The 288,358-nt window shown below is 38.5% G+C and overlaps 2 protein-coding genes and 3 long non-coding RNA genes across 11 annotated transcripts; 2 read left to right on the top strand and 3 right to left on the bottom strand.

Annotated features, from left to right (window-relative positions):
• Positions 1-67,824: 67,824 nt before the first annotated feature.
• LOC309868796 lies at positions 67,825-104,689 on the bottom strand. Its single transcript, XR_014313852.1, has 3 exons — positions 104,601-104,689; positions 70,204-70,449; positions 67,825-67,908 (listed from the first exon to the last, which is right to left on the bottom strand). It is a non-coding gene; the product is annotated as an uncharacterized lncRNA (long non-coding RNA).
• A 1,328-nt stretch (positions 104,690-106,017) lies between these two features.
• FAR2 (fatty acyl-CoA reductase 2) lies at positions 106,018-242,068 on the top strand. Of its 4 annotated transcripts, XM_082738990.1 has the most exons (13): positions 106,018-106,708; positions 142,952-143,053; positions 196,818-197,046; positions 213,395-213,570; positions 217,217-217,396; positions 225,383-225,560; positions 226,874-226,918; positions 228,231-228,349; positions 229,216-229,283; positions 231,243-231,414; positions 235,653-235,782; positions 238,985-239,112; positions 240,040-242,068. In XM_082738990.1, the coding sequence occupies exons 3-13, from the start codon at positions 196,858-196,860 to the stop codon at positions 240,200-240,202; spliced, it is 1,548 nt and encodes a 515-aa protein (XP_082595116.1). In that variant the 5' UTR covers positions 106,018-106,708; positions 142,952-143,053; positions 196,818-196,857; the 3' UTR covers positions 240,203-242,068. The 4 variants fall into 4 exon arrangements, with proteins under 4 accessions (XP_082595116.1, XP_082595115.1, XP_082595118.1 ...); XM_082738989.1 differs by lacking the exon at positions 142,952-143,053 and having other exon boundaries at positions 106,284-106,708; XM_082738991.1 differs by lacking the exons at positions 106,018-106,708; positions 142,952-143,053 and adding an exon at positions 175,054-175,163.
• LOC309868794 lies at positions 213,575-228,294 on the bottom strand. 4 transcript variants are annotated; one of them, XR_014313848.1, is made up of 4 exons: positions 225,450-225,537; positions 219,288-219,460; positions 218,728-219,146; positions 213,575-213,651 (listed from the first exon to the last, which is right to left on the bottom strand). It is a non-coding gene; the product is annotated as an uncharacterized lncRNA (long non-coding RNA). The 4 variants fall into 4 exon arrangements; XR_014313847.1 differs by lacking the exons at positions 213,575-213,651; positions 225,450-225,537 and adding an exon at positions 228,212-228,294 and having other exon boundaries at positions 218,200-219,146; XR_014313849.1 differs by lacking the exon at positions 213,575-213,651 and having other exon boundaries at positions 218,200-219,146.
• Positions 242,069-245,711: 3,643 nt separating the features above from the next.
• On the bottom strand, positions 245,712-283,086 carry ERGIC2 (ERGIC and golgi 2). The gene is made up of 14 exons (XM_082738993.1): positions 282,989-283,086; positions 273,655-273,797; positions 271,761-271,869; positions 269,668-269,714; positions 268,295-268,365; positions 262,341-262,381; positions 259,156-259,257; positions 258,607-258,702; positions 254,033-254,088; positions 252,780-252,878; positions 249,133-249,230; positions 247,495-247,657; positions 246,361-246,443; positions 245,712-246,194 (listed from the first exon to the last, which is right to left on the bottom strand). The coding sequence occupies exons 2-14, from the start codon at positions 273,758-273,760 to the stop codon at positions 246,132-246,134; spliced, it is 1,134 nt and encodes a 377-aa protein (XP_082595119.1). The 5' UTR covers positions 273,761-273,797; positions 282,989-283,086; the 3' UTR covers positions 245,712-246,131.
• Positions 254,918-282,995, top strand: LOC309868795. Its single transcript, XR_014313851.1, has 3 exons — positions 254,918-257,035; positions 270,731-270,870; positions 282,021-282,995. It is a non-coding gene; the product is annotated as an uncharacterized lncRNA (long non-coding RNA).
• Positions 283,087-288,358: the final 5,272 nt, after the last annotated feature.

Genomic DNA, 288,358 nt, shown 5'->3' with positions numbered 1-288,358 from the left:
TCCTGAGATAAAAGCTGCAGAGCTTGGTGTTGGCAATTTAATGTCATGAAAACCAAACCACATAGACGCTGCTGCTTACTCCCACCGGGGTGGAAAATTGCTGTCAGGCTTATGGGTTGGTGGGTATTCACTTGACTTCTGATTAGACTAGTCAAATCTGAGCCAATGGGAATGTCTGCTCTAATCTCCAGTTTTGATTAGCGGCCTCATCTCTGACTCTTGTGATTCAGAACATTAAACAGCTTGGGTCGGAAGGCTTCGATGGAAAGCCTACCATCTAATCTTGCCAAAAGGCTTCACGCATCCAACGCCATTGCTGGAAGAGGTGAAGATGGAAACTACAGTGTCAGGTGGGACCTAGTTACTCAACAGGAGTGTGCATGAGCCAAGACATGAACCAAGCCACTTTCATCACCGTAACCACAATCTGGCAGACCGGAGCCAAGTGCATGCCTGCTGTATGCTTTTGCCCTTCCATCCCTAAGAGGAAAACAATGATTTCAACTCATAGGGGTACCAGAGGGTTAAATGAGCAGACAATTTGCATTCGTTTGGTCAGTGGAGATATGCTTTTCATTGAGCTTTGGTCTTGAAACACAACAATGAACATGACATTCAGCATTCCAGCTTTCTCAATTTTTGTCAGAGGTATCTGATTTGACACAATGGGGATGCACAGAACTAGTTCTTGTGTCTATCCAAGTCTGCCATGAAGCACATTACCCTCTCCTGGTTTCTTCTGTTGAAAATCAATCCAGAGTTGGAGCGATTTGCTTTCGAATGAAATCATTCTTGCTTAAACTTTGGCAGTGTTTTTCATTGAGAAGACCCTATTTAAAGTTCCACTTTAGTTTCCAAACAACTTTGTAGCGGGCTAAGTCCTCTGAAATCATTATGCAAAAGTTCAAGTGTCCATGAACAGCTGAGCAACCACAGTGTGTCACTCTTTCTGGTATATTTTGGAGGGCTCCAAAGTCTTTGCTGAAAAATGTCATCTTGTTGTGATATGAAATTCTGCCCTCACAACATATTTCACTGAGTTCACCATTTCCTTCTCTCTCTGTGCTTTAAACTGTAAATGCACCAGGCAAGGTGATACATCAACCAGGAGGGAAAACTTGTAGGAGTGGAGAATGCATTTAGTTTGACAGCAAATGGGAATGTCCTTGATCCCCTCTTAGAGCCTCTCCTTGCTTTAAGACAACACAGGGCAAAGAGCCTGAAGGCTCACTTGGAAAAATATCTCAAGGCTCCAGCAGCAAATAAATTACAGGTCTTAGGCCCTAGGGCAGAGTCCAACCTGGACGGCAGTGAAAAGCTGGTGGTCAGCAAAGAAGGCCAAACATAGATGCAGCGTTGTAGGTCAGAAGTGCAGGTGTATTGCTTGAACTCTGTGTGGGCTTGGGACTTGAGAAACAAAGTGTGGGCAGCCTAGCCTCAGGGTTGCATAAAGAACGATGTGGCAAGATCCTTACATGACCTCTGCCCAAAGTTGACTCAATCTGGTTCCAGCCAAATGTTGTTCATCCCTCATTTTTAAGAGTGACATACTCACTCACCAACTCCCGAAGGCCTGGAATTAATCAAACTTCAGAGAGAACAACAACAACAACACAAAAACATCAACAACAACAGCAACAAAAAGCATGTTACAGTAATACCTGGTGATTGTCTAGAAAGCTTACAGTGGGGAGCCCTCCAGTGGCCATTGAAAAAATTGAACCCAGATCAGTTTGGGCATCAGATAGTCTCTTAGAAATACACAGTCAACAACACAGAATTGCCTATGACTTAGCCCCAGTCATGCAACAGTCTCTAAGATCAAGCTGAAAAAGTTCTCAGCAGAGAAAGGGAGTCTTTCTAAAGATAGGGGTCACAGCCAGGGAAAGTCAGTTGACATTGATGTTGGCTGCTGAAGTTTGTTCTGGTTCTTTCCCTTGCAAAGTGCAAGACTTTGGGTTCTTTATGCCCTTCTCTGCTGCGTCAGTTCCTTTCTCTGTTTCACTCCTGCAGCCCTGTTGTAAGAATTCAGTGAAATGAGGGAGTCAACCAACTAGCACATAGAAGGTGTCCTAAGAATGCTGGTTCTGCCCACTTTTCCCAAGATTATAATTTATAGTTCTACCACTAGCTGTGGACCTTACAGAACAGAACTGTTTTGTTAATTGTCTGCTTCTTTGATGAAGAGCTGTCTTTCCAGCTAGCTGGCTCTTCATACTTCTCTGCTTCCACTAACTAGTGTCTGTCTAATCTGTGGTCAGCACCAGGTGAATGTTGATTTGTTTAACTCTATCTATAACAAATATTTCCTCGGAGTCTACTATATCAGGTACTCTCCTGGGCACTTTTATTGGGATTGACCCACATCCCTAGCAAAAAAGGCACTCTCTTTTTTCCTTGCCCTCTTTTTCACTTGCCTAAAGACAAAAACAAACAAATGAACAAAACCTCACCTAAGGAGATTTAGGCTAAGATAATGGTTCTTTCCAACTGTGGACAATGAGGGATAAAAATGAAATCCCTCATAAAAAGGAAATGTTTCTATTTATCAAAAATCTCTTGCTTCCAATATGAGAAGATAAAGATCCCACAAGAAACCAATGAAAAGAAATGCAGCATATAGAGCCAGTCTTATAAAAGGCTGACAAAACAGGTAAGTGTAGTAAAAGAAAGTATGTACAGTGGAGCAGCAGAGCCGACAAACCCAAAGTTCTGAGCACTATTGCCCAATGTCTGCCTATTAGCATTTTTGCCACAGACTTTGAGTGTGACTCATTTTGTAAGTATCACAGCTGGCATAGAACTCAATAGGACAAAGTTTAAAAGGTGGTATGATAAAAAAATTTTTTTTAAGAAGATAAAATAGGAATGAATATGGCCACAATTTTGGGGGGTCCAAAGTGTTTTCATATATATTATTTGTATGTGGCAGCTTATATTTTCCAAAGATTGTCACAGCAATATCTCTCACATTATTTGTTCTTTTACAATGTGATTTTGACATCCCCATCAAGAGGCAGAGTCTAATTCTCTTCCCTTGAAACTGCGTGACTTGTCAACACTTATAGTGATAGATTATATTAGAAGTGATACGATGAGCTTTCAAGGCCAGGTCATGCAAGACACTGCAGCTTCCATTTTGTGTGCTTTAACTTTGCACTTGGAACCCTATACTTTCATGTAAGAAAGCTGACTACCTTTCCATTCCCACTCTGAAGAGGCCACAGATTGGTGTTCCGGTCGACTGCCAGTCCTAAGTGAGCCAACTTGGACATCCAGCTCCAACCAACATCTGACTATATCCACATGAGTGACTCTAAGCAATAGCTACCCAGAGGAGCCCCATCTAAATTCCTAACCCAAGAGGCACCAGGGTGGCTCAGTCAGCTAAGTGTCCAGCTCCTGGTTTCAGTTCAGGTCATGAGCTCAGGGTTGTGAGGTTGAGCTCCGCACTCAACGTAGAGTCTCCTTGAGACCCTCTCTCCCTCTCCCTCTGCCCCTCTCCTGTCTCTATTTCTCTCATAAATAACTAAATCTTTTAAAAATAAATAAATGCCTCACCCACAAGTCATGATCACAATAAAATCATTATTTTAAGCTGCTAAGTTTTGAGGTAATTTGTTATGCAGCAACAGTATTCAGAACAATATGTGAAGTTGGGGGCTTGTCATTCCCATTTTAAAGATGAGGATTGCTTCAGACCATTAACTGGTCCTACATGTTGGGAATTGGCACAAATATACTTAAGATGTAAGCCCTGCCTAAATGGCATCCAAGACTATGAGAAATGATTTTGATGAAGATGGTATGTGGATAGGGCCATGAATATCATCAAAGCACTATAGAAATGAGGGGAATGAGATAGCTTTAACTCACATGATCAGAGAAAGCGTCTTATAGATGGTGACATTTGAGCTTGACCTTGAACAATAGCATATTTTTTGAAGAAGAAATAACACTGGAGTGGGAAATGTATTTGTAGTAGTAACGTCTTCAAGCAACTGAACATTAGCCCTCTACCTTCCCACTCCATTCTGATTATTTCTTCCTGATATCTAAAGTTAAACTACCTATCAGAAAGCCAACTGACCAGTCCACCAGAAAGAGCAACAAGCCTTGGAAAATGCCCAGAATTACTAAGAATTACAATCTCTCTAAGGCTGAGATTTCTGGGGTTTTAAAACAACTGGTCACGTGAAATCTTTGAAAAATTCTTCACAGGTGTCCTTGGAACACTCAAAAGAGAGCTTAAGAGTTCCCAGTCCTCTGTTCTGTTCAGTATTTAATATTTTTAGTATTTAATATGCTTCATGTTTATTTACAAAGCAGCTTAAGTTAACCTCTAATCAATAGCAAACATTCCTTATATCCCAAGACATGATATCTAACATATTCCAACTGTTTGATGTTGTTTTAAGACACTGGTTTTAAAATTCAAGGCAATCTTTATTACTTATGTGACCTTTTAACTTGGAAAAATAAGTGATTTCTTCTCTTCCCTTTTTACTGCCCCCCCTTAAAGATACCCATTTTGCCACTTTTGAATTTATAGCTATATTCTGGACCTAAAATACTAGCAAGGATTTTTTTTTAAGTACTAAAAGAAACATTATAAAACAAAATTGGACAATGCATGAAAAATAAGCAAAGGTCATTAGTTTAAAAAAAAAGACAATTTGGAAAAAAAAACACACATTTAACTGGGGAAGAAAAAATCTAAACACAGTTAATATGTCTCAGAACACAGTGCCTAAGAAGCAAGGGTTTTAGGGGGAGGGTCCATCAACTAGGGCTGCTTCAGTTTGGTAACCACTAGCCACATATAGTTACTTAAATTTCAATTAATTAAAGGTAAATAAAATAAACAATGCAGTTCCTCTGTTACTTTAGTCTGACTTCAAGTGCTCAATAGCCCATGTGGCTAGTGACTACCATGTTAGAATGGGCCAATATCAAACATTTCATCATCATGGAAAATTCTATTAAACAGACCTGTTCTAAAGAGTTAACTATGTCCTTTCATCAATATTCAGAGAGCAGTGTGGAAAGGATTTGAAATGGCAAGGATCCAATAATTCTTGAAACACAAAACATTGCACTTCTTTTGGAGGGATACATTAATGCCACAACAAAAAAAAAATTACTGTGTATCAACTTTTTTTAAAAGATTTTATTTATTTATTTGACAGACAGATATCACAAGTAGGCAGAGAGGCAGGCAGAGAGAGAGGGGGAAGCAGGCTCCCTGCTGAGAAGAAAGCCCGATGTGGGGCTCGATCCCAGGACCCTGGGATCATGACCTGAGCCAAAGGCAGAGGCTTTAACTCACTGAGCCACTCAGGTGCCCCTATTGTGTATTAACTTTTAAAGAGGGGTTGATAAGTTTGAAATATGGCTATAGACATTTATTCATTTTGAAAATATTCACCAATTTTTTGGCTTAGAAGTATCCAAATGGGTGCTAAGTTAAGAAGCCACTTTGAATTTCAAGGGCATTTAAAAATTGTAACTTTTTAACATAGATGATAAGTAGGATGAATATCTGTTCAGCTTCCCATAAATTTGCCCAGACACCAACTTAAAAATAAATGAAAAACAGGAACTGTTTTTTTTCTGAAATTGGCAATAATATTCAATATGTAGACCAAGTTATATGCTTTATTATATATTTCAGCTTTCCTCAGCAATAAATTTCATTTACTCATTTATTCATCAATAAATGTTTGACCATTATCTATAAGGCTTATACAATAAGTTTTCTCTTCTCAAAAGACTTCAGCTCATTCAAAAGACAGCAACCAGAATGGGGAAACCTTGGCAAGTAGGAACAGTTAAAAGAACCAGGAATGTTTTATCTTGCAAAAAGAATTCTCAGAAGGTGTACTGCTTTCTTAAAACAGAGAAGGACTTTCATGTGGGAAAGCCTTGAGACTAGTTCTTTGTAATACCAGTGGAGAAGTGAAGTCAGTGTAACAAAACTACAGAACCAATATGCCCTTCAACAGACAAATGGATAAAGAAGATGCAGTCCATATACACAATGGAATATTACTCAACCATCAGAAAGGATGAATACCCAACTTTTGTATCAACATGGATGGGACTAGAGGAGATTATGCTGAGTGAAATAAGTCATGCAGAGAAAGTCAATTATCATATGGCTTCACTTTCTTGTGGAGATAAGGAATAACATGGAGGACATTGGGAGATGGAAACTAAAAGTGAGTTGGGAGAAATCAGAGAGGGAGATGAACCATGAGAGACTGTGGGCTCTGAGAAACAAACTGAAGGTTTTAGAGGGGAGAGGGGTGGAGGGATGGGTGAGCCTGATGGTGGGTATTAAGGAGGGCACTGATACATTTGGGTAATATTGACCTTAATTTGGAAAGCTGTCAGAATAGTCTTATAAAGCTTCTCTTGAATACTACAAAAGCCTAAAATGACTGTTCATTATTGATATAAAATCTCCCACAAGGGAATTCTGACTTTTCTTACTGATTTCCTTCCAAATTTCTTATCTAGGTGTTTCTTCAATTTTAATCCTCTGACAATTTGCTGCAGAATCTTTAAGAAAGTGTGTAAAAATGCAAATACCCAAATTTTGCCAGTCAGGTTAAGGAGATCTATATAAAGTAGAGACCAGAAATCAGTATTTTTTAAAGTCCCCCAAATAATTCTTAACAAAGTTGAAGAACATTTTCCCCATTAAATATTGACAGGATTTTTACTTGTGCAAAGGTGGAAAAAACAGGGTCATATCTACCCTCCAACCTAAAACCACTTTTGAAAAATAGATAAAGTATTACAAAGAGTAGTTTTCAGATACTAGATATCCAGCAGGACCACTGAGAGAGGAAAAAAAAAAATAAGCTGATCTCTAGGATTGCCCCAGCAAGAGTTTCCAGGCTACTGCACAAGGAAAAGAGAATGTAGAAAGACCCTAGTAGTTTCCCTGAGTAGAAGAGATAGAGCTGGGGGTCCAGGAAAGCTGTAGAGACTAAAGTTTGTAAGGCAGGTACCAGAGAGGCGAAGCCTGACTGATGGGAAGTTCTGGAAACCGGCAAAGGTTCTACTTCATTTCTTTATCATTCAACATCTGCAAGGTTCTTAACATAGAACTGCAATGATTGTGTTAAGATTTTTCCTATTTTCTAATATAAGCATTTAATGCTATAAATTTCCTTCTACATGAAGAAACTTTAGCTGCAAGAAGACTCAGAAATACAGTGCAATAAAATCCCCCCCAAAATAGATTCAAAATGAGATATTTAGCAAAGAGATAAAAATAATTTAGAAGAAGGAGGAGGAGGAGAAAAGCAACCAAGCAGAAATTCTGGAACTGAACAACTCAGTGGGTGAGATGAAACATGTAATAGAGAGCATTTTCAGTAAAGCAGAACAAATGTAAGACACAGTAAGTGACTTAGAGGATAGACTTTTAAAAAAAATCCAGTTATAGGAGGAAAGAAAGGAAGGAAGAAGGAAAGAAAGAGTGAGCTGACATGATAATTAAATACTGTCAAAGAATAACTATTAGAATAACAAGGATTCCAGAATAGAGGAAGAAGGGCACAAAAAATACATTTTAAGAAATAATAGCTGAGGGATGCCTGGGTGGCTCAGTTGGTTAAACGGCTGCCTGCAGCTCAGGTCATGATCCCAGCATCCTGAGATCAAGTCCCACATTGGGCTCCTTGCTTGGTAGGGAGCCTGCTTCTCCCTCTGCCTCTGCCTGCCATTCTGTCTGCCTGTGCTCACTCTCTCTCCTTCTCTCTCTCTGACAAATGAAATCTTAAAAAAAAAAAAAGAAAGAAAGAAAGAATAGCTGAGAACATCCCAAAACTGGGGAGAGAACTGAACACCCAGCTTATGACTTAGTAGATAACCCTATCTTTCAATGCAAAAAGACCTTCTCAAAGACACATTGCGATGAAAATGTCAAAAATCAAAGATAAAGAGAGAATTCTAAAAGCAGTCAGGGGAAAAAAGATTATAACCTACAAAAAAAAAAAAAAAAAAAAAAAAAAACCATTAGGCTAACAGCAGATTTCTCAGCAGAAATTCTAAGCCAAGAGGGAGTGGAATGATATATTCAAAGTTTAGAAAGGGGGGGGGGAGTGCCAATCAAGAATACTTAACCCAGCAAAGTTATCCTTCAGTTATTGATAAGAAATAAATTTCCCAGACCAACAAAGACTTAGAGAGTTTCACCACTAGGCCTTTCAAGAAATGCTGAAAGGAATTCTGTGAGCTGAAATAAAAAGATACTAGTCAATGACATGAAAACATAAAAAAGTATACAGCACATTGGTAAAGGTAAATATATAATTAAACTTCAAAAGCTCTGATTTGTAGTGGGATGGTATATTAACCATTTAAGTAGTACAGAGGTCATAGGAAAGGAGCATGAAAAATAATTATTAAAGTAATTTCTATAATTGATTAATGAATGCAATATAAAGAGAGATGAAGAATGACATCAAAATTATTTTCAAAATGGGGTAGTGAAAAGTGTGAAGCTTTTGTAGGCAATTGAAGTTGCTATCAGCTTAAAATGGACCATTTTATTTATAAAATATCTTTTGTAAGACTCATGGTAACCCTAAAGTAAAAAACTAGAGTAGATGCACAAAAACTAAAGAAGAGAAACAGAGCATACCATCAAGGAAAATAACCAACTTATGAAGTTAGATGAAAGAAATAGAAATATTTAAAAAACAGAAAACAATAAGGTGGCATAGTAAGTCATTACATATCAATAACAACTCTAAATGTAAATAGATTGAGTTCACCAATCAGAAGACCTAAAGAGGGGATGCCTGCATGTTTCAGTCAGTTAAATGTCTAACTCTCGATCTCAGCTCAGGTCTTGATCTCAAGAGTTCAAGTCACACGTTGAGGTCCACGCTGGGCATGGAGCAGGAATGGAGTGACTGGATGATTAAAAAAACAAGCCCAGGTATATATTGACTACAAGAGACTCACTACAACTTTAAGGACATACACAGACTCAAAGTGAAAGAGTGGAAAAAGATATTTATGCAGGTAGAAATCAAACAAAAGCAGAGGTAGCTATACTTCTATATAGACAGGCAAAATAAACTATAAGCCAAAAATGATAACAAGGGACAAAGAAAGCCATTATATTATAATAAAATTGTCAATTCATCAAGAAGATGTAACAGCCATAAATATATAAGGCATCCAACATTGGAGCACCTAAATATATTAAGCAAAACTAACAAATCTAATGGGAACAACAAGACAATATACAATAATAGTAAGAGATGTCAATACCCCACTTTCAAGACATTGACATTGACATTATCATTGACATTGACATTGACATTATCTAGACAGAAAATCAATAAGGAAAATTTAGACTTGAACCATACATTAGACCAAATGGACCTAACAGGCATATATGGAACATTCCATCCAACAGTAGTAGAATACACATTCTTCACAAGTGCATAGAGAAAATTCTCCAGGATAGACCATATGATGGGATACAAAATGAGTCCTAGCAAATTTAAGACGATTGAAATCATACCAATTGTCTTTACTCACCACAGTGGTTTGAAACTAAAAATCAATGAAAGAGAAGCTAAAAAAATATACATATGTGGGAATAGAACAACACGCTTCTGAAAAACCAATAAGTTATAGAAGAAAACAAAAGGGAGTTCAAAAAATATCTCAAAACAATGAGACCCCTAGGTGGCAGAGTCAATTAAGCATCAAGGTTAAGCTTGTTTTTGGTGCAGGCTCAGGTCATGTGATTGAGTCCAGTGCTGGGCTCTGCACGCATTTAGTGCAGAGTCTGCTTGAGATTCTCTCTCTCTCTCCCTCTGCCCTTGCCACTCTCATGCTCTTTCTTGCTCTCTAAAATAAATAAATCCATTTTTTTAAAATATCTTGAAACAAATGAAAATGGAAACACAGCATACTAATATCGATGGGATGTTCCAAAAGCAGTTCAGGGAAGGAAGTTTATAGTGATAAATGTATACCTTAAGAATAACATAGAAAGACATCAAATAAACAACCTAACTTTATACCTAAAAGAAACAGAAAAAGAAGAGGAATCTAAGCCCAAAATTAGCAGAAGAAAGGAAATAACAAGATCAGGGAAGTAATAAATGAAATACAAACCAGAAAAGGAATTTTATAAATCAGCAAAACCAGGGTGCCTCCCTGGCTTAGTCAGTGGAGCATGCAACTCTTGATCTTGGGGTTGTGAGTTTGAGCCCCACATTGGGTTTAAAGATTACTTTAATCTTCTTTTTTACATTTTTTTAAAATTAACAAAACTAAGAGCTGTTTTAAAAAAATAAAATGGCCACCTGGATGGCTCAGTAGGTTAAGAATCTGCCATCAGCTCAGGTCATGATCCCAGGGTCCTGGGATCAAGTCCCACATCGGGCTCCTTGCTCAGTAGAGATCGTGCTTCTCCCTTTCCCTCTGCTCCTGTACTTCTGTTCTCTCACTCTCACTCTGTCTCTCTATCTCAAATAAATAAATAAAATCTTTTAAAAACAATAAAAAGTAAAACAAAATTGACCAAAATTTAATTAGACTAGGAATATAAGAGAGAAGATACAAAATTAGAAATAAATGAGGAAACATTATAATTGATACTAAAAAAATACAAAGGATCATAAAGGCCTACTATTAAAAAATTACATATCAACATTGGAAAACCTAAAAGAAAAAAAAATAAATTCCTAGAAATACACAAACCATGAAGACTGCATGAGGAGGAAATAGAAAATCTAAACACATGGATAACAAGGGAGGAGATTGAAACAACTTCAAAAATTCCCAACACACAGAAATCCAAGAACAGATGGCTGTACTAGCAAATTCTACCAAACATTTAAGGAAGAGCTAAAGCCAATCCTTCTCAAACTCCTCCAAAAAACTGAGGCACAAGGAACACTTTCAAACTCATTTTATCAGGCCATATTTACCCTGATACCAAAGCCAAATAAAGACACTACAGGAAAAGTGTAGAATAACTATCTCTAATGACTTTTTAAAAAATTCTTAAAAAGATTTTATTTATTTGTTTGACAGAGAGAGAGAGAGAGAGAGAGCACACGCATAAGTAGGCAGAGCAGCAGGCAGAAGGAGAGGGAGAGGGAGAAGCAGACTCTTGGTCTAGCCCAGAGCCTGATATGGGGCTTGATCCCAGGACCCTGGGATCATGACCTGAGCTGAAGGCAGCCACTTAACGACTGAACCACCCAGGGGCCCCTCTAATGACTTTTGATGCAAAAAATTCTCAACAAATGTTAACAAACCAAATTCAAGGATACACTAAGGATTATACACCATGGCCAACTGGGATTTGTCCACGGGATGAAAGTATGGTTCAACATATGCAAATCAATCAATGTGATACATCATACTAATAGAATGAAAGATAAAAATCATAACATCTCAATGGATGCAGAAAAAGCCTTGACAAAATATAACATCCTTTCCTGATAAAAACCTCCAAAAATTTGGTATAGAAGGAACATAACTTGACATAATAAATACCATATGCTATAAACCTACAGCTAACCCTACACTCAAGGTGAAAAATTGAAAGCATTTCCTCTAAGATCAGGGAACAAGACAAGGGTGCCTACTCACACCACTTATATTCAACATTCCAGCTTCCAACAGCTAAAAGTCCTAGCTACAGCAATTAAGCAAGACAAAGAAATAAAAGTCATCCAAATTGGAAAAAGAAGTAACATTGTCATTATTTGTAGATGATATAATCTTATATATAAAAACCCTAAATACTCAACAAAAAACTGTTGGAACCATAAAAAATTTCAGAAAAGTTGCAGAATATAAAATCAACATACATAAATCATTTGCATTTCTACACACTAATAATGAAACAATAAAAAAATTTTCCTTGAAAAATAAAGAAAATTATTTAATTCACAATGGCGTCAAAGACAATAAAATACTTTGGAATAAATTTAACCAAGGAAATGAAATATCTGTATACTAAAAACTATAAAACTTTGATGAAAGATATTGAAGAACACATAAACAAATGGAGAGATATCTCATGTTCATGGGTTGAAAGTATTCATATTGTTAAAATGTCCATACTATCCAAGCCATCTATAGACTAAACAGAATTACTATAAAAATTTCAATGATGCTTTTGCTGAAATAAAAAAAAAATCCTAAAATTTTATAGAACCACAAAAGACTTCAAATAACCAAAGCAATGATGAGAATGAGCAAAGCCACAAACAGTACACTTCCTGATCTCAAGCTGTACTACAAAGTATAGTAATTATAACAGTATGGTATTGTCATAAAAAAAAAAAAAGACCAGTGGAACAGAATAGAGAGCCCAAAAATAGACCCCACATTTATGGTCAATTACTACTTGACAGGGGAGCCAAGCTCACTCCATGGGGAAAGGATAATCTCTCCAATGAATGGTGCGAAGAACACTGGATAACCCAATGCAGAAAAATGAAACTGAATCCTTATCTTACACCACTCATAAAAATTAACTCAAAACAGATTGAAGACTTAAACATAAGACCTGATATCATAAAACTCCTAGAAGAAACATGGAAAAGGAATTACTTGACATTGGTCTTGGCAGTGGTTTCTTCATCTATGACGCCAAAAACACATGGAGCAAAAATCCACAAATGCATCTCCATATAACTAAAAAGCTGCTGCATAACAAAAGAAACAATCAAAAACCGAAAAGGCAATTTCAGGGATAGGAGAAAATATTGGCCAAGCATATATCCAATAAAGTGTTAATATTAATATCCAAAATATAGAAAGAATTCATGCAATCCAGTAAGAAACAAACAAACAAAAATCTGATGTTAAAAATAGGCTGTTGTCACTAAGCATCAGGGAAATGTAAACCAAATTCACAACAAAATATTACCTCATATCTGTGAAAATGGCTATCACCCCAAAAACAAATTTTCCTCTCCCAGTTTTCCCCTAGTTGTCCTCCTCAACCCTTGGCCCTGGGTCCAAAAAACTGCAAGAGCTTTCTGGTTAGATCCCTCCTCAGTGACACACCCCCACAACTGTGCAGATTCAACTTACCTTGGACTGTGCACTGTTCCATGGAGGGAAATGGAAGAGGGAGTAGTCGATGCTTTTTCCTGTTTTAGACACTTGCTTACACCATTGCAGTAAGTAATTAAAGGTTTGACCATGACTGTCACTTTGGTTTTTTTTTTTTTTTCAGTGATTTGCTCTTTTTTTTCCTTTTAATTCTATTATTTATTTATTTAATTTTTTTCTATATATGAATTTTTTAAAATTTATTTATTTTCAGCATAACAGTATCATTATTTTTTCACCACACCCAGTGCTCCATGCAATCCATGCCCTCTATAATACCCACCACCTGGTACCCCGACCTCCCACCCCCCCGCCACTTCAAACCCCTCAGATTGTTTTTCAGAGTCCATAGTCTCTCATGATTCACCTCCCCTTCGAATTTACCCCAACCCCCTTCTCTCTAACTCCCCATGTCCTCCATGCTTTTTGTTAAGCTCCACAAATAAGTGAAACCATATGATAATTGACTCTCTCTGCTTGACTTATTTCACTCAGCATAATCTCTTCCAGTCCCGTCCATGTTGCTACAAAAGTTGGGTATTCGTCCTTTCTGATGGAGGCATAATACTCCATAGTGTATGTGGACCACATCTTCTTTATCCATTCATCCGTTGAAGGGCATCTTAGTTCTTTCCACAGTTTGGCGACCGTGGCCATTGCTGCTATAAACATTGGGGTACAGATGGCCCTTCTTTTCACGACATCTGTATCTTTGGGGTAAATACCCAGGAGTGCAATGGCAGGGTCATAGGGAAGTTCTATTTTTAATTTCTTGAGGAATCTCCACACTGTTCTCCAAAGAGGCTGCACCAACTTGCATTCCCACCAACAGTGGAAGAGGGTTCCTCTTTTGCCACATCCTCTCCTACACATGTTGTTTCCTGTCTTTCTAATTTTGGCCATTCTAACTGGTGTAAGGTGATATCTCAATGTACTTTGGTTTGTTTTTATTCAGCTTCTCTGACAGCTGATGTCTCCCTCAGCTTCCAATAGCTCAGCTGAACTCCTGGTGCATTACTTTTTAACTAACCAAACTCAGAGGAATGGATTCCATTTTAGAGATGTGATTTGGAAGTTCTGGGGCACATGGGTGACTCAGTCAGTTAAGCTTCTGCCTTCGGCTCAGGGCATGGTCCCAGGGTCCTGGGATGGAGTCCCGTGCAGGGCTCCCTGCTTAGCAGGAAGTCTTCTTCTTCCTCTGCCTCTGCCTGCCACTTCCCCTGCTTGTGCTCTCTCTCTGACAAATAAATAAAATCTAAAAAAAAAAAGAAAAGAAAAAAAATAATTAGAAGGTCTGAGAAGTTAGTTGCTCAAAATCATTCAGCCAATAGTGATCAAAGCAGGATTTGAGGGGAGGGAGGAGCAAGATGGTGGGGGGAGCAGGAGACCTAAGTTGTGTCAGATCCCAGGAGTTCAGCTAGATAGTTATCAAAGCATTCTGAACACCTACAAACTAGACATGAGATCAAAGAGAAGAGCAGCAATTCTAGGAATAGAAAAGCGACCATTTTCTGGAAGGTAGGACATGGGGAGAAGTGAATCTGAGGCGATATATGGGAAGAGAGACCACGGAGGGAGGGGCCGGCTCCAAGCAAGTGGTAGAGCAGCGGAGCACAAAATCAGAACTTTTAGAAGTCTGCTCCACTGAGGGATGTTGCTCCAGAGGCTAAGTGGGGGATGGAATCCTCGCAGAAACAGTATGGTCTCAGGCCTCATGAAGACACAAAAAGACCAAGGGTGTCTGAGTGTGGCAGAGCTGCCAGGTATAGGAACAGGGAAGCTGGCTACAGAGATGGAGCCAAGGAAGGGGCTCTCAGGTCAGGGTTACCTTAAACTGTGATCCAATGCACTGTTGGGACACTGCTCTTTGAGCAGGGACCCCAAAAGAGGCATTTCCAGGGAGACTCACCTTCCTCCTCTGGGAGGAACAGCTCAGGGGCACACAGCAGGAATCTTTTGGGTTTGGAGACTCCAAATGGGGTCGTGCGCCAGAGACAGAAGCTCGGTCACAGGCCAGGTGAACATGGAGTGCAGCCGGATACCAGAGAGACAGGAAGGATTGACTGTTTCTCTCTGAGAGCGCACTGAGGAGTGGAGCCCTGAGCTCTTGGCTTCTTGGGGTTGGAGATTGGGGGGCCACCATCTTCATTCCCATCCTACAAAGCTCTACAGAAAGCCTTCAGGGAACAAAAGCAGAGCAAATCCAAGCAGATTGCTTAGCCTGGCCCTGGGCAAAGGCAGTGCAATTCCGCCTTGGACAAAGTCATTTGAGAATCACTGCAAGTGTTACCTCCTCCAGAAGATCAGCAAAAATATCCAGCCAAGGCCAAGTTCACTGATCAATGAGAACTGCAGAACTCAAGAGCTAGGCGAAAACAACACAGAACTCATGGGTTTTTTTCCCCATGATCCTTTAGTCTTTAAAAGTTAAATTTTTAACATTTTATTTTTTTCTTATTCTATTTTTTAGATTTCTATTTCTTTCTTAGATTTTCTAGATTTTTTAGATTTTCCTTTTCTTTCTTATTTTAGCCTTCTTTTACTATTATATCCATCAATACCTTTTTAGAAAATCTTTTTTAATTTTCATTATTATAGTCATATTCTATCCCTTCATTGTATTTAACCTTATTTTTTGTATACATATAGGTTTTTGTTTCTTTAAAATTTTGAGACACAGTTTCTTCAAACAGATCAAAATATACCCTAAATCTATATACACTATATATACAAAATATACACTGAATCTCATGGCTTTTTTCTAGTCTCAGCCTAGACTGAGACATTCTTTCCTTTTTTTTTCTAACCAACTTCTTATCTTATCAATTCCTTTTTCAGAATCTTTTTTAATTTTCATCTTTATAGTCATATTCCATCACTTACTTCATCATGTTTATATATATATATAAGTTTTTCTTTATTTAAAATTTTCGGAGGCAGTTTCTTCTAACAGGCCAAAATAAACCCAAAATCAAGTGTGCGGCTTTGTTCTATTCACCACTCTAATATATATATATATATTATAATATGTATTAAAATATATATTATACATATATATTATAATATATATAAATATATACAATATTAATATATATGTATATATCTATTTTTTTCCCTTTCCCTGGTTTCAGGTCTCTTCTGATTTGGCTAGTGTACATCTTTTCTGGGGTCATTGCTATCCTTTTAGTATTTTGTTCTCTCATTCATCTATTCTTCTCTGGATAAAATGATAAGGCAGAAAAACTCACCTCAAAAAAAAGAACAAGAGCAGTACCAATGGGTAGGGACCTAATCAATATGGACATTAGTAATACCAGAACTAGAGTTCAGAATGATGATTATCAAAGTGCTAGCTGGGCTTGAAAAAACCATAGAAGATACTAGAGAATCCCTTCCTGGAGAAATAAAATCCCTTTCTGGAGAAATAAAAACTAAAATCTAACCAACTTAAAATAAAAAATGCTATTAATGAGGTACAATAAAAAATGGAACCATAAGATACCTAGGAATAAATCTAACCAAAGAGGCAAAGTGTCTATAATCAGAAAACTATAAAGTACTCATGAAAGAAATGGAAGAAGACACAAAGAAATGGAAAAAACTTTCCATGATCATGGACTGCAAGAACAAATATTGTGAAAATGTCTATGCTACCTGAAGCATCTGCACATTTAATGAAATCCCTATCCAAATACCATCAATTTTTTTTTCAAAGAAGTGGAACAAATAATCCTAAAATTTATATGGAACAACCCCAAATAGCCAGAGGAATGTTGAAAAAGAAAACCAAAGTTGACGACATCACAATCCCAGACTTCAAGCTCTGTTACAAAAGCTGTAACCATCAAGATACTATGGACTGGCACAAAAACAGGCACATAAGTCAATGGAACAGTATAGAGAGCCCAGGAATGGACCCTCAACTCTATGGTCAACTCATCTTTGACAAAGCAGGAAAGAATCTCCAATGGAAAAAAGACAGCCTCTTCAATAAATGGTGCTGCGAAAATTGGACAGCCAAATGCCAAAGAATGAAACTGGACCATCGCCTCACACCACACACAAAAATAGACTCAAAATGGATGGAAGACCTCAATGTGAGACAGGAATCCACCATCATCTTTGAGGAGAACCAAGACAGCAACCTCTTTGACCTCAACACAGCAACTTCTTCCTAGAAACCTCACCAAAGGCAATGGAAGCAAGGACAAAATGAACTATTGGGACTTCAAGATAAAAAGCTTTTGCACAGCAAAGGAAACAGTCAACACAACCAAAAGACAACCAGCAGAATGGGAGAAGATATTTGCAAATGGCATATCAGATAAAAGGCTAGTATCAAGAATCCATAATGAACTTATCAAACTCAACACCCTAAGAACAAATAATCCAATCTAGAAATGAGCAGAAGACATAAACAGACATTTCTGCAAAGAAGACATCCAAATGGCCAACACACACATCACTCAGCATCAGGGAGATACAAATCAAAACCACACCACACCATTGGTGAGACACCACCTCTCACCAATCAGAATGGCAAAAATTAGCACATCAGGAAATGACAGGTGTTGGTGAGGATGTGGAGAAAGAGGGACCCTCTTACACTGTTGGTGGCAATGCAAGCTGATGCAGCCTCTCTAGAAAACAGTATGGAGATTCCTCAAAAAGTTGAAAATAGAGCTACCCTACAACCCATCAACTGCACTACTGGGTATTTACCCTAAAAATACAAATGTAGTGATCCAAAGGAGCATTTGCACCCAAATGTTTATAACAGCAATGTCCACAATAGCCAAACTATAGAAAGAACCTAGATGCCCATCAACAGACGAATGGATAAAGAAGATGTGATATAGATATAGATATAGATATAGATAGATATAGATATAGATATAGACATAGATGATATAGATATAGATATAGATTGCATATATATATATATATATATATATATATATGCAGTATGCAGTGGGATACTATGCAGCCATCAAAAAATGCAATCTTGTCATTTGCAATGATGTGGTTGGAACTAGAGGGTATTATGCTCAGCAAAATAAGTCAGAGAAAGACAATTATCATATGATTTTTCTGAAAAGAGGAATTTGACAATTTGAGAGGCAGGGCAGGGGGCCATGGGGGAAGAGAAGGAAAAAAATGAAACAATATGGGACTGGAGAGGGAGACAAACTATAGGAGACTCTTAATCTCAAGAAATAAACGGAAGGTGGTTGGGGAATGGGAGGGAAGAATAGGGTGGCTGGGTGATGGGCGTTTGGAATGAACATTTGTGCTATGCTGAGTGCTGTGAATTGTGTAAGATTGATGATTCACAGACCTATACCCCTGAAGCAAATAATACATTATATGTTAATAAAATAAAAATAAATAATTTTTTTTAAAAAAATCAGGATTTTAACCCAGATCTATGTGCTATGCCTTTCTTTACTCAGAACAGTTTTTTGTTGGTCTTCAAGTTACATGTCATGAATAATTAGTGGCTCTTAAAAATATTTTAATCATTTCAATGAGATTTTGGGAGGGGGGTTTGAGATTTTATTTATTTATTTGACAGAAAGAGAGAGAGATCACAAGTAGGCAGAGTGGCAGGCAGAGAGAGAGAGAAGCTGGCTCCCCACTGAGCAGAGAGCAGGATCTGGGGCTTGATCCCAGGACTCTGGGATCATGACCTGAGCTGAAGTCAGAGGCTTGACCTACTGAGCCACCTAGGTACCCCAACCAGATGTTTTAAAATAAAACAAAAAAGAGAAGATTAGATTCCATTGCAGATAGTAATGGCAATCACTGTTTTTTGGACACTTTAGTATCTAATATATGCCGTATTATGGGAATAGTCAAAACTTTTCAGCACCACTAGCTTCAAAGGGTTTCTTCCATACAACTCACCCTTACAAAAACCTGACTATTCTTCTTGGAGATAATAATACCCATTGCACTAGATTTCTGAGAGGTTTAAATATGACACTATGGGTAAAGCCCCAACACAGCGCCTGCCACCTGTAATCCATCAGGCATTGGTGTGTATCATTGTGTGGAGAGCCTCCTGTCTATCTGGATGCCTACTCAGGGCTCCAGCCCCTATGCCCTGTGCCTCCATTCTGTGTGCTCTCTCTCTCTCTCTCTCTCTCTCTCTCTCAGAGGTCATTGGTGTAGTTTGCAAAGGATTCTTATTCCCTTTCCCTTCTAGATTTTGAATCCAAGGGGATTCAAATTATTGGTATCAGCTAAATTGCAGGACAAAGCTTGAACCCAAGACTGCAATGGGCTTCTCATTTCTCTGGCCTGAATTGGATTAACCTAGCCCTTCTCAGACAGAGCCAGCGCCAACCTCAGTTTCTCCTCCCCCCATGCCTACCCCAGAGAGCTTCCCAAGTGGAAAAGAGGAGGATGCAGACCGCCTGTGGGTCTGAAGAGGGAGCTACGGAGATCTTCAGGAAAGTCAGTGTGGCAGAGAACAACACAACAGCTTCCCTCCCACAATCCATGAGGGCAGAAATTCCTATTATAATTCCTATATTTCTCCCAGGGCCCCTATCATTTTTGTTCTGTAACCTAATATGCTTAAGCATTCAAGCCTGCTGTTTATGGCTGATTCTGTAGGGGAGTGTTCCCACAGTCTGTCAACTATCCTTCTTCCAATGTGGCCTTCTTCCAGTTCCAAAGACTGCTACTCTGTGGACTATCCTGAGACCTGAGACATACATATTGACTCTGCTCTGAAAAGAATCAGACCAGGGCATACATTAAGGCTTCTACAAAGCCACTCTGTATCAGAGGCCAAAAATCCCTAACTTTCTCCTGTTGCAAATAATAGCCAGCAACATACTCCAGTATCTCAGGAGAAGTTATGTCATGAGCCTCAATGACTATATAAATTGCCCCCATTTACTATTATAAATTACAATAATATAGTGCCTGCAATATTAAAATGTCCTAAAATTTGAATACAAGCACCCTTTTAGTAATAAATTCCTTGAAAGAAATGAAAGCCAAAAATTTGATATCCTTCCTCCTCTTTTATGTTAAAGCACAAAAACTTTAAAAGTAAAAACAAACAAACAAAACAAACCTTTGTTTCCTCATTTCCACATTTCTTACTCTATTCGGTCCCAGCCAGAATGATTTCACTTAAATGTCTGGGTAGAACTGGGGTTCTTCACATAGCTGACAAGGGGGTATTTCGCTAGAAGGGGTGATTTGTTCACCATCTCTAAAGTTGAATTAATCTAGGGGCATCTAGGTGGCTCACTCAGTTAAATGTCTGCCCTTGGCTCAGGTCATGATCCCAGAGTCCTGGGATTGAGCCTCACTTTGGGAATCCCTGCTCAGCAGGGAGTCTGTTTCTCCCTCTCCCTCTGCCCCTCCCCACCTTGCGCGGGCATGTTCGAGCGCTCTCTCTCTCTCTCTCTCTGTCTGTCTCTCTCTCTCTCTCAAATAAATAAATAAGAATCTTAAAGTTGAATTAATCAAATCTTCAACTCTTTTTTAAAAATTTAAAGAATATATCATAGATGAGAGTATCAGAGGACAGTCTTATGCTAAGAAAATCTAAAAAGCTTAATAAATGCTTATTGTAACAAAACAGTATTTTCCAAACCACACATAGTACAACCTTTAATCACATGAGGAATGCCAGTCAAACACTGGAGAAGCTATTTGTTGGACTCTTGAAGATACAGCTCTGATCAATCTGTCTCAATTCATCAGCCTATCAACATGAAGTGGTTCTGCATATTTTCAATGATCATTACCATCTTTGATTTGTCCAGATCTAACCCTAATGGGTAATGAGGTCGCTTAAACTTTGCAATTATTTTTATGTTTCACATCAATCCAATCCAATAACCTTTTTTTCTTCCAGCTTTATGGCAGTATATTGGTAAATAAAACTGTAATCCAATGACTTTTTTAAAAATCTTGTTATTAAGATCTCAGTCTCATTTGGGGTCAAAATCTCCTTCTTCTCTACCTATAAACCTTTCCCTCACCCTCCATTCCAGGCAGTCCCAAGCCAAGAACTTTTGTTTTGGAGTATAATTTTCTCTTTCATCCTCTTTGTCTTTCTTTTCCTCTTTTCTTACTCCTGTGAAGGATGGGTCATCTGGGGGTGGCCATTGTTGTATATAATTGCCTGTTGAGTTAAGTTTATTCTCCTTTGATTTTTTAGAAACTACTTTTTGTCTCATATTACATACTTATTTATACATTATCCATCTCTCTTAATGAATGAAAAGCAATCTCTGTCTGGTTGACTACTCTGTCCCTTTGGAAAGAACAGTTCTTTACAAATAGTAAGTACTCAGTAAAGATTTTGCTGAGTGAATGGATCACTGCTCATCTACCTCCTGTGGATTCTATATGTACAGGTGGCTGAGGGATCCAATCCCTCAAAGGTTTCTTGTTGTGAGTAATCCTCTTGACAGGTGTAGTTAGAAGTTCTATCTGGCCACCAGATGGAGGTATCATGTCTCTATTCCTCTGTTTTGTGTGCCTTTCCCCCTATACTGTGGCAGTTCCTGTCAAGTCTGCAGAGTGTTAATCCCTATTTTTTACAACCCTAAATTGGGACCTATGGGTACAGGATGGAGCTACTTTCCTGTGGAGGTTTGGGCAGGATAAAAGGGGCCTTCATCCTCTCTCCTTATGATTCTTCTCTTTTGCTGTGGTACTTGCACGGTACTTGCACAGGTCACCATGTCCTTCTGCTCAGCAGTCATCCTGCTAGGAAACATAAAGACAGTCTTTGTTTCCTACAGACACCTACAAATTTCACAAGGAAGGTTCTTGGGGGGTCCTTGGCACTCTACTCCACAGGGTAGTTATTATTTCCTGAACTCTGCTCTTCTTAAGAAGGTAATAGCAACTCCATTGTCTCCAGCTGTGTGTGTGTGTACGTGTGTGTGTGTGTGTGTGTGTGTGTGTGTGTGTGTAAGCTAAGGGGAACACAACCTGCTATGTTGATTCTTCTAGAATTCCTCTTTGGACTATTTTCACTGAGATAACCACTGTCAGTGACTCTGGGAGAATAGGAGAGGATTATGAGAAGTAACTCATGACTTTGTAATGCATTGGAGAAGGGACATAGACAAACAATATGACAGTGGAGTTATGTCACCATTTTCAGCCATGGCCACCAATCAACATGCTCCAGTTCTGCAGAGCTCACATAGGCTCCTCCTAGTGCTGCTCCTGGAATTTCCTAAGAATTCCAGTGAGAAGCAGAAACCCAGGTTATATACTTATCCCCAAATCTTGCTTTTTCAGCATTTAGTCCTTAGACAACAAATCAACGTTCCCTGTGGCTATCTGAAACTCCCTTTCTCCCACCTGTGACCCTTTGCAGCAGAATCAAAGCTTTATGGTCTGTCTCTTAGCACAAGCTTAGAAACAAGATAAATCAGCTGGGAGATTAAAAGAAAACGATCAATTTCATTTTCACATCTTCATGCTCAGTACTCCAAAACAAATGAAGAGGCGAAGTCAGAGAGTGTCTGCTGTATCTCGGTGCCCTCACAGGCCTGACAGAAATGCTGTACCAGAACCACTACCTCTTTTGAGGTGAGAAGGTTCTAGCTCTACAAAGGTGTCTGTTTCTTCTCCCTAAGCGATTTCAAAATCGTCAAAAAATAAGCTTGTTCTCCAGATTCAAGAGAATCTTTTCTGACTCATGAGAAGAAATTGCCTTCTCATCCTGAGTTCAGAATCTACTCAACCAATTGAAGGCCCTAATTACTTTAATCCCTAAACTGAATCCCTTTATTTGCTAAATCTAGACAGGGATCCATCCTTGAAGAGATCAGACCAAAAACTGTGTTAATCCTCCAAACCTGCCATGCTTTTAAAAATCAATCACATGCCTGCAAACACCAGCCATAAATGGCTAGAACCCACAAATTCCAAGACTGGCAAGGCCTATGTTCAAAACAACCCCCTCCCTACCATGCCACTCCAAGACACATTTTCTTGCTGTTTTATGTTGATCTCTTGGGGTTTCCAGGCTAATGTACCATGCACCCAGTTTCAGAAAATTAGATGACTTGTGCTTCCAGATTCTGATCCAGTGAAGATGAAAGAACACAAAATATTTAGCCACCAATATGGCAATAATTGATTTAATCAAGAATCATCAGTAGAAGCTACACCAGTACATCACAGTTTGTTGTTGAATGGGATCAAACTATCCAGGCAAAGATTGCATATTCATTGCCAAGGAAAATGATTCCTTTATTGTGGCAACATCACACAATCAAATGATCAAAGTTAATATCTTGAATGGGACAAATGTGGTCCACTGAGGTGTATATAGTATCCCTGGAAAAAAAAATACAAAATCTAAATCTAATCATGAGAAAACAACAGATAACAAATTAAGGGGGCATTCATTAAAAAACTGAGTTCCATTTTTCAACAATGTCAGCATTGTGAAAGACAAATAAAGGCTGAGGAATTCTTCCAGATTAAAGGGTAGTAAAGACACAAATGCAATGTCAATCCAGTATTGGAACACAAATCAGGGGGGAAAAAAGTTGCAGTAAAGACATTTCTGAAGTAATTGGTAAAATTTGAAGAGGGGCTATCTATTAGGTAACAGTGCTGTATCAATAATTGAATCTGAAAATGTTGAAAAAGAAAAACAAATCTAGGGGCATCGTGTTGCCTGATTTCAAGCTATATTACAAAGCTGTGATTACCAAGACAGCAAGGTGCTAGCACAAAAACAGACACATAGATCAATGGAATAGAATAGAGAGCCCAGAAATGGACCCTCAACTCTGTGGTCAGCTACCCTTTGACAAAGCAGGGAAAAATATCCAATGGAAGAAAGATAGTCTCTTTAATAAATGGTGCTGGGGAAACTGGACAACTACATAAAGAAAAATGAAACTCGGCCATTCTTTTATACCATATGCAAAGATAAACTCAAAATGAATGAAAGACCTCAATGTGAGACAGGAATCCATCAAAATCCCAGAGGAGAACATGGACAGTAATCTCTTTGACATAAGCCACAACAACTTCCTTCAAGACACGTCTCCAAAGGCAGAGGAAACAAAAGTGAAAAATTTGGGACTTTGTCAAGATTAAAATATTCTGCATAGCAAAGGAAATGGTCGACAAAATAAAGAGGCAATACATGAATGGGAAAAGATATTTGCAAATGACACTAAAGATAAAGGGCTGGTATCCAAGATCTATAAAGAACTTCTCAAACTCAACACCCAAAAGACAAATAATTAAGTCAAAAAATGGGGAGAAGACATGAACAGACACATCTCCAAAGAAGACATACAAATAGCTAACAGATGCATGAAAAAATGTTCAACACCACTAGCCATTAGGGAAATTCAAATCAAAACCACAATGAGATACCATCTTACACAGTTAGAATGGCAAAATTTAACAAGGCATGAAATAACAAATGTTGGAGAGGATGTGGAGAAAAGGAACTCTCTTACACTGTTGGTGGGAACGCAAGTTGGTACAGCCACTTTGGAAAAGAGTATGGCGATTCCTCAAAAAGATAAAAATAGAGCTATCCTGTGACCCAGCAATTGCACTACTGGTATTTACCCCAAAAATAGAGATATAGTGAAATGAATGGCTACATGCAACCCAAAGTTCAAAGCAGCAATGTCTACAACAGCCAAACTGTCAAAGGAGACAAGATGCCCTTCAACAGATGAATGGATAAAGAAGATGTGGTCCATATATACAATGAATATTATGCCTCCACCAGAAAGGATGAATACTCACCATTTGCATCAACATAGATGGAACTGAAGGGGATTATGCTAACTGAAATAAGTCAAGCAGAGAAAGACAATAATCATATGGTTTCACTTATGTGTGGAGGACATTGGGAGAAGGAACGGAAAAATGAAAGGGGGGAAAATCAGAGGGGGAGACAAAACACGAGAGATCATGGGCTGTGGGAAACACACTGAGAGTTTCAGAGCAGAGGGGGCAAGGGTTAGCCTGGTGATGGATATTAAGGAGGGCATGTATTGCAATGAGCACTGGGTTTTATATGCAAACAATGAATCATGGAACACTATATCAAAAACTAATGAAGCACTGTATGGTGACTAACATAGCATAATTTAAAAATTAATAATAATTGAACCCAGTAATAGTATTGCAATCATGAAGGATAATGTCTTTGTTCTCAGCATACATATATTGAAGTATTTAAGAATGATGACAATGTCTTTGTTGTCAGCATACATATTCTGAAGTATTTAAGAATGATGGTTTGTGATATCATCAACATGTTAATGGTTCTAAAAGGAGTAATTATATTAATATAAGCATATTTATACAGAGAGATAAAGTATATGTGAAAAATGTTAACAATTGCTGAATCTAGTTAAAAAGTATTATAGGTGTTTATTGCCTTCTTCTTGCCACTTTTTATAGGTTAAAATTTTTCAAAATAAAATATTAAAAAATAAATTCAAAGGATATAAAAAAAGTAAATCTAAAAAACAGACCCAAGAATCACATTAAAAAATCAATCTTATTACTAGTAAAACTGGAGTGGAGAACATGAAGAGTAAAGGACAAAAATACACATCCTTTCCAAAGTGATTTACTACAGACAGAGCAGTTGGAGAACCTAGGCTTTCCCAAGCTTTCCTCCCACTTTCTCCTCCCCTGGAAAAAGTATGTTTCTCTAATGGGTTTAACCATATACAGTGTATTCTGTAGGTTTGGGGTTTTTTTTCCCCTAAACTTCGTATATAATCACTTGACACCCGTACACAATGAATTTTACTCCTAGAGTTCTTACTTGATTTTGAAAAGTCTCTCTGTTCATTCTTGGTATTTTTGATACTCGTTGTTTTAAATGCGTAATTTATTGTAGTATGGGAAATATTTTCTTACATTGTTTTTCTGCATCCTGTATCTGCCAATTCTAATGTCAATCTTTAGTATTTACATATTTTGAATCCTGTTTTTGTTGACAAGCATTTGTTATGATGGCTTGACATCTCTTTTTTTTTTTTTTTTTTTTTTTTTTTTTGGCCATCTTGTTTCTGAGCTATGCTTACTTCCATCTGTGAGAGCCCTATTCTGAGCCAATTCCAAGAAACTCTCCAAATTATTGTCAAACATATGACACCCCCATGCAGGGACAATCTCACAATTCTCAATTATTTTGGCTAAGAGCAGGTGTCCCAGACTCAGCTTTCCTCTCCTTTCTTTGCTTTTTTGAAAACTGATAACCTCTCAATTTCCAGCTTTCAGGAAATTCTCACTGCCTACGAGCCCAGATAAAGTCTCTGCCACTATGCATTGGCAGTTCTCCTCCAGCTGCTCCAGCCATTGCTCCAGCCCTCTGGAACGTTGACTTTGTTCCACACTTGTCTGGCTTCCAAGTATTCCCACCTCAGCTCATGGCCATAAGTATCTAGGCCCTGTTCCCTAGAAAATCCAGGCTTGTCTTTGCTACCTTTTTTTAAGTGATGACTGACGTTAGTGATGCTCCTTCAAAGTGGTACATTTCCTTGTTGTTATTTAAACTTGGATTGTTAACTCATCGTCACTGTTTTTTCTCTTCCTATGCCCTAGGTTGTGAAAGTATTCCCTTCAGTGTGGTTTTGAGTTTTATTCTTCAAAAGCCCCTCAAGATTTTAACTTCTTCTGAGTAATTTTCTAAACTGGATTGCTGATGACTAGAGGTAACTTTTTCTTTTCCTGTGCACATTTCCAGGTGGATAACAAGCATTCTGCAGTTTCCTGTTCCTGGGTCTGTAGGTGGAATTGTTCTAGTCTTCTTTCCCATCAATGTGTGAGTCTGAAAGGCTTCCAACTCTATGCAGAAGCTTGGTTTCAAATTCCTCCTTGTGAGGACTGAAGACCATATTATCTTCTGTCCCATTTCTCATATCTGGGACTTGTGTTCTTTTATAATGCTGTGTTATCAGTGAAATAAGAGAGTGAGACATGATGATATACATTAGAAGGGAATTGTGGGCAGAGGAGCAAATAGCAAAGGTCTTGGGCTAGAGGCCTGCTCAGCTAGTTGGTGGAAGAGGATGGATAGTGTAATAGGACAAAACAAACATAGTTTTTATACTCTTGGACAAATTAATCAACCCCTCCTGCCTGTAGTGTCCTCTTCTATAAACAGGAGATAACCTACTTCGTCCGAAAGATAAAGGGGACTACACGTAGAAAACCTCTGAGACATGGTACATGTCTGGCCAAAGATGATGGCTTTCTTTTAACACCCTTCACTGTGGGTCCAGTCTTCACTCAAGTCATCTTAGGACACTAACTAACCATATGCTCAATTTGCCTTTATAAACCCTTTTGGTTTGAAGGCAGCTGCTGCTCTGAAGTGTTCTCTGTCCAAACCATGTGGTTTTGTGACCCTTTTGTTCATGATCCTGTTACACTAACCACAATCCACAAAGGAGGCTGCAACAAGCTACCTTCTTCACTCTGGTGGTTTTGGGTTTTTTTTTTTTTTTAAGCTAAGTGGGTTGTGTGGGTTTATGATATATGAGTCAAAGGTTCCAACCAGAATATAAATAAAATCCAGCCTTTGGTCAAAAGAAGCCAGTGTCAATTGGTGTAAACCAGACCATTCGATGGACCATAAACCCTTGTAAACTATTGAAATCCATTCTCCATTGACGTTTCCAACTATATTAGGATAATATTTTCTATTTGGTTTCTAACTTTTTCTAAATAGTCAGATCTCACTTTATGCATAAAGTTTTACATACATATATATAGCTATATGCATATGTGTGTGAATACATGTGGGATGTGTTTGTGTGTGCACGCGTGTGTGTGAATAAATATACTAGTCTATGAATATTTATTTGCCTTGGCTTTTTATAGATCCTGTTACTGCACTAGTTTTCAACTCCAGCTCCACAAATTCCTTCAGAGCTATATGGAAGAAGATGTGGGGAGTGAAAATTGTGTGGACAGAGATGTGGGCCATGTGCCATCACCGTTTTAATTGGAACTTCAGCTCTTATCTATTTACATAGTTCGTAAGATTTCATTTGAATAAACAGTCCTGCTAATTTAAAAAAACACAAAAATGTCTTAGGATACCGGAACAAAGCCAAAGCGAGATAAGAGTGTAGATATAATTAAACAAATTATGTATGTCTTAGTATCAGATGGTGAGTAGAAGAGAGTATTAGACCTTCCTGAATTCCTTATCACTGACAAGGGAGTTTCCCCTTCTTTCTAAGTTATTGTGTTAGATACATTTTAGGTATATGTGGATGAAGCATTTATGTGAAAGAAGGAAAATCTAAACTATTGTGCAATTACTGTGAGAAAAATAGTTATACATTAAATATAGAAATACGTTATAGAAAAATATTATAACATGAATGAAGTCAATTTGGGCTTCCCATTTAATATTATTTCTGATTTACCAGTTGCATTAACAGGGAAATGGCTTTGCATTTGAAAGTATCCATCATGGGGCACCTGGGTGGCTCAGTGGGTTAAGCCTCTGCCTTCAGCTCAGGTCATGATCTCAGGGTGCTGGGATCGAGCCCCACATCAGGCTCTCTACTCAGGAAGGAGCCTGCTTCCTCGTCTCTGTCTGCCTCTCTGCCTACTTGTGATCTCTGTCTGTCAAATAAATAAATAAAATCTTTAAAAAAAAAAAAAAGTATCCATCATCCCATAAAGTTATAACTCAGTTTCGAAGTTTCAGCTTCAAGATTCTATCACAAATGTATATGAACTAAGTGAACAAGATTTTATTAGCAATAGAATTGTTGTTAAAATTCTGAGTAGGGTTACATTTCCATACTGAAATTTAGCCATGTTTTTCTTTTTAAAACTATCAGAATATCACTTTTTGAAATGAAGTTGGAAAAAGTCATTTGATGAGAAATAAGCATTTTCTTTTCTAATCCACAACATTCTAGCCTGACTACCTTCCATTCTGTTGGTCTCTTCAGAGCATCCTTATTTAAAACAAAGAACTGGTCCATTTGATCTGGGTCCCTTCCAGCTCAAAAATGCTATGGTCCTATGAAATGTTTCCTTGTGGAGTTTTCCACAGTCCCCATGATGTTTGTGTTGGAACACAACAAGGGACTGGAGAGTTTCCAGCTCTTTTTACTGATTTGTTTTTGCATTTCCTTCCACCTTGATTCTGAAAGTTGAGGGAAGCGGGGGCAGAGCAGTGCGCATGAGTTTGAATCATTTTCTTCCTAAAAAACAAAAAATCCTAGTCTTAAAAATGCTTTTCAGAAAGAATAAATTCTCATTAGGAGTTTCCTGTTCTCTTACACTCAGTGTTCCCTACCTTAGGTGCCAATTTTTCAAAGCCAGGGAAGGAATGAACTGCAGGAGATATCTGAGGCTCTCCGGTGGACCCAGCCTGTGAGTACTGAGAATGAAGAGTGTGCTTGGACCCATTTCTGGGAATGTGGCCCACTGGTGAATTGGATTATGCAGCTTCATTATCTACCCTGCTCACATTCCTTCCGAAAGGGATACTTAAAATTTTGGTTGTGTCTGGGATCCTGCATAGACTCCCCAAATGTCTAAAACTCAGAGAACTGTGTATCATATCTGCTTTCAATACTCCTCCATTGGTGTCTTCTACTAATATTCCATGTGCTTTATCATATCAACCAAGGACTTTCGTTGCCATTTTAACGTCTTTCTCTCCATCCCAAGGTCTACCATCATTTTGAATGATGTCATCATTCTGGAGGGATTGATCCCTGAACTCATCTTATGATCTTACCTCTTTATTTATTTGTGCCACCCATGCCCCATCCTAGTCAGACTAGAATTCCAGAGAGGGCAGAAACCTTACCTATGTAGTTCAACCCCAGAAACTAGCATAGCGATTGAACATTGTAGATACACAATCACTATGTGTTGTGTTAATCAATAATTCAATGGATATGGTCTATCCATCAACTGAGTCATTCATTCAAAAAATATGCAAATGAAATTCCTGGTTAGTGCTAGAAAAAAAAATTATAACAGTCTGGGATACATTGGGATATGTTTCTATAATAAAGGTAATGTAAAAATAATAAGAAACCTTTATCAAATATATACTACGTGCCAGTCATTGTTCCAAGTGAGTAATACGTCTTGTTTAATCCTTGAAACAGCATTATGAAATAAGTAATACTACCTGCATGTGACCAACACATGAACTGAGACAAATGGAGGCTAAATAACTTCTCTATTTTTGGGAAACAAGTGGCACGGCCAAAATTTGAACCTACGTACCCCGAATTAAGAATCTGTGAAATGCCAGTTTTTACTGGGTTAGAGTTGCTTCTGTGTCTATATTTCTTTCTAGACCATTAGTTTCAGAAGTGAGGATACCTTATGAAGCTCGGTTAAACAAGTGAAGGTTGTCCTTAAAGCTTTCACAATCTCTGTGTGGGTGAGACGTTCTCGGTGTGGGAAAGGTAGAGGGCAGACGGGCACACACACAAAAAAATCACGATTGATGTAATTGGACTGTGAACAGAGCATTCTCAAAGTTCAAAGGAGCTTGTGATTCTCTCTGCCCTTAAGAGGTGAGGAGCCAAGCAAGCCTTTACGAAAACATGTCTGTTTAGCTGGGTTTTGATGCCTCATAAGCCTCTATTTCTCTCCCCACTGAGGTGACTTAAATGTAAGAGTATGAATGAGAAATGGAGAAATAGTCATAATCAGGGTAGTTGAAGCATGGGCAGCTTGGGATATTTTTATAAGCTGTGGGACGGCAAAGTAGGTTAAAGTTTTACATGCCCTGTTAGAAAGTTTCAATATTATTTTGTGGTGATAGTGGTGAAGAGTCTGACCGAACTCTGACTCCACCACTTCCTAGATTATGATACTTTAGGTATCAGGTTCCTCATCATAAAACAAGGTTGACGATGGTGTCCAGCACACAAGGTTGTTGTGATATTTAAATTAGTGTATGTATCTAATACATATATAATTTGTGCATGTGTGTATATATATATAGATAGATAGATATGCACATGTCTTGTTTAATCCTTGAAAAACCATTATGAAATATGTGTATGTATGTATATATATATGCATATATATGTATGTATATATCTACTAGAACAGTGCTTGACAGATAGTAAGCACTGTGTAAGCTACCTATGATTATGATATAACTTTCAGATACTTCTTAAAATGAAATCTTACACAGACTCCATATGGAGAGGACAAATTCAAAGAATAAGAAAAGAAACAAGAGGTTCTTTGTTAAAGAAGCACCATGCCCTTGTATTTTCCCTCAATTTATTGAGTTGCCCCAGTGGTGTTTCCTGGGAATTCTTCAGGAGACGGGTTTGAAGCCCTCTGTGGTAAACATTAGAAAGATGGCCTAATTGATAGGGAAGGAAAGGCTTTCTTCAGCTTACATGTCACTCTTGAAATTCCAACTCCAAGATTTAGTATTGACTGAAGCTGTGGCCAGCAGTGTTTAATAGCCATCTCTAACATGTCTAAATAAAACTCTTGATTCCCTTCCCTTTGCCCCGACAATCAGCAAATTCCATTTCTCTCCACCATCTCCACGTTGTCAATGTCCCTACTTTTCAAATGGTTGTGAAGCCAAAACCTTGATTCCTTCCCCTCTCTTGCCTCATATTTAGTCTGACCTGCTTAAAAACTTTCAACGCATGCTGTGTATCACAAAATTCAAACCGATCAGTATGAGCATTCAGAACTGTAAATGATTCGGTCTGATCTTTGTCTTACTCTCTAGCATTGTTTTGCATCCCTCTCTGGTTGCTTTTCCTTCCTAGAACATGCCAACCTGCTTCCTTTCTTGGGGCTTTTCTACTTCGTATCACGACCCATCTATTTCAGTAAGGTTTCTATTATCTGTAATGATACATATAATATCTGGGTATCTGGAGCTCCATCACTGACCCGACATTCTAAGAACTATCCTGTCTTACATATTCATGACTGTTCTTTCAACGGGCTCTTATGGCTTATAGATTCCCCAGTCACTTCACTTTGCTGCCTTAAGAGTTTTTTGGTCTAAGAGAAAGGAAAGGCCAGAGCATGGAGAGGTTTTGTGATTCACTAAAGAACTTGAACTTGATCCTGGAGACTATCAGGTTAAAGTAAGAGTGCCTTGGTTAGATTTACATTTTAGATAGATTTCTCTGTCACTCAAATGGAGGCTAGTTTTTCTCCATTTTACAGATGAGAAGTTTTATGCAAAAGTTCAATGAATAGGGCCCCCTGGGTGGCTCAGTCAGTTAAGCACCGTTCTTTGACTCTGGTCATGATCCCAGGATCCTGGGATTGAGCCCCACGTCAGGCAGGCTGTCCCCCTGCCCCGTCCTGCATTTATCCTGCTCTTGTGCTCTCTCGCTTGCTCTCTCTCTTAAATAAATAAATAAAATCTTAAAAAAGAGAATTTCAATAAATATATAGCTTTTAAGGGGAAGAAGTCAGACTTAAATCCCAATTTTCTAACTTCAACTTCACTATGATTTCCTTAGTAAGTGAAAGAAAGAAATGTCGGCTAAATGTCTGTTTATTCTTTCCTTTAAAGTCATTTGTTAAAATGCTTACAATATGCTTTTCTATATCCTGGGAATAAAGAAATAAAGAAGATCCAGTCCCTTCAGAGTGCATGATCCTTTTATGTTTTAGCTTTAATTCGATGCCTCATAAGCCTCTATTTCTCTCCCCACTGAGGAGATGTCTTCCTTTTCCCATTCTTTCCTGGTGGAACAGAACACAAAGGCACAGTTTCCTTGTGTAGCATGAGTATGGAAATTGCCCACGTTTCAGTCTGTGAGGAGCCTGACCATTCTTGTGGCAGATAAATTGGGTTGGAAGACAAATAGGAATTTGACCAGCAGCTACACTTGACGTTGTTCCTACATCATGAATGAGTGTTCTAAGGATTCTAGTTACACAGACCATCAGAAAGTTTCCAAGGGAAGAGAAACTGAACCAATGAGGATATGAACCTCACCCAAAAGGAGCATTTTGTCTGGAACACTAAATGGCTCCTTTAATATTAAAATAGAGGAAAAGAAAACATTTATGCATTCTCAAAGGTTTAAGCTTTTTTTTTTCACTGTGCCATCTCTGAAAATATTGCATTAACCCAAGGGTCATAATAACATTTTTTGGTTTGAGGACTATTTTGATTATAGGAAAGATGATCTTATACAGTGAACAGTGTGGGGTCATATAGCAGATGCATAATAAATTCAATGATGGAAACTCATGATTAATAGTGCTAAACACTTAAATAAGACTTTCAGCTTCCTCAAACCACATTCCTTTTAACCTTGTAAGAACCCTGTGGCTAAATAGAGAGCAGGTAGCCATGTGACAACTGGAGAAAACTAAAGCACAGACATCTCAGTAAATTGTTTTAAGTCTTGATAGCTAGACTGGAATTAAAAGCCAAGTCTGTGAACTTCCAGACTGTATTTTTTCTATTAAATTATATTCATGGGGTAGAGTCAACAAAAGCACAAGCTCAGAACATGGGCATATCTAGGTACAGTCCTTTTTGCATGCCGATTTATTTGTACCTTTAATATTCAGTATCCTAGTAAAACAATAAAGTATAGAAAATTTTTTTAAAAATTAAAATCCTGGTGATTTTCTATAATCTGTATCTAAGTTCAGTCTTATTAGCTTTTGATTTGTGTTAAATATTGCTTTTTTCTTTATCTGGGATAGAGAGCCAGGAATTTGGGGTCAGAGATTTTAGAATGATATTAATTCAACTTTTTAGATACGAGCTCGAATTCATGTGACGCATGGAGGGACCACTCACATGTATCTTCGAGCTACGCTGCAGTGATAGAGAAGTCCAAGAGAAGAGGGTCTTGAGTTCATGTCCTGACTCATTTTTCCTCTGTGAACTAAGTGACTTAATATTTCCACACTTAAGTTTCCATGTATATAAAAATTGTAAGTCTCTGCTGTGTGAGATTGCAAGGACTAACCAATAGAATATATGGAAGATGCTTGAGTAAGTGCCTATCATATACTTGATTCTCAATAAATGGCAGTTAATATTGTAAATATTGTATTTATATTAAAGTAGCTATTACCCTCACATGTGACATAGCCACATAACTCTAGTAACTGGAAGTTTTCTTTTAATTTTAATTATTTTTGTCATATTTAATTATTTCCCAAATAAAACCACACAATGGCAGCTAGTCCTCAGAGAGTCCGTCTTCTATTTACCTATCCATATAACTACCCCTGCCTTATAGACTTTAGACAATTGACAAGAGTAAAGTCAGTCAACTTTGTTTTAGGAAGTAATCTTCCTTTTTAAAACAAATTCAATTTTCTTGGACATTTTCGCTTTACTCTGTTATGAGAATAGATCATGCCAAGGCCATACTTGGAAAATATTTATGCATGCTGAATTTTTCTTGATTCAGTTCATTCAATAAACAACAACTGAGCACCTGATGGTCCCTTCCCTAAAGAAATTAATAGTCCAACCGGGAGCAAAGCATATCAATAAATAATTCTAACATGTATTTCCCTCTTACAACTGACTTTGTGATAAAGCCTTGCATGCAAGTGGTTTGTGAATATGAACCAGGAAGTAGGGTGAAGGACAGAGGGACTGAACAGGGGAAGAGAAAAAAAAAAATGAAGCATGTATTAGAAAGTTGGCCATTGCTTCACGCGCATCTTGCTTGATTTTTGGGATGGTCAAAAAAATTTTATGAAATAATGTCTCAGACTTATCTGCTCAGGAATCTAAAGGGAGATGCATTTTTGTCCATTAGCTCCTATATTACATTTGTCAAGAGTATCCCCAGCAACCTCAGTGTCCTGCAGTTTTTAATTGTACACTGTGGGTGTAGAGCAAATATCCACGGACATTCCATACTCTGTGTCAGAGGAACCATGGAGCCAAATGCAGGAGGTACACATCATGAAGTCCAAAATGAGTCACTGTCAAATTTCACCTCCATGGAGCTTGCCAAAATCTATGCAAATCTGCTTGCCACTACAATGGCTGTTGTACAATGTGAGGCTTAGAATGTATGAAACTGTGCACGAGGGTTGTCTGATACAATCCACCTCTTGCATCCCTCCAATCTGCTCAAGCTCTTCATTTAATCCAGTGTGTCACAAGGTCTGCCAGCCACAATAGCTGCAAAGACTTAATACAAGGGAATTAGGTGGGAAAAAACTGAAGTCCTAGTTATTGCAACTGGCCCCAAGGCAATTCATTATCTCCCTCCTCCACTTTTTGTTTTATATTTTTCCTGCCTTTGTCATCTCCCCCAGCTTATGTATATTTCCTGGAGAAGTGATCTAGATTAGCATCCTTGAGACATCTAAACCCTTGTCTTTCTCTTGTTAGTAAGTGAATGTTATCATCGCTCATTCATTTCTAATGCTGGGCAGAGAAAGAGCACAAGGGTCACCTGATGAGTGAGTTCAAGACATCCTCTTCTCTGTCTATGTTTTGTAGAAACAACTAACTCTAACTCTCTCTAGAAATCAAGCTCACCACTGCCATCTTTTTAGTCATTTTGTTCTTTGCTTGCTGGTCTGATGGCATTGTAGAACCAATGGAATTCTCATTCTGTCTTCTGGTAAAAGCCTCTCTCCCTTGGGAACTAGGGCTTCTGATCAAGCAGAAGTTAAGGTTTTAAAGGTAATACAAGTTCCACAAGTGGTATCCAAAAGTGAGAAGGACCAATCTTCTCCCATTTCTTGGTTATTTGACCTGTCTAGTCAACCTACTGAAGATATAGCCCCCCATACACTTACTGTTGATTCAACACACATAATATATCCTAGAAGACAGCACTCCAACCCAATACCCAACACCTGGTAGCACCAAGCTGGCACCAAAGTTGAACTTTGAATTGGACATTCCACAATTCTGATATGCCTTTTGGTTCAGGATGATGAGATATATGGCTAGATAACTAGTCCATTGCCATATACTAAGTATTGTACCTCTCTTACCATGAAAGAGGCCACTGGGTCTAAAACAACATGTGTGGGAGAGCATTTCGATGGATAACTTATTCTATAAGCTCTCATATGGTGGTGCTGGCCAAGCCACTATGAATAGAGAAGGAAAACCCAAATGCAGAATAGATCATTTTGTTGAGGATGAATCACTGCCATTTTATAGGGTAGAAGGGATCTGATATAATTAACTCATTTCAAATAGAAAGTTGATTGTACCATATTAAAAGCCTAGTATTGGCCTCTTTGCTGGCAGATTGGAAATGCCACCATGGCAATAGCTAAATCCATCCTGATTAGTGGGATCCCATGCTTCAGAACCATGCATAACCTCCATTACTGCCACCATAACTACCTTTATGGGTCCTCTGTGCAAAAGATGGGATGCCTGAGGATAGATACTGGCTGACATGCACTGTTAGTCTACCTGACATTTAATTGTTTTCTCAGTGGTAGATGCTCTTTATGGGTATTAATGTTAATATAAATTTCTCAGACTTTGTGCCCATTCACCAAAAAAAAAAAAAATTAAAACAAAAAAATATATACCTTCATGCTGCTTTCCCAGATTCCATGGCCTTGTACCTTGCTCCTTCTAATCTACTTTCCACTGGCCAGCATTCTTCTTCCATCTTTACCATGAGCTGCTTCTATAACCACACAAAGGAAATGCCAAGTGCACCTCTCAAAGGTTTACCCACATGATGGATGTCCCCACCACTGTCTTAGGACGTTACTGAGTGGGGCTTCAGTTATACAACATTCAAATTGCAACTGGAACATTTCCATAAACCTATCTGGGAACTAATCCCTAATTTCTCTCTCTTTCATTAATTGGCATTAGGAAGCCTTCCATGAGGCATACTGTGAGTTGAGGAAGAAACATTTATTCCATAGATGTGGGTGTATGGGAATCTGGGATACCAATTCAAGGAACTTATTTGTGCATTCTGGACCTGCCTAGGTCCAATCTTAGATATGCACAATGCATGTTTCTATGCCCATCTGATTTTGTTACTTCATGAGTATCCAGCGCCTGATAAGCATATTGGTGCCCCATGACCTGACATTCACTATTTCCATGGGTCTGGTATGGCACAAGGACCTGCTTTTCAAATGATGGGAATTCCCTACCAGAGAAAAGATAACCTTCCTTCTAATGCCTAAGGGTATAAACTCCAGGTTTCTTACCAGAACTTGCTAAAGACCCCACACTGTAACCCACCACGGGATACTGTATTAGTTATCTACTTGCCCCATATTGCTACATTACTAAATACTCCAAAATTTCATGGCTGCAATTATTTTATCTTCCAACTACCATTTATTTTAAATCAAATGTCCCTACCTCCCAGTAAGTCCATAGCATACCCATATTGCTGGAACCGATATAGTCTTAGTGCCTTCTCCCTCACCCATTCTCATTTACATGGAATGGGAATTGAAAGGTAAAGACACAGGACTCTCTCATCCACTATGGAGTAAATCATGTAGTAAGACATTTGCTACAATGTGGCTAAATTTAGCCAGGCGTGGTGGGTAGCTCCACTCTTCCTTGTGGATATGATATGTGCTCCTCCTTTAATCCAACACAATTCCTACTGTGAGGTTTTCATCTCTTCAAAAATGGCTATTAATTATAGTTCCTGTATTAACCCAAATATATTTTTCTCTCAGCGTGCTCAGCTATATCCAGAGCCAGGGATCCATACATGGATAACTAATTCTAAGTAAGAGTCTTAACAATGGCTCCCCAGGGAACTGCTTATACCCACCAATGAAGTAGTTCACTTGCTTAACTGTATATTCTCTAGTTTCTATATTCTCTTGTTCTATAGCATTCCCATATTTATCCTGCCTTTGATAATTACAGGTCAAACAAGAGTAGCTTCATCTCTAAAATTTTATCTGCTTAAATTCCCTTGACTGGAGCTTCATTTGCTGGCCAAGCATGAAAAAAGTTAATCTAGGTAATCTCTCATTTGGCAGCAATGCAGTGACTAATAAAATTCACACTTGGCCATCAATCTACATATCCTTTTTAGTTCATTTTTTCTATTTCCCTAGGCTCCAAATGTATTATCTCTAAGTCCCATTAAGTTTTCCCCAACACAAAGCACAGTTTCTCCCTTTCAAACCAAGGATGACTTAGTAACCATTTCAGGCACAAAAAGCTCATTTTCATTTCTTCTCATCTGTATCAGTCTGCTCATGGTGCTAGAACAAAACAGCACGCTGAGCAGCTTAAACAACAGAAGTTTATTTCTCATAGTTTAGAAGACAGGAAATTCCAAGAGCAGGTGCAGCAGAGCTAGGGTCCACTGAAAGCATGCTCTTCTGGCTTGTAGGTGGCCACCTTCTTCCTGTGTGTTTACCTAGCCTTTCCTCAGTGTGTGCACATGGAGAGAGAGAGTGTGTGTGAGCAAGCTCTGGTCTCTCCATGTCTTATAAGGAAACTAATCCCAAACTGAGGGCCCTACTCTCAAGACCTCCTTTAAACCTAATTACCCCCTAAAAGTCTCACCTCCAAATACAATGACATTAGGAGTCAAGGTTTCAATATATGAATTTTGAGGGACACAAGCATTCAATCCATGACATCATCTTCATTCTTTTTCCCCCAAAACTGTCTTAGCTACTTCTCCATATATAGTGAGTCAGGAATCTTTTTAGGCATTCTGCTTCTGACACCAACAGCACTAATTTATGTTCATGGCACCTTTTTCAGTGAATTATTTATGTAAACATGTTCTAGCCACGTCACCAGCCTCAAACACTGAAACCCCCAGGTTCTACTGAAACCAGCTGCAAAGTCATAATTGGTAAATCCAATTACTATTACTAAACAATGTTAACGAGTAATTGCATTCCATCCCCAAACAACTTACAGATTCATGGTTATAAAATATAATTCATCTCAGTTAGCAAACTCTGAAGCTTTAGTCAAGGGACACAGTACCATTCTCCAGGCAACTCTGGGAATAAGTATGCAGTCTGGCTGAGATTACCCCAAGCTATATACTAGGAACCGACCAACTTCCTCTGTAAGGGACAAGATAGTGAATATTTTAGGATGTGTGGGCCATATGTTCTCTGTTGCAACTACTAAACGCAGCTGTCGTAGCATAAAAACAGCCATAAACAATGCATAAATGAGTGTGCATGGCTGTGTTTCAATAAAACTTTATGTACCAAACTAGGCAATGGATCAGATTTAGCCCACAGTTGACAGTCAGCCAAGCCCTGCCTTACACCATCTCCTCCTCTGATTTTAACACAGGCAAGCATCTTAGGAACTGTAATGTTCTCTCTGGCCAGCAGTTATGGCCATCCTAGAGATCCCCAATGCACTTACCACTGACAATGCCATCTTTACTGTTCCTGACTGGTGAGGGAGCCAGCTCTATCATCCAATTCTGATCATTGGTTTTTAAGGACCAAGTCTATGCCAATTGTCTTAATTTGGGCTTCCTCAAAGCCTTGGCTGAGACAGGGACTAGGATGAGGATAGTTTTTTGGGATACAAACCTAAGACATAGGAGTGAGGTAGGAGGAGGATGAGACAAGGAAGGAGGATCATTACCAAAGTCTCTGCAGTGGGCAATGAGGGCATCAAGAGAAGCCTGCAAGGTATTTCCTAGAATTGTCTCTCACTGGTATGAAGAATAGTTGGGTGTGGTCCTTATATACTAGCTCTCCGCCCACCTGTATTGACAAATACTAACTACCCTGGATTTCTGGACTGAGCTTGTGCCCAAGCCAAGCAGGATCTTACAGGCCCCTTCAGAGTGGGAGAAAGCTCTGGAACAGAAAGCGAAGGGACATGTGGTGTACTTGGAAATCAGATGCTGTCAGTTCAAGGGGACTTGAAGGTTGTGCTGAACTTCCACCACAATGAGGCCTGAAATCAGAGGCAGGCCAAGGCCAGTGACCCAGGTTGCCAGTTATATAAAGTAGCCCATAAAGGAGAATCCACTTGTAGTACTAAGCAAAAACCATCTAAGGACACAGAAGCTTCAGAGGACTGAAGTCCTGGGTAAAGAAGAAGGGTAGCATCGCCCATGGAAGGGATGGGAAAGCCACTTCCCCCGGGGCAGCAGCCAAAGCTCAGACCAACTGTCTAAACTGGCTTTCACCTCCCAGAGCACAATTACGCCCAGTGGTCTGACCCAAGGTCTTAAGCCACTTTTTTTTTTTAAAAGATTCTCTTTATTTGTCAGAGACGGAAAGAGAGAGGGTAAGCACAAGCAAGGGGAGCAGCAGGCAGAGGGAGAAGCAGGCTCCCCACTGAGCAGGGAGTCCAATGCGGGGCTCGATCCCAGGACCCTGGGCTCATGACCTGAGCCAAAGGCAGATGCTTAACGACTGAGCCACCCCAGCCTCCCATGCTACTTCAAAACAGACCAGATTCAGGGAAGTTTCTACCTCAGGGTTCACAATGAGGAGTGCCTATTTTCTTCTCAACTGTCTGCATGAAGCCAGAGATGCTCAGACCTGTCCTACTGCCCAGAGGGGCTGCTTGTCTTTCCCAAATGAGGCATCCCTGAGAGTCAACACCTTACAGCCTCTCTCCTGGAACCAATAAGAACCCACTTTGACATACAAACCCAAGATAAGGCCAAAAATAAACAAACCCCCAAACTCATTAAGAATAATATATTTAGTATAACTTTACGTTTAAAACTGAAAAAAAAAATACTGTAACAAATCTAAATGTCAAAATTTAAATGAATTGGCACACGCATTGTTGTGTCATCAGTCATGTTTTAAAATCTTACACACTATCCAACTCATATTTTTAAAAACAAGGATATTAAAAATGCTCAGTATAAACTCAAGTGTGAAAAGGGAGAGTATGAAAGTGTATATACGAGTATAGTGACTTCCTTTTCAGTGAAGAAGGTGGTGTAGACTCTTTTTATGATAGGCTTCTTACTGAGGGCCTTCCAAGAACACCATGATGAAGCAGAAGGAGATTGTTCACAGGAACGATCACCTAAAGAAGGTGGAGCCAAGGGACCTTACTGGTGGCTTCCTGGACTCATATGTCACTGAGATTAAAGAACTGAAACATTTTTTCCTGGCCACTGACCACAAACCAGAGGGAGGTAAAGAAGGCACAAAGCCATAGATGACTCAGAACAAGGCACTTCAGAAATGTCCACTAAGCTTATCAAACTTTTTGTGGCACAGAATGGATGATCATACAGGAGCGTGATGACTTGTTGTCCTAAATAATGCTGAGAAAACTGGGACACTTTCGTAAATATAGTAACAGAAGTTATAAAAGTCTTTCATAGCATAGGAATGCAGCTAGCAGTGACTAATGTCTTGTGGTTCTTTCTAGGATAATAAAATGTAATGTCTATGGAGTTTGGCCTGAAAATGATTTCATCTATTTCAAGACACAGTCTTGGACAATTTGTTGACACCCTGGCAAAAGAAGGATCATTAAACGGTCTTCAGAAGGTAAGGAATCTCGATTTCTTGAAATAAAGACAGCGTCACAGATCTGAAGGGAATCTAAGCCTGAACAAGGAGAAAGGGAAGACAAATCTGTAGGCTAGGATTTTGGAAAAATGACTGGATGGAAATTTTGTAATCAGAAGATCCTTATTTGTTGGGGGGAAGGGAGCTGGGCAAGATTCAGTTGCATTTTGAATTCTTGGAGTGATCTAAACTGTCTCCCTCTTAATTTGACTTTTTCCAGCATCCTCCTTGGGGTTTCACACAGTCTCAGGAGTACTGATAGTACCAGAGGGGCAAACAGCAGGCCTCAGGCCTCTGATGGAAATTCTCCTTTAGTTAGATCTAGCATCCCTTTAATTCAAGAAAAATTTGAGGCTTTGGTAGAATGTTTAACAATTATATTATTCCTGGCCTAGAATCATGGAATTTCTAGGTTCTGTGGGTGAAAAAAAAAAAAAAAACCTGCATCCGAGACAATAAAAAGAAATCTATTTTTTAAAATACAAAGTCTGTCTTTTGAAATCATTGAAGTGTCAGGATAGACATGTTCTAAGTGAAGGAAAACTGAAATGACCATGTATTTGTATTACATTTTTAAAAAACTAATATTAAATTAAAATATTAATGTTTTGTTCATGTTCATAATGATTGAAAAGACCACCTCAATTTTTGTATGAGCAACATCTTTAGACAGCAGGACGTGGGAGTGTTATGTCCTTGAGCTGTCCTTAGAACCACTGAACCACCAGTAGTTCTCTGGTCAATGGCTAGCTCTCATCTTTCAACAGAGTGGCTATTTCATTCAGTGTGATTCTGTTTTGAGCTAATTTTCAGGGAAGGACAGGGAGGAAGGGACTCACCATTATGAGTCTTCTCACTCAGAGCAAATGAGCTACAAGGGGAAAAAAAGTGACATGTTATTAATATTATATGGAAACACTATAGTCTTATGAAGTCATCTACTTTCTTGGTGAAGAATGAAGAATCCAGTTTAACCACAAGCCATCACCAAATGGAAGAACTGCTACAATGGAACCAAAAAGCACCAGTCATAACAAGTTATCAAATTCACAATTTAGTTCCCTGAGAACTAAAGAAATGAGTGGCTGTCATATTTTACTGCCAAATGCTCAGAATTTTTGTTTATGCTCTATTCCAGAGAATACAGTCCTTCATTTATTATTTTCAGTGATATCTCTAAAATGTAACAGCAGCAATGACTCAAACATAAAATGTCAGAAGTAAGATGTTCATCACATATCACTTGGTGATGGTGCTTCAGGGGATTTGGGAAATTTTCCGATTGTTCAGGTCAGTGATTCCTCAAGGCACAGCATTACTCCATGTGTTCATTTATTCTGCATTTATCCACAAGGAGAGTGAAAAAGAGTAAAAATGAAACACATTAAAAAAAAAAAAGTGGCTATAATGTGAGAGTTGTCCTGGGGGGTACTGCAGAGATAACTAGCTGTCAGTCTCTGAGAAAAAGAAATTTAGGATTTAATATGGCTGGAACACTGTATCTACCATGCACCATACAAGCTAGCATATGGTTAGTGCCACAAAGAGAAATGATTTGTGCTAAGAGGGATGAACAAAGAAGGGAGTAATTTTCAATGGCAATGACCGATGAGCAAAATGTCAGTGAGGGCACTGTGGAGTGGGGCACACTCTGGGCAACGTTGTAGAAGCGGGAAAGTACACAGTACCTGGTTAGACTAGCCAAGAACGTCACATGGGTTTCTATAGGGAAGTAATAGGAGATAAGATGGAATGTGTATCGGTTGGTATTTACCCTTTTGGAAAAAAAACAAAAAACAAAAAACAAACAAACAAACAAAAAACAAAGCAAAACCATAAAAGCAAAGAATCGAATTCAACTATTGCCTACTGGATGAATAGATAATATGTGAAATATGATGATGAGTTACGTAAAAACTTTAGCTCTGGACCAAACTGTCGAGGGGATGAAATTCGTCTTTGGTTACCACACTCTTCCACCTTCAGGCCCAAATGCTTTCCTTAATCCTCTTAAAGATCTACCTGCAGCTCTGAATTTCATAGGTAATTGCAAAATGCTGGTTATCTTCCACTCTTATCTCAGAGATGCTCTGTATATGTTAACTAGAATAAAAGGGCTATTAAGGATGAAACGGGAAATTCGAGCATAAATTAGTGGACGAAGAAGAATTTGGGAAGATATTCATTAATCGTCCCAGATTCTTAAAACGAATTAGTACACGTAAGGTTGAAATCTGCTCTATCACCTGGGATCTTAATCTTTCAGGTAGAATTCATTTTTCTTCCACAGCTATGTAAATCCTCCTGGGAGGAAATTTCAGACTGTGCAGAAGATGAACAATCCATTTAAGGAAGAAATTCTTAAATACGTGGTAGGGGATACTGGAGTATTTACTGCTGTTTGGTTAGCTCATATCCATTATGAACTAACTTTGTCCCTTCCACAGAAGCTAAAGCTCATAAACTGATTTATCTAACCTCCCTTATAGCTACAGATGACTGTGTCACATCCTTCTGGCCAAAGAGACTGAAGTGGAAGTCTGCTGGGGAACAAGTGGGAAACTTGGGCCTCACTGATAAAGGGGACAAGGATAGCCAGCAAGGCCTCTTCAAGACTAAAGCATGAACCCAATGCCTAGAGCAGTGGCAGTAGTCTTGTTAAAAATGAAGATAAAGTCAAGAGAGCTTTGAATTGCTGAACCAACACCAGTTGCCACATATGTCTTGTTATGTGAGAAAAACATACTCTTTTTATTTTTTTTAAGATTTTATTTATTTATTTGACAGACAGAGATCACAAGTAGGCAGAGAGAAAGGCAGAGAGAGAGGAGGAAGCAGGCTTCCTGCCTGGCAGAAAGCCTGATGCAGGGCTCGATCCCAAGACCCTGGGATCATGATCTGAGCCAAAGGCAGAGGCTTTAACCCGCTGAGCCACACAGGCACCCCCAAAACATACTCTTTTTATTTGAACCATTGCTAGCTGGATTTTTTGTTACTCAGAGCCAGAAGTACTCCTAACAATGAAAGGCCAACAGCAGAATCCACTGTGAACCTTTTACTGAGAACTTGTCTTTAAATATATTTATCTCAGGGTTGGGATCAGAAGGCATTAGAAATGAGGCATATTACACAACAGCATGAACATACAATTCCAACTCATACAGCCCCTCACTTAATCATTCTATCTATAGATTAAATTTTGGCACAGAGAGGAGTATCCCAGTTTTTACCAAAATCTTATCAAAGGTTCCCATTCTAAGTTGTCCAGAACAGCTCAGAAATATCCCACTGTATTATGAAGCACATTTATAAACATCATTCGTAAGCACAATTGGGAGAGAGACAAATAATTATTGAATACCTCCTAGGTACAGATATTTTGCTATTAGTTTTATTTATATTATCCCATAGGTTTCATAGAGCTTTGTGAGATATCTTCACCATGCTCTCCTGCTCCTCTCCTGATGAAGATTCTGAGAGCCAAGGGGTTAAATGATTTGTCCTTATTTCTCTGGTCAGAGGCAGAATTCAGATGTGCTTATACTCTTTCCGTTACCATAATGTCTCCTCCATCATTTTAAGATTTTATTTATTTGTATTTATTTGAGAGAGAGAGAGAGAGAAAGCAGGGGGAGGAGCAGAGGGAGAGAATCTTAAGCAGACACCATGCTGAGCACAGAGCCCACAGAGCACATAGAACCATGGGCTTCTATGTCAGGACCTTGAGACTGTGACCAGAGCCGAAACCAAGAGTTGGAGGCTTGACTGACGAAGCACCCCACTCCTCCAGTCACCCCACTCCTCCATAATTTTAAATCTTGATGCTTTAATTGTTCATAGCCTTTGAGTTATAAAATATTAGAAAATATAAAAATTTGCAAATCATAAGATCTTTTAAAAAGAAAATGAAAACAGTATACTAGATAAACTCAGCTTCCAAACTAACTCTTTTTGCTCCAACTTTCTTTCTTTCTTTTTTTTTGAGGTTTTTTTTTTTTTTAAATTAACGTATAATGTATTATTTGCCTCAGGGGTACAGGTCTGTGAATCATCAGGCTTACACATTTCACAGCACTCACCATACCACATACCCTCCCCAGTGTCCATAACCCAGCCACCCTATCCTTACTCCCCCACCCCCCAGCAACCCTCAGTTTGTTTTGTGAGCTTAAGAGTCTTATGGTTTGTCTCCCTCCCGATCCCATCTTGTTTCATTTCTTCCTTCCCTACCCCTCACAACCCTCGACCCTACCTCTCAAATTCCTCATATCGGAGAGAGCATATAATAATTGTCTTTCTCTGATTGACTTATTTCACTCAGCATAATAGCCTCTAGATCCAATCACGTCATTGCAATTGACAAGATTTCATTTCTTTCAATGTCTCCATAGTATTCCATTGTGTATATATACCACATCTTCTTTATCCATTCATCTGTTGATGGACATCTAGGTTCTTTCCATAGTTTGGACATTGTGGACATTGCTGCTATAAACATTCTGGTACACGTGCCCCTTCGGATGACTACCTTTGTATCTTTAGGGTAAATCCCCAGTAGTGTGATTGCTGGGCCATAGGGTGGCTCTATTTTCAAAATTTTGAGGAGCCTCCATGCTGTTTTCCAGAGTGGCTGCACCAGCTTGCATTCCCACCAACAGTGTAGGAGGGTTCCCTTTTCTCCACATCTTCGCCAGCATCTGTCATTTCCTGACCTGTTAATTTTAGCCATTCTGACTGGTGTGAGGTGGTATCTCACTATGGTTTAGATTTGTATTTCCCTGATGTCAAGTAATGTTGTTGCTCCAAGTTTCTTAAAATCAATATTCTAGTAGCTTTATGTTTCAATACAATTGATAATGCCATTCACTTTCTGATATTTCAGATCACAAATGGCTCATTAATCAATTCAATAAAAATTGGGGAAACATGATATGGCAATCTGTCTTTGACTGTAAAATTTGTGACCCATAGAGCTCATTTTAGAGCTTAATTTTGAAAGGGAGAAACTGAGCTCCAGAGAGTTTCAGTGAATAGTTATAGGGCCCAGAGATATTTCATAATATAACTAATTTATAACAAGTTTCTTGACATCTAGATTAATACTATTTTTATTGTGTCATAATTCTGGATCTTCTACTTGTCTGTGTACTTTTGGCAAGCTACTTAACCTCTTAAACTTCCTTTTTCCCCTTCTCTCAAAGGGGATGATAGTAATAATATTTTTTGTGGTATATATTGTGAGAGCTCTTCCTTTTCTCTCTCCAAAATAAACCTTTGATTTCAATTTCTTCCACATAGCTTTAGTAACAGCCCCACTCTCAGGAATGTAACCTTAACAATCTAAATCAAGCTTAGAGAACTATCCCATTTATATATGTATATGTGTGTGCATAGGTATATATAGGATATATATGTACAATATTATACATAATGGTAAGATTAATTTTCTCCCTAAGATCAGGATTCCAATCTCATCACTATTCATTGAGTATTATAATGTGATTCCAAGCTTGTAATAAGAGAAAGAAAAGGCAGGCATATAGATTACAAAAGAAGAGGCAAAACTGATGCTATTTTCAGATTAATGTCATTAGGTATATAGAAAATTCTGAGGAATCTATGAAACTACATATAGAACTAATAACTAAATTTAAAAGGTCATAGGATACAAGATTAAAATATAAAAAATTCAATTTCATTTTTAGATACCAAGAGAAATGATTGAAGATTAAATTAATATTCCATTTACAATAGTATCAAGTAACATAAAGTATTTAGGAATAAATTAAACAAAAGATATGTAAAATGTTGTCACTGAAAAGAACATGATATCGCTGAGAAAATACAAAGAAGACCCAAATAGATGGAGATACATACCATGTTCATAGATTAGAATACTCATTATTATAAGGATAAAAATTCTCATCAAATTATCTATAAATTCAACACAATCCAGGTCACAAATCTAGCAGGATTTTTTGGTAGAAACTCAAACACTGGTTATAAAACATGCACAGAACTGCAAAGAACCTAGACTACTCAAAGCCTGAAAAAGAACACATTTGTAGGATTTACATTATCTGATTTCAAGACTTACTGCAAATGTGCAGTAATAAAAAGAGTATGGTATTGGCCAAACCAGAGAAAAATAGATCAATGGGATAAAATAGAATGCTCCAAAATAAATCCACACTTACATAGACATTTGATTTTCCACAAAGGTGCCCAAACAATCCAAGGGGGGAAAGAATGGCTCTTTAAAACATAGTTCTGGAACAACTGAACATTCATATGGAAAAAGAATCTTGACTGTTTTTTTACACCACACTCACAGATTAATTAGAGATTAAAGGAAAACATAAGAGAGCATATTAGTTATTAGTTTGGTGTAAGCAACAGTTTCTCAGGAAAAACACAAAAGCAATGACCCAATAGTGCAAGACAATTTAGATTTTACCAAGAACGTATGCATAACAAAAGATGCCATAACAAAAATGAGTAGGCTAGTCTAGAAAAACTATTCAAAAGGCTGACATTTACAGTATATAAAGAAACCGCACAACTTTATAATGAAAGGACAAACAAAAATTTTTTAATCAACAAAAAATTTGAATATTTAACAAAGTAATATATACAAATAACCAATAAGTAAATTTTAAACACATTTGACATTATTAATGACTTGACATTATTAGCCCAGAAAGAAATGTAAATTAAAGTCACAATGAAGTAGATCCACCAGCAAAGACAACATTAAAAAATAAAAATAAAAAAAGGCACGAAGTGTTGGTGAAGCTGTAATGAAACTAGAATTTTCTCACATTCTTTCATTGTTACACAATTACTATAGAGGGAAAAGGAGGTCTGGAAGACTATTACAGAACTAAAGACACAGCTTTAACAGAATTAAAGACACAGCTGTGACCCTGTGATTCTACCCTTAGGTTTTACCAGAGATATCAAAGACAAATCTGTAGAAAGACTTGGATAAGACTGTTCGCAACAACTCTACTCATAGTGGCCAGAAATTAGGAATAGTTTGAGTGTTCATCAACAGAAGATTAAATCAACAAAAGGTGACTTATTTAAACAATGGAATGCTACTCAGAAATTTTAAAAAGGAATGAACTATTGATACAAGATGAATCTCAAAAACATCATTCTGAATAAAAACAAGAATACATATTGTATAATCCCATCCTTATGAAATCCTAAAATAGCCAAAGTGAACCTATTATAGAACAAAATCAAAGCAGAGGTTGGACATGGAACAGAGGTAGGAATTAGCTGGTAGGAGACGTGAGAGAATTTTCTGGAAGGAGGGTAATATTCTGAGTCGTGACAGATGTTTGAGTTACATGGATATATTCCTTGGTCCAACCTTAAATGTTCCCTTAATATTTGCAAATTTGTTTGTTTATAAAGGATGTCATGGAAGGAAATAAACTGTTAAACAGATTTTGAACTCTAAAGAGAGTGTGCAGAAGTACTTAGGGAGAAGTATACTGATGTAGACTTTTTACCTGGACATGCATCCCCAAACCAGATGAACTGATGGATGAAGAGTAGAATGGATAGACAGATGAATAGGCAATAAGGGCTAGAAGGCTGATGATAGAATCTAGATGATGGACAATAGCATCTCATGTGTCTAACCTGGATATAAGCCAGCATCAGAAAGCTTTGTTTAACTTGTCACTGAAACCTCTCTTTGAGCGGCACATCTTTTCAGGCTTCACAACCCGGAGATGCCTGTCACTGCTCAACATGTCAGAATCTCCATTTAAGCACAGAGTTATTTTCGGTGGCATCCAACGAGCAAGATATGATCCCAGACCTAGCACTAGTACACCACCCGGGACTATTCTATTCTAATAAGCAGGCTTCTGGCTCATTGCTAAATGCCAGCTAAAGACAGAACCATCTGGAAAGCAGAGTGTAGAATGATCTCTATTTTTCCAAGCATCAAAGCAAGGTGGAACATTTCTGAATGAAACCATGGATGTTATTCATAAAATCTGGGCCACATGAGGTTAGAGGCATATTGATTTCCAGTCTAAGGATGAATTGGCCATCTTTGGCCTTTCCAGAAAATGACCACAGATTAAAATGATGAAGAACAGATGCTACTATTTGAAGCTTCAATTAGAAAGCCCTAAATGCGTTTAATTGGCAAGACAGCCATAACAACTGTGTCCTGCCACAGATTGACGGAAGGATGACAAATGTTTTAATGTGGTAAAGACAAATCCTGGGTCTAGCTGCTTCTGAATAAACAATCCGGTCAGTTTGAAAAGGTTTGAAGGAATCAAACTTGCCAATACTTACCAAGCTCCAGGAAGGTCTTAGATTAGTGTAATTCCATGTTAGAATTGGGCTTGAGGGGGAAAAAAAAAAAAACTATTTTTTTAAAAAAAGTGTTTTCTTAGAAGGGCTCCTTAATGAGAAAATCTGTATCTAGCAGAGCTTAGAGAGAGCATAGCCATAGATCCGCCCCTGGCTTGTCTGGAAGGCTTCTGCCTCCCTTTTCCTACCTCTTCCTATCTCTCAGTAACCCTCCCCTTTCCATTACCCAAAAGCCTCATCTTCTCACAAAGTCACAGAAAATATATATTATATAATATATGTATATATATTCACACTAAGTGGCAGCTAACTGACGAATGTCAGACTATTTGTCTTTGTGGAAAAGTCTACAGTGCTTAAGACAGTAAAATGTATCACTAATGATTAGATTGTGGGCATCGGTGACAAGTTGGAAAAATATTAGAGGCAAAAAGCATTCAATACATAGTCATTTATTCATAAACTAGGTATTAACATCCCCTCTTGGAACAGCTTTTTGTAAGTTACGATGAGAAATACAGTGAACTAGAAATCAAATTTCCTTCCCTCCAAGAGTCTACAAATAGAGGAGTTCAGTACATAAATAAATATTTGATCGATGCCTGATATAAATTATGTGATTATTAAATATCATGTATTCTCTAGAAATTCAAGGGATGGAAGAGAACTTCTAAGTAAGGTGTTCACAGAGGGCTTCAGGGGAGAGGTTCATAATGAGTTATCCATGAAGGGCTCAACTCATTCAGCTGAGAATAAGGAAGGCAGGCTGCATGGGGAGAGTAAGCAATGGTATGGAAGAAAGGCAGATTTGAGGAATGAGCATCACTAATTCTTAGGTGAGTGTTCATCCAAGGGTGTCAACTCACACCAGCCTTTACAGATCAAGGAAACTGCTATGGACTATTTCCTATTCTCTGAATTGGCAACACTATCACGAGCTAAATGTCCCTGTATTGTTCTTCAAACTATTACTTTTCATATGCAACTCGAAACTTATTGGGAGCCAAGGTCTAATTTATATATGCCACATTATATTTTAAAATAGCAAATACACTTGAGGCAAAGCACTCCTTTGAAAGCATCTTGTGCTTTGTTTTGTTTTCCTTCTTTTTGCCAAAATTAAATAAGTTCTATACATTCCCTCTGAAGTTACCAACCCTTTGTTTTATTTCTTTAATAAAGAGAAAAACATTATGCTTAACTGAAGCCTCAAGATGATCCCCAGAGATTATCCAATCAACACTTTTTTTTTTCCTTTTTTAAAAAAGATTTTATTTATTTATTTGACAGAGAGAGAGACTGCAAGTAGGCAGAGAGGCAGGCAGAGGGGTTGCGGGGCGGGGGGGGGGGGCGGCGGACAGACTCCCCGCTGAGCAGAGAGCCTGATGTGGGGCTCCATTCCAGGACTCTGAGATCATGACCTGAGCCGAAGGCAGAGGCTTAACTCACTGAGCTATCCCGGTGCCCCCAATCAACATTTCTGTTCTTAGGCATTAGTGTACTTATTTCCTTTCATAAACAAAACGAGTAATACTAGTGATAATTAATAATAGTCTTATGAATAAATAACAACTCTGAATAATCCTGTCTTAACATAATAAATAGGAAATTGACGGAGCTCATTATTCTAATTATATAGATAAGGATTTTCAATTTGCATGACAAGGATTCAAAGGCTTTGTCCTCTGCACTAACACCAGAATATCAGGGGATCATTTTTGAGAGGATAATTATCATTGTTGGTATCATTTCCAGTTCTGAAGACTTGAGTAAATCACAGCCATCACAGGTAGGACCTCTACAAAGGGAATGTTCATTCAATGTGTAAAAGACAGTGCCTACTTAGTTTCAGCCTATGTGTACCTTCCTGACCTGCACACGTGAACACTTCAAGCCTGAAAGGGAGTGGGTTGTAGAGGAAGGAAAAAGCTTGGGCTTGGCATCAGGCTCTCACTAGCTGTTTGATCTTTGGCAACTGACCCAACTTTTCTGGGCCTCCATTTTTTTGTTCAACCCACAGTAGAGATCCAAGTGCCTATGCCATATGTGTGTTGGGAAGATTGGGGGATATCAAGTGTATAAAGCAGCTGCAGAGAACCCACACAGGCAAGCATTTCTGGGAAACTATTTTCTGAGGTTGATGATCATCAATGCTTAAGTCTCTGAATTAGTAACTTACTCAAGGATCTATTTTGAGGGTTACAGATGTGCCTAGGTCTACCTCTACGATCCCTCAGCCATCAGCCAATGGGAAAAGGGCTGATATATTGACACCTCATCTCACCACTTGAAATACAGTATTCACTCTACTAGACAATGAAGCACAAACACCTTGCCCAATGACTGGATGATGTGTTTTACATAAAATTTAGATATGTCTTTCACTTTGGGGAAGAAGGAAAAAAAAAGCCTGTGAAAATAATGCTGGTGAAAGGAAATTTTCATAATATTATCTTTTCATAATCTTTTTCATAATCTCAAGTCTCAGAAGACTTGAGAATGATGCAATGTTATTGACATCTGCATAGTGTTATTACACCACCAAAGACAGCTAGCTTTATTTCTTCCTTTTTCTCACTGATGTAATATTTTTAACCTGTGATAAACATTCATGAAATTTAAAATCAGAAACACAGGATTATAGGTTTCCAAAACCTTCTATCTTCGTCACATAAAGTTATGTTTTCTGACATAATGTGGTAAAAACTCAGACTTGGACTTCCCCTTAACCTGCTCACGAGATTTATCAGAGCTCTGTATTCCCAATATAAACACATGGTGCCTAATAACTGAGTCTTACCAAATGCCTGCTTAATAGCTCTGATCATTCCTGCACTTAAATACTATATATGTACCAACACACATTTGTGTGATCCCAGACTTGTTTGTGCCAGTTAAACTTATTATTTATTATTTCACAACTTAAATATTACAAAAGCTTATGAAACATGAGTGAAAAAAAAATAAAGTTGATGTTTCTATGAAAGTTAAATAGAATGCTTTGGGAAGACCCCAAAAATATAAATGACAATAAAAAACTCAGGTGGAGGTAGACAAATATAAACAAATTAAGGAGAAATGTAATAAAAATCTAGGATTCTGCACTTAGAATATTTTTCCCTTTTTAAAGTCCTTACTTCACAACAAAGAAACAAAACCTGAACATTGAAAGTGATACACAATGGACGTTGTTAATGGACAGGAGACAACACTGAACTTCAAACAGTGGACCCGTACTCAAAGATTTTAGATTTACAAAAAGAAAAAACTGTATATGTAGAGCCATTTATATGTTTTAAGTGTATGTAAAATGCATATTAGGTGTGAATATTTCAGTTTAACCCACTTTACCTAATAATCAACTGCAGTTCTAATATATCTAATTTTAGAAGCTTCGGTTGTACTGAAATACTCCAGTGTTCTTCAATGGATTTTTATATGGTGACAAATCAATCTTATTTGTTATATACTTTTAGCAGGAAACCAAGAGCATGAGATCTTAAGCATAAAAATAAGTTTAACAAAACTAAAGAAGTTAACACCTGATTGACAATGAGGTGTTTTTGTTTGTTTTTGATTGCCTGTCTTTAATGATTCCCCATGACAATGGACCTCCCTTGTTCCAGTGCTCTTCCTCCCTCCAAACATTAGTCTCCCTCTTGTCATGTTGCTTGTCATTGTAGCTGAAGCTATCCAAGATTCCCTCATGACTTAAATGACCATACATCCTGGGTGACAGAGGACAGTCCTGGTTTGGCTGGTGTCCTGACATAACTACTAAAAGCACTCTTTTTCACTTCCATTGGTGTTCCAGGCTGGATGATAGGTTATATCAGCTCTCTATTCCTACGGTATCTCATGCCACCTCGTTCTCTGAATCTTTTACTTATCCCGTCTTATTCCCTCTTGTCCCCTTTCTCTCCGTGTACTCTGTATTGGTGTAGGGGCGGGGGGATGTAGTTGCTCAGACATTTATTCTTGGCTTGTAGATCATTTTGCCGCAAGAAGTAGATCTTATTCAAGATTTGCAACAGGAAGAGCTTTTTGGAAGGATATGCGGATATATCACAGAACTCCTATAGAAGACAGCATTTTCATTGCAAACAGAAAGCATTAAGCCAAAGACCTGCAGGAGCCGAATCAGTCTGCTTTTTCTCCCTTTCTTTGTCCCTGCATGATCTCTTGTCTCATCCTCTCCTATGACTGATTTATTCTCCTCTTTCTCTGCCCACTAGCTTTTTCTGCTTTACTTTCACTTAACCCAAATGTGGCCATCTTAGTCCTGACTTTTTAATCATTTACCAGCTCAATTATTCAACCCAGACAATTTCAACTAACACGGCCCTCCTTAAAATTCTCACAAGAACAAATGTAAACTCATTTTTATCCTTTATGTGGTGTATCACATTGTTTTACTTGCCTGTGTTGAAACATCCTTGTATCCCAGGAATAAATCCCACTTGTGTATGATCATATTAATGTGCTCTCAAATTAAGTTTGCTAATATTTTCTTGAGGACTTTTGTATCTATGTTCATCAGGGATATTGACTTGTAATTTTCTATCCTTGTGGTGTCTTTATCTGTCTTTGGTATGAGGGTCATGCTGATCAAATAAAATGATTTTGGAAGTGTTCCTTCCTCTTCAGTTTTTTGGAAGAGTTTGAAAAGGATTGGGGTTAACTTTTTAAGTGTTCAACAGAATTAACTTGTGAAGCCGTGTGGTCTTGAACTTTTCTTTGTTGAAAGGATGTGCTTACTGCTTTAATCTCCATATTTGCTATTGGTATGTTTCTATCTCATCATAAGTCTTGGTTGGCTTTATGCTTCCAATAATGTATCCATTTCCTTTAGGCTGTCCTGTGTGTTGTCATATCATTGCTCATATTTCATATTTCTGTGGTATCACATGTCTTTCCTTTTATTACATGTTTCCTCTATTTATAATTTTATATATTTGTGTCCTATTGTATTTCCCTTGGTTAGCCTACCAAAAAGTTTGTTAATTTTGTTTATCTTTTCAAAAAGTCAACTTTTAGGGGCGCCTGGGTGGCTCAGTGGGTTAAAGCCTCTGCCTTCCGCTCAGGTCATGATCCCAGGGTCCTGGGATCGAGCTCCACATCGGGCTCTCTGCTCAGTGGGGAGCCTGCTTCCCACCCCTCCCCTGCCTACTGTGATCTCTGTCTGTCAAATGAATAAATAAAATCTTTTTTTAAAAAAGTCAACTTTTAGCTGATCTTGTCTATTCTTTCTAGTCTCTATTTCATTTATTTTTGTTCTAATCTTTATTTTTCTTTCCTTCTTCTTTGGGCTTAGTTTGTTCTTTTTCTAGGAGAAAGAATAAAGTTAGGTTAAAATGGCATAAAGTTAGGTTGTTCACTTGAAACTTTTTTCTTAATGTAGACATTTACCACTCTAAAACTCTAAGAACAATTTTTGCTACACTGTATAAGTTTTGGTATGTTGTGTTTCCATATTCATTTGTCTCAAGACACTTTTGATTTTTCTTTTGATTTCCTCTTTGACCCATTGGTTGTTTAGAAGTGTATTGTTTAATTTCACATATTTGTTAATAGTCCCATTTCCCTCTTACAATTGATTTCTAGTTCCACATATCATTTTGCCCAGAAAAGATACTTGATATGACTTTAACCTTTTTAAATTTGTTAACACAAGCTCTGTGACCCAACATATAATATACTCTAGAGAAATTGCATGTAGACTTGAGAGTAATGTGTATTCTGCTGCTGTTGAATGGAATGTTCTTTATATATCTGTTAGGTCAACCAGGTCTATAGCATTATTCAAGTCTGCTCTTTCCTTATTGATTTTCTGCCTGAATATTTTATCCTGTTGTGGTATTGCTGTGTTTCTCTCCTTGTTTCTGTTAACATTTTCTTTATTTTGTTGCTCCAATGTTGGATATGTATATACATATACATATATATATATATATATATATATATTTGCAACTTTTATATCCTCTTACTGCGTTGACTCCTGTATCATTATATAGTGACCTTCTTTGTCTCTTGTGATCGATTTTGATCAAAAGTCTACTTGTCTGATAGAAGTATAGTCAACCCTGCTCTCTATTGATCATGATTTACATGAAATATCTTTCTCCATCGCTTCATTTTCAGCCTATATGAGTCCTTAAAACAAAACTAAGTCACTTGTAGGCAAAAGATAGTTGGATCTTGTTTCTTTATCCATTCAGCCACTCCATGTTCTTGAGTAGAAAAATGAATTCATTACATTTAAAGTAATTACAAATAGGTAAAGAGTTACTGTTACCATCTTTTTCATTGTCTTCTGGCTGTTCTGTAGTCGCTTTGTTCCTATCTTCCCCTCCTGCTGCCTTCCTGTGTAATTTGTTGATTTTTTTGCAGTGGTGTATTTTGATTCCTTTTCCTTTATCTTTTATATATTTACTAAAGAGTTCTCTTTACAGTTATTAAGTTTACCTGAAACATCTTATAATTGAAAGTCTATTTTCAACTTATAGCAACTTCAACCACACTTCTACTTCTTCCCCTCTCCCACATGTAATGCTACGAATGTCACACTTTGCATCTTTTTATATTGTGTATTCATCAACAAATTCGTTATTTTTAATAGTTTTGTCTTACAACTTTTATACTAGAGATAAGTGATTTCTAAATCATCCTTATAGTACTAGAGTATTACAATTTTGTCTATATATTTACTTTTAGTTGGGAATTTTATTGTTACTTAGAATCGTTTCATTTTAATTCAAAGATCTCCTTTCAGCATTTTTCATAAGGCAAGTCTAGTGGTGATAAGCTTTGTGTGCCTAGAATAGATTTGTTTTTAACATGTCCAGTACCCATTTATTGAAGTGACTTATTTATTCCATCATATTGCCTTTGCTCCTTTGTCAAAAATCTGTTGATGGTATTTATGCAGCATTTATGAGCATTTCTGGGCTCACTATTCTGTTCCATTGATCTATTTGTCTATTCTTTTAGCAATATCACACTGTCTTCATTACTGGAGTGAGCCTTGAAGTTGGTATTGTTCTTCTCCAATGTTGAGTTGCTCATCTGGGTCTTCTGCTTCTCCATATACTCTTTGGAATCAGTTTGTCAATACACACACGCACAAAAAAAAAAAAAAAAAAAAAAAAAAAAAAAAAAAAAAACCTTGCTGAGATTTTTATTGAAATTGCATTGCATCTATAGGTCAAATAAATTGTGAAGAACTGAAATCCTTTTAATACTGAAAATTCTTAATCATGAACTTGAAACATCTCTCCATTTTTTAGTTCTTCTTCAATGCTTTTCATCAGAGTTTTATAGTCTTCCTCCTATAGATCTTACATATTTTGTTAAATTTGTGCCTAAGTATTTCTTTCTCTTTTCTTGGTGCCAATGTACATGCTAATGTGCCTTTATTTTTTATTTTTTTTATTAAATTGATTTATTTATTTTCAGGAAAACAGTTTTCATTATTTTTTTCAACACATCCAGTGCTCCATGCAGTCCGTGCCCTATATAATACCCACCACCTGGTACCCCAACCTCCCACCCCCCCGCCACTTCAAACCTCTCAGACACATGAAAAAATGTTCATCATCACTAGCCCTCAGGGAGATTCAAATTAAAACCACATTGAGATATCACTTTACACCAGTTAGAATGGCCAAAATTAACAAAACAGGAAACAACATGTGTTGGAGAGGTTGTGGAGAAGGAGAACCCTCTTACACTGTTGGTGGGAATGCAAGTTGGTGCAGCCTCTTTGGAGAACAGTGTGGAGATTCCTCAAGAAATTAAAAATAGAACTTCCCTATGACCCTGCAATTGCACTCCTGGGTATTTACCCCAGAGATACAGATATTGTGAAAAGAAGGGCCATCTGTACCCCAATATTTATAGCAGCAATGGCCACGGTCACCAAACTATGGAAAGAACCAAGATGCCCTTCAACAGATGAATGGATAAGGAAGATGTGGTCCATATACACTATGGGGTATTATGCCTCCATCAGAAAGGATGAATACCCAACTTTTGTAACAACACGGACGGGACTGGAAGAGATTATGCTGAGTGAAATAAGTCAAGCAGAGAGAATCAATTATCATATGGTTTCACTTATTTGTGGAGCATAACAAATATCATGGAGGACAAGGGGTGTTAGAGAGGAGAAGGGAGTTGGGGTAAATTGGAAGGGGAGGTGAATCATGAGAGGCTAATGTGCTTTTAATTTCAAATTCTACTTCTGGATTGCTAGCACAATATTTTTAAACATTTTGTCAATGCTGGTTAACAAAGCTATGGATATTTAGACTTTGTAGCAGCAAAAAAGCACACCTGCTTTCACTTCAGGTGCCATTATGTTCCATGCATATTGTCTATTCTATACTTATGCTTTAGAGACTGAGCTTTCAGAGCTCAATAGATGAATTTTTCAGATATTTTAACATGAATTGATACCTGTTAATGTTCAGATCACCATGAGTGAAAGAGCTGTATTGATTACTGATTAACAATTTTGGAAATGATTAAGAAGTTACAATGAAATTACAATTCATTTTTACCATAAACATAGTGGACCTGAGAAAGACTGAAGGAGACCACAAAGTTTATAGAATTTAGGGCAAGTGGGATCTTAACCTATTGTACCTGTATATCACATATATGTGAGTTTATATATAGAAATGCCTTTTAACAATCTTCACACTTATCCTAAACAATTTTAAAAGCTTCTAAACACAAACATTCAATTCTTCTATGTACAGAATACTCACTCCCCATAAGCCAGCCAGGTTATTCCTCCTACTGCTCTCTCCATGGCAAGAGATTACAGCAGAGAATCATAGAATCTTGAAAAAACTATCAAACATTCTGGATTAAAATGATTCCTACCAATCTACCTTCTGCCTGACCAAGCAAACAGAATTTTAAAGTGAGGAAATTTAAAACAAAAAATTGTAGGGATGCCTGGGTGGCTCAGTTGGCTAAGCATCTGCCCTCAGCTCAGGTCATGATCCCAGGGTTCTGGTATCCAGCCCCATATTGGGCTCTTTGCTTGATGGGGAGCCTGCTTCTCCCTCTGCCTCTGCCTGCTGCTCCCCCTGCTTGTGCTCTCTCTCTCTTTGACAAATAAATAAAATCTTTTTAAAAATGGTAATACATGTTTTATTTATAATGTTGCATGTGCAATCAATAGTATTTACACATTACAAATGGGGAGTTTTCTACAGTCAGTGATAAGTGGGTAAGCAAAAGGAGTAAGTTAGTCCCCACATTATTTTCCACATTTATTCTTCCAGAATCCATTTCTAGACAGCCCACATGTCACTGCTATTGTGTAAACAAATTGTTTACACATGTACGTGAACTGATTTATAGCAGCTACTCATTTTACCTGCTGATAAATAATCCTGTCAATATATCCAAAATGGTGTATAGAAGCACACAAGTGAGAGTCAGAAAAGATCATAGAGGTTATGTGGTCCAATGTGCTTGTTGCATAGATGAGGAGATGGAAGCTAAATAATAGTTAGAGGCTCACCCAATGTCACATAGTTTGAAGATATGATTATTTTTCAAATATCTTAAAATACAGCTATAAGATCATTTAATGCAAAGAGCAGGTAGGTATGGTGTGTTGAGAAAATTAGCACTTCAATTTATGTTCTCATATATTATGTGGCTTCATTTTAGTGGTCCACTGCATATCTTGATCCCTCTGAAAAACTTTCTAAGTCTGGTAATCATCTTCCAAAACCCTATTCAGGTTAAATGTCTTTCTGATAGTTTCCTAGACCCCACCCCAACACATTTTAGCCATTACTTGATTATTTCTATACTTGGTATTTGCATTATCTCCTATGATTCATCAGATATCTCTTGTCACTTATTTTCCGTGGAGGTCCCCTTACTCCAGCCACTGCTGTTGGGACCCCTGCCATGAGTCATGGACTAGCTTTGCGCAAGTGCAAACTGGTAGTGCCTCACTTCATGCCTTGGTTATATACCTGTCACTACTTATCCTGAGGTTTCTTTGACGCAATGCATGGGTCACCTGTGGGTATCCACTCAGTACTCACACACATCAACTCATGGAAGTTAACCTGTATGTAATTATTCTTTGACCACTTGGAGATAAGCACCAAAGAATACATTCTCACCTCTTCATGCAATGGGAAGCCAATTCTTAGATGCATTTTTTTTAACTTTTATTTTTTAACAACTACATTTTTTTACTTTTATAAAATACAATTTTTCAGTGACTCATCAGTCTCATCTAATGCTCAGTGCTCATTACATCATGTGCCCTCGTTAATGTCCATCAGATGAATTTCTAATGGCTCTTCAGACAGGCCTGCAGGATTGAACACAGTTACACATTGCAAGGTCAACTTGATAATGCAACACCCACCTTGTACTACCCTCATCCCTTCCCTGTTTTACTCCCTTTATTTCCCACTATTGCTTCCTGTGTTCATTTCCCAATATAACTACCTACATGCAAGCCGTTTTCGCAATAGAAAATTACAGCAACTCAATAAAGACTGGACTATGGTCTCAGACATTGCAGGAATGAAGGTTTGTGAACTGCACCTGTTCAGCTAAAATCTAGTGGAGCGTAAAGAAAATGTGAACCCAACAGTGGAATAAAAATTTGTGATAGTAATCTTTGGACTAGCAACCAGATACAAAGCCAGGGACTGTACCAATTTTGTATATTTCATGTTGATTGATTATTTTTCTCCCCTTTCCCTGCTACCCTAAATGAAAGATTGTGATGATGGTAAATATTATGATTAAAGTTCTCCTTGAAATCATGACTGAATGACATCATGCCATCACTATATGGTAGTGGATGGAACTTAGTGTCTCCTCAATGTCAGGGATGATGATTTCTTCTCTAAATAAAGGGCAAAAATGGATGCTGTGGCAAAACTAGTGAACACATCACTGCTTGTCCATTTTCTTACTCAGAAGCATTCACATCCCTTTCTTGACTTTTCTGTGCCAAGAAGGCTGACCTCTACGAATTGTATCTATGAGTTGTATCCCCCAATGGCTGGTGTCTGGTAGGTTTTGGCCAAAGAGGAACGGACAAATGACTGGAAGACAGAAGAAGAGAAATGTGGGGTTTCTTCCCGGTTTTCTCCCTGCCTTGCACATTATTTCTAGTGGTTGCTGCTTCCCTCTCAAGCACAGCTTCACCCCAGGCCCTGGTCACACTATGTCCTCTTCATGTGCCGAAAGAATAATAGTTTCTTGTTGTTGCTAGTCTGAATGCCGACCCATGCCTTGTTTGTCTTCTTAAGTGTGCCAACCCTTGCCTATTGAACTCTCTCATTTGAACCATCTGAATGAATTCTGGTTTTTTGCCAGGTCCCTGGCTGATGAACACACACTTGCTTCCACACACAAGCTTGTGCACATACACACACAGATGCCAAGACACAGAACATTTTCATTTCCATGTAAATGACTCATCTATGAAGAATGGCAATCAAATATTTTATGAGAATAAAAGAGGAGAATATAATGAGGCACTGGGACAATTTATTTAAGTAAAAATTGCTAAGCATTTTCAGTTGCGTTATCTGCTCCATTAACAACATTTTTATAGTGATTTCAAGCACATTATTTTGAATTGTCACCTCTTTCTCTTCCCTGGGCCTCCTTTGGAGAGGGAATGAAGATTGCATGGTGGTCATAATGTGATTGAAAGTAGAAAGTATTGCAAGTAAGGACAATAAGCCCCTGGAAAATTCGAATAGACTGAAAAGCAATCACTCCTACATACAATTCTTTCCCCTTAGCTCCCTCTCTCTCATGTAAATCCCTGTAGGGCTCTCTCTTCTTATACCTTCTGCCCTTTCTCTCCCTTTACATTCAGATCCCGCACCCCCAGGCCACATAATTCACATACACGGTAGGACACAAGAGCACAACAGCTCTTAGGACAAGACTGAGAGATCAATTTATAAATAATTTAAAGATGCTTATTTCGTGACATGTCATAGAGAGAGGGAAATAACCAGACATTAATGTGCCATTTTTCACCCCAAATGCTAAAGCCCATATGATTATGGTATTTAACATAATGTGGTATCTAAGTTTACCGAACTTCATTTTAAATAAAGAGGTCCTATCTTCAAATTGAATCATCCCATTCCTCCTCTAAGCATGATAGGAATTTTCAGATCTGTGTTCTGACCATTTGCCAAGTGTTGAAATAAACAACATAGTGTTTTAAATGGATAGACGGGACCTCTTTATTTATTTTATTTTTTTTAATTTTATTTTATTTTTTCAGTGTTCCAAGATTCATTGTTTATGTATGGGCCTCTTTATTTAAAATAAAGCTTGGTAAACTCAGAAAGGGGCATAACAGTAAATAATATGAGAGAAAAGTGACCTTTACAAGTGTAGGAAATTAATTCCTGATCAGATTAACATTTTTTCCTACTAAAGTAAGGTAAATTCTGTGTGTCAGAATGCTCCTGTGTTTGTTTACGTTACCTGGAGGCTGGTGCTATTGTCTGAAAAGGAGGAATTAAAGAAGTCGCTCACAATGTTCATTATTGACTCAGTGACACACTTCTCCAAGAAGGTGCCTGCGTGTTTCCTGTCCGTGGTTGTGTTGCAAACGTGAAGAGAAAAATTAAACAACTCAATACACTTTACCACATCTTTGAAATATAAATCAATACCAGAACCTTCTAAAAATTGTCCTGAAATAGTTATTTATAGCATTCCTTCTGCTTTTTAAAGTTGCTTCGAATAGAAACATTTCTGCCTAAAAGTCCATTAAAATGTTATCACTCTGAAAAAAAAATTGAAATTAACATTAAAAATAAAACAAATGTTAATCTCATCCCCAAACACCCTCACAGAACCATCAGAATAATCTTTGACCTCCTGGTACACTGCCCACGTCCTTCTTACTTTATTTAATACAGCGTTAGATACAAGCCATACCCAAAGTCGACTTGGATTTCCAGTAGACATGCAAGAAATACAGAGATCCACAGGATGTTTTTCTGAAAACATCTCAAGAGATCTGAGAGCAGAGTGGTCAGAGAAACATGGTTGAAAGAGCTGATGAGGTCTAATTCCATTCTAATCTTTATTCCTGCCATATTATCTCAGCCTCTATTTCAGTGGTCCTATTCTATGTTCCTTGAAGACTCTAGATGAGAACGCCATCTTGGGTGGAGAGGGAGTTCAGGATAGACCAGAGCTCCTCTGAGTGGTTGAATCACAGGCACCCGTTAGAAAGCCTAGAAACAGGAGCTTGCAGAGCAGAGGTGGTCTAGCCAAGGTGCTGGCAAGAAACAGATGCACACAGTCTGTAGTTCATTTTAAAACAGTCATATAACTGATTAAATGTTGGACTGCTTCTTATTATTGCCATATGCTGGTAATTCTAAACAAAGTCAATAATATAATAGCTTTGCCCACCAAAAAATAATAATAATAATAATTCTACAACCCATCTCTCTGACCACTCCTAGGACAGAGGCTTTTAGACTATCTGTAAATATAGTATAACATCAGCATCCTATGTCAACCTCAACACGAGCAGATGGGAAATTCTATTCAATCATAGCATCTGTCTCCCACACATGAATCCCTGCACCTCATGGAGGGAGGAGGTGGGGAGGAAGGGAAGCAGGGGCAGACTCCAATTCACTTTACTAAAAGCAAACTAAAGCTCCAGAAAAGACAAAAAGGCCACGAGGACAAAATTCACAGTGGGAAGTTAACTTTGTTTCCCTTACTGAAACACCTACATGGGAGCATTCAAGCCTGAATGTATATACACAGAATAACTGCAATTTGTATCAGAGAGGAACCAGTCTACAAAATCAGGTGATCATTCCCTTGTGAAAAATGTTGAAACATCTACACAGGCTGAGCACTCTTCTATTTTGGAGTCTTCAATTACAGCAGTATGTGATACAGAGAAGTATGAAATGCACACAGGGCCTACTTCTTTCACTACAGAACCTGTTAAACCAAACACGCGCACTCTTATCCAGCAGAGATATGAATTTCCAGTGACAGAACCATGTAAACCTATACAAGGAAGGAAATGTTTTCCTTTATTGCCTAATAACTGTTTAATGTCCTCTTCCCTGGAAACATCGAGATCCATTACCATTACCGTGCAGAACAGTGTTCAATTCTGTTCTCTTCCACCCGAGGGCCTGTGAGAAAAACAGAGGAACCACATTATCTCTCAACAGCTGCTACCTTGGTAAACTTCAGTTTCGCAGTTCTAATACGGACACAGATTATTTTTTTTTTCTTCCATCTTCCATGGGGAGGAGGCATAGGGGAGGAAACAGAGAAAGCAGTGGTAAGTGAAGAAAGCCAGTGGTGATTTCTTCCAGTGTTTCATATAAATTACACACGTTTGCACTGAGGGAAGAGAAAAACAAAAGAATGTTTCCGGTATAATGGACACATATTCCAGTCATGGTCATTGAAACTTAACATTACAAGACCTTTTGTCACTTGAAAGGTTCATTCTTGATCATTTTATGACTTACAGAGAATAGAATGCTGCAGAGCATTGAAGGTTGGTTACTGACTTTTTCCTCCAAAGCCAGAAAGAATTTCTCTTAGTTTGATTCAATTGAGACACCAAAAAACACAATTTTGAATTGCTCCAAAGGAAAAAAACAGATGCAAAATAAGAAAACCATGTAAGCTCCTGACACCAGTTAGCTAGACCGTGCAAAGGTGAACTCTGTTGGCCATTCAGTCCTTCATTTCTCCAGGACTGAAATGCATTACAGAAAGGTGCCCTTGTGATTAAATGTGACAATGGTTGGGACCATTAGAAAGGTTTCTCCAGATTCTGCCTCATTAAGAGCCTCCCAAATTCTGACATAACTTGGATGGTTCTGGACAATGCAGAATCCAAACATGTGTGCTATGTTACACGCAACAATGTTTTTGCCATTTCACTCTTTCTGCTGCCTTCGAATGATTTAAGTTGCTCTCGCGAGATCCACGCAAGTTCAATATCAGAGTAACATAACCCCAATGATTACACAAAACACAGATCAAATTCAAACCTAGTATAGAAAAAAAGAGAAGGGCGCCTAGGTGGCCCAGAGGTTAAGCCTCCAGCTCATGATCTCAGCCCAGGTCTGGAACTCAGGGTCATGAGTTCAAGCCCCTCACTGGGCTCTATGCTGGGTATGGAACCCACTTATAAGACAATGTTTAAAAAAGAGAATCAGGAGGAATGTGTACCCCTATTTTTCAGGGCATTCTAATACCTCAAGAGACAGTAATAGCCCTTAAAAGTAAATATCAATGGCAAGTGACCATTTTTATTTAGTGGACAATCAGAGATGACATCATCCGATGCCCTTCCACCATATAAAAAAAGCACAAGTTCCTCTATGTTGATTAAACAAATGACTTGTAGATTTGAGGCCTACCCATATTCAGTAAGAAGTAGGACTGCCAAGAAGGAGAAATACTGTGCACACACTGGAAACACAGATGAAGAATTCTTCAACAAGTATCATTTCTATTGTCCATTTGAGACAAGATACGATGAACCTTTGTAACATCAAGATTTGAGGAAAGAGAATAAACAGTCAGGGAATGTAACTCTTCCATGACACCCATGGTGGTTGATTTTATATGTCAACTTAAGTGGATCAAGGGGAGCCCAGATATTTGGTCAAACACCCTCTGGATGTGCATGTGAAAGTGTTTTTGGGTGAGATTAACATTTAAATTGGTCTATTGAGTAAAGCAGATTCCTCTTCCAAATGTGAGTGGGCCTTGTTCAATCAGTTGAACATCTGAATAGAACAAAAAGGCTGACCCTTCCCTGAATAAAAGAGAATTGCTCCTTCCTGCTGTCTTTGAACTGGCACATCGACCTTTCCTTCCCTTCTGACTTGAACTGGAACATCCGTTCTCCTGGGTCTCGAGCTTGCTGGTCTTCAGACTGGAACTACTCCATGAGTCTCCGGTTTCTTGGGCCTTTGAACAAGGACTAGAACCACACCGTGCGCTCCCATAGATCTCCACACTTCCAACCAATAGATCATCCATCCAGTAGATCATTCAACCAATAGATCATCCATCCAATAGATCATCCTGCAGATCCTGAGCCTCGCTAACCACCATAATTGTGGGCACTGCTCCTTATAATAAATAAGTGAATAAGTCAATAAGTGAATACATAAATACATACATACATACATAAACAAACACATAGACATATATATACCTCCTATTGATTCTGATTCTCTTTGAACCCTGACTAATGCAATGCCCAAGGGTACTTTTCTCAAGCACGAGTTAACTTTCTCCTTCCCTCCTTCCTTTCCTCCTTCCCTCCTTTCCTTCCACCAAAGAATAAGGTATTTACAGTTACCCCAAAATAGTCACTGAGTAGTGGATTGAATTTCTGGTGACCATTTTATCTTTTATTAAATCTCTGTATGCATGTAGGTCTATTTCTGGGTTTTCTGTTCCATTTCATGAGTTTATTCACTCATGTGTCCATACCACTCTCTTTATAAAAACTGTTTACGTTTTTAATTGTAGTACCACTCTTTTTTAATTATTGAGATTTTATGAATTTTAATATAAGGCCTCCCCCCTCCACTTTTTTATCAACTTTCTACAGGATATTCTTTTGTAAATTATTTTTAAAATTGAGATATATTTCATATATAGTGAAATGCATAGATCTTAAATATAAGTTTGGTGATCTTGAAAAATATATACAATCATACTAATTTCAATATACCAAGTTGTGTTTTGATTTGTTTCTTTTATTTTGTTTTCAGAAGTGGTATCTTTATGTTGTTGAATCTTCCTATCCAAACATAAAGTATTTTTTTCATGTGCTCAAATTTGTTTTTGTGTCATCATATGGAAGGTCACTAACTGAGCATTTGTTTTGAGAGTGCAAAATAAACTTCTACTATGTTTAGCCACTAAGAATTTGGAGGTGTTTGTTACAGCAGTTAACCTATGCTGACCAATACAGTTAGACTTAATGTACCAGGTTTGGTTTATACTTTGCTGTCTTATATTTGACTATAAGATAGGGGTATACTGAGTGCTATTAATATTTAAGTATACTATTTCTCAGCATAAATGAATTTCTAGGAAGCACCACTAGGTGTCCTCTACTAATAATTTTCACTGAGCTGATGAAGGATAGACTGAAACTATTTTTCCCTATTCATGCATTCCTTTAGCTGTGTTGGCTGAAATTGTTAAAAGTTGGACCAAGGAGCACCCAGGTAGCTCAGTCATTAAACATCTACCTTTGGCTCCGGTCATGATCTCAAGGTACTGGGATCAAGCCTCCGCATTGGGCTCCCTGCTCAGAGGAAAGACTGTTTCTCCCTCTCCCACTTCCCCTGTTTGTATTTCCTCTCTCTCTCTCTCTCTCTCTCTCTCTCTCTCTCTCTGTTAAATAAATAAATAAAATCTTTTAAAAGAATAAAAAATAAAATAAAATTTTACAAGAACGTCACCCTTTTGCCATCACTGTTAAAACACGGACAAAATCATTAGAAAAATAGAAACTGTTCTTTATTTTTAAAAACATTGCTTAATAGCTCATTCTTCTCAGGAATAAAAGTATGGTCTTTGTTACATTATAAAGATTAAGCCAGTACAGGAGACTGGTTGGTGATTCATCTTAGAGTTGCTGAAGAACAAATTTGGAAAAGACAATTTATACTGTACAGCTTCTTCATCTCCAGCCTTTTTTTTTTTTTCCTAGCACCATAATGCAACAAGAAAATGGTTCCAACAAGATTAGCCTTGAAAGAAGAAGCAATTACAGAGTGGGTGCATCTTGGAAAGGAGTCGTTGAAGTCATACCTCTTGACTTACCTTTGGAGGAAGGCATTGGAATTGGTTGAAAATCGTCTTACAGGGCTCTTGGTTAAGCCACCCCATTTCCTACTGACTTCAATATTCCTATTTAAGGAGAGAATAAAAATGAAGAGAAGGAGATCAAAGGCTGTTGAGGTAGAATAGATAAGAACCAATGTTATCTAGAATACAGGCAGTGGCAGTGATCACTGAGAAAAGGAAATATATTTGAGAGGTATCCAAGAGAAAAAATCCACAAGATCTGGCCTCCATTAGGTGTTTGGGGTGAAAAGGAATGAGATGTCTATAAAATCTTCAGAGTTCCAGAGTCAAGACAACTGGAAATAATGGTGCCTCTTCCTGAGGTAGGAAAAACTAAAGAAGGAAAAAATTGTGGTACAAGAAAAGAAGGAATATGTTTTCACTTTTTAATTTGTTGATTTTGATGTGTCTAGGGGACATCCAAGCAAAAATATCAGATAGACTGAAATCATTCCAAAAAAGATTTTTGGTTAAAGAAAAGGGCGTAGCAAAATTTTTACTCTTCTCCACTCCCTTAAACTCCGCCAAAAACAAACAAACAAAAAAAGAGCGAAAATAGTCTATCTTCAATGAAACCTGGAAAAGGACATAACCACAGGCCACAAACTAGGAAATGTATTTGCCAAGTACCTGAAGTCTAGACTAAGATGAGCAAAGAGAGCCCGGAGAGCCAACCTTTGCCTCCTAGGATTTAGACCAAGATAACTAACTTCCCCAAAGTTTATGTCATCACCATAAAAATTACTTTGATTAGTGTATTGAGCTCTGGGTGTATAAGGAGTCCACAAAAAGGAGGAATGTCTTTGCAGAGACCAGGATGACATCTCAGAAGGCAGGGAAGGTGCAGTAGAAGAACAAATGTTGACCCAGCGTGTATATGCCATGAAGGGTGGAGGAAAGGTAGTTATGTTTCTGTGAGTGTGTGTGTGCGTGTGTGTGTGTGTGTGTGTGTGTGTGTGTGTGTGTGATAGAGAGAGAGAGAGAGAGAAGAGGAAAGCATAAAAGGGAAGGGCAGGGAAGGGAAAGGAAGGGAGGGGAAGGGAAAAGATTCACAATATACTATTCTAGCCAAGGATGAACCTCTGGAGGTGAAGTGGGGTGAAGGAGAAAAAGCATTTATAGCCAGACTACAACAGAGCTTGTGACTTAAAAGACTTTGCTGTTATCCTCAACCACTGTTAACCACAGTATGTATGTATATATGTATGTATGTATGTATATATGTATGTATTTTTAGCTGGTTCCTGGCTGCCTTTGGAAAATGAGTAATAATTAAGTAGAAACCAGCATGGGCCAATACATAAAAGCTTTGCCAGAGAGAGAGAGAGAGAGAGAGAGAGAGAACACACACATATGCAAAAGGCAGATATTACCCAAGGAAATAGAGGAATGACCCAAAAAAGTAAATAAAGTGTAGCTCCCCATATGATATAAAAATGTTGTGATCTCTGTTTAGAAGAGACATGAATGAGCTAGGATTTGTCATAAATATTTGCTGGTCTGTTGCCTGGCAGCCACTTCCTCTTCTCTTAGTAACAGTACCAACCCTGCCCTCATGCAACCAAAGTGTTTGAAAGGAAACGACCCCACCCTCCTGGCTAGGGATAACTTTTCAGCCAAAGTGGTTGGTACAGGAATGGACCTGTGATCTAAATTGGTCATATAATGAAGCCATTATTTCTGTGCAACATTTGGGTTAGAAAAACCTTTCACTCTTTTATTTCCGTATGAATGAAAAATGTTCTAGAAGCTGCTGCTAGCCATTTTACTACCACAAGGGGAGCTCTTGTCTAAGAATTGAGCCACCACAAAAGGAGCTAATTTGAGGGGGGAGAAAGAGAGAAAGAGGATAAATGTGAACATGTAGTTTTAACACTGGATAAATTCATTCCCTGCTCTCTCGATAACAATTCAAGATCTATTCAAGATCCAATCAATTTTCTTTTATTATTTAACATTTATTGAAACACAGAGATCAAGAAAAGAAATTTAGTAGTAATAGATAAGATTCATTGAATGCTTGCTGCCAGGCATAGCCCTAAACACTTGATGTAAACATCAAGGCCAGCCTCTATAGTAGGTACTATTATTACCTCCACTTCATAAATGAGAAAACTAAGTGACCGGATGAGATAAATAATGTTTCCATAGTCACCAAGCTAGTAACAAATTGAGCAATAATTTGAACCAAGTGAATCTAACTCCAAAGACATACCAACACAGAAGCAAAAGATCATTTAGACAGCTTACGAAATTAAGTAGATATACCTAAAATGGAACATTTACCTAAAATGGAGCATTGTAAACTATGTCTTTTTTCTATTTCATCCGCTTTTGGTTTGCTTCTTGAATACTTACATGAAAGTTAGATCTCCTAATCATCTTCCATACGTATCATCTTTTCTACAAAAATGTTCATATCCTTGTTTTTTTCAATTAATTTTGTGAAACCTCTTTAAGATTCTTTAAAGTATCTTGGTGTTGTTTATTGGGTTTATTGAAATTTTGGCTGTTTTGCTGTTCTGTTTATCTTCCTGTTCTGGATTTTCATCTCATCTTCATTCACAGATGTCATGATTGCCCATGTACAAAATGCTATAAAATCTGTGAGAAAACTACTAGAATTAATAAGTAAGTTTACTAAAGTCGATGGATACAAGGTTGATATCAATTGTATTCCTATATACTAACAATCAGCATTTGGAGATTGAAATTTGAAAGACAATACCATTTGCAACAGCATCAAACAATATAAAATAGAGATAAATTAAACAAAATATGTGTAAAACTTGTATATTCAAGACTATAAAACATTGCTGAGAGAAATTAAGGTCTTGAATAAATATAGAGAAATGCTATGTTCATGGATAAGAAGATTCAATAGTGTAAAGAAATCAGTTCTCCCTAAATTAATGTGTATATTTAACAGAATTCCAATAAAAATTCCCAAAGGCTTTTGTACAGAAATTGTTCAAAAAAATTGGGAGACTAATATTAACTAATTTCAATACTTACTATAGCACTACAATAAATAACACAATGAGGTCTTGACATGTAGATATAAATCATGCAACAAAATAGAGTACAAAAATAAAACCACAAATGTATAATGAATTGATTTTCAACAAAAGTACCAAGAAATTCAATGAATAAAATGACAATCTTTATAGCAAATAATTGAGAATAATTACATATAGGGTGCCTGGGTGGCTTAGTTGGTTAAGCGACTCCCTTTGGCTCAGGTCATGATTCCAGAGTCCCAGAATTGAGTCCAGGGTCGGACTCCCTGCTCCATGGGGAGTCTGCTGCTCCTTCTGACATTCTCCCCTCTCATACTCTCTCTCTAACTCAAATAAATAGAGAAAATCTTTTTTTTTTTTTTTAATAATAATTACATGTGATGCCTGGATGGCTCAGTGTGCTAAAGCCTCTGCCTTTGGCTCATGTCATGATCCCAAGGTCCTGGGATCGAGCCCCACATCAGCTCTCTGTTCAGCAGGGGGCCTGCTTCCTCCTCTCTCTCTCTCTGCCTGCCTCTCTGTCTACTTGTGATCTCTGTCTGTCAAATACATAAATAAAATCTTTAAAAAAAAAAAAAAGAAGAATTACATATACAATCGAATCTCAACTCTAACCTTATACCACATACAAAAATGAAGATGAATTAGCTTGCCTAACTATATGTAAGAGCTAGGACTATAAAACTTCTAAAAGAAAACACAGGGGAAAAGTCTTTGTGAACCTGGTATAGTCAGGATCACCAATCTTGGCACAAATTTTTCTTTTTGAGAGAAAGAGCACATGACCAAAGGGGAGGGGCAAAGGGAGAGAAAGAGAGAAAACCTTAAGCAGGCTCCATGCCCAATGCAGAACCTCCCCTGCCCCCTCCATGACAGGGGGGATCATGACCTGAGCTGAAATCAAGAGTCAGTCACTTAGCCAACAAAGCCACCCAGGCACCCCATGCATAAATATCTTATACCATGTGCACAAATACCAAATAAATCAAAATGGAAAAGGTTAATAAATTACACTTCACTTGAATTAAAATGTGTATCCTTCAAAAAACAATGTTATGGGGACGCCTGGGTGGCTCAGTTGGTTGGACGACTGCCTACGGCTCAGGTCATGATCCCGGAATCCCGGGACCAAGTCCCGCATCAGGCTCCCAGCTCCATGGGGAGTCTGCTTCTCCCTCTGACCTTCTCCTCGCTCATGCTCTCTCTCACTGTCTCTCTCTCAAATAAATAAATAAATAAAATCTTTAAAAAAAAAAAAAAAAAAACAATGTTACGGAAATGAAGAGACAGCCCCAGATTAGGGGGGAAAAATATTGCAAAGCATTTATCTGAAAATGGACTAGAATCCAAACCTCCCCCTCTGCCAAAAAAATGTTCACAACTCAACCATAAAAAAACAAACAACCCAACTTTTTCAGGGAAATTCAAAGTAAAACCACAGTGAGCTATTACTCTATGTTCACTAAAATCTCAAAAACTAAACAGATTGATAACACCGAGCAAGGATGTGGAGCAACTGAATCTACTTATACAACATCAATAGAAATGAAAAATGATAGACACTTTGGGAAACAGTTAGAAAGCTCCTGAAACTATACACATGCAATGCCAATAAGGCACAGAAATTCATACCTGAGTATTTCCCAGGAGGGAAAAAAATGCCCTGCCCACAAAATTTATATAGAAATGTGAAGGATAAAAACTGGAAGCAACCCAAATGTCAATCAACTAGTAAATACATAAGAAAAATGTATTATGGTCATAAAATGAAACACCACACCACAATAAAACAGAAATGTACAGGGGTGCCTGGGTGTTGTCGTCGATTAAGTGTCTGACTCTTGATATCGGCTCGGGTCATGACCTCAGGTCCTGAGAACGAGCCCCATGTCAGGCTCCCCACTCAGCAAGGAACCTGCTTAAGATTTTCTCTCTCTCCCTCAGCCCCTCCTCCCCACTCTCATGCTCTCTAAATAAAAACATAAAATCTTTAAAAAAAAGAAAAAGAGGGCTGCCTGGGTGACTTAGTGGGTTAAAGTCTCTGCCTTTGGCTCAGGTCATGATCCCAGGGTCCTGGGATCAAGCCCCACACTGGGCTTTCTCTCTCTGCCTGCCTCTCTGCCTACTTGTGATCTCTCGCTGTCAAATAAATAAATAAAATCTTTAAAAAAAAAAAAAGAAAAGAAAAGAAAAAGAATGTACAACTATATACACAACAACATGGAGGAATCTTAAAAGCATTATGTCACATCAAAGAAGCCAGACATAAAAGACTATACACTGTGAAATTTCATTTATGTGAAATATTACAAATATTGCAAAGGCAACCTCTATATTACTATATAGAGTGACAGAACAGTGATGGCCAGGCTCTAGAATGAGAAATGAGGACTCACTACAAAGCATGAGAAAACTTTTGGGTGGTAATAGAAATGTTCTGTATGTCATGATTAGTTACAGTTGTTAACACATAGCTCTATGTTTTTGTTAAGACTCATAGAATTTTATATTAAAAACCACAGGATTTTTTAATGTAAATTATCTTTAATAAGATTCATTTTAAAAGTTGAAAAGACTCTTATCCACATATCATGCCCATTAGACATGTAAAGATGGTGAATATTTTAAATGGCTGTTAAAATCTCCAAATGAGGGGCGCCTGGGTGGCTCAGTGGGTTAAGCCGCTGCCTTCAGCTTGGGTCATGATCTCGGGGTCCTGGGATCGAGCCCCGCATCAGGCTCTCTGCTCAGCAGGGAGCCTGCTTCCTCCTCTCTCTCTCTGCCTGCCTCTCTGCCTACCTGTGATCTCTGTCAAATAAATAAATAAAAACAAAACAAAAAAAAAACTCTCCTTATAAAATCTCCAAATGAACAACAAAAAAAAATATTTTGTTAAAGAAAAATCACACGAATGACCAAAAGGTATATAAATGGGTATTCAACTGTCCAAACCACAGTGAGCTATCCCTTCCCACCTATTAGGGAGGGCTAGTGTCAAAAAGTCAAAGATAACAGGGGTTGGTGAGGATATGGAAAACAGGGAACCCTGTGCATTGTTGGTAGGAATGCAAATTGGTATGGTCATTATGGAACATAGTATGGTGGTTACTCAAAAATTAAAAATAGAAATACTATATGATCCAGCAATCCCACTTCTGGGTATTTACCTAAAGGAAATAAAATTAATATCCCAAGGAGGTATCTCCACTCCCTTGTTCATTGCAGCATTATTCACAATAGTCAAATATAGAAACAACCTAAGTGTCTATCAACAGATGAATGGATAAAGAAAATGTGACTGATACATATACACAAAAACATATATTCAAATGGAGTATTATCCACATTTTAAAAATGGGACTATCCTGCCATTGGCAACAACACAGATGAACCTGGAGGACGTTATGCTAAGTGAAATAAGCCAGACGCAGAAAAATATCCCATGATCTCACTTATATGTGGGATCTAAAAAAAAAAAAAAAAAAAATAGTGAAACTTAGAGCAGTAACACAGAATAAAATGGTGGTTACCAGAAGCTGGGAAGTGGAGGAATACGCAAGGTATTAATCAAAGTATTCAAACTTTCAGTTATAAGATGACTGGGTCCTAAGACCTAAGGTACATCATGGTGACTATAGTTAATAATAATGTATTACATACTCAAAATTTGCTAAGAGAAGAGATCTCAAAATTTCTCACCACAAAATAAAAGTTGATTGTGTGAGGTGATGAATATGCTAATGGGTTTGATTACGGTAATTATTTTCACAATTTGATTATTTCACAGTATATAAACATATGAAAATATCACCTTGTGTACCTTAAATATATGCAATTTTTATTTGTCAAGCATGCTTCAGTCAAGTTGAATGGCAAAGTCAAACCAACAAAAAGCTCAGGAATCAGGTTATTGCATAGCAGAAATTGCTGCCACAGGAAGGGAAGTTCGCAAAATAAAATTTTGTAAAACTTCGATAGGTTGGCGAAATTCAGGAAATGATGATTGCTGCAAGTGCTGCCCAAAACAAGCAAAGCCCAGCATATAGTGAATGTTTTGTCATCATATGCACATATCAAATAAAAAGTCTGTGCTGGTTTCATCTGTCTTATAAAAAAAATACAAAAATTTCAACTTCGTCACTACACATTTCTTTCTTCACAGAGGGATTCTGGGTTCAAATACTTTTTGGAGTGAGAACAAAAAACCACCTGGATGATGTTACATGTTTAGCTCTACTGAACAAACACCACTTTGCTCTAGAACAGACCACTGTGAAAATTTAGACATAGATTTCCTGCTCCATACAGAAACCTGATGGCTTCACTGATGAAGAGTTCTTAACGAGTCATTTGCATTAGAAGATAAAGTCCAAAAGCAATTTCAAGAAGCTAGTAGACTAGATGCTGCATGCTTTGAAGATCAAGAATAGCTGCAGAAGGGGGCGCCTGGGTGGCTCAGTGGTTGGGCCGCTGCCTTCGGCTCAGGTCATGATCTCAGAGTCCTGGGATCGAGTCCCGCATCGGGCTCTCTGCTCAGCAGGGAGCCTGCTTCCTCCTCTCTCTCTCTGCCTGCCTCTCTGCCTACTTGTGATTTCTCTCTGTCAAATAAATAAATAAAATCTTAAAAAAAAAAAAAGAATAGCTGCAGAAAGTAGCCTCCTTACTTTTTCAGCTGATACATGCAATGATAATGGCTGCTGGGAAGTCTAGTTTCTAATAGTATACTCTGTGTTAACTATCTGGAATTTAAATGACAACTTTAAAAGAACCCAGCTGAACAAGTCTCTACAAAGCCTGAAGAAAATGTTTTTGCTTCACATGACCTGATTCGTGAACTTTAAAGACTACTCCGTCTTTGGGAAAATCATGTTGCAATATAGAATCTTTAAAATGTCCCACCATTGCTTGGACGTGAGAGTAAGAGAAGATATGGTCAAGTTTGAAGTACCAAAACCAGTCTGGAGAACCAAGGATTGGAATTGAATGACATCTTCAGTCTCTTCTCTCTGAATCTTCTGTTCAGCCTGAGAACATGACTTTGACAAAAGAAAAGATTTACTAATCTGCCCTAGATAAGTCCTGGATTTCAGGGTAAGAAGATGATCATGCAAGTCGTGGGAAAATAGTGAACACTCTGCTGTAGGTTTTAACATCTTAACATGTGTAATCAGGTCTGCCTTGTTTAAACAAGCATTAAGAGCAAGAACAGAAATCTCATTTCAGTTAAAAAGGATATGTATGTGCCTATCTCAAGTTTAACACAGAAATGAGTTTCTGTGCAACAAAAATCAAAGGTTCGCAAAAAAGAGGTAAATTTCATTCTTCACTTTTTAGTGTCAAAAATAACACCTTTTATACATAAATATTCTATAAAAATCAAGAATGCTTATATAAGAATTTTTAAACACCTACATCTATGAGCCTTATCATGCTTACTTGTAAGACACTGTTTTCCAAAGTATTGTGTAGTGTCTTAAATTGTGTTTTCATTCCTATCACTTCAGTTTACGGCTTGGTCATTTTACTGCTCAACAGTAAACAGTAAACTGTTCAACAGGATAGTGAGGATAATTGCACAACAGTATGAAAGCACTTAATACCACTGAATTATTCACCTAAAAACTATTAAAATGTAAAGTTCATGATATGTTCATTTTATCACAGTAAGAAAAGCAAAAAGAGGAAAATCTTGTCTTTGTGTTATTTAGCTTTATCTGTGTTTCCAGTGATGTTAAGTATGACCAAGTTGAACAATTATTTGAATAATCCTCATACCCAAGGATTGTGGTTGGATCTGGCATAAGATTTGACAAATAAGTGGACTTTCTCTTTTTCTCAGTCTTTTTGTTCAAAGGCCTAAAATTCAATGTGAAATGTTTTCTGTCACTGGACAACCCATAAGTTTCCTGATATGCTTCCCATTAAAACTGGAAAATTCAAAAGAGAACATCCTGTATGACAGACTACAAGTTGGTCTTGGGAGAATTGAATCCACAGTAATATTTATAAGAGTAGGGATAAAATTATAGTAAATTATAGACAATATCTGTGATCCAATTTTCTTCAAACTAGAACTTTTCCCTTTGTTCTGACACATGAAAAAAATATTCATACATCCTCAAACAGTACAACTTATTGGAACATTAAAATGTATTAGCTAGCCCCCATTATCTTGAATTTCTAAAGTGTTAAATCATTAGTAAAATGGTATAGAAACTTTGCTGTATATTTGGTTTAAAAAAAATGCTTCCATCCAACAGAAGCAGCACGCATATTCTCAAGTACACATGGAACATTTACCACAATAGATCATATGTTAAGACACAAAACAAATCTTAATAAATTGAAGAAGTTTGACATTATACCAAGCATTATTTTCTGGGCACAGTGGTATGAAACTCGATGTAAATTACAAGAAGAAAACTGGAAAATCACAAATACGTGGAGATTAAGTGAAATTCTCTTCAACAACCAAAGGGTCAAAGAAGAATGAAAAGAGAAACAAATTTGGTTGAAACCACAAAGAAACTGGATAGCCAAAACAATCTTTTTTTTTTTTAATTTTTTATTTTTTATAAACATATATTTTTATCCCCAGGGGTACAGGTCTGTGAATCACCAGGTTTACACACTTCACAGCACTCACCAAAGCACATACCCTCCCCAATGTCCATAATCCCACCCCCTTCTCCCAAACCCCCTCCCCCCAGCAACCCTCAGTTTGTTTTGTGAGATTAAGAGTCACTTATGGTTTGTCTCCCTCTCAATCCCATCTTGTTTCATTTATTCTTCTCGTACCCACTTAAGCCCCCATGTTGCATCACCACTTCCTCATATCAGGGAGATCATATGATAGTTGTCTTTCGCTGCTTGACTTATTTCACTAAGCATGATACTCTCTAGTTGCATCCATGTTGTCGCAAATGGCAAGATTTCATTTCTTTTGATGGCTGCATAGTATTCCATTGTGTATATATACCACATCTTCTTGATCCATTCATCTGTTGATGGACATCTAGGTTCTTTCCATAGTTTGGCTATTGTGGACATTGCTGCTATAAACATTCGGGTGCACGTGCCCCTTTGGATCACTACGTTTGTATCTTTAGGGTAAATACCCAATAGTGCAATTGCTGGGTCATAGGGCAGTTCTATTTTCAACATTTTGAGGAACCTCCATGCTGTTTTCCAGAGTGGCTGCACCAGTTTGCATTCCCACCAACAGTGTAGGGTTCCCCTTTCTCCGCATCCTCGCCAGCATCTGTCATTTCCTGACTTGTTTATTTTAGCCATTCTGACTGGTGTGAGGTGATATCACATTGTGGTTTTGATTTGTATTTCCCTGATGCCGAGTGATATGGAGCACTTTTTCATGTGTCTGTTCGCCATCTGGATGTCTTCTTTGGAAATGTCTGTTCATGTCCTCTGCCCATTTCTTGATTGGATAATTTGTTCTTTGGGTGTTGAGTTTGCTAAGTTCTCTATAGATTCTGGACACTAATCCTTTATCTGATATGTCGTTTGCAAATATCTTCTCCCATTCTGTCAGTTGTCTTTTGATTTTGTTAACTGTTTCCTTTGCTGTGCAAAAGCTTTTGATCTTGATGAAATCCCAATAGTTCATTTTTGCCCTTGCTTCCCTTGCCTTTGGCATTGTTCCTAGGAAGATGTTGCTGCGGCTGAGGTTGAAGAGGTTGCTGCCTGTGTTCTCCTCAAGGATTTTGATGGATTCCTTTCGCACATTGAGGTCCTTCATCCATTTTGAGTCTATTTTTGTGTGTGGTGTAAGGAAATGGTCCAATTTCATTTTTCTGCATGTGGCTGTCCAATTTTCCCAGCACCATTTATTGAAGAGGCTGTCTTTTTTCCATTGGACATTCTTTCCTGCTTTGTCAAAGATTAGTTGACCATAGATTTGAGGGTCTATTTCTGGGCTCTCTATTCTGTTCCATTGATCTATGTGTCTGTTTTTGTGCCAGTACCATGCTGTCTTGATGATGACAGCTTTGTAATAGAGCTTAAAGTCCGGAATTGTGATGCCACCAACGTTGGCTTTCTTTTTCAATATCCCTTTGGCTATTCGAGGTCTTTTCTGGTTCCATATAAATTTTAGCATTATTTGTTCCATTTCTTTGAAAAAGATGGATGGTACTTTGATAGGAATTGCATTAAATGTGTAGATTGCTTTAGGTAGCATAGACATTTTCACAATATTTATTCTTCCAATCCAGGAGCATGGAACATTTTTCCATTTCTTTGTGTCTTCCTCAATTTCTTTCATGAGTATTTTATAGTTTTCTGAGTATAGATTCTGTGTCTCTTTAGTTAGGCTTATTCCTAGGTATCTTATGGTTTTGGGTGCAATTGTAAATGGGATTGACTCCTTAATTTCTCTTTCTTCTGTCTTGCTGTTGGTGTAGAGAAATGCAACTGATTTCTGTGCATTGATTTTATATCCTGACACTTTACTGAATTCCTGTATAAGTTCTAGCAGTTTTGGAGTGGAGTCTTTTGGGTTTTCCACATATAGTATCATATCATCTGCGAAGAGTGATAATTTGACTTCTTCTTTGCCGATTTGGATGCCTTTAATTTCCTTTTGTTGTCTGATTGCTGAGGCTAGGACCTCTAGTACTATGTTGAATAGCAGTGGTGATAATGGACATCCCTGCCGTGTTCCTGACCTTAGCGGAAAAGCTTTCAGTTTTTCTCCATTGAGAATGATATTTGCGGTGGGTTTTTCATAGATGGCTTTGATGATATTGAGGTATGTGCCCTCTATCCCTACACTTTGAAGAGTTTTGATCAGGAAGGGATGCTGTACTTTGTCAAATGCTTTTTCAGCATCTATTGAGAGTATCATATGGTTCTTGTCCTTTCTTTTATTGATGTGTTGTATCACATTGACTGATTTGCGGATGTTGAACCAACCTTGCAGCCCTGGAATAAATCCCACTTGGTCATGGTGAATAATCTTTTTAATGTACTGTTGAATCCTATTGGCTAGTATTTTGTTGAGTATTTTCGCATCTGTGTTCATCAAAGATATTGGTCTATAGCTCTCTTTTTTGGTGGGATCCTTGTCTGGTTTGGGGATCAAGGTGATGCTGGCCTCATAAAATAAGTTTGGAAGTTTTCCTTCCATTTCTATTTTTTGGAACAGTTTCAGGAGAATAGGAATTAGTTCTTCTTTAAATGTTTGGTAGAATTCCCCCGGGAAGCCGTCTGGCCCTGGGCTTTTGTTTGTTTGGAGATTTTTAATGACTGTTTCAATCTCCTTACTGGTTATGGGTCTGTTCAGGCTTTCTATTTCTTCCTGGTTCAGTTGTGGTAGTTTATATGTTTCTAGGAATGCATCCATTTCTTCCAGATTGTCAAATTTATTGGCATAGAGTTGCTCATAGTATGTTCTTATAATAGTTTGTATTTCTTTGGTGTTAGTTGAGCCAAAACAATCTTAAGAAGAACAAAGGTATCACACATCCTGATTAATATATCATAAAGCCATAGTAATCAAAACAGTATGGTATTAGCACAATGACACATAGATCAATGGAATAGAATTGAGAGCCCAGAAATAAACCCATGCATACATGAACACTAAATTTTCTGCATAAAAACCAAGAATATATAACAGGGAAAATAATAACCTCCTCAATAGTGCTAGGAAATTGAAATTCACATGCAAAGAAGTTAAAAATAGAACTTCCATATGACAATTTCACTTCTGGCTATCTATCTGAAAGACACAAAGTCATTATCTCAAAGATATATTTGCACTCCCATGTTCATCGCAGCATTATTTATGGTAGCTGAATCTGGAACCAACCTGTGCCCATTGACAGAGAAAAGGATAAAGAAAATGTGGTGTAGGTACGTAATGAAATATTACTTAGCCTTAAAACAGAAGGAAATCCTGCTTTTGAGAACAACATAGAGAAACCTGGAGGGCATTTTGCTAAGTGAAATAAGTCACACAGAAAGACAAGTATTGTATGGCATCACATTTATGTGGAATCTAAAAAATAGTCAAACTAAAGAAGCAGAGGATAATGGTGGTTGTCAAGGGTTTGTGGGCATGGGGAAACAGAGAGGCTGGTAAAGGGTACAGATGTCCGGTTACAGATGAAAATGGTGTGAGGATCTAATGTATAACATGGCGACTATAGTTTAAAGTACTGTATTGTGTAATTGAAATTTACTGAACAAATAGAACTTAAATATTCTCAAAAATAGGGTAAATATGTGAGGTGATGATGTATGTTAACTCGGTGGAAATCCTTTCACAGTGCATGTGTATTAAATCACCACACTGTATGCTTTAGATATATAACAATTTTATTTGTGAATTATATCTCAATAAAGCTGAAGGGAAAAAGAAATAGCACATTTTCTCCTTACAATAATCCTCTTAGGAAATATCACTGTGGACTTTTTCCAGGCAAAGAAATTGGAGCTTAAAGGATGTTAAGCAATTTGCTTGGGATCAGTAGGTAGTAAACAGCAGAGTGAAGAAATGAATCAGGATCTTACTTCAAAGCTCACACTGTGAATCATTGCAAGATTTGCAAATATATCCATTGCAGTCCATGTCACAACATGGTATAACTCCTTCTACATATATTTTTGTTTTTAAATGAAAAGACATAATGAACAAATGAACGATGTGTGGTTTCCTCTAGTTCTTAGCTTTATATTTCCCTTTGCTTGCCCAACATTAGTTCAATCTGATGCCTGAATTCTCTTGTATCCTGCTTTCCTCCCCTTAATTTATCTTTTCTGGTGGAGAAGTAGAGTATATATATATATATACATATATATATATATATATATATACTCACAAATCTTTTATCCAGAGACAGAAGTGATAGAAGAGAAAGTCCTAGTGCTTCCGACTCACTGTCAACTCAGGAACATCCTCACCAGCATTTGTCGTTATCAGTGTTTTGGATTTTGGCCATTCCAATAGGTGTGGAGTGGTGTCTCATTATTTTACTCTGAAATTCCCTGATGACATGGGGTGTTGAGCATCTTTTCACATACCATTTAACATCTGTATTTCATCTTTGGTGAGGTGCAGTTCTTTGGCTCACTTTTTGATTAAGTTGTTTATTTCTGTATTGTTGCCTTTTAAGAGTTCTTAATATATATTTACATAATGGTCCATTATTAGATCTTTTGCAGAAGTGTTTTCCCAAGACTGTGGCGTGTCTTTTCATTCTTTCAATAGTGCCTTTTGCAGAGCAGAATCTCTTCATTTTAATGAAGTCCAGTTTATCAACTTTTTTCTTTCAGAGATTGTGTTTTCGGTGTTGAATCTAGAAAATCATGACCAAACCAAAAGTCACCTAGACTTTCTATATTGCCTTCTAAGAGTTTGATAGGTTTGTGTTTAACCCTTCAGTTTTTAAAGTACTATTTCCTACTACATTTGTCCTAATAGCTGAAAACTCCCGGGGGGGGGGGGTGTTCTGGCCTGGCTTTTCCAGCTAATTATTCTCTACTTTCTTTTATGGATTTAGATAGTTTCAGTCTATGAATCTGTGAAAAATGAGTATTTTTGCTTGCAATGGTTTTCTAGTTTCCTTCTGTTAATGGTGTGAGTTAAAAATAGAGTGCAGAGGAGTGATAGAATTAGAGAGAACTATTATCTTTATAATAATGATGATATGCTTCCTGGCAAAACTTGACCTATACTCTAGTCATCTTTAGCACAACTGAACGATTGACTCTACCAAGGAGTCTGTGTTTGTCCAGGTACCATTTTCAAGGCTAGGACAGACCGGGTTGGAGCAAAAGCACATGAAAGCAGAGCAAGTGGAGGGAAACCCACCAAGAGGAAGTTTCCGAGGACAGGATCATTTGATAGTGTTGTACCCAGGACAGACATAGAAGAGTATGAAGTTAGGCCTTGTGGAAAGATGTGTCATTACTTTCTTTGGATATCATTTTAAACTCTCAATAATGCTTTTTATATTTTGAAGCATTTGGAAGTAGTTCTATTTTTAAATGCAGAAAAATAAATAAAATTACAAAATATAATTACATAAAAAGATTTAAAAACAGAAATATTAAATATGTAAAAAAAATAGGTAGAATAAAATGAACTACTCACATCTGTACTTCTCTTCATTGTCATCAGACAGACAAGGAAGGATACTGTGGGATGTGACGAAGCCAGCCAGAAATAATGGAGATTTTATTCAACATCTCTTGGCAGAGAAGCCTTTCAAATGTTGATAGAATCAGAGGTTACTAAAGGTATCAAAAGTTTCTCATCATCAGTGAACACATGGCAGAAATACTGATGCTATTCTTTGACTTTTTCTATATCTAACTTAACACAAGCTCATGCCAACTCTACAGCTTTGCCTCTTGAAAACTAGGATGCGTGACAATAAGGCCAGAATTGTGTCCTTTGTAGAAAACACCTAACTTCCCTTTACTTTTTCCATTCTGAGGGAGGGTTTGCTGTTTTGTTTTGTTTTGTTTTGTTTTGTTTTGTTTTGTTTTGTTTTGTTTTGCTTTGCTTTGCTTTGCTTTGCTTTCTGTATCTTTGCTGGAATAAAGCCAATATTTATGGTTTTAGTTGGAAGAGTGGTTAGATTATCTGCAAACATCATTACTATTCCTCATTATGTCACCCGTTTTTCATTTTTCTCCTCACTACGTGATGATCCTTGCTAAGATTTATAGACGACTGTATTTTATCAGGCATCGTGCAATGCCTGATGTGCATTGATTTTCTTGCTTAATTTTCATAGGAATGCTAAAAGATCTTTATTTTCATGCCCATGCTACACATGAAGAAATGAAGGTTGGAGATTAATAACTTCCCTGGGGTCCCACAGTGGTGGTCCAGAATTCACTTGCAGACCCTCTGGTTCCAGAGCCGGTGCTCTTTACCACCTCAGTGCAGTATCTCCTCCTGAGTGGCACAAAATTAAAACTAAGGGATTCTTTCCAGTACCTCCAGATGTCTCCAGATCTCTAACTGGTCTCTTGCTTTCAGGCTCGCTCCTCTCAAATCTATCCCATAAACCCTTCAAAGCTTCGGCATCCCCCATAGAATGAGATCTAGTGTCCCAGCAGCCGAGAGCCTCCATGTGAGCCGATCCAGGCTTCCTATCCCTCAGCGTTCCCTTCCCACAGTGACACACGACTGCATGGAATGCTTTGTTTCTCACACACATGTTCCCTTGTCTCCAATACCGTTTCTGAGACACACAGCTATTTTTCCTGCATGGGGGGTTCTCCCATGCGAGGCCTCCTTCCATCAGAGATACACTGCCTGTTTCCGGCTCATGAGGGAAACAAAGGCAAAGAGAGATGCTGCTTAAATTAAATCTCCCCAGAGTCGGCAGCCCAATGATAGATGTCTGAGACATGCAGAGCATGACCTTCCTCAAGGAAGCTGTGGCCGCCTTAGTGACTTTATGTTTTATTAAAAACTAAAAGTAACCTTATCTTAACATCAGCTAACCCCTCAAGGTCCTGAAAACCTTGTTTCCAAATCCCTTAGAGACTGAAATGCCATCCCCAACCCCACGAATGAAGAAGTTTAATCAGCCACTCGTCACAACCCCCAGTACAGCTCTTTCTGCCTACAGGCCCTGTCCTCACGCTCTAAGAAAACCACCAAAAAGTCTCAAGAATTCTCTTAGCCATTCGCTGACACACCCCAAAAGTTCCAAATTTCATCATCACCAAGAACTCTTTCCGCAGCACACACCCCTCTGAACTCCACACTCTACTGGGCGATGCGCCCTCTTCTGCACTAGCAGACTGTCCCCTAGAATTGTGTTGATGTCGCTGCCGTGGTATAGACTTCCTACAGGGGTCATCCTACAGGTTCTCTGAGGGCAGGCTAGGGCGCATTCACTTTGAATCCCATCAAAACCTTGGATAGTGAGGGAATGAGACTGAAGCTGGCAGGTGGGAAAGCGACCCAGTGATCTGCCTGGTCCTTGAACCAGGTTCTGGGGCATTCAATCCAAGTCATTGCTTTAAGAAGGAAGATTGGGGGCACCCCAACTGCCCTGAGCCAAGACTGAGGTCTGCAACCTCCTAGGAGCTCACGGAGCCTCCTTTGTGTTACCAGGTCCGGAGCTGTTTGCTATAGGTGGGACCAATCCTTAAAAAGAGGCGCTTGATGTGTATTAAGGCGGAGCGTTCTGGTTTCAAGAGAGGTCAAGGGCTGGGAAACACACAGACCCTGGCATGTAGTCAGTGTTACCGAAACTCCTCAATTGCACCATGCCTTCTTCAGAAAATTTTTAACTGAAAATACCCATGTTTTATTTTACATCACGGCCTTGCACATAACTGCCAAGTCTTTAATCTTAAGGCAACGGGCTTCCTGTTTCAGTCCAAAGCTGTCAGGTTAAAAAACAACAACAACAACAAAAAAAAAAAACTACACACACACAAAAGTCAGCCACATTTTGTGAGCTACGGAGTTACTTTTCTCTTCAGTTCTTTTTAGAATGAAGTGTGATCTAATGACGCTTTCTCCTTTTGTGCAAACCTAACACTGCTCATTTACTTCTTGGTCTTAATAAGTCACTTGCTTCAGTGTGTCAATTTTTCCAAAGAGAAGAACAGCCCATAATAGAACAGTCTTGATAACTTAAAAATAAAGGCCAAGAAAACAATCTTTCAAGGCAAAATCCTGCTATTTTAAGTTCTTTGGAGCTATTGATGTCACATCTTGGTATTGATATTAACCCAGATGACTTTAATTTCAATTCATTCCTTCAATAAGAAAAATTGAGTCCCTACGTTTATAATACTGCTCTAAAACAGATTGAAAGGCTTGTTGTCAAGGGACTTGCAAAATAATCTCCTCAACTTGAAGGCATGAATAGCTCCTGATTTGTACTGAATAAAGAGAATTTGTAGAACTGGAATGTTTACTCTTCCTTTTTATCAGTCAGGAGGGAAAAAAATCAACCCTCTAGAGATGGGAAAATAAGTCAGAGAATGGAAACAATAGAGTGAGAAGGAGAAATAAAGACCACAGTAACTGCTGCCCTCAAGATATAGTCTGGAACCCAGGTACTCCCTGACCTCATAGCGATGACCCCACAGGAACAGAAGGCCCGGCTGCTGAGTCAGCATTTTCGGGGTTTGTTTGTTTGTTTGTTTTCACAATAAAGTCTCAAATGAGAAATGTCCTGTTCAAACACCAGTGGAAAAGATATTTAAGAGCTGAAAAGATCTTTTCAACAGATTTTTTGATTAATCCCTCTCTTCTCTTGTTTGTGAAATAAGAGTTGTTAGGTCATTTTCAAAGACGATAACTGTGACAAAACCATAAATGTAGAAATGCAGTTTTTCTCACGTTTACACAAACTAACACACACACACCATGCAACATTTCAGGCTATTGAAGACACTACTATCATCCTCCACTACCATCAGTTTGGGGTTTTCTATCCTAACTATAATTCACCCCAATTAATTTTTTCAGTTATTTCAACTGTAAAGTGGGGATAATGATAGGACTTATTTCCTGGGGTTGTTGCATGAATTAAATAACAAATACATGAAAAGCACATATGATAATGCGCCGTACACTAAGTGTTATTTAAGGGTTAGCAATTATTTTTGATCCAGGAACTTTACTATTTTTTGAAGCTGAACATTTCCCCTAGATTTATGTCCACAACTCAAACAGCATAAAAGCATGGACTGTAGGAAACCAAACCAAACCTGTCAATAACAAATAAGAGTTTATATGCAACTAAAAAGCTCATTTTCATAAAAAGATGATTATACAAGGAAGCTAGGGATGTATGTCTAGGTTGAATCTTAAATGTGTGAGGAACAGTCTTCATTATTTTTGAAAGTGACAAAAACCCATTTGTGCTACTCTGAAAATAAAGATGCATACTATGAAGAAGGTATTCTAAAGCCCTAAGTGATTTAGATTCAGTTAGGCCAATTGGAGGCCTACAAAGAAATTGGAGGTTGGGGAATAGAAAAAGAACAGATGAAGTACAGAATTTTTTAAAAAAGGGGAAGGGAGCATGAGGGAGAGAGAGAAAAAGAAACTGGACCCAGCAGGCCATAGGAGATGTATAGATGTATAGAGATGTATAGAGAAGGAGCCATAGGAGAGGAAAAGCAGATTACCAAACAGGGGGAAAAGAGGTAGGAAACCGAAAACTGAGGGTAGGAGAGAGGACAGAACATGTGGACAGCAGGTAGAACGAAGACATGGGAAGTGGGAAATGGAGATCTGAACTCACACAAGCTAACAACAGGATGACAGCAGGCCCCACCTTAGAAGCAAAAGAAAGGGGAGAGCAGGAGGGATGGTTTAAATCAAAATATCTGAGTAATCATGGCCCCCACAATAGGATCATGGACTGCTTCCCAACATGGTGAAATTGCCTGACCTGTTTGAAACTTTAACATGTTAGATTCTCTTACTAGTACCTATTTTGCACCACAATATTCACACATAAGAATAAAATGTAATTGTGCATCAGTACCATCGTTGGATCTTATTTAATGGAAGCTGGCAGAAACAGAGCTCAGCCGTGCTTGGGGCAGATTAAGGATTAAGGAGAATACAACGGAACCAGAGAAAGTAGGGGCTGAATTGATGTCATTTATAAGATGGGGGAAAGCTGAATGAGTATTGAAAATAATTCATCTAAAAATGTCTCTCCCTTCTCTACTAGAAGGATGGTGACCCTGTTGACCATGATAGGTCATATAGAAGAAAAATCAGGTCTGGGGAAAGATCATGGTGAGTTTGGTGTGAACAGAAAACACTTTAATACCTGAAACAAGAAGTGTGGCTAGTAGTATCATCAGAGGATTGTTACAATCCTATGGAGAGAATCCAAAAATCCATTAGAACAGGAGAGACCATATGGCCAGCACCAAACTTAGACCTTTGCCTAAGGCACCAGGCAGGCAATGAGATCAACATGAAGCTCTGGAAATCTGCATGGCAGGGGAGGCTGTTCCCCTCTGACTAACTTCCATGCCCGGAGCTCCCTTTGGAGAAAAGTTGCAGTAGGTGAATCTTTTGTTGGGGCTGTCGCAAAGCCTTCGCTAATGTGATTTAGTCATAACCAAAGTCAAGGTTACCAGGAGTTGGTGCCCCAGTCAAAAGCAGCAGCGGATACTGGTACAGGGGGTCAACAACCAGAGAGGTGTTTTGGTACCAAATTCCACTCTTGAGGTCCTTTTATATAAGAATGTGACAAAATGTCCTCAGTCCCATTACTAGAAGTAAACTGTATTCAGAAAAAGCAGCAAGGTTAAAAGTTGCCTGTTCTGAGGGAACAGTAAAATGACTGGAGTAGTTGGGGAGCTGTTGTATCTTGTTCAGCAATGAGCTGTTGCTTGTGTTCTCCTTGCTATCTGCTATATGCGCCATCTGGTTCCAGAAGCCCTAGGATTCAGCCGAAATCCATAGCAGCTAAAGTTGATGCTTCTCATTTTTTGGTGAACCTCAGAAGCCCCCAGCATTTTATAGAACAGGGGCAGTTCATTCCATGCAACCTTACGTTACTATAGGTAACCTAAGGACGAATGCACTGGGGAAGCCAGAGAACCAAAGTCTGAGGGAAAGCTTGTGTCAGAAACCAGAAGCCCACAGCCAAGAATGTTAGCACACAGGGGAAAAAACCTGAGTCATTAGTCACAACGAATCAGACCATGAAGACTGATAATGGGGAACGTAAGAAGAAGCACCAACAAAATTCACTTAACAGTGATTTGGGCAAGTTGCTTCTCTGTGCCTCATTTTTCTAATCTTGAAAATGGGGACAAACGTAGTGCCATCTGCATAGGTTTTTTTTTAATGTATTTTTTTTTAAGATTTTATTTATTTATTTGACAGACAGAGACCACAAGTAGGCAGAGAGGCAGGCAGAGAGAGAGGAAGGGAAGCAGGCTCCCTGCCAAGCAGAGAGCCTGGTGTGGGACTTAATCCCAGGACCCTGGGATCATGGCCTGAGCCAAAGGCGGAGGCCCCAACCCACTGAGCCAGCCAGGCGCCCTGCATAGGTTGTTATGAAGACTAAATATGTTAAATGTGTGATGTCTTTAGAGCTAGTAACACAGTAAACATTATGCAACTGGCTGTTAAAAAATTAACTGTTCACTTTAAAAGAAAATGACTTTGGGGCACCTGGATGGCTCAGTCATTAAGTGTCTGCTTTCAGCTCAGGTCATGATCCCAGGGTCCTGGAATCAAGCCCTGCATCAGGCTCCCTGCTCACTAGGGAAGCCTGCTTCTCCCTCTGCCCCTGCCTGTGTTCTCTATCTCACTCTATCTCTCTCTGTCAAATAAATAAATAAAAAATCTTTAAAAAATTTATTTATTTATTTATTTGACAGAGAGAAATCACAAGTAGGCAGAGAGGAGGCAGAGAGAGAGAGAGGAGGAAGCAGGCTCTCTGCTCAGCAGAGAGCCCGATGCGGGACTCGATCCCGGGACCCCGAGATCATGACCTGAGCCGAAGGCAGCGGCTTAACCCACTGAGCCACCCAGGTGCCCAATAAATAAAATTTTTAAAAAGAAAAAAAAAACAAACAAAGAAAATGACTTGAATCAGCCCATTTCTCCCTCCAGAGGGGTTTTAGACTCTGTGTTGTTTCTGACACACATCTAGCAAGGTTAACCAATTGCTAAATGCACACCAAGATTAGGACATTTCTCTATGGAACTTGTGGTTAAGCTTTCTCAATTTGGTTTATTTAACGACGGTACTCAGGCACATTCTTGGTTTGGAGAACCTGAGAAAATAGCAAGTTGTGCCGACACTGGACCTTTTGTTCTCAAGGTTTCGCGTTGGGAGAAAACTACCGTTCTGGTCTGACATTGTCCCTAAAAGAGACACTGATCAGCAGTGAAAGAATATATTCCGAAGCAAAGAAACAACTATTAATAATATTAATTGCTATGTATTTGTCATGTCTTTTAGTTCCATAGTCTAGTTTTATATTTGATAATAAGCATCTGCTTTGATATTTTTCTATATGCTATGCAATTTCTGGTTCTAAATTTATTCTTCTAATTAATATATATGCAATTCATCTGGTACTTTTTTTTTAAGATTTATTTATTTATTTTAGGGAGGGAGAGAGAGAGAGAGAGTGCTTGGGATGGGGGAGGGGTAAAGGGAGAAGGAAAGAAAGTCTGAAACAGACTCTTCTGAGCTTTCCATCTCACCACCATGAGATCAGGACCTGAGCTGCAACCAAGAGTTGCACATTTAACCAACTGTGTCATGCAGGTACCCCTAATTTGATACAGTTTTTACTTGGCCAGAGGGGAAAAAAAGGCAATTTCCATTGAGAAGCTACTAGAGTTTATGTACTATGCTGTTTGTAATTACATACGTATTTTCCCTATTTAATTTTCATGGGGAGCTTATTGAGTTAATATTGTCATCCCCATTTTTACAGGTGAGAAAAGAAAGTGAGAGCAAAAACAAAAGCAAGCGAGTTATGAGGGGCCTGGGTGGCTCAGATGGTATCTGAGTGTCTGTCTTTGGCTCAGATCATGATCCCAGGGTCGTAGGCTGAGTCAGGACTCCCTGTTTGTGGCGGGAGCCGGATTCTCCTTCTCCCTCTACTGCCTCCCCCTGCTTGTGCCCTTTTGCTCTCCCTGTCAAATAAAAAAAAAAAAAAAAAAAAAAGCAAGCAAGAGAAAAAGAGAAAGAGACAAGTTGGAACTATTGACTTCTCTTGTAATATTGCATCCAGAAGATTATATTATATTTTTAAAACTGTTTTGGCCCACATTTTTGTAAATGATAAATTCTACATTAACAATGAAATAATTGAAATAGCGTGGTGTTTTGTTTTGAATTTCATATTTATCTTCTGATTTTAGGCCTTTGTCTTCTAAGAACCTTCCAGGGAGTATTTGCTCTGCTTAACCCTGGTAAATGCTCGATTTGTGACATTTTTTTCTTCCTGCTGGACTCTTAGAGTCTTCCAAGAATGAGGGCACAGAATTGCTCCAGAGCAAGGATTTAATGTTGCTTTTGAACGTGATTCAATTCGAACCAATTTGGAGCCTGTTGATTTAAGGTTTAACAGAGAATCATGTGGGACATGTGCCTTCTTGTTTAAAAACACTTAGGGCTTTACTAATGCCACTGTTCCATTATAACCAAATACTTAACTGAAGCAACAAAAGGAGGAAAAGTTATCTAATTTTTAACCTTTTTATTTAACTTTGCAGATTTAGTTGAGAGGTATCCTTGCTTTTTAAGGATCTAATATTTATTGAAATACTTGGCCTTTACCTAGTATACTCAACGAAACAGATTCAAACTTCTTTGTTCAACAAAGTAAAAATGGTGACTGGAAATATCAAAATTATGATCCTCTTAACTCATCTTTCTTTGATATTTGTTCTTTGGTTAAGCCACCTAGAAACAACAAAACATATCTACTGCAGAAAGTTATCACCTGATAAATTACATTAGTTAAGGGTTTTTTTAATTAAAATAAATGAAATCTACCTAACTTGAGCAAAATAATAATAATAAATAACTTTATGGGAGTACTGTGACATTTCCTGCAATCCAGGAAAGAATAAACAGTCCTTACGAAGGACAGGAACTTAGGAAACTCTGGGACCGAATAGCAGAAATTCGTGGAATTTCTCGAATGCTGTCCGGAATTAGTAGGCTTCCAGAAACTTGCAAAATCTATTTCCAGGAATTTCAAATTCCTGGAAAGAAAAATCTGATTGGTCTAGCTAAGGTCAGGGGATCACCCTCAGATAAGTCAGTTCCAACCACAAAGTCAGGGTCTTAAAATCTTGCTTAAAACCCTTACATTGGCACTGTTGTACTTCCCATCAAGTGTAAATATCCTACCAGGACCTCCAGGACTTTCTGTCTTTTGATGCCTATCCATTCTCCAGATTCATCTCAAACCACAGACCCACAGGCTGAATACACTCCCCTCCTGAAATCTTTACGTGTTCTCTTGCCTAGAACTTTCCCTATTACTCTTTCTCTTTCCTTAAGTATCAACCTAAATGTCACTTGACAGAGTTGGTTGAACCTCCATATTTAAACCAGGTCTCCTCTGTTATTCTCTCTAATAGAGTTCTCCTCTGTTCTTTCATAGTACTTAACAAAATTTGTAAATGGAGATTTACTTCAGAGTTTGTTAAATTTGTCTTCTACCATCGTTAACTTACAAGGGGGCAGAGATTTTAATTCATTTGTCCCAGTTTTGAAACTAAGACAGTATCTGATCCCTAGAAAATGATCCATGAGTAGTTTGAATGAATGAATGTTAAAAAAGAATCACCTTTTGTTTCAGGGGCAGTTTTCAAAAAGAGAACCTGGGCATTGCCTTGCACACTATCTAGCACCTGAACGTAAAGACAATTGACTGATTAACTCGAACTTTGAAGGTGAATCAGGGCAGAATGTTACCCAAAAATGACTCATATGTAATATTTCATGAAATCCAAGTAATTTTTTTTACTTTGTAGAGCCAATATTTCTTCTAAAGAAAAGCAATATTTGGCAATACTTATATGGGGGGAATGTAGATAGAGACAAGATTCCTTTTGACTTAGACGTGCCAAACACTACAGTTAGGTGGCTGGAATAATGCAAAAGAAGTGTGAAGGTGAAGAAAATTCTCAAAATAAAATGTGTCTTTAAGTATTTGAAATTCATAAAAGCATGAAACAGTAATCATTAAGCAAACAACTGAAAATTTGGCTTCCATTTTCCTGCTCAGGAAAGATAGTAAAGGGGAGAGAGTAGAAAATTGTGTGGCTACACACTTAATAGCCCATCTGGTCTAAAGACAGGAGGACAAAAGGTGATGATTTATATTGATGTCTACTTATCAACTGGAATTCTAGGCCTGAAAAATTCAGGCCCAGATCAGAATATATTCTCCATAGCCTGTCTCAACCTTTAATAAGACACACTGGTGGGGGACCAGCCTGTTTATCCTTCCTCCTCATGCCTATTTTCAAAGGCTGACATATTCTAGGAGGGTATCAGGAGTGGGCGTAAGCAGAGTTGGTGCTATGGAAGGAACCACAATATGTACCATCCAAAATGTATGAGAATGAGCCCAGCGGTCTTCTTCCACCCAAACCTACATTAAACCATCATGGAAGAAAACTGCACTGCCTGTGACCACAGCAACGAGCAAAGCAAAACTTGTATTACTATTGAACCTATTCTTTTGATGTTATCAGTTACTGTACAATAAGCTGGGTCCAAAGTTTTGCCTAGATTCTATCTGACTAAGGGCTTTCTTTGAGCAGGATTCAAAGCCTGGTAAACACCATTCATCTTTACCTCTCTTTGTCCCATCTACCACTTCTCAGGTTCCCATTATCCCAAGATGATGATTTAAAATTCATGCCTTTTTTTTAAAAAAAAAGATTTTATTTGTTTATTTGACAGACAGAGATCACAAGTAGACAGAGAGGCAGGCAGAGAAAGAGAGAGGGAAGCAGGCTCCTCGCTGAGCAGAGAGCCCAACGCGGGACTCGATCCCACGACCCTGGGATCATGACCCGAGCCGAAGGCAGCGGCGCAACCCACTGAGCCACCCAGGCACCCCTAAAATTCATGTCTTAATGCTTAGTACCTCCCCTCACCATGGCTCTTTTACTCGTGCCATCTAAAAGTGGTTTTGGAGCCAAGCAAGAGGGTCTCCTTCCCCAGGATCTGCCTTCCAGAGAGTTCCACATCTCTCTCTCTCTGTCTCTCACACACACACACACACCCCAACGTACTAAATGCATGAGTGTTTCCGTCATTAGGAACCCAGCAGTCACCCAGGTGGCACAGGATGAGGCACAATCCCAAACATCAACTCTCACGAGTAATGTCATTCAGGGCTCAGAAAATGCCAGCTCTCCTGCTATTTATCCTCAAAACACAATGCGCCTGCTTCTGAATGTCATGAAGGTTTGGGGTTGGGCCATTGCTGGTATCAGTAAAGAATACTGCTTTGGAATGTGAGGAAGATTTGAATGGCAGAATGTACTTAGATAACAGAAAAGACAAAATAATTCACACCAAATCCTGCTTCTCAGATCCCAGGAGTATAATAAACTCCTGCATAATGAAGTGTCTTTTCCTAGTAGTGCTGAAAGTGACATGCCCTGTTTCTCTTTGTGTTCTAATTTGGCAACAGTTGCTTTTCACTGCTGAGGAACATTCTGCCTTGTAGTAAGGAATTCATATTACTCTTAAGCATGTAGGGGCTCAGTGGGATGCATGGTCTCCTGGGACTTAAGGGGCCTGCTCTGGGGGTCCCTAATCCTACCTGAGTGAGGTTTTGAGGTCCCTATAGATGATCTCAGGGGTCCACCCCTGTGCAGCAGGAGCTTTGAAGGACCGAACTGACAGGGGCAAGTCCAGGAAAATGTTGGCAACCTCTGCCTCCCCCTCAAAAGGGTGGTTTCCTCCAGATGGAGGAAAAGGCTCTTTGATTGCGATGAAGTAAATATAAAGTTGAAAAACCAAATTGTATATATGGAGATCTGAAAGTAATAACATGAAGCATGTTACTGGCTTGATCTTTTCTTTCTCACATTGACAACCGCAGAAACACTGAATGCTAGAATTGATAATAATCCCATTGGTATAAAAATTCTTAATAATATATATTAGCTTTTTCAAAACAATCTACCTTATTTAAATAATTTTCATTTAGAACTTTGATATTCAATAATGTAATCTGAAGTTTAAAGATTTTATTTATTTCAGAGAGAGTGTACGAGTAGAGGGAGGGGCAGAAGCAGAGGAAGAGGGAGAAAAAGACCCCCAGCTGAGTGCAGAGTCTGAAGCAGGACTCCATCCCAGGACCCTGACGTCATGACCTGAGCCAATGTCAGATGCTTAACAGACTGACCCACCCAGGTGCCCCATAGTTTGACTTTATTTTAATAGATAACTTAAAAGTTTTGGCTAAAAATACATTAAAAATACTTTTATTTTTTCAAATTTTCCATTTAATTTAATCCACATTTTTGAAAAATGCAAACTTCATCTCTTTTAAATATAATTTCACTTTCTTCTTTAATCCTTTTAGTCCTAATCTAAATTAGTATACAGACAATGCTATTGTCTTGATCTTAATATAATTAGGGATTTCTTTAAATGCGGGCAAGAAAAATCCATTTGTGAGAATAAATAAGAAATAACTTGTGAATTATGTACACCTTTATTTTATTATTCACCCTAATGCTGTCAACCCATCAAATGGACATCCAGATAGGCCCAATAATTATGATTAGTTATCTCAACACTTTGGCAACATGAAGTCATAGAAAAGTCCTAGCTTTACACATTATATTACTGCTTTGTCATTTGAAAATATATTTGTCAAGATGGGAGAATAGAACTTATATAACAGTTTGTTAGCTTGAGTTAGGTTTCAAATATCTGGATTATTGAAGTTAGTCAATATTTACTTAAACTCCATTTGACTTTTGCAACAGACCTCTTAATATTAGAGGTAGATGTGGCCTTACGGTTTCCTTTTTAGAGCCCTTCTCTTCTCTCTCTCTCTCTCTCTTTAAGATTTATTTATTTGAGGTGGGGAGGGGCAGAGGGAAAGAATCTCAAGCAGATTCCCTGACCAGGAACACTGTGATCATGATCTGAGCCAAAATCAAGAATCAGACACTCAACCCACTGAGCCACCCAGGTGCCCCGACAGCCCCTCTCTTCTTACGACCTTCTCTCCTGTGCTACTAGCTGAATCTTAATTGCAGCACTAGCCATAAGCATTACTATCAAATCTAAACAAACCCTGGGAGCAAAGTAAAAATGCATAGAATCATGATTCAGTGTTTGGAGAGACTTGCCCTACTGGTACAAGCTATACCCAATGTGGCCCCAGGAAAATACTGTTGATTTAAGCTTGCACAGAGACACAAAGCATCAGAACCATAAGTACTCATTCCTTGGAGTGCACTAAGTCTCACACTCCTATGTCCCATGACACATAAGGGAGACTCCTTCTGTGGCCCATAACCATTTGAGACTAGCTACCATCACAAAGTCCTTCTTTTAGAATCCTTTATCTTTAGAATTCCTTTATTTGGAGGATGATAAAATAAATGAAAAACCACAGATCTTGCTTCAGGATTTTGCAGTTAGCCTTTTTGTTCTCACAACTACCTTCCATTTCATTTCACACTTGACAAATAAACATACTCATGTTCAATTAATTAACACACTTTAATTAATAAACTTTTTTTTTAAAGATTTTATTTATTTATTCAACAGAGAGAGAGATCACAAGTAGGCAGAGAGGCAGGCAGAGAGAAGGAAGCAGGCTCCCGGCTGTGCAGAGAGCCCGATGCGGGGCTCGATCCCAGGATTCTGAGATCATGACCTGAGCCAAAGGCAGCGGCTTAACCCACTGAGCCACCCAGGCGCCACCAAATTAATAAACTTTTTTTAGAGTGGTTTTAGGTTCACAGAAAACTGACTGTGAAGAATAGAGAGTTCTCGTATACCCTCTGCCCCTCCCCACCACGCACAGCTACCCACATGTACACTACCACACACCGGAGGGAAAAATTTGTTATAATCGATAAATTTACATTGACACATGAATTTCACCTAAAGTTCATCTACAAAACAGTTTTACCCCTTCCTTTCCGATCTGTGCACCTTTTTTCCCTTGTCTTACTGAATTAGCTAGGACTTCCAGTACTGTGTTAAAAAGCAGTGGTGAGAGGGAATATCCTTGCCTTGTTCCTGACCTTAAAGGGAAAGCTTCAAATTTCTCATCATTAAGTATGACTGCAATTATTGATTGTAGATGTTCTTTTCTCAAGGTGAGAAAATTCCCTTAAATTCATGGTTTGCTGAAAGGTGTTTTTTGGTTTTTGATTTGTTTTGGGGGTTTTTGGTCATGAATGGGTATTGCATTTTGTCAAATGATTTTTTCTGCATCTATTGATATGATCATGTGATTTTTCTTCCTTAGCCTGTTGGTGAGATGAACCATAATAATTGATTTTCATATGTTGAACCAGCCTCTCATACCTAGATAAATCCCAGTTGGTTGTGGGGTGTAATTCTTTTTGTACATTGTGGATTCAATTTGTTAAGATTTTGTTGAGGGTTTTTCCACTTATGTTTCAAGAGAAATAATCAGTTGGTAGTAGTTCTGGGAGTTGTTTTGTTCTGTTTTTGTTTTTGTTTGTTTATTTTGTTCTTTTTAAAGATTTTATTTATTTATTTGACAGACAGAGATCACAAGTAGGCAGAGAGACAGGCAGAGAGAGAGGAGGAAGCAGTCTCCCTGCTGAGCAGAGAGCCCGATGCGGGGCTCGATGCCATGACCCTGAGCTCATGACCGGAGCCGAAGGCAGAGACTCAGCCAACCCACTGAGCCACCCAAGTGCCCCTTGCTCTGTTTTTGTAATGTTGTTGTCTGATTTGGGGATTAGGGTAATGCTGGTTTCAGAGAATGACTAAAGATGAATTCCCTCCACTTCTGGAAGAGATTCTAGAGAACTGATATAGTTTCTTCTTTAATATTCGGCTGAATTCACCTGTGAACCCATCTGGACCTGGTGATTTCTATTTTGGAAGGTCACTAATTATTGATTCAGTTTGTTTAATAGATATAGGCCTATTCAGTTGTCTATGTCTTCTTATGTAAGCTTTGACTGATTGTGTCTTTCAAGGGAATTCATCCATTTCAGCTACGTTATCAAATTTGTGGGCATAGAGTTGTTCATAATACTCCTTTATTATCCTTTTATACCCATGGGATCTACAGTGATTTACCTTCTTTCATTTCTAATGTTAGTAATTCATGTCCTCTCTCTTCCTTTCTTACTTAGTAGAAAAATTTTCTTAGTAGAAAAAGAATTTTTTGATGTTCTCTATTGATTTCTTCTTTGCAGTTTTATTGATTTGTGCCCTAATTTTTTAATCATTTCTTTTCTTCTGTTTAATTTAGGTATAATTGGCTTTAAAAAATTTTTTTTTCCTAAAGTGTAAGCTTACATTGATGTTAGATCTTTCTTATATTCTAAAACTATGAATTCAACGCTATAAATTTCCCTCTAAGCACTGTTTTCACCACATCCCACAAATTTTGGTAAGCTTCATTTTCATTTTCATTTAGTTCAAAATGAGTTTTAATATGTCTTGAGATTTCTTCTTTGATCTCTGTGTTATTTAGAAATGTGTTTTTCAATTTCCAAGTATTTTAGAATTTCCAGCTATCTTTTTATTATTGATTTCTAGTTTAACTATAATGTGGTATGAGAGCAGACATTGTATGGTTTCTATTCTTTTATACCTGTTAAATTGTGTTTTGCGGCTCAGAATGTAACCTCTTGTGGAGAATGTTCCATGTGAGCTTGAGAAGAATGTAAATTCTGTGGCTGTTGGATAAAGTAGTCTATAGATGTTGACTATATCCAGTTGATTGATGGTGTTATTGAATTACACTATGTCTTTACTGATTTTCTGACTGCTGATTCTGCTCATTTCTGATAAAGGAGTGTGAAGGTCTCCAACTGTAAGAGCATTGATCAATTTCTCCTACCAGTACTATCAGGTTTAAGCTCATGTATTTTAACACTATATTTTTAGATTATTATGTCTTCTTGGAGGATTCACAGCATTATCATTAGCTAATACCCCTCTTTATCTCTAGTAACTTTTGTTACTCTGAAGTCTGTTTTGAAGTAAATATAGCCACTCCTGCTTTCTTTTACTTAAAGTTTGCATGGACTATCTTTCTTCATCCCTTTACTTTAAATCTCTATGTATCTTTATATTTAAAGTGGATTTCCTATAGACTAACATATAGTCAGGGCTGGTGTTTTGATCTGCTCTGACAATTTTTAATTGGGTATTTAGAGCATTGATTTTCAAGGCAATTATTAGTATAGTTGGGCTAGTATCTCCCATACTTGTGCCTGTTTTCTATTTGCTGCTCTTGTTCTTTGTTCCTGTTTCTATTTTCAGCATTTGTTTTTGTGGTTTTAATTGAGTATCTTGTGGTTTTAGTTGAGTATTTATTGGAAAATGATTTCATTTTCTCTGACTTCTTAGCATCATAACTCAAATTTCTTCTTTACTTTTTAAGCAATTACCTAAGAGTTTGCAATAAACATTTATAACTAATCAAGTTCATTTTCAAATAACACTGTCTAGCTTTATGGGTAGTGTGAGTACCCTATAATAACATAGCATTCCCAGTTCCTCCTTCCTATCTCTTTGCTCTATCATTGCTATCATTCATTTCACATATCCACAAACATATATATATGAACAAACACATATAATCAAATACAGTGTTGCTATTATTATTTTGAAAAACCGTTAGCTGTTGGATCAATGATGAATAAGAAAAATAAAAGATTTTATTTTATTCTCACGTATTCATTTACCAACACTCTTTCTTTCTCTATATAGATCTGAATTTCTGACCTAAGTCTTTTTCCTTCTCTCTAAAGTACTCCTTTAAACATTTCTTCCAAGGCAGTTCTACTGGTGGAAAGTTGCCTCAATTTTCTTTGTCTGGGGAAGTCTGTATTTCTCTTTTGCTTTTGAAGGATAATTTTACATGGCACAGAATTCTAGATTGGTGGGGTTTTTGTTTTTTTGTTTTTTTCTCAACACTTTAATTATTTCACTCTACTTTCTTCTTGCTCACATGTTTGCTTAGAAGTAGGATGTAATTCTTATTGCTGTTCCTCTACAGCTAAGGCATTTTTTCCCTCTGACTTCCTTCAAGATTTCTTTCTTTACCTGTGATTTTCTGAAATTTAAATATAAAATGCCCAATTGTACTTGTGTATTTTGTTGTTGTTGTAGTTGTTGTTGTTGTTGTTTGGTTGGTTGGTGTTTGTTTATTATCAAACCTTTATCCTACTTAGTGTTTTCTGAGCCTTCTGGATCTGTGGTTTGGGTTCTAACACTACTTTGGGGAAATTCTCTATCATGAATGCTTCAAAGATTGTTTTGTTCCTTTTTCTCTTCTCCTTCTAGTACTTCCATTATACATAGGTTACACCTTTAAATAGTTGTCCCACAGTCCTTTGATACTTTGTCCTTTTTTCCTGTCTTTTTTTTTTTTTTTCATGCTCTTTAGCTTTGGAAGTTTCTATTGTCAAATCCTCAGAGATTCTTTCCTCAGCCATGTCTCATCTGTTTATGAGCCCATCAAAGGACTTCATTTCTGTTTCAATGTTTTTGCTCTCTAGCATGTGTTTTTGTTTCTTTCTTAAATTGTCTACCTCTTCGTTTATATTATCCATCTGTTCTTGCAAGTTGTCTGCTTTTTCCATTAAAGCCCTTAGCATTTGGGGACACCTGGCTGGCTCAGTTGGAAGAGCATGCAACTCTTGATCTCAGGTTCGTGGAGTTTAAGCTCCATGTTGGGTGTAGAGATTTCTTGAAATAAAATGAACACTTAGAAAAAATTAATAAATCTCTTGGCATTTTAATCATAAGTTTTGCTTTTATTTTTGTTTTTAAATTCCTGATCTGATAATCCCAACATTCTTGCTGTATTTGACTCTGGTTCTGATGCTTTTTCAGTGTCTTCAAACTGTGTTTTTTTGCCTTTAGTATGCCGTGTAACTTTTTGTTGAAAGTTGGGCATGAGCACTGGGTAAGAGGAACAGCAGTAAACAGACATTTAGTAATGTAATGATAAAAGTGGGGAGAAGGGAAGCCTTGCTACATTCCTCTAGTTATATCTCAGTCTTTTAGAGAAACTGTGCCCCTAGGCTGTGAACTTCACAAGTGCTTCTCAGTCCCTTCCCCTCCCCCCTTAAATGGGATAAGAGAGCTGGAGGGGCTGGAGTTGGGTAATTCCCTTACAACAGTTAAGTTAGGCTCAATAAAACCCCAACAGGTGAGGCTGTGAAATAATAGTTTCTGGTGAGGGTAAGCCTTGTTAAGAATAGAATGTCCTGGCATATTTCAGGTGATTCCTTTTCCCCTCCTCCTGCTTGAAGTGCCAGGAAATTTTTGTCCAGTAGTCACCATGAGGATCTGGTAGAGGAAGTAAAACACAAAAAAGTGTGCCACCCTTCCATTCTATTAGTGGGCCCCCTGGAGTTTTTAACTTAGAGTTGTCCACACTAAGTCTTCAGCAATTCATCAATTATGGTTTAGGTTTTCTTACTGGGCACTGGTTACTTGAAGGTTTCCTCTCATTGGTTTCTACTCCTGTCAGTTACTTTTTATATCCTCTTGTCTGTTTCTCCAATTTCAGTGGTAGCTGTCTGCCTTGTGATTTCACTTCTCTGACAAATCTAAGAAGGGTTGTTTACTTTTCAGTTTGTTCAGCTTTTGACTTGTTAGGATGGAATGACAACTCAGAGGATTCTTATTGAACTAAAAAATTTGAAAAATGTGTTTAAATAAATGCATGAGTGTGATCTTATGATACCTTAATTTACATCTTTGTCCATCTTTGTCTTATGCTCCTTTCTAACTTCCTCCACAAGCATTAGTGTCTTTAAACAGTAACATGTTAACAACCTCACATGTATCCTTCCATGTTTTTCTCCATGCTTTCAGAGACCTATATGTCTATGTACACAAGTACATAGTCAAAGTTATATGATATTGGTTTGACAGGAATGTGATCATATCACACATGTTTTCAGCATATTATTTTCTTCACAAACCAAACATCTTGGAAATTAGTACAATTCAACTGACCTAGCGTTCATTTATTCTTTTTAATGTCTGTGTAATAGTCAATAGAGAGAACATGGCTTTAATTTTTCAGCTATAATCCTTTTGTGTTCTCATAATAGGATTCTCAAGAGCATTCTTGAAAGACGCTTGATGTTCATGACCCAAGATTTAAGAAACCGCCAGCTCAGAGTATACTATACTTGGAATCAGGAAATACTAGCCCACACCTGTTATGCTTTCAGTTATCGATAAAGGTATTATATAGTTTTTAAAGACCTAAATATCTACATAGGAAAGAGAAGATAAGAAAAAATTGGTAAGATCCATATCTAGCTGCTTCATAAAAGGCACAGATAATGAAAAACCATTTTCTTTGTGCCAGAGAAACTCCTCAGTAGAGTAGGAAACAATACTCTGTTAGTGCTGACACTGCCACCTACCAACTAAGTGAGTGAGTGAGAGTAGCAGGATATTTTTTTTTTTATAGATTTTATTTATTTATTTGACAGAGATCACAAGTAGATAGAGAAGCAGGCGGGGGTGGGGAGCAGGCTCCCCGCTGAGCAAAGAGCCCGATGCGGGGCTCGATCCCAGAACCCCGAGATCATGACCTGAGCTGAAGGCAGAAGCCTTAACCCACTGAGCCACCCAGGCACCCCGAGAGTAGCAGGATTTTGAAAGACCTCCAGAATCACACAGTCTAGCTTACATGCTCTGTATAGCCCCACCCCGTTAAACAGGTGGGACTGTGTCTATGATGGGTTTCACTCTTGGGATTGCAAAGTGAAGGCCCCAAGTCAGCTGAGTTTTGAGTTAATCCAAGGAAGGCTATCCCAAGTGGGCTTCACATAATTGCAGCTTTTTAAAGGGTCAGAGATGTGAAGAGAGAAATATTTTCTTCTTCTGGTCTTAAAGAAGCAAACAAAAGTACTGTGAGAGTGTACATGGTTAGGACTAGAAGATGGCCTCTAAGAGCTGGAAGCAAACCCTGGCAAATAGCCAGTAAAAACATGGGACATCTAGACCTGTAGCTACAAGGAACTAAATCCTGCCAACAAACAATGAGAAGCTTGGAAGAAGACCCCAAGCCACAGAGGAGAGATCAAAGCCCAGGCTGACGTGGGGCTCTCAGCATTGTGAAACCTTAAGCAAAGAACCCAGTGACTTCAGGTCTGGATGACCCACCAACAAAACTTCCGCATTGTTAATGGGTATTGTTTTAAAAGCACTGAGCTTATGATAATTGGCTATACAGCAACAGAAAACTAATTTGGACTAATTTGTCCAAAGACAAAACATGAAATCCAGGCTTTACCATGCTATAGTAAGATAGTGGGCCTCAAGGACTAGCATTCTAGTTCCAGAATACTATATTTCTATGATTCTACTGAAGATGAAAATCAAACTGTTTCCTTAATGCTATCAGTAAACAGAAACAGTTTGTGTTTAAAGAAAGAGCATTCTTTTGTAAGACTGGCTTTACTCACAACTTCCCACTTCACAATGTCATTAGAATGATCTGATGTATTACTTAGGGTCTGGCAGAGGCTGGAAGTATTTTGCATATTAAATAAAGATTTCCAGGCAGATTTATAAAGAAACAATTACTTTAGGGGGTTGAACGAAATGGTAAGTCCCCGGGCAATAAATTGTGAGGGAGAAGAGACTTTTTGAAAGGAGAGGTCAGTCGTAATAGCCTATTTCTCAACATCGACCATGAACAACGATGGTTTTAAGATAAAACCCTGAAGCCTGCCCTCTAATCAGACCAACACAGAGCTGACTCTGTATTAGCAGGAGCTGACCGTGTACCATGTATGGGGATCCAGAACAACAGGACACATTACACATAATCAGAACACTTTGTCATTTTCACTGCACTTGAGCATCTTGGAGAGTTGATTTGGCAAGACAGTGAAATCTTTAGCATGTCCCCTGCCTACCCCTTCAAAAGTGAATGAGAATTTTAAGATAACGTTATTAAAATATCCTCTCAGAAAGGTCCTGGTCGGTATTATCTCTCTTTTGAGAAAAAACAAAAAAGTAAGTATGTGAAATTCCACCACAAATTTCTCCTACTCATTTCCTTGTGCTGCTGTAATAAATTACTGGGTGGCTTAAACTGCAAGAATTAACTATTTCACAGGTCTGGAGCTAGAAATCCAAAATCAAGGTGGGGACCATGCTCCCTGTGGAGGTCCTAGAGAGGAATCCTTCCATCTATCTTTTATCTGGTGGCTGTCAGCATTCCTTCATTTCCTTGTTTTGTTGTTGTTGTTGCTGTTGCTATTGGTGTTTGTCTCATCACTCCTATCTCTGCCTTGTCTACACATCTCTTTTCCAGTATGTTAGGGTATGAAATCCTCCTTTGTCTTTCTTTTTTTTTTTTTTTTTTTAAGATTTTATTTATTTATCAGAGGTGGGGGGAGAGAGCGAGCACAGGCAGACAGAATGGCAGGCAGAGGCAGAGGGAGAAGCAGGCTCCCCGCCGAGCAAGGAGCCCGATGTGGGACTCGATCCCAGGACGCTGGGATCATGACCTGAGCTGAAGGCGGCTGCTTAACCAACTGAGCCACCCTTGCGTCCCTGTCTTTCTTTTATAAAGGCACTTAACATTGGGTTTAGGGCCCACCTGGATAATCAGGATGAATTACTCTCAAGATCTTTAACTTAATTACATATGTAGAGACCCTTTCTTCCAAGTGTCGTAACATTCATGGGCTCCAGGGACATACATACCTTTTAAGAGTCACCATTCAACCTATTACACTGTCTCTTTTTATTTTTACCTGTTTTGGGTTGAATCCTGCCCTTCTCCACCCACCTCCCCTGTTATATATTGAAGTCCTGACCCTTGTTACCTCAGAGTGACCTTATTTGGGAATAGGTTGTTGCAGATGTAATAAATTAAGCTCACACGAGGTCATTAGGAGGAGCCCTAATCCAGAATGACTGCTGTCCTTATGAAAAGGGGAAATTTGGGCATCAGGGAGAACACTGTGTGAACATGAAGGCAAAGATTATATTTCTATAAGCCAAGAAAAGCCAAAAATTACCAGCATACCGCCAGAAGCTAGGTGGGAGGCCTGAAACATTCTTCTCACAGCCCGCAGAAGGAAGAATCCTGCAGACACTTGTTCTTAGACTTCTAGCCTCCAGAACTATAAGACAATAAATTTCTGTTGTTTCAGCCACTCAGTCTGTGTACTTCATTCAATATGACAGCACTAGTAGACCAATACATTATCTATTCGTAAATGTCATTTAAATGGTGATAATCCAATTATAATTTTGTAATCTACAATAGTGTTGCATTTTAGTTGCCAACATTCCACTGAAAGGGTGTTTATTTTCTACCTTATAAATAATGTTATAATAAACCTGTAACTTTGTCCATAAGGCATTTCCTTTTTTTGGATTATTTCCTTTGGATATATTCTAAAAAATGGGAATTCTTCATCAAAAGGTTCAGAACAATAAACATTTTTGAGTGACTGAACATTTTAGGCCTTGGAAATGTGTTGCTAATTGCTTTCCAAAGAGTTGTAAAAATTTACCTTCTATCCAATGTGATGAGGGATTACAACATAGTCTAACCAACATTTGACAGTATCATTTCAAGTACTGTCACACACATTTTGAGAATATATTACGATTTATTCTTCAGTGGGGGAAGGGGTAACCAAAAAAGTGTATTTACTTGGTCCTAACTTTTTTTCTCCTTCTCTTGCTTTTGGACAGTCACCAGAGGAAATTAGCCACAGTGCCTTTAGGCTACACTTTGCTTGTTATATTTAACCAAAGAGAGCCCCATAGAAGAGAATCCAAGATGGATATGAATTCTTCTTAATGCAAAAGAAAAGAAAAAAAAAAGCTCATTTCATTATCTCCATCCTTCATGAATTAAATTTTATTTATCTGTATGTCAGTTGTTGTAATGAGGACCGTGAAGACAGCTTCTAGGGCAATATCCATTTTGTTTTATCTTAACACACCGTATTTATTTGGGAATTTATCTTCCACCTTGTTCTAGGAAATGGGTTGGGCGTTGGCCCACATTCAGCACTTCCCGAGCTGAGGACTAGGACGGCTGCACCCCCCCGCCTGTCCGCCCCTCTACAAGTCTTCCCTCACGACGGATCCAGTTTTTCCGTTTAAATATTAACAATGACCAAACCAAATCTGCAAAAGCGCTACCAGGCTAAGAAGCAAAACGTCTTATTATTATTTTTTTCCTTTTCTTTTTAATCTGTCGAAGCGCTGCTGTTTCTGCAGCGCGCATCTCTGGTCCTTTCTAGTCTTCTCGCCACCTGCCCACTCCCACCCCGGGGCCGGATAGCGCCTCAGGTCTGCCCTCCAAACCCTGGGTCTGAGTAGAGCCTGCCCCCCCTCCAGCCCCCCTCCACCACCCCGGATTTTAAAAAGGACGTTGCGCTGGCCGGTCATTGCAGGGCGCCTCCGCAGACTGGAGCAGATACAAGAGCATCCCTCCCACGGGGTGTGTGGTGCCCACAAGCTCAGCGAACTCGGATTTTGAGGCTGTATTTTCTGTTAGGGTGGGTGGGGGGAAAGTGTGTCCTCCAAGCATTCAGACCAGAACCTTAGACTTTCTGCCTCTCTCTTCCCCCACCCCACCCCCCACTTTCCTCCTCTCTTTCTCTCTCAAGGTGTGGGAGAGTTTCTTTCTCAGACCAGAGAGGGGCGCCTTTCTAGTTCCCTTTCCCCTTGCCCAGCTTAAGGAGAAAAAAAAAAAAAAGACAGAAAGGAAAAAAATGAAAAAAAAAAAAAAAAAAAAGCCCGGGAGTAATAGCGAGCATCTGTGCTGGGTGCTCAATGAATGGAAGCCGCCGGGCGGGCCTGCACGCACCGTGCCGTCCCCCCGCGGCCTGTTAAGGGCCCTCGCCAGCCCCGCGCCCTCCTCCCGCCGCGGGCTGAGGCTGCCGCCGCCACTGCGCCCCACGCCGAGGCCGCGGCGGCGACGGGGAAGGTCGGAGGGAGGGTGGTTTCCTCCCGCCCCACACCCAGTCTCGGAGCCGGATATATAGAGTGTCACGTTTGGGGGCCGAAAGCCGCGAGCGCTTTTCCCTGCGGCGGGAGTACTTGCCGGAGCCTCGGGGAAGGAGCGGGGTTCCCGGGACCACCAGTTGAACCCCACCCGCGCCGGAGGAGCAGGTATTCCGGGGGCCGCAGCCCAGAGCTCACAGAGCCCACGCCTCGGAGGCCACGCGGGGCGGGGGCGGCCGGGGAGGCAGGCTCGGCGGGTGCGCGGGAGGGGCGGGTCCCCGCGGACCCCGAGGGAGGGTGGGCTCGCGGCCAGGAGGCGGGAGGGGAGCGGTTTGGGACGCGCTGCCCCCCTGCGGCCGCCCCCCACCCCCAGCCGTCGGCCGGCGCTCTGGGCGCCTGCACTGCCCGCCGAGGTGGCGCGCGCCGCGGGTGGCAGCGGCGGCTGGCCGCGCCGGGCGCGAGAGGGTTAACGCGCGAGTCGCTCGGGGCAGCCAGGATGGAGGGAGGTAGGCGCCCGGCCGGGTCTGGCGGCCGCTGCCTGGGGCCCTGGGGCTATTCCTGAAGTGAGCGCGGCGATTCCGGGCCACGTGTGGAGCGGCGCCGGGTCCGCGGCCCTCCCTGCGCGGGAGAGAGTCGGCGCGCTTCCCGGCCCCGCGGCGCGTGCTCGCTCGCCCCGAGCCCCGCGCCCGGCCGCGCGCCGGGACCCTCCCACTCCCTCTCCATCCCGGCATCGCGCAGGCCCCATCCCCGGCTGAAGGGCGCAGGGCCGGCCCGGGTGGGGTCTGGGGCTGTCGGAAGTTTGCCACCTCTCCCTGTGGCCTGGGCGTGCTGGGAAGAGCCGGGGAGCAGGTACCAGCAGATGGCTTGCAGGAAGGCTGCGCACACCCGGGGAAAGGAAGATTGCCCGAGGGGGCAATTCCATTCAATTAAAAGGATTAATAGCCAACTTAATCCTAGAAACCAGAGGAAAGCTGCTGTCACCTACTACTCACCTGCCAGCCTCCTGTTTTACCTTGCGGGATGGATAGAATTAATGAACGCTTACTCTTGGATGGATTAGGTACCTAGTGTGAGCAACCAGGTCCTCGAGGGATGGGGCTGCAGGAGCTTTGGAGGTTGGTTGAATCATGCGGAGTGCCCCAGTGTACCCTGAGCAAGGACAGAGCAGGGACAGCAGGGTGACCAAGAAGCTCGGGTTAATCGTACTTTTCTACTTGTTCGAAGTGCATCATGAGAAGTTTGACACTGGGAGAAAAGAGATTTGAGAATTACCCTCTGGTTTCAGTTACTCATCTCCTTACCCCCATTTATGTGAGCTGGAGATCTGGCTGAGAAGCAAGCCTATTTAGTCTGAAAGGGCAAAGAGACTAAGTAAAATTTTAAAGCAACCACTCTAATTGGCAAGAGCAGGCTTTTGGCACCGGGCACATTTAGGGATAGTTGTGTGTGAGACTTCCAGGAGATGGCTGTGAGGTTTTACCAGCCAACTCGGGTGCTGAAGTGTTTCACCTGTAGTGTTTCTCGGGATGCTGGTCTTCAGAGAACACTTTCTATTTCTGAGGGCATTTTCTGCACCTGCTTTTTAAACAAATTCCTACCTGACTCCTACACTACAAGTTGGTAAATCTTGCAGTGAGGTATTTCTCCTTTATCTGAAGGAGGGAATGTGATACCTAATTACAGAAGAGGGAGAAGCTTTCTTTAAGGGGGTAAAATTCAACAAAAGAGCTCATATTTGGGTATCCCGTTAGGGTTTATAAAGAATATATGGTCATCTTGAACATGTCACTATTTGATTCCCTGTCATCTGAAGATGCGTTTTGAGTGTATTTCTGGCAACATCTGGGCAACCTTAAGAATTCTTTGGTTTTTGCATTTACTCCCATGCAGTCATGAAAACCCACTCATTCACAAGCTCAGTCTCCAGAAGGATCATGCACAGGAGCCAGCATGCTCGTTCCTGGCATTGTGGGCTCCGTGAGAACATTTTTTACTCTTGAAGAGGCATTCTTCTTGCTTTATTTTGTTAACAGACCACTCCAAGAATCTGGAAAAAAAAAAAAAAAAGCTATGGGATATGAAACACAAACACATGCACATTAAGAAAAAATTCTGCCTACATTTTTAGAGTTCACAGCCTCCCTGATACCAAACCAAATGTTAGACGTGCAGAGGCCCTGGGCAGGGCCAGCTTCACAGAAACGCAAACTGTGCAGGGACACGGGACTCTGAACTTAGAAGGCCCCTGCACTTGGTTTAAAGTTCTGCTGTCACTGTCAGCTCTCAATAATTTTCAAAGAAGGAGCTCCAAGTGTTCATTTTATACTAGATCCCGCAAATTCTTTAGCCAGGCCTGACCCCAGGTTAACAATCCTGTTCTAGAATTTACTGAATAACGGGGTTGTGATAATAGTGATCCTACATTTTAGGTGAATTCTACAACACAAACCTGGAAGTTAGCCAATTAGTACGTATATCATTAAGGCCCTCTTTCTCATGCTCAGTTTCCTTATTGACTGATTCAAGATACAATGTCTAGTACTCTGTTCACCTTAAAAGGTTGTTGTGAAGATACACTAGGTAAACAGATCATTGTGCAAACGTCTACTTTCCTTGAACAGTTCTATGCTAACAAATATAATACTGTTATAGACTTAACTTTCCTGTTCCATGTTTCAGAAGTAGCTTGAGGAAGGTTGGTGGCAGAACTTTCATAATAACCCTTATATTTTGGTGAGGAAGAAAATAAAGCAAAAAGTAGCTAAGGTATTTAGCATTTTAAATATTCCTTAACAACTGTTATTTGGACAACATTGGAATTGGCAAGCAAAAGACAGACTAACTTCTTGGGTCCCAGAGATACTTCCTTAATTAGATGGGTGTTTGAGTCTAATTCATCCAAAAATCGCTTGCAGGAAGGCTGATAAGAGACTGAGCTAATGATTGAAATTTTCTTGTTTCACTTAAGTTCTAAAAATCCATATTTCCAAGTCTTGAGCAAGTCATTCTTCTAAATATTCTAGGAGATCCCCTAGCAGTATAAAGGATGCCTAGTCCTTTACCAAGTTGTCTTTACCTCTTTCAACACTTGAGGAGGAGATGAGAAACTTCAGGCAAGTTCTCTGTTCCCATTCTCCTCCCTTAACTACTCTTTATCCCAGCTTTCATTTCCAGTATGATGGCAACACACTCCAAAATGTTGGGGAAGAAAGCAGTGAAAGAAAACGAGTCAAATCCCCAGATTTAAGTGTTAAAATGGGGGCACTACAGGTGCCGGACAGAGACTCCTTTCGTACAACTATGTACAACTCTGTGGAAGCATGCTGTGTACTTTAGGTTGTGAAGTACCAGGTCCTGTACTCAACAGACTTATGACATCATTGGTCAGACAAGCTGTAAAGATAAGGTGTTCATTAACAATAGTAGATGAGTTGTTACAAGGCAATGTAAGAGTACACACCAAATGAATGGTACAGAATATAAGTACAGTGAGTTCCCAAGAAGAGAATAAACTGAAATGGCTAGTGAAGCTTAAGAGGACAGCTATAGGAGACGTCCCTTAGAGCTCTGCTCCCCCATAGAGGTGTCTTTTGGGTGATTAGTGTGCAAAAAACAAAAATCTGGGTGGTGCTAAAGTTTCATGTAAGGAAAAGGCAGCAGATAAAACTATCAGAGAACTTTCCAATGGTGAGCTTCATTCATATAAAAATAATTATTAAGCCTCTTCTGTGACCAGACACAGTGCCAATTTTTCCACAGTTAGTGCTGAATAAAGCAGATGCGTTCCCCATCTTGTGGAACTTACGGACATTTAAAAAATAAACATGTAATAACAAATTGTTGGAAGTAGAATGAAGAACAGGGTGCTATTTAAAAAAGGCAGGGGGGCAAAGCAGGAAAGGTGCTTGTGTGGCTCCATTGGTTATCATCCAACTCTTGATTTCCGTTCAGGTCATGATTGTAGGGTCGTGGGATTGAGTCCCTCATCAGGCTCCCAGCTCAGCAGGGGGTCTGCTTGAGACTCTTCCTCTGCACCTCCTCTCTGCTCGTGTGCATGCTCTATTTCTCTCAAATAAATAAATCTTCAAAACAAAACAATAGGAACTGATTCAGATTTGGTGTTTTGGGAAGGTCTCTCGGACAATGAAAGATTTAAATTGATAGTTGAAATAAGAATAGGGCTTAGCTTGGGAAAAAAGTAAGAAAAAGCAATCTGGGCAGAGGAAGTAGCAGATGGGAAGGCTGTAAGGAGAGGAGAAGACGGGAAATATTCAGGGGTCAGAGAGGAAGCACGTGTGGCTAGAGTTTGGTGAGGAGATGGCTGAGAGGCTGGACCCTGATCATGCAAAACCTCACAGACCTTGAAAAAGATTCTGAATTTTATTTTGATGGGAAGCCATTGAGGACTTTGAAGCCAGGGACCATTAATTTATGTTTTGAGGAACTCTTTATGGATGCAATAAGAGCAAAAGACAAGAAGGATAAAGGGATGCAAGAAGGAAGACCAGTTAGGGCAGAGTGCCAGTGACTGTTCGGACAGGGGAGGTGGACAGACGTGGCATGTATTTTGAAGGTAGAATTGCTAGAACTTGTTGATAGATTTGATATAAGAGGTATATGAGGCAAAAAGAAGTGTAAGAATGAATTCTTTTGGTAGATACTGAAAGTTTATAATCCAAAGCAATAGACTCATGCCTATGATTTAGAGTTGCTACAAAAACTGAAAAATGAAATGGAAGCTGGTAACCCTGCCTAGTACGTCTAGAGAATATACCAGACTATTGGTGTAGAGGCGAGAGAGTGGCAACACACCATCAGTTGCTTTTCACACCATCATGTGTACTGTTAGGATTATTTTTAAACCATCACGTCTTTTATCACTTCTTAAAAAGTTACCACAACAAATGTGGCTGTATTAATTGGCTTGAGCACATGACTAGAATATAGGGTCATTTCCTAAAAATGACAAAAATTAGGAAAGAAAGGTCTGCTCCTTACCAAAGTGGTTGGTTCTAAAACATAATTCACTTCCCTACTTAAAACCTTTCCATTCTTTCCTCTTGTTTATATCAATGTTTCCCAAAATGTCTTCTGGATCATTAGTATTTTGGCATACAAATAACTGTTAAGTGAAGGAAAGGAAAAAAAAAAAAAAGGTTTCCTAAGAAAGATTGAGAAACACTTGACTTAACCTAGGTAAGCGGTTTTATTGCAAGAATCCTCAGAGCCTTTAATTTACAAATGCATGCTAAGAATCAAGAAAGAAGGGATATTTTATGACACACTTCCTAAACTTATTTGACCTTGAAATGCTTTTTTTGGCAGAACATCTAACAGTCAGCGTTCAGCATACCACGCTTTGGGAAATGTTGCCCTATATTAATAGAGTAAACCTTTTAACATTGACAGCTCTCTATTATCCATCAGCTTCTCTCATCCCTTTCATGCTACTTAGCTGGAAGGAAACAGGAGATCAGAACTGCCTCTGTTAATAAGCTTTAAGTTCATGATGAACCTATTTTGCTATATGGATAAAAGATAAAGAGATATTCATAAGCAAGATCGACAGTCTGATGAAAAAGGAGTTTTTATTTGTGTTTTGCTGTTGTTGTTTGATTTCTACATTCATGGCAAGGCTACAGGCAGGCCCTCCCTGAGGTGCGTTTTGTCAAGTCTAGATTTACACATGAGGAGCCATAAGCATAGGCAGTGGGGAAGTCTTCACAGAGCCTATCTTGTTCCATGGTAGATCTGGGCCTTATTTGATGTTTGTAATGTATCTCTTACAGGGCAACACAATGTGAATGCACTGGGTTTCTGTAGGAGCAATGATTTTGCAGTGAATTTCATATATCTTCTCTCCAGGACCCTAGTGCATTTGCATGGGGATGGGCTGGAGGCAGGAATGCAATCTATGACCAAAGAACAATACAACCAAAAGAATAATAGAGAAGAAGAAAATTCATACAACTGTGGACTCTGATCTTGTGCTCTAGCCCGGGGTGGACAAACTATGGCCTAAGGGCCAAATCTGGCCCCTGCCTGTTTTTTATATATTTCTTGAACTAAGAATGGTTTTTATACCTTTCAATGGTTGAAAAAAAAATCAAGAGAAGAATAATATTCTGTAGCACAAGCAAATTATATGAAAAACAAATTTCAGTGTCCATAAATAAAGCTTTATTGGAGGGGTGCCTGGGTGGCTCAATGGTTTAAAGCCTCTGCCTTCAGCTCAGGTCATGATCCCAGGGTCCTGGGATCCAGCCCTGCTTCGGGCCCCCTGCTCAGCAGGGAGCCTGCTTCCCCCTCTCTCTCTGCCTGCCTCTCTGCCTGCTTGTGATCCTTCAGTCAAATAAATTAATTAATTAAATCTTTAAAAAAAAAAAAGCTTTATTGGAAAACAGCCAGGATCATGTATCTATCTATTCATCACATTATCTATGAACTTGAGTGTTCTACCCAGTGAGTAGTTGTAACCAGCAAAGCCTAATGCATCTGGGCCTTTACAGAAATGCCAACCCTTGCTCTAGACTATTAAACTCACTGGCCATAATTTTAATAGATTTTTTTTTTCATTTGTTTTCCATATTAAGGGGTAGTCTTAGATCATTCAGGCTACCATAACAAAGTACCATAGACTGGGTGGTTTATAAAAACAGAAATTTATTTCTAACAGTTAGGGTGGCTGGGAGAGCCCACTTCCTGGGCTCATAGATGTTGCTGAGGCTGAGGTCTATTTTTCTTCTAGGAGTTTTATGGTTTCAGGACAAGAGATGTTTAATCCATTTTGAGATTATTTTTGTGTATCGTGTTAAGAAAGTGCTTCAGTTCCATTCTTATGCCTTCCCAATATCATTTATCAAATCTTTTCCCCATTGTATGTCCTTGCCTCTCTTGTCATAGATCAATTGACCATACAAACACAGGTTTATTTCGGGGCTCCCTGACCTATTCCATTGTTTGCAAGTGTCCATCTTTTCATTGTAACCTCACATGGCAGAAGGGGCGAGGGAGTTCTCTGGAGTCTCTCTCTCTCTTAAGAAAAAAAAAATGTTATTATTGAAGTATAGTTGACATGCAATATTATATTAGTTTCAGGTGTATGACTTAGTGATTCTACAGTTCTATACATTACACAGTGTTCACCATAATAAATGTAGTTACCATCTGCCACCATACATTATTACAGTAATGACTATATTTCCTGTGACTTTTTTATTGTATAACTGTAAGATTGTACCTCTGAATCCCTTTCCTCTACTTTGCCCATCCCCCACCTTCCTCCCCTTTGACAACCACCAGTTTGTTCTCTGTATTTATGAGCCTATTTCTGATTTTTGTTTTTTGTTTCTTAGATTCCACATATAAGTGAAATAATATGGTATTTGTCTTTCTTTGCCTGACTTATTTCACTTGGCATGATGTCCTCTAGATCTATGCATGTTGTTGCAAATGGCAGGATCTCCTTCTTTTTCATGGTTGAGTAATATTCCATTGTGGGGACACACACACACACACACACACACACACACACACACACCTTATATAGCCATTCATCTATCAATGGGTACTTGGGTTGCTTCTGAATCTTGGTTATTGTAAATAATGCTGCAATAAACATAGGTATATGCATCCTTTTGAATTAGTGTTTTCATTTTCTTTGGGTATGTACTCAGGAGTGGAATTACTGGATCATATGGTATTTCTATTTTTAATTTTATGAAATATCTCCATACTCCATATTCCAAACAAGGGAGTTCTCTAGAGTCCCTTATATATGGGTACTAATTCATAAGCGCTCCACCCTCACAACATCATTATCTCCTAGAGGTCCTATCTCCAAACCATCACACTGAGGAGTAGATTTCAACACATAACTTTTTGGGGAGACTCATACATTCAGTCTATAAATTATAAACTGACTTCCTAGAAGCTCCTTCATTATTATTGGCAATGCTATTTGTTGTCTGACTATGGTAACTTCTGTTACATGCCAGTATGAGGAGCAGAAGATAGTGTGGAAGGTAGTCACTTTTGAGGGTTACTCAAACATTTGAACTCTTGTATAAAGGATGGGCACTCAGATACACATAGTGACAGCCCCAAGAAGTAGGGAGGGGAATTACCTCTGTTGAACTCTACTACCTCTGAGCACAAATTTACTATAGAGTATCACCTTCAATTTTTATTTCAACAATGAAGCAAATCTATTATTTATGTGCATTTTTATGGATATTGATGGTTTCGGGGTGATAGTCTTAGTTTAGGGGTAACAGAAATACACATTTTATTGTCCCCACCCTATACTTCCTGAATCAGGATTTTTGGCACAACAATCCCCTGAGGCTTCATATATAACCAGCACAGTTCAGATACAAAATGTGGGAACAACTGATCCAGGTATTTTCCATGGGACCTAGAACCAGAAGATCGGGGGTGCCTGGGTGGCTCAGGGGGTTAAAGCCTCTGCCCTGGGCTCAGGTCATGATCTCAGGGTTCTGGGATCGAGCCCTGCATTGGGCTCTCTGCTTAGCAAGGAGCCTGCTTCCCTTCCTCTCTCTCTGCCTGCCACTCTGCCTATTTGTGATCACTGTCTGTCAAATAAATAAATAAATATTAAAAAAAAAAAAAGAATACTTGAAGGCTGGTACTTGGGTTTATTACTATTATTATGAAATCCTTCCAGGCCAGTGTATTCAGTGCGCATCAAACAGTATGAAATATGGGCTCCTTGCCAGGCACACTGAGCAAGACATTTTTTTTTTTTTAATGGCTAACTCAGAGGCTTACCTTTAAAAAAAAAATTGATTTCAGATAACATCTCAATTCAGTAGACTTTTTTATTAACTTTAACACCTATACCAATGCAAAGAATATTATATATTTCTTTGTGTAGTCAACAATGTGATTAAATAGACAGTAAAAAAATTGTTCTCAGTATAATTATCAAACACTAAGAATAGCACATGTGTATTGTTTTCATCATGGTTTATTTTAAAAGTCCTAGATAAGTTTGTATCCTTAACGTCTGTAGTCCAGTGAAAGCATTTCCAAGCCGTCATTCACAACATGTGGTCCCTGTGGCTTTTGGACATACTATTTTTTGTTGTTGTTTTTGAGGTATTTTAACATCCTAGGCTCCTCCAGACATGGCCTCAAACCACTTGAGGCAAGGAAGGGAAAGCAAAGACTTCCCTATGAATCTGTGTGGAGAAAACAAGACTGTGGCCTCTCCCACCCTCTCTGTGTTCTCCTACCTCAGCTGAGGAGTTGTTGGGTCAGTAATATTTGCTGGTGAATAACAGGATGACTTCAGGAGGCAAGAATCCTATTTCCTGAGCCAAGAAATGAGAAAAAGTCATTGTGAAAACACTGCACATTTTAGATCATTAAAAAAAAAAAAAAAAGAAAGAAAGAAAAAGAAAACAATGCTTTATTTATCACAGGTCAGTGAGGACATATCCCATAAACATTACACAAACCCTGGTATCTGTGAGGTCAGGATAGATGGAAATTAGGAAGCCCGTTAAATTCTGTGTCTGGTCCCAACACCTTTGAAACCATTTAAGTCCTTCTAGTGGAGTTAGATCTGCCAAAGCACAACACTGCCCAGAACCTGGAGGAATCTGCTGGGAGAATTTAATAAACTGACCAAAAGAAGCTGTGTGTAACAATTCAGTAGGTGTGTATGTATTGGAGGTTTTGCTAATTATTTTCAAGAAAGGACATTTAATATTAGAAGATGTGTGGATAGTAACAGCATAGTTTTTTTTCCCAATAAGAAAATCATCTTTAAGATGGACAATAGTCATTGAATAAAACTAGAGCCATTTATTGAAAACGTAAGAGAAATTATCCCCTTAATTTCACACAAAACCTAAGTGTTAACCAGATAAGTATTAATGAGATCAATTTCTGGTCAGTCTGTATATTTTTTATTTCTTTTACACCCTAGCTGTTGTTTCATTCCAAATTGAATCGTGTTTCCGTTGTGTTGTGTTTATGCAAGACCTTCAAGACGTATGTGCCCTGAAGATGAGCAGATGAGCTAAACAATGGGACTCGTTCCCTTACTGAAAGACTCGGAGAACCTTGAGATCCACTCCTGAGGCTGTTCTCGGGGTGGTGGGAATCTCTGATGGTCTGAAAGGGTTAACTTCTCTCATCCAAATGAGCAGTTGTACTTGTCAAAACCCTCTCCCTGGCAGAATTCTGACATTGCCTCTCTCTTCTTTTCCTCCTACTATTTTGGTCCAGTCCTGCCTGCAGCAATAACTACGCAAGTGCCACTGAGTGCATTACAGATCACAGGACCTCACGTTAGGTAAATGTAGGTCTCACTTTCCGAAGGACAGAGCAAAGCTTTCCCAAATTAGACTTCTGCCAACTCTTAGACTATATGTCCGGCACATACCACCCCATCTTACCTACTATGCAGAGTGGGCACTGCAGATCGCTTTTCCTTAACTATTAACTAATACTCATTAGTTAGCTTATTAGCTAATTAATAATTACTACTACTAATTAACTAATTAACTAATACTCCTAAGTGTAGATTGTCTGAGCACCTTCTCTATATGGAGTCTGCATTTTGTAGAAATGAAAAGTCAGTCCCAAAGACAGAGTGATCTGTCACACATCTATTTAATGGATGAATGAATGTACACTAGTATCCAAATCTTATGAACTACAAATCCCATGACCATTTCACTCATTTATGCCTTCCTTCATTCATTCATTCACACAATTTTTGGAGTGTCTGCCATGTGCCAGGAGGGGTGGTTAGCTCTGCAAATATGATGATGAGCAAATTATAGGTCCCGCCTTTACACTTGAGTGCCTCCAACTCTTTGAGCAATGTTTAGCCAGTTGTAGCTTTGGGGTTTGTGGTCTTTGCAATAAAGATCTTCAGTGTAAAATATAAAATACTTGCATGTTTTTATTTCCCCCTCTTCACCCTCCAAACCAGCCCCAGTCAATGACTTAGCTTCTCCTAGTCCTGCACAGGTAATGTCAACTTAATTATGCTGGCAAATGGAGTTGAAATGAAATACTAGAAATTCCACAGGGAAGAGAATGAGAATTTTCTCCAAGGAAATGATATTCTTTGTTGTTCACCACAGGTGAGCACTGATCAGTCTGTGCTTTTCTCCTCACTATTATTCCCTCTTTCCCCAAACCTGGCTATGGACTGAGTTCCTTCCTCAGGCCTCCCCTTTCCTTTGTGCCCCTGAAGAGAGACATACATTCTCTTTGCATTTTAAGTAATTAACTGCTAGTCACTGCAAAGAAAAGATAGGGGAAGAGAAAAACCAACCCATAGGGGAAAAGTTACAAAGTTTCCAGAATGATACCTTTGAGTCTTGGCAGAGGACAAGTTGTTGCTAACTTCCCCTGAGATGACAGGTGAAATTGTCTTTAGCCATTATCTGTCGCCATCCATCTTTATTTCTAGAAGAGAGATCAAAAACCAACCCTCTGCCTTAAAAATCCTTACCTATACTCTTAAATCTGGATGAATATGGACATTTATCTGATGAAGGGACTTTTGGCTTTCAACGGATTCTCTAAGAGGTCCTGACTAAAGCATGATTGGAACCACTGCTTTAGGAATAATCCGGGGGACCATTTTACCTCTTGAAAGTACTTCAGACCCAGGCCACTGCCAGGTCAGAAAAATTCTCTCTGAGGATTCTTGCCAGGGTCTCCAGAACTGTTTGGGAGGCTTAGGTTCTCATGTTCCATCTTCAGTGCATCACATGACTCCAAGCATTACATTGCTTCAAAATAGGAAAAAGATCATTCCCTTGGATAACGCATTCCATTATTCTTCCTTCCCTAGAGCAGCTTTACCAAGTGAGTGAGGGGCTAGTGAAGCAGTGGTGGATTGGGCAGCATGTCCCTAAGCAGAAGAGCCTTTAACACCACCGTCCCTTCCTGTTATCTGGCTGGGTATCCAGAGGCACGTTGCTTCCCCTTTTGGTTTTCCCAGCGTATTAGTTCGCTTGGGTTGCTATAACTAATTACCACAAACTGAATGGTTCAAATAAAAGAAATGTATTGTCTCACAAATCTGGAGTCTAGAAATTCAAGATCCAAGATCAAGATGTCAGCAGGGTTGGTTCCCTCTGAAGGCTGTGAGGCAGAGAGCTGTTCCAGGCCTCTTCTGTTGGCAGGTATATAGCTATCCTCTCCCTGGGTCCTCATCTCCCCTCTGTACATGCATAACTGTGTCCAAATTTCCTCTTTTACAAGGACACCAAGCATACTGGAGTAGGGGCCCGGCCTACTCCGGTAACACTTCCCTTTGACTTAGTTACATCTACAACAACCCTATTTCCAAGTAAGATCACATTCTGAGATATTGGTGATTTAGGACTTCCAATTCATGAGTCTGGAGAGGACCCAATTCAATCCCTAATACCCAGAAAACTGACACTGGTCTCTTACTTACAATTTACAAATACATTCTATGTTACTAAAAAAAAACACAAACCAATATGCATTTTTATGTATGAAGTGATATTGAACATAAGTAATGGTTGTTGCCCTTCACCAAGACTTTCTTCTCCATGTAATTTTTATTATTTTTATAACTTACATGTGGAAAAGTAAATATGTCTTCAATATAAGGTGAAGATGTTCAGGCATCTCTCAGATTCCAGCTTCCAGATCAGAAGAACAAAACATCACGGGCATCCATACACCCTCTTGATGCTCCCATGCAGTCCTTTTACTCCACCCCCCCAAACTAACCACTCTCCTGACTTCTAAGTTATAGATTAGCTTTGCCAGGTTTTGGAGTTACTAAAGGAAGTCCTATAGTATGCATTCTTCTGTGTCTGGCTTCACTCAACATTGTATCTCTGAGATTCACCCAAATTATGTGAATTTGTAGATTTTTCATTCTCATTTTTGCATGGTGCTCCATACCGTGGCTATCCACATTTAATTTTTTTGCTCCACAGTTAATGAACACACGTGTAGTTTCCACTACAGAGTTCTTAGCAATACTGATGCCAAGAACACTCTCACGAATGTCTTTTGTTGAATGTGTATATGCATTTCCACAGGGTATACCTAGGCATGGAACTGCTTTATGTAGAGCATGTTAATGAAATCCGCCAAATAATTCTCTGAAGTGACTGTGCACTTTATACTCCCAGGGGCAATAGTCAGAGACCCCATTGTTCCAGATTCTTATCAACACTTTTTTTTTTTTAAAGATTTATTTATTTGCAAGAGAGAGAGCATGAGAAGGAGTGGTAGAAGGAGAGGGAGAGAGAATCTCAAGATGATTCCATGCTGGGGGCACCTGGGTGGATCAGTGGGTTAAACCTCTGCCTTCGGCTCAGGTCGTGATCCCAGGATTCTGGGATTGAGCCCCACGTCAGGTTCTTCTCCCTCTCTCTCTGCCTGCCTCTCTGTGCCTACTTGTGATCTCTCTCTCTTTGTCAAATAAACAAATAAAATCTTTAAAAAAAAAAAAAAAGATTATATGCTGAGTGTGGAGCCCAAAGTGGGGCTTCATCTCAGGACTCTGAGATCATCCCTGAATCATGATCTGAGCTAAAACCAAGAGTCAGACACTTAACTGATCACATCATCCAGGTGTCCTCAACACTTCTTATTTTTTGTCCTTTTCATTTTAGCCATTTTGGTGGGAGAGTAATTGTCTGGCATTGTGGATTTCTTTGTCTTTCTTTGGTGACTGACAAGACTGCAAATCTTTTTTGTATACTTATTGATCATTTGGATTTCTTCTCTTGAGAAGTACCTAAGTCCTTGCCCACTCATTTTTCTTTTTCTTAATTAGGTATGCATATACTTTATATATTTTAGATATAATTCCTTTGTTGGATACATGTATTATGAATATCTTCTTCTGACTGAGATTTCCTTTCTTAGTCTCTTAATTTTTTTTCTTTTGATGAACACTGCTTCTTAATAGAGTCCAATATCTAGTATTATTCTTATATAGTTAGCGCTTTTTGTCTACCCACAGATCAGAAAGATGCTCTCTTCTAAGGGCTTTATTGTTTCACCTTTTGTAGTGAGCTCTGGTATACATCTGGGATTAATTTTTATATGACATAGAGAAATAATGCATTTTCCAATTGGATGTTTAATTGACTCAGCACTATTTGTTAGAATTTGAGTACTGTTGCAAATCAGAGGACACAGTAGCAGTTTGGACACCTCAGTTAGAATGAACACATTTAAATATAAAATCATTTATATGATTTTATATTTAAAATATAAATCCCTCGGGCACCTGAGTGGCTCAGGTAGGTTAAAGCCTCTGCCTTTGGCTCAGGTCAAAATCCCAGGGTCCTGAGATTGAGCTCGGGCTCTCTGCTCAGCAGGGAGCCTGCTTCCTCCTCTCTCTCTGCCTGTCTCTGACTACTTGTGATCTCTGTCTGTCAAATAAATAAATAAAAATCTTTAAAAAAAAAAATCTCGCTGTAATGACGTCTGAAACCCATGTGATTATGAATATTTGAGAACCTGCAGTGTTAAGGTCAAAGTATTTATTTGACCTGCTTATTTAGACCTAATTTCTGGTGTAATGGGCTAGGTAAAATAACATAAATTTGTTTATTTCACACTCAAAAGTCAAAGTATAAAATTGAAAACAAATTTATATCTCAGATATGGTTGGGAAAAACTACTATATTAGTAGAATGACAAGTTTATAACCAAGAGTTTAAGGAACAAAAAATCAAAAGGCTTATCTTTAGTTATTAAGGCAGATAACAAAGGGCTCACCTGTCTTCATAGAACTTACACATTAAATGTCTTACAAGTTACCCAAACTCACCTCAAGATACAAGAGAGCTGGAATAATGAAAAATTGAAGGAAAGAAGATTAATTAGGTGACCATCCATTCTTCTATGTGTTCATTCAACAAATATTTATGTGGTGATTACTATTAGGTATTCTGTCTAGTCCTGTGAATATTACGAACAGTAAAACACAGTCACTGTCCTCAGGATGTTTGCAATCCAGTGGAGAAAGACCAATAAGTCATCAAGTATATACGATGTGTTATAGAATGGGGGATCTGAGGTTTGGGCAGATGAGACTTTCAACTCAGCCCAGAGTCAGGGGAGATTTGGGAACTGCCTCCCAAAGGATTTAAAACTAAGCCTCGCCTGAAGGGTAGGGCAGGATGAAGCTGTATGGTCACAGCATCTTGTCTACAAATGTGTATGGCATGGCCTCTGGTCCACAAGCTTAGTGATCTGAGACAAATGGCTTGATCTGTGCTTTAGTATCCAATTTATAAAACAGGGTTTAAATAGAACATACCATTGAGTTCTTGCACTGATGCCCATATTAATGCATGTGAACCATCTGGAAGACTGTTGATACAGAGGGAGTGTTTGGTGAGCCCAGTTATTGTCCTGTGCAACAGTTAGAAAGTTAAAATGGGTTGTGAATCTCTGGAGAAACAAAGAGGTATTATCTATAGCATGAATCCAATGTGAAAGCTGAAGCAGAGAAAGAAAAGACCAGAACTGTGGAATACAGACTCTCATCTGATCCTGGTCTGAGCACTCAGTGACTCTGTCTGCCTTAGAACATGACTAGATTACCTGTATAGTTCCTTTCAGCTCTTGTGGCCTATGATTTTGCAGCTCCTGCTGACAGAGACTCAATACATATTTTTTATTCTTGTGGACTAGAAATGAAGAAAAGAAATAAAATTTGATTCTGAGATTTCCAGCTGAGTGACTGAGTGAGCAGTGATAGCATTTCAAAAGAAGTAGGCATGTCATGAACAGATTGGTGTGTAGAGACTGGGAATGATTGGGCACCAATTCGTGGAGAGAATTTTTAGGAGAAATTTTAATTCATTGTGGTGGAGAGGCAGTGTATTTCAGGAGTTAATAACAACCACAGAAACAGGAGCCTGGTTGCCTGGCCTAAAAGTTTGACACTTTCTAGCAAGTTACTTAAGTACTCTACATCTAAGTTCCTTCATCTATAAAATGCAGACAAAATGCAGGCTGCACCAAGCACCATTGCCATTTGTAGGTCAAAATGGTTGAGTTTTGGCAATTCCATGTGGTTCAGCCTATAATAGATACTTTCTAAGGGGCTGTAATGAGACATAAATGAGTTTGTGTGCGTCACCTGCAGGAGACCGTGCTCAACACAATAAGGTAACATAGAAGTATTTTCTTTATTAATAGTGCTCTTTGTCTGGTTCATAATCTCCTACACCAAGTTTCACTGAGCCGGGACAGTTAGGCAGTGCATGGTATGGCTGTGTATGTCTCTTTCCTGAGTATATGTTTAGGCAGTCATGAGGCCTTGGTTAGGCCACTCGTCCATAGGATATGATTGTGTGCACCCTCCTTGAGGGAACCCATTGCACTTTCCTTGGTTTCTACTACATAGGGAAATTTAACACCAAAGTTCCCAGGTTCCTCTCCCTGTTCTTTTCTCCTCCAAACCCCACCAACCCTCCGCAGCCCAGTCCTTGGCTTCCATGGACCTAGGGTCCATCTCCCTCTTGTAGCGTAGGTACCAGCCCTGCACCATCTGAGGGCCCTCTGCATTCCAGACATCATGCTGGTCCTGCACGGAGGATGAGAAGAGGGGGGACACCCAGGAGCAATCTGGGTAGGAGAGCCAGAAGAGGGGATACCTGAGAGGGGGGTAAAAGGAGCCCAGCCAACCCTAAGCCATGAACTGGGGAGCGGACATGAGGCAGAGCCTGCCGGGGAGCCACGCTCTGACTGCATGATTTTTGACGGGTATTAGTGGGTCTCTCTGAAGAGGATCCAACAGAATGTGAATGGAGATGCAGAGAGATGTTAGATAAGTAGCAAAAAAACAAAAAACAAAAAACAAAAAACCCTAGAGACATGCCTTTCCTGAGTAAAAGTGGTACTAGTACAGAATCTTACAAAATTGTTTACTGGCTATCGTCCAGTGTCACCCGTATATTAAGCATGATTCACATTATTGGGTTGATCTATGTCCTGGTTTATGACTTGTCTTTTTACATTCTTTTTGGTGTTTTTTGAAGGACAGATATTCTTACTATTAATGTTGGGGAATTTACCAAATGTCTTCTCTTTGTGTTGAGATTTTTGTGTCTTTAAATAGATCCTTCCCTACCCACTTCTTTTGTGAAGCAATTAGCTTGCGAACACCTCCTCCATTAGACTGTGCTCTAGGACTCAGGGCTGTCATGATCTATTTCCTTTTGTTGGTGTCAGCGTGATGAATGGTATATTCACACAAAGGAGGGAAATACTCAAATGATGAAATGCAGGTTAAGAAATAATGGCTGATTAAAATCACTTCTACTGTTACTGAATCTTTGACAAGTCAAGCTACTGTGCTAGGTAGCCACTTTAACACTATTTCGTGTCAGTCCTGGGGATTGCCATTTACAGATGAAGCAAATAAGGCCCGCCCTGTTTAAAATATAGTCATTAGGCAAGCATTAACGTAAAAATACAGTCATCACTGAAGCATAACTAGTCAAGAGAGACACTTCCTACTAAAAAATCTATTTTGAAGGGTGCTTGGCTGGTTCAGTCGGGAGAACACACAGCTCTTCATCTCAGGGTCATGAGTTCAGGTCCCACTTTGGCCACCAAGCTTACTTAAAAAAGAAAAAATCTATTTTGAGAGCGAGTCTGAGGAATGCTTTTGGTGTTGAAACCCTTCCATTGGTTGGATGTAGTAGACACACTTGTATTGCGTATCATCACATTTTCCTGAAAATCAACGAGAAATGATTCTCTCTTCATTTTTTGATCGGCCGTTTCTCAGGAACAGAATTATGGATTTGTCTTTATCCCCAAGAGACCATTTATAAAATAATTGTGCCAGTAGGTAAATATTTGAAGCCTTGGAGAGGAAGTTGGCTGTTGAGGATCGTCTTCTTGCAAATTCAGTATCTGAGCTCCTAAAGTTCTAATATTCTAAATAGAGTGGTTGAGGAAAAAAAAAATAGAACTGAGAGTTATCAGGTGTTTCTGTGTTCTAGATGTTGTTATATAGGAAAAGCAGGAACCAAATGAACACCTGGTGAAAAGTTTTGTGTTTTGTTTTGTTTTTTTCCACTCGCAACAGGAGTTAAGAGACTACTGTTTATTTGATCAGAATTTAAGTCTTGGCTCTGGCACTGGAATTGGCCTTAGCCAAATCACTCCATATCTCAGTTCCTCAGCTCCTACCTCTCTGGGTAATAACATCTACACTATTTACCTCCCAGATGGTTGTGAAAAAAATACTAAAATGTGCACATGAAGTGCTTCAAAAACTGTTAATATAAAGTGTAAGATCTGACGAGAGTTGCCACTGTTAATAGTAAAGTAGGACTGATAGCATGTAAGACTAGTAATTTTGTAGTGCTGTGTGTGTGCAGGTTCTGATGTCTGTATGTATAATTCTGTACACAAATAATGACAGTAAATAATAACAATAGTAACTCTTTCCATTTGAGTTCTATTTTACACTCCTTGGAAGGCTTCTACATCCAATACTTCAGGTGACCCTCAGAACCTCTGCAAGGTGGCCCAAGTATTGTCCCACATTTCCATGTTGCTCATATGGAACTCTACATTCTCACCAAAGGAAAGCCTCTCCTCTTTTGCAACTTTTGTCAGCCCCTGTTCTAGTACCTTTCACCTCCAGATCCTTATCTGGTATTTGTCAAATCTGTAACTCACATGTATCTATTCCTTTCCAACTTCTAAGAGTCTCCTCAAGTTCCATACCCATGTGGAGCCCATGCACACTCTAGCACCTTGACCTCATGTCTTCATCAGCTTTCATGTCAAGCACTAAACCCCATATTTTTATTTTTTTTAAGATTTTTTTTTTTTTTTTTTTTTGACAGAGATCACAAGTAGGCAGAGAGGCAGGCAGAGAGAGAGGGAGGAGGAAGCAGGCTCCCTGCTGAGCAGACAGCCCAGGGCGGGGCTCTATCCCAGGACCCTGGGATCATGACCTGAGCTGAAGGCAAGGGCTTTAACCCACTGAGCCACCCAGGCACCCCAAACCCCATATTTTTAGAAACCTACTTCCAAGACCCATATTTGGGACTTTGGTATTGTTCCAGACTGATATATCTAAATCTAATGGTTCACTCATGGGCACATATGGAGAGCAACATTCTTTCCTTCCAGCTCTCTTACTTTCTTTTTCCCACCAAAGCTCTGATTCTAATACAGGAAGACCTCGGTCATTTTTTGCCTCCTCCCTGCTACACACACACACACACACACTCTCTCTCTCTCTCTCTCTCTCTCTCTCTCTCTTTCTCTCTCGCTCTCTCATAGTACCTTAGCTTTCTGCTGGCTTCCTTTTTTCCCTGCGCAGCGTAGGTCCATGACTTTACTCTGTTTTCAGTTTCCTATACCACCTACTTTCTCCATTTGTTTCCTCCTCAATTCATTGTTCATGCCCACAAATTTGGATCTTCCCAACAGTCCATTTTCCCCTGCTCCAACCACAGGCAGTCCCCTGTTGCTGGAGAAAAGCAGGTATTTGTGTGAAATAGGGATAGGGCAAACTCATCTTTAACCTCAGCAGAACTGAACTGCTGCTTTTAGCTTCTTTGCTGCTTTCTGTTCTATTTTCTTTCCTATCTAAAGCAGTGGTTACAAACAGTTACTCCTTTCCAGGAGTACCTTCCTTTATTTACAGTACTTTGAATGGACAAAAGATGACCTTGGCTCATGGTCATTAGAGGAAAAAAGAAGTTACCAAAGATCTATCTCAAGTTATGCTCCAACCTCCAAATTCATGTACCTCCCCACCCATTCTTACCTCTTTTCTTCTTATTTATTTACTTAAACACAAAATTTTTTAAAAAGATTTTATTTATTTATTTGACAGAGAGAAATTACAAGTACACTGAGAGGCAGGTGGAGAGAGAGAGAGAGAAGGAAGCAGGCTCCCTGCTGAGCAGAGAGCCTGACGCGGGACTCGATCCCAGGACCCTGAGATCATGACCTGAGCCGAAGGCAGCAGCTTAACCCACTGAGCCACCCAGGTGCCCCCTTAAACACAAATTTTTAAGGCAATCTCTACACCTGAGCATAGGGCTTGAACTCATGACCAGGAGGTCAAAAATTGCATGTCCCTCCAACTGAGCCAGCCAATTGTGTTCCCTCTTAACTTCTCTGGAGCCCCAGTTCCACTTATTCTCATTCTCTCCTTTCCTGCCTAATTCCTCTAAGACTCAGATGTTGCTCAAACATCCTATTTCACCAACAAATGAAGTTCCCACACATACCTTTATTTTCTGTCCTTCTATTCTCCTTTCGCTCCCCTGCCACCTTGTATCGCTTTTCCATGGTCAAACTTTTCGCGGAGGTAATTTACTCTTGCTGTTCTAACCAAGTAATCTGCCCATCGTTGTCATATAAGTACTGGACTCAAAAAAGAGTTCATGAATTATTCCAACAACTGGGTATTTTGTCACTCTCTTCTTCCATGTTGATAGTTCACCTTACTTAAGAAGAATGCTTGCTTTGGATGAGTATGTGAACTTGACTAATGACTGGAGATGCTATTAAAGCACTGTGAAGCCTCGTGTTGAAAATGAGAACTGTAAGGATAGTGCTGGGGACCATGAAAAAAAATTCTGATTATCAGTTGCTGATGTGAAATTCTTGGAGAAATGGTGCATCAAAAATTAAAAAAAAAAAAAAGTCAAAAGAAATACCTATATCCTCATAGATGAAACACAAGTAGTGTTTATACTCGGGAGACCAGACGGTACTTGAAGGTGAGTTCTCGATGTGTCAGGGAGGATTAAACACAGATGTCAGAGGAAGTCTTTCTTTGCAGTTTATCCTGGCTTGAAACCAGAATACAAGTGGGAGTTGTTGAACTTTGGTTCTTGTTCTATGAAAGGAGAGCATGCGATGGGATGAACCCTCACCTTGATTGACAGAAATTAGTGAGATTTGTGATTCCAGGAGGGGTTGGTGGGATCTTTTACTGTTAGCAAGTGTCAGGTTACCCTGAAAGTATTCCTAGTCACTTCATTGTAGAGGGTAGAGAGTGGCGTATTTGCTGATTGAGTAGGCCCCCTGGGGCATGTCTACATGCTGCCGGAGCTCATTTCTGAAGAACAATCTCAGAAAGAAATGACAAGAATGTAATGCAAACTATAAGTAATAATAATTTAGAATTCATCTCATAAAAGTGTTAGAGTAAAAATTGAAATATAAAACAAAATACTAGAATTTAATATCAAGGGCAAAAACTAGATGACCTTAGTTTATGAACCTTAAAAGAACCAAACGTTTAAATATTACACCCCTTCACTTTTAGAAGACTGTGTGCCTAATAAGTTTTCAAAAGCATTAAACATAGGAGGCCACTTTGTATGTCCATTGTCAAATTTTAATTTCAGACTCCCTAAACTGCCCTTGCCTCTAATGAAAAATTTTGGGGAAATGTTAAGCAACTTTGTTGAAAGAGAAAATTTAATTTCTGATAGATAAAAGCTCTTTGTTCTTCAGTAATTGCCAAAGGTAATCATTGCTACTAAAGCAAGGTGGTGTTTGTTTTTCTCAGTCATTTTACCACTGGGGTGTGCATCGTGTCATCATGGCCATTGGCCTGCCACCAAGCTCTGTGACAGAGTCCTCGCAATGCCAGCTGAGTTTAGATGAAAACAGCAAAAGCAGACAAGTGATTTGCCAGTGGCAGAGACAATATTTTGAACATTTTTATTTGGTTTGCATTATTTTCTTCAACCTAGAAGAGAATGAGCTCTTTAAAGGGGGGGGGGACCTCATTTCTGTTTGAAGGAAATGAAGTTTAGATGAAGCAGTCGAAACCCTAGAGAAGAACTAAATAAGTATGGCTCAAACTGTCACTCTTGTAGTAGCAATTACGATAACTGAACAGAAACTCCGAACTGTGTAATTGTGTATGATGAAGACTGAAGAAACGGTACTACAGATATGATATGCACCAAATGTAGGTGTGTCATCTTTACCCTAGATCTCTAATCCAGCGTGGAATCATCTAGGCTGTTTTGATTCTCTCATAGCCTCTGTGTTCACATGGACTTTTTCCCACAATGGTGTCATAGCCAATGATAAAAGGGGAATGGTACATTAATCACCTAAATCCGTTTTCAGAGAAAAAGTGGTAGATTTGGTGGTAGGGAAGACAGAGACCATTGGCGAAATTATTCTTTAACCAACTACTGGTGAATTTCATGTAGCTGTGTTGATATCCCACCCTTTATGGTCATAGTTAAGCAAAACAGACCTTCACACAGTGCTTACATCATAACATGAAGCAATGGCCAACCTTATCTAGACCTTTCTGAAGTGCATTTAACTTTAAATAATCCTGGGTGAGAGCCTGAAGATGTTTATGGTGATGCAACAATGACCAGAGCTAAATCACTTAGAGATGACATTGCGTACCCTCAGAGGGCATCTGGACATTCAGACATTGGAGCAAACTTCATCAGTCTTATTCCAGTCTTTTCTGGCTGCACTGAATCCAGGGTAGCAATACTGGTAGAGAATCTGTGGCATAAATTTCCCCTCATTGGCAAAGCAGACAACTCTTGGCAGCTGTCTTGATTAGAGATTTTTAAGGGTGACTCTTTTTTCTTCTAATTATGCTTTTACTAGAACATATCATTATACAAATGTTTCAATGGAAAAATGTGGATAGAATAAAGAGGCCATTGAGAACGATGCCAGAAACTCTGTTCACCATCACAGGGACATTTCTCCACACAAGAATTGTGATATGACCACACTTTCTGTGGCTAGCATAGAAAGGGCTATCTTTGGGTTTTTCTCCTATAAATGGATGAGTAAAGAGGTATTTGCAAATAATCAAAATGCATTGGATTGAAAAAGCATGGAAATGGCATCACTATGACACAGCAGCTGAACTGTCATCAACTTCACACATTCATAGACCTCACAGCCAGACAGAACCTCAACTGGACATTGGCTTTGAGATCTAAAAGATATCACTATCTTCATTTTATCGATACGTCCCAAGATTTCCCCAAAAGGACAGGTAATCATCAACCTTACAACTAAATAACAATTGTAATGTAAGCCTAAAATATTCAGTAGTTATATTTCTGTCCAGAAGATGGATTGCTTTTTTGAACAAGAAGCATGAAAAAAGAAGGAAGAAAAATTGAATTTATCTATGCAGCTACTATGATGTAAAAACAGTGGTGACATAAAAACAGTGGATAATCTACACCTTGCTTCCAAAGTCTCAAAATACAATCAGTAACATCTCCAATAAGACAGTTGCTCGTGGTCTGCTACATGGACACTAAACCAGTAATTTTCATCTGGTGGTCAGTGTAAAATTAATGGCCCTCAGAACTAGTGGTCTGAGTGGATGCAGGTCTAGTTTTTTTTTTTTTTTTTAAGATTTTATTTATTTATTTGACAGACAGAAATCACAAGTAGACAGAGAGGCAGGCAGAGAGAGAGGGGAAGCAGGCTCCCCGCTGAGCAGAGAGCCCGGTGCGGGGCTCGATCCCACGACCCTGGGATCATGACCCGAGCTGAAGGCAGAGGCTTTAACCCACTGAGCCACCCAGGCGCCCCGATGCAGGTCTAGTTTGACAATGACAACAGTAAAAATAACTATGGAAAAAATTCTCAATAAAATGGATTCCTAATACTGCCACTCTTTCGCGTTCTTAAAACTTACATAAAGGAAAAATAAATATTTCTCTTAGAATAAAAAGGGAGGACAGCTTTGTTTTCCCAGCATGGTGAGGCCCAGGTTCTTTCATATTGCTTCTTGGAATATAAGATAAAGCTAGAGAAACCCTATGCTGGACAACTTATTAAAAGATCGTCTTGGCTCTGTTGCAGATGGATAGCACACTGGACTTCTGAAAGCTTATCTTTCCTTGTAGACAATGTATTCCTTGCTTTATATGCTTACTGAATTTGCAGACATCACTTCAACTCTATGAATTTGCCAGGGTTGTCATAGAAAGTAGCACAGACCGGGTGGCTTAAACAACAGAAATGTATTTTCTCATGGTTCCATAGGCTAGATGTCTAGGATCAAGATGCTGGCAGAATCGCTTCTGTTCAAGGGCTGGGAGGGAAGGATCTGCCACGGGCCTTTCTCTGCGGCTTGTAGAGTCTCGTAGATTGCCTTCTCTCCCTGTCTTCACATCATCGTCCCTCTGAATGCATTTGTATCTAAACTCCCTCTTTTTTAAGGACACCAGTCATATTAGAGCCTACCCTAATGACCTTATTTTAACTTAGTTACCTTCGTAAAGACCCTGTTTCCAAGTGTGGCCACATTCTGACGTACTGGGGATTAGGAATTCAACATTTGATTTGGAGGTAAGGCTACAGTTCAGCCATATATTTGCCTGTTACAAGGGGAAAACTGAGACTCAGAGAGAACCAAACCCAGCCTGGCCCTTCTGTCTCCTCTATTTGGGTGATCTGTCATCTGAGTCCATTAATCAGTTATAGACTGTAGTTATATCGGTCAATTATGAAGGTTTGCAGTAGGAGCTTGTTGATGGGAATGAAACAAGCCATTGTCCACATAAAATTTAAAACTCTGCTAGGTCTACTGCCGAGAAGAGAAAAAGGGCTAATGGAAAATACCGTGCTTTTCAAAGTAGGTGGGCTGAAGAGTAATAATATTTTTTAAAAGGATTATTGGTTTATTTGAGGTGGGGAGGGGCAGAGGGAGAGAATCTGAAGCAGACTCTTCGCTGAGTGTGGAGCCCTACATGAGGCTCAATCCCAGGACCCTAAGATCATGACCAGAGCCAAAATCAAGAGTTGGTACTTAACAGACTGAGCCACCCAGGCACCCCCTGAAGAGTAATAATAGTAAATATTATTAATATTATTTAGCAATAATATTAAATATTGAAGAGATTATCTCATATTTGCAATGGAAAATTCTCTTTAAGAGGTACTTTGAAGGGGCGCCTGGGTGGCTTAGTGGGTTAAGCCGCTGCCTTCGGCTCAGGTCATGATCTCGGGGTCCTGGGCTCTCTGCTCAGCGGGGAGCCTGCTTCCCTCTCTCTCTCCCTCTCTGTCAAATAAATAAATAAAATCTTTTTTAAAAAAAAAAGGTACTTTGAAACAGTTAAGTAGTTTACAAGATCAGTCATGAAAAAGTGAAATCATCCAGCTTCAGAAGAACCAAACAAGAACATTTCCTTCAAAGATTCAGTATTAGCAGCAGAAGGTGTGATGGGTATAGCTCACCTAAAGGCAAATTCACTGTTGCTGAACTAATGAGAGAATCCTTATGTGACACTATAGATATCAGTTTTCTTGATCCAAAAAAAGGAATACAGAAAGTGATATTCATAATATCCTAAATGTTTTACCAAGTAATAAGGGCTAAATAAAGGTTAAGTAGGCTTCTCTGTGAAAGCCTAGTACCACCAATTGTACCCTAGCTCATAAAGACATTCGAGGGGTTCAGAGTACCTCTGAGCTCTTCTTTGCTTCTTTCAAGATGGCTTTCCAGTGCCCTCATACTGCAAAGGAGCCAGGCTCCCAAATTATTCTATCTCCAGGAAGTCCTTCACTCTACATTTTTGCCCTTCAGGGAGTTCCTCCATTTAAATTTATCCATTCACTCATGTCCCTACTAAATGGACTCTTATTAAACTAATTGCAAAATTGTTGTAACCAGAGTGCATATATACAATTTAACCAGAGACTTCATTATCTTCAAATAGTACTTTCAGACCCCACGGATGACTTCCCGGGGAGAAATACTTGGTTTGGGGAATATTTCCTCTCTTTAAATCATGTGTCTTTTCTTAAGGTCATATGTATTATTCAGTGGGTTTATTACAAGTTAGCTAGTTAGCTAAAATATGAAAGACTAGAAAGTCTAGGATTTACTGAGAGACCATTGGCTTTCTCATCCATTAATCCTTACACGTGCAGAAAGAATAGCAGCTTGTGATATATCCTCTTCCTACATTTTTGGTGGGGGTCAGAAGACAGCTCCTTTCACTATCTTTTTCAAACATATATATTTTTGCATAGTCAAGGCTCATTATATTTAGTTTCATTACCATTACATGTTCATTAATTCTTATGTACTTCTCCATAAAATATATAATTGCATTTTATTGACTTAATGACTAATGTTTATCTTGTCATTATGCTTACCATTTTTCAAATATATCTTATAATAACTGGTAAACATTGAAGGATAGACTTTTAGATTAGTTTTCTTGAAGCTTATGCACAAAATTACCCATTAAAGATTGAATTTTCTCTAATTAACAGTAATCAAAATTTATTTGAAAGGTACCTTTTGGAATATAGTATGTTTATGCTTTTTTTAGGAGCTAAATTGAAGAGTGAGGATTTGTTCCCTAGGGCACTCTCTAGTTGGAATTTTACATTGGTGGTGAATAGCACCCTAACTTATTTGATTATCATCCATTTAGAAGCATAAACATGTATCACTCATGTACTAAGTGGTTGTTTTAATGCCAAATGAAAATTTAATGGAACCCTTCAGATTTCCAGTCTCTGTACCACACACATCATTATTTTACTAGGAAACCTCACTAGGACCCCTAAAGATTGTCCTAATTGCAAATATCAACACAGACTTGGAACTTGGTAAAGGTGATGGTTTTGTTCCATTGTGATGTATTGAATGCTACTGAATTGTACATATTAAAATGGCTTACTTTATGTTATATGAATTGTACCCCAATTTAAAAAAAAAAAAAAACTTTTTGACACAGAGGTAGAAAATCTCTGAGAGGTTTATCTCCCTCCTCCATAAAAGGACCTTACATAACTCTACCAGGATAATGTCTATCCAGGCCACAAAAATAAATTTGAATCTGCAGTTCCGGGAGAGATTAGGTCAGGCTTTAAATAAAGAAGTTGTAGGCAAGTTAAATTGTCACTGAATTTTTAAATACTACTCAGAGTCCAAGAACTGTTCTTCTTTGGAATTATTTGTTCCCAGGAGCCATTGTAAAGCTTGATCTTCACCTTTGTTCTTAAAGGCCCCTAGAGAGAGGTGTTTTGTTTTTTTAAAAAAACTTTTGTGGCATTTTCTAGAATTTTGCTCTGACCCTCAAAGTTTGTGAAGCTCAGTTAAATCTCTCCCTCAACTTTTTAAATTCATTTCTTCTCTTTTAAATTCTCAGTAGGGATAGAGAACAGCTGACCTGAATGCAGCAGGCACCACTTCAAAAACTCCCAGGAGTGTTGCTGGTCTTCATTCTCCAACGTTCATAAGCTTTTCCTCAAAGGTTTTTTTTAAACCATCTTGATTATTCATTTCTTGCCTCTTTTCAGTATTTCCATTTCACACATCATTTCATAGGATTCCAAACTAGATATGTAATTGTTACCCAGATGCGTAATGGAAAAATTAATTTCTTCCAGCATGCTGTCCTCTTGTTCTCTAGATGGATAATAACTTCATATCATCAAGCACTATTGGTGCAATGAATTAAAATGTGTATTCACACCCATCCCTCATTTGTTCTGTGTCAGTCCTGTGCTCTTTACTTGCAATAATGACACTAGCGTTGCGTTATTGTGTTATACTCTGCTTTAGGATTCAGTCTGAATTCTAAATCTTTGGCTGTAACTGATGGCTCTTATCTCTCTGAAATGGTTTTAATTCCCTGTGTGTTTGCTATTAAAATCCATTCTATTCCCTTCGTTCCAGCTCTGCTGACTCTTTTGAATGCTGATGTGGTTACCAAAACATCCGTCCACCTGAGTCCTTGCTGGGAAGGGTTATCCTTAAATGTCTTATTCAGTTGGATGTAGATGTATTGCTGACTGTGCATAGCTGGGAGCAGTACTGGAACAGAACAGAACAAGGGGGGGTGGCGAGCAGGAAGACAGGTGAGGACGATCCAGGTCAGGGTCCCAACCAGAGGCTTAAGCTTGACAAGGAGACCATGTGTCCAGAAGAGCCACAAATACAGAGGGTAAACTCAAGTACAGCTACACCAGCTTCTTCACTGCTGGAGAGGGAAAATTCTGAGGCATGGTATGTTGGTTTGCTATTGTCATAACAAAACACCACAGCTTGTGTAGCCTTAGCCTAAACAACAGACATCCATTTTCTTACAGTTCTGGGGGCTAAAAGTTGAAGATCAAGTTTTTGGCAGGTCTGATTTCTATGGGCCTCCCTCCTTGGCTTAAAGATGGCCATCTTCTGGGGCGCCTGGGTGGCTCAGTGGGTTAAAGCCTCTGCCTTCTGCTCAGGTCATGATCCCAGTGTCCTGGGATCGAGCCCCACGTCGGGCTCTCTGCTTCCCAGGGAGCCTGCTTCCTCCTCTCTCTGCCTGCCTCTCTGCCTACTTGTAATCTCTGTCTGTCAAATAAATAAATAAAATCTTAAAAAAAAAAAAAAAGATGGCCATCTTCTCATTGCTATTCATGTGGTCTTTCCTCTGTGTGTGCACATTGCTGGTGTATCTTTGTCCACATTTCCTCTTCTTATAGAGACCTGAGTCACATTAGGTTAGAGCCTAATGCCCTCATTTTAGCTTCATCACCTCTTTCAAGACCCTATCTCCAAATATAATCATATTCTGAGGTACTGGGGGGTTAAAGTTTCAACATAGGAATTTTGAGAAGATACACATCAGCACATAACTGTTGGCTTTTATGGCATTTCTAGTGTTCTCCTGAGAAATTAAGGCCTGTTTGCATGTAGTGGTAACTGGCTTGCTGGCATCCCTTAGTGGATGCTCTCCCATCCCTATATCACGTCTCTATTCCCCTTCAGATGTTCTGTGCACCTCCCCAAGTTTCCACCCAAATCCTTCCCTTGGGGTCAACTTCTGTGGGAACCCCAAGTGGGACAGATACAAAGGAAGAGACATTACAGTGCTATAAAGTGACACAGAAACCATCAGTCCAGTGTCAGATGACCTGAATTCAAGTTCTTAATTCAAATTCTGACACTTCTGTCATCACGTTGTCAATGTCCTTAACCTCCGATGATAATATCTCCTTTGTAGGATCCTTTCGGGTCTTAAATTATAAAGTGTATGTGGTATCAAAAGTTATTTTCAAATGCTATCTGAATATTATTATTACCACATTAAGACAAAATTCTCTGCCCTCAAATAATTCTGTTTACATTGGATAATCAAGTTTAACTCTATGAAATTTTTTTTACTGCACAAAGTAGCATATGGTTAAGTTTCAAATGGATGATATATTCTACTACCATTGTCACTGCTGAAAATATTGAATAACACCAGATTCTAACTCAATCCAGAAAGTTATCTGCTGGATCCCTTTACTTCACTGCTATCTATTATTCATATGTTGTGGGAGAGTAAGTTTGTATAAGAAACAGTTCCTGCCCTAGCTTATGATCCTACTTGAAGCCCTGGACATGTATACAAATGAAGAAATAAAACACAGCAAGTAGTAAGTGCTAGAACACTAGATGAATAAACATGAACTATGAACTTAGAAAATTATATGGGATAAACACTAAGAAATGGTTTTATACTACAGCCCTGTCATTAGACATTGGATTCGTATATTAATAAAAAGTAATTTTTATAAAACTAAGACAAAAAAAGGAGTTTTATAAAATCACACTGTAAAATCATAACCATATATATATGGGTTTTTTTTCCCTTGTGTGTGTGTGTGTGTGTGTGTGTGTGTGTTTTGCCTAAATCTTCAGAAAAAAAAAAATAGTACCTCTCAGTTTGAACTCACCTGTATCTGGTAGCTCCCACCTTGCAGTTCTAGGAGAGTCTGTGTCTTTTTCTACACCATCTTTGTCTTTCATACAAGATGCATATCATAAGAAGCTGATTGGAAGACCTCAGTTGACTCCCATCAACTATCCTTGTCACTGTAACATAGAAAGAAATGAGATTGGTCTGACTTAAGTGTTTTTCAGAAAGCCACAAGCGTGTTGGTTATTATTTTGTATTTTGTATCTTCTGAATCTTGTAAGCAGTTGAAAATTGATTTCTTGATGAGTCACTTGGGTATTTTTTTTAAAAAGGTATGAAGCTAAATTGACCATTTTATAATTCCAGGCTTGACTTTTTTTTCTGAAAATATGCAGTCCTTTGCTATTTGCCATAATTGCTTTCATTATTTGGGATATTACCCGAACACAAGTTTCCAGATTTCTTGTCATAATTTTACACAGCTTAGTTGTCCTTATGGCTTTGTTTTTTATAGTATTTTGCCTGAATTTCTCTTGCTGAAACTTCCAAAAGTATTACCACATTTCCTTTAGCTAGTGCAACTATTTCTTATTTTTTTCAACAAAATGAATTTAATGTATCACTAAGTTCCTTCTGGCATTCTTTCATGCTATATTGGATATAGCCATTTTGTCCCTTCTTCCTCATTTCTCTAAAGCTTGGTTATTAAATGATAAACATTTTGCTTGGGTGGCATATAATTATTTTTTGCAAATGTTTTATCTCTACTTGACTTTAAGAATATTCCTAAAGTAAAAAACACAAATATGCTTTTTAATATTTGGATTTCAAGTATAGGACATTTGAACTTTAAATCCAGTAAGATATAGATTTTAAAATGCATTGAACCTATACATCTGTAGCTTGGATTACTAGATAGAGGAAAATCCTATCAGCTTTTTCGAAAATTTTTTTTCTGAAAATTTTTAAGGGAATAACTTATCCACATTATAGTTGGAATTTGGAAACTCTATGGCCTAAAAGCAAACAAAAATAAGTGAATGGTTCTAGTCCAAGTTTTTTGTGTGTGTATTTTTTTTAATTGTCCATTTCTCAGTGAATATAGAGAGTTTATATTCCAGGCAATAGATCTATGTCTGCTTTTATTTAAGCTTTTTGGCTGAATTTTCTGTAAAGGTTCAGATCGTAAATATTTTAGGTTTTGCCAACCCAGTGGTTTCTGTCATAACTATTCCATCTGCCTGTCACTCTAGCATGAAAGCAACCCTGGACAATATTTAAAGGTGTTGGGGGTTTATTTACTTACAAAAGCAGACTTCATACTCTATTTGGCCCATGGACTATGGTCTGTTGACCCTTGTTCTAGTTCTAGAATCATCCACTTCACTTTGACTGTATAGACTGGCTATTTGGTCTTCTATTATGATTCTGGCATCATGCTGAGTTGTTTTACTGAGCTTTGAATACAAAGTTCAGAGGTCACTAATTCTTGTCTGAATATGAAAATATATTTATTGTCTTTCTAGTTTTCCTGCTACATGTATTTAAAAATCATTTGTGCCTCTGCTTTTAAAGTGAAATCTATCCAATGTTTATATTATTGGGGTTTTTTCCATAGTTCCCATAAAACCGCGCTCAGCTTTGTATCCATCACTTCCTGTCTTTCGGTCCTTAATTTTTATATATTTTCCACTTTGAGTCCATTTGCTGCATGGTGAATATCCCTAAATTTTCTGACTTACATCTTAGTGTACAAAAGCCTTCCAGTTTACTAGAGAGGATTTATCATAAGTGTTTCTCTATTAAAGTTAAGGACACATTAAAATGCTATTGGCTGAAAGGGGCAATAGCAAGATACATGTGGCTGAACCCATCGCCACTTAAAGAGCGGGACCAAGTTGAAGAGCTTTCAGAAAGTCAATAATCATATGGTTTCACTTATTTGTGGAACGTAAGGAATAGCATGGAGGACAGTAGGAGAAGGAAAAGAAAAATGTGAAGGGGCAGGGGGGCGGAGATCAGAGCTGGAGACGAACCATGAGAGACTATGGACTCCAGGAAACAAGCTGAGAGTTTTGGAGGAAGGGTGTTGGGAGGATGGGTGAGCTCTCTGATGGGTATTAAGGAGGGCTTGGATTGCTTGGAGCACAGGGTGTTATACACAAACAATCAACCATGGACCACTACATCAAAAACTAATGATGTACTGTATGGTCACTAACATAACATAATTTTTAAAAGAAAAAGAAGAGCTCTCAGTAGTAGAACCTAAACACGATGCTTATGAAATACATATATGAGTAAACCCAGCAAAAACAAATGCAACATAATAACCCAGACTTTTCAGTGACGGAAAGTCCCAGAGCTGCAGCAGAAATGTTTTCTCCAGCTACGGATACTCAGGTTGTTACTGTTGAAGTGGTGAGTGGCCAAGTTACAATTACTATAGGAACTGTAACTGAAACTTGACCTTTGATACATTTATATGTTCAACCATAACATTGTATCAACAGGCTCTTGCATTTCCTTGTGTTTATAAGTGACTTTGTTTCAGGCTCACAGAAATTAACTAGAAAAAAAATTGGGGGGAGGAAGAAAGCAGAAAGCTTGATTTTTATTTATTTTATTTATTCATTTATTTATTTTCCAGAATCTTACCCACTGCCAGCTTCAGAGTTTCCTCCTGTAGAATCAGTTTGCGACAGTGCTTTCTGAGGCTAGGTAGTGAATTCCCCTAGAGGACTACTCCTTCAAAGTAAATAGTGGACTCTTTATTTATCAGAAAGGCAGTTGCCTGGTCCTTTGTGTTGGTTGATGAGAACATTGCTTCTGTCCTGTAAGCATGTAGATTTCCTGTGGCTTGTCAGAAAGCATGAGCAGAAAAGCAGAGGTCCCCATGAGGATCCATGAATGAGAAATATATAACAATCAATAATTCTTTCTGCTTGCTCTTTACATCAAATTAAAAAATGGGTGAGTCAACACACCAACTACCAGGTAGTAATTCTTCCTGGTTGTTTTGCTAGTGTATTTCCACAAATTAAACCAAAGAAACTGTCCTTTCTGGGTATGCCAATTTGAATGTTCTGAATAACTATGAATGATGAGGCTCCCAGAGACCTACAGCATTTCAGAAGTACCAAAACCCAAAGGACCAGACTAACTCAGAGATAAAAAGCAGTTAGCGTTTATTAAGCACTTCCCATGTGCCCAGTACTGTGATGGATACTTACCTATGAAATCTCATTTAACCCTTACAACATTCTTTGTGGATAGCTGAGTTGAACGGACTTTCCACAGTCACACAGTAATGGAGCCAACGCTTGAAACTTGGGAGTTCTGGATAACTCCCAAGTCCTAGAGTTCTTTAAAGACCACCCTTGTTTTTGCAAATTTCTAGTTCAGCAAAAAATATTTGTTATGCGTTTTTCAGATAGCTCAAAGGTTCCATAAAATATGGCCCTTGTGCATGAAATGCCATAGTCAACTAATATATCTAAATCTACAGAGAGAGACCCACTTATTGAATGTCAACTTTTATAACAATGCCACATAAGAGTCTGGTCAACATGAAATAAAAATGAAAATGGAATATAAAACAAGGGAGCATTGAAAGAAGTCCTTGGTTCCTTCAGTGGCACTCTCTTCTCATTTATATGTATAAACCTGTAAATTAGTATCTACATTGTGGATATCAAGAATTTTTTTAATTTAATTTGATAACAATGGGAATAAAATACTGGTGTTTCTAGTTATGCAGCATTTGAACCTTAGCATTTACAGCAGCAGCTCAGAAGCTTGCCATGTGTTACCTTTTAAAGCAGAGTAAAGGATTTTTTAATAGACAGTGTTACAAAGCCAGGCTCTCCTGGGTTGTGATACAAAAGCTTAACCCATCTATTTCTCTTGCCTGCTCCGGTTAAGTTAACTACTGCCCCCCTGCAGGCATTCTAGTCTCCCTCCCATAAAGTAGAACTGTTCCTTCATAAGGAGTGTGTATTAGTTCTTACACATCATGTTTCTTACAATTGTGCTTCCATGTGATAGATGAAAGCAAAAAGAGAAGATGTATTGAATGGTCCATTGGAGGTGTTACCATTCCCAAGACGAGTCTGCAACTTCTCAGTTTTTGACATTTAGTCTTGGCATCATGTTAGCATTGATTAGGTTTAATAGAATGGATTCCCAGTATATGAACTCATAAGAAATTGATATTTTTAGGTTTTTCTTGGAGGCAGATTTCTTTCTCAGATTAGTACTAAGATGATTATGTCCTCATTGAAAGGGACCCTCCGTCCAGTATCATGGTGACTGGGTCTTGTGGCCATTCCACAGACTTGGGATGGATCATGACCCAAAATGTGGTTTGTATTTCCAAATCCGTGATGCTACAAACACACACACACACACCCTCCCACCCACTATGAAAAGGTCTTTTATTCCCAGAATGAAGCTTTCTGGGGAGAGCAGGACAGGTCTCTCAAGTTGATCTGAAAATAGCTTGAAAGAACTGTTAAAGAAAAGAGACTGGCTCTGAGTTTTCATGGTAGTTAGGGGCTGGAACTGGAGTGAGGGTTTTAGTGCATGGTTTGAACTTACTGCTGGTGGCAAAGCACTTGAGCTTTCTTACCAGCTTACCCAGATCTGAGGCAGAATGGGTAGAGGGCGGGATAAGTTTTGAAAAATACCTGTAATCAAACATCAAATAATGGAGAGAGACTCTTAATTACATTGTGTCCTCAGACTTTAAGAAAAAGATTATTTAGTTAACCTAGAATTAGTGCAGGGCACCTGGGTGGCTCAGTGGATTAAGTGGCTGCCTTCAGCTCAGATCATGATCTTGGGGTCCTGGGATCGAGCCCCACATTGGGCTCCCTGCCCAGTGGGGTGTCTGCTTCTCCCTCTCACTTTCCCTCTGTAGTCTCTCTCTCTCTCAAATAAATAAATAAAATCTAAAACCAACAACAAAACCATAATTAGTGCAACATGCAGTGAATATGCTTTAAATGGTTCAGACAGAGAAGTCTAAGCTGAAGCCCCCTGGGCTTCCAGTACATCGGGTTTTTATGTCTCTATCTTTTTACCACTGTTGGGGGGAAAAAAATCTAAATTCTTGTTCCTTCTATTCATGAGATTTTGGTGAACACATTCTTTGTTATTAAAGAATTCAGTAAATTTTCTGACCCAGTCTTTCCTGCTTTTTAGCCAGTGAATTAACATATCTTTTTTGGTGATTTCTTCAGATTGGCAAAGCTCATGTGTTGTGGGCATAATTGCATTATTTTAATTCACAATATTCTAAGAAATTGTACTGTCACCACTTACAACCACTTTTTTTTTCTTCCCTAAACTGGGTGATAGTGAATTTTCCTTCTATTGTTTATGAAGGCTCACCTTGCATGTTATTTCAAGAATGCTGACCTTATTCTCCGTATCATCATTTCTCTGCTGTTACCAAGATTCCACAATCTTGGTAACAGCAGAGAAAACTCCTACAACTATTTAATGCATGCAGAGTAAAGCAACAACATTGAGATCAATTCTAAATGATAGTTACCAACTGTTCTGTACCTCCACTGAGAAGGGAACAAAAGAATATACTCAAAACTAGAAAAGATGCAGAGTACACTTATATCTGTAGAAACAAGGCAGATTCAGAGAAAACCCTCTTCTAAAGGGCTTTCTTTTAAAAATGTATTTTAAAATCTGTGTATAAGAAATAAAATAAATCATGTGACTATAATAGTCTAGAGCAGTGGTCCTTTTTTTAAATCTTTTTTTTTTTTTTTTAAAGACTTTATTTATTTATTTGACAGAGAGAGATCACAAGTAGGTAGAGAGGCAGGCAGAGAGAGAGAGAAGCAGGCTCCCTGCTGAGCAGAGAGCCCGATATGGGACTCGATCCCAGGACCCTGAGATCATGACCCGAGCCGAAGGCAGCGGCTTAACCCACTGAGCCACCCAGGTGCCCCGTAAATTTTTTTTTTTTTTTTAATTCAAATTCAACTAGCCAATATAGAGTACATCATTAGTTTCAGATGTAGTGTTCAATCATTCATTGGTTGCATATAACACCCAGTACTCATCACATCATGTGCGCTCCATAATGCCTATCTCTCAGTTACCCCCATCCTCCTGACCCCCTTCCCTTCAGGGACCCTCAGTTTGTTTCCTAGATTTAAGAGTCTCTCATGGTTTGTCTCCCTTTCTGATTTCTTCCCATTCAGTTTTCCTTCCCTTCCCTAATGATTCTCTGCCCTATTTCTTATATTCCACGTATGAGTGAAACCATATGATAATTGTCTTTCTCCGATTGACTATTTTCACTCAGCGTCATCCCCTCCAGTTCTATCCATGCTGATTAAGTGGTAGCTGTTCGTCCTTTCTGATGGCTGAGTAATATTCCATTTTACATATGAGTCATATCTTCTTTATCCACTCATCTGTTGATGGACATCTGAGCTCTTTCCATATTTTAACTTGTGGACATTGCTGCTATGAACATTGGGGTGTGTTTGTTTTGCTATATCTGTGTATTTGGGATAAATACTAAGTAGTGCAATTTTGGGGTTGTAGGGTAGCTCTATTTTTAACTCTTTGAGGACCCTCCACACTATTTCCAGAGTGGCTGCACAAGCTCACATTCCCATCAACAGTGTAAGAGTTCTCCTTTCTCCGCATCCTCGCCAGTATTCATTGTTTCCTGTCTTGTTATTTTTAGAGCAATGGTTCTTGATCTGTTTGGAGTCTTAGGCCTCAGGAAGAATTGCTGAAAGTCCTTGCTGGAGAGAAAATTCAGATGAAGCAACATTTGACCTATAAGGTACATCATGTTATTCAGAAATAACTAAATGCTTTGTGACAAATAAAAATCATTCCAAAGAGCAAGAACTTATTTCATAAGCTATTTGTCCCTTGCTGGAGCTGTTTCTCTTAATTGCCTGGCTGTATTCATTTACAGTTTCCAGTGTGTCTCTAAACCTGTCTTTGTATTTTGTTACTGAACTCTTAACCCGTTTTTGAAACTGAAATATAAAATGTATAGTTTTGCGTTTCTGTGAACATGTTGAAGATCCAAAGACCCTGTAACCGGGCTGACAAGGATCAGATATGCAAGCAATACTAACAGTCTTGGATTGAATGGTTACCGTGTACCAGCCAGAGTACAAAGGACTATCTTACTCAATTCTCCAACAACGCTATGATGCAGTTCTTAGTCTCATTCACTGATGAGTGAACCGAGGCCTAGAGTCAGTGATTTGCTCAAGTATTCACTGAGCACCTCCCGACTGTCTGACGCTGTAGAGGAAGATGCAAATGAAAGAAAACATGGACTCTGTAAGCTTTTAAAATGAAAAGTTTCTGTTTAATTTTTAAAATTCTAGTTTCACCTAGACTGTTGCTGGTTTCAGGTGTGCAGTGCAGTGATTCGGCAGTTCTGTCCGTCACCCAGCGCTCGTCGCAGCAAGTGCACTCTTGAGGCTCTTTACCTGTTTCACCCATCCCCCACCCCCTCCCCTCTGGCATAAAGAGCTGAGTTGTTTTTTCTTATAACTGTATTTTCAAAATGCCTATGTTTGAAACTATGAAATGCAGCTTCCAGCTTTGTGGTTTAATGATACCCAAACTAATGAAATGGAGAGTTGTTGTCTTGGAAAACTCTACAGGTGTTCATTTGGGAAGTGTTGTCCTCTGTCACAGGCTCTTTTAATAGTGGCAGCCCACCGGGCGCCTGGGTGGCTCAGTGGGTTAAAGCCTCTGCCTTTGGCTCAGGTCATGATCCCAGCGAGCCCCACATCCGGCTCTCTGCTCAGCAGGGAGCCTGCTTCCTCCTCTCTCTCTGCCTGCCTCTCTGCTTACTTGTAATCTCTGTCTGTCAAATAAATAAATAAAATCTTTAAAAAAAAAATTTTTTTTTTAATAGTGGCAGCCCACCAAACAGACATACCCCAGATATTTCAATTCAAAACAAAGCAAAATCTCAGACTTAATGCAAGACAATTTTTATGAAGCAAAATTCATCTCCCTCGTCTGTACATACATGAAATAATTGATATAGCTTAATGGTGACATTAAATGTACTTCAAATCGATGTGACATTGCCAACTCATTTATAGCTGTGAACAGCTGTGTACTTTCAAAATAACAAACTTTTTTTTTTTTTAAACAACAACAAAAGAATAGAAGGGAAAGGGAAAATATCCCTGGAGAGCTTCTTTTTGTGCTTACTGTTTTGAAATAATTTTATATAAAGGCAATTTATATCCTCTCCCATTATTCTTTTATATTGAAATATTTTGAGGCTTTTAAGGTTTATCACTAATATCCACAACTTTATCATAAAGGACAAAGACTTTAGAGTATTAATCCTTTGAATGCTTTCCCTTTTGTAAATTAAAATTTTAAAAAACTGAAGCATAAAAACGTTAGGTGTCTCCATGAAACAGTGATGCTCTCAATACTGCACTTCCATCTATAAAGGTAGAAAAAGCAGCGTGATTTTTTAATCTAAAGATACTTTCTGCATCACAGTCACTATTTTCTTTCCTACCCCAGCTCTTCATACTCCTCACTTTTCCTGAAATTCCAGAAGTGTTTCAAGTTCATTAATTTCCTCTCCTTTCTTTCATTTTGACCTATGCATTCATCCATCTACTTGCCAAACATTTATCCTAAAGTAGAAGATGGTAGGCAGGTGCTAGAGATGTAAAGATAAAACCATATTCCTATTCTCAAGATACTTAAAGTCTAAAGAGAAAGGCAGATTTGGAAACTCTTGCAATGTGCCCTGGTAAATACCACTAGAGTTCTAGGAAGAGCCACTAGCCAGTCTGAGGATTACCCTGTGTCTAGTAAGAAAGCCAAATGTAGTGCACGTGGCTCAAGCGCAGGCATATATTTAGAGAGATAGAGGTTGAAAATGGAAAAACACGCAGGGACCAGCTCATGTATACCTTGTTGTATGCCACTATTGGAAATTCAGACTTTATCATGACTCATATTAACAAGGCATGAAAACTGAAGTAACTTTAGCAAGAGATGACATAATAATATATGCAATTTAGAAAGATCCCACTAGAGGCTATGTGGGGGGTGCAATGGACCACATTGAAGGAAAGATGCGGCTACTAGAGGGGAGTGTGGAAAGGTCCCAAGCAGCTGCAGCAAGGAGGTAACAGGCATGTACACAGAAGGAGTTAATTGTGGCAGAATCTCCAGGATTCATAGATTGAAGTTATGTGGGGAGTGAGTAAGATAGAGATACTTCTCACATGCTGGCTTGAGTTACCAGGTGGATGGTGGTGGTGTTAATTGGGATTGGGGATCAATTCTTTTAATATGTTGTGTTTTTGATGCCACTAAAACATCGGAATAGAACTGTTTAAAACCCAATTAGATATGAATCTAGGGCTCAGGAGAGAAATTTGGGCTTTGGGTAATAGAATGATGCAAGAGCCATATAGATGGCATGTAAGTGGTGGTTGAAACAATGTGTATGAAGAAGGTTATCAGTAGCTAATTAAAAATGAAAACAACAAAGATGGGCGCCTGGGTGGCTCAGTTGGTTAAGCACCTGCTTTCAGCTCAGGTCATGATCCCAGGGTCCTGGAATTGAGTTCCCCACTGGGCTCCCTGCTCAGTGGGGAGTCTGCTATCCCTCTGCCTGTCCCCCACCCCGGCTTGTGCTCTCACTTAAATAAATAAAATCTAAGAAAGAAAGAAAGCAAAACAAAACAAAATGAAACAACAAAAGGCCCAGGGCGGCACCTAAGGGAAGTATTATTGCCTTCCTAAGGGAAGTATTATTATGGCCAAATTAGGGAATGTCTAGGCCATAGGATGCCTTTGTGTGAATTAGAGAACAGCTTTACTGCCTTCATCCAGAGTTGTTGTCATCTGTTGACACATTTATGAGGTCTACATTGTGTATGGTGCCCTGTGGAGCCGAGCAGTAAAATGTCAGTTGTGAGGCTCATGAAGCCACCACCAAGCAGATAAGAAGACATCAAGTGGTACTAGAAACTATAGGAACAGAGTTCCTCAAGGCAGAAGAAAGGTCAACACCACCCCATCCACAGTGATTCAGGAGTCAGAGATATGGGGTCTGAAAGTTGTCCACAAATTGCCAGTTGGTCTTAGGGGAAGCGGTCTCAGACTAGAGCTCAGCTCGGGGTTCCTCCCTGCCGGAAGTTGGGATGTTCTCCTTCTCCTGCTGCTCACAGGTGCTTTGACCCCAGCGGCAGTTCTGCTTCCACCCTTATTACCATTTGACTCTCTACCCATTATCTTTCTGTCTTACTTTTGCTTTAAGAGTTTTCTCTTCTATTTTGCATCTTGATACATTTTGCTGCCCCCTCATTCCTTTGGTTATATACATCATCCCCTCACCCAGCACACCCAGTTTCCTGTCAGGGCTTTTAAAAACGTAACATTTCAGTCACAATTCCTAGAGACATCAATGGCCCTTCAGATGTACGTGTGAGCATACATTTATATTTGAATACAGAGACCTTCTGAACAAGGGATAAAAGGGAGAGTGGGGTCTTCCTAATATTCACTCTCATCTTTTTGGATAAGGAAAATTTTATCAGGCCCATTTTAGACAGTCATATCAAATCAGCTGGCCCCTCTTAACTCAAATGAGATTTCTGCCTTCTTCATCTAACATAGGAGTGAAGGGTGTAGAGAGAGGTCAAGAAGTAGACTCATCAAAGAAAAGGACTTCACTTTCTAATGTATATAACAGTGAGATTTGTGATAAGATAAATTGGTGAGTCATAAGTTACATGTATAATGCTGTCATTCATCTTCTTAATTGTGAATGCTGATTTTGATATATATAGGTCTAACCTGAGCTCCTTATTTCCCTGGAACAGCACTGTCCAATACAGTAGCAACATCTGGATATATAAAATTAAAATTTAATTATTTTAAATTACACTAAAGTTCCATTCTTGAGCCATACCAGCCACATTTCAGGGGTCTAGTAGCCACCTACAGCTATAGTGGCTACCATATTGGACAGCACAGTTATAGAACATTTCCCTATCATAGAAAGTTCTGTTGGGAGAGCATGACTCCAAAATAGTGTTGATTATTCCTGTTGGTTCTCCATTGCTGATGATTACTTTGAGGAAATAAGTTAGTCTGTCAGCAAGAATTCACAAATTATGTTCTACTACATAGAATTGTGGGTTTTTGCTCTTTTTAAAGATGTTATTTATTAGAGAGCACAAGCAGGGAGAAGGAGAAGCAGGCTCCCAGCCGAGCAGAGAGCCCAATGTGGGGTTCAATCCTAGGACTCCAGGATCATGATCTGATCCGAAGGCAGATGCTTGACTAACTGAGCCACCCAGATGCTCCTTTTTGCTTCTTTTTTATTTGATCTAGTAATAACATATTTCCAGTCAGCATCTATAAGTATTCTAAATATTTTGTGCTCACTATCTTAACTAATCTCCAGTAATCCTATGTTATCATTGCCATTTTACAAATGAGGAGAATAAGGTTAAGAGAGGACAAGTGGTAGAATCAAAATGCAAAGTCACACCTATCTGGTCCAAAGTCTGCTATTTAGTGGCTCACAGAAATCCCCATACAATGATTACATTTTTATTTTTCCAAGTAAAATACAGATGTGTCCTGGAGTATACTCAAAAGATAATGGCAGAACCTTCTAGACCTTTCAAGGAACTAGTCATATTATCAAATGAATATTTATTTAAATGATTAACATGTTGGTAGTCAGGTACTCACACTCTTTTAAGAACTCACTGAGAGATTCATTCATTTCCTTACCAACAAAAAACAGATTCTGGCATTCAAGTAACATTCTTGTAAAGCAATAGTCCCAAATCCATTCTACCTATATCTTCATGGAAAGTCTGAGAAACAAGAAAGAAATCTCAGTAATATTTTTCCAGATTAAGCTCTTCTGGTTAAATTGTCCATTCAAACCTGAAAATTCATGGAGACAAGGTACTACAAGTGATTTTGTAATTCGTTTTACAGATGACTTCTGAAGAAACAACAGATACTTGATGTATCGTATTCTACAGAGAAGAGAAGCACTTTCTAAAATTTAATTTTGCTAAAGTTTTGACTTAAAGCTGTGGTCTTTGTTTTGTGTGACATTATAACAAGCAAGGACTCTTCTCCTTAAGCCACAAAAAAATAAATGAAAATATAGTAACTCTCCCACCATCATGTAAGTATTTTTCCGTTATCATTTTTGCAGGAAAGCAATTCATGCTGCACATCTACCCTTCTTTGCAGAGAATAAATAGAGAGGTTTCTTTGGTCCTTAGGTTTCCACTGGAGAACCCCCAAGAGTGAAGTTCTCAGTATAAATCAGTGGGAGGTGTATACATACTTCTACTTGGGCGTCAAGGAAATCTTGAAAGCCATGGCAGTTGTATGGCCATCCATCTCTGAGGTTATTAAAGACTATTTCCCACAATCTTGTTTGGTCTGCATGAAAACTATGTGTGTATGTGTGTGTTAGTGCAGGAATGAAGGCTGTAAAGGGGTGGGGCCTTGATCACCACCAACACCTTACAACCAGCAGAAGACTTTGAGTCAGACAATATGTCAGAGGTATAATGTAATCTTTCAGTAGGATTTAGAGGGCTAAGACCCAACCTGATTTCATAATCCGTAACTGGACAAATACCACAGTCAACTGACAGCAACTTGTTTCTTGGGCATAGCAGCAAATGAGAAACAGATCTGTGTCTTAAGAAGAACTAAATTTGTTCTTCATATAAGTACAGATCATTAGCTTTTTTCTTAAGGGTCTGCGTTAAGTCAGCACGAGGCCTGTGCTGGAAAGACTATGGAGACATGGACCCTGTCTTTGTTGACCTGATGTTCTCATGGAATGGCTGCCAAAAGTACATACAAGATAACACAATTTAAAATGCCATACATTCCTTTTATGAAGGAAATTAACATGAATCTGAGAGAAGCAAGGACAAAGACTCATTTACTATACATAGGGCATTCAGGAGGGCTTCTCTGGGCTTGTGGCATTTAATCTGAAACCTGATAGATAGAGCAGGAACTAACTTTGTGAAATGTGTTCCCCACAGAGGGGCAGCCTGTACAAAGGCCCTGACATCATGTACCTACACAGCTGCCACAGGCTTGGACAAGGTCTATTTTTCTTGACAGAATCATTTGATGATTCTTTGTAATATTGTTAAATATTACATTGTTGCTTTCATGGAGACCTTTGAGGTTTTCCATCGAATTATTGTTATATAGTGAGACCTCTCATTTGGAAGTATTCATTCATTCCTTTCAGTCTATAAACCTCACCCCATATACCTGTGAGTGGGCATGTACCAGAAGTTCATGCATTTTATTGTGTTCGGAAAATTGTTCATCAGGTCCCTACCACACCTGAATCATTGCAGAGATTTTGGGGGGGTTGTAGAGAGAAAGATCTGTCAAAGAGGAATAAAATGTTTATTTTCTCTGGTCTCAGCAAAGAACAGGCCTGGAAATTTTCAGTGTACCGATATGTTATACAAACCTTTGCTCTCTGACTCTGTTCTGCTAATCTGAAAGCACAAAATGTCCATTTCACAGTGTTTGTTGAATGATTAAATGGGAAGAGGGAGGGAAGGAAGTAAGGAGGGAAGGGAAAGAGAGAAAGAGGGAGGGAGCGGGAGGGAGGAAGAAAGGAAGGAGAAAGAAGAAAGAAAGGGAGGAAGATAGGGAGGAAGGAAGGAGAAAAGAGAGAAAGAACCTATGTGATATTTGAGCTCTTGCTGTTTTGGTAAGTATGTAGCAAAAGAACAGTCAGTGCAGGGCAGGCTCTGAAGAAACAGAGACCAGTGAAATGGAGGAAAAGCTACAGATGATCTTTTAAATATGAATGAAATCATGGTACTGGCCAAACCCAAAGAATTTCACATAAAGGGAAGAACAAAGGCATCCTTAGAGCTTGAAAGGCTCTCAGAGACCAGTGGCATTCTCAGAAGTCTCATTCTCTAGGATATAGCTACTATGTCCGGTAGCTGAGCGTCCAAGGAAGGTATAAGCAGGGAGTTCGTGGTCTAGAGATTATTGATTTTTACTTTCATTTGTCTTTAAAGAAGACTGTATTTTATTTTTTCTGACTTGTGGCTATCAGCTGCCCATTATGAAAAGATTTTTTTTTTTTTTAATCAATTTCTTCTGCCCTGATGAGAGCCTAGAGACTGTGTCTTTAATGATTACACTTCCCAGAAGTAGAAGTATAACAAAGATGCCCTTTCTTAAACGGTACTTCCCTCGGATAGTACTCTCTAATAGTACTCTCTAATACTTGGCTCTGCTCCAAGTGTGTTCCACGAGAACACATCCTCATCCAATTAGAATGGTCTTGCACCACTGGTTTGTCTGCCTTTTTTCTGGAGAACAGGGTGCAAATCACCAGAAGGTCTGGAAATTCTCACCTTTGTTTACAGTGGGACCTAGCACTTATCTTTCATCGGGTTTTGAGTCTCAGAAGACGTGACATTCATACCTCACTTGAACTCTCTCAGATTGTTGCAATGTTCCTACAAAGCAGGACTCAGAACAACTAAGGTATATACTAGAAGTGACACCCAGATTTACCTAACACAGATTCTTGCCTCATCCAATTTGAGACTGATTGAGAAACTGTGCCAAATTTCCTAGACCTTGGCTTGTATTCCACTTGACACAAGGACGCAGACCCTGACAGCTATACCCACAACCCTGCGGGGTATGTGTCTTTCCCACTAAGCTCGGGATGTCATGGATAAAATCGTGTTTGACTCTGCTTCAGTCCCTTTGACCCCTTTCAGGCAATCAAAAATACTTTTTTTTTTTTTTGACCCTTCACTAAATGGAAGTCACAGCGGGATTCAACTCTGTTTCCACCTCTAGTTGGGGGATGAAGATACACAGACATTTAAGGAAGGGAAAGAACAGTGAACGCGCTAATAACCATGATGTGAAACGACAGGAAATCTCTTAGCATAGGCCAGAGGATTGACTTAAAGTGTGGCTGATGTGGGATTGGCAGACCGGCCTGGATCCCAGAAGAACCCAGGCAGGTATCATGGATAAAAGCAGGATCTGATTTGGGCCTTGGATAGGCCAGCAGTTCTCAACCCTCCCTGGACAGGAGGGCCATCTGGGGAGGCTTAAGGAATGCCAAAAATGCCTGCACAGGCAGAAAAGAGGAGTGGGGGTGCTATGAGAAGGAAAAGAAGTTTAAAAAACAAAGCTTGTTTGGGCACAGTAAAAAGTGAGTGTAGGAGGAGAAAAAGCAAGAAGGCAGAAAAGTCAGATTTCATCTGATTTTTGAATAGCCTCGTGTGCCAGGCCAAGGAATTTGGGAAACATATTTGGGTCGGGATCATGGGGTATATTTAGCCATTAACACCTGATTTTTACAGCTGGAGAAGGATATCAGAATTCCTCTCTAGCTCATAACTCCTCACTTCCCACTTCCACCCCCTGCTTGAAAGCCTATGTCTGACAGACATTAAGTGTAGACATGTGCTAATACTATATACCTCATTCTCTCAGATATAGGATTCCCACTGTTACTGGGGGGGGGGGGGCGGTGATTCATGCCAAAGTACAACCACTTGTGTAGAAGAACTCCCTTGAGTGATAGCCAGAAGGGGGAACCACTGAGACAGCAAAGCTGGTGTCTCCTGTAGGGTAAGGATCACAGATAAAGCTCTCCTCCCTTCATCCAGGATGAGGGGACTCAGCGCTGGTACTTCCTGAATCTCTCAGATGCTTGCACCATGGCTTCGATCTGCTTGCTCACTTGATTTTGCTGTCTCTTTGTCTCTTTCTCTTTTTCCATGTTTGAAGGGTAGGCCTGAGTAAAATTCCTATCGTATTACTGCAGATACTGGGCTGAGAGAGGTTGGATGGATGGAGGGAAGGATGGACAGATGGGTAATTTTTCTAACGTCCACCCGGCTAGAAGGAAATGGGGCTTGCAGCAGGCCTTTCTTAAGATCCTTTGCAGATAAAAGTCTGTCAGATCTCAAAGGAGGTAGATTCCACACCACTGCATTGAATTTAGAACTGGAACGCAGCACATTACCCATCAGACTCTGCTTATTCATATAAGAACTTGCAAAGACTGTTTCAAGTACGTCTGTGTTTTAGCATCAGATATAGTTCCTCCCTACTGAGCTAGAACCTTAGCATTTCCTGGCTGAGCAAGAGCGTTAAGCAGTAACCCAACCTGGGGGGCGGGGGCGAGGAGTGGTGGGGACAAACAAGCCACCACAGTTTGAAAGCAACTGAAGTCCTCTTCCTGTGCTTCTTCCTCTAAATTGAAATGTGAAGACTCTGGATATTTCTTGTGAACTCCACGGAATGCTTTGGTTTCTGCCATCTGTTCACACTCATCTACTCATTACTGAGTAGCTGCAGACCAGACAGGGCAGTTTTGGGCCCAAATGTCAGTAACACAGGGACTTGAGCCTGCCACTCAGTCCATTGAAACAGGACAAATAGGCCTTATCAGAGGCCAAGAGTCAAAGCATGTTCTTTTAATTTTTCTGTGTAGCCTTTCTTGACAGGATGTGACATGTGGCTAGACAAGTTTCACACTCGTTTTCTCCTTCATTCTTCATTTACACTTCTACAATCAGATTTTACCAAAAGGTTTATTATGGTTACTTACCTAGGAAGAAATGCAATTGTCTGATCTTCAGCTCTTCAGAGGTCGTTATTGAAAACTTGGGTCTGGAGCTGATTGCACAAGAGAAGAAAGACAAAAGGTTTTTTTTTTTTTTTTTTTTTTTTTTTTTTTTTGGCGGGTATCACTCTGGAAACAAAATTATAAAACATGAGCCAATTAGAGAATAAATACTACCAAAATGAGAGATACTTCCAACAGCTGCAGTCCACATTTTGAAAAGGAAATGATCGTGTGCACTGGAGTGTTTATCTTAAATATGAGATTGGGCTAATGAGGGGGATTTAATTCCCGAGTAGTTGGAGGAACAGGAACGAAATCACGGGAGGGTGTTCCAGTGGCAAATGCAAGAAACTAATAGGACCTAATGTGGGAAAAGCAATCTGCACTAGGAGCACTAGGTGGATTAATCTAGAGAAGATGAACAGAGTACTGTGCAAGGGAAAGCAGGGTGAGCGGGCAGACCAGTTAGGTGACTGTTGTAAAAGTCAAGCCAGCAGGTTATCTGGCCCTGAGCTAAGGTCAGAGCCCTGCACAAGCAAAAAAGGACACAATCCAAGAGCAATTCCACTGGAATTAAAAAGCAACGTTGGAGACCACAGAGTTTAATGAATGACAATATGTTTTCCTCTGGAATCGGTGCTTTCTGCAAAGATTTTTGCCTTTAGAACTGCTTTTGTCTTTACACGTGTGTGCCTCTCAAGTCTTCTCTTTTTGTTTGTTTGTTTGTTTGATGGATGGGGTGGGTTAGGTCAGTCATCAGTGTATTGATTTTACAGTCAGATGAGCTTGCGGGGCTCCGGGTCATGTAGAGCTGAACGTGTGCAGCTCAGACAGTGAGGCCTTCCTTTAGAACAAGTATGTCTTCATGGTTTCTGAAGGCCATTTGGATCCGCTGTGGGAGCGGTGATTTCGCCACCTCAGATTCTGGAAAGAAGTCCTCCCTGTTGCTGAATTCCAGTCAGTCCTACTGGTAGAAAACTGTGAATAGTGGATTCAGTCTTGCATTGAAATAGCCTCCTTGCCACTAGTTAAAAACTGTATTAAGACTTTTCAGCTCTAAGAAAGGACACACACACATACACACACACACGTAAGCAAAAGTACAATGGGCTCAAAATCAAATGAGCTGATTTCAAACTCAGCCCTGTCCCCTCCACACTCACTCATAGACACTCGTAAGTGTGACCTTGATAAGCCACTTAATTTCTTCTTATTTCTTATGTACTTTCCTTGCTTCAGCTCACCAGTATCATAGCAGTTGTTATTGTGGGTGAGACAGCTGATAAGTGTTTCTATAAAACAGACAAGGAGACGGAACCTTAAAAAGTTGTCCAAAGTCGGGTACTTATAAGTGGAGCCCAGGACTGATTTCCGAGCCTAGACTCCTGTGCTACCTCAAGCCAGAGGCGCCTGTGGTCAGGTAGAGCTTACGGTCATGAAAGGCCAGCTCTCCAGCTGATAGTAGTTTGACTTTATTAGTTATACAAATAAAAAATGTTCAAGTCTGGATGCTTTAGTGAAGGCAATAGGAATGGTTGAGTCTTCCACAGCTTCTTAGACTTTTTACTACATGTTTGTTTTGATCCTAAATTGTCAGAGGAGTGTGCTAGTTAGCCCAGATTTGATTTTTTGAATTTTACTCTTATAAAAGTGCTGTCATTTATATGGGAAGGGAAAGTGATTAATGATTAATCACTAATTAATCAATCACTAATTAATCACTAATGATTCATTAGTCTGACTTTCAGACTACTTTCAAGTCTGAGATATATATGCATATATAAGTTTTCATTTACCAGACTGCCCTTCATGGAACTAATCTTTCATCTGGGTTCTGTTGAGTCACATTCTTCTTACTGATATTTTTAAACAACCCAGGCAAAGTTAGATAAGCTCCTCCTAGCCTCTTTCTCAGACTTTTACAAAGTGCTTTACATTTACAAAGTTTACACACATCATTGTGTGTCATTGACAACAATTGTCATGTAAGTGTGTAATAGCAACTTGTAGAGAAAAGGAGGAGGAGGTAAGGAGGTAAGTGATGTGTCTAATATGCAGCTGGCCCTGGTTCCATGGCTATTGCACTGGTTGGGCTATCACAATCAAGGGACTCCTAGCTGTAATGGTGACTTACCTGATGGTCAACTTCTTTGGAGCTTCCCTAATCATAGCTTTAGGAAGTTAGTTTGATAAAGATGGTGCTGTGTAAGCATTGTGAGCTGAATTTTGTCCCTCCAAAATTCACATGTCGAAGTCCTAACCCAGTGCCTTGGAATATGACTATATTTGGAAATAAGGTTATTGCAGATGTAATTAGTTAAGAGGAGGTCATACTGGGCCCATAGTCCAACATGACTGCTGTCCTTAAAAAGAGAGGGAAATCTGGGGGCAGCTGGGTGGTTCAGTTGGTTAAAGTGTCTAACTCTCGGTCTTGCCTCTGGTCCTGGTCTCAGGGTCATGGGACTGAGCCCTACATGGGGCTCATGCTCAGTGTGGAGTCTGCTTGAGATTCTCTCCTTCTTCTTCTCTCTCCCTCCTCCCTCTCCCCCCACACACTCAGGATCTCTCAAATAAATAAATAAAATCTTATTTTAAAAAAAGGGGGAAATTTGGAAACAGAGACAAACATACAAGGAGAAAACCACGTGAAGATTGGAACTATGCTGTCACCAGCCAAGTCTCTACCAGGAGCTAGGAGAGAGGCCTGGAACAGACCTTCCCCCAGCATCTTGAGGGGGAGCATGGCCTTGCCAATACCTTGATTTGGGACTTGTGGCTTCCAGGACTGTGAGACAATCGATTTCTGTTGTGCTAAGCCAACCAGTCCACAGTACTTGGTTAATAACAGCCCTAGGTAACTAATTCAGTGAGTTGCAAAGAATGCAACAAGATAGCGTAAACCAGAGCATAGAAGAAACTTAAGGTCTTTCTCTGAGCAGCAACACTGAGATCATTCAGAAAGTAAATCTTTGGATAGAATCAAACGGTTTGAAACGCTAAAGAAATTGTTGTCCTGATACACCCTAATTTGCTTCATGGATTAATAGACTTTCATGTTTGGAAGGAATAATAAGGTCACGCGGGTCAGCCATCCATCAGATAATTATGGGTCTCCAGCAATGTACCAGCAAAGTAGTTTTTCAGCCTTTGCTTGGATACATCTGCTAACTCCTGAGGCAAACCACTCTATCTTTAGCATGTCTGATGATTAAAATATGATTTCTTTTATAAAACGGAACTATACCTATCCACAGCTTTCAACCATTTATTATCATTTAGTTTCTTAAAACAAGAAAGAACAGCTGTAATTCTTTTTATGTGTCAGTCCTTTCGATGTTTGACAGCTATCACGTCCTCTGTAAGTAATTTGTTCCCTAAACTTGCCCTTAAGTTCTTTCAACTATTGCACATATGACACCGTTTTTAATGTTTTAACCTTTATGTTCAGCTTCATGAAATGTGTTCCAGTTTATCATATGGTTTTTAGAATGGAACATCCAAACTCTGGTTATAATCAAAATAGTGCAGATTAGAATTAAATACACTATTATTCTAGATGCTGGGGTTTGTTTGTTTGTTTGTTTGTTTGTTTGTTTTAGAGAGGAGGGTGGGACAGAGGGAGAGAGGGAGGAAGAATCTGAGGCAAGCATGCCCAGCCCAGAGCCTGTTGCGGGACTCCATCTCACAATTCTGAGATCATGACCTGAGCAGAAATCAAGACTCCAATTTGTAACTGACTGAGCCACCCAGGCGCCCCCTAGAGGCTGTTCTTAAATGCAACCTAAGATCACATTCATTGGGGTTGGATCATCACTGTGTTCAGTAATATTGCACTGAAATTAACTAAAATTCCTTAATCATCTTTCCCACTACGTAAGCTGCATAATGATAAGCTCTGGCCTGATCATCAAGTACCATTAGTGGCCTGGCAGAAAATAGGAGTTGACATGTCATCGAATGAATGAATGAATGAATGATAGATAGACAGATAGACAGATGGACTAATACAAAACCATGCATTCCCCTGAACTTGCCCAGTTTTTTTTTTTTAATTCAAAGGAGGGAAACTTACTGATTGTACTTTGTTTTGTTAAATTCAGGCAGAGAATAAATACTGTCTAGCCAATCAAGAATCCTACCATTCATCACATATCATCCAGACAGCAAAGATCTTCCTTCTGTTTACAAATTGTTTCCTCTGCACACTGCACACACACAATAGCATTGAGAAAGAAATACTTGACTTGTATTTGTTCTTCAGCTAAGACTTGCTTTATATTCTGGAATAGTATTTAAGCCCTCTGTTCTCTTCATCTATAAAATGGTGCTAATATAATACAGAGTGTATGTGTATGAATTTAGTAGATTATGTATGCGTATGCATATGCATATTTATAGATGACTACATATCAGGATTTTGACACTAATAAAAAAAGGCTGTGTTGAGTCCTTTGTTAGTAGTTATAATTATAATGTGGTGACTTACGAGATCAGTTTTGTGCCTATATGTATATAACAAGCCAAAACTATAACTTTTATGTAAAGGAGAAAAGAGTGTGAGTTACATTCTATTTCCATTTTCCCAATGAATTATTCAATCTTCTAAAATAATTGAGTCGATCCCTTGTGCTAGATTTTCTATGTGTTAAATGAAGAAAATTCTTCTCCTTGACCCTCAGGGATATTAAAGGGCCGATGGGATATATTCATAAAGCACTATATGAATTGGAGGAAAACGAAGTCTGATAGTGTCTTGATAGAGACACGAACCCTCTATACACAAGAAAAATCAATGTTTCAGGTTCTTTTTTAAAATAAGTAATTTTTCACAAGTAATATTTTGAATAGCCTGAATTCTCTACTTGAAATGCTTTGGCTGTCTTAGTTGCCTTGTTATCAAATTAATTTAATTATAGTCCTCTTAATAAGGAAATGTTTTGTGTTAGCTCTTTTCTTTTAAATGAAACGTGAATATATCTTCAGTTTTCCATCTAAATGTCAATCAGAAATTCTAAAACAACATTAAAACAGATGTTCCAGAGGTTTTATTTTAGTGGCATAAAATGAAACCACATTAATCAACTAAGAGTACAGCCCATAAATGGTAATGAGCACCAACTCAATGGGCTCCCATTTTGTCTTTGTAGGAAGAGCTACTAAACTAAGGAAAGATGCCAGTGTGCTTTTTCTTTTTTTTTTTTTTTTAATCTAATGGAGAAGTCAAACTTTGTAGTGGGATATGACATTCTCTATAAATCACTTAGAGAACATAGAAATGAAGAGTGCCCATATACAGCTCTTTGGTAGCCCAGTACTACATATTGTTTAAATCATTGTCTATTTTGGAATAATGTGGGACTCCCTAGCCCAAACTACTTGACATTTTGCTCATGGTCATTTGTTATTTTCAGGTAAATCCAGCTGCAAATATTCTATTATTTCTGCAAGTATATCCTTATTTTATGAACCAGAATGCAGATCAGACATATTTTTCACTTAGTATATTGACTTTTTTCCATATTATTAAGTATGTCTAAAAATAACCTCATAGTATTCCATTACATGGCTAAGCTTACTTCTTGATTTTCCTATTGCCAGGTATTTATTTTCAGTATTTCTCCCTACTAGAAGCAATGCAATGATGAATGAGGACAAAAGTCTATTAGAGGAGATAGAAAATTAGAGAGCATGGTACCAGCCTTGTCAGGTCTTGGGAAATAGTAAAGGATAAAAAACCTAAGTGATATTGGGGGAAGCCTTGGAGGTATGGTAATGAAAACAAGTGGACACCAGGAAGGGAGAGAAAATGTCAAGGATATAATTTACTGGCCAATAAAGTCCTTCCCAAATCATCCTTCTATTTGTTGGGAGGGTGCCCTGGCTCTACCAGAACTCTGGGGACCTATCAACAAGACTTCACTTGACCTGAATAGAAAATATATCCATATCTGTGGTTGACATGTCCTTTGTTTGTAGTAGTAATATTAGGCTAACCACTTTTTTAAAATGGCAGCTAGAAATTCCCAAAGTATGTTTAGAAAAATTTTATTCTTTCTGAAATATACATTCAAGATAAAATAAAAATGTGAGTCTGCACCTGAAACAATATAAGGCAAATACATAAAAATCTGGCTTCTACTTCTACCTCTGCCCTAAAAACAAAACAAATGTGTTCTCTTGAGAAAAAAAAAAATTGTTATATCTGGTGACCCATTTCCAGTCTTTATTCTGGCCTATTCCATTTACCACTGCTCACTACTATCCTTGATAGGTCCTCTTCATGATTGTGACCTCTACTCTTGGTTTCTATTTTACTCCTGTCGCTGTTCTTTCTCTGACCCATTTTTCATCTTTATACTTAGGGTTACTCAGGATGCTATATCTTCTCTTGTTTCGTCTTTTGCCGTCACTTGATAAAGTTATCTATTTATACTCTGTTCCATATGCACATGACCCCAAATTTGTGTCCAGCCCTCACTTGTTGCCAGATCACCAAAAAGGAACTCAATTAAAAAAAAAAATTAGAGGGGTGCCTGGGTGGCTCAGTGAGTTAAGCCTCTGCCTTCAGCTCAGGTCATGATCTTGGGGTCCTGGGATCGAGCCCTGCATCAGGGAGCCTGCTTCCTCCTCTCTCTCTCTGCCTGTCTCTCTGCCTACTTGTGATCTCTCTCTGTGAAATAAATAAATAAAATCTTTAAAAAAAAAATTAGACACCTAGAAAATGCTATAAAACAAAGATAAAGAGAAAAATCTTAAAAGTAGCTGGAAAGGTGGGGGGGGTTATATTCAGGAAAACTACAGTAAGAACAAGGACTGACTTTTCTGCAACAATATAAGTCAGAAGATAATGGAATGATATCTTTAATATGTTGAAAATAAAAATCTACCAACTTAAAATTCTGTATCTGAGGTAGGTACTATTATTACCTAGGGCTTCTATAAGAATTACATGGCTTAATCTTATAAAATCACTTGGAACAGGACCTGGCCCATAATAAACTCTAAGTAAGTGTTTATGACATAAAGACTACATGGTAATTGGGACTGCAAATTGCTGCAATCTTTCTAGGAAAAAAATGCTTGAAAAAAATGGGACCTCAAACATTCTAACATAGGTGGTATTTATTTTCTTCTTCATACTTTTCTCCAATCATGAACTAATACTATTAAACAGGACAATTCTGATGGAAGGTATGCTTCATGAGAACAGGGTCTTTTTAGTTTGCTGCATGCTTCATCACCTAGAACAATACCTAATGTTCAATAAATTACTTCACACCATGGATATGAGAAAATCTTTTCTTGAAAATGATTTAAAATATTACATTGCAACTGAGTAGGAAAAAAAAAAAAGGAAGAACAATTAAAATTTAGATCAATTTAAGTCCTTAAAAATGATTTGCATAATGAGTAATTTTGCAAATGATCATATTCATAGTGCATATATCATCTCTCTCATTTCCAAAGTACTTTGGGGATGAATAATGGCATCATTTGTTTCCCTTTCTCAAAAAGCCTTAGCGTTTTTTATAATTTAGATGCAGACAACTTTTTTTTTTCTTTTGGGGGGATTGAAAAATTGAATGAATAAAGGAAGCATTCAAGCTAGATTTAAAACCTAGAAGTCTGAAATGTTTAGGACCAAATCTCTTACTGTGGTGCTTACTCATAAATCAAGAGTTTTAGAGCTCGTGGGGTGCTTAGAAATCACCATCCATACACATTACACGTGAGCAAACGGCTCAGTAAGTTATAGTGCTTATTAGAAACAGAGCAGGGCTAGAACCTGAGCTTTTCATTGACATTCAAGGTGAATTCTTTGTTTTTATTATTATTATTATGTTCAGTTAGCCACTGTATGATACATTATTAGTTTTTGGTGTAGTGTTCAATGATTCATTAGTTGCATATAACACCCAGTGCTCATCACAACATGTGGCCTCCTCAATACCCATCACCCTGCTATCCCCTCCCCCCAAACCCCCTCCCCTCTGAAACCCTCAGTTTGTATCCTGGAGTCCATAGTCTCTCATGGTTCATCCCTGTCTCTGATTTCTCCCCATGCAGCTTTCCCTCCCTTCCCCTGTGGTCCTACAGGCTATTCCTCACGTTCCACAAATGAGTGAAACTATGTGATGATCGTCTTTCTCTGATTAACTTATTTCACTTAGCCTAATTCCCTCCAGTTCCATCCATGTTGATGCAAATGGTGGGTACTCCTCCTTTGTGATGGCTAAGGAATATTCCATTGCATATATGGACCACATCAAGGTGAATTCTTAATGGACTCTGGCCTTGGCAGTTTTTCCTTAAAGGCCTCGCTCACTTTCTCCATGCAGCCCCTTCTCTATTAGCTTTTTCTTGCTAATGAAAGATAGATAAATTACAGTATCAAACCTTTTTCTGGGAATACAGGGGGAGGTTTAGACTGGTTTCTTCCCGTGAAGCGACAGTGATAGGAATCCTAGGGATATTTTTTTTGAGTATTAGGGAAAGATTTTTAATTTGCAGTAATACTAAAGGGAGGTAGAATTTAGTCTCATAAATGAGTGGCTGTTCTAATAGATGGCTTTGATAAGATGGAGAAATCTAAAATTTGAACTTAAAATCAAACTTTTTACTATTTATAAGTACTTCAGGAAAATTGTGATTTACCTCTAGGAACGTAAAAAATCATTCATGATGACTACTGTAAGTATGCATTATTTTCTCTGCTCATCAATGTTTCTTCTCACCTCTTTCTCATCTCCAATTTAAGATTTCTGAAGACTAATATATTTTGAAAACTGTGTTCACATAGAAAAATACAACTATCATAACTACTTTTCAATTCCTTCCTCTCTTCAGAATACATTCAACTTGAGCTCAAATTTAATATTTTCAATCCCATCTATTAAATATATTTTTTTTTCTTTCTGAAGTATCAAATTATTTTTGACACTTTATTTTTTGATAAATGATCTAACTTGCAGCCAGTTTTTTTCCCCGACTTCATACTGCCATCAGGCATGCTGCTATGTGCCTAAAAAGGTTATAACTTATTACCAGCAGTATCAGAAAATCAGTTTGAGGGTTAACACAAGTAATTATCTTTTATTTTAGATGGGAAAAACATCTACAGTTGATTCCTGGGAAGTAATCTAAGTTATCTATACTTGTTTTCATAATCTGCCCCTCTTCAACTTCATCATGCTACTGTCATAAGGCAGTCTGTCTCCAAGCATCATAAACTCTTCCAGTCTATTTAATATTTTTCCCACTGGTGTATGTAGAGTAGAGATTGAATCATATTTCAATAATCGTCATATTTCCTTATTTCCGTTGTTAAAGATAAATTATCCTGGCACTTCTGGAAAATGGTAAGGAAGACTTTATGCAAGACTATTGGGATAGGACCCAAGACTGTTGCTGTTGGGGAGGGATATTGAACTCAACTCCGCACATAAATAAGAGTGAGTGGGGATTTCTAGCCGGTAGACAGCAGGAGGGAGAGGATGGCAGCTTAACGAGGAACTTCTTTAGATAGTCAGTGGGGGTGGATTAAGAATCAAACGTGGTTGGAAATCAAAGGTGGAGGAAGAAGAGTTTGATTGGACCGAGAGTGGGGAGGATTTTTAATAAACTGGCCCGGCAGGATTTTCTGCTAAAACTGGGTTCAGCACGTCAAGATCAAGACCTGGTCGAGAAGGCGGCTCAGAGGAGTCTGACTAAAGTTTGGTTAAGTAGGTATTCTTTGTCACCATAACATATCTGAGTTTAGATTCACCCACTAATAAGGCCTAATTTAGAAGGCTAGTGGTACTGTCGTAGCTCTTGAAAATAAGTGCCATCGTCATTCACCATGCTGCTCAGTGGGAAGTCTGCTTCTCCTTCTCCCCCCCCCAAATAAATAAAGTCTTAAAAAAAAAGAAAGAAAGAAAGAAAAAGAACTGTACACACACATTCATAATGCTAGTTTAGAGTGACACCAACTGTCCTCATCAGAACAAAATCTTTTAGTAGAACTGTACGTACTGTGGGGCACCTGGGTGGCTCAGTCAGTTAAGCGTCTTCCTTCAGCTCAGGTCATAGTCTCAGGGTCCGGGGATTGAGTCCTGCATTGGGCTCCCTGCTCAGTGGGAAATCTACTTCTCCTTCCCCTCTCTCAAATAAATGAAGTCTTAAAAAAATAAGAAGAAGAAGAAAGAAAAAGAACTGTATACACAGTGACAATTTGTTCCAAATGAAATGTAGGAAATCTGATCAGCCAGAGAGGATGATGGGAGTATTTGTAATAATTACATTGTGCTATTTTCCAGGCTCTCTCCTGAATCATCTCTGTAAATTAATTCTTTTAAACCTTGCTATAACCTTCTGAGGGAAGTACTGTTATTCTTATCATCCCAGGATTATAGACAGGGAAACTGAATCACATAGCAGTTACGAAACTGATCCAAAGTTACTTAATTGAAATATATGAGGGTTGTGATTGGAACTTAAACTTCATGACCTTGAGATGCTGCTCTGAACCACTGTGCATCCCTGCCTCTAAAAAACCCCTTTCCATATCCCCAAGCAAACTTGTAAAACTGGGAAACGGGTGAGGGAGAAGTGAATGGACATATATTTATAGAAGTCCATAGCTTTTGTAGCCTTCTTCATGTCAGTGCCCTCTGCTTCTGCCCCTATCACAGTGCTTAATACGTAAGAAGTCATTAATAGTCTTTTTTTTTCCCAGATGAATAGTGATTAAATGAATTACAAGATGATGTTCAGTTTCTGATTGTCAAAGAGATTACCAGGTTAGGTTTCTCAAACTCTGGCTTACAAGGCCTGCAGTGGCAACATTTTAGGACAGAAGGCATCGTCTGCATTTCACAACACACAGGCGGTTGCAGGTGTGCGTGGAAGCCCAGCCCACAGAACCTTCCAATACCAGCTTGCGGTGAGCTGGGCCTCAGGCACAAGGATATAATAGTGCAGTGAGCCTTTCTTCCTGAGCTCCTAAATCTCCTTCCATGAAAGGCTGCTGGTCGTGAGATATTCTGGGAGCCCCTTCCATAGCTCTTCAGACCTGGTTTAAATTTTTCAGCCATATTTCCTGCTCGGCTCTTATCCATATCTTCTTCTGGTCCTGGGGACATCAGAAGTGAGAGAAATAGGACGAGAAGGTAAGAGAAAAATAAGCAATGAATGAAGTCCCAGGTGTTGCTAAAGCTAATAGTAGGAGTGACAAGCTAAATGAGTGCTGGAGTGAGAGACCTCATTTTCACTTTGGCTTGGTTTCCCCTGTAGCTCACCAGAACTCATTTATCCTAAGAAATCGATGACTAATTTCCTGTGAAGTAGAATCAATGAGTCTGCAATGTTCTATGTTGGTTAAAAATGATTTCTTGGTTTACTTTGGGCCGTGAGGTACAAGCCAAATGATTGTTGCAAGTTACTTAGATGTTTGGATGAAGAAAGTGTTTTTTTACTGCAACTGCATGACATGAATGGCTGACCTTTCTGTGGGGCTGGAGGTGGGGGTGGGTGTATGAGGGAAGAGATGGAGACAGTTGTTCCCTGTCTCCAAAACTCAGTTCTGCCCTGAGTATGTGCCTGACCAAGTGTCACATTGGCACATATGGTGCAGATTTAAAGGCTAAGGGTTTTCATATGGGATTCAAACATGGATTATAGCAGAAAGAAACTTGAGAGCTCTGGGGAAGAATTCGATATTTCAATTGTATTTGATCATTTTATTAAATTTGCCTGGAAAAGTCAATTAAAAAACAGAATTTAATTTTCATACTCAGAGCAGAGGTTATTCATTCCAGCTCATGCCTAACAATAGATGTGGGGTCGGGGGGGGGGGGCGGTGCTTAAATAATCAACCCCAAAGTGCAGAAGGCTGCCTGTTCTATTCTCATTGGGTATGAGATTGGAATTGGATTGAATTGGAATGGGACCTTCATTCTATAAACACTTCACCTCCTTTTTTGCTTCAGCTGGCTTCTCCATAGAACGTAGTCAAATCATATACATCCCAAAGTAGTGATTTATTAGACCGAAACAGTGTTTTTAAAAGTTATTAATAGTATATTGAAATTGCAAAGTGGAATTAATGCTCTTGTATGAAAGATGTGTGGTTATATAAATTAACAGAAGGGTCAGCAAGTGAGTGAATTGCTTTGTATTCTTTTTTGAGCAAAGGGATATAAAAATAATGTAAGTTAACAAGTAATTAGTTAACTTTATAAATAAAATCTCTCAGGCAAGTTACTTACCTTTTTTGAGCCTCAGCTCTCTCATCCGTAATAATCATGTCTGCCTCACAGAATTATCATGGGGTTAAATGAGATACTATTTGTGAAGCCCTTAGCAGAAGGCTTGATATGAAGTGTCTTAGCTACTGATGTTATTGTTATTATGGATCAAAGTTTACAGTTATAGGATACCTCTAGATACATCATGCTCGAAACAATTAGCATCTAATTTTCCCACCAGGAAAAGGGGCTTTTGGAATGCTCTAGAATAATAATGTTAGTGGGGAGGGGAGGATGTCTCACGGAAGGATCAGAACTCATGTAGGTCACAGGCCTTTCTGGCTACCCAGTAAGACCATTGTTGGGGCACCTGGGTGGCTCAGTGGGTTAAAGCCCAATAAGACCATTGTTGATGTGGAATGTTGGACAAATGTTGATGTGGAAATTTGGAATTAAGCAGCCAATGACAGCAGTGATATTCTCCCTGGACCAGTTTTGCTCAACATTGTCAATTAGTACACCTTTGAGCACCTCAGGCCTCCCCTTATTTCGGCGTCCCAAATGATTGCAACTTGCCTGATTTCCAAACTAAATACCACGTGGAGGAGAAGGTGCATGCTCTCTACCCTAGATAAGACTGAGCCAAGGTCATCTTACCGGCTTCCTGTAGAAGGAAACAGGCTCTGGAGACAGGGTTCCCGGGTTCAGATTCCCACTCCTCCTCCTTCAATAGTCAGACACAACTGTGTCAACTTGCACAAGTCCCTTAAGCTTCCGGGCTGAGAGTTGCCATTTGTCACCTCCTAGACTTATTGCAAGGATTGTATGAGAAAATAAATATATTACCCTTGGGATATTTGTCCGTACCATGTTAGGTGCTGCATAAATATTAGTGATCATTTTATTTATTTTGTTGGATGCTATTTGCCCTTTGAAGTGTTAAAAGATGAACGGAAGCGTATTAAATATGTTAAGAGTTTATCTGAGCAAAACTCAGAACTGGGCAGTGCTAAACCAGAACCAAAGCCAGGAAATTATTTGATTAGCTCTAGCTTATATGGTTGCATTATATGGAAAAGCTGAGTTGGTCTTTTGTGATTAGTTGTCCTTAGGTTTCAATTTCTTAACTTTGAGGCATTATAGGCTTAGGTTTTGTGTGCTTGTATAGGATAGGAAGGCATTAAAGCCACCTCAGTCTAATGGCCTCTTGTTTAATTATTATTTTTTTTAAAGATTTTATTTATTTATTTGACAGAGATCACAAGTAGGCAGAGAGGCAGGCAGAGGGAGAGGGGGAAGCCGGCTCCCCGCGGAGCAGAGAGCCCGATGCGGGGCTGGATCCCAGGACCCCGGGATCACGACCTGAGCCGAAGGCAGAGGCTTTAGCCCACTGAGCCACCCAGGCGCCCCTTGTTTAATTATTTTAACAGAAGTCAGATATCGTTCTGGTTTTACTACTTCGTTTCCTCCATGAATTAAGTTGACTCAGAGCAAAGAAATTGAGAGAAAGGAAAATTAGAGATCTTGTTCCCCAAACCCATAGCCAAGCCTCTATACTTGCTCCCTCTACCAATTTAATAGCACAGGATCTGAAAATTGCCTTGAGTTTTAAACACTTGCTCTTTTCACTTCTAATAGTGAAGGCTCACGAAATACCGGAGCAAGATCTTTATCACTAAAGTAACTGTAAGGAGTTAATTAGGGAAGGTTCCTATGTAAATTCTCCTCTGGAGAAGCTTGAACCCTAAGTCCCTTTTCCAAACTATTTTGGAAACACAAACCTATTTATAATGGTGAGTTTCTTTTAAAATAAAATTCGATTGCATCCCAAATCATTTCGATGTGGTAGTGTAGAGTAGGCTTGTATCTTCCACCCCTCTTCTCAAAGGGTTTGGATATATATCCAGTTTTCACACTGTTTCTCATTCCACCTTGAAATCGTTTTAGTTCTAGTCTCATCCTGGCCTGGAGTTAGTGTGTGGAGCCTCTGAATCCCACTGACCAGATATTTTGAGTAATGATGTTGGAGACTACAACATTCTTTTAGAACTAAATTGGGGCAATGGTGGAACTCCCCTGGGGAAGCACCAAACGAAAGCCTGGTGAGACAGTATATTTGAAAGAACATAGAACACAACTAATGTCTTTGTCTTACTTAGAGCTTGAAAAAATATGGTTCAAACATAAAATTCAAAGCAAATGTCATTTTTCTTCTCTGCCTTCGGCTCGGGTCGTGCCCTCCAACTTTTTCTGTCCTGGTAAAGAAGGGGAGATTCCCTTAGAGTACAGAGGTGCCCTGATCTCTGTGCTGTAATTGTTAGATTTCTGACTTCTGGTGTTTGTCAACAGATTTGGCTCCTTGGCGGCTAAGAGCCATGGAAACCTGTTGTTCAAGGCATTTGGACTGGCAATATTTAAAAGAACCTGTTAGGAAACTTTGAGAAGGGAATTTAAAGAAAATAGAAACATCACAATAAAGCTATATGAAACAACTGTCAATACAATCAGATAGGGCTCATCCATTATCCCTGATAAAGTGGTTTCCTAATATCTATTTAACTCCTGACAGCTGACATGAATTTTCCCCTTTTATCTTTCTTAGGGTTAATGAACAATGAATGGGCAATTTTAAATTACACATAAGAAGCGGGTTCCTTTTCTTTCACAGTTTGCCTCTCTATTGAGCAGATACTCTGTGTATTTACAGAATTTGACCCAGAGCTTTCCATATCACCCTTCTGGCCATTTGCCTTTTATTACGATTGACTGTCTCTAATTGATTACGTCGGGGCAGATTACTTTTTTAAGCCATCAATTTTTCAAGAATGCTATGAAATAAGAAACTATAGTGTCAGCCAAGGAAATATCTAAAAAGCAACATGCTTTTAACTGCAGAGAAAAAACACGTTTTTCCTAAGAATTTCTACATTGCATTTTGTTTTCCAGGACAATTAATCCCTGCCCCATTCTAGACTTAACAACAGGACAGAATAACAGCCCCAAACTGTATATATTGCACTGGTACTTTGCTAAGACCAATATAATTGACTTCCACTTTGTTTTCTTTTAAAGAGTGGGGTTTTTTTTAAATTTAAATTATATTTTGTTTTTTCACTGTTCCAAGATTCATTGTTTATGCATCACACCCAGTGCTCCATGCAATAGGTGCCCTCCTTAATACCCACCACCAGGCTCACCCATACCCCTATTCCCTTCCCCTCCAAAATCCTCAGTGTGTCTCTCAGAGTCACAGTCTTTCATGGTTTGTCTCCCCCTCCGATTTCCCCCAATTCACTTTTCTCCATCTCCCCATGTCCTCCGTGATTTCTTATGCTCCACAAGTAAGTGAAACCATATGATAATTGACTTTCTCTGCTTGACTTAGTTCATTCAGCATAATCTCCTCTAGTCCCATCTATGTTGATACAAAAGTTGGGTATTCATCCTTTCTGATGGAGGCATAATTCTCCATTGTATATATGGACCACATCTTCTTTATCCATTCGTCTGTTGAAGGGCATCTTGGCTCTTTCTACAGTTTGGCGACTGTGGCCATTGTGCTATGAACATTGGGGTACAGATGGCCCTTCTTTTCACTACATCTGTATCTTTGTGGTAAATACCCAGCAGTGCAATTGCAGGGTCATAAGGTAGATTAGGTTAGTAAAGGTAAAGAGTGGGTTTTTCAAGCCTTATTACCTTTACTAACATAATCTACCTTTTCCTCAGCAAAATATCCTAATAGTCTGACCTTTGATATAGATTATTTTGTTTCCAAGTGAGACAAAAATATCACCAGGCTTTTTATTATAAAATATTCAAGCATTGTCTCTGTTTTCTCTTCTGAAAAATGGTACCTCCTCTTTTAGGGCTTCATTTACTTTAAAGGTTTAAATGTTGAACAAGTTATTATTTTTAAGTCAGGTACTCCCAAAAAACCTATTTGAGAAACTTGCTATACAATTGATTATTTTTGGAGTGATTAGTCCAAATTTTTTCCCCTCATATTCTCATAAAAAAATCCGAATCTTCCCTGAAGAGTAGCTATCCTGATTGGCATCTGTAACCACTTAGTGTGAAACTCCTTAAAGAGTGTCTTTGTTTCCAGTACAAAGGGAGAACCCCAGGAATGAACTAATAGTTTGCAGTTCTAGGCTAAGACTTCTTTAAAGACAGCCTTTCCTGAACTTTCTCCTCCAAAACTAAAGCAAAGGACTCAGCCTGTGCATGTCCTCAAGTTTCCAGCACTCCAGACCTTTGTACTGACCCTAAACCAGTTTCAGGCTGGTCTCATCCTTTCTACCCTGGCCAATATCCAAATTTCAAACATCCCTAGTCATCTGTCCTCCTCCACATTCTCATAACCACATCATTCCTTTGTGTTTTCTTCCCTTTTCTTGTTTTTTTTTTTCTTCCTACTACATCCTTCCTTCATACTCTTTCCATCATCTCTACATCTTTTACTTGCTTACATTAAGTGTAATTTGAATATCCTTTAGGGACAATCTCAAGTAGTTCATTCTCTCCTTCCTAAGATCAGGAGAATGTTCAGCATCTTCTTATGGCCTAAGCACTGTCTCTTCAGACATCTTTTCTGTAGGCCATACCATCTGATTAGTGTTCTACCTAGTAGTACCTCTGCCATCTGTCAACATCACAGTTATTCCTCCATACTCTTTCATAGCTTTGGCATCTGAGTCCCCATCTCCCTCCTCACTCCAGATTCTGATATGTCAATGTGGATGACCCAAAAATTATACCCATCCTCCTCCAATGTCCTTGGCCTGTTCATTTCCAATGTTCGTCAGGTGAACTCCTCAGGGACATTTATTCCCATGGCCACAGGATGGACCTTGTCATCCACAGCTGCTTCAACTCTAGAATCCTGAATTCTGGCAACTCTCTCGAAAAACAATCTGTCCCTGAAAAGTTGAAGCCTTCGGTGCTATCTTCACTATACCTATCATTGACCTCCAGGAGCGCTCTAGTCCCTTGACCATCCCCCCTCCATTTTCTCCCACTTGATCAGTCCTAGCCCCACCATAGCTTCATTTTCACTCCTAACTGGCCTAGACTATATAATTTTTAATCATTCTCCTAAACTGTTTTCTTAATCATATACTCATTTTTCTAACTACTTTCCATACATCTCCTCCAGAATCCAAATCCTGGAAAGACTCCCACATCCAGCCTCATTGTACCAATTCAGGTCCCACCAAGCTCAGCTGCAAAAAATTGCACATGCGTGTGGACTGATGTTACTGTCTCCAATTCTGACTAGGCCCTCAACCTTGCTCAGCAATCTTTCTGCCTGCCCTAGTCACCTTCCTTCCGAAGAGCGTTCACAATAGCTCCTTCGCTCCTTCACGGTCCCCCTCAAGCCCTCCACCCTGTTATTTCCCATGCTGTTCTCTCAGCACCTGACTTCTTTTCCCCTTTCCACGGAAAATAGAAGCCTCAAGATAGGAACTCTGTCAGTTTATCCTCTCAAGGAGAAACCGCACAGTTCATCATCGTCCTTCTTTTCACCCCTTGCCCTCCATGAACCTGCATGAGTTTATCACTATTTGCACCAAATTAATCAATGTCTCTCTTCTTGTCAAGAGTTAATTTGTGAACTCAGTTTGCATTGCATTTGCATTTCTTTCTTCTCTTTTGGGGGCCTCTCTTCATCCACGCTTTATAGTATTTAGGCAGTAGGAAAGATGATCATAAAGAAGCTGGGTAGGATTACTAGACTAGGATGAAAATAAAGATTCTGAGTCAGGATAACAGAATAAGCAGTGGTTGGAATTTTTTCAGTGCAAGTTCAAAAATCTCATCATATTTTCCCTGTAGTACATGCTGGGAATGCAAGTTTAGGAGCTTTGTGTGTTGTGGAAATGTACCTTTGTGCATCTCTCAGTACTTTTCCACAAGTCATTCATCAGAAAATTGACTATTGCTGAGCCACTTCCTGTAAGAAGTCTTGAAGCGTGTGGTCAAATAAGAGATAAACTTTGGAGTCTGGTCTGATAAATCTGTAGTCAATATACATTTACTAGTGGTTGGGCTTTCCTTCACTTAGAATAAACCTGGAAGCCATCCAGAATCTGTCACCACACATTACCTTTTCTGAATGCACCCTGGCCCATGTACCAGGCGTTCCTGGGCATCGACAATGCACAAAGCATCATTGATAGAAGGTACTATACACTGCTCTTGGGGGAAAAATGTGGTAGGTGATGGGAGCAAATGAGACAAGAGTTATATTTTTGTCAAGAAATAAAGGGCTGCTAGTCAACACCATGTTGCTTATCCAATAATTCCAGTGAATTCTAGGTTGAACTTCAAAACAGGAAATCTTCTTTTTTGGATTCAGAGTATTGGGACACACAGCTGGTAGACCAGATGTGCTTTTTTATTAAAACTTTAACATTCAGAAAGAATTTTCTGTAACCTTTTGACATGCTGAATTATACTCTGAACCAGAGAGGGGCTCAGGACACAGCCAAGAAAAAAGCAACAGATGGATCCTTTGGTAACTTTGTGCCTTCCTTTCTGGTTTGGGGAACAACAAATTCAAAATGTCCACACCTCTGAAAAAGGAGAACCAGAGCAACAGAATATCAACCATGTTAAACTGCTGATACATTTTAGTTAAATCTAGTTAGGTTGATCATAAGAATGTATTTCTGACCCTTGCTAATTACTAGCCCAATCTGAAATATAAAGAATTCTTTTTCCTGCCTTGTTTTAATACATTTGTGTAATAAGTTAAAGTTAAGGACTTTTGTGCTCATGAATATTACCAGTAATTCTTTTCCACTTGAAAATACCTAAAGAGTTCTAAGAAAACCCAAACTGAAAAGTATTATTAAATCCATCTTGAGCAAAGTGCAAAAATGGTTGGAGTAGGGCCTCACATAATAGTTTAGATCAGTGGCTCTCAAAGTGTAGTCTACAGTGGGACACCTGGGTGGTTCAGTTAGTTAAATATCTGACCCTTGATCTTGGCTCAGGTCGTGGTCTCAGGGTCAAGAGTTCAATCCCCACACTGGGCTTTATGCTGACCCTAGAGCCTACTTAAAAAAAAAAAAAAAAAAGTGTGGTCTGCAGATCTCTGTATCTCTAGGATACTTTCAGGAATCCACAGGATCAAACCTACTTTCATAAAAATATTAAGATGTTTTACTGTGTTGACATTTGCACTAATGTTGCAAAAGTGATGAGGGGTAAAACAAGCACGGATCAAGGCAGTGACCCCAACTTGTACTAATATTTATTGTATTCTTAGTTATCAGGCTCTCACAGCTTAAAAAAATCACCAGTTTCATTTAAGAATGTCCTCGAAGAAGCAGTTAAAATAGTTGTATTTCAACCCTTGCTTACATGTCTATAATATTTCATGTGATGTCATGAAAAGTACATATAAAGAACTTCTGCTTCATCCCAAAGGCTGGTTATCTCAAAGAAAAGCACTTTGGGGTGCCTGGGTGGCTCAGTGGGTTAAAGTCTCTGCCTTTGGCTCAGGTCATGATCTCAGGGTTCTGGGATCAAGCCCCAGGTTGGGCTCTCTGCTCAGCGGGGAGCCTGCTTCCCTTCCTCTCTCTCTGCCTGCCTCTCTGCCTACTTGTGATCTCTGTCTGTCAAATAAATAAATAAGAATCTTAAAAAAAAGAAAAGAAAGAAAGAAAGAAAGAAAAGCACCTGTGTGATGGGGTTGAGAACTGAACCAACTGACCGTTTCACAGAACACCATTTAACTGCAAGAATGACTCATGGGCAAAATATGGTTATTCAGATTTGGGTATTTGGCAGACATTTCATCAAAATAAACTAAGTAAACCTGTTGGGCGCCTGGGTGGCTCAGTGGGTTAAGCCGCTGCCTTCGGCTCAGGTCATGATCTCAGGGTCCTGGGATCAAGTCCCACATTGGGCTCCCTGCTTGGCTGGGGGGGCCTGCTTCCCTTCCTCTCTCTCTGCCTGCCTCTCTGCCTACTTGTGATTTCTCTCTGTCAAATAAATAAATAAAATCTTAAAAAAAAAAAAAAAACTAAGTAAACCCGTCACTTGGGTAAATAATTGGCTATGTTTTTCACAATGACAAACTTTGAGCCTTCAAATAAAGATTAGAGTTTTGGAAGATTTGTGTCAGTCACTATGAGTCTGACAACTTCCCAATTCTTAAAAACTTCTCTGATGTGATTGGTAATGATATTAACCAATATGATTTTTTGGTATTACATAATGAAATGTGTCAACATTTGGAACATCTGCATAACTCTGAATTATTTTCCAAGTGACCAATGCATAATGTTGTAGAATTATGCATATGAGTAAAAGATCCATCTAAATATTGAGATAGACTAATAGATCTTAAAGTAACAATATGAAATGTTCACAGGGTTTTAGACTCCCTATTGTACTAAACTTTAAGAAACTACAATTTGCCAAGTTTCTAGTATAATATAAAAATCCACAATTATTTGGAAAGGATTTTAAAGTACTCTTCCCTTTTCCAACTATATATCTGTGTGAAGCCAGATTTTCTTCATATATCCAACCAAAACAATAGCAACAGATTGGATACAGAAACAGATACGAAAAGCTAGTTGCTAAGGCATATATTAAAGAGTTTTGCAAAAATGTAAAACAGTGCCAATCCTCTGAATGTAGATTTTTTTCATTATGGAAAATATAGTCACTTTTCAAAAAAATGCATTATTTCTGCTAGCATTTAATAGGTTGTTGCCATTGTTTTATATGATAAGTAAATATTTTTTAAATCTCAGTTTTATTTTCAAATATGCTGAATATTGGTGGATATAACAACATACAAACTCTTTGGGATACTCAAGAATATTTAGGAGTATAAGGAGATCCGGAGACAAAAAAAAAAGTTTGATAAAGCTGGTTTAGTGGTCATAATGAGAGAAGGACTGCTTTACTCATGCTAAAACTGCAGGTACATAGAAGACAACATATTTTGTGACATTTAATCCCAAGAGAAATAGAAGCAGTTTTGTTCTTTTTTGATTGAAATATGCTTCTCAGATTTCAACCAAGGAATTTTTTAAACGAGCCAGCACTTTATCAGTCTGAATTCTTTGGTTGAAAGCAACAAGTTGGTAGGTTTCTGCCTCCGGCTTAGGTCATGATCCTGGAGTCCCAAGATGGAGCCCCTCCTTGGGCTCCCTGTTCAGTGGGGAGTCAGCGTCTCCCTCTGCCCCTCATCCTGCTCTTGCGTGCTCTCTCTCAAATAAACAGGTAAAATCTTGAAGAAAAAAAAAAAAAAAGAAACGAGCAAGGGCAACTGGATTAGTCTTCCATTATGTAACAAATTGCCCATAATTTACCAGTTTAAAACAACACGTAATTATTGTCTCACAGTTTCCATGCAGTTTTAGAATTCAGGAAAGCTTTTTCTTCAAACCCAGGAGAAAGATCTCTCTCTCTTATGAAGACAGTCACTCATATGAGTAGATCAGTTGGTTAAGTGTCAAGTGGTTAAGGTGACAAGATGTATCCTCAACATCTATTAATAAAGAAGCAAAGTCAGAAATATTATCCTTCAACAATATATACTTATAATGTAAAATTTTCAAATCTTTTATACTTATGAGCTGAGGCCATGAAAATTCTTTCAAATAGATAATTATAATATATCTCCCTTGACTTGCTTTTGGATGACACAAAGTTTTGCTGTTGCATTTTGAATATTTTATTTATTATTTCTATGAAAGAGGGACAGTCAGCTTTTTGTGTTAAACAAAAAGATAATTTAAGAATATTTATTCAGTATGTTTTCTCAATGATTATTCAGTCATCTTGGTATTAATCCCAGTGTTACTTTTATTCTATATTTGAGATGGTGTCTCCTGCCCTAATTTTCTAGCCTTTTCTTTTCCATTATTCCAAGAACTTCCAAAATTATCCTTCCAAGATCAAGAAGACAAATGTTCATATTCTTCTAACTCCATCCTCCAACCAGGAATCACTGGATTTACCGTTGCTTACACAAAATATCTTTTCAGGTATTTTTAAATTTTTTTTTTAAACAGATTTTATTTATTTATTTGACAGAGAGATCACAAGTAGGCAGAGAGAGAGAGAGAGAGAGAGGAAGCAGGCTCCCCACGGAGCAGAGAGCCCGATGTGGGGCTAGATCCCAGGACCCTGAGATCATGACCTGAGCCGAAGGCAGAGGCTTAACCCACTGAGCCACCCAGGTGTCTGGTTGGAGTCCCCCTTTCCTTTAGTATGCAAATAACATAGATTAGAGCCCCTTTCCATATTCTGTGAAATCAGAATTTGCACCCAAATTCCTCCCAAGGACTGCTGGCAAGCCGGCTGACATTCTCCTGCTCCCTTCTCATTCTGACTTCCTGCCCCACAGAATGCTTCAGGTCTCTGCTACTTCCTCACCACACGTGCTTGATGCTCCTTCCAGACACTTTCCCCACAGGGTTCCACTAAATGAATAGCAGACTTTTCTAAGGTTATAGGGTAACAGAGAGAGATTATAGCACATAGTGGTTTGGGGTTTTTTGTGTGTGTTTTTGGTTTTTTTGCTTGTTTGGTTTTTCACTTAACTGTTCATCCCTCATTGTGTACAGGACAGAAGGACAGATTTTGTTCAGTTCTCTTTCCTTCTCCCACCATCATACTCAGGCTCCTTCTCTCCCCTCTGGAATTTGTCCTGCTCTTGCTCCCTTCTCCCCCTCCCCCGCCCTTCCTCCTCATCTCTCTCTCTCTCTTTCATAGAGTGGGTGAGAGGTGATGGTTCTCATGACTAAACTTGCCTATACTTTCCTGGAAAAAAATTGACCTCCCTAGAAGTTTCCTGCCTTTCTCTTTCCTCTGAATTAGAATTCTCTATGTGTAATTTATTAGCATTATTTTTTCTTCTCCTTATAAGCTTTTATTGAGAAAAGACTATTATCTTTTTAAAAAGTTTCAGAGAGGGTTGCCTGGGTGACTCAGTCTGGTAAGCATCTGCCTTTGGCTCAGGTGATGATCTCAGGTGATGATCTCAGGTGATGATCTCAGGGTCCTGGGGTGGAGCACGCGCTGGGCTCCTTGCTCATGGAGAAGCCTGCTTCTTCTGCCCTTCCCCCTGTTTGTGCTCTCACTCTCCCTCTTTCTCTCTGAAATAAATAAAATCTTAAAAAAAAAAAAAAAAAAAAAAAAGCTTCTGAGAACATCTAGGCCAACACCAATTCCAGACATGGTTTTTTGATGACAGGAGGGAAATCCTATGTCGTTTGAAAGGGTAACTGAACTATGTCATTATTCCCAGATAAGCGTGTACTTTCTCTAAAGGGCTAGGAATCTCATTGAATTTTTAAAGGCTAGTTTTAAAAATGCCATTTTGAATTTGTACTAAAGAAAGATCAAGTTGTTTACGTATTACGTTTATAAAGCTTATGTACATGGGTACAGATATACTGTGTGATGTTTACATACGTTTGTAAACATGCTAAAATGCATCTCCCCATTTCTTTTTTCTTCCTCTAGTAGTATGTGATTTTTTTACTGTAATATTTGACAGAAATCCAAAAATACATTCTCAAAAACATGAAGGAGAAATTTCTGCAAATTTTAGATTTGTCTTACCTAGATAATGTGCAAAACTGTGGTTCTTATTTGTGTTTATATACTCCTCAGTTTCTGTCCTCTTCAAGGAAAAAAAGATTGTTGTCCCCCACCCCCTAGTCTCTCTAGCTCAATCCTTAAATTATTTTTTTTTTAATTTTCACATTTCATGTTTCTGCAGACTTCATCACAACCTGATAATATTCCTAACGTTTGCTCTAACGTTATATTCCGAATTACTTCTCAAAGAAAAAAAAGTATGAATTGTAAAATCATTTCTTTCCTTCCTGGGTTAACATTTGAAATGAAAAGTAAACTGTCTCCTCTTTCTTGTTGCAAATTCCAGCTGCAGGCCAGTGGCAGCTTCCTGCCTTTCATCCCGCAGGATTACCTTAGCCCCAGGAAGTGGGTTGATTTCCCTGAGGGCAAAGTCGCTGGGTGTGGCCAAGTGCCCTAGGGCGTGTGCTCTTGCTCAGAGTCCTGAGAAAACTCCCCTCCCTCTCCAGCCCCCAGAGAAATCTCTGAAGTCAGTGTACTCAGTGACAGAGAAGCATGGGGAATGCGGCAGGGGCCGGGTTGGGGGGTGCGGTCTGCTTCTGTTCTTGGCCTGCTGGGTGTGAAGGCCCAGCATGGACTTGCCTCTGGATATCTTTGTGCTTCGGTGGCAATGCAGAACATTTCATGTTGCACAAAAGGATTCACACAGATTTGGACACAGAACTTGAGGGATTTCTGTGCACTGGAGAGGAAAGTCTGTGTGAGTTTGAGACCTTACTTAACCTTGGAACCTTTACTCCTTTAGAACTAGGTGGCTTAAAATGACAAAAGGTAGTGACTAAAAGGGAAACTTCTTTTCCTTAGAACTGTATTATCATTAATCAACTGTCTCTCTTGCTCTCAAACACCATTTTACTAGGATGTTTGCCCAGTACTCTAAACTGATAATTACACAGGTGCTAAAATGATGCATTCGAGAGCTAGCCTCTTATTTTTAAATGCTTTTAAAGTTACACAGTGGTTCACATTCGAATAATTGCCCTCAGTCAGTCAGATGCACCAAGGTGGCCACTCTGTGGTCCCAAGGATGGGTGACAGCACCGTCAGAGGACTTTTCCCCCCACAAACAACTCATCTCTCTCCACCCATTGGGGTCTAGACCTGTTCATATATTCAAATCATGGTAATGAAATTCGGACACCATTACAACCCTGGATATCTCCTTAAACTCTGCATCTGACTTGAACTTTCGTGTTTAACTACCAGGCCGGTAGACTGATACTCATTAAACTTGGATCACTTTCTTTGAAGAAAAAATAAAAGGACTCCAAAAGTACAAATTAAGTTTAGCAGAGGACAGTGGAGGAGAAGCTTCTCTCATCTTTTCTACATTTGAGTAACAGTGAATAGAATCACTTTGGAATTAGTGAGATCAGTTTCAGTACTTTGCTCTGCCACTTGGACAGCTCCATTCCAAAGGGAATCTCTAACTTCCCTTATCTGTGAAATGAGTATAATGGTTGTGTGGAAATAAAGGAAGACTAACCAAATGAAAACACTCACAGGCTATTTATTCTGAGCTTGCTAGAGCAAAGGAGTTTGGAAGGCACCAGCCCTTGCATTTTGGCACAGACTCAGAAGCAGGTGAAGGAGCTGGAAAGCTTCCTGGTAGAAGAAGGGAAGGCTTTAGGTGCCCCCTGATTGGGAGCTGTTGGCACAGAGAAGCTGTAGGTGGGCTCATAAGAAGCAGGGCATCCTGTGGGATTGGCTAGTGACACATATATGGCTTTTGCTGGTTGATGCTAAGTTGGAAATAGGGATAAACATTAGAGAAGTGGCCAGTTATTCGTCACATCCTGGCTGTTTTGGACCAACCATCCCAGAGGTCAGAGTTTAGCTGGGTAGATGGTTACTAGAGATAGCAATTTGACTTCCTGCAAATCTGACATATAGCAGGTTGGCTTTCTAGGGTGTTTACTGTAGATAAGGGTTTGGGTTCGCGGGCGGGTGCAGCAGGTTGTAGGTCAAAGCTCTATTCTGATACATGCTCTGGCCATTGCCCGTTGGTTTAGTCAGTCTTGCAGCTGCACCCATGAAAAGCATCATCACAGTGCACATCACATCACACCACACAGCACTTGCCCAATAAATAGAAGTATAGTCTCCACAGATGTTTGAAACCACTACTCTTCAGTGCATTTTTCATGGTATCACTGCTGGAGTTTGGATTAGAACTGGGTGGATGTGGGGGAAGCCAGCTTGTGCTGGTGTAAGTAGGCCCTTCCCTGGGGAATTATGTCAGGGTTGAAATGGCATATCAGTTGAAGGCAAATCCCCTGTGAATTCATTAGCAGAATCTGAAATTGTCCATCCCATTCATTTCACTTCTGGGAACTGTCCAAGCCCTAAAGAAGCTCCAGGGTCTTGATGGGTCTCTAAATTCATCTGAGTTTTAGGACATATTCTGGGGATACAAATGAGCTTAAAACCATTGCAGGTGTTAGAAGGTCTATAACACCTAGTATAATGCCTGCAACATAGTACGGACTTTCAACCAGCAGTTGAATGAATGAGTAAGTGAATGAATGGGTGAATTTCCCAACTTACATCAAGTAGCTACTGTGAAAATAAGAGGTGTCACCTTGCCTGCTACTTTCTACATAATTTAGATATTTCTGTACATTCTTTTTTTCACCAGAACTCCTAAAATAGGATTGAACTAAATATAATCGAATGATCACTCACAGAATTTATAATGATAGGCAGAGTCAAGAGTGAGTATTTTGGCCACCCCCCCCCCCAAATGCTGAATTCTGGAAATGAACACATTAAATGGAATTTTAAAGCACTGTTCAATGAACAGGAAAGATGATTCAAAGTAACTTCTTATTAGCACCCTTGTGAAGTGGTACCAAATTTGAACTTTAAAGATGTTACAGCTATGCAAATGACTTCACAGAACTAATCCCAAGCCAGTTGGTTCACACAGGCTTTTAGAGACCATACACATCAACCTGACTGGCAGAGCTTCTTGCCTTTTGTACGGCCGAGTCCCCGGGGACAAGGAGTTCAGAGACCTGAGACATGGCTTAGCATCTAGTGTGCCCTTCATCCTCACACCTCGTTCATCCATTCAGTCCCTTACATAACATTGATTGGCCTTGTAAAGTTTCTCAGCCGAAGGGATAACAAGTGAGCCTACCATTCCTTCTCTGGAAGAGCTCAGGGTTAGGAGGTGAGCTCCGTGATGAACACACGTGCAGCTGGAGACGGGGTCCAGCAGAACTTTTGCATTCAGTGATAATGTCTGAGGCACAAAATGATGATTAAGGCCTCTGTCCTTAAAGGACTTCAACTCTTGTACAGCAGAGAACTCGTGTACACGGATATTCAAGATAGAACGTGTTACGTAGAGGCAGGCCCTTAGAAGGTAGGCAGGAATTCAGACTCAGGGATTCTCAGAACTTCCCTTTCATTCACCCACGTCCTTTGTAGAACTTGGGGTAGGGTACATAGAAACAGAAACCAAGGAATCGAAATTTGTTTTTGACTGAGCAAGAGACGTAGGTGTTCGCTGTAGATATGAAGCAATAAATTGCATTGGCTTATACATTCTGAAATAATGGCTCAGATTTAGAACTAGAGAGCAGAATTCACATTGTGAAATGGCAGCTTTAATAACGTGAAAGATATTCTAGCCCTGCCCATCTGTAAAATGAACAGAGTGGGTTTAATATTTAATATTCCACTAAGACTAAAAAGCATGTGAAACGTAGGTGACTGGATCGGCGAGCACGCAGTCATGAACATTGTCAAAGAGTGTACAATGGAGTCCGTATCCATTTAAATAGCATAGTTACTGGAGGAGAAAACAGAGTGCTTCTCTCACCTGTGAAAGTGATATTAAACAATTAGGCCAAGGACCATGTCCCCCATGCAGCTCTGATGGATGACGACTTTCTGATGGCCTGCACTTTTGGTGGACCAAACCTGTTCTTTTTCTTCTAGTCTTGTGTAGCCACTACTCACAGTTTCATTTGGACATGAAGTAATTTTTTCAGACTTCTAAGAACCTTCATTTTACAGACTAATGTCTGAAATTTTTGATGAGTTTAGTAGTAGACATTGTACATTATCAGAGAAGAGTGGGTGCTGTTTGTGCCTTGCTGCACTTCTGATGCAGAGTAAGAGCCTATGGAGAGAACTGGAAAGGGAAAGCATCAGCCTTAATTCAGAATTAATCTCCTATAAAGGCCTAACTGCATATTTCCAAATAGTATATTTATATTTATTCAGATATTCCCTGAGAGACTGTCAATTTATTGGCATAGATTATAATCCATAAATTCCATCAGAAAATAAGGATTTCCAGTTCACCATATGGATTCATATATAAATAACTGACCTTCATATTAATCTTTTTAAAAAAATATAATTTCCCATGTGGTTCAAGAATAATTAGTTGGTATGTGTCAATGACTAATGACTAAACTCCTGGAATCTCACTATAGGAAGTGACTAGTGCTGTGTCTTTTCTTCGGATGGATACAGTTAGTACCGCATCTAACTATTGACAGTAGCAAATATCGCTAACTCACATGTTTGGAAAACGGTCACGTATACTAGTATGATATTTGGGAGCAGACAATAATTTGCGTTATGGTTTTGCGGCCATTTCTCAATGTTATTCTGTGACTCAGTTGTCTTTTTCATGGATTGAGCTCATGATGTTCAGTTGATTTCCATTTAATCAGGTCTTGCCGTCAAAGGTTTTTATATATTACAACCATTTTGTTTCCATGTTGTTTACCTGGTTCAACAAACATGTTGAGATATGGTTGTCTGGACTGAGAGATAGGAATCTCCAGCCTCATTTGAAAACTCTGCTTGAATGAGTCTGAATAAGTCTTTCAATCCATATAAGTGGTGGACTATGTCTTACTAGGAAATTAGGATCCCTTGATATATAACCTTTCTCCCGCTGGGGTAATGCAATATGTTTATTAATCATTGGTATACTGTTCTACTATCTGTGCATATAATTGAATGATAATTTTAAAATTCCTTTAAATAGTTATTTGTTTCAACTTTTAGTTGAAGCCAGAATACAGAGGAAAAAAATAATGTTTTAAAGGTTTGGTTAATGGGGCAGCTGGGTGGCTCAGTGGGTTAAATCTCTGCCTTCGGCTCAGGTCGTGATCTCAGGGTCCTGGGATCGAGCCCTGCATCTGGCTCTCTGCTCAGCAGGGAGCCTGCTTTCTCTCTCTCTCTCTCTCTCTCTCTGTCTGTCAAATAAATAAATAAAGGTTTGGTTATTTATTTGAAAAGATGTGTCCCCATCCCACCTCTTACGATGCATGTGTCATTATGGGTTCCACCTGTGAACTCAGATCTGGTAGTAAATGTGTAGAAAGTCTCTCATCAAAATTATCTTAGCGCAAGCGGGGGGGAAGACTAAGTTCAGACAAAGGCCCTGGCTGGAGAGTAGCCATGCTCTGCAGCATTCTAACTCTGTTCGCCCCCTCCCACTCCTATTAGAAATAAGAATTCTCAAGTAAGCAGGTTATTTTATGTACTGTTTTAAGGGGAAAAATGAGTCAGAGGGACAACATAGGCTTACATTAAAGATAAAGGCTAAGGTACAAGATATGATCTGGAATCCCAGAACACACTTAGTTAAATTCCCTACACCCGTATCTCTCTTCCCCCTGACATCTGAAACTGTGGACTAGTCATTAAAATCCTTCTACTTGGGCCCTACCTCTGACTTCCTCAATCAGAATCTCAGAAAATGGGGTCTGGTAAAAGAGCCATTTTAGTAAGCTTTCAGATGAATCAAATACCCACAAGGCTTTGTGAACCACCCTCTGATTTTTTATTCATTGATTAAAGGAATCAGGCCTTCAGTTCTGAGTCATTCATTCATTGATTTTTTTCATGGCACAGTACTATATATACATACATCTGTGTCAAGTGTTTCACTATCTAATTAAGGTGACAAGATGTATCCTCAACATCTATTAATAAAGAAGCATGAGGTATTTGGACTCAGAGTCAGGGTAGCATTAAGAGTATAGCATGTAACATACAGAGCAAGAGCAACATCATTCTGTTCTGGTCAGAAGACACTTGGAGTAATAATCTCACTTGTTCATTACTTTATTTGATTATTAAGATGGCTCGGAAGTAGATAGAATATTATATGACAGAAGAGAAAGTTGAGTCCTAGAACAGCCAAGATTCAAGATTCCAAGTCACATGACCAATTAGAAAATCTAGAAATAAAATCCGCTCTGCTGCTAATTTCTAAACCAGTGTTCTTCTCACTGTGCCTGTTTCATACCTCGCATAATTTTTCATTGTTGTAACTTAAGCTGAGTCTGTTTAGAGGTAAAAAATTTACCAGTAATGAACAATTTGGTTGAAAAACAGAGAAAAAAAATAATTCCAAATAACTAAAACTTCCTTCCTGTCAATATGTATTTTATGTTCAACCACCAAGCCATCCAGCAAGGATTCTGTTCATTAAAATTTGCGACAGAAGTCCTGCATATGGTGAATGTGTTAGGAGAAAATGTAATGGTTGTGATGGTTCATTTTATGTGTTAATTTGGCTGGGCCACAGAAATAAATTTGTGAGGGGAGCCCAAGCATCCCTGAAGAGCTCCGTGATCATTCTTTTCTGTATGCCAGAACTTACAGTGGGAACTGCTGTCATGAAATTGGGAAACCTAAATGCAGTGAGGATCCTGGTGTGGCAGGAGCTAAATGATGACCCTCGAATGCCAAAGTCAAGGTGGTCATGGTTCCATAATGGACAGCAGGATAAAGTAGAAATCAGAATATTCTGACTTGGAGAGAGCTTGGTCATTGACTGGTTGATGATGGTGTTCCTCAAAGTGAAATATTTGGGAAGCCCACCAAATTTTTGCTTAATTTGTATAAGCAGAAAAATTTTAGGTCAACTGAACAAAATTTAACTTGAATCATAAAAACAGAGTTAGGACCCCCTTCATCAATCCCCAGATATGAGCCAGTTTATAGACCGAATGAAGGGGAAGCCAAGTCCCCTTGAAACTCCTGAATATTGCTAAAAATTTACTCCATTAATCTTTTTCCCAGCCATCCCCAAAGGGACCTGCGATCTTTAACCAGGGTAACTGTACCTTGGGGAAAGAGAAAATCATGAGAGCTTTCAGGGATTACTGAACACTGGCTCTTAACTGACACTAGTTCTAGGAAACCCAAAATGTCTCTGTGGTCCATTGGTCAAAATAGGAGTTTATGGAGGTCAGGTGATCAGTGAAGTTTTTTTGTTTTTTTTTTTTTAATATTTTATTTATTTTTTTTGACAGAGATCACAAGTAGGCAGAGAGGCAGGCAGAGAGAGAGGAAGGGAAGCAGGCCCCCTGCTGAGCAGAGAGCCCGATGCGGGACTCGATCCCAGGACCCTGAGATCATGACCTGAGCCAAAGGCAGAGGCTTAACCCACTGAGCCACCCAGGCGCCCGACCAGTGAAGTTTTAGGTTAGAACCATCTCACAGTGGGCTCAGTAGGTGTCTGAACCCATTCTGTCATCATTTCCTCAGTTCAAAAAGGCATAATTGAGGGGCACCTGGGTGACTCAGTCAGGTAAGTGTCTAACTCTTGATTTTAGCTTTGATCATGATCTCAGAGTGGTGAGATAGAGCTCTACGTTGCTCTCGGTGCTGGACGTGGAGCCTGCTTTAGATTCTCTCTTTCTGTCTCCCTCTGCTCCTCCCCTCCACTCTGCTCACATTCTGTTTCTCTTGAAAGATGCAGAGGTAGTGATTCTCACCATATTCCCCTTCAACTTGCCTATTTGGCTTGTGCAGAGGACAAATGGATTTTGTAGAATAACAGTGGATAGTCATAAGCTTAATGCAGTGGGGACTCTGATTGCAGCTGCTCTAACAGATGTGATTTCATTGCTAAATGGTGCCTGGTGCCTGGTATGTGGCTGTTGATCTGGCAAATGCTTTTTTCTCCATCCTTATTGATAAAGACTACGAGAAGCAGTTTGCTTTCAGGGGGCAGGGCCAGCAAGACACCTTCACTATTCTACCTCAGGGGTCTATCAGCTCTGCAGCTCTCTGCCAGAATTCAATTTGCAGGAATCTTGATCACCTTGCCCTTCCATAAGATATCATTTTGACCCATTACATTTCTGGCATAATGTATTGTATATATCTGATCAGACCCAAAAAAGCCCTCAAGACACCAGTAATTTATTCAAAGAAATGCCTATCATCCCCACTGGTACTACACTACCTTTTCTCCCTTAGCCTGCATCTATGGCCTCATGAGGAAGCCCCTATAATCTGTTGACAGAAGAGATGATCTGTAGGGATGAACAACTGCTTCTCTCTGGGACATACTCTGAAGGATAGTGGTAGAAGGGAAAACCTTTCAGTGAACAGAATGTCAAGCAATGCACCTGGTTATTCACTTTGCTCGCAAGGAGAAATGGCCCAATGTGCAACTGTATACTGATTTATGGCCTGTGGCCAGTGGCTTGACTGGGTGGTCAGGGACTTTGAAAGAACATGATTGGAAAATTGATGACAAGTGAGTCTAGGGAAGGGGTATATGGAATGGGCAAAGACATGAAGATACTTGTGTACCACATAATGTTTACCAAAGAGTGACCTCACCAAAGTAATATTTTAATAATCAAGTGGATAGGAAAGGATGACCTATTCTGTGAATACCTAACTATCCCTATTATGCACTGATAGCTCATAAACCAAGTGGCCATAGAGGCAGGGATAAAGGTTGGGCTCAGCACATGGACTTTGGCTCACCAAGGCCAACTTGTCTACAAATAGACTGGTGAATGCCCAATTTCCCAGCATCAAAGACCAACACGGAGTCCTCAGGGTATAAGCCAGCTACCTAGAGGCAGATTGTACTTCTATCGTGGGTCGGTGTTTTGTTCTTACTGAAATAGAGGATGTGGATTTGCCTCCCTGCAAGTAGTGCTTTTACCAAAATGACCATGAGTGGATTTCTAGAATGCCTCTTCACCATCATGGTATTCTGCACAGCATTGCTTTTGATCACGGAACTCACTTCAAAGCACATGAAATGTGGCAATGGGCTCATGCTCATAGAATTCACTGGCCTTACCATGTTCTGTACTATCCCAAAGCAGCTGGTTTAATAGAAGGGTGAAATGACTTGTAGGAGACTTGTGTATAGTGCCAGCCGGGTGGCACAACAGTGAAGGGCTGAGGCAAGCATGTCTAGAAGGCTGTATATGCTGTGGATCAGCATCCAGTAGATGGTGCTATTTTCTCCCATACCCCCGCTTCAGGAGTCTAGGAGTTCAGGGGTGGAAAGGAGAGTGTCACCACTCATTATTACCCAGGTGGCCCAATTGCAAAAAAGTTCTCCTTCTCCCCATGACCCTATGTTCTGCTGGCCTAAAGATCTCGGTTCCAAAGAGAAGAATGGTTCCACCCAGAAACACAGCACTAATTCCAACTAACGGGAAGTTAAGATGGCGGCCTGACTGCTTTGCACTCCTCATGTTTCTGAATCAACAGGCAAAGAGCGGGGGGAGGGGGGGGTTCTCTGCGTGGGCTGGGGTGACTGATCCGGACTACCAAGGGAAAATTGGACTGTTACTTCACAATGGAGGTAAGGAAGAGTATGTCTGAAATAACAGAAGAGCCCTCAGGGCATTTCTGAGTATTGCCATGTCCTGTGATTAAGGTCAATGGAAAACTGATAACCAGACCCTTTACCCCACCAGGTAAAGAATCATGGTCAGCTGATGTGCTTATGGAGGGCAAAGAAGATACAAAATACAGTATTTAAGTAATCCATTAAGTAATAGAAGAAGAGTAAACATTACCCCAAAACTTTGCATCCTTTTCTGCGGAAAGTGTTAGTATGTTTTACTTGTATGCCAGGATAGTTGTTAATGTGGGGCAGAAGTTATGAGTTTGTCATTATCTTTATTTGGAGATTATGGTTTTAAACAGTTGTGCATGGGGGCACCTGGGTGGCTCAGTGGGTTAAACAGTTGTGCATGGGTGCCAAGTTGACAAGAGTGGACTAATGATGTTTATTTTTATATGTCACCGTGGCTAGGCTACAGTCCTAGATATCAGTCAAACATTATTCTGGATGTTTCTGTGAAAGTGTTCTTTGAATGAGATCAACATGTAAATCAGTGGACTTTCGGTAAAGCAGATTATCCTCCATAATGTGAGTGGGCCTTATCCCATTAGTTGAAGGCCTTAAGGGAGCTAACACTGACTTCCCCCCACGAAAAAAAAAATTCTGCGTTTGATCTTAAACTACAGCACTTCCTTGAGTCTCCAGCTTGCAGATTTTGGATTTACCAAGCCTCCGTAATCTCACCAGCCAATTTCTTAAATCTACTCCCCATTTCTATCCCCATCTTCCTCTCTCCCCCACTCCTTCTCTTTGCCCCATCTCCCTCTTTCCCTCTCTCCACCTCTTTCTCTTTCCTCCCTTTCTATCTCTCTTTGTCTCCCTCTGTCTCATAGGTAGGTAGATAGATAGATGATAGATGATAGATATTCTAGGTCATGTCATCTTAAAAAAAAATCATCTTTAGTTCTAAGTGGAGCATGGAAAATGTAGGTTAGCTGACTCTCCATTCATTTGGGTTCCTTTGGTCATTGTGTTAATAAATCAACCATTCTTTTATTTATACCATGACCCAATTTATAATTCATCAAGTCAAAATAGGAAACCTCAATATTTTCATTTGATTGTAATTCTCTTGATACCATTTTAGAATCTTCACATGCTGCCTGTTGTTTGACTTAACCTGTAATCTCTAACAATGATACCATGTATTTTCATAATGCCTTACTCTTTAGCAAAAATATTTACATATTAATGATCCACATCTAACATTACGTGTTGCTCATAGTAGGCAGACTGCACATCTATTTAATCAGTCATGGTGAAATGATGAATTTAGCTTGTATCTTTTCCTTTTTCTTTTTTTTTTTTTTAAGATTTGTTTATTTGAGAGAGAGAGTATGTGCGAGTAGGGGGAAGAGCAGAGGGAGAGAGATTCTCAAGAAGATGCCCCACTAAGCACAGAGGCAGACAGGGGGCTGGATCTTACTACCCTGAGATCATGACCTGAGACAAGAGCAAGAGTTGGATGCTCAACCAACTGAGCCACCCAGGAATCCCTCCTTTTTAATTTTTGTTAGATTTGGAGGGTTTTGTTTTTTTTTTTTTGAAGACTTACTAATGAGCTAAGCAAAAGGAAACTAGGAAGACTGTTATTAGGTATGTTGAAGTAATTAGTAAATTTTGTGTTTCTAAAGCCCCCCTGGGCTGTCCTTACCCCTGCCCAGAACACTTTCCTAATTGGTTTTTCTTGATTAAGGCTATTGCTAATCTGATTAGTGAGAGCCGTGCCCCCCCCCCCCCTACCAAGAGTTGCCTACAATACCCCTGAGGGTCAGTATTCCCCCATCAAGAACTTAAACGTTCTCACAGAGAGACTTTGTTTAACAAACCCACACAGAAAGGTATCTAAGTTTATTGCTGAATTGTATAATTTGGAAACTAAAGCTAAATAAAAAGAAAGAACTCTCTGATGAAAACTTCTTTTTTTCACTAAGTGCCTGACAAAGAGATATGTGACTTATATACAGATTTTTAAAGCTTGGATTAATGAGGTCTCTGTAGTTTATTGTCAACGGCCTGTCCATATTTTCACAAACATGCGAATAGCAAGAATCAATATCCTACCCTTATCTGCAAAGATGGGAAAATGACACAGGTTTTCCCGAATTAAGAAATATTGTCAAGTTATTTTACTCATCCAGAAATGTTCATGTCTCTGTTCATGTGTACTTGTGTGTGCATTAGTCTTCTCAAGCTGCTATAATAAAATATTGCAGACAGGGTCGCTTTAACTTCCATTTATTACTTACAGTTTTGGAGGCTCCAAGTCCATGATTAAGGTGCCAGCAAATTCAGGTTCTGGTGGGAGCTCTCTTCTTGGCATAGTAGACAACTGCCTTCTCTCTCCGTACTCACATAGCCTCTCCTCCGTGTCTGTTTGAGGAGAGACTTTTCTCTGGTGTCTCTCCTTATTAGGACACCAGTCCTGTCAGATTTGTCCCCTACCCGGGTGACATCATATAACCCAAAGGCCTCATATCCAAATACCGTTACCTGAGGGGGTAGGGTTTCAACATATGCATTCGGAAGGGACATAATTCAGTCCACTACATTGTGTAATGTCAGTTGAGCCACACTTTTATAAACAATTTAAATACATTTTAAACTAAGGTTTGTTTTATAATGTCTTTGTACTTTCAGTACCCACAGCAAAAGAAGAGATTATAAAAATATTGGCAGCCATTACTTTCTGAGAACTCCTTTTGTAATGTATTATTAAATTACCTTTTAAATCATGGAAAGAAATTATAGGCATGAAACGAGGCTCATTCCCTTGAATGCTGTCACTCAGTCATACAGTTAACATCATTTATTTCATACCCCTCCACCCCAGTCTTTCCCATAGGGATTTTTAATGGACATAATGTTTTCACAAGTTTGTGGTCTCCTTTTATGCATTGAATAATATTTTATAAATGCATTTATGCAATTAATTCAGCACACTTATTGAAAGAATTTCAACTGTTCAATTTTGATGAAGCAGAACAACTTTCATTTGCTGAATTTTCCAAAATAGCATCAGTTTTCTTCAATAGATCAGCCCATATTACTGTGTCCATTGCCAACCAACACTCCATTTGCCAATGTAACTTATCTCTTAAGACACAGCATCTTTGAATCTTCAGAAAAAAGGCACAGAATTACATATAGATGATATTGCCTCAATTATCCATTGAATTATTAATATACAGCAACCGATACTAATGGTTTTTCCTCAGCTGGTCTCTCATGCTTGTCCAATTGCCATTCTTTCCTAAATTTGCCTGTAATCGGTTTTGATGGATAAAATTGAGAGGTTCAGTCTGTGTGGAAGGTGGGGTTCATAGCCTAACTTAAAGCACAGAGACCAAAAGAAATTTGGTTAAATAAAAAGTGGGACATCTTTCTCTGAAGAAGTCTTCCTTCATCTCCACATTGAGCACAATCAGGATATGCCACACATGTAATTTGCTTGGTAAATGTACGTACCTATGAAGGATTAAGCATAGGTAGTACCTATCCTATCTATCATATCTAGTACCTAGTTTGACAAGCAGAAATTTAAGCCTTGAATCTTGACATTTTAATGTGGTGTGCTGAATATTATAAAATGAGCACTGAAGAAGGTCTAAGAACAACGTTTCTCTGAAGAAGAGGCAATTTTTCCCAAGAGCACATTTAGCAAATTCTAGACATTTTGGATTGTCACACCTTACTGGGGAAGAGGGATATTATTACCGTCTAGTGAGTCGAGGCCAGGGATACAGCTTAGCACCTTGCATTGCACTGGACAGTGCCCCAACCCCGACCCCCGCCGCCTGTCCACCAAGATTTATCCCTCCCAAAATATTGATAGAACCAAGACGAAGAAACCCTGGTTAAGTAAGTTTCCCGAGGGGCAGAGCACCTTGTTTCTTTTTTAAAAAATGTTTTTCTCTAAAAAGCTATCATGAAATACTGGTAGGGGCGCCTGGGTGACTCAGTGGGTTAAAGCCTCTGCCTTGGGCTCAGGTCGTGATCCCAGGGTCCTGGGATCAAGCCCTGCATCGGGATCTCTGCTCAGTGGGGAGCCTGCTTCCTGCCCCCCCCACCCCCCGCCAGCTCTGCCTGCCTCTGCCTACTTGTGATCTCTCTCTCTGTCAAATAAATAAATAAAATCTTAAAAAAAAAAAAAGAAGTACCGGTAAACCTGTCTCCCTTAAGTATTTGAATCTCAATTTTTTGTTTTTCGGAAGAACTACTCAAAGAAAAATTTCCATATGCTGAAAACTGCAAAAAATGTATAACTTGGCACAACAATCCTGATTCAGTATTTTAACATCTGTTCTCTAGAAACAAGAACAGCTTCATTTTACTACCAAAAGAAGAGTAAAAACCAGCTATTTCTACTCATGACCATGAGGAATGATCTTAAGAGGGAAAAAAATGCTCCAGAAAAGAAAGGAAAAATCTAAATTGCTGCCTACAGCCTATGCACTACTATTCCCAGTGTCTAGACAGTATCTGGTGCATAGCAGACATTCAATAAAAATGCACTGGCTAGAGGTGCCTGGGTGGCTCAATGGGTTAAGCCTCTGCCTTCAGCTCAGGTCATGATCTCAGGGTCCTGGGATTGAGTCCTGTGTTGGGCTCTCTGCTTGGCAGGGAGCCCGCTTCCTCCTCTCTCTCTGCCTGCCTCTCTGCCTACTTGTGATCTCTCTCTGTCAAATAAATAAAATTTAAAAAAAAACTTGATAAAAAAAAACTGATTTTCATAGACCCCCTCCTTTTTCATTCAAGCATCATATATCCTACATTATACAGGATGATTCTGAAAATTGTCAAAGTGGCTTAGGCTTCTCACAAGCCATATCATGAACGTGAGGAACAGCAAATTGTCCTTTGTTCTCTGCAGTGGCAATCCAAAGATATGAAAGGCAAACCAGGACTAGTCAGCTGGTCCTAAATATATTCCTCCTTCTAGAGTTTGTATTGTCCATGACTGAATGTGAGTTTACTGTAATTGTTAAAATAATTAGCTGAATTATTTTAATGAATTATGTTCAGGGTTAGTAATTCCTGGACCTTGCAAGTTTAATATATGGAACAGAATTCAGAGAGCCATTTTTTTTTTAAGATTTTATTTATTTATTTGACAGAGTGAGAGAGAGAGAGACCCCCTGCTGAGCAGAGAACCCAATGAGGGACTCGATCCCAGGATCCTGGGATCATGACGTGAGCTGAAGGCAGACCCTTAACCCACTGAGTCACACAGGCACCCTGGGTGCCAAATTTTACATAAGAGTTTCTGCGGCCAGGAACTAAGCCATCTGTAGAGAGTGGAGGCAAGAAGTAGAAGAAACATCTCTGATACAGCTTTGATCTGAGGATGAGGAATTCTCAGACATTTTTCAGAATCACTGGCCTTGCTTACAGCCTTGGCCACACTCTTCTGCCACCTGCTCTTGACAGTCAGATAATGAGGGCCACGAAATGCTGGTTTGTTTTGTTTTCCTGTCCGAGAACTCCATGTACTCTGCCATGGCTTGGTTTTGCTTGAGAATTATCCGGACTCCCCACTGAGCTGGCAAATTCAATTCTTTGGGGACACATCAAGTCTTCGTCCCACGAGAAATGGGCTCATTAGAAATACATGACCTGCTTCCTAAAATTTTTTATCACAGGTTACAAAACTGTATCTGGGATCAAAATATATGAACAGTATGTTCACATTCTAGAAAATATGACTCCACTAAAGCATAGAAGAGTGCAAAACAGGGAGTGCCTGGGCAGCTCAGTCAGTTAAGCCTCTGCCTTCAGCTTGGGTCACGATCCCAGGGTCCTAGAATCGCCCGCATCTGGCTCCCCGCTTGGTTGGAGGTCTGCTTGTCCCTCTCCCACTCCCCCTGCTTGTGTTCCTTCTCTCACTGTCTCTATTTATGTCAAATGGGTAAAATCTTTGAAGATAATTAAAAAAGAGTGCAAAACAAGCTTCTGATATCTTTAGAACAAGTGAGGTTGGGAAATAACCTTATCCAAACTCAGTTTCTCTTCTGTATTTTCCTGCCAACCATGCTTATTTATACCTAATATACTAAAGGAGTATGGTGCGGGAAAAGGAACTGGCAAGGTTCCTCATCAAGTAGAGTTGCATTTGGGGAAAGCAGTTTACTTGGCGTGATGACTGACTGAGTTGTAAATCACCTCCTATTTCCAAAAGAGGGTGTATAAAATGCATAAGACAGAGCACTTAAAATAAATATCAAAAGGAAAAACCAGGAACTATTAAGAGGAAAATGTCTAACCAGTGATTATATTAACAGCTAATACTACTGAGTATATAGTATGGGTAACAAATATTTCCAAGAGTTTTCTTTTTTAATTGATAAATGATTAACATACAGTGTTCTGTTAGTTTCAGAGGCAACCCTTACATTGCTCAGTGCTTATCATGATAAGCGTACCCTCAATCCCCTGTTTCTGTTTTGCCCATCCCCCCCACCTGCCCTCCTGCAATCCTCCTGGATTTTTTGTCTCTTTTTTCTTTGTTTGCTTTGTTTCTAAATTCCATATATGAGTGAAATCATATAGTATTTGGCTTTGACTTATTTCATTTAGCATTATACCTTCTAGGCCCATCCATATTGTTGCAAATGGCAAGATTTCATTCTTTTTTTGTATCTGAGTAATATTCCATATGCCACATCTTCTTTATCCATCCACCTGTTGATGGACAATTAGCTTACTTCCCTATCTTGGCTATTATAAATAATGTTTCAATAAACATAGGGGTGAAAAACATGAGTGTTTTTGTTTTCTTTGGGTAAATACCTAGTAGTGGAATTGCTGGATCATATGGTAATTCCATTTTTGATTTTCTGAGAAATCTTTATCCTGTTTTCCACAGGAGTGGCACCAAATTGCATTCCCACACTTCCCAGAAGCATACAAGAGTTCCATTTTCTCTACATCCTCACCAATTCTTGTTATTTTTTTTTTTTGTCTTTTTGATTCTACCCATTCTGACAAGTATTAAGGTGAAAACTCACTGTGGTTTTGATTTGCATTTCCCTGATGATGAGTGATGTTGAGCATCTTTTCCTGTGTCTGTTAGACATTTATATGTCCTCTTTGGAAAAATGTCTATTCAGATCCTTGGCACATTTTTATTCAGATTATTTGGCATTTTTTTTAGTGTTTACTAGTATGAGTTCTTTATATATTTTGGATATTAATCTCTTATTGGATATATCATTTGCAAATATCTCCTCCCATTCAGTAGGCTGCTTTGTTGTTTTGTTTTGATGGTTTCCTTTGCTGTGCAAAAGCTTTTTATTTTGGTGTGGTTTCAATAGTTTATTTTTGCATTTGTTTCCCTTGTCTGAGGAGATACATCTAGAAAAATGTTTCAGTGGCTGATAGCAAAAACATCACCAGTGTTTTCTTCTAGGAGTTAATGGTTTCAGGTCTCAGCTTTAGGTCTTTAATCCATGTTGAGTTTATTTTTGTGTATGGTGTAAGAAAGTGGCCCAGTTTCATTCTTTTGCATGTAGCTGTCCAGTTTTCTCAACACCACTTAATCAGTAGACTATCTTTTCCTCATTGTATGCTTTTGCCTCCTTTATTGTAGATTAATTGGTCATATAAGCGTGGTTTATTTCTGGGCTCTCTGATCTACTCTCTCAACCTATGTGTGTATTTTTTGTGCCAGTCAAATACTGTGTTGATTACTAAGAGTTTTAGTAATATACTGAGTCATATAATTCTTACCACAGCATTATTATGTGGATACTTTTGTTATCCGCATTTACTAATGAGCAAGCTACAGCACAGAGAGAATAATAATGTGCCTGACGTCACAGTGCTAATAAGTGGCAGAACTTGGATTGGATTTCAGATAGTCTTGCTTAGAACCTGTGTGCTCAACTAGGATGTTGAACTGCTTTCCACACTTTTCTGAGCTTCCAGGCAGGCAAGGCAAGACTCTTCAGTACTATTCCCAAGGGATAAAATCTTTAGAAAGTGATTGGGTAGATTGCAATATGAGTAACATTTTGCAACATGGTGAAAAAAAAACTATGATTAGTTGCTGTTTTGCACAAGATCCAAATGTGTTCTTCAGGGGCGCCTGGGTGGCTCAGTGGGTTGAAGCCTCTGCCTTCAGCTCGGGTCATGATCCCAGTATCTTGGGATGGAGCCCCGCTTGGGCTTTCTGCTCAGTGGGGGGGCCTGCTTCCCTCTCTCTCTCTCTCTCTCTGCCTGCTTGTTATCTCTGTCAAATGAATAAATAAAATCTTTAAAAAAAAAATAAAGATCCAAATGTGTTCTTCAAAGATATTTTTCATATCAACCTTCAATAAAGTATTTTTTTTAAAGATTTATTTACTTTAGAGAGAGAGAGAGAGAGAGAGCACATAAGTGGGGGAAGGGGTAGAGGAAGAGAATCTTCGAGTAGTCTCTCCATTGAGCACAGAGCCCAACATGGGGCTCCATCTCACAACCCTGAGATCATGACCTGAGCTGAAACAAGAGTCAGATGCTAAATTGACTTAACCACACAACTGCCCCTAATAAAAGGGTTTACATAGTAACTCAGTGGCTATAACTAACATGATTTGAAATCCAGATTTCCTAAACTGAAAAGGGTTGATGATCAGATGTGATTTCTGTCATTGATCCTTATTTTATTTGCATCTGTACAGTCTGTCATCTCGTTTTCGTATTTACCAACCTCTGTATTGCTGGCCTCTTCTGCCAGAGGGAGCACAAAGATCTGTTTGCCTCATTCATCTGCTTATCTTCAGAACTCAGCACAGTCTGTCAGGGCAGGAACTCAAAATTATTTCTTGAGTAAATTCATGGGTGAATGAATCCTTCAAAGGCAAAGAGTTCTGCCCAAGATCAGCCACAAGATCCTTACAGTCTAAATTATGACTATCATTACCATCTGTAAATTATGACTGTTGAGGAGATAAGGAGTTTTAAGGAGTTACTGGCAGGGGAACCTTCACTAGAGGTGACCAGGCAGGGTGCTAACTCTCATAGTTGGTTTTTTTTTTTCCTTCTTCTTCATGAGCTCTGATGTCAGGGTCGGTCCCTGGAGTTGTGTTCTGCTCAATCTACCCACCGCCATCCAGCAGGTCTCAGGGGACCTATTATGACAGAAAGGAAGTCTGCACCCAGCCCACTGCACTGTTTCATTCAAAGCTCTCTGCTGCTGCTTCCCATGGACCATTTTTTTTTTTATTTCTGTCTTTTTTTTTAAATTTATTTTTTATTTTCAGCATAACAGTATTCATTATTTTTGCACCACACCCAGTGCTCGATCCCATGGACCATTTTGAACCCAAGCTTAGAGACAGACACTTCACGTGGCGTGTCAATAGCACGTGGTGACTTTTCTGGGAGGCCCAGGACCTAAAGGCCGCACCTGGCTTCCCACTCCCAGATCTGCTCTTTCTCTCTGCTCCTGGTAACGGCCTTAAATGGACAGAGCCCCTACAGTCACCCGGTGGTAACTTGGAGCTTCACAAAGCCTCCAGTCCTGGCTTTGCTTGTTCAACCTTCTCTTTCCTTTGTCTTTTGCAGTGTTTCAGCCCTGAGAGGAACACATGGGGAAAGGGTGGCCCTAGACACCTTTTCAGCCAAAGGAAGAGAAAAATGTATTTACTCGGAAATGGCTGGGTAGGCCAGGGCCTGTGAATTCAAGTGAAACCAGAAGTTATTTGCTCCAATATTTTTTTCTAAGAAAAACTGCAACTGAAATACTAATTCTGTCATAATTGAAAAAGAATGTGATGGCTGTTCTAAACTTTGTTTTCATGGGTTATAGGGCCACTCCTAGCCTTATCACTGATGTTCCCGTCTCACTGACTTCCTTGTGTTTCCTCCAGGCTGTATGACCTGCCACACCTTGCACCTTTGCTCTTGCTATCTGGGCTGGAAACACCTTCCCCCACCACCCCTGCCCTCCCTTCACAGTTTATCTCACCTTCACCCATCCCGGCCGAGGCAGACGGGTGGGCCTTTCGGGAAATTTCTAAATCATGCTGTCCACCGTGTATCTGCAATCCCTTTGTTGTAGCACTCACGTATTATATTCGGTGATCTATTTAGACATCTGTCTCCTCTGTTAGTCTATGAGCAGTCTCTTGAGAGTAGGGAACCATGTCTTATTTTTCTTTTTTCTTTTTCTTTCTTTCTTTCTTTTTTTTTTTTTTTGGCCTGCAATTTCTGGCATAAAATCTGGCATGCAAAGCGGGCTCAGTAAATATTGATGAAAATGAATCGTGTTGTCAGTAAAGTATGATGCTCTCACTCTGACCTTTTTCTGCATCCAGAACTCCTGGAAGTGCCAGAAACATTTTTAATTGACTGCATTTTAGAACTTCTGAGAATGTAATGTTTTGTTATTCCTCTTCCTTTTCAGGAACCTCTTTCCAGAGCTATAAAACACCAAGAGAAGAATCATGTCCATGATTGCAGCTTTCTATAGTGGCAAGTCCATTCTCATTACTGGGGCCACAGGCTTCATGGGCAAAGTGTTGATGGAGAAGCTATTTCGCACCAGTCCTGACCTGAAAGTCATTTACATCCTTGTGAGACCCAAGGCTGGCCAGACAACGCAACAGAGGGTTTTCCAGATCCTAAATAGTCAGGTATGCCATAGGGGAAGAGCCTTGGGACAGGATGACTCACTATAATGTTTCCTGACTTCCACAGACCTGAAGGTGGGGGCCAGGATGCCTGGGCAGGTAGAGGAGGGGAGACAGGACAAGATGGCAACCCACAGCTCATAGAAATCTGTGATTTTGTCCTGTAAAAGAAGGAGGAGTGCCTAGGCCCTGTCCAGGGCAGGTGAGCAGATACTCTGTGTTCTGGAAATTACTGAGGAAGAATCAAAATGCTAAACCCCCCAGAGTGGACTCTTCAGGCCCGAGATCTATCACCGTTCAACGGAAGGAACCCTTTCCAACCTTTCTCCTCCTCCTCTTCCTCCTTCTTCTGCTTCTCCTGCTTCTCCTTCTTCTTCTTCCTCTTCTTCTTCTCTTTTAAAAGATTTACTTCTTTCTTTGAGAAAGGGTGCTCGCCCAAGCAGGGGCAGAGGGAGAGGGAGAGACAGACTCCCTGCTAAGCAAAGAGCACAATGCAGGGCTTGGTCCCAGGACGCGGGGACAATGACTTGAGCCGAAGGCAGACTAAGCCACACAGGTGCCCCCACCTTTCTTCTAAATTCAAGGTAGTTCCAGTTTTTGGATATTCTGTTCTTTTCCCTGATACAATTAGTATACAAGATACAATTCGTAAGTAGCCATGTGATAATACTTCCTATTGCCCAAACTCCACAAGGTTTGATCTGGGTAGCTTGGTATTTCTGTTGCTATAGGTTCCTCTAAAGGGAAGACATGTAAAATGAAATCTATGTATAAATGACCATTTGGGCATCAAACCCTCTCAGTCCTTAAAAAAGGATTATGCATAGCCTCCCATGTTTTACAAATTTGAAGGTAGTATTGGCTTTGGTCTCAAGCATGTCTGAGCTCAAATTCTGGCTTCTCGATTCACTGCCACTTTACCTTGTATGTTCCAGTTTGCAGTGTTCAACATGGGAACAACCACAGAGACCTCCCAGGATTGCCACGGGAGCTGAATAAAAAAAGACACATGTCTGGTTTAGAGTTCTGTATGGAATATACTTGGGCATTTAGGGTTGACAAAAGAAAAATTTAAATAAGGTTGTTTTTTTTTTTCTAAAGATTTTATTTATTTATTTGACAGAGATCACAAGTAGGCAGAGAGGCAGACAGAGAGAGAGAGGAGGAAGCAGGCTCCCTTCCGAGCAGAGAGCCCGATGCGGGACTCGATCCCAGGACCCCGAGATCATGACCTGAGCCGAAGGCAGCGGCTTAACCCACTGAGCCACCCAGGCGCCCCTGTTTTTGTTTTTTTACAAAGTCTCCTTTCCCATGTGTACGAAGGCTCCCATCTAACGGAGCTGTGTCCGCTAGCCCAGCACACCATGGACGCCCAGCGGCCCCACTGACCACATTTACCTGCAGACACCTGGATGCAATTTGGGTACGAGCGATCAGCAAGAGAATCAGGAAAGTTCTCCTGGGTCACATGGCCTGACACCGCAGTGGGAAAATAACAGTAGCTGACTGCTGCTGAGTGCTGAGGACATGCAGACCCTATTCAGAGGCTTTTTTGTGCCTTACCTCGTTGACTTTTGCAAGAATGATTTGTATCCTCAGTTTTCATTTTATAGATGGAAAGAGCAAGACCTAAAGTGTTAACTTCCAGAGGTCACCCAGCTCGTAAATGAGAGTGGCAGACTTTAGATTGGTCCCTGAACCAGTACGCTTGCTTCTACCCTATGCTAGCAGGTTAACCCCACATCGTAACTAGTAGCTCTTAATAAGACCAAAAGGCTAAGTGGCACCAAGCAGAAATCTAGAATAAACTCTCAGATCCTTCTTCGGACAGCTTCATTCCATTGCATATCGCTAACAGATTTTGTTTTTATCACACAGCAGATGTGTTTAGCTTTGTAGCCAGTTTATAGATTTCTAGATAAAATTGTGGCAGGGAGTCTTGTGGTCAGCACGAGCTTTACCTACTGTTCTTTTCCACGAGCTTTACCTACTGTTCTTTTCGATGACATAGCAACATTGTTTTTGTTCTGGAAGTCTTAACTATTATAACTTCTCCAAAGGCTGGCTTGGGAAATCTCTACACCTGTTTCCACTCTTGCTGTTGACCTTTGTAAATAGTGGTTCTCAATCTGCAGTCTCCAGACCAGCAGTATCCATATCCTCCAGGAACTGTCATTATCGGATGGTCCCTACAGAGCGTGGGCTTCAAGGCAGACTGACCTGGGTTTGAATCTTAGCCCGACCCATTATTAGCTGTGGGGCCAGGAGCAAGACACATACTTTACTGAGGCTTAGTTTCATTACTTGTGAAACAGGGTCCTACTACCTTGCTCACTCAGGAGTGTCTATTTGGCTTGTTTATCCACCTCTCTCTCTCTCTCTCTTTTTCCACCCACTCAAGTCTTTCTGGATTCACATCCAAATCTGATGTTATTAGGTGTGGTATGCCTTTAACTGCTATCTCCTATAACCTCACATTTTACTGTTAGGCTAATCAGAGTTTATTCTATGGATTTCTTTTCTCTGTAAATTTTCCCTGAAAGAATTATGGGAGGAAAGAAATCTGTTGTGCCTTATATGGCTGAAAAACTTAATATCTGTGGTTAAACATCATGTCTGCGTGGCCCTTTTGTGGGTTTGTTTTTCCCCTTTTTCTAGTACTTTTATTCCTTGAGTGCCTTGGACACCTAAAAAATTTTGAGAAAGTTGCACACTATGTCTGATTTCTTTTTAAGGCAACATCAGCCTCCATTCCGTGTTGTCATTTGTAACAGAAAGGTTTATTGCTAAAAAGAGCAGATTCCATCTAGAGCCTATCTAGTCTTTGGTTAGACAAATACCCGCTATCTTGGCACAATATGGAACTTGATATCCACAAAAAGATACTCCACGGGAAGAAAAAAAGGATGTGCTTTAGTTCGGGGTCCTCCAAAACTGAAAATCTTCCACTACACAAATCATGAATAATGGCCTCGGACCGTGGAGACACGGTGCTGATCGCTACCCATGAAGCTGGTTGGGGATCAGGGTAGCACAGTCCTTAGTTTCTGACTCTCTGTGATACACAAGGTATTACTGCTCATAATCCTTGTGAACCTAAAAATTCAAAATGCAGACAGACCTTCAGATTATGTTTTGAAACCAGGTGAACGGAGGACTTTGGAATGGTAAACAAAACCAACAGAAAACTTTCCAGATTATCTTACTTTTCTTCCTTAGAGCATGTGGTTATTTAAATGCAAACGAATGATAATAATGAACTTGAAAATGCAGTTTTTCAGACACACCAGCCGTATTTCCAAGCTCAGTGGTTCCCACATGCTGCCAGCTGCCTCAGTGCACAGGGCAGGTACAGAACACTCCTGTCATCGCGGAGGGTTTCAGACAGCATCCATCTAGATGATCGAGGGTACTGTGTAGGAAGACCATACCGTGCTCCAGATTTCCTTCCAGCCCATCATTTCTACCAATCCCACACTTACTGAAGTGCTTACTTGGGTGTCAAATGCTGAGCACTGAGGATACGAAGATAAAAATGAGATTAAAAAAAAAAAAAAAAGTGACAGAGATAGTCCCATAAAACATGCTTGAAGTGCAGCACGAGCTCTCCTGGGAGAGGAGACCAAAGGGCAGTCTGAGGAGAAAGAAACCACACTTGCAAACAGGTGACAGGTTTGGTGTATTTGCGAACCTCTGGGTGACTTCCTTGGCCCCCAAACAATTTAGTTTTTAAGAACTAGAAAGGGATCCTGAGACCAGATCCGGGAAGACTACAGACAATTGTGTTAGGTGATTTTCCTTTGGGAAAAACAAAACAAAATAAAACGAAAAACTCGTTGAAACTGGCTTGCACGACAAAGGATAACATGCTGATTGCACAGTGGAAAACTCCAAGAGCTTGGTGATGAGCTGTTGCCGGGAGCGGTGGCTGCACTGGTCCGTGAATCCTCGGCTCCGCCATTTTGTTCTGGCTTTCTCTCAGTTACGATAAGATGGTTGGCTTTTTGTTTTGTTTTTGTTTTGTTTTGTTTTGATAAGAGCATTGCAGCCACTGGATAAATAGAGGCTGACTCCCTGAAACTCTCTCTCAAAATGGATGAAACCTCTGTTTTGGAAATCCTCAACAAATTTCCCCTTACATGTCATCAGCCTGGGTTAGGTCACATGTGCATTTCTGGACCAACCCCTGTGGCATGAGGTATGCCATCTACTGAATTAGTCAAAAGCTCCAGATCTAAGCTAACCGTTGGGCAGAGGATAACAGAGCACTTAGATCAAGAAGTCTTTCCCTGGGGCTGGGATAAGACCATCTTCTCCTGAGGCACAGAGACTACATGGAGAAGGGAGAACATCTGAATGACTTATCAAGACACAAAAGGATAGATGTTAGGAAGAATCTGCCTGCCAACTCTTGGAATAGAGGACCAGAAAAATGCCTCCTGATATTGAATACCTAAACATGGTGGACAAAATATGTTTGTAAAATAATCTTAATACATCACTGAGCTAGAGAAAAAACAAGAACAGAGGCAACCTTGAAAAATTAGCTACCAGGGAATTCTGAATGATCTTGGGAAGGATCTTGCGTTGGGAGTGTAATAATCAGTCGTAACTCAATTAAGGTGCAGAGAGACCAAAGCGGACATTTGGGTTAAAAACGCAAAATAGAATTTCTTTATGGGTTTTGTTAATGTAAAACACAAAATAATCAGTGTTTTACTTTGACTAATCCTAAACATAGCCATTGATTGGTCATCTCCAATGTAGAGATAACTAAACTAGAGCTTGATTGTAACTCAAAACCAACAAAAACCAACCATTTGGCAAATCCCTGAATACTTAGGACTCTCCATTTCTTTCCCCATAGGTACATTCCTGGTACCATTTTTAAACCTTTTCTCTATATCTTTCAAGATACCCCCAACGGTTTGGGGTCCAGCACACAGGAAGCCTTCTGTAAATGCTCAGGCTCACATACCCACTCTTTGCTAAGCCTTTCTTCACACATTTAGTCTCCTAAATTCACTCTCAGAATAAAAGTATCTTTCTTTCTTTAATTAAAAGTCTGTCCTCTCCCTAAAGAAGATTTTACTGTTTATAGTGAAACTATTGGAGATTCGCAGTTTTAATAGGAAATAATTACTAGAGCATCAAAATGCTCAAGAGATTAAAATATGGAAATGTCTTACATTTCTAGATATTTCTGTTTTTGTAGCAAAGGCATTCATTATTCTTTCATAAATGTTTGACTTATGCTGTTGGATAGAGAATGGACAGAATGGACAGACCTTGGGCTTCTACCTAAAAGCAAAATAATGTAGTTTAACATTTTTGTAACCTCTTTTTTTTTTTTTTAGATTTTCTTTTTATTTATTTGACAGAAATCAGAAGTAGGTAGACAGGCAGGCAAAGAGAGAGGAGGAAGCAGGCTCCCTGCTGAGCAGACAGCCCAATGCAGGGCTCGATCCCAGGACCCTGGGATCATGACCCAAGCCAAAGGCAGAGGCTTTAACCCACTGAGCTACCCAGGCACCCCGTAACCTCTTTTTTTAAAATGTGAGACTATTCCATATGAATTCTAATGTTCCTCTATTCAGTTAGAATTTGGGGAGAAAGTTACAAGTCAATTATTCCAAATATGTGGGCTGCCACAATCAACTTTCCAAGACAGCGTTCTACTTCAGGGAATACACCCATAAAACTTTGATTTTCTAGTAATTCTATCTGCATTTATGCTCCCCTAATGTCAGATCCAGTGAGAGTAAGAGAGTCTTGGGTTTGGCAGATAATACACCATTTTCTCAAGTGTATTAGATTGGCCAAAACCAATAATACATTTAGTATCCCAGTGTTTTCCCTTTCACTTTTAAGTCTAAGACCTTTCTATTGTCATTACTCTCATGTGTTACCATTGTCCACTCCACCAAATTTGGACATGTGTTACCACTGTCCACTCAAACCACAGGTCATGAACCAAATTTGTTGAATGAAGAAGTTTAGTGTGTTCTAGTTTTCCAGTGGCCTTATCTGGGCCCAGGCCAAGCCTTACTTTCATTATCTGGCCACTCTCCCCTCTGGTTTCCTGTCTGGGTTAGTGTTACTGTCAAGATTAGTATTACTTTCTGTCTGGGTTAGGATTACTTCCAGTAAGCCTCTAATTCTGCAGATATTTATTAAATATCCACGAATCAAGACCCAGTTTAGAGTCTGTCATTTAACTTTTTTTTGATGTAGGCAAAGTGACTGACATGCAGCCATCCCTTATTCCTAAGTAGGGCCCGGTGTCACCTTTAAGCAATATTTCTCTTCAGTCGCACAGAGTAATGTGTGACTTCTAACCCATTTTAAAGTAATTCAGTGTTCTTAAAAGTTAGCTTAATCATAGCGGGTTTGTGAGGCTTCGAAGTATTTCTTTAAAACATGATAAAGTAAAATGTTTTCAGTTTGCCTTGATTCCCACTAAGTGCCCAGGAAATACGGTCAAGAGAACATCTGTTGTGTCTATCAAAATTGAAGCATCTGATTCATTGCTTTCCTTTCACGGTATGGACAGCTACCCCCTCTCACTTCCGGGCTTCCTGTTTCCGTGCTTTCAGAGGGAGACAATTAAGTGGGAGATGCTTTGGAAAAAAAGGTTCTTTTAAATCGTTGGGCCACAGGGAACCGGGGCTTGAGAATCAGAACAGATCAGTTTTCTCATATATAAGTAAGTTTCCTAAGTATGTTCAGGTCCCTTAAAGGAACTTATCAATAGAGGGAAAAATATCTGAATTAACGACAGATTCTTGAGGACTTCCTCACAAAGATAATTAAGCAAGCACTCTAAGAAAACAACCAGAGACACACGAATATTGTACAGATACCTTATTGTGGTATTATTTATGGTAGCAAAAACTGGAACCAACCTGAATATTGTATAATATAGGAGAGTAAAATAAGAAATAATACACGTGTTAAACTAGTATAAGGACATTAAAGCTCATATTTTATAAACTATTAAATGACATGAGAAAATACTTATAATCAGTGCAAAAATAAAACCCCAAAACCATATTCAGTATAATCTCAACTAATGTCTTTAAATGCTGCTAGGATCTTGAATTAATTTTATTGATTTTTTTCTGGGGGGGGCACTTCCAAGTTTTCAAATTACAATTATAATGAAGATGTTTATTTTTATGGTGAGAAAAAAGGTGCCCTCTTTTGTAGTGAAAAAATAAGAGCAGTAATCTTAACCTTTTCCAAAGTTTTGAAAATATAGTGAAAATGAACATTTCACGAGTAGAGTGGGGGGAAGAAAAACCCACTTTTTCTAAAGTAAATAAATAAGGCAGCAAAGCAATCATGAATTTCCAAAACTATGTCCTCAGCTAGAAGTCCAGTTGATTTTGAGTTTTGAAACTGATTATCAAAATTAAATAATTTAGCTCTATTTTTATTAGAAATATGATTCCAGGTATTCAACATGATTCTTTTCTTAATCTTTTAGTATCTTTCCTAAAATCTGAGAAACTTCTAAGGAAAATAAGATTTCATGTGCCAAAATGTCAACATGCTCATCCCAGGTCCATGCTATTCAACTTGTGGGTCCCTGGGGCCCCTGAGCTGGCTGCATAATCTCTTAGTTATGAAGAATGTGTTCATTTCATTATGCATCAACCAGCTTTTCATTGTAGCAAAAAAATTTTAGAGAAAGAGATCGATGATTTATCTATTTTGCTGTATTGCATATGGCCTTGCTTAACAAGATATGGCTGTTCCCCACGACAACAGATAATGAGTTGCCAATAAATCATTCAGCTGTCAAGTTCAAAGAATTGTTGAGAGGTTCTTCAGTGCCTTAAAGCTGTGTTTCTTTTTCCAACAACCACGTCCCCTTTATACCCATTTAGTATGTTAAATTGGTCATAATTACTCCTAACAACTGTTTAAGAAAACATCAAGGAGATAGTATCCATATTTGAAAAAGAAAACACCAGGTCCTTGAAATTATATGAAGAGTGAGGTTGTTAATGAGAGTAACTGAGAAATCAATATCTAAAAAATATTTTATTGAGAGAATCCTGAAAAAAGTTGGACAGTTTCTGCTGAACTGTAGTAATCAAATAAGGGAAGGGTTACAGTGAGATTAGGCTGGATTTAGAATTAATCATCTGAGAAGACCAGGCAAAATTCAAGGTTTCCAGTGTGGGAGTACCTTGTATGGTGTCACCAGGAAATGGATTTATAAACAAAGACAGAGCTTGGCAGGTTGTGCTGGATACTTCAAGTTAACTTTTCTGGAAAAATGGGAATTACTCAATAAGCTCTCATTTGTCCATGAGATAAATATACTTTGAAATACCCTGGAGAGCGGTGGTTAATGAATCATGCCGGGTCACACACTGGGCTCTCAGTTCACAGAACTAATCGGGTTTAAGACAATAGAAGATAGTAACATTTTATGAAATACTTTAGTGACTCCTTTCACAAGGCTGTCTCTGTGTAGTAATTTCTAGAAGGCATTAGATAAATTAATCCCTGAGAAGAAAAATAATGCACTTAGATGAACTTCGAGCCAAATAACACCTGCAAAGGGAAGGTCAGCAGTCTGATGTTGTTGAGTACTAAGAAGCATCCAACAGAAATGTTCATGTCATTTTCCGTACAAGTTCCTGGTTAATTTCCAAAGAGTTTTTCATAAGGAGAAAACCATTTTCCTGTTTGGTTCAAGGCTATGGTGTAAAAGAGCTGCTTGTTACCAACCAACTTCCAAAATGAAATTCTGATTGATGTTGATGATTCTGTTATGTCTGTACAGAAGGCAAAGGCAATTAGAAACAGAAGTTTGTATTTTAAATTCCCAAGCCAGTTTTGCTCCATTACTATTTTTTAATTTTTCCTAAGAAACGAGGCCACAAAAAAACGAGAGGCTTCTATGAACTCAGGATACCTAGGAAGATATCATCTTGCCGGAATTTACATTTCCTCGTGATTAACAAACACACTTTGAAGCGAGTGTAGCTGGCCTTCAGTTTGACAGGTTTTCAACTCAGAATAGTTGAAGCCTGTTAAGCCTCTCCACTGTGGGCCATTTTCTTCCTCTTGAAAGAAAGAAAGAAAGAAAGAAAGAAAGAAAGAAAGAAAGAAATTGATTTAGTCCTGGGGATATAATAACAATCCCAGAAACAGAAGCAATTTATTTTCTCAATCTCTTATTTTATTTTACAATACAATCTACTAGGTAATTCGATCACTGGCATGATTTCCCACACCCGGCTTCTTGCCTTCCTTTTCAATTTCTTCCAGTCACATCAAGTCTTTTCCTTAAAAGCTTCAAATTGCCTACACTCCTTTCACTCAAAAAGTCACCTCACCACAGGATTCAGCCTGACTCTGAAAGACAATTTGCAGAGATAGCTGCATCACGTGGTATCATCAGAAACCTTGCAATGCACGCGCGCGCGCGCGCACACACACACACACGAACGCACAGCTGTCTGGTGAGCAGCTTTTGCAAACTGAGCACTGCTGTATATACCGAGTTTTCCTGTGCTCTAGAACGTACTAAGCAGCAGGCACTCTGCTAGGCATCTGACTTTCATTAGTCTATTCACCCTCACAAACCTCTGGGTTATGCATGCTTGCTACCTCACGGAGGAGAAACTCAGCCAGGAAAGTTGTTGCCTCTCCCAGGAAATGCCGAGGAAGTGACAAGGAATTTACAGGCAATTCTCTTACCTCTAAAGCTCACGCTGTCCCCACCACCTTGCATGGCCTTCCCTGAGAAACCACGTCCTGTAAGCTCTGATTCTTATGCCCTGCTCGCCAGGTGGTCCGTTTGCCAGTGACAACGACCACCTCCTTAGGAAGGGAAGATGATGGCCGCTTCTGGACTAGGACCATGGCCTTTCCCATCCTTTCCCGTGGATAATGCAGGGATACCATCAATTGTGCTAGAGAGTTGGGAGTCCTCTCCAGATTGGTTTCCATCTTCCTGGCCACCCTTACTCCTTTTGGGCCCCAGGAGCTTAGTTTCTAAGAACTCTGTGAAAAGGACGTTGGGGACACAAAACGCAAGACAATGTGCTGAGCACCATGTAGCGTTTGTTACAGATTTTTATGCAAAGTGTTCTAAGACTTTTTAATGCAAAATTGTTTTTAGGAATAGCAGATTATCTGCTGAAACATGAGTTCTCAGAGAACACAGAATGAGATAGTTTAGCGATTAGTGTTTTAGATAAATATGCAAATAAAAACACCAAAGCCCCTAGAGGTGAGTAACTATGCCCAGTCATACCGCTAATAAACAGCAGAACTGGGATTCAAACCTGGGCCTCCCTGACTCCAAAGAGCCTGAGATCTTTCTCAGTGGCTCTCACATAGTGTGTATCAGGCTCACTGGAGAGCTTGTTCAAGGTACAGATGCCCAAGCTTCCACTCAGAACTGAGTTAGAAACTCCAGGGTCAGGACATCTGGGTTTTTGTTTGTTTGTTTGTTTGTTTGTTTGTTTTTAATGACTTTCTAGTTTACCCTTCTACGTACCAAAGTTCGATAATCACACTGCTACCCTTACTGCTTTATGGTCCTATAGAAATGGTCCTCATGGAGTAATAACAACTTCTAGGTTGATCCTGTCTAGCTTATGAGAGTTACTAGGGAATGAGCAAAACTTTAACATTTTGTAAGTTTTCATGAATCTTTATATTGGGTATGATAGTTTCTGCCTTAATTTACTTGCACTTATTTGATATATAATGATTCTCAACTTAGATTACGCATCTACCTTGCTAATTCCTTGCAGAATCTGTTCATTTGCTTTCACTCGGCACTCCCTAATTCCTCTGACAAATGTTACAGGTTCTCTTCTGCTGTAGGACACCTGGTACTCCACAGAGATCGCCCTTTAGCTTAAGAGAATTTACCTTCTGGGCACCTGGGTGGCTCAGTGGGTTAAGCCGCTGCTTTCGGCTCAGGTCATGATCTTAGGGTCCTGGGATCGAGTCCCGCATCGGGCTCTCTGCTCAGCAGGGGCCTGCTTCCCTCTCTCTCTCTCTCTCTCTCTGCCTGCCTCTCCATCTACTTGTGATCTCTCTCTGTCAAATAAATAAATAAAATCTTTAAAAATAAAAAAAGAGAACTTACCTTCTGTTTCCCAATTTAAAATATGAGGCAAACTTTGATAGGCTACTGGAACTAGAGAATGTAGTTATATTCAAAGAGAGGAACTCAATATATTGAAGATCAAAGACTCTCAAGATTATTAAATATACAATGGCTTTGGAGCTCCTGGGTGGCTCAGTCTGTTAAGGGTCTGCCTTTGGCTCAGGTCATGCTCCCAGGGTCCTGGGTTTGCTCTCTCTCTCAAGTAAATTTTAAAAAACAAAACAAAACAACAACAAAAAACAATGACTTTCACTGGTCTGTCTGTGGGGGCTGAACCCTCTGTGGGTATCTCCAAAGTGAGATCATGTGGGTGGCTCGGTCTGAAAGTGTCTGCCTTCAGCTCAGGTGATGATCCCAGGGCCCTGTGCCAAGCTCCCTGCTTGGCAGAGTCCATTTCTCCCTCTCTCTCTGCCCCTCGCCCTGCTCATGCTCACGTGGGCATAATCAAATAAATAAGTACAAAATCTTTTTAAAAAAAACAAAACAAAAACAAAGTGAAGTCATGTGGATAACAAGATAGTTGTAGAAATCCAAATTCAGGACCTCTACGTTGTTTCAAAAGCATAATATAAATGTCATACCCCCAATCCCTTGCCCAATTCCTGCTTCTAATAAAACTGCAATCATAGTGTCTGGCTACAAAAGTCATACCCAAGGAGTTTATCAAATCCAGAAAATTTCTCTTCCTGGTCTTCTTTCTGCTGAATTTTCTCACTTAAGATATGTAAAGTTTCTCTCCTGTGTCTGGGTTATCAGTAACTATTACCATATATGGAATGGTCTCTTGTGTTTAAAACAAATTACGGAAGGGAAATCCTTCCTGTGTAATGTCAAATCAATAGAACAGTCCTAGACTTCCCAAGAGAAATGTATAGTTTTGTTACCAGTTTGAAATATATATATATTTTTTAATTTATTTACTTGAGAGAGAGAGAAAGTGAGGAGGAGGAGGGGCATAGGGAGAGGGAGAGAGAGAATCTTAAGCAGGGCTCAAGGGCTCAATCTCACCACCCTAACATCATGACCTAAGCTGAAATCGAGTCGGATGTTTAACTGACTGAGCCACCCAGGCACCCCAAGCTTGAAATGTTTAGAGAGCCTCTTAGCTGTGATCTTTCAGTGACCACAGATAAGCATCCTGCCTCTGTCAAGAACAGGGTTTCAGGAAATGGGAACACAGCAGTCCCTCCTTGAGTCTTCATCAATGGCAGGAGCTACTGTACTCTTAACCTTCTCAGTCTGATGTCGTTACATAAAGATTTATGAAAAGCAATATGATGAACTCTTAGAATCTAAAATAACTATATCAGGTTCTTTATTGGTGGACCTTCAATGACATTTTTGAAATCATATATTTTTTTCTTCATTCATGTCTGTTCCATCTGTTTTCTTCTTACTCTTAATGAAAGTCTCACATCAACAAAGGGACTTTTCTGAGAGCTGGTGTCCACAGAGGACTCATTTGCAGCATTTCTTCTGTCCTTTGGTTGTGTCATTATTACAAAAGCAAAGGTTCTGCTCTGAGCCTTTTCGGCTTCCATTTGCAATCATGCAGAGACCCAAGGGGACACTTTGTTTCTTCTACCTGTGGTAGTGATCTGCTGTCTTTTATCCCACCAACACAAAAGAGCCAGGGAACAATTTCAGGAATCAAGCTCCCACTCCTGGTTCTGCCACTGTTCTTACAGTAATTAATTTCAGTGTAACAAGCAACATTTGAGTCTTTTCAATGAACTGGGTGCTGTCCAGCATAAAATGGTAAACAAGAACCAAGGAGTTTACCAACCAGAGGGGGACATTTAAGCCCTGACTTTAAAAATGAACACTAATTTTCCAAATTAATGTTTCACCAAGTTTTTTGAAATTATATTTCTTTCACCAAGTATGGTACCCGGACTGGAAGACCTATCCGTTGAGCTGGTTAAGATGTACAAGTGCCGGGGTTACTTGCCAAACATACTGAGTCAAGGTCTCAGAGGGTAGAGTAAGGAAGTCATTTTTAATTGGTTCCTAGATCTTTCTTATGCCTACACAGTTTGAAAACCACTGACGTCCTGTAAAGAGAAATGAGCCAAACACTATTGTTCATGAACAATTAGTCCACGTTAACACTCCAGCTGGAGAAGTTCTCATCTTGGGACCAGTTAAAAAGGACCAGGGAACCTGATGTGTGAAATGCAAACTCCTGGGTGTTCCCCAGTCATTTCTTCTTTAGTGGGTGGGGCCAGGGGCTGGAAATATACACTTTTAAATTGCATCTTAGTGATTCCGATCCAGTTCACTTGGTGGGTAACACTTTGAAAAGCACTGACCTATTGGATGATGGTTGGCTGTAATCTCAGCGGTCTATTTAGGATGTGGCAACATTTAAGAGGTATTATTTTGTTAGAGGCTGGAGCAAAATGGTGAGATGCCAGATGAGGCAAGTCGTATTAGTGGGCATGGAGAGCATAGTAAAATGTGACCTTCACTTAGTCCTGTGGTTTGAATTGCTGCAGCCAATTCTCCGATTTATTTCAATTGACCATAATAAATCCCATCTGGATTAGAAAACTTAAACTTTAAAAAGAATTATATCATGTGCACTCGGCTATGCCCTGTCATTGGAAAATATAATCAATAAATAGAATATAGCTCAGAACACTTATTTCCTAAAATGGTAATTATCTCCATTGATCACATTTGCATAGGTGGGCTGGAGGTACAATATGGTGTAATGGGGTTCTCTGCCTTTTAAAGTCGTAAAAACCAAAGGCAAAAGAAAATCTGTACGGTAGCTTACATCATGTGGGAGGAACTCCACTACTTGAAGGATAGACACTGAAGTCATTTTCCACGTACTACTCTAATGTAGCCAGAAATCATCACAGGTCAAAGTCAAAGACTCCACAGAACCCGAAATAAATTTCTTGTGAATAAAATCTGTCATGCAGACTCAAAACAGAACCTTCTACAAATCAAATTATTAAAAATGGGAAATTGTGGGGACGCCTGGGTGGCTCAGTTGGTTAAGCAGCTGCCTTCGGCTCAGGTCATGATCCCAGCGTCCTGGGATCGAGTCCCACATCAGGCTCCTTGCTCAGCAGGGAGCCTGCTTCTCCCTCTGCCTCTGCTTGCCATTCTGTCTGCCTGTGCTCGCTCTCTCCCCCTCCCTCTCTCTGATAAATAAATAAAATCTTTATAAAAAAAAAAGGGAAATTGTGCAAATTTTAGACAAATTTATCCAAAAAGATCCAATTTGTCACATGACTAACATGGACTATGAGAAGGAAAAGCTTTGATGGAGAAAACCAATATTTAGCTTGCTCATGATTTATCCAGATTACAAAAGCTGATAAATATCTTTCTGGAAGAGCCAGAATGACCTTTGTTGAGAATGTCCCTCAGACACTGGATCCACCACATCAGTCCCAAATGTCTCAAAACCTTTGAGGGTTGATCTAACCTCCAAACGCTTTTCAGAACTCTAGTCCCATTGCTACTGCAAGGCTGCTCCTGCAGAGGAAAAAAAAAAAAATGGTAGCTCAAAGTGTAGTAGCTCACCAGGTCAATCTGTGGACTTGACCTCCTTCTCTGATCATCTTCACTAGATTCTCACAAGGGCCTCTAACATGGTCTTCTCTGATTCAGATGAGACATGGTTTCTTTTACTACCTTAGATCGATTTCTTATTAGCCAATAAAAGAGCCTAGGGTAGATCTCCAGTGGAGGGAAGAAGCCTGCTATTCAGGATCAAGGAAGACATGCAAACTGTCTTCGGGGGCGGAAGGGGTAAAGGGAATAGGCTCGGCTACTCTACTATGATTAAAACCACAGGGACGCCTGGGTGGCTCAGTTGGTTAAACAGCTGCCTTTGGCTCAGGTCATGATCCCCGCGTCCTGGGATCGAGTCCCACATCGGGCTCCTTGCTCAGCAGGGAGCCTGCTTCTGTCTGCCTGTGCTCGCTCTCTCTCCCTCTCTCTGACAAATAAATAAAATCTTAAAAAAACAAACAAACAAAAAAAAAAAAACACCACAGACTAATTTTCTCTGCTCCTAACCTTCCTAAACATTTAGCTTTATTTTTTCTCATTGCTATTAGCCCATGCCAATACTACAGTAGAATTTCCTTTTGTCAAAACAGGTTAAAACCAAGAACTTTTTTTTTTAATTACATTCTTTGAGAAAATGGAAAATACCAGTTGAGTCTAAGAACTTGTGTGTGGAGGGGAAAGTAGAGACTGTTCCATCTGAACAAGGGTAATAAAAGCTAAAACTGCCAAGGCTCTTTCCTTTTCCTTTATAAAGAAGTTAGAATATTAAGAAATCAATTAATATGGGACGCCTGGGTGGCTCAGTTGGTTAAGCAGCTGCCTTCGGCTCAGGTCATGATCCCAGCGTCCTGGGATCGAGTCCCACATCGGGCTCCTTGCTCCGCAGGGAGCCTGCTTCTCCCTCTGACTCTGCCTTCCACTCTGTCTGCCTGTGCTCACTTTCGCTCGCGCTCTCTCTCTGACAAATAAATAAAATCTTAAAAAAAAAAAAAAATTTCTCTTAAAAAAAAAAAAAAAAAAAAGAAATCAATTAATATCCCATAAAACGTACATGAGCTCATGTAATTCTCTTACTAGACAATAACTGCCATTGATATTGGAATGAGATTATATAAAAGTTGTATTTGTTTTACCCATTACAGATTCACCGAATTTGTTATTTTCTAATTATGTTTGTGCTGCTAAGACCTAATACTGTTCTCTGGGCCAGTTAACTAAGTTGTTTCGAATTTGCGTCCATGAGACCTCCCTTGTAAAAGCTGATGGCTTTGCTGGTAATTTGCAAAGGCTGGTAATTTTGCACTGAAAGCCATATTTCCCAGCCAAAAATGGAAACAATCACCATATATAAACATGGGGGAAAGAGGAGGGGCAGAATATGGACGGCACACTGTCATTCTTTCAACCCTGCAGGAAAGGCTCAAAATACACTCCTTACTGGTTATTAGAAATGACTTTTTTGAATGTTTATCAAATTAAGAGGAGTGGAAATTATTCCAAGCCGACCAAATTGCAAGCGGTAAAACAAATGGCTCTTGAGTAAATGCCTTCTTTGAGTGGTATTACAGATAAAACCAGTTTTTGCGAATTGCGATGTGACACATCAACAAAAACAAGAGCAATGAGATGGTGATGACGCTGTCTGCATATTGATTTCTATTTATGTTTTAGCTGTTTCAAAAAGTCAAAGAAGTTTGTCCAAACGTGCATGAGAAGATCAGAGCTATCTACGCGGACCTCAATCATAATGACTTTGCTATCAGCAAGGAGGACATGCAAGAGCTTCTCTCCTGTACAAACATTATCTTCCACTGTGCGGCCACCGTGCGCTTCGATGATCATCTGAGGTATGTGCCCACTTCCTGCTCATGGCGCACACAGGTGCATGTGTGCGCGTGCACATATGCATGTCAGTTTCCTTGCGGTTTCTGTTAAAAAAGAAAAAAGATGTACGCAAGGGATGAATCACTAAATTCTACCCCTGAAACTAATAAGACGCTCCATGTTAACTAAATTGAATTTAAATTAAAAAAAAAAAATTTAAAGGTATATTCTCCATGAAAATAAATTCAAAGGACTCAAACTCCAAAAATCTCGCCACCCGGAGACTACCACTTAATATCATAGAGAGCATCCGTTCCAGCTTTTCTTTACACATCCATAATAAATTAGACTTATGTTCAACTTCACCAAAAAATGGCATCATACTGATAATTTTTTAGCGACTTGCTTGGTTATATCTTTGGGTATCTTTCCTTGTGAATAGATATTCTCTATAATTTCTAATGACTGTATGACATTCCATTTTATGTGTCTTATAGTATACTCCACCAGGTCTATATTGGTGGATATTTTTGGATTGTTTGAATTTTCCAGTATTATAAACAATGCTTCAGTGAACATCTCTGTGCTTGCATTTTTTTTTTTTATACCATTGTGTGCTTTACTTTGGGTAAATGTCCAGAAGTAAAATTGTTAGAGATGTACCAGATGTGCCCAGGTTAGAAACGGTTTACATTTTGACATATAATGCTACATGGCTTTCCACATGGGCAGTATTGATTTCCATTGTCCCAGTGCACATGAATCCTCATTTCTGACACCCACAGGCATACTGGATTATCGTTTTTTACTTTTAATGTTGGCAATATAATGGGAATGCCAATCCGTATTTCGATTTTGATTTTGTTGATAATGAGAAAAGTTGAGGGCATGGAAATGCTGATTGGCATCTTATTCTTTTTTTTTTTTTTTTTTAATAAACATATAATATATTTGTATCCCCCGGGGTACAGGTCTGTGAATCGGCAGGTTGACACACTTCACAGCACTCACCACAGCACATACCCTCCCCAATGTCCATAACCCCACCCCCCCTCTCCCAAAACTCGGCCAGCAGCCCTCAGTTTGTTTTGTGAGATTAAGAGTCTTTTATGGTTTGTCTCCCTCCCGATCCCACCTTGTTTCATTGATTCTTTTCCTACCCCCCAAGCCCCCCACGTTGCCTCTCAACTTCCTCATATCAGGGACATCATATGATAGTTGTCTTTCTCTGCTTGACTTATTTCACTAAGCGTAATACCCTCTAGTTCCATCCATGTTGTCGCAAATGGCAAGATTTCATTTCTTTTGATGGCTGCATAGTATTGGCATCTTACTCTTTTGTGAAATGCCTATTCATGTTCTTTGCCTGTTTTTCTACTGAAACATTTTTTTCTTGTCAAGTCTTAAGACTTGTTGGAATAGTGAGCATATTGATTTTTGGTCTTTTACAAAGCTCAAAATACTTTATCATTTGTCCTCAACTATTTTTATTATTTATGCATTATTCATAATTTCTTCTACAATTTTTATTGCTTAATTTTCTCCTTTACATCTCTGACCCATTTAGAGGTGTGGTTTTTTTTTTTTTTTTGCCTATAAATAGAAATAGGAAAATTCTATAAAAAGGAAAGTGATGTGGGTGTAAATATAGAGTAGCTTTTGAAAAATTTCTAACAGATGACTACTTCTTAAGAAACATTTATTAAATGATTTGTTTTTACTCTTTATTTAATGAAGCTCTTATAATATACTGAATTTCCAATGTTGGACTCTTTATTTTTGTTCCATTACTTAGGCTTTCTCTCCCAGCACCACAGTATTTTATTACAGTAATTTTTTACTTTATTAGGCAAGTATACGCACATCATTCTCTTTTTATAGAATTTTCCTGACTATTCTCATCTGCTTAAGATAATTTTTCCAGCTTCTTTGAAAGCTGGGAATTTGATTAGGATTACTGAATATGAACATGTCAACTACTTTAGAAAAACAACATATTTAAAACATTGGCTCTTCCTATCTAAGAACAATATATTGTTTATTCAATTTTTCTATAACCCTTAGTGAAGTTTTATTTTTGTATATAGTCTGTTCCTTTTTTCTTAACTGGATATATTTTTTAAATGTTCAGTTTTGAATATGTGCCTTTCTTCCACCGTATTCTCCAGTTTTTTCCTTTAACATGACTTTTATAAATGGACACTTTACTGAATGAATCATTGCATGTCTCAGGGTAGGTTTTTTTCATTGTTGGTTTTTTTTTTAGCTCCTTTGTTTGTTTCCCAGATACACAATTATGTAATCTGATGGGGATTTTTGTGACTGCCTTTACAACAGTTACATCTGCTAATTCTTTATGTTTTCCTCTTTAATTACCAGGTGGAAGTTCAGAGCAATATTAAGTAGTAGTAGTAATTGCAGCCATTCTTCTTGGCCCTGACTTTTTTTTTTTAAGTTTTTATTTATTTATTTGACAGAGAGAGAGAGAATGCACAAGTAGGCAGATCAGCAGGCAGAGGGAGAGGGAGAAGCAGACTCTCTGCCTAGCAAGGAGTCCAACGCAGGGCTCCATCCCAGGACCTCGAGATCATGACTTGAGCTGAAGGCAGATGCTTAATCGACTGGGCCACCCAGGAACCCCTTGGTTCCCCTGACTTTAAAAGCAGTGCTCCTAACTTTTCACCATTAAACATGATACAGGCTAGCAAAGGGAAAGGAGTATATTTTAATCATTTATTCTTCTTTTAATGATTTTTTAAAAATTAAAATGGAAATGGATACTGAACATCATTTTAAAATTTTCAAAATACATATCGAGGATCATTTAGTTTTTCTCTTTTTTATTATCTTTTTTGGTTAGATTAATAGGGTTCCTGATATTGTATAAACCTTGTGTTTCTAGAATGAACCATTTCATTGTCATCTCATATTATACTTGTATAACTTGGTATTCTATTAGCAAAAATTTGGGATTTTGACATTGATTTTTAGGTCTGACCTGGACCTTTGCAATAGAAATTTCTTTCTTTTTTTATTGTTTTTTAAGATTTTTAAAATTTATTTATTTGATAGACAGGGATCACAGGTAGGCAGGGAAGCAGGCTCCCTGCTGAGGAGAGAGCTTGATGCAGGGCTTGATCCCAGGACCCTGAGATCGTGACCTGAGCCGAAGGCAGAGGCTTAACCCCCTGAGCCACCCAGGTGCCCCTGCAATAGAAATTTCTATTTCTCATTCTCTATCCACTGCTACTCTCCTACAATTCACTTTAATTTTTACAGCTTCTTGAGTTAGATGCTCAATTTATGTATCTTTATATTTTTAGTGGCTGCTTAAGAAACCCCTTTAAACATCCAGAAGATTGTGATTTTTTTTTTCCTTCCAGTTGATTTAGAGCCAAGCTATCTCTAAATGCAATACGAATAATGTTTCAATGACTAGGATTTATGTGCACAGAACACGGCATCAACTATAACACATTCCAGGCATCACACAACTGTGTAGCTATGATCTGTGCTCTTCTTCCTGGGCCTTTGGTGCAGCCACAGAAATGAGCACATACTCAATGAGCAGAAATGAGACGTACGTGCCCATTATTGGAGTAGGTGACGTTCTAGCAAAGCAGAACATCGAGTTGCCTCATTGTACTTCTTCTGCTTTTCCTCCTGCAGACACGCCGTGCAACTCAACGTCACTGCCACCCAGCAGCTCTTGCTCATGGCCAGTCAGATGCCAAAGCTTGAAGCCTTCATTCATATCTCCACTGCCTTTTCAAATTGTAACCTGAAGCACATCGATGAGGTCATCTACCCGTGCCCTGTGGAGCCAAAAAAAATCATCGACTCCATGGAGTAAGTTGGGTCACATGAGGGGGTCAGGAGGTGGGCAGATCCTGGTTCTCTTTGATTCTTTGTAGGCATCCATTAATGAGGTAGCAAAGCAAGGCACTCTTGAAGTAGCGTGCTCTGCAAAGGTGCTAGCTTTCGCTGTCTGATCCCTGCTGTTCCCTTCATCCCAGCGTGGGGAGTCCAGTGCTTGGTGATGGGGAAGGACGGGCATGGATAAATGCCACAGGGCGGTGGGTATCCAGGAGGGCACGAGTGGTGATGAGCACTGGGTGAACCGACGTCAGAAACTGATGGTGTATTCTATGGTGGCTAACTGAACATCACAACACAAAAAATGCCAAGGAGTTTTGTGAAATAGTTTAGGATTATAATGGGCTCATGGGAATGCTTCTGTCACTCCGTACTCAGCGTGGTCACTGAAGGAAGTAGAGTGTACAGTGTAAAAGTGAAGGACCAAGCCTTCTGCGTCCGTCCGACCTGGCTTCTGCAGCTTCCTGTCTGTGTGACCTTGAGTGAGCTCCTTGGCCTCTCTGTGCCTCACTTCCTTCATTTGTGAAATGGGGGTGATAACAGTGCTCATCTTGTAGTGATGATGAGTGATAGAAAGCAGTTGTTGTGCTTGGGAGTGTTTAATGGCAGCTGATCCAAAGGTTAATAAAGAAGAACTCAGATGTGGGACATCTGGGTGGCTCAGTCGGCTGAGCGTCTGCCTTCAGCTCAGGTCATGATCCCCGGGGTCCTGGCGTGGAGCCCTGTGTCGGGCTCCCTGCTTGGCAGAGAGCCTGCTTCTCCCTCTCCCTCTGCCTGCCGCTCTACTTGAGTTCTCCTATCTCTCTTCAAATAAATGAATAAAATCTTAAAAAAAATTAATAATAATAATAAAATGAAGAACTCCTAGGTAAGTGGAAATCCTCCCAGCTCTGGCAGAAAGTGCAAGTCTCTTGGGCTAGGAGGCTGAGATACACTTTCCTTATTGTCTTGTGGTGGAGGAAAAATAACTAGCATTTTTCTCTTCCTGCCTACTAACAGGAGCCACTTTGTTCTTAAGTCAGGCTCTAGTCTCAGAATAAGTGTTTTCATTTTCTGCGTCTTCATTCTTCTGTTCAATTTAACAAGTTTATCTTGTTTAGAAAAAACAACAACAACTGTAAAAAGGTATTCCGGCTGAGAAAATAGACTACTTCACCATGAAATTTGTCAGATTTTAATTTCATGTAATACTGTATCTCTATTTAAGATAGACTCTTTAAAATGAAGCTTAGCTAAATCAAGAGTTCACTCCCTTCAGGGCAAACATTTTTATCTCCTACAGTCCTGAGAATAGATATTTTTACCTGTCATTTAAAAATATCCAGGACAAAGAAGAATGAAAGTCATCCAAAGGACCCGGAGGTTACCTCACGTAGCTCATAAGTGGTGACTTGCTTAAGTCGTGCAAAGGGACCTTCCGAGCGCAGAGCTTGTCAGGAGAGTTGGAGATAAGAGGCTCTGATGCCCCACGTGGGTACAGGAGAGTGGATGTGGAAGGCCTCAGGGTGTTTTGGGGTGGAATCGATTTGTTTTCGGTGAGCTGCCCTCTCACAGTGTTGTCTCTTGGTCTGTGTGGTGTGTCCATATTTGCTGTGCCCAGGAAAGGGGCAGAGCTGTTTGAGTGCAGACTCTGCTGAGATCCCAGAGCCTTCCTCCACTGTTGACCCGTCTAGCAGCTGACACATGACAGCACGATGTGAGGCAGGACAGAGTCTTGCAGAGACTGCCAGAGAAAGGGGACAGGAGTTGCAGCTTCAGTTCGGCCCCAGCGAGGGGCTGGCTTCTCCCGGTCCTCCGCAGCCCTTCCTCCCTCCCAGACTGTGTCCTCTCAGGATCCCCAGGTCTCCAAGAAGAATAAACTCACCTCCTAGAAGAGGAGTTGGTTTCTCTTCGGGTGCCCAGCGCTTGCCATCCTCGCCCACTCCATGTCCCCTGGGGAAAGCCAGGGATAGCTACATGATTGATGATCAAACCGGAATTGACATTTGTACAAAATTCGAGTCTCTCATTTACTGCTCCCCAAGGAATATAATTATTCTGAAAAATATACAGCCAAACAAGTAAAAATGAAATAAATTTTGTCTCCACAGAACCCATTTTGCATATAATTAAGAAACCAAGGTTTTCTTCTTTTTTAAAAACAAGGAAAAGTCATAACCACAACTTACTAATTCAGAATTTTATATTCAGGACCAGCTGTCCAGCGTCATCTCCGCCAACCCTCCCTTTACGTCTGGGCGGTGGTCACACTGAAGTCATTACTCCTCTCCCTCATGCCGCTCTGCCTTGGCTTATGACAGTTCTGTTTCTAGAAACTACCTCCACCTCTGCTTCCCTGGTTAATTCCTCCTCGGACATCAGGGCTCTCCTCTGGAAGCCTTAGAACCTGAGGCCAGACCCAATTAGGAGTTAATGCTTCTTATTGGTATGACAATTGTGGCCATGAATCAGCATTAGGAAAACAGACCTCTCCAGCTCTCACACCTGCACGTGTCCGGCCCTCGTCCCAATCATCACAGGCATTTTATCATGGAATTATGTCACTATTCTTCCCCATCTCCCTGTCTTCTTATTTCTAGCTTCTGCAGTTGGGGGGGGGGGTTACCTTTAGGAGCTCCTATGCATAAATGGATGAGGAACTACCAATGAAATTCCAGTTTTCCGGAATAATGACTCATGTAGAATGTTTATTTTTTTAAAGTGCACATAACAGACCGGGAAAGATTGCTGCTTTCTTTCCCTCTTTTTCAGGCCAAGTTAACTCCTCTTAGGAGAGACAGAAGGAAAAGATTTTTGTATCTATATAAAAACTGGAAATAGCTATAGCCCGAAACTAGAAAAATGGATCCATAAATCTTTACTGCTTTAGTTAGCATCCTTAAATCAATCTAGTAAGTATGCATTAAGAAGGGAAGGACAGCTCTCATTCATCACCGAGCAATTATTGTGAGTAAAGACACTTTCACAGACATCTGTTCCTTACGGTAATATTGTGGGGCTGGTGGTATGTGTTGCTGCTACTGGGCTAATAAAGGAAGAGAAGCTCCAAAAGGCCGAGGAAGGCTTCGGAATTCTCCCAGCTAGTAAGTTACAGGGACACCGTTTTTCTCCGTAGCCCCATGATTTGGTCACGCAGCCCTTTTCGGTGCTCCCACGCATTCGACTGTATGAGAGATTAAAAGGTGCTTTCTTAAAATAGAGACTGTGTTCTCAAGGAGCTCCCAGTAAAACACAAAACAGGGCAGGGTAGCATTATACATGGAGCATGGTAGCAGAAGTTAGATGGAGTCGGTGGTGGCAGTGGAAAGACCCTGTGGAGACAGGCACAGCACACGGACTTGGGAGAGGAGGCACGGTGTGGCAGGGTGAGGTGGGTGCACAGACGAGGCACAGCCAGGGGAGCAGGAAGGCTGGAGGCATGCTGGGGATGCGGCCCTGGGCAGCGCAGTTGTTATTTGTAGGAAAGTGGGGCTGGGGCTGCCCTGAGAGTTTTGAATGCCGTGGGGAGGACTGTATTTAATTCTAGAGGCAATAGGGATCCACGGCAGGAGGGTCACGCATGTGTGTGTGTGTGGGGGGGGTGGTTTTGTTTGGTTGGTGCTTCCATTTTGTTTTCATCAAAAAAAGACTTGGATGAAAGCGGGCTTTAGGAATGTTAGTGGTCACAAAGGAAGGGGGTAGATCTGCCTGGGCAGTTGTCAGAGGCAGGGACAGCTGTGACCTGCCATGTTGTGGGGTGAGACTGAGAACTGGGGAGTGACAACAGATACCAAAAAACACCTCCGTGTTCGGGGACAGGAGACTGAATGGGATGTGGCCACTGCTTTGCATGTGGGCTTGCACATACCTTCTAATCAACCCTCAGATTCCATCTCTAGTGTCCAGGATTGAAATCCTTTAAAGTTCAAGTCCACTGAAAGTTTTACTCCAAGAAGTGATGCCTCTCTCAGAGCTAATCCCAATTTGTTCAAGGCTAACATTTGTGGGGTGGCGTCCTTTGATACTGGTGATTCCTCAGTTTGCCTGACCACAACAAGCACCACTCCACTGGCTACAAATCAAGGTGATCAAGCTGTTGCCCCTGAAGACTGGTTTGGAGGTTCTAAGATGATGCCCAGGGAGCTGAACTTTTGTCATAGGCCCGACATAAGTCTTACTGACGAGCAGGCAAGTTTGGGGAAAACTGCCTCAAAGTGCTTTTTCGTGTAATGTCTCTCATTTGACACGAGGTTCATTCGTATTCCAGTCACCCACGCACCCCAGCCTCCCCACTCTCTTTGCTTGTCACCCCACCATTCCTAGAGGCTTTCCCCGAAAGATTTGTACCTACTCAAAATCATGCTCTTGCAGCTACCTGGCCTCCAGAAGCACAGTTAATCTGCCATGTGAAAAAAGGTGTTTTTGATCAAACGTGGGCAGCTGTCAGCTATGGCAGAGATATGAAAGGAAGTCAGATGTTGGAAAGTAGTCTTGTCTGGGTGCTGAAGAACACGTTGTTAACACTAAGACAGTGTATCTACTCCAGGGGAAAGGAAAACACTCATTTTGATTTTGTCCATTTACTGTCAGAATTGTATAGGCTTAAGATGGCATCTACGCAGCAAACCAAAAAAACCCAGAAAATTCTGTGTACTTTTAGTGTTATCCGGCTTTAAATACAAATCAGAGCTGGGTTACACTGCTTCCTAGACAGACTGAATAATTTTCATATTATCAGGCCACTGGAGGCCAGAATAGGTGCTTAGTAGAAGTCAAGGGGGAAATGCAGAGGCCAGCTCACCGCCAGCACCAGGCGCAGGAATACCCTTGACCCCAGTAAAAAGTGCAAATTTGCTCTGAAGCCAACTCTGCCACGTTGAAACTGACACAGGAACCTACGGCAGGATCCCTGCAGGAATCAAGGGAAAAACCTAACTCAGACAGGAGACGGAGAGAGCAAACATGACCATGGCCGCGTGTCCGGTACTTGCTCCGCAGAAAACTTCATCCGAAGTACCACTAGTCTTGTTGCCTAAGGAAACTAGGAGGAAAAATTTATATTCCTCTTACTATTTCATTTAGAAAGTACCTAAATTATGAAATCATTAATGATACTAAGTTGATGCATAAGTTTCAAGCCCCACCCCCCAAAAAGATAGTAATATTTATAGGAAATAGTATGTACATTGCTTTCTGAAATCTTCACTAACTTTTTGCTTCTTTTTAAGCAATGTAAGTAGAAGTTTAGAATCTGGGACCTATGGGTTCGAAACATCTCAGGTACCCTGAAGAGCATTTGGTTAATTTTAGAAATGTACTTTTATTTATAGAATGTCTTTTTCCATGCCAACCTCACTGTTTTAAAAACAAACTGAGAAGGGGCACCTGGGTGGCTTAGTCAGGTAAGCATCAGCCTTCAGTTCAGGGCATGATTCCAGGGTCTGGGATTGAACCCGGCATTGGGCTCCCTGCTCAGCCGAGAGCCTGCTTCTCTCCCTCTGCCTCTCCCCCTGCTCGCATTCTCTCTCTCTCTCTCTCTTTCTTCCTCAAATAAATACATTTTTTAAAATTGTTCATCAAAAAAATTGAGAACAAATAGCAAATCAGACTTTCGTAAAGAAGAGCATTAACTGAATATAGGTCTCTTAAAGGGTATCACCACTTAACCAGTGGGTCTGTGTGCTGCTTATACCAACGTCCTCTTTGAACCCAGGATGAGATGGGCTAAAGGCTGTTTGCTTGCATCAGAAAAGATAATTTAAAACTGTTACATTTGTAGATACATGCCCCTTTGTTCTTTTACCAAACATCAAAAATTCCTTCAGTTTATTGGCTCATTTGGCTTTATCAAAGAGTTTTAAGTGCAGTTGTGAAAATTCCTGTTTGTTCTCATGATGACTTGAAAATTAGAACAGCTATAATGATTGCCATTTTTCACCAATAAAAACTGAGGAATCAAGAAGCTAATTCAGTGGGATACAGAAAGAGCCACAAATATAAGAGGCAACCATTCACAGGGCATGGCAACTTCTTTTACAATTGTGTTCTTAGTAATCTATGAAACCAGGATTTTCTTAAAAAAAAAAAAAGATTTATTTATTTATTTTAGAGAGAGAGTATGAGCATAAGCTGGGGGAGAGAGACCCTTAAAGCAGACTCTTTGCTGACTGTGGATCCCAAACTGGGACTCATCTTCTGACCCTGAGATCATGACCTGAGCTGAAACCAGAAGTCAGATGCTCAAACAACTGAGCCACCCAGGTGCCCTGAAACCAACATTTTCTAAGATAGGCGAACTCCCTTTCCATGCACACCAACATCAATGACCACAGCTGGTCCCAGCCCTGTGACGTATCATCTTAGTGCCTGGTTATGTTCTCATGTATTCTTAAGAATTTGTTTCTTTACAGCCTGATCAGGCTGTATTTTTCCTGACCTGGTTTTTGCAGTCTGTGTGAGTTTGCACGTGAAAGAAAATGGTCTTAGGTCAGTTAATCCACTGTGGACCATCAGATAAAATGAGGTAATGATAACACCATCATGAAATGGAGAGGTGCCTACATTATCTCACATGCTTTATCCCTAACCTCAGAGGGCCATATAATTAGAAAATCTTCCATTTTTCTAAGTATGTGGAATTGCTTTTGTTCTAGGAACTTCTTGACCTTTTTTCCCTATTCAATTTAAATCAAACGGTATTTGAGTATCTAGAAAACACTCAGCACTAATAGCAGCAAAGTAAGGAAAACCAAAACGTTACAGACAGTGCTCATGTCCCACTCCAACATCAAATGAGTGTTCTCAAACCTGAGGGTTGTGTCTCTGAGTAAGTATTGGCATAAGCACATCGTAAATGTCCAATAATTTGTCATGAGAGCAAAGCAATAACAGCTAAGATTCTTCTATAATCAAAATAGTATGACTGAGCTCAGCCCTTGAAGGTAGGAACAAATGTACCAAGCCCATCGATTATAAAAATCACACTAACATATTTAGGTAGCCTGGTTTTTGAAAAATTATATTGTAACAAATGGTTAACCAAATAGGTCTGTCAACTAAGAGAAACATTAAATATTTAATCAACGATTTTATTGCTTTCTTTGAGAAGGGCAGATAGACTTTGACAAAAGGGTGCTGACATCTTTAAAAAAGAGATTAGGCGGCTGTCATGGTAACTCAGTTTCTCATGATACATGTCCTTTTGTAAGGAGAGGTGTTCACCAGTCACTATGAGAGCTGCTTCAGAGTAGTACAACCCTGCCTCCTGACAGACTATTAATAGCTATTAGAGAATCTCAGAATTCAAGAGAAATCTCTGGGAAAAATTACTGAGTTATTACTATGACTGTAAATATAGCTTCAAAATGCATTCCATAGATTTGCTAAAACAGAATGTAGCTCTGCCAAATGTCGTTGCTTTTCTTTGTTGAGAACTGAATGGAATTTTAAAAGTAAAAAGCGAAAGGTTGCAAGATAGGTGCGCTAGGTGTGAACAGGACAACCCCGGATGAACAGGGGTTCATCCCAGAACCCTGGGAAGCCTGGGGTGGGAGCCTCTAAGCTCCACGAACACAGCACATGGCATGCCCTGAGCACGGCTGGCACCCACAGGTGTCCTCATGGGTGTACTCCTGAGCCAGTCGAAGAGGAAATAACTGAGGATAATTAGAGATCGTGCATAATAAAGTAGTAGATTGCATGGCTATTGAATTTACCAGTCTAGGTGGGAGGAAGCTGGACTCAACTGGTAAGAGCGGGCCTCATGGTGCAGAGCCAAGAGCTCATCCAGCAGTCGGGGTTTGGACGGGTGCCCATTCAGCCTTGGTATCCTATGACTGTTCTGAATTCCAGAACTCAAGCGAGAAAGGGGAAGTCTTGTTTGTGTTTCGTTTGGAGGTTCCTTCCTCCCTTCTTCCCTTCCTTCCTGTCTATTGTCTAACATATGTTACTAGAATTCTTTTTGACTCTGACTACCCACAGGTGGTTAGATGATGCTATTATTGATGAGATCACCCCCAAGCTGATCGGTGATCGGCCCAATACTTACACGTATACCAAGGCCTTGGGTGAGATGGTGGTGCAGCAGGAGAGCGGGAACCTAAACATTGCCATCATAAGGCCCTCCATTGTGGGAGCAACCTGGCAGGAGCCTTTCCCGGTAAGTCCACTTGTCTGGATTCCTTGCTTTGCTTCCAAACCATCATCCTTCTCACCCTGTTACTTTCCGAAGATGTCCTTTTCTCTCTCTCTCTTCTCAGAACGTATAGTTGAGTGCAGCAAATCAAATACAAACCCATTATATTAGGACAAAATTCCACATTTGGTTCAGGGTTTATCCAGCATGAGGTTCCTCTGGAGATTCTACTGTCTGTCCCAGAGTTGGATGGAGGTCTTACATTAGACTCTCATTCACTGGAGTCTGAAAATTGTTGTAGCAGATAGTTTTAGTTTTTGGCTTACCCACTATAGTTTAAATATACCAGAATGTTCTTGGTGGCCATTTTGGTAGTTTTATAACTGTCAGGGTAAATAAAAACCACAGGGTTCTCAGTTTAGGAATAATTAATTTTTGCATCTGTGTATTGCTGTATCCTTTTGAAAGTACAACGAATTATACTATCTTTTTTGAAGCAATTCTGTGAAGCTTTAGGGCCAAAGAAAATTGAGCTCTATGACTTACTGAAAATTCAGGCTTTTGAGCAGTCTCATCTATAAACCTGGGCTTATGCTATTTTAGCCCAATACTGGACCCACATGTGGGGAGCCAATCAAATGAGACCATGTACAAGGAGTGTTTAGTGTAGTGCCTGGTCCCTAGTTAAATAAACATTAGGTCTTCCCTCTTCTCTATTCTCCCTCCTGCCCTATTTAAACACACATTTTAACTTTCACGGATGAAGAAACAGACATAATAAGGTCAACTGACTTGCTTAGGGCTTAGGAGACAAGCTCAAGAAGACGTTTTTCCTCCAACAGCTCCATAACATATTCTTCCCGTGAACATCTCTGAGCAAGCTAATGCAAATAGAGTATGGGTGCTCGACTTTTCAGATTTTCCAGAAATGGATCATTCCTACAAATCATGTTTGATATGTAGTGTTCCTCTGGAGTTAAGATCAGGCCTGAGGTAAAGAAAGGTGATGGCTAGTGACTTGGTTAACAAGTTATGATATTAAGTCAAGGTTCAGTTTAACCTCTAAGATGTCATAAAACAAACTGAAACTCCCCATGACTCCTCCCCCCCTATAAAAAAAGATGCTGGCAGAATTTTCATTCTTGCACAAGTGCAGAAATATCCAGTGCTTTGCCAGCGATCTTTGTTTGTGATCTTAGATATATTGGATGAGACCGTTCTATCAGCTGGGATCTCAGTGCTCTTGTTTGAAACTTACTAAAATCAGACTGCAGACATTGCATAGACATATAATGATTTTCTGACATGTGTAACTAATAGAGATCTTTTTCTTTTAGGGCTGGGTTGATAACCTAAATGGACCTAGTGGGCTCATTATTGCGGTACGTATAATAATGTAGAAATAACTCCTTGGAAGGTGGTGGAGGAATGGTAATAAAATGCCTAGTGTTGGTTTAGCTTCATTGATCCAAATCCCTAAGTGTTACTTTAGTAACGACAATTGAAGCCACTTAATCTCAATTCTTCTGGTTGGGAAATAGAGGCAGGATGAAATTACTTTTATTATTTGTAGATTTTATTATCAGGAAAGCAGAAGCACTGTGATATCATCAGTTACTCTTGAGGAGTTTTATTTTTGGGAAGTCTGAGCATCAAGGACCATGTCTGCATTTCCCTTTAATTACCACAAGAGGGGAGTGTTTCCTCCTTTTCGCTATTTATTAATAGCTCGAATTAATACAGTAAAGACTGTAAGACTGATTTCTTACATAAAAAGGAAGGGGAATCAGTCACAAGAAAATAGAGATTAGGAATATAGGAAAGTGCTAACCACTGCAAATCAATGCTGGAAATATGCAGGGTATCAATAACTTCATAAGATCAGTGAACATGACTATTAACCTATATATTTATTGGTATGCCTTATTTATTAATGTGAATAATTCCCAGTTCTTACCTTTATATAACATCTTTGAAGTGAACAAAGTTACTTAACAAAAAATGGTGGCCTTTCCTTAAGTAATAAAGAGTATTTATGGAACGGTAGAAGTCTATTAACTTTTTAAAATGTTTCTTAGACCTCTAGAGGCTACTGTTGTTTGTAAGTTAGTGAGAACTAGCAGAAAATGGTGTCACTTAGAAATGCTAAACTGAAAGGTGCCTGGATGACTCAGTTAAGTGTGTGCCTTGGGCTCAGGTCCTGAGATTGAGCCTTGTGTCTGGGCTCCCTGTTCAGCAGAAGGCCTGATTCTCTCTCTGCCTCTCCTCCCCATTTGTTATCTTTCTCGCTCTCTCTTTAGGCTAAATAAATTTTTAAAAATGGTAAACGAATCTTAATGGAAAATTTGGGAACCTTAGTTCTTAAGTTATCTTATGAATTAATTTTTAAATGTGAAAAACTGTTCTTGGTGTTTGTTCATCAGCTGAACATACTAACCTCTTACAAATTGGAGGAACTCCACCCCTAAAGGAATCTGAGGACCTCTATGGAAATTGGCATTTGAGATGGACTTGGCCAGGAGTTGGTTGTAGGTAGGGGTGGGTTGGATAGGCCGAGAGAAGTCAGCCTTAGCGTGTTAACCTGTAAGCCCTGAGTCAGTGTTAACTGTTGTTAACTAGCAGCATTACTTTAGTATGAGTCCCAGCTGTTACTTAAAACTTGGTTCAGTACTTACTGTTCTTTTTCCTATGCAGGCTGGGAAAGGGTTTCTTCGGTCCATAAGAGCTACTCCGATGGCTGTGGCAGATTTAATTCCCGTTGATACCGTCGTCAATCTCACTTTGGCTGTGGGATGGTACACAGCCGTTCACAGGTGCGCATGTGGAAGCCGGCTTTCAAACATTTGATGAGGAGGAGGGTGAATATGTTAGGCTTAGTTTCAAAATATGTGCGTTTGATTGTAGTAGACCCCAAATGTCAGAAAGGATCAGTCTCAATATTTTACATAGTTCCAAATATGCCATCACATATGCATGGAAATATTTTATAAATACTGCTTCATATTTTGGATAAAGTAGCAAACTCTAAATTGTTTAACCATAAAATTCTTATAACCCCAAAAGGCTTTCCTTTCTAATCAGTAGTCTAAAATACAGCTCCCCTTTTTAAGGCAAAGGAGATAAAAGTGGGTGAAATAAGGGCAACTTTTATATTTTATACAACTGCTCATGTCCTGCTACATGCCAAAAGTTCAGATAACCATGGGAGGGGCTGTTTCCTAGTACAGGGGGAAGAAAAAAAAAAAAAAGGTTGTTTGTATATTTGACTCTGATAGCAAATGGCAAACAGAATTAAATTTTTATTTGAAGTCAGCCATTTAGATATTTTCCAATACAACAGTGCTTAACTGAACTTAGAAGAAAAATAGCCTATATTTTGCCCAATAAACATGTCCAGAATTAGTGATATTATCTGCTTTCTCATTGTCATGGTACCTCCATCTGCTCCCTAAATACATCAACTTATTTGAGATCTCGTTCACATGCACACACACAAACACACATATTCCTCGTCTTCTTCCATTTTGCATTTTTACCCAAAGAAGGAACAAAAGCTGGAAGTGTTGCCCTGGTTATGGGAATTATTGAAACATCCTTGCCTACATGTTGTTTTTCCTTATCTTTCTTTCATTCGTCCTCCATTTTGTTGTATTTATTTAATTTTTATTTCATTTTCCAGACCTAAGTCAACATTAATCTACCACTGTACATCTGGTAACCTCAATCCTTGTAATTGGGGCAAAATGGGTAAGTGCCTGTAGAGATATAACTACATAACTATTAGCATCTGCCCACACAGTAGTGGTGTCTACCACAGGGGAAAAATGTGGCAAAATGTGTCTTGGAGCTTTGAGTCTAATGGAAGAAAAAGACAAAAAATAAGTACAAGATAAAAGAATTAATAATTATCAATGTGTAAGAGTTAACTAGAATGTGCTGTGGAATATCAAAGAAAGGGTCAGCAGGAATAATGTACATGACTGCAAGCAATAAGGGGTCCGTTGGCTATGAAGATTTTTAAAAATACATAAAACCGAGTGAAAGTTAGCACTTGTAAATAACGTCTGGGAGGAAATGCCCCGCCTGCTGAGGCGGGGGCTGCTCCCACGCCCACATCCCTTGTCCCCTGGCTGCACCATCAAGACTGTGGGATCATCAATAACAAGTAGATGTAGGTTACTGAGTCAATAATACTCTTCACTGATTTATACAGCGAGCCATAAGTGTCACTTTGAAAGTATCTTATTGAATGGAAGTAATCAACCCTGCATTAATAGAAAATTAGTTAATCAATGTTGTGCTCCATCAATTTAGTTGATTTCTGCAAATATCTGAAAGTTTTAGATCATCTAGTCTTATTTAGATACTAGATATAGAAAAAAATCACTTGTACTTAATTTGTTAGAATCTGATTTTCATTTCAGAGCACTCTCCTATGCTATTCTATTCATAAAGTTATTTCAGAAAAAATGAAATTATCTACTGGCATCAAAGCTCTTTAGATCATATATCCAGTTACTTAGATCATATATCTGAGTAATTCTGAAAACATTTGGAAAAATACATCTCCTCTACCTCAGTAACAGGATTAAGGTATTAAGGTATTTTTTATTACTCATAAAAAGTGGCATTAAAGAAGCAAACAAGTTATGTTAAGCTTGTCAATAAAAAGATGCTACATGTAAACTACATTTCTGATGGAGTTCAAGTCTTCTTCTGTGCTGAAACCTCTTATTTTCTGTTTATCAAAGTATACAATATCATAGTTGAAAGTAATCTTAGAAATAATCTAGTGGCCTTTTTTTATTTTATATATGAGACCCCAAGAGAGGAAGAGATCTATTCAAATTCAGGTGGAGGGCTGGTACCTCAAATATGAGTAGAGGACAGGTCTCTGTGCAGTCCCATTCTGGGAGGAAAGAGTCCAGATTCCTGGATCAGATATTTCTTGAGAATCTCTTCTGTACAAGGTATATATATTTTATACAGATTTCCAAGTAACACACTTTAAGGAGGATAATAATTTTATTACCATGATAACTGATATAGTTATCATAATTGAATAATGAACTTAGGTATATTCTTTGAAAATTTTACATTGGTAAAATCAGTATTTAATTGGAATTAATATCTTTTGAAAAGAATTATTTATTTTATAAATATACATCAAGAGTCTTTTTTTATCTAGGTTTTATCTACTTAATCATTAAAAAAAAATATTGTGGAAAAAACAATCTGGAGACAAAAGTAAATGGGCAGTGGAGTCTGAGGTATCCCCAGAGAAGCAGAAATAACAAAGAAGTAAAAAGTTTAAAATATGAAGAAACTTTCCTGATGGTTCTACAACCAATGAGCCTACTTAGGAAATGTCTTGGGTCTTTCGGAATAGACTAAATAACCTGGGAATCAAATGATGGATTTATGTTCTTCTGAACAATACTTCACTGTATTGACTGAAACTATTTCCCTCAAGAAGTTGTTTTAGATAAAGTTTTCAGGAAAAGGACCCACTTTGTAACCCATTCTCATTATTTGATTTTGTAGGTGACCTCTTGCCTCGCATAAATATCTTAACATTTTTCTTAGAGATTGATTCTAGACTCTTCACAGCAATCACTAGTCTTTATCATTTTGACGCATTGCAAATGCCCTCCACTACAGTGGGCTTATATGCTTCTAGACTTAGTACTCTGTTTTCTTCCCCAGGATTCCAAGTCTTGGCAACCTTTGAAAAAGCCCCGTTTGAGAAGGCTTTTAGGAGGCCAAATGCAGACTTCACAAGCAACCTCATCACAAGCCAGTACTGGAATGCTGTCAGCCACCGGGCCCCTGCCATCATCTATGACTTCTATCTGCGGCTCACAGGAAGGAAGCCCAGGTGAGAAGCCAAGTCAGTGGCTTTAAGAGTGTTGTTGCATGGAAGATTGAGGCCCCAGAGTACAGCCCTCCTTTCATCTGGGGGTTGAAGATGACAACTGAATCTTGTATAAATTTAGGGCCAACTGAAGCAGTAGTAATGAGAAGTCCCAAAGGGATCCCTACCTTAAAAATCCTCTATCATAATAAAGGAAAGTAAGTGTTGAGAAACTTGTTTGGTCAATTCAGCAAGTATTCATCCAAAAAGCAAAGCAAATGAGACTGTAAGTCTGGAGTTTTCTAAACTGTTAGGTAATCTTAAAATTGTGCAATGATGGTAACACACACACACACGCACACGATAACGTGGGATGATCTCGTTTTCATTCACACAACAATCCAGAGAGGATGTATTCATAACACCAATTTTACAAATAGGAAATAGAAGCTAAGGGAAGAATTTAAAGTAGTGTAGAAGTGGAAAAGGGGAGAGATCTGGAAAAACCTGAACTAGAATTACTGCCATCTAGAGGCAAGTAAAGAAATTAAAGGAAACAAGGTAGAATGAAATGTGCTGTCGCTGAGGCCGCTCTGTCGCCATCTAGCTGTGAGACTTAGGACCTAACTCTTTCTTTCTGTCTCCCTTGAATTTTGTATGTCTGAAGAGCCATCATTATTATAATTACCAAATGCAATCCCTATGAGCAAGCGTGGGAAGCATGAATAGCATTGCTTTCCATGCTAGTCTCTTTATAGGAGGCAGTCTCTCGTCATGTTTAATTTCCATCCTTATTAGTAGTGCAAATGGCTAAAGCTTAGGCAATGTTACATTTATCCAAATTTGCAAAGACCTTATTTAGAGATCATAACTCAGTAATCATCAGGTTCTTCTTGAGCAAGGTGAAAAGGAGACACTGTAAATATTTGTATGGGGCTTATTAAATAAAGGTGAGGAAATAAGGAATACCAAACATTATAGGCAGAAACATGGAAGTCTTTAAAATTTATCAGGGCTGGAGGAAGACCTGGATAAAGAGCAAAGTTCTGCAAGTAGAAAAGAAAAAAGGTGAAAGGGAGCCAATAAAAATTTTTATGGCAAAAATCCTAGAAATCAATGCAAAAAATCCTAGAATCCTTTTAGACTCTTTCCCTTTCCAAGTAAGTTTGTGTGTAATCTATGCATTTACAACTATATATAGATATATATAGTTTTGCTTTGAGGTGTGTGTGTGTACGTGTGTGTGTAATTCAACCTACATATTTTCCAACTTTTTCCCACTAATGTTCCTTGAAAATCTAAGTCCTTCTGCCTAGTGTTGTTTTTTCCTATTATGGTGGGGTAATGAATATCAGTGCACCTGCATTTTTTTTAGAATGTACCACTGGGTCTGGGGTGGAGGCTATCTGGATTTTGTCACTACCTAGGTTGCCCTAAAGAAAGCCTCTGTCAGTTTGCACATCAGCACAGAAGGGTAAAAATGTGTTTTTAATTACCCTCATCAGTAGTTGACCCCCCCTCCAAAAAAAAATGTTTTGAATTGTCAGACTAATGGCACTGAATGGCATCTCTTTGTTACTTTGATTTGCCTTCCCAATTGCTGGAGGGGCTGGGCTTTCATTTTTTCATTGGACATTCAAGGTTTCTCCTCTGTGAGTTGTCTGCCTCTGCTTCCCACCTATTTTTCCACTGGATTGACCATATTAATTTATAGAAACTCATTTATGTGCATAAATACATACTTCATGTATTTTCTCCAACTCAATTTCTTATCTCGTAGCTTTATGAATGAATCTTTTTCTAATACAACAGGACTACATACAATGTAGGTCTTAAGAGCATGGAGTGTAGAGTCTGACTTACACATTTAAATCCTGGCTTCATCAAGTCAAGGGCCATGTGAGCCCTAAATTACAGTCTGTAATACCTAACTGCCTCACCTGTAAAAAGGGATAGTAATCATACCTATTTTATGAGGTTTTTATGTAACAGGGCATAGAATATAGTAATCACTGTTATTACTAAAGTTTTAGGGATGACTGGGTGGCACAATAGGTTAAGCATCTGTCTTCATCTCAGGCCATGATCCCAGAGTCCCGGGATCGAGTCCCATGTCAGGCTCCTTGCTCAGCAGGGCCTACTTCTCTGCCTACCGTTCTCCCTGCTTATGCATGCTCTCATTATTAAAAAAAAAAAAAAAAAAAAGAGAGAGAGAGAGAGAGAAAATCTTAAAATATATAGTAGTTCTACGTTTTTATGTGATAAAATGAATAAAGAGTCCTTTATAGCTTTTACATTTTGTGTGTTAAGAATACCTTCTGTGCCTGAAAGTCATAAATATATTCTAAGAAAAAATACTATTATGCTGATATATTCTGTACATAGGATATCATTCTACAATGCTTATTTTTAAAAATTAAATGTATTGAAATCACATCAATGACGACAGAGTTGTAGAAGGGAAAAAGATTGTCATTATCCATTTGGGCTGCTAGCATGGGTGGTTCAGTGGTAGAATTCTCGCCTGCCATTTGGGCTGCTATAACAGACTATCATAGATTGGGTGGGTTATGAACAACAGAAGCTGTTTCTCATGGTTGCAGAGACTGGGCAGTCTAAGATCACAGTGCTGGTAAATTCGGCATCTGCTGAAGACCTGCTTCCCGGTTCCTAGACAGCCATCTGTGTCCTCACATACTGAAAAGGCTGAGAGATTTCTGGGGTTTCTTTTTATTTATTTGACAGATGGAGGTCTCAAGCAGGCAGAGAGGTAGGCAGAGAAAGAGAGGAGGAAGCAGGTTCCCTGCTGAACAGAGAGCCTGATGCGGGGGCTCAATTCCAGGACCCTGGGATCATGACCTGAGCCAAAGGCAGAGGCTTAACCCAATGACCACCCAGGTGCCCCTGGGGTTTCTTTTATAAAGGGCACTAATCACCTCCCAAAGTCTTCTCCATATACTATCACATTGCTTAGAATAGGTCTAAATATGTGCATTTGGAGAGGAGGAAGGGAGATATATTGTCAATAGCAAAAATGTAAGATGATAATAGCCAAATGTAACCCTTTTATGATGCTTATATCAGGGAATAATGAGTATATTCTGCCTAGGAATTTCCCATGATACAATGAGAGAAGTCCCGCAGAAGACATTAGGTAAATGGGTTATTAGGATTTGACCAGAAATAAGACCAAATTCCCAAAATAGCATCACAAGTCATTATTGGGTCGACTACAGTAATCACTACTGCTAACCTGGCCTAAAGTAAATGTTCTATGGGCTAAAGTGATCCGTAGCCAGAAGATCTAGGTTGCTGCATTTGCTGTGTGACCTTGAACCTGTTAATCCTTTTTTAAGATGAAGAGTACATATCTTTACGACCTGTGAGGATCGAATAAGAGCATCAAATATGAAAGTTTTCCATAAATTGTTGTAAATTTGGCAAGTTCACACAGCGGAGCTGGTCCCCGCCCTGACCACAGGGCGGGCAGATGCCAGCCATCAGAAGAAATGGGACACAAGAGTGGTGAGATTACAAAAGCGAGGCTTTTTTAGGTCTGTCAAAACTGGTTTGGAATTTTCCTTTTGATGCTTGTATTATCATGGCCACTTAATCTATCTTAAGCTCACTTTGCCCATTCATAAAATGTAGATGCGAAGCTACTTAGCAGAGATGCTATGAGAACTAGGTGAGATAATTTTTTGAAACATCAGCACAGTGCCAGACAGTGGGTTATCACCTAGTAAGTTCTTTTCTGGTATCAGGCTGCACTTTTAAAATGTTTGCTCATTTTTTTGGTTTTGTTAAGATTTTACTTATTTACTTGAGAGAGAGGGAGAGTGAGCACGAGAGGGGAGAGGGTCAGAGGGAGAAGCAGACTCCCTGCTGAGCAGAGAGCCCAATGTGGGACTCAATCCCAGGATTTCAGGATCATGACCTAAGCTGAAGGCAGTCACTTAACCACCTGAACCACCCTGGTGCCCCAAAATATTTGCTACTCTTGAGAAAGAGAAGGTAGTAGAGAGGAAGAGGAGTTCGATGGTATTAAATGACTAATCAAACTCCCTAAGATTCAATATTCCTTCATTAAACAATTAACGCGTACAGAGAAAAAAAGAATACGTGTTTTAATGAGGAAGTGGGGGAAAGAGGTAAATTTTTTATAGTTTCTGATAAGTAGTTTGTCACACATCCTAAAAAGTAGTAACGGGAAAGCAGCCAGCAGTGGTGTGCTGGTATTTGCTGATATCTCTTTACCCCAGGATGACAAAGGTCATGAATCGGCTTTTAAGAACAGTTTCCATGCTGGAGTATTTTGTCAACCGGAGTTGGGAATGGAGCACATACAATACAGAAATGCTGATGTCTGAGCTGAGTCCTGAAGACCAGAGAGTAAGTAGAGTGCTGACAACCAACAGGAAAATCTTGCTCATTTGCAACTTAGAATTATTTGACCTGGAAATCTGACGAAGGAAGTTTTAGTTATATACACAGAATCTTTTTTTTTTTTTTTTTTGGCTAAGAAAACCAATCCGTGCAATTGATATAACTACAGGATATAAGTTAATGTAGATAAGAGACCTGGGTTCTTGACTGGGTAGATCCTCACTGCTATCCTGTAGTCACATTTCACATACTTTGCTTCAATCCCTGTTTGCCTTTGGAGGCTGTTTTCAACAAACCTCTCTATTTTCCCTAATCTCACAACACAGGACTTCAATGACAAAAAAAATCATAATTTTACTACTCATAAATGTATCCATTCTTCTTGTTAAATCAAAATTGTTCTGCATCTCCAAAGCTACAGTTCTTTCCTTCTTTTTAAAGCTAAACCCTCCTCACATGTGCATCCCACTAAGACCTCTCTCCCTCCTCTAGCACACTGACACCCAGACAGCTTCTCTCCCTCTAATGACCTGTTTTCAACAATTCAAGCATCTCTCAAGACATGCCTTCACTCTAATTGCTTAGCATCATTGCCATTTCTTTCTTTACATTAGCTTCTTGGCAGTTGCAGACATTAAGTCCTGAGATCTTTCCATATTCTGAAATTCACATAGAAATCTTTCATACTTTGTACATGTTCCTAGCATTTTTCTTCTCAAGAAGTCATGTGTTCCCTGAGCAAAGACTTAGTTTTCAATTAAACTTTAAAGTTTTCACTCTTGATTGACATTATCTATTTTTTTTTAAGATTTTATTTATTTATTTGACAGAAATCACAAGTAGATGGAGAGGCAGGCAGAGAGAGAGAGAGGGAAGCAGGCTCCCTGCTGAGCAGAGAGCCCGATGCGGGACTCGATCCCAGGACCCTGAGATCATGACCTGAGCCGAAGGCAGTGGCTTAACCCACTGAGCCACCCAGGCGCCCCAGACATTATCTAATTTTTTACAGAAAAAAGCATTTTTTAAAGATTTTATTTATTCATTTGAGAGAGAACGCACAGGCAGGAGGAACAGCAGAGGAAGAAGGAGAAACAGAGTCCCTAAGGAGCAGGGATCCCAACACGAGATCAGTCTCAGGACCCTGAGATCATGACCTGAGCCAAAGGCAGTCACTTAATTGACTGAGCCCACCAGGTGCCCCCCCAAAAAGCATTTCTTGAGTTACCTAGTACTTGGCAGCATGTAAAAGAGACCAAGTCACACCGAGAGGGAATCATTAGAAGGCCATAGCTCACCTCACTTGCCAGCTAAGGGATTTACTCCTACATTCCAAACTCATATAACATGATTCAAATCCAAGCTCTAGAATTACTTTGGGTCATGGAACCTAAGAGTTACTTGCAAATCAAACACTGTTACAGTAAATACACCAGGTGAGATTTTGAGGGATGTTTTAACTGAAATAATGGCTGATCCTCTCTAAACCGGACATGAAATAGAGCTATTTTCAGCAACGTTTACGTACGTTGTATAGACAAAGATTATTCTAAGCACGTGTTTAAAATGTAGAGCTAATGATCAAATTAGCTTATTTTTTAAAAAGCTACCATAGATTATGTTTAAAATTAGCTTCAAGTTTTAGGTAGGCTTATTTTTATTGTATTTTCTCCATGGAATATATCCATCTAAAGAATTCAAAAGGTAATAAGCATCGAGTTCCATTTTTTGACATACTACTATTTTAACCTAAAATAACCAAAAATTTTGTGGAAACAAACAAATCTGCTATGGATTTAACATATGCTTTCAAAATATCTTAGCAAAGGTAATAGTCCTGAATAACTGGATATAATTGCCAAACTCCGGCTTAGAATTGAGTTTGACTCACCCTATGGGATGAGAATTCTAAACTTTATGGCTTCATTGAAATCTAACTTAGAAATGTGAAATAGTATAAAATAAAAGCCTCTATTTTTTTTTTAATTTTTTTTTAAAGATTTTTTATTTATTTATTTATTTGACAGAGAGAAATCACAAGTAGATGGAGAGACAGGCAGAGAGAGAGGGAAGCAGGCTCTCTGCCGAGCAGAGAGCCCGATGCGGGACCCGATCCCAGGACCCTGAGATCATGACCTGAGCCGAAGGCAGCGGCTTAAACCACTGAGCCACCCAGGCGCCCGAAAGCCTCTATTTATACAGATGAATAAGTTATATTTAGTGCTACGATTGAAAACAAACATATCTAAAGTAATAAAAAAAATTACCTTTGAAAAGCATTTCAGCTGTTGGACAAGTCTATGAAGCGCTCTCGAACTTGTTAATCTCATCTATTTGTTAATACTCCATATTATTTCACAAAGATTTGGGATAACTTGCAATAAGCATATATAATTAAAGAACAAAATAGAAATAAAATATCAAACTAGGGAAAATTTTAAAACATGAACTCAAGGATAAGAAAAATAGAATGTCCATCCATGTGTAGTCTACGAGATCTTATCCAAGTCAGTGCAGTTAAGCAGGGACTTTGTTCTGAACCTTCTGGTGGAAAAGTGAAAGGGAAAAATATAGTTCCATGGCATTCTGTGTCCAAGAGGAGGAAATGCACTAGTGTTCCAAGAGAAGCAAGCACTTCACTCATATCACTTAGCTCTAAATGTTTTTGAAGGACTTCATTTAACAGCACACACAGTATGATAACACCTCTAAAACAAATACAGAATATAAATTCTGCTAAACGTTTCCTTAAGGCTTTGCTTATCCAGTTTACCTTAATCTGCAAAATGAAGTAGGAAAGGATGGTAGGCCAAGGGACCACCACCAAAATTCAAGAATGGGAAAGAAAAGCACTCTTAGTTTTGTTCCCTAACCAAAGTTATTCCAACACTTTTAAAAATAATTAACCTCCATTTACTTGAAATTAGCTTTCACCCGATTAATGCCAGTTCCTTTAAATTCCCCTCACAATACTTCCCAAAAGTTAAATATTTGTGCTTGATCTATGCTTAAATATTTGTGTAAATAGTAACCCATAGAGTCAGTGCCTTTGAAATAACAGCTCTAATAATCTCCTTTGGAGGGGTCCAACCTAAGTCTTTCAAACCGAACGTCACTCATTTATGTAAAAGAAACTTCATCAAAAAAGACAAGGTGATTGTCTCCATCAGTGAAAATCGGGCAACCCCCATAATCTCATCTTGCCTTTCAGGTATTCAACTTTGATGTGCGCCAGTTGAACTGGTTGGAATACATTGAAAATTATGTTTTAGGAGTTAAGAAGTACTTACTGAAAGAGGATATGGCTGGGATCCCAGAAGCAAAACAACATTTGAAAAGGTAAGCATAATCAGTCAGTTAATATTTATCAAGCACTTACCACAAATACCTGATTTTATACCAGACATGAAATTTGAGCAGGGGAGAGGAGGAATTAACATTTCCCAAGCATTTACTACATTACAGGTCCTTCCTTGTATATTCTCCCCCTTGTAATACACTGTTTCAGCTAGATATCACCACACCTGTATGAGGGAGATGTTATTTTGTTATCCCATTTTTCTTTTTTTTTAATCAACTATTTAGACTCAAAGAAGGTTAAGTAACTTGTCCATGGTAAGACATGGGAAGTAGAGGAACCAGATTTGAATCCAAGTTTCTCTGTTTCTTCTACCACAACCTATCATAATGTGAAATAAAGAATACCAAAAAGTAGGTAACTTGACTGTGCTCTTTAACATGAGCAGTCACTCAACCACTCTTGAAATCCTTAAACTGCCTTAAATTCCTTTCAGTCCTTATTCCACAAGGGGCAAAGAACCAGAACAGTCTGATATAATTCTCATAGAAGCAAAGGGCTTTTAATGCAGAGATTATAAGCTTGGAAAAGTAAATTGTAAACAGAGAAACCTTGAAGCAGGCTGAGAACTTTAGAACTTACCTTCTACTGAACAAGAACCAGGGAAGATTTGTGATATGATCAAAGTATATTTAAGAAAGATTATGTTAGTCATGTTTTAAGATTCGTCCAAGTAGGGAGAGGTATGGGAAAAAGAAACTAGTCAGGGGAATACTATGGAAATCTGATTATTCAGAAGGCATGTTGTGGAATAAGAGCTATAAAAATCAAAAGGTCATAAGGTCATGCCACGTACCTGTGGGCACGTAACAATTTGCTGGTCACAACCAGAAACAATACACTTTGGCTTCAGATAACACATTTGGGTCTTTGGTGTTTTAACTTTGGTTCTATGTGTCTGTCCCCAGGCTCCGAAATATTCACTACCTCTTTAACACTGCCCTCTTCCTCATCGCGTGGCGCCTTCTCATTGCAAGATCTCAGATGGCTCGGAATGTCTGGTTCTTCATTGTGAGCTTCTGTTATAAATTCCTCTCCTACTTTAGGGCACCCAGCACGCTTAAGGTGTAAGAACATTCAGCAAGCTCCTTTTATCTGGAACCTTTTGGATACCTCTAAAACAGCGAACTGTGGTTCTCAAGATTAGGAAGTAACAAAGAATATGCCCAAGCTCATTACCTGTCAAAGTGTTGTCATGTCTTCACCTCTGTTTCTTACCTCTATATTTTATTTCAGTGAGAGAAGGAAAGTCATATCCTAGCCTATAATCATACATATCTTAGGAAAAATTATTTCCAGATTGCTTCCTACTACTCCATTCTGTGCCCTTGAATATAAAACACCAAAGTACATTTATCTGTCCATATTTAGGTTTTTTTCTCTTCAGAGGACTAATTTTTGACTCAATGTACATGGAAGAACACATGATATAAGCTGAAATATGCTAAAGAAAGGCAGTTCTAACCTTGGAATCATTCTGGGGTACCCAGTATAAAGGTTTAAAGTCAAGATTAAGTTGAGGAAGAATGATCTTTGCATCCTCAGAAATACTGTAAAAGAGATAATTCTCTGAAATCTCAGTGTCCTTTTTCTGTTATACCATGAAGACCTGTTGAAGGCTGGGAGAACTGGAAAAGTGGATTCACATCTAGCACTTCCCTCAACTATTTCTGAAATCTAAAAAACAAAACAAAAAATTAGGTGTAAATAATTATGTATAGAAGGAGAGCTCAAGCATAGTTGCATTGGTACCGATTATGCTTGTAAGTAAAATTAGTTTCATTATTTGAATCTGACAACTTTTATTTCTAAATCTTTTGAGTCACCCATTTTCCTGAAAACCTTCTCTCAGGAGCTTCCTTTCTGTTCACTGAAGTCACCAAACCCCTTATATTTGTTTATTTTGCTCAGTCCTCAGAGCTGGAGTGACTGATGGAAGGTCCTAGGCTAGAATCTTGAAGAAAAAAAAAAAAAAAAAAAACACAAAACACAAAAATTCAGTCCCTTGATCTTTGCCAGTGAGAAAGGCAAAATTTTAAATATAAATGTAAATGTTAGTTTAAGTCTTTTTCTGGGAAGTAGGGAGGATTACCCTTCTATGACCACCAGGACTTGCTAGTATCTTGATCATTCCAGTTACACAATGCTAACTGTGCAAAGTACAGCAGAAGAGACTTCACTAACAGACTGTCACTTTAGAGAGTAAGTGTTGTTTTATTTAAAAATATTTTATGTATAATACCAATGAATTAGTAAAAACTATTTATTCTCAAATCCCTATATTAATAATATAACTGTTATCCTGACTTTCCTTGCATTTGAGAAATCAGTGTATGTTGGATTGCAGCATTTCATGTTAAAAATATGGAACATTATCCAAATATAGTATTTGAGGCCTCAGCAACTAAAAAAAACCCCACAACCACTAGAAAATTACATGAGCATAAACTGGCAAGGAAGGCAGTGATATGTATACTCACTTTCTCGATTAATTGGTAATACTCAGAAAGCACGTGCACATAGTTGTAGTGCATAAGGCTTGAAGGGCAGCTTCTAGTCCAGTATTACCTGAGATTTTTCTGAACACCATAAAGGGCATTTGGGGGGGGGAACTCTTCTGGGCAGTATCTTTTCTCGAATCTCCTCTAAAGGTCTGGGAACTCCTTTCCATACAACCCAGCTCTGAAACAAAGCACTTGGTGATCTTTAATTTGAGAGGTCTAGATGATACTTCTGAGCTATACTGATTGAGATACAAACTATAGATATGATAAAAAGAAATCAAGTTATAATTCAATGAGATGGGATAAAACATAATTATTCTAAGAATTTACTATCTTTTGATTGTTTCACCAATTCCATAAATTCCACTGATCAAGTATTCATTTTGACTTTTGATTAAATGAAAGTTTCAATTAAAAAAATGTTTTCCTCTTCTAGTGTTGTATCTTTAACTGCTGACTACTACAGATTTCCTTCCTCCCCTGAGGAAAAAAGAATTTTCCAAAGAAACTACCAGATGAGTATAAATTTTAACACACAGATACTAATGCTTAAACATTTTCTGATACCATTAAGAGTGTTACATTTACACGCTGAAGCATGTTTTATCTGTGGCATTAAAGAAATTACACAAATAAAGTTCTGTGATGATTAAGCAGTAAAAATAGGTATCTGTATGAAAGAAAATCCCTAATTATTTTCTATTAAGACCAATTAACCATTATTTGAATGCCTAATACATACAATTATTACAATGTAATACGAAGAACCTTCTACTTTTGGGGAAAAGAGGATGGACAGTAAGTGCAAAGAAAAGGTATCTATGTTTAAAAAGAAGTTTTGGTAATCCTTATATTCTTTACCCACAACATACCTGATACAGTAATGACTATTTCAGAGTTAAAAACAGTCACCACCTAACGCAATTAATACTAGAAAAAGTTGAAGCAGATTGGTATACAACTCAGAAAAAACATTTAAGATAACTTACTAACTTTATACTCATCCAACCCATCACCTCCAGTTAACATCTCATTCAAACAGCTGATTTAGAATCACTCATTCACTTTTTAATATGAAAATACAAAAGAAATCCAATCTCATACAGTAATTTGGCTCTATCTGGAGCAAAAGCAAATATAACAGAGTGATATTTAAAGACTGCCACAGTTTTCCTATGAGGAAAAAAGCTTATATATGAGGGACTGAGTCTTATTTGGGGGTACACGATAATAAGAGGACAAAGAAATTTATATTTGTCATTTTACTTAGAGTCCAATTGTTAAGGATTGAGACTCTAAAATTGTGTATCCTCTTTTCTCTTAAAAACAAAAAACAAAAAAATCCAGGGCAGTTTGTTTCCTACTGTTACGACAATGCAAGGTGATTTTATCACTAACAAATATTTCAAAAGTGGGGAAAAACTACAATAAGGAAATAGTGGGACATTAACCCAGGCATCATACCATAATGTAGTGAATACATGGTGATCAAGTTTGGATAGTGCTGACAAAGGGTGGCTCACTTTAGCTTGCAGAAGGTTTGCAATAGAGCTCCAAACAGAAATGGAGGGACTTAAGCACTACGTTAAAGGGCATGATGAAATTTTAAAGATCATCTGGCTCAGGCATAAGTATTTTTAAACAATGAAAATATGCATCTTGAACTTGAGTTCAAGATTCAAAGTTTTAAATTTTGAAGCAGACAAGATGCATATAAAATTTCCTTTCTGGTACCTGAATCATTAACCCAGACATAAAAAGGATGCATAAAAGATCCCTACAGATACCATTAAAAAATTAGACCTTAAGTCATTCCTTTACAAATTCCAAAGTTAGGTTTAAAGACTGCAAACCTTGCTTGCATTAATAATTTTTCTATGAAAATTCAGTGCTATCATAAAACATATGTGAGAAAAATGTGGTATTAATCATCTAAACTGAGAATTAAAAGTGATTTTGTAATTCTAATACTGCGTTAAGCTTTTCCCAAGAGGTCATCTGTACTGTACAAATACCACAGCAGAGAATTATTCACCTAAATATTCATCTCTTTTTCTAGACCAAAGTATACAAAACACAGTTTTTTAAAAAGCCTATTTCATATAAGCTGAAATCTCAACTTTTAAAATATTTAGTCTGGAATATATAAATATTATGAATAAAGAAAAAGGATTGAGTAATAAAGTTGGGTACCCTACTGAGGACACCCTCCCCCAAGCACAAGCCAAAGCTCCATAAGAAGTAGGTCAGCACAGTGTTCTCTGCAATGGAAAAGAAACACTTGGTGAGGTCAAAAACTCCTAACAAATCCCAATATGCAGGTATACTTCATCATTCACCATCCAGAAGGCTGATCAGAATCTTACTACTTTGATGGCCAAAAACCTGACTTTTACTATTTGAGGAGAGTCAGGTAGCAAGTTTTCTTAACTATTAAAGTGTAAATCAATGGCAAAGCAAGATTTTGCTTTAAAGAAATGGCTTTTATAGTCAGCTTTAATGGGACAGGTTAGTTACATTAAAATTTTAATAAGGTATTTGGAAAACATGGGAACAATTAAAAATCATATGTAAGCACCAAAACAATTTTAAAATCCTTTTTAAAGACACTTAACTGCTAAAATCCTACCTGAAAGAAAGTAATTTTAAATCAATAGTTTTACCTCCCTAAAAAAAAAAAAAAAAAAAAATACAAGACTCTGAAACTTGAATGAACTTTCTGGAAAGCAGATTCACAGAACCAAGATTCAGTCTAAAATTGCTAAAATTCTAAATAAAATTTCTTTTGAGAGATGTTCTATAGTTCCTTGTCTAACTTCACTGGAAATACTATCTTAAAAAAAAAAAAATCAACAGAGAAGGCGCATTCATTATTTAGAATTTTCTGGAACAAAAAAAAAATCTTTCAGAGCACGTTATGTCACCTGTGTTAATAGTCAACTTAATGGCTCTTAGTAGTAAAGTGTGTATTTTAAACAATAATGCTTTTACTTCCTGCAGTGCCATTTAACGTAAGCTTTACTTCAGAGCAGTTCCAACAGTATCTCTCCTCTCCACTCACATCATCTGTACCAACTACTTTCAAGAAAACATTTATCTTAAAAAAAAATCCATTTGTAAAACTGTAATCTGTGACATCCTATGTCCCAAACCACCATTTTAAAACTAGTCTTTTAGTCTTGTCCTTCCTACTTACCTGGAATTTTATTTCCCCATTTCTCTGAAGTACTTCAACTGTTGGGGATTGGTATAGTTGACTCTATCATTAAGTATTAAAAAAGGAAAAACTGATGTTGGCACACATTCCAAATACAGTATTTAATGGCACCTGAGTGAAATCTCCCTCATTATTTTTAGTCTTTCATAATCTGCAAATTTAAAAGCAATCCTTAAATAATAAGGAAGCTAGAACAACACACTCTAATAACAAAATCAATAACATTCAGGACACTCTGAATGCAGACACTCATAATCCAGGTTTACAGCTTACCAGACACTGTTTAATGATAATATCTTAAATCTGACACGATCTTGCTTTAAGTATTTGCCTCATGTTTCTACTTTATTTGCCTCATGTTTCTACTTTAAAGTTACCCTGTTGCCTCTCACCCAAACATGTAGAAAATAGTCTATTTTTCCATTTAATAATTTACAAGCTGAGAAGTTTCCTCACCAGCAATGGACCTTTGTATTAGTCACCACCTGCTCCCAAAGTATACCAATAATACAAGTATCAGATTAGAAAATTGAGCATCTTTCTAAAAAATGTGCTTTCTTCTGCCTGTATAAGTAAGTGCCCACTATACAGTATGTGAATGATATCTGTTACATATTATAGCACCTATGCACCTGCCTCCATAAGAATTCACCTTAGTCTTCCACAACCCTGCCTTGAACAGTCAGAAAAAGCCAACAGCCAGAGTTTAAAGAAAAGCAGTTACCTTCCTCAGACCAAATTATTGGATAAATGGCCTTGTCATTATGGCTTAACATTGATATGGCTATAACATAGGCACCCATCCCTGTTTTCCTTTATTACCTGACCACAACTTTTTAAAGTCTAGACTAGTTTTCCGTATGTTTTACATATTTTATTCTGACATATCTTTTAAAAACAGAAGGATGCAAACATTTGCATTTATAATCCCTTTTTCTTTAGATGTGGTTTGACTTCTTTACTTCAGGCTCTTTCACCAAGAAGCAAGCTCTGATTTCGATACTGCCCATTTCTATGAAAATATCAGAAGGGGTCATCTTCAAAGCAATACTTCAGTTAGGCTTATTCACTGATTAGCTGCATAATTTCTTCTAGGACATTTGTAACAGACACAACATATATAAGATTTCAGTTTGGGTTTTTCTTTTTTTTTTCCCTAGGTATGATTCCCACTTCTCATTCATATTTTCTTTTCTTTGAATATATTGCACAATATTTTATTATTAAAAAAGGTTTTATGTCTCAGGCAAAAAAGTTTTTCTCCTTCACTCAGGAGGTGCTAATGTGTATTATTCTCTAAAAGAGGTAAGTGGTTGTCTGTGTGGCCATCCTCAAAGGGGACCTAGGGAGAAGAAAAGACCAAAGCATTAGTTTTATTCCTTACACATCCCCTCTAAACATAATGCTTTATTTTGGGCAATTTCTTTCTGAGCACCAAAAGCTACTGTTTAGGTTTAACAATGGTACTATGAGTTAGAGGTCAGCACCATTTCTACTATAGCACTTACAGAACTGACAGGTTTGTAGGATCCAAGTCTGAAACGACAGTAAATTATTTCAACTATAAATTTCCCAAATCCATGTAACATGCCTGCAATAAAAAATAAGTTTATGCTTTTAATTAAATGATGCTTTTACTGAAATTACTTCCTAAATTATTTCCTAAATTATTACATAAGAATAAAAAAACACCACTAATTATAATGGAATAGATTAAGAAAGGAAACAAGACAGTTTGCTTTATTCATTTCAATGGTTAAAAACAGCTGAATTTTAAAACAAATAGATTTCAAAATCACAAGGCCACATAATTCATGAACTTGACAAAGCAATCTTATTAAGGGTGCTTTATATGTCTTACATTCATATCTTTTTGAAAAAATAATATCAGCACCCCAAATTTAAACAAACAAAGTAGCAACAAAGTCTTTCATAAGAAAACCTATTCATTCATTTAAAAAATAAAATTCAAAGTATAAGTAATACAGCTCCATGTAATACTGAAAAGGGTTGGGGATAAAGAAGGAACAGTTTCCTTTCTTTATCTATTGTACTTAATACTCAAATTTTCATGATTACAATTCTGCAAGTTATCTAAGAGAATCTCATAAGTTCAGGAAAAAAAAGCCCCAAATCATAAAAACAGTATGACTGAACATTCTGGTTGCACATATTACATGGTTCAAAGTAGGTAAGATTTGATTTTACATATTCTACAGTTAAAAATACCTTACCTGAAAAAGAAAATTTACATTCAAGTGTCTACTATTTCTAGGCATTTTCTCATCTAATCCTACAACACACTTATGTTACTTATGATTATTCCCATTTTTATAGATGAAAAAACAATTTCAGAAAGGTAGCTGTCCTATATTACAAGGCTACTACCATGTAAACAGCAGAACTTGGATTCAATTTTAGGATCTCTCTAGGACACTAATCTCCCTAAAAATCACTGAATGCAGTGAACTTTGTTATGTTTAATGTGTAATCAATGTAATTTTGGAAGTTTGGAATTAAATCTTAGAAAAAATTCTTTAAATACCAAAACATGGGAATAAATACATTTCTTGCTCCTTCTAAGGGAAAGCATCTTAATTTCAGTAACACTTTTAGAAATTAGACAAGGAATGAATTTTAACCTGTTGTTGAAAAGATTCCTCCAACAATACCACAGAGTCTTACAAAAAACTGCCAGAAAGGCATATGCTCCTCAGTAACTGTTACCATAAGAGAACTGAGATCATATTTCATAAATATCCCAGAGACTCCATGGCTGCCTGCAGCATGGTTAATTACACGTTCCTAAAAGGAAGGGGAGAGACAAGAGAAGCAGAAAAATGGGATTCACATCATCTGGTTACTTGCACAGTTAATATGAAGCCCTGCAGCCCAAATGTACAAGAGGGATCTCCAAAACTTTATGAATTGTCCTACTAGACTAAGCTCTTCAGAGACACTCAAATTATTCTGTATTCTTTGTGTGATCAGCTTCTACAGAAATCGAAAGAGCAGAGACATTCTTCCCCATTTTCTCAAAAAGGTCACTCAAGTGTTCTACTTACTGAGCTCAAGAGCTTACAACTATATGGCATCTTCACCGACCAAATCCATAAAAGCCAGGCTCATATTTTGACATACGTTTTGTTACAATTCTTTGCGAAGAATTTACAAAATAATTATATTTCTTGTCATTTCAATTATCAGATTTAGAAACAATTTCACTTTCTGTTGTTCATTTTATTTAAACTGTATGAAATACAATACAAGAAGAAAAGAGAATGCCCTCATTTGAAAGATATCAAAATTTAAGCTACTGGCTTAGTTTTTAAAAGTTTTCTCGGGGCGCCTGGATGGCTCAGTGGGTTAAAGCCTCTGCCTTCGGCTCAGGTCATGATCTCAGGGTCCTGGGATCGAGCCCTGCATCAGGTTCTCTGCTCAGCAGGGAGCCTGCTTCCTCCTCTCTCTCTCTCTCTCTCTGCCTGCCTCTCTACTTGTGATCTCTGTATGTCAAATTAATAAATAAAATCTTTAAAAAAAAAATTTAAAAAAGAAGTTTTCTCTTGAAAGGAATGCAACTAAAATCATAGACCTACTATACTGTGTTCACCAGCAAGAAAATACTCTATTTCATTCCATCCTGTTTACACTTCAAAAATCAAGTTTGCAAACCTTGGAACTCTTCAGGATATTAATATTTGGATATTTACCATTCTTAAACAATAGTAAGAAAATATGACCCCAGAATATATGAGAAGTCTGTTAAACTGTCCAATTCCAAAACTCTGCTCCTATTTAAAAGGCCACTCCACCCTGAGATTGCAAAACGTTTGTCCTCTTAGATGAATAAAAAGCACTAACGAAGGCAAACCCTCTAAGTCTGCTGAGACACAAGAATCATGCGCAGCCCAGGATAGGAACAATAATTAAAAACTAACACAGAAATCAGAGTCCAATGGCAGATAAGAACTAATTATACCAATACAAGAGGAAACATTGCAAAATTAAGATATAAAGAATAAAGTCATTAATACCATCGTAGTTTAATGTTTTGTTTAAACCATATAGAAGATGTTCCAGATTTTTAAAATCTACCTCTTTTCTTGCTCTAAAGCATACTAATATCCATTTTTATTGGCTTAAAATATTAATGCATTTCAAAACTTCCACAAATTTTAAATGGGAGAGGATACCAACTCTAACTTTATTTTGTAGCTGGACTATTAAATGCTAAAAAAAAAAAAAAAATCAAATCACTTTATCAGTTAGATTCAACTTACCCTTTCTGTCACAGAAAACTGATGGGTATCTGCTGAAATTTTATATGTATGTAATTTTGTTGGCACAACTGTAATAAAATACTGGAACATCTGGTTGTCTAGAATAAAAGCAAAATGTTTTCTTTTCATCAAAATAGCAACAACTCTACTGCCAAATCCACCCTCCTTCTATTAAATACACTTACCTTGATACATAATGCTACTTATGACTTAATGTTTAACAACAACAACAACAAAAAGTTTTAAAGCATAATGAAATCAATATACTCATACTTGGTAAACAACCTTTCAATAAGCATAAATAGTCACATATACACATTAGAAGAGGTTAAAAAATGTAGTCATTAGATATCCTTTATAACATTATTATCCTTTTACCAAATGTGAAAAATAAAAGTAGCATTTCATTATAGTACAGAAATTAGTAGGAATAAAGTTATGATAGTATAATCACCATAGGACATTTTCAGTTTTTACTAATATCTTAAGATATACAGATAAAGCAAAATTGAATTAGCCAGCCTTTGGATATATACAAAGACTTGATACGGCAGGAGGAAGATAACTAACAAACCTACTCACTGATGGTCTGAGGCTACTGCATAATCCAAAGGATCCTATTTATAGTCTTTAGGCATTTCCAGGTTTAATACAAGTCATAAACACCAGTTTATTACCAATTGTTAATCTTAGATAACAGTTCACATAATACAAAACATGTTAATTTTCGAGGTCTATATTTTAGAAAATTTAGAACTAGATATATCTATCTGTAGTGAGAATTAGGTAATAGGCCTCATTACATTTGACATGAAACCATGTGATTCACACCACATAACTGTCTATGGAAACTGTGTACAGAAATAAAATATATCAACTTTAAATGTATGGTCTGATAAATTTTGACAATTGTATTCACCCAGGTCATCACCACCACACTCAAAATATAAAATATTTTCACCACCTCAAAAAGTTCCTCCATACCGCTTTACAGTCATTCCCCTGTATCTCCGACCCTAGGTTAACCACTAACCTTCTCTCAGCACAGATTAGTTTTGCCTATTCTAAAATTTTATATAGAAAGTACATAGAAGGTACTTTTGTGTGTCTATGTTCTTTTGCTCAACCTTAGTGAATTTTTATTTCAATCAATCCAATGTCTCCGTCTCTTATCTTAGTGTAATCCAGAACAGAGAAGGGAAAGGTAAACAAGACAGGAGGGAGAGGCTGAGAGCAATGGCGTCTTCAAACACTAACATTAAACAAGTTTCTAACAAAATAAAACAAAACCTGTTTCTACTTCACAACTTACTTCACCTACCACTTGTACCAATATAACTTTCAAAAACATGAATAGTATTTGACTAGTTCTTTTATTATTAGGCTCAACTGAATAGCATACATACTATCTCAGATATTGGGGCAGAAAAGTGTCAACTTTGTCTCCCCAAAATAGATGGCTTTTAATTATAGATGGTCTTCAGTTTCATCCTTTGAGTCATTCTTTGCTCAGGTGAATTGCTCTATCTATGCTTAGTTTTGAGGTGTTTTACAATAAACTCTACTATGTCATAAACAGAGGGAGTGAGCTGGAAGTGCTAGGAGAAAAAGGTGTTTAAGTCTTAAAAAGTAATGAAAAGCAGATGAAATTAAGAGTGGCAAGACAATAATCTACGCTGTATGCATAGGTGGGATAATCAGTTGGGGGAAACGTGAAGGGCAAAGGGAATCTTGTCACATGTGAGGAGTGAAGTGCAATGAATAACCCAAACGGTCAAAGACACATGACAGGAAAAACTGAAAAACATTTAAGCTGTGGCTTAATTCAAAAAAAGACTATAAAGCTGTCAGATAATTTAATGGCCAAGTTGGGGAAAGCTGGAGGTGGGGAGTGGGGGGTGGGGGAGGGAGGGGCGCAGACCCTGTTGAATGAAATTTTGTTGCAAGGCACAAATTGTTCCAAAGGTGCTAGTTTGTCCAAACTGGTACAGCATTCAAGATGTAAACACTAAGTAATTCCCTAAACTTCTGGGGAACATCAAGGAGGGAGTGGTTACCTGATACAACAGATTAGTAATGCTGATTTTCCTTTTTCTTTTTGCGGAAAAAAAAAAAAAAAAAAAAAGCCCAATAAAACATCCAGTAGTAAGGAGAAGAGTACACCTGCTTTAAAGCTTTGAATAACCTACTGACATTCATCTGGTGGCATTTTATAATAGAACTCTAAATACCTCTTAGTCTTTGTGAATTTAGGAAAAAGTAAACTCAAAAAGAGCTTTTTGAAAACTAATCTATTTATATTTAGAACTGTTTCTGTACAAAAATTTAAGGTCATCTTAGCATCTTGAAATAAAGTATTAACGTGTTTTCAATGATCATCTCATAAGTAACATCTAGTGTATATCTGTATACAATGAACATGAACATACACATAAAGATAAGATTTCATACTGAATAGAGCTTATGGTTCTAGAATTTCCAAATTTAGTATACTCAAGTTTCCTTAAGTGAAGCATTCCCACACAAACATAAAATACTTAGGAATGTAACTCAGTATTCTAAGTAAAACATCTTTGATGTATCTGATTACAATACTATGATAAAAGAGTAAAATACTGGGACGCCTGATTGGCTCAGTCGGTTAAGTGTCTGTCTTTGGCTCAGGTCATGTCCAGAGTCCTGGGATCAAGTCCCACATCGGGCTCTCTGCTCAGTGGGGAGCCTGCTTCTCCCTCTCCCTTTGCTGCTTCCCCTGCTTGTTCTGTCAGATAAATAAAATACTTAAAAAAAAATAATAATGCTGAGAAGAATATTAATAAATCTGTTTTAGTTAATAAAAAATGAAATCCTTATTTATAGTTTTGCAAAGACTCGAATTCCTAGCAGCACATGACGCTTGACATGTCCTTAAAATGTCCAATAGGTGGGGCATGTCACAAAGTAGGACTATTTCAGTAGAGGAAAGGTAACCAAAAACCTTCAAGAAACACAAGATACATGCCTTGTTATAAAATTAAGAAAATAATCCATTCACATTTGGATAAACTGGAATTTTAAATGGAACAGAAGGTTAAAATAGTAACAGAAGGTATCTACCTATGCTATAATGTACTACTTCTGAGTTAATAACCAAGCTATTCTAGAATAACTCTAGGTTTCTGATATTTGTAAACTCCCCAAAGAAATTTCTAAAATGGTAAATATGCATTTTAGAACTTTAAACCTAAAAAAACAAAACAAAACAAAAACTTTACGTCTATACAAAGAAAACAATTCTTCTTTAATGTTGAAACTTTAGTCTTACTCTTTCTTTAGTGCATATGGAAAAGCAGTTAAGGCCTAATAACACATTAACCTTTCATTTAGAGAGCTTTTAAATTCTACTGTTTCCTGCCTACTTTTTTTTTTTGTTTGTTTTCCTGCTTATTTCTTACTTTAATTTGTTTTGTTCTTATGGCTCATTTCTTAAGATAAGAGTAGGAAATTCTCTCTACATACATTCCCACATAAAATTATTAACCCCGTTAATCTACTTAAAGATTTATCTATGTATTTGTCACAAGAGGATTATTAAAAATGTGTAAGTATTAAAGTTATAAAGGCAATTGCCTGCATGCAAATTCCGATAGTAATTACTAAATACTTACGATCTACAGCAATTTTTTCAGTTCCATCCAAAGGATTAATAATTCCTGGAACAAGCTCTCCAAAAGACAAATGATCTATTCTGTGAGAAAAGTTGTAGGCTAAGAGGAATAAAATAAAACAAATTAAGTATAGAAACTAAATTATTCAAAACTATAGGTTATTTATTGGTTCATATTCTTATCTAATCTCAAATAAAACTATTTCAAATATGTAAGTATAATATAGTATAATATAGTATCTAAAACTAAATCTAATATAGTCTAATCTAATATAGTCTAATCTAATATACTATCTAAAACTAAATTATTTTGAGAAAAATGCATATAAATGTGTGGAATTAAGTGTGTAACAAGTACATACAAATAAAATGCTATATCTCAAATTTTATAATTACAAATTATCTTTTACAAAATAGTACATCTAATCCTGATAACTAAAAATAGTACGCTTTCCTTGTCCAAATCATTATATAGTAACAGAACTGTCAGCACTAGAATGATGTCCATGCAGCCAAATAATGAAACCGATCAGATATATTTTTAATGCAAATCATTGCTAAATGTGACAACCTGATTTTTTTAATGGGCTGTATTTCTTGTTTTTGTTCTCTAAAGAAGCCTCTGTTGCTGTTGTTTTTAAGATTTATTTATTTATTTATTTGAGAGAGAGTGCAAGAGAGCACAAGCAGGAAGAGCAGCAGAGGCAGAGGGAGAAGGAGGCTCCCTGCTGATAGAAGCCCCAGCTAGACATGGGGCTTCATCCCAGGACCCCAGGATCATGACCTGAGCCAAAGACAGACGCTTAATCAAACAAGCCACACAGGCACCCTCTAAAGAAGAATTTAAAAACTAAGTTTTATGACAATCATTACCTAAAACCAACTTGTATACTTGCTATGTATGCATGTGTCCAGATGTCCACTTACAAACTGAAATAAACTTCCAATAATGCTCTTCATTATCCATAAAAATTAGCAGAAATGTGTACAAAGTGATATAAAGCTCACCAAGGCTCTGTTCCCTAACCCTAGCAGCTTCTGAGCTATGAATCAATAGAAACACGGGTAGTTTAAGGATAAGAGAAAATGGATTAGAGTCAACATATTTAATCATTTATTTTCTCCTTTGGATATCCGTTTTGACAACAGCCCACAAAACCCTACCTTGCATCTGCACTCAAAACAAAACAAAAACCCATACATAACACTTTTTTCAATGACATCTTCCTGGAAAAAATTTCAGAAACTGCTTACAGTCATGGTTGACAAGTGCTGCCAAATGTGCATGACCTCGGGGATGTGGAATTGCCCTGAAAAGAGGAAAAAAGATTAAAGTACTAATACTTAAATATATAACTAATTAAAACCAGAAAGGAAATCTTTCCTAAGTTACATAATTGTCTTAATATAAAGTAAAAACACAGTTGTCCTATGATTTACATAGGTAAGTCTACTCATCTCAGCCCTGCAATGAACTGGGGGCTGCCAAAGTGTTTCTGTGAAGTGTCAGACAGTGAAGTGAGTATTTTAGGCTTTGTGGGCCAAGATGCAAAACTAAAGATATTATATAGTTAGTTACATAAGAAGAAAATTTTTCACAAACTTCTCTTAATGACGTTCAAAATATAATAGTAATAACAGAGTACTTTTTTGTAATTCAGGTATTTTTACGGGGAGATAAGATTTTCCTTAACTAGGGTTTAGAGTTAGTGTTCCCTACTTTCAAAACTAATCACAGAGGTTTATCTGCTATGAAAATCTAGAATTAAATTTTACATATTTTGTCTTTGGAAATATTAAGCCAGTTATCTTTTAACTGAGTATATGCATTGCTTGGGTAGAACCCTATGAGGTTCTTCTCGGTATTTCCTTTTGGAGCGTTATTAACATAATACACTGACGGACTGCTTGCAATTTAAGGCAGAATTTCCTCAAGGGCACAGTTAAATACATTTTGAAACGTGGAAATTTCCTTTGTTCCAGCATCAAGGTAGGAAAACACTTCAGGAGCTATAGTTTGCGGTTGGAAAATAAATACAAGTGTAAGAATGGAGATCTTCCTTCTTGTTTTAACTTTTGACAGTCAGGCATGGGAAGCATCAGTTGACAATACTTTTCATTGAAATAACCTTACCACAATATAAATTTCATATATTAACCTGTTTTTCTTATAATTTCAGGCTAAATTCATTAAGAAACATGACCCAGTCAGCACAAAACTTAACTTTTAAAGTTTGTTCAATAAAAACAGCTGACAATAGTTTTTTTATTCAGAAAAATTTTAATCTCAGCCCTAAGCACATCCCCCCAAATCACACAAAAACAGTCCTAGACCACTACTAAGCTGTTAAGCTGTCATGTAGTAGGGCAAGTTGGAATATTCAGCTTTTCTTTCTGACAAATGTTCATGGAAATGATAATGTTTAAGTCCATGAGAGTAAATGAGGTTCACCATCAATATTACCAGTTCATTAATACATGACAGATTCAAATATTTTCTGCAAAGTACTGCCAATGATACTAATGGATAGCCACAGGCTATAAACAACTAACATTTTCACAAGCCTTGAAAATTTATCCACGTAAGCCTTTTTTTTTTTTTTTGCTTCATATCTATTTACCACCAGCAACACACTGATGTTCTATTTCTTTAAAAAATATTTTTGTGTGTAGTTGTTCCAATTACAATTGAATTTGATCAATTCAAACTCACACTGACTCCTCAAAACTAAAACAAACAGTATTGGTAACCTCTGTTCATTCAGCAAAAGCTAAGGAAATCCACTCACTATCACCTGCCTTGCTTTTGAACTATTGGGACACTGCTCTCAGTGTCTTCATCTGCTAGAGCACTTTTCCCACCAAAAAGCTAATCCTCCAAAGCAAACTTACTTTCCCTGGATGCATTTCTTTGGATGGTGCAAACACAAGCAATCTCATCAAGCTGCTGGGAAGGGGCTTTCCTTCCTCAGCTAACCAATGAGTCACATGTCAACCTATTGGGCTGCAATCTCACTTTCATTTTTATTTTTACAAAGAAATTCTGCTTGTGCTTATTCCCTTTTAAATTTTTTAATTTTCCTGAGAGTTAGTAATGTTGTGATGCGTGCTTAGTCCAGTAATAGTTACATATCCCATATCCTTTTAGCACAGCTATGGAGTCACTGCATAATAAACATAATGTTCTGAAGTCAAATTTGATAAAATAATCCACACTCCACCCTGCCTTAAAGTACATCTGAAACCCATATTTCTTTTTCTTTTCTGACCAAGTAATACAATAAAGAAATCAGATGTTGCAGTACAGTAATACGCAAGGCATTTGTAATGCTATCAAGCTGTAACTGTTACAACCTGTTCTAATTTGTAGTGCACCAAGTAGCAGCACAAAGCAATGAGTCATATACAGCCTCTGTCACTATCATGGTTACTCAAATCCTGGTTCTGTAGTGCACAAGAAGCCATATGTAAAAAATACCCATGACTGTGTTCCAGTAAAACTTTATTTTTAGTTACTGAAATTTGAATTTCATATAGTTTTCATGGGTTGTGATACATTGTTCCACATGATTTTCAGTAAATGAAAGACTTTTGAAAACTGGAGGGTCGGGAGGAGGCATTTTGGGTTTTCACAATTACTGAGGAGAATAGTCAGCATTTTGTGGACAGCAGCTAGGGAAGGCATCCCGCAATGCAGTGATGCTCTCACACACAAAAATATTGTATGACATCTTGCATGACTTCCAAACACTCTAAGTGGCATTCATGTAGGTGAAAAACCTATGAGTAATGACCTGAGTCTAGGACTTAACTCCATTTGGCGACATGAAGTACTTTGTTGTAGTTTCAATATATATTAAATGCCCTAGGAAATGGAGGGAATATTTTACTTTTTTTGGTTTGCAGTATCACAAAGATTTCAGAATCAACAGAAATACCATCATGATATTTGAACGACCATTACATGTGTTTCATTCTGCATGTGCAATCGATGTATACCTACTGATTCTACGTGTGTGTGGCAAGTTATCTGCCTACACCATTACCTTACCTAAGGTACTCCTGCTCAAACATTTGATTTTTGAAATATATATTATTGTTGTAAATCGTGTTCTTTTTATTTCTTCTTTTCATTACAGTTGAGGATGATATTATATCTTGGAGGTAACATGAGATCTTCAAAAAGATCAATACTGAACTCGGTAAACATAATACCCAAAAACAGGAGTGGGTTAATAAGATATCCCAGAGATAAGAGTAAGATACAAACTGAAAACTTTTCTATCTGGCCTCTCTTATTCATGGCAGGAGTTATCACACAGAGAGAGAACTGAAATTGGGAATAAAGGCCTTAATATAGATGCTCATGAAATATTAGTCAAAGTTTCCTTCTTTTTGTTTGGGAGTAGGATATCACTTGTATCCACAAGTGCAATAAAACTGTCTAAATTTTGTTGAGCCAACTATAGCCTATTGTTGCATGAAACCAAGAAATTCTAAGCTATAGAACCAATCCTGGCAACAGCAAGGAAACAACAAAACATGAATGTTAAGAAGAATGGGACAACAAAGACAAGTGTTTGATCTGATCACTGTAAACACTGAAATAATTCTGCATAAAAGACTTAAGCTATTTATCTCTCTCTATAAATATGAAGAAAAAAAATCTCCAGCAACGCTTTTTCCAACTTAATGGCCTTTCCCTCAGCATGACTGCCCTGTCTCCTTTATATATAAAATTCCCAATTATTCACTAGCTTTCAAAGGTTTCCTCAATAAAGCCTCTGCTGATGTACAGGGTAAGTCAGGTAACCTATTACAGTTTCTTATCGGCCATACTTTTCCTATACAGCTTCAATACAACTATAATTAAATAATTAGTGTAATTCACCGTTCAAAGTTTGGACTGTCTCACAGAATATAAGCACCATAACGCAAAAACCCTTCCCTCTGTTTCACAGTTTTGTTTCATTTTATAATTTGAACTACATATATTTTAATACATAATTAAGATGGATATTATACACAAAAAAGTGAAACGGTGGTTTCCCTTAAAATCTTTTTTTTTTTTTTTTTTCAGTCCCTTTCCCTTAAATCCCTTATGTAGGTGTGGCATGGTTTCATCCTTATTATCTGGCATGGCACATGCCCTAGCCAAGTTCTCAAAAAATGTCTTTTACAATGAAGAATTGCTTAGCACTGTGACTCAAGATGGATGGAAGGAAGGAAGGGAATAAAGGAAGCAGAAAGAAAGGGAGAGGTCAAAGAATCTATTTATTTATTCAGAAATTTACCAAGTGTTATATCCTATGTCAGCAGCTATGCTGGATGCCACTCTTGAAAGTAGGTGATCTGACATTTTTCCTTAACTTTCAGCAACTTTATCTCAGGCACTACTCATTTCTAACTACTTGTCTCCAATTAGCCAGGGATTACATTTTGGTGATAACTATCAAAAGAGAAAAACAAAACAAAATCCTAACACCATCCACAACATGAACAAATTAATGAAATGGCTAGGTAAGAGCTTCCTGGCTATCAAAACTTGGCAAGTAGGTTTTCATTCATATCTACCTATAGCTCATGTCCTTTATTTATAAACTAAGACATAAGTTTTCCTTTTGTTTTGAAGCAGCTATTAAAGTTAATAGTCTTCTCTATTCTGAGATTAAAGCCCTAAGTACAAATCTCAAGACATCAAAAATATAGATACACAACACTTTAATCAGCCCTTTAGTAATTACATATTATCTGATTAGGAAAGAATTTACTTTTAAACCAAGCTACCAACTTGTCTAAAGGATTTTCAGTAAGTAAAAAGAACATACTTGCCCACAGTTATGTGAAAATTCCCTGCTACTTTATTGACATAGAGATGACCACGAATTCTGCAAGCATCAGGAGGCTGTGATGAATCGTCTTCCCTGTTACAACATGAGAGGAAGGATTACTGACAGCACACTCAACACAGTCACCATTTTATGGTGGGAAAATTTTATAGAAGGGAAAAAGAAACATTGCTAGAAGTATTTTATATATATATACTATGAAAGAGAAAAAAAGGAAATAAAAACAAAATTCCTAACCAAAATTCATACATCCTTATAAAATAATGACAAATGTAATCAATTTGTTCTTAAAGCCTAATTTTATACAGAATTTACCATATACACATAGGAGGAAATTTAATGAATATTATTTGTGATAATCCTGATCAATATCACAGGCTATAAAATAAAGAGTAACAAGAAATCTTCATCATACAGAATGATTACATTTTCTCTAAGAAATAGGAGATTCAGAGAATAAACCAATACTAAAACTATGTCATAGTAAATTCATAATAAATAGTTACACATTTAAAAATTACAGCTCACCTTGGTGGAAGTGCTGTTGATGCACTCTTAAAAGCACTTTTAAATATCACGTCTTGAAGTGAATGTTCTTCTTGCAGTCTACTCTGAATCAGCTGCAGCATTCTAAATACAACATAAATAAGCAATAGTTAGAAATACAGTAAGGTACGCAAGAAAGCCAACACTTTTTTAAAACTAACAATGGTTAGGTGACTTAGTTAACCCTTACATTTATTATTATAGGTCTTGATTCTAAAATAAAGGACCAAGTTTTCTATTGCCATTTCCTTAAAAAAAGGAAAAGGGAGGTAGAGTGGCTAAAGGTTGAACAGCTGAGGTCCCTAAGCATGTCTGACCAAATTGATGATGGATGTGCAGTCAAGGTCACTAAGAAGGAGATTCTGCTCACCTGAGTATCTAAACTCATCTTTCATGCCTGCATGCAGCTATGACAAAATTCTTACTTTTTCCCAGGTACTGAATAAAGTGTGATTGATACAAAGAATAAGAAAAGTACAACAGATCTGGTAGACTTATTAAGTAGGAGATTTACTGGGGTTTATAAACCCATACCACAACATTTGATCCTCATTACAAAAGAGGCCATAGTGCCATTTAATATCACCTGGTGTCTCCTTTTAAAAAGAAATCTAAATGTTATTCTATGACAAGACCATTCTAAACAAAATATTATACTCTACCTATACTTTTTCAAAAGACTATCAACATCTTCAGATTTACACATCTAAAGACAAAATCTTTGGATCTCATGTTAGCACACATTGTAAGTTTCTATTTGTTGTGTGTCTTGTATCTCCAGAATCCAATTTCAGTGCTGGGCCGTGGAAAATGAGGCTAAATGACATCAAACTCTATGTGCATGCACGCGCGCGCGCGCGCGTGTGTGTGTGTGTGTGTAACTTCTGCCTCAAATATACCAATATCCAAGCTTATATTCCATATATGAAGATATGTTAAAAAAAAAAAAACTCTATGATTGAAAACAGCCATTATTTTAATAAAAACACAATCTCTGCTCCCACTTCTTACTAGTCTTGAACACTGAATAAAATTCCAGATGAAAGGAGGCTTCTCACTTTAATATCTCTGGATTAAAGTAATGTATTTCATCTCTGAATGGCTTTCTACTCTAAGCTCTAGAAGCCCAGAAATCCAGAGATACCTAATATTCAGTTCTTTTGTTTAACTACATTTGATTTCTACCTTAATTTAAAAATCTCCCCAAATAGTGAAACTGGAAATTAAAAGAGAAAGGCCTTTGAAATGTACTTGGGACAAGAAAGGGGAGGGGGAGAAAGATGGTTAAATTTTGTTTTGCAATAATCTTAAATTAGGTAAAGCCTTTGTAAGCACAAAGACATAGGCTGGAAATCAAAGAGAAAAAAAAAAGCAGTATATGGGAGCAGGGATAGGGGAACCATTTTTAAGAAAGGACTACCTTCTGTAAGAACCAAAGGATTATTTAAAACTATTTTTTCAAATGCGGCGCCTGGGTGGCTCAGTGGGTTAAAGCCTCTGCCTTCGGCTCAGGTCATGATCTCAGGGTCCTGGGATGGAGCCCTGCATGGGGCTCCCTGCTCAGCAGGAAGCCCAGCTTCCTCCTCTCCCTCTGCCTGCCTCTCTGCCTACTTGTGATTTCTGTCAAATAAACAAGTAACGTATCTTAAAATAAATAAATAAATAAAATAAAAAACCCCAACAACCAAGCAAAATGGGCATACAGCATAGTTTCAAAAGAAATGCAAACAAGGAAAAAAAGTCCACAAAGATATACAACTGACTCATAAAGAAATGCTAATTAAACAAGTGTAATACCATTTTTCACCCTCAAAATTGGCAACAATAAAAAAGTCTGGTTATACCCACTGTTGGTGAGGTTATATGGAAACAGGTACTCTCATACAGTTTGAGTACAAGTGAAGATATTTTGGCATCATCTATCAAAATGTCTCTTCTTGGCTTTATTGAGATTTAATTGACATATCACATTATAGAAGTAAAATGCACAACAAATGATTAGAAATCTGTATATACTGCAAAATGATTACCATAGTAAGTTAACAACCATCACTTCACAGTTAAAATTTTGTTTGTTTCTTGTGTCAAAATGTTAAATATCCTCTGAAAGAGAAGTTCCATTTCTAGAAACCATACACACACACACACACACACATACACACACTCATATCAGTATGGAAGAAATTAGGTTCAAGAATTTTCATTAAGCATTGTTTTTAATATTAGAATCCTGCCAACAATCTAAATGCCTACTGATAAGGATCCTACTTAATAACTATAGTTTATCCATAAAATGAATACTCTCTATAGTAAAATGGGAAGGTATCCAAAATATCAGGTTAAGTGGAAAAAAGCAAATTCTAGAACAAAATGATCCTATTTGGATTAGGAAAAGATAACATAAGGAAATATGCAAATATATAGAAAATCATAAATGAAAAGAAAATTCTAAAAGGTGACACAAGAAATTTAGCTCTGGTTATTACTGCTAGTCAGTGGCACTAACAGTAATAATGAAGAGGCTTTTATTTTTTTATAAACATATAATGTATTTTTAGCCCCAGGGGTACAGGTCTGTGAATCACCAGGTTTACACACTTCATAGCACTCACCACAGCACACACCCCCCAACTCATGTCCATATCCCCACCACCCTCTCCTGACCCCCCTCCCCGCAGCAACCCTGTTTGTTCTGCGAGATTAAGAGTCTCTTATGGTTTATTTCCCTCCCGATCCCATCTTGTTTCATTTATTCTTCTCCTACCCCCAAACCCCCCATGTTGCATCTCCATTTCCTCCTATCAGGGAGAACATATGATAACTGACTTAGAAGAGGCTTTTACTTTTAATTTATATCCTTTACTTCATATCCTTTCTATTCAAAGTGAATTTTAAATGATCATATATTGTATAAGCTTTTAGTTAATAAGATTTTAAATGAAAACTAAAATAAACTTATGAATGCATTAGAGAAAAGATTATACATGACTTTAAGATCTGATAAAATTTTTGAAATGGCAGATTATATTAATTACTATATTCTGCTAATATTTCATCCCAAAAACTGTCCAGAGAAATATGTTAATCTATGAATAATTCACAATAGACAAAATAGAGAAAACACGATCTAGATTTCAATCGACCACAATACTTTGTTAACTTATTACCTCTGCCACTCTTTTTGCTGTGGTGAAAGATCAAATATTGCCTAAAATAAAGGAAAACATAATTACTAGTACTGTCAATTTCCCTCAGCTTTTATATCATAATTTTAAAATTTTTTCTTTGAAAAAGAAACAAATTTATAGTGTTGGCAGAAACAAATATTCATGATTTATATTTAATCTTCTGTAAGCAAGCTTAAAAAATGTAATACATATTATGCTTACCTACAACCAATGTAAAGAAATTTTACTGATCACAAATATATTCCTTTTACAGTTATCCATAAAAATGATTGCAACTTGGTAATCTGCATATGTACAAAATGGTATTTTAGGACTTAAAATCATTTAAACAATACATGCATGAGCGTTTAAAAAAAAAAAAAAAGAAAAACATAAAGCTCAACTCTAATATCTAAGCATCCAAAACCCACAGTCTTGCCAGGAAAAATACCAGATGAAATCAACATTTTTTTTTAAGTTTTAGTTACTTAAGTAATCTCTACACCCCATGTGGGCCTCAAACTCAGGACCCCAAGATCAAGAGTCGCATGCTCTTCCAATTGAGCCTGTCAGGTGACCCAGAATCAACAATTTTTGGAACAAGCCAAACAATGGCATTGTAAATCCCAAATGTACTAATCAACAAAGAATAATTCAAGATATTTAAGCACGATCTTCAATTCAGTCAGACGAGGGTACTTGTAGAATCAGAGGAAATATGCAAGCTTTTCAGGGTTTGTGGCAATATCCACAATTTAAGTTTGCAATAACAAAGACCACTTTTGATTTTTATAAAGGCAATTCATAACAAAGCATATCGATTCTATTTTTAAATTTAGCAATATTAATTATCCTTCCTACTACTCTATATCCTTCCTAACCTACTACTCTCTCTATAAAATCTTCAGTTCTTTAATCAATGCAGAAGAATCCCTCATTTTGTCAAACAGTTCTACCTCTCTGCCTTTGGCAATTTAATTAAACCACCCTGGAAAAACTTTCTCTCCTGTAACTGTGACCCTCACATCTATCTAAATCCTATAAACCATATCCTCCAGGTTAAACTGCCCCCATCTTTCTGATTACTCCTCCTGTAACCTTATCTACAGCATGCTTCCCAAACTTTTCCACCATAGCGCACAAGGAAAATGCTAACATCTGTGAAACACACCATGGTGAATGGAGGAGGCTGCATGCAACTGCCTCCCAGTTACCTTGTAAACAAAACTTTTAACAGTAGGGGATATGATTCTTCTTTTGAATTCCTGAAACTGGGTAAAGGAACTACTGAGCAGCTGACTTCATGCTAGGTACTCTGCTACTTATTTTCTTCTCTCACTTAGCCTTCAGAACAACCTGTGAGTTTATTACCATTCTTGCCTTTTTTATAAGCAGCAGCAGCTCAAAAGGTTCAAAACTTTTCCAACATCACAAATCTTAAGAGCAGAGTATACAAACCCAGCTCTGTCAGATTCCTCACTTTTACACAGTTTTTAAGTTCTTCTAAGTAAAGAAACAGTAATGAAATATAGTAGTAAATAGCAAAATAGTAACTCTCACAGCATATTGTATAATCATGACTTGGAAACTAGTAAAGTTATTAGGGCTAAGCTTTTAATATTCAGAGTGCATATCAAGACAGTAAGTTTGAAAACATAAAAACAAGTAAAAAAATCTCAAATAATTTCACATTAATAATTCTTATTTAATAGGACAAAGGAACTTATTAGGACAAAGGAACAGAGAAATACTGTTGAACACTTTAGAAATTACTAATAAATTACTAAGAAATACTAATAAAAAGTATACAATTGAATATCTTTAAGTTCCTAACTGGTCAAGATATAACTTCTAATTATATGACAGTTAATTTAAATACAACGTTCCTATTCCACAAATGACTGGAAGAGATGGCAAAAACTGTTTACAATGGAATAATCAACAATCTTGTTACAATTACATAATTCTTAAGATATTCCTTAGTGCCTAATCCCTAAGAAGGCACTATACTTCACATTCTGTGAAACACTGAAGAATGAAGTTAATACTTCTCAGAGGCTTAAAATCTAGCTAGAGACAAGCTCTCCAGAAAAACAGATATAAACAAAAGATTTAACAAATATGAAGAAAAAAAAAGGAGTAGGAATGGGAAACACTCGGATTATGAAGACAATGCTAAAGAAAAAGCATGAGTAAATTTTAGAGGTTAAGTTCAAGATAATAATTAAGTCTCCTTATAACCATGTTTTCACAGTGTTCAAAGAAACAGCAATTGAAGACACACTCTATATTATCATTTTAAATGAGCATCCACATGCTGCAAATCTTCAAAAACTTATGCAAGACTGCATACAAGGAAGACTAAATTGAGAAAAGAGCCCAACACGTAATTCATTTCATGGCACAGAGATCTCTATGCAGGAAACAAGGGGAAGTCCATAACTCAGAGAAAAAGAAAAATAGGTGCTAAGACAATAAAACACCTGAGAAAGAGTTAGTCCCCCATCCTAGGAGCACTTTCAGGAGTTCAGTCAAGTGCTAGAAACCACATGGTGAGCACACTGCACAGCAGTGTTATTCCTATTACACGTGGCCCGGAGAGTGTTCTAAATTAAGCAAGACTACTACCACAGCTGGCTGCTAATGAGGACAGTCATGCCAGCTAAAGAAAGGAGGGGTTAGCCTAACGAAATGTAGCCTGTCAAAACAAGCACAGAAAAGGAAATTCTGGAGTGCTTAATCACTCTGCCATCCTGGACCCAATACTGACTTCTCCCTTCCTCTTCAAAAAGCACCTGAAGCTCTAATAGGACTTAAAAGAAGCACAGTATATCTAAACTTAAACCCTTTTCTCCTTTCATCTAGGCCTGAAAAAAAAAAAAAAAGCATGAGTGCACACATGCATGTGTGTGTGTGTGTGTACGTGCTTGTTAGAGAAGGGGGTTAAGATAAAAACTGACATAACTCAACAGTCTATGTCAACACTCAACAGGGCACTTATATCCTCATCCTAATGATGAATAATAAATAAATGAATGCATAAAAAGATTCATTAACTTGAAAAAAGTGATCAATCTCAAATATGAGGGCTAATTTTCCTCTATGATACCATTCCTAGAAATAAGATGTTAAGTTTTTCTAATTATTTCTCAATAAAATGTAGCATCATAAAGAGAAAAAAATGGAATGATTTCTAATATATTAAAGATATAAAATATAATCATTTAATTTTAAAATGTCATGAAAGCGGGGCACCTGGGTGGCTCAGTGGGTTGAGAGCCTCTGCCTTCCGCTCAGGTCATGATCTCAAGGTCCTGGGATTGTGTCCCACATGGGGCTCTCTGCTCAGCGGGGAGCCTGCTTCCCCTGCTCTCTCTGCCTGCCTGCTTGTGATCTCTCTCTGTTGAATGAATAAATAAAATCTTAAAAAAAAAAAAATAAATAAAATAAAATAAAATAAAATAAAATAAAATAAAATGTCATGAAGGCACTGAAAAGATTGGCCCTGCTGGATCAAGGTAATCTCTCAGAACGCAAAGGTGAAGTTTGAAATATGCATCTAAAATAAGAATTGATAAGGATATTGAGAATCACTCCATGAAACTCAACATCACATGGTAACTATTTTAAAAAGCAGAAGTAAGGACACCTGGTGGCTCAGTTGGTTAAGCACCAACTCTTGATTTCAGCTCAGGTCATAATCTCAGGGTTGTGAGACTGAACCCTGAATTGGGGAGCCTGCTTATGATTCTCCCTCTCCCTCTCCCTCTGCCCCTTCCCCTGCTATCCCCCCTCTGCTTTCTCTCTCTGAAAATAAATAAATAAATAAAGGTAAAAATGTTGCTTTAAACAAAGTAAAACAAATAAGCCAAACAAAAACAAAACAAAACAAAAACCACTTTAAAATTCAGATCATGAAGTGCTCACTTCAGCAGCACATATACTAAAATTCAGATCACCAAGATCAAAACCAAAATACAAAAAAAAAAACAAAAAAGGAAAAACCCTAAACCCAAAGCTGATCTATACCTGGATATATGGGATAAATATCTGAATTATAAAAGTAAAAGGAAAAAAACATTCAAGTAAATATGTTACCTACAAAAGAAAAAATAATTGCATCAGGAGACAATGAAGGAATGTCTATAAAGTTGTGAATGCAAAACATCATAAAGCAAGAATTATCTCCTGAGCCAAATTTACATGTATGAAGAACATACATAGTCATGCTAGCATCTATAAACTATAACCCACATACCCCACATATTCTACTGACAAAGAAGTCTCAAAAAGTCCTTCCACAAAATGATAAAGAATGGTAGAAAATAAAAGCAATAAAACAGAGTTCAAACTCAATAATTATTCTGAAAATAGTCTGAAATGTAATGCACATGTTAACATACCTAATAATTATCTAGATCTAAATTTCTAGACAACAGTTTAAAATATGATAACATGGTACCTGAATCTGTAAGGTACCTAGCCTCATAAGAAATTACAGGGAAATAAATTTTTTTGGTTGTTGTTTTTTTTTTTGAGTGGGAATACAGGAGTTAGGGTGCAGAGATATTCAGAATGACAATAACAAAGTTACCTTTTCTTTAGAAATTTATACTTAAAAGTGTGCATTAAAAGGCATAGATATATTTTATTGCTATAAGCTAAAAATAATTTGGTAAGCAAACCAGACCTAAAGGCTTCCTTTTTTCCTATGACATATTCAACTATCTCTAATCCTCCTCCATCACCTTTAGTCTTCACTTTGCAATTTGCTTAAAGAAGGGTTCACAACTGTCAATTAAAAACCAAAGAACTAAAAAAATGCATGGGTAAACATAAGTACCACAATGCCAACTAAATAGAGAGCAACTCAGAGTAGCAGGGAGTTCCCTTCCTTATTCTCTAAAGTTTCTTTAGAGCTAGTTACCATGACTTGTCATCACCTGCTCCTGCAATGTGATGGTGTTATCTGACAAACTGGTTAGATTATATACAATCTGTATTATGTTAACAGGAAAAGGTCAGAATTTCACTAGCTCTGGAAAATGGAGGTTTGAAGGAGAGGAAAAAAAAAAGTAAATGCATAGAAGATGTCTACTCTTAGATACTGCTTCATCATTCTTTCCTATGCTAAGAGGAATACAGTTCAAACATTTTTAAAGACTTAACTTTGCTAAAAGTAGAAAAATGGGACACAGAATTTCCAAATCATTGGAGGAAAAGAAGAAAAATTAATGATTATAGCAACTATAAGAAAAGAGATGGGAAACTATTAGGAAGCATTAACAAAAAATATCAAACAGGGGGCGCCTGGGTGGCTCAGCGGGTTGAGCCCCTGCCTTCGGCTCAGGTCATGATCTCAGGGTCCTGGGATCGAGCCCCGTATCGGGCTCTCTGCTCAGCAGGGAGCCTGCTTCCCTCCTCTCTCTCTGCCTGCTTGTGATCTCTCTGTCAAATAAATAAATAAATAAAATCTTTAAAAAAAATATATATATATATATGTATAAAACAGACTTTAGAGGCTTACTGAAAATGCTAACAAAAGTTATCTCAAGATTTTGGTATTAGAAATCTTCACAGGGCGCCTGGGTGGCTCAGTCATTAAGCGTCTGCCTTCGGCTCCGGTCATGATCCCAGGGTCCTAGAATCAAGCTCCACATCAGGCTCCCTGCTCCACAGGAAGCCTACTTCTCCCTCTCCCACTTTCCCTGCTTGTGTTCCCTCTCTCGCTGTGTCTCCCTCTGTCAATAAATAAAATCTTAAAGGAAAAAAAAAATATATTCACAAAGAATATGGGTTACTTTTAAATTAAAAAATATATAGGTTTATACATATATAAAACCCACATATATATTTTAAAAGCTAGCTCAGACAAAACTAAAAGTATCAAAACTGTCTCCAAGAAACAACATGTCATAGGAAATTATTTAAAAATACATGCCCATTAAACTTACTGGTTCATAAACTAGACCATCTGCAGATGCAACCATTGTTTCTGCTAAATCCAATACATCTGCTCCAACATCTGCATAAAAAAAATTAGAAGTTGACATTCTATGTTCAGAGCCAAACTATATCTTACATAAACTAACAAACTGAAATGACTAATAGAAAGTTCAAATATATGAACATAATATAATAAAATAAATTCAAATACATAAAATCACTTTCCTACACCAATTATTTGTTCAAAAGTTAAGAGTCACATTTTTTTAAGTATTCAAAAAAAAAATCAATTAATCCTTTTTCTAATTCTTGTTCAGTAAAAAAGAGGACTCAAAATCTCATGCTAAAAAGCATAAATTTCAGTCAACTGCAGAGCTTTGCAAAAACTGTCAACAACCTAATCACATGTACTATATTAAATGGCTGCCAAATAAAATATTAAATACAAAAATTACTTTTAGAAATTTTAAGAGAAAGTCACTGATGACTTTTAAAAAATCAACAAATAGGAAAAGTTTATTTGGAAAAGGTGAAAATATTAATGGTCTTCAAATATCTAAAATAAGGCAAAAACATGACATATTTAGTAGTACCAAATTCATAGTTTAAATACAGAGTGCTTCTTTACTCTTAAAACCACTACCATAAAGAAAAAATAAATGAAAAGGGAAAGAGATTAAAAATTTTTCTGAGATTAAATCTCCCAGAAATTAACTCCTTAATTAAACTATCTTACACTTTAAAATATTTTGTCTCAATTTTGTGTCAAGACCAATTTGTGGTCTCCACAAATTCAGTAATTTAAAAGATACCTTCGGTAATTTAAAAGATCTTTCATGCAAAAAATCCTCACTTTTGAGAGCAATACTGATTCAAACATTATTTATCTAGCATAGTAACATTTTTCACTTCTACCAGTATAATCAAGTGAAGCCAGGGAAGAAAACAGAAAAGGGTAACACATTATTTAGTTAAAAGAGTTGGATCCATATTTTTATACGCAACAGTACAAGTTAAGAGCGACAAACCAAAACAGTGAAATAGGATATGTTGTAGAGCATGGGTATAAAACAGGTAACACCAAACAAGAAAGAAAGAAATGATACATCTAAATCAGAACTCTGACTCATGAATATTTCTTCCAATTTTCTTTTAATTATATTAACGTGAAAATTAAATATCTTCTCTTCGTGGAAAAGAAATCTGAAGAATATAAGCTGGGGAGCAAAGCAATTTGCATTATTAAATAACATTACCATAGCATTTTAAGATATCATAAAGGAAAAAATAGAGTTAAAACACCACCAGTGATTTTACTTTTTACTAACAATTATTTAAACCATAAACATTACATGGACCAACAAGTTAAAGGTATACTCACATTGACACTTCATAGCAACAGTAATATCTATATTGATTCTCAATTTGCTAAAAGACAAAAAGGAAATATTAGTACCTATCAAGTAATCAAGAAAACATGAGAAATACAAATCAACTGATCTATGAAAACTTGGATTTCAAACAGAATAAAATATATTGATTAGAACTTGGATAGTATTTCTTATGGCCAAAACAAAGACACTTTAAAAGTAAAAATTCTGTACTTTGCAATTATTCTAAAAACCTTTCTAATTTAACAGGTTTTTGATACAGTATCCTTTAATTATGGTAACTCAACAATAACTCCAAGCAACTCAGAAAAGTCTACCTCTGTTTACATAAACCCTAAATGGAATATTCTTTGAAGAACTTAAAATTTTCAAAATCAAGAGTTAGGAATTACAAGTCTTTCTCTTCTATTTATCAGATAAATATCATATATCAGGCATTATGCCTGATGCCTTACAATTATTATCTTTTATTGTTTTTTTAAAAGATTTTATTTATTTGAGAACAGAGAGAGAGAGTGTGTGTGAAGTCGAGAGAGAGTGCCACAAGGGAGGGAGTGGCAGAAGGAGAAGCAGACTCCCCGCTGAGCAGGGAACCAGATGAGGCGCTCTATCTCAGGACCCTGAGATCATGACCCAAGCCAAAGGCAGACGCTTAACCAACTGAGCCACCCAGGCGCCCCTATCATTTCTATTCTTTATCGTGGACCTATAAAGTAGATAGCTCTCCAGTTTTTCAGATAAGCAAATCGTGTTCAGAGCAGAGTACATGCCTGGCTGAAGATCCCATAACCACTGAAGCGGCATATTGGAAACTAAGTCTGAGTGTCTCAGGGTAAATGCACTGAAATGCCAGGAAAAAACACTTCTGATGCTTGAAGTTTTGCGTAGCCATTTTAAAAAGTTCAGCCAATGCTGTATTTTCAAAGGATCAGTTCAAATAACAGAATGAATTAAGCACCATAATAACAGAATGAGTACAACCAGTATCAGTCCCATCCTGTGCTTTCAATCAAAACTTTCTCCCTCTAATAATTTTTCTCTGGTTTCATTAAGGAACTACAAATTTTTGGAGCTTCGTATGGTCTTAAAATTGTCTAGAATTCAAACTGTATTCCAGGCTTAGGAGATGCTGCAGGAACCACAGAATGAGGCCAAGTGGCCAGGCTTCTGGGAATCTCCACTATGTTTATGAGGTAAGCTATGTAATATTTCATTTGGAAAAAAGCAAAAAGAGATTCATTGGTGCTAAAAATGACAAAATTAAAAAAAAAATTCTTTGAAAACTACTCGTATCTAGAATAATACTCATATTACAGATGAAGAAACTGAGGTCCAAACGTCCGTTGTGTGATTTGCCAAAAGTTACACTGCAATTTACCAATATAGAATTAGTTAATTCCCATTAACCCCATGAGGAAGATACTACAACTATTACCCCCATTTTATGAAAAAGGAGACTGAAGCACATGCAAACATAGATTTACTAACTTCCCTAAAGTCACATAGCTAGTAAATGGCAGGGCTAGAATTAAAGTTGAGAAATAAAGTACACCTCCCTCCATCTAGTGCAATCTTAACATTATAAACCTGTTATCTACAATCATTAAAAAATCCAAATTCAAATAAAGTATATATTTTCAAAGGGTTAGTGATGGTATTTATAGTAAAATTGTATTTAGATATAATTTATAAAAATCTAGTTATAAGCATATACAATGTAGCTTTAGACAATTTATTTTCCAGCACACACAAATCAGTAGAGATTTCAAAATCTAAAGAATAACAGTTTCAAAACAAACAATTTCTATCATTTCAACACCTTTAAAAAAAATAAATTATGTTCTCTTAACTTTTATATACAAGTGCATATTAAATCAAGAAGATCTCTCTTTTAAAATTTAACCAGTACTGAAATGATTCTAAAATGTTTCACCTAATGCATGCAATTAAGGAGAATTTTTTTAGGATGACTACTTCAAAAATAAAATAAACCAAGTATAAAAGGTTAGAAAAAAATTTTAAAAAGATATGCTGACTTTAAAACAATTTGAAAACAGAGGTATTTCAAGAAAAAAAAAGTTACCTAGAAAAATCCTTATCTACTTCATATTCATACTTCATCCATGTATCTTGATATACTGAAAATTCCATTATGGTTAATAAAGCCATCGTGGTAAATGCTATTAGAGAAACTGAGAAATCAAACAAACAGAAAACTAGAATTAAAACAATTTTTTAAAAGTAAACAGCAGGAAACTATTTTAAGTGAGATTAAAATTAGCAAAGAAAGCCCTTATATGATTGCCATGTGAATGGATACTACTATAAGGTTTTTCTTAAAGTGTTCATTACATATTCATTTATAAAACAGCTCAAAATTGAAGATTTAATGAGCACAACAATGAACACAAACATTTCTACTACTGAAAAGCATTTTATCTCATCAATTTTAAGGGTATCTCAGTAACAGATCTGCCAAATTTTATAAGACACAAAAAAAAACTTTTCCTTTCTTATATATAGCAATGCCACAGATATGATAAATGATGAAAGTAAGCATAAGTCTTATAAAGCAGTCCCTCATAATTAAAAACTCATCCATGCCTCTAGCCCAATCTATAAACAACTAGACAAATTTGTAGCTCCTGAGAAGCCACGATAATCTGTGTACCAGAAACTCAAATAACATCTCCAAATCTCTAATAAAATTCTCATCTACTTTGGAATCTCCTAAATATACTACCTCATTTACAAAAGCAAGTAAAAGATCTGACAAAAAAAAAAAAAATATATATATATATATATATATATGTGTGTGTGTGTGTGACAAAATACATTTAAAATATATTGTGAAACAATACATTTGTTTCTGACAAATATATATATATATATATATATGTGACAAAATACATTTAAAATGTATTGTGAAACAAGAACTTCCACTATTTTCATTTAAAAAACTTAATCACAGATTAGAAATGGCAAGCAATTTAACTACACATTTTACCAAATGAAATGTCAGGGTTTTTTTTTTAAGATTTTATTTCTTTATCTGACATACAGAGATCACAAGTAGGCAGAGAGGCAGACAGAGAGGAAGGGAAGCAGGCTCCCTGCTGAGCAGGGAGCCCGAAGTGAGGCTGGATCCCAGGACCCTGGGATCATGACCTGAGCCGAAGGCAGAGGCTTTAACCCACTGAGCCACTGAAATGTCAATCTTATGTGAAATATTTTATAAGCTCTTCATGGGGGAAGAAAATACTAAAGACTGTCATAGTTGCATATTTTTCTCATATATTTCATATTTATTTTATTTAATGAACACTTCTATCTGTACCAGGTACTGAGTTAAGCATTTTATAAATATTACTTTACTTAATCACTAGAGTAACATTACTAGGTAAATGCTGATATTATCCCCATTTCATGGAATAAGAAACTAAAACAGAAGGATCAACTTCCTTAAGTTAGAAGGAATAACTTCCTTAAAGTCAAGTAGTTACGAAGGGGTAGAGGTGAGATTTAAATCCAGACAGTCTGGTTCCAGAATCTAAGCCTTTTAACAATTACGTCAGGCTGCCTCTCTCCAGTAATGTGAAATCTAAGCATTTCTATTATAATGTCTAACTTGATTTATTCTTAACCAAAACAGGATTGAAGCAGTTCAAGTTTGTTAAATAACTTCTTGCAAGTTCAATTTTATTTATACGTAATTATACATAACTCAAGAGCACCAAAGTAGTAAAATTGGATTAATTTGTTCAGTAATGTTCTCATAAATGCTGCTAAATGCATAGACTGCACTGGGTTGGATACACGTGACAATAAAATTAGGGCAAAGAGAGGACAGATGAGTCACAAAGTTATTGTGCAATTCATTGATGAGTTCTTCTTCATGACAACATTTCTGTGTGTTGTTGACTGGCTCCCTAAGAAGCTGCACTCGGGGAAGCTGCTTTAATTGGAACCATACTCACCTGTACCCCCACTGGCTGAAGTCTCTACATAGCTCTCAGGAACCTTTGGAAAGGCATCCAACTCTTTCACCAAACTTAAGGTTTTTTTCCGATTCAGTCGCCTCATCTTCAGGAAAACCTTCTTCTTCTTTCATATAGTCATGCTAAGGAATAAATAATGAATACATGAATACTCTAAAAAAGATACAAACTTTCTTTTAATTTTAGATAACTGACAAATGTTTTTGGAACAACTTAACATTTTCATACCTCTTTGAGGAATAAAGCTTAATACTTATCTGCACCTCTACTTTCTCCACCCCACCCTGGCAAAAAATACTAATGAAAGGCAATTTACACACACAAATACATTAAACAGCAAAAAAGTGAAAAGCAATTCACAAAGTATTTAAATATACAAAAGAAAATAAGAAATAATTTTTCTGGGGCGTCTAGGTGGCTCAGTTGGTTGAGCCACTGCCTCCGGCTCAGGTCATGATCCTTAAGTCCCAGGATTGAGAACGGAGTCCTGCATCAGGCTCCCTGCTCAACAGGAAGTCTGCTTTTCCCTCTAACCCTCCCTCTTCTCATGCTCACACACACTCTCTCTCTCATAAATAAAATCTAAAAAAAAAAAAAAAAAAAAAAAGAATCTTTCTTCTATTAAATTAGCAAATAATAAAATACATTCCCACCAACAGATGGCAATGAAATAAATTAAACAGGCATGCTAATCCACTGCTAGCCAGAATATAAATAATCACCATTCTCCTTTTGACTAAGTAAATTCCATTTTTAGGAAACTATCCTAAGGTAATAATCTTGTTGTCACCAAAACTTTTTGATTATGAGGATAATTCTCATTATGAGGGTAATTCTCACAGTTATTTTTAAATATCAAAGCAAGAAACACTGGGTAACCAATACAAACTATGTTCAATTAAAATCTCTGAATGTATGTAAACACTTAAAACCTTATAAAAGAAAACAGGTAATGATATAGGAAAATACTCATAATACATTAGGAAAAGACTAGAGGGTTGTATAAGTCCAGTTTTATGGGAAACAGGAAAGATATACAAGAAACCGATTAGAAGTCTATAGGCAAAAATGTTAAAAGTAGATCATGGAAGGATTTTAGTTGTCTTTTTAACAGAATTTTGGACTTTCTAAATTATCTATTTTTATAATAAAAATACTGTTTAAAAATTGACTGTTTGGTATTCCTTTTTTGACCAATATGCCAACTATACCTAAAATATGTTACACAGCCATAAACACAACTGAATTCTCAAATATTCATATAATTTTTATAAGACTGATTTATATAAATAATACCATAATTGATACTACAAAGCATTACTAGAAATCAAAATTGTATTAATAAAATCAACACCTAGTAGAATAAATCAAATGGTTGCAGGAGCCGCTAAAAGAAAAACAGTGTCTCTAGAAGACAGCAGAAAAGCTCATCTGAAATCCTGAGGGTAGGATTAATATGGAAAGAAAAGGCCATAGAAAAAGCATCTGTGAACAAAAAGTCAGAGAAGTAAAAACCACGCAGTGATCATGAACACTGTCCATGAGACCAGTCCCTAACCGGGGCACTACTAATCAGTCCATGAGGGGCCAACTGCTCCAAAGTGAAACTGGATGCAATAATATGTTGATTTCGTTTGCTATTAGAAAGACCCAACAGGGCGCCTGGGTGGCTCAGTGGGTTAGGCCACTGCCTTCGGCTCGGGTCATGATCTCAGGGTCCTGGGATAGAGTTCCACATCAGGCTCTCTGCTCAGCAGGGGGCCTGCTTCCCTTCCTCCCTCTCTGCCTGCTTCTCTGCCTACTTGTGATCTCTGTCTGTCAAATAAATAGAATCTTTAAAAAAAAAAAAAAAAGACTTAACAAACTTCTCTTTCCTATTCCATATGCACACTGTTGCCTTTAGATTATAATCTTGCTTTTTATGTGCATGTTTTACTTAAAGAAAAAGGAAGACATCTAGGCGTGACAGATGAGTTTCTGATCCCCATGACAATTACAAAACTGGTATTCGCATTTGTAAATTAAGCTTCTGAGTGTTTGTAGGCACAAGTTGTGCTCCCTAAGTTTGTTCAAATCAGGGTAATCAAATTTGTTTTCTGTACCTGTTTAGTGGTAACTACACCAAGATTGATTCTTCTTCAATCTTTTAATTTCTACTCATTCCTACTGGAATTAAATATTATACATGTTCAAACTTCTCATCTTTAGAACAAAACTCTACATTAAATCAAGACCTGGCTGGCTCAGTCAATAGGTCAATAGGGCATGTGACTCTTGATCTCAGGGTGGTCAAAGTTTCTGGGGGCAGACTTTACTTTAAAAAAGGGGGGGGGGCACCTGGGTGGCTCAGTGGGTTAAAGCCTCTGCCTCCGGCTCAGGTCATGATCCCGGGGTCCTGGGATCGAGCCCCACATCGTGCTCTCCGCTCAGCAGAGAGCCTGCTTCCCTTCCTCTCTCTCTGCCTGCCTCTCTGCCTACTTGTTATCTGTCAAATAAATAAGTAAAATCTTTAAAAAAAAAAAAAAACTGTCCCCATTTGTACACTGAGACTACTTCCTCACTACACACTCACCCCTTACCTATATTTGATCTGAGCTAGGTCATTAACAACTTCTTTTTTTTTTTTTAAAGATTTTATTTATTTATTTGACAGAGAGAAATCACAAGTAGACGGAGAGGCAGGCAGAGAGAGAGAGAGAGAGGGAACAGGCTCCCTGCTGAGCAGAGAGCCCGATGTGGGACTCGATCCCAGGATCCTGAGATCATAACCTGAGCTGAAGGCAGCGGCTTAACCCACTGAGCCACCCAGGCGCCCCTTAACAACTTCTTTAGTATGAAATACTATGAATACTTTTTATTCCTTATATAATTTTGTCTCTGAAAAAATAGTTTATCACTTCTTTTTCTTCTCAAAACAGCATCTTACCTTGGCTTAAGCGATACTATACTCCTGATTTTCATTCTACCTCAAAGACCTTCTTCGGCATACTGTACAGATTCTTCCTCCTTCTGGATTCTGTACTTGGGTGTTCCTCTCAACGCCAACATTTTCCCCCAGTGGTCTCCCATCCCTACAATTTTCATCCACATGCTGATTCCTCTCAAATCTTTATTCTCAGTACAAATCTCTTTGCAGACATGTATGCATTTTTCTTTCTATGACATTTTCATTGGGTCATTCCAAAGACTATTCAGATTCAACTGCTTTTTTGATTTTCTGTTTTCTCTACTGTGATGTCTGAGCAGGAACCTGTCTCCCTTGATCTGTATATCTCGAATGCCTGGCACAATGGTATCTAATTAATATAAAGGGGAAAAAAGGAAGGAAGGAAGGAAGGGAAGGTGGGAGGGGAGAAGGGACATTCCGTAAAAAAGGAAGGAAGGAAATTTCCCCAGAAATACCTATGACAGTACAGCTTTGAATTAAAACAGTTATATAAGTAAATATATAAATATATAAGATCCACAAGGAGAGCAATTTTTGCTTTTTTCACTCTAGTAGTCCTAGTACTTAGAACAGTGGTTGGCACATAACAGGTATAGATAGCATTGTTAAGCAAATGAATAAAACTGAATTTTACTCCTAAACTTTATTTTTAGAAGCTTTATGAATGCTTTCTTTTAAATCATATATAAAGACAGGACAGCAACTGGTTTTACAAACCTAACAATTCAAACAGCTTATTCAGCACCCCTCCTACCTGGCTACTTCCCAGCCTCTATCTAGTAGCCTCCATTCTTATTTTCCACGATCACTCTTCTAGACTGGAGCATCTTGCCACTCTGCCACTCCTGTCCCATTCCCGTTAGATCAGCACTAACCTACATCTAAGAAACTCATTCTGTCCCCAATACTTGCCACTCTACTCCACAGAGGCACTGTTCTGATCAATGAACCAATTATCCAATAACTTCTAGTTTTTCTAAAAGCATCCTTTTACCTGCTTTCTTCATGAAACTTGACATTTTCATGGTGGTAATTCCCTTCAACTCCTCACTTCACTTCTGAGACTCATAGGGTTTTATATATGCAGCACATGTTTTATATATCATATTATGACTTCTCAATCACCTCTTCCCTTCTACTTCTAATAATAAACACATATACTATACAGAATTATAGCCCTCATACAATGTGTTGGGTATTATTTGAAGGATTGTATATATTTATTCATTTACCTCTATAAACGACTCTATGAAGTAGATACTATTTTTGCTCATTTATAAAGAAACTGAGGTGCAAAACAGTCAAGTAATTTTTGCAGGGCTACACAGCAAGTGATAGAACCTGGATTCAATCCCAAGCAGCTAGTCTCCAGAGTCCATGCTCCAAACCACAGTGTACACTGACAGTTGAGTACTTATGATCATCTTCTACTAACATCTGGATATATTTAAAATCTCCTTAATGACTCTAGCACCTGGATCATTCAATATGCTTCTCTTCTTCCCCATTCCATCACAATCCTTTGCAAGTCATGACCCTATGACACTCATCCTCCACAGGATGTGAATGAATAGCATTCATTCACAATGACAATGCTTTTGCCATGTAAGTGTGACAGATCTTCAATGCCAGTGACTTAGATCTATGCAAACCCACATACAGCAAGACCATGTTTTGGCTCCTCTTAACTTCTAGAACTGCTTGATTTCTAAAATCTAAAACACTAATTTTCCTCTCTGAGCAGAATCAATTATCCTTCAGGCTCTTTAATTTCCTAACTAGGACAGAATTTGTTCTTCATTATCCCTGTGTTTCCAACCCCTTGGACTTCTCCCAGTTATCCAGTTCCACTGCTCCCATTCTCAATTTATATGCTTCTCCATCTAGCTTGGTCAGTCATTTAAAGAAATGCATTTAGAAATACCCTAGATTAGGCCACCTGGGTGGCTCAGTTAGTTAAGCATCCAACTCTTGGTTTCATCTCAGCTCATGATGTCAGGGTCATGAGATCAAGCCCCACACTGGGCTCTGTTCTCAGGGAAGAGTAGGCTTAAGACTCCTTCCCTCTCCCTCTGCCCACACCCCTCAACCCTGCCTGTGCTCTTTCTCTCTCAAATAAATAAATTTTAAAAAGAAAGAAAGAAAGGAAGGAAGGAAGGAAGGAAGGAAGGAAGAAAATTTCCTAGATCACTGGTTTCCAGAAGTCACTGCCATTCTGTTATAAAATTTTCTTTTTTGAACCTTAATGAAAAAACCAAGGATGATACAGGAAACTTTCAAAGCTAAATATAGTCAATTTAAAAATCTTATATCCAAGATAATTTCCTTCCTTTTTTTTTTCTTTTTTAATGTGTCAAAATGTCCTTTCTTTTATGAAATGATAAAGGTAGATAACAGATGCTTTGGTTTGTTTTGATTTTTGGATTAAAAGCTGCAATTCTACATCAGTCCTCAAATGCAGCCCCTTTCCCTGTTTTGTGTACTGGTCCACAAAAATAATCATTTACAAGCCACTGCATTTTGAGTCATTTGCCCACTGGTTGGTGTTGCTCTTCATACTTTCCATTCTCCAGTAACATACCCATTTTCTTCAATTTCTCCCCTAAACCGTCATGTATATTAAGAAGCAAAACAAACGAAGTCCAGGGAGTCACTGATAACACCGGAGACTAAGACAATGCTTTGAAAAACTGCCTAAAAAAATAAGAAACCACCTTTCGTGCTGGAACACAGACACATACAATCATTACTCAATCTAAGTAATGTCATACAGCCCATATTTAATCATTGCATCCATTTGAATAAGAGACTATGAGATGCTTACCAAAAATAAAACACAAAATTCATGACACCTTTTAGTCTGCTTAAGTTTAACTACGTCTCCAAATAAAAATGGAGAAATAATTTTACTCCTGCTACCCACATTTTATGAGCTAACTTTTATTTTTAATACATATTTGGCAATATGAGAAATATTTAATTGGTTAACACATATGACCATGTTGCAGGCTGAAGTGTGTTCCCTAAAAGGATACAATGAAGTCTTAATCCTGGTACTTGTGAATGGGCCTTTATATTTAGAAATATCTGGGTCTTCGAAGATGTAATTAGTTGAGATGAGATCATACTGGATTAGGGTGGCCCAAAATCCAGTAACTGGTGTTCTTCTAAGAAGGCCAGGTAAAGACACATAACCAGGAGAGAAAGCCATGTGAAGACAGAGGCAGAGATTAGAGGGATGCACCCAAAAACCAAGAAGAGCCAAGGATTAACCAGATGCTACAAGAGGCAAGAAAGGATTATTTCCCAGAGCTTTCAGAGGGAACACCAGGGCCCTGCTGAGACCTTAATTTCAGTCAGCTAGGCTCCAGAACTCAGAGAATACATGTTGAGGTTTTTAAGCCAACCAGTTCATGGTACTTTGCTACAGCAGTCCTATGAAACTCACACAAGCCATTAGTAAGAATGAGAAAGGACACAGGACAGATATTATTCAGGCTATCAGTGAACTTCAGAAATAAAAAGCAAAACAACTTATCTGTAACTTTAAATTACTTGATTCTACTGCATTAAAATACTTTACACTAAAATTTTATTATGAAAGATAACTTAGTTTCACTTGACAAATACTAGATATCCCTCCAACAGTACTTCTTCTTTTCACTTTAAAACACAGACTTTTTGCAACAATGTTCATGTTGTCTTTAAAACTATCTATCCCAACATAATTCAAATAAATATAGTAACATTCTAAGTGATTAAAAAAAAAGTATACTTAGAAGCTGAGTAAGATGGTAAAAATACAACTTTTTTGTGACCCCCAAAAAACCTGGGTTAATATCTAGTCACTTACTAGCCATGTCACAAATTTGGAAAGATCCTCAACATCCCAGAATCTATTATATTTTACTTTTAAAGGAGGTAGGGAGGCATAATGGCTACCTCACAGTTTCTAACAAAGATAAAAATGAGTCATTTGGTAAATGTTTCTAATCCTCAAAAGAAATGCAAAGATTTGTAGGATATTTGAAATTTATCTTAAAGTCCTTGAGGAAAGTAGTATAGTATCTGAGATTATTTAATAGTATCATGAATAGGCTGAGGCTGATATAAACTGATAGAAAAGCTAAGAGAAGAGGCTATAGAGTGATGGCAACACAACAATTTGGAAGTGCCTGGCAGCAATGTGAAGCAAAGATAAATATAATCCTCCTCAAATAACAGCTTGACTATACTAACTACTCAATTAAAGTGTACAAAAGTGAAGTGAAAAAGGTCAGGTCAGGGACACATGAAATACATTTATAACAGAATGAATGTCTCCAAATACAAGAATGAGTTTACAAGGTACCAAGAGCAGAACTGACCTAGACTATAATAAGACTGTATGGAGTAGTAGAAAGAAGGAATTTGTACCTTAGTAACTGAAAGGAGAACAGCTTAAGAATGCAAGCCATTGGAAGATGGAGTTTACAGACATACTAACTATATAGAAGAAGAGTGTTTAATTTCTTTTGGGATCAGAAAGAAATTACATTAGAAAGCACCTTCTTCAGTCTATATGTTGTCTAAGTACCAAGGAAACACCTTTTTTTTTTTTTAAAGATTTTATTTATTTATTTATTTATTTATTTGACAGACAGAGCTCACAAGTAGGCAGGGAGGCAGGTGGGAGGTCGGGGGGAGTGGGGAAGCAGGCTCCCTGTTGAGCAGAGAGCCCAATGCGGGGCTCCATCCCAGGACCCTGAGATCATGACCTGAGCTGAAGGCAGAGGCTTTAACTCACTGAGCCACCCAGGTGCCCCCCAAGGAGTTATCTTGTGAGTAACTACAAAGTTAGGAAACAAAAATTTTTAAATAACAAGAGTGAATAATGAATGAATGTTAACTGTATGACAGGCATTGATCTAAGCACATGTGTTCACTCATTTAATCCTCACCAACAATCCTATGAGTTAGATGTTATTATTCCAATTTTGCAGACAAGGAAACTAAAACACAAAGAGGTTAATTTGCCCATCATGACATTAAGACGCAGAATCAGAATAAATACTGAAAAACTTGTTAAATAGTATTTGTTAGCTGGCAGATTGCCTAAATGTAACCATCATTAAAAATAAGTTTCACTATTTCTTCTAGTTAAACCATTAATCCCTAAATAAAATAAATATATATTTTTTCTAATTCTTTTTTTTTTCTTTTGATGTTCCAGATTAGGCCTGATTTCCTTTGAGAGATCTTTCAAGCTTGATATATTTTTTAAAGATCTGTACCCTCAACCCACTTCAACTCAGTTGTGTACTAAAGTTTATTATCAAAAAACAAAACAAAACAAAACTCCTCTCTTCCCCATTCCCCCCAAACCAGGAAATTTATTTTTTTCATGTTTTTCCTCTAGGACAACTGGAATAACTGCATCAATTTAAAGATAGCGATAAACAAAACAAGCATCTCCTGAATTCTTCAGTGAACAGTCTAACTCATTTCTTTTAACGGCTATATACCAGAGTTTAAGGTATCAGGCTAGGCAACAACTTAAATACAACTTCAACAAATGAACAAATATTGTTTTTAAATGTATCTTTAACTGCTTCTGAAAGCAGTTAAAACATTTTAACAGAAACTATGTAACTTTGCGTTGAGGCCACTAAATTCTAAATATAAAACTTACTTAAATAAGTTTTCTCAATAAACTATCAACTCCATATACTACTATACCTAAGGCTATTTTCTACCTTGAAGTGAAAAGTTACCTTCCTAAGTTTTCTTAACCTTAGAAGGTTATAAGTAAAGTAGTAACACTCAAACCTCTCTCCTATAGCATCTCGCCAGCCCTGCCCCTTTCTCATTTCTCCAAGCGGCGTGGGAAACTCTTTCGAGGCGAGGCCAAGACCTAGGTCTTTCTTAAAGTGAGCAACCTGCTGCCAAGAATTTGGTATTTGCTAAACGGGGGTGGGGAGCCAGACACCCGGGAGAATGGGTCCACGATCTGGCTGGTCTTCACAACACGGGACCCTTCTCCCTGAGGACCAGAGGACCACTGGGGCACCGGACACTGCGAGAAGCAATGGGTCAGGGTCAGCAGCTATCGGGGAAGCACTTAAACTCCTTCAAGTTGCAAGATAGAGCAGAGACACAGGACTGGGGAGATGGGGGCTCCCAGGCGCAGCGCTACCCAGGGTCCTGCCAGCAACGCCCCCGGGGGAGGTGGAGCGGCTCCCTAGTCCGGCCCTCTTCCCAAAGGAGGGTGATGAAGTCAGGGAGCCAATCTCGTGACAGATTCTCAGCCCCCTTAACCACATTCACGCCCTGAACAGCCTTGGAACAATCGGGAAAACAGCACTCAACGGGGTTTCAGTATTTTACCTTGTGTTACGGAATCAGCCGACCGCCATGTTTCACAGAAGCCCGGGTCGCCCGGGCTCCCGTTTACCCGAAAATATCGCGAGAATAAAAGCGACAACCACCGCTGAAAACGTCAAATGGAAGGCAATGTAGACTTCTCGCGATATTTCCTTTGCTGACGAAGAGCTTCGTGAATCAAGAGGTGTGGTTAAGATGAAAGGGTGTGGCTAAACAGAACGCAGGTTGAAACGTAGTTTAGGTGTAACCACGTGGCCAATAAGCAATCAGCTTCTCCGGCAAGGGCTGGGTTACCTTCGGAACAGTAGCTACGGGCCGCAGAAGGAACCTCAACTCCTCACAGGTTACTTCGTTGCTAATGTGAAACTTGGGAGCAAGATTTGTGGTTTGCAACCCTAATGAGTATCACGTCTCCAATCTGCACCACGTTTTGTGCCTTCTGTTTTAGCCTCATTTTCTTCCCGTCAAGAACGTTTAGACCTAGGTAATGCTTTTACTTACTCAGTGTTTCTCTTGACTTGTAGATAGTAAGTTCCCTAAGAAACCACATCTGTCTTCATCACCTTTATATCGCCAGTACCTCCTACGCAGTCAAATATTTGTTAATACTTCATCTTTTCCTAACCCTTTGTAGTATAAGAGATAATAAAGAGGAATATGGAAAGAAAGGATAAATGGAAACTGCGATAGAGTAAGCCCAGCTGTAATCAGATTTTCCAATAAAACATTGAAATTTTAGTTTTGTGATTTATTGACCAAAAAAGTCTTAATAACAAAAAAGTCATAATAACTAATGTTTATACAACAAGCACTGCTTCCCCCCCACCCCCCCCCCACCCCCGTAAGCACTGTTTTAAAAAGCTTTACTTGCCTGTGCTCGCTTCGGCAGCACATATACTAAAGTTTTACTTGCCTAATCCTATTTAATCCTTAAAAGTGTATAAAGATTGTTGGTAAACCATTATTTACCAATAATACAGAAATTGAGTCAAGTGGCAATTAAATGATTTACCCATCGTCAGAAAGCTGGGAGAGGCAGAGAAATCTTGACATTACTAAACTGCCCTTGGAAGGAGCAAGTCACACCATTTTATTTAGTGAATTAACTTTTATTGAAATACAAAATTTCACTGAATTGAAACTATCCCGGAAAATAAAAGTAGATCAAGCGTTTCCACTGATGCAGTTTCATTTCTAGATTTTTCATGTCAGCATTAGTGATGAAGTCCCAGAACCTAAGTCAGGTTCGGTGGGGTGAGGTTCGGAGCTGACGACTAAAGAAAGAATTCTTAAGACATCTTTGGTGCAAAATGGTGGTTTATTAAAGCACGGGAACAGGACCCGTGGGCAGACGGAGATGCTGCTGCCCCGGGTTGTGAGGAGTGGCTGATTATATACACAGGAGTTGGGTAGGTGAGGACAAAGGGTTGTTCAGAAGGGCTATTGGGATAAAGAAGACTGTCAGGATATGGAAGGCCTGGTTACTATCAAGCCAAGGCCACTTTCCCTCTAATGAGGCACTAACATAAAGACAATTGGGAGTCTCCTGATGGAATGTTACATTCCTGCTATCAAACGTCCTTGTTAGTGAGATTTAGGTCTTAAAAGAAATTTAACTTTATTTACTTTTCCTTCTACCTCCATCTCCTTCGGTTTTTTTATGGAGGGGAGGGTGACGTTAGGGCTTGAGGAACTGAGTTATGTATCTTTGGAAATTGGGCTATTGATAAGGCAACTTCTTTGTTGTAAATCTCAAGGACATTTGTAAACCAAGAGAGACTCCTGCCTTGCAGGACTGTGATCTCTGCAAGATAACCATTTGCTCTTCTTTTAGGGCAGTCAGGGGTGCCTGTGAAATGTCACACATATTACCAAGGGGAATGGGTGGAGAGGGGGTGCAAGGTGCCAGCCCCTGCTCCGTTCTCAGCCAGCCTCCTGCTCCCTCATCATTAGGACTTCCCATATTTAAGAAGTTTATTGTAGTGGGTAAGAGGGTAGACACTGGGGCTGGAATTTCCTGGGTTAAAATTCCAGTTGAACCATTTACTAGCATGTGACCCTGGGCACATTATTTCATCCTGCTTCCTCACCTGCAAAATGGCAGGTGAGGAATTATATCTCATATAATTGTTATGAGGACCAAGTGAGTTAATAAATATCTAAAGTGCTTCTTTACCTTTGCCCAAAGGTACCAGCAGCCCTTTCTTCTTTGTGGGTCTAAGATAATGTGCGTTCTTGCTTAGATGGAAGCTGGCTGTTGTTCACTTAATTACACCCGATTGCTGGTCTCCAGAGTTATCTACTTTCAGGGTAATAACTCTCCTGTAAGAGTTGGATTTCCCTGTACTGCAAAACTGACTAATTTGATCCTGCTTATTTAAAAAACAACTCACCATCTTCCAAGCTACTAAATGAAGACAAAAATTAATTTCTCCTGAAGATTGAACCTCGGCTTAACTTTAAAGAGGGGTGAATACTTAATCCCATGTTGTCGGTGTTGGGTTTATATCTGGAAAATAATTTGCTTCCAAAAGAAAAAAAATCCATTCCATTATATATTACCTGAGGAAGAGAACCACGAGATAGGTTTTAAATTGGAATTTAAACTGGTGCTAAAAAACCTGTATTTTTATAAAGATGCTAAAAAGTTATTTTCATGCTGTTTGTTTTTTCATTATAGTTTGAGTAAAAGTTTTAGCAAGTTAGCAGCAAAATTAAGATATAGATATATATATATATACACATATATATACTATATGTATATATTTCCATACGAATGCCCCACATACACCTCAAATTCAGTGTATTCCCAAGCAGATCTTATTATTTATTCCCAAATCTATTTCTTCTCTTCTGTGCCTAGGAAAGCCAAAGGCACCACTAATCTCCAATTCAATCAGGTTAGATTCCTCTGTGTCTCCTCCTACTTCTCGCTAGCTACTAATCCTCATGACCAGACAGTTTTTTATAAGACTATTCTGTTTCATGGTATACATCAAACCTTCATTTTTACTTGCTTTGATTTTAGGTCATTATCAATGTTAATTCAAATGTTGTATTTACATTTTTAAACATTTTGCTTTACACTTTTTTTTTTTTTTATTTTAAAGAGAGAGAGCACGCACGTTAGTGGTGGAGGAGCAGCAGAGGGAGAGGGAGAGAGAGGATCCCAAGCAGGCTCCTTGCCCAGCACAGAGCCCTTCATAAGGCTCAATCTCACAATCTTGAGAATCATGACCTGAGCTGAAATTAAGAGTCGATTGCTTACCCGACTGAGCCACCCAGGTGTTCTGTGCTTTACACTCTTAAATAATTTTTTCATCTGCCAAGTTGGGACTTAAAAACCTGAAATCACTTTTCATGTGCCAAGTTTCAGCTAATGGATAAATACCTTAAGTCTCTTTATAGGGGCAGCATATGCCACTTAATATCCCTATTTCAGTAGTTTCCATCAAGATCTGTAAAGTATTGTGCAATATTTCAGTATGACTAATAACAGATCAAAGGGACCATAGATCACTGAACCTGTGACTTAGCCATTCATGGAACAAATGTTCACTGAGGACCTTCTATGTGACAATAGGTGTGTTAAGTACAGAATATGACTTAGTGACAAGGCAGACAGCCCAGCCCTCATGGAATTTGTACTAGATTGGAGTACACAGGTACCAAATAATAAACCCCAAAACAAATATGTGATTGTGGCTTAATAGTTTTTAGAAGTCGTTAACTGTTATTAACACATTATCTTAATAGTTATTAGTAAAGTATTTTATTAGTTACTAATAATGTATTATGTGTATTCAACATGTTTTATTACAGTCTCCCATAAATCTCAACATAAAAATAATCTAGCTGAAATTTGTATTTTATACAATATCATTCTCTACATTGATTACAACATCTGAATCTGTTGTTTTAGTTTTCATTTCCAAATATTCTTTACTAATATTTTTTACCTTTGTATCATAGATACATTGTCTTAGCTATTTTTGTGAACTTCCGATATTTTAAAATAAATTGTAGCTCTTTCATATTTCTTAAAACTTCTAAACATATTACTAATTTCATGTTAACAATGGATGAAATTATTTAAGTGCCTAGGACATAGTATTATTAATACTTTCACGCACTGTTTTAAAAAGAGGCAGCATACTTAATTCACATACTGTAGATAGTCAAACTATGATTTCAATAATATGACATAAACAGAAATGTCTGCCAGCTTTATCACCTATCAAGCTCAAATGCCTTCAGGCAGATAACATGTGTATTTCATCCAAAAGCTTTGAAAATCAAACTTCTTTAAAACACTGTGCTGGCCTCTGTGGGGTGCCTGGGTGGCTTAGTGGGTTAAACCTTTGCCTTTGGCTCAGGTCATGATTTCAGGATTTTGGGATCAAGCCCCCTATCTCATCAGGCTCTCTGCTCAGCAGGGAGCCTACCTCCCCTCTCTGTCTCTGCCTGCCTGCCTGCCTACTTTTGATCTCTGTCTGTCAAATAAATAAAATCTTTAAAAAAACAAAAAAACAAATACTGCACTGGCCTCTAAAGACACAAATGTAGCCCCCAGACCAAATGGCTGATAACACGTAAAACAGTCATTACCTCATTTTCATCTATTAATGTTTATAAATTCATAAACCCAGGTGAAGCTCAGAAGATAATATCTAAGAACAAGCACATGTGTGTGTGTGTGTGTGTGTGTGTTTGCATAATTTTTATGTACATGGCAAACTGTCACAATTAGAAAAAAAAAACAGGGGGCGCCTGGGTGGCTCAGTGGGTTAAGTCGCTGCCTTCGGCTCAGGTCATGATCTCAGGGTCCTGGGATCGAGTCCCGCATTGGGCTCTCTGCTCAGCAGGGAGCCTGCTTCCTTCTCTCTCTCTCTCTCTGCCTGCCTCAGTGTACTTGTAATTTCTCTCTGTCAAATAAATAAATAAAATCTTAAAAAAAAAAAAAAGAAAAGAAAAGAAAAAAAAAACAGGATGCTATGAGAGAAAACGTCAACTTTCAATGGAGTAGAGCAGAAGATATTTTCCTTTTTCTAATACGGTTATCTAACATTGAAGTTGAGCTAAAAAGATGAAAAAATTTCCATCCCATATATGAGATATGTCCCTACAGGTAATTTTTGTATCATGTAAAAAACACATAAACAACTAAATATATAAATATAGTCAGGATTCAGATGCTTTGACTAAAAATTCTGAATATATTTAGTATTATTCAAAAGGACCTCACTTGACAAATACTTTTATTAAACTTGTTTTTCTTTTCCTTTTTTATTTTTAAAAGGTTTTATTTATTCATTTTAGAGAGAGAGAGAGCACAAACTGGGAAGAGAGGCAGAGGGAGAGGGAGAAACAGAC

The sequence above is a fragment of the Mustela nivalis genome (assembly GCF_964662115.1).
Source record: "Mustela nivalis genome assembly, chromosome: 7".
NCBI classification, from domain to species: Eukaryota; Metazoa; Chordata; class Mammalia; order Carnivora; family Mustelidae; genus Mustela; species Mustela nivalis.
This window is presented reverse-complemented; position numbering and strand designations above follow the sequence as displayed.

Excerpts from the sequence above, each read along its gene's own strand:
- ERGIC2 (XM_082738993.1), bottom strand. The coding sequence starts at position 273,760 with ATGAGGCGACTGAATCGGAAAAAAACCTTAAGTTTGGTGAAAGAGTTG. Across the intron at positions 268,366-269,667 it reads TGTTGCTATGAAGTGTCAAT|ATGTTGGAGCAGATGTATTG; the intron begins GTGAGTATACCT and ends TTTTTTATGCAG. Across the intron at positions 249,231-252,779 it reads TGAAAAAATTGCTGTAGATC|ACAACCAGATGTTCCAGTAT; the intron begins GTAAGTATTTAG and ends CTTTTATTCTAG.
- FAR2 (XM_082738990.1), top strand. The coding sequence starts at position 196,858 with ATGTCCATGATTGCAGCTTTCTATAGTGGCAAGTCCATTCTCATTACT. Across the intron at positions 217,397-225,382 it reads AAAATCATCGACTCCATGGA|GTGGTTAGATGATGCTATTA; the intron begins GTAAGTTGGGTC and ends GACTACCCACAG. Across the intron at positions 229,284-231,242 it reads TTGTAATTGGGGCAAAATGG|GATTCCAAGTCTTGGCAACC; the intron begins GTAAGTGCCTGT and ends TTTCTTCCCCAG.